The sequence below is a fragment of the Manis pentadactyla genome, chromosome 6 (assembly GCF_030020395.1).
Source record: "Manis pentadactyla isolate mManPen7 chromosome 6, mManPen7.hap1, whole genome shotgun sequence".
NCBI classification, from domain to species: domain Eukaryota; kingdom Metazoa; phylum Chordata; class Mammalia; order Pholidota; family Manidae; genus Manis; species Manis pentadactyla.
In genome coordinates this window covers 97852577-98140934 of record NC_080024.1, presented here as the reverse complement: position 1 = coordinate 98140934, position 288358 = coordinate 97852577, and the positions used below count along the sequence as shown (strand labels likewise).

General features: G+C 43.4%; 2 protein-coding genes across 3 annotated transcripts; one reads left to right on the top strand and one right to left on the bottom strand.

The window, feature by feature from the left end:
* Window positions 1–7081: 7081 nt before the first annotated feature.
* MEP1B (meprin A subunit beta) lies at window positions 7082–29396 on the top strand. The gene is made up of 15 exons (XM_036885589.2): window positions 7082–7272; window positions 8917–8935; window positions 9727–9771; window positions 9860–9903; window positions 11986–12064; window positions 14312–14429; window positions 15143–15321; window positions 16729–16947; window positions 17608–17760; window positions 19184–19399; window positions 21240–21683; window positions 23059–23238; window positions 24326–24452; window positions 25068–25272; window positions 27256–29396. The coding sequence occupies exons 1-15, from the start codon at window positions 7210–7212 to the stop codon at window positions 27268–27270; spliced, it is 2106 nt and encodes a 701-aa protein (XP_036741484.2). The 5' UTR covers window positions 7082–7209; the 3' UTR covers window positions 27271–29396.
* A 32897-nt stretch (window positions 29397–62293) lies between these two features.
* On the bottom strand, window positions 62294–248756 carry GAREM1 (GRB2 associated regulator of MAPK1 subtype 1). 2 transcript variants are annotated; one of them, XM_036885524.2, is made up of 6 exons: window positions 248307–248756; window positions 175771–175911; window positions 95034–95164; window positions 77145–78317; window positions 64781–64947; window positions 62294–63373 (listed from the first exon to the last, which is right to left on the bottom strand). In XM_036885524.2, the coding sequence occupies exons 1-6, from the start codon at window positions 248419–248421 to the stop codon at window positions 62479–62481; spliced, it is 2622 nt and encodes an 873-aa protein (XP_036741419.2). In that variant the 5' UTR covers window positions 248422–248756; the 3' UTR covers window positions 62294–62478. The 2 variants fall into 2 exon arrangements, with proteins under 2 accessions (XP_036741419.2, XP_036741428.2); XM_036885533.2 differs by having other exon boundaries at window positions 62294–63370.
* Between the last annotated feature and the right edge of the window lie 39602 nt (window positions 248757–288358).

Below are 288358 nucleotides of genomic sequence, written 5' to 3'. Positions count from 1 at the left end.
CATAGCCATCCTCTGGGCCCCTCTGTCCTCACAGCCATCCTCTGGGCCCCTGTGGGCCCCTCTGTCCGCACAGCCATCCCACACAGCCGTCCTCCGGGCCTCTCGGCACAGTCATTCGCACAGCCGTCCTCTGGGCCTCTGTCCTCAGCACTGCCACCACTCCAGCCTCTGCTCTGCTCTCCTGCAGCCTTGCAGCCCTGCCACCATATCATGCACAGAGCACTGGGCAGAGCTCTTTTTATAGAGTCAATAGCCATGTATTGCCCACAGATGTGCAGTGAGCTAGTCAACCAGGGCCAGGTGAGAATCCTGGCCACAGGAACTCTCATTTTATCCACATCTAAGAAGGCTATTAAAATACTTTTTCAATTACATGTCTATTTGAGGCTGAATTTTCTTCATATACATTAATTGTGGCAACCTACTGCAGCAGCCTGAATGCAGAAGCAGATCTGAGAATCAATTCTACTGTCTTCTGTTCAGCCAGACATGAAAAGATTTGCCAGAATATAAAACTATACCACTTTCCTCACTATTTTTGTTTTTTAAAATGTACTTACTTTTCATTGCAACATATTATTTCTGTTAATATATAATACATACAAAATTTTGATGAATTAGTACCTAAAAATTTTACCATTATCTAAATAATTCTTAATAATTCTTATTTAAAAATTTTCTGTTTTGATTTCTAATAAATATAATTGATAGATAACTCAAAATTGGGAGGCTTCCTTCATTATTTAGAATGAAAAGGAGTTTTCAAGACAGTTTGAGAACTCCCGTGGAGGCACATGTGGCAGGACAGGAGCCGAACTCAGCTGGCAGAAAAAAGCTTTTAGACACTTTTGAACACTGTTAAGCTCCATGGATCTAAGAATTATTCTGAATAAATGTTCCTTAGGTACAAAGGAAGTTTTATCCAAATGATTTTAGTGCTTCAAGTGAGTTAAAGAAACTTTCTGACCATCTACGTTTCCTTCTAAATGGCACAGAAAGTCTGCCTGTTTCTGCTGCAGTGAAGGAGTTCCGAAGGCTCGCCCCTGCACCTCTGGGGTCAGCGCCCACTCTGCACAGATGTGCTGCTCTCAGCCTTTGCATGACTGTTGCTAGGCCAAGTATGGAGTGCTTGGATAAATGTTACTTTGTACCAGGAATAAGTACTACTACCCCCTCCAGCTTTTTTTTCATTTTAAACTTGAAACTGTGAATTAGGTAAGAAAACTATTTTGCATAAGTGATTTATTTAAACAATCCACAGCCAATCACAGTGAAATGAGTTATGCATTCGATCTGTTCTTTCTCAGTAATTCTTGTGGTTAAAGTGGCCCAAGTACAATGTTACTTCGAGTTAAAAGCTGCAGCTGAGAAAACAGACCGCCGAAAGGAGAATGTCCTTGCCTCTTGCTTCTGTCCAGCAAATTCTCTCCCTCGAGGCAGCAAATGCTTAAACAATGCCCCCGCCCCTCGTGCCCTCCAGGAGCACAGCGAGGGAGGGGAGTTCCTCCCCCAGGCCCTGTCCAGTCTTGTGCTGTGCATGGCCCTTTTGTTCTCTGTCATTGCAATGTAGGTAGTGTTGTTCACACATTCTTTGGAAAGTTTGTGCCATTTTAGCCCATGTCTGTGTGGCTTTTCTCACCTGGCACACACTGTGCAATAAACAAAACAAAAGAAAAGCAAATGCATGGAAAACAAGCTAAATGATGCTCAGTATTAGGCGCATAGAAGGTACCACGTGCTAGATGTTAAGGCAGATTAATTGTGGAGACTGCATATAAGGGGCCTATAACTGTTAGCTGAGCTGACCCAAATCTCCACTGATATTCTCACCTTACACACTTTTTAAGAGAGGCACTTGTGTGATTGAGATGTGAGCTGAATTAGCTGCTTTTTTTCATGAAACAATGTATTTACTTAAAGAATGACTGACAAACTACTTGTTAGGTATTTGGCAGACATTTTCTTGAAAATGAATGCATTGAGCATATGCTGAATACATTTATATTGATGAATGTCTTTTTTTTCTCCAAAATAGCTGATTTTATTTTTGCACATTTCAGTAGCAGTCATGGTACCATTGTAATACACTGTAACTGAAAATTGACTTCGTGGTCTTTTAAAATCACCGAATCCCACTGTCTGGAAGTACTCCTTGTCACTGTGCATGTAAGTCTGATTTAGCCCACCCAAATCATGGAGCAGTGCCCAGGAAACCCATAATAGTGTATCAGACAAAGCCCAGTGGGAAATACAGTTTCCCCTGCTATCCAAAAGTAGAGCCTTCCTATAAAAACTTTCATAAGCTGACATGGCATAAAGTGAAGAAACGATTACCATTAATTTACATGGAAAATTTTCTAGCAGTCCCAGACCCAAAAAATAACCCCTCTTAGGCTTTTCTGATGCCTTAGGACACAGCTTGTGAACGGGTGCAGAAAATGAGCAGAGAGAAGGCGCAGGTGTCCCAAGACCGCTCAGAGCTCCGGGGCCGGACGCTGGGTGCAGTTCCCGGCGAAGGAGCTAGGTGGCGCCGTTCTTGCCGCCGGAGGCGAGCTGCTTCTGTTAAGGCTTCTGCAAACGGAACGCTGAATGCTTTTGGCCTTTTGCCTTTTTTTGTAAAAGTGAAAGTCCTCTTCGGATTTTTTTGTGGTAGTAATAACAAGCACCGATGTAGGTCCTTCCTGAAAGCAAAGTAGCTTAAGACAAGCCTTCAAAAAGAGGGGACACCTCCATTAATTTTTGCTGGACAAAGATATGCAGGACAAAATGTGACTTTATTGGCCTCTAGAATAATTTTATGTGCCCAGTGGCGATGAGATAGTGCATAAAAGCAATTCACAGACACCGATTTTCAACAGTTCATTCCCATTTCATTCAATGAATGTTTGTCAAGCACATATTAAGTGCCATGTACTGAGTTAGACAAATTTCAGTGAGGCTGGTTTCCAGTTAATTACCTGGGAGAGGCAGATTCACATACAAATAACTAGAATCTTGGGTAATGAGTGCCACACGGAAGTGCAAGCAGAGCAGAGAAGTGCTGATTCCCTTCCTCCAGGGTTTGCAGGCAGTACAGGGCAGTAAGTGGACGTGAGTTTAAGGGAGTTAAAACTCTTGAACAGCCCCATGAAGCAGACATACAAGGAATGAATTTAAGAGCAACCTCAGATGTCACTATTTCTACTCCAGAGTCAAGGGATGCCCACTCTAGACCTATTATAATTTGGGGTGGCTTCTTAACGGCACCAAGCTGGCTGAGCTACATTAGGGTTCCCAAATTTAACAGGCCACTAGGCAATCCTCCTGCAGTGGTGGGGGAAGCTTTATCTCACTGCACTGTAGCAATTTCTTTCCCACTGGTTTTTGGGCTTGCTCCCAGCATAAAAGCTCCCTAAATAAAGCCACTCCCGGCATATGAAGTAGGATTGTCCTCTGGAGGAATAGAATTGTTTCTAACTGCCTCAGCCAGTTGGCATCTCAAAATATGATTTACTCCTGGTCCTTTGATAGTTTCCTGGTATCAAAGATATGACTGTACTGTCACTCATGTTGTACAAGAACCATAATAGATGGCTTCGTTGTCTTCAGCCAGAAGGGGAGGGCTGACAGTCAAGGCGATTGTATTAAGTGGCAGTAACTTCAGGGGGAAAATCCCAGGGCAAAATACCTTTGAAACCAAAATCTGGCAAAGGGAGAAATAAAGTGGGAGAAACCCGTTAATTTCTTACAAGCAGTCTGCTTCTGCTCCCTGTGTGTCTAGCAACCCGGCTGCAGAAGAAGAGGCTTCACCCAATGTCTCCAGTCCAGATATGCCCTCGCTTCCCCTTGTAAATCACCTATTGATGTGGAGATGCACTGAGGCCAGGTGAGTGATTCTGGAAATAGTGCAGTCTTACCCACAGTGGCAACAATAGCCACCCCCAGTGTGGCCCCAGGAATGGGTGATGGTGAAGAGACTGTCAAGTGGGAGAAGCGATAAGGGAACTGTGATGGTTCATTTTCTGTGTCAGCGTGGCTGGGCTGCAGTGTCCAGATATTTGGTCAGATGCCAGTCTAAATGTCACTGTGAGGGTATTTTTAGATGATGTTAACATCTGTGGATATTAAAATCAGTAGACTCTGAGTAAAGCAGATTATCTTTCTTAATGTGGGTGGGCCTTGTCCAACCAGCTGAAGGCCCTGAAAGAAAGAGCAGGGTCTGCAGAAGTGGCGGGATTCTGCCCTCAGGAGCCTGTGTGCTCTTCTCTCAGCCCCCCTCCTGCTGGGCCTCCCTACAGATATTGGACTTGCCAGCCTCCACATTATGTGAGCCAATTCCTTAAAAATAAGTCTCTCCATCTCTACATGTACCCTATTGGTTCTGCTTCTCTGCAGAACCCTGACTAATACAGTAACTTACTACAACTTTGGAAAGTGGGCAAAGAGGCAGGCCAAGAGACAGTCATTCGGAGAAGCTTAGAAAATGTGTGAGAAGAATGTGGTCCAGCCTACTTAACCCCAGGGGAGGCGGGTGTCGTGTCCTCTCCTCTCCTTTAGCCGGCTGGGCTCCTATTAGGTGTGTGCTCTCCTTGCTGTCCAGGGACTCCTTCAGTCACCACACCCCCATTCTTTCCCTTTTTCCTAGATCCACTTAATTAAATTCAAATTCAAATATATGTACTGCCCCAATATGTTATAGATGTGTTTGTAGGATTTCATGAAGAGCTTATATTGTGACACTCATGAAATAACTTACAAAAGCTTTTTTTTGGTGGTGGGGGGTGATGGAGAATCAGGTGAAGGAACAGGTATTACAAGAAGAAAGTATGAAGGTTTTTGGACCTTTTGTTGTGTCTCTGCATTATTTCCTGCTAGAAAGCTTTTTACACTCATTGTCTGCCACCCTTGGATCTAGGATATACTCATATTCCACGGGGACCCTGTGAGTCATGCTTCTCAGAAAAGTGTGCTTCCCTGATGGTTCCAGGGGCTCTCAGAGCCTCCCTGAGTCCTGGGCTCCGGCTGCAGGTGTGTTAGACCAGCCAAGTGTGAAGAGTGAAATATGAAGATGTCCCTTAACTGTAGTCAAAACACGTATTGGAGCTGGGTTTCAGCCATCCCTCAGTGATGGTCCGAGGTTGTCCATGTGCTCTAATTAAGGTCCAAGGCAGACTCCATGAGTCCAGGAACTCTCGTTTCCCACCTCCCTGCTCTCCATTTCCAGACTTCCTGTGTGAGCTTCCTGTTCCAACACAGAATGTAGTCAAGTGTCTCAGTTACACATCTCAGCTCATAAAGCAGATGTGCATAATAAATACCTGAATTTTTCTGTAACTGTAGTTAGTTTGGGTCCCTGCCACATACATGGGAGAAACTGAACAGCAGCCCCTTCAGATTCCCATCTTTTACCCTCGGACTTGTGCCAAAGGTTAGTAGCCCAGGGCCCCGTCTAGCCCTGCAGTCAGCCATCCTCTCAGGTGTCCCCTGGAACAGCCGTCCTATCTGGGGCTTGTCTGGCCTCTCAAGCAGCTTGCTACAGAGGCAATTCACGTTCCTATTCCCATGGCCCTTGAGACCTGCCTGCTTTCTCTGGCCCCTGTGGCCCTTGGCCTCCCAGGAGTCAGTCTCTTACTCCTTTGACATGCTGTCATTTAGCAGGGCCCTGTCTGTCCTCATAGTCCCACTAGGGAACAGGCCCATTGGGGTTTGGGTCCCAAAAACCACCTGCGGATCCCAGGGAGCAAGTAAGGAACTGGCCAGACCTACTTTTAAACATGCTTTTCATTGTTAGAATATTTAATTACCAAAAAAAAATCCAGAAGATTAAAGAGTTGAGCCTAAAAAATTCTAAAATATCACAAGGAAACAGACCAGCATTTCTAATCTTGGAGTAGAAAGGCCTTGTTATGTAAGATTCAACATGCAAAAGCCATAAAGGAAACAATCAATAAACTTGAATACATGAATATTTAAAACATCTCTATCTAAAAAGATCCCATAAGCAAAGATTAAAAATAAGCAAAGGTCTGCAGAAAGTTTCCCACACATGTAACAAAGATTTCTGTCCAGACTATATAATTCAATAATAAGAAGCCAGCAATTCATTTGGGAAATGGATGAAAGGTAAGACCCACAAGGCACTTAACACCATGAGCAAACAGCCGACGGATATGGAAATATTCCTTTACCTTGCTAGTAGTCAGGGAAATGCAAATAACGGGATGACATTTTTTACCTATCAGGCTGGCAAAATATTCCAATGATTGGTTAATACCTGGTCAGACCTACCGTTTTTAACTTGCCCTTTTAACTCATGTCCTGTCCCCAGAGGGTGGGAATGACTGGCCTGTATTCATGAAGCAGCCTCATGTGACCTGTATTTATGCTATACGTCTTTTCATATCCTTTCTATTAGCACAGAATGGGGCAAAGACCAGTCTCGAGTGGGCAAGGAACTACTGAGGGGAAGAACTGGTATTTCAGAAACACTATCTGCGTCTCACTGCAGTTGGGGGAGGAACTGGGGGACCTGAATGAGGGAGTAGGTTGTCTCTCAAGGACAGTCATCTCAGGAAAAGAGGCGGGAAGTGAGGAAGCATGGAGAGCTGGCCTGGGGGTGCTGGTTCTCCAGAAAGCTGGCCACCATTCCTAGCCTCCTTCCCTTACTCCCACCTGGGTTTGCTCAGAGGGAACTGGCAGGAGTGCGATATGTTCCAAGTGTTCTGTTCCTTTCTGTCTGATCATCAGATATGCCAGATTTCTAGGCACACTGTGGACTCTGTAACTCAATACACTTTTATTAAATGAATGAATTAAAGCCATCCACACAGCTGGATATATTAAAGCAGCATAGGGCTGGATGAGCAGGAGGGGCTTCACCAATGTGTACTCTTTGAAAGACTAAAATTAAAAAAATAATTTGATGTTTTCTTTTGCTCAAGTGGCATTTAATAATCTAGGGACCAGTTAGAAAACTTACTCCATCAACAGGTGTCAGCCAGGCACTTGGTTATTGAATGTTGACCCAGGAAAAAAACAAACCGACCAACGTCTCTAGAGCTGTGCGGAGGATCCTGGACTTTAGCTCCTTGATTGGAGGGATTGCTAGGCAGCGAGCTGACCTACAAGATGGATCGTTTGGTTCAAAGGCTATAAGTTATGATGTTTGCCTTTTAAAAAGTAAACGCTTCTCGGAATTGCACGGGCTGCACCCCTGACGGAAGGGACGACATGCGTGCGTGGTGGCTGCCCTGGCTGCTGCTCTTAGCGGCGCTTCGTGTGGCTTCTGGCTTGGTAAGGAAATGATGCTTAGAAAAAAATTGGGGGCTGTTGATCCTGACTGCTAAGGAACAACCTTTTAAGGGATTCCAAGAGCTGATGAAATGAATGCTGCTTTTTGGACAGCGGAGTCAGCAGAGCCGAGGGAGGAGGCCCCGGAGAAATGTCGGGACATGGCTATGAAGTTATGCTTTTCTTTTGGTTTCATTGTGTGTGATGAGTTTTCTTTTGATAAGATAGAAGATGGGAAATTTGAAAGTCATTCCATATTTAGACCTGAATGAAAGGCGTATTGCTGTGACAGTGACGTGAGCCAGGAGCCAGGGCACAGCAAATGCTTGGAAAGTTTGTAAATTTCTCCTCTGCTTCTTCATCAGTTTACGATTTTTCTACAGTGACAGGGAGTTTGCACCACAAACCAACGCAAGGTTTGGAATACGGTTCAAATGGCTTTCGTTGTGATTTTGGAGTAACCATTACTGTGTTGAGCAGATATGTTACTGAGCTGCGTTAATCTGTTAACATCCTGAGCAGGAACTGCAGCACTGAGAACAAGAGATGAACTAGATACACCATACACAGTGAGAACACCATTTAAGTCAGATTAAAACCATAATTATGAACAAATAGTTGATGACCTTTTGCAGTAGGCATACTGGCATTTCTCTGTGTGTCCCAGTGTGGCTACAGTGTGGCACAAGCAGGGCGCTTATGAATATTAATATACGAAGGAGGGTGATCATCCAGTCAGCTCATCCTCACTGCTTGCCGTACATTTGAAAAGATTCTAGTGTTTAGATATTTAAGCCGCATTCAAATAAACTGGACCTTACATTGTGTGGCATTTAATTACAGTTTACAAAGTGCTTTCACATCACATCATACGACCTCTGCAATACCCACACTGAAGCAGGCTTGGCTGCCTTCACAGACAGTCTGACCATCATGGTGAACTGACTTATCCATTGGTAGAACCAGGAATATAAGCCAGACCCACTGTTTACCAGTCCATAAACTTTTTTAGTACACAACACTCTGAAACAGCTCAGGTTTACCTAATTTCTCCCACTGAGCATGTGGTCTGGGTTTCATTTGGTCACTTACAAAGAGCTTATTTTCAGAAGGTATTTTTTTTAATTGCAAAGTATACCCATTGATTTTTTTCTTCAACATTTGGTGTTGTCTTTGAAGGCAGTCTTGAGAGGAATATGAAAGTAAACCATGGTTAATGAGACCTCAGTATATTTCTTTTCAAAGAATTGTTACAGATTACAATAATATTCAACATTGGGAATAAATTATTAGGTTTTTCAAATATTGCTCCATGAATTCTTTAGAAAATCATGTTTAAAGTGAACATGTCTTTTAGGGCTGGAGTTTTAGGTTTGCCTTCTTTTCAATCTGTGAAATTAGTTTCTTATTTCTTGCACCTTCAAATTCACATAACAGGCAGTTTGATTTTTTTTCTTTTATATGACATGGGAAGACCCTTTGGTCAGAAGGTCATCTTAGATCCAGCTGTCTGGGATGTGTGCCAGAGAGTAATGCATGGCAGTGTGAGAAAAAAATCCACAACTGACTAGATACAAATTGGAGCCAAGAAGGCCATTTATGTCTTGGGCATCTTAATAATATCTTTCTTATGTGTTTGCTTCCCAGCCAACTCCAGAAAACTTCGGTGAGTCTACTTTGAGTTTTGCTCTAAGTTATAGTAAAAGAAAGTTACAGGGATGGCAGAACAGCAGGATGAGGGCTCAGGACACACTGACTGTCCAACATGATGCAGAAGTGCACTGACCTTTCATCAGATGTTGGCTTCTCTTGATTTACTGAGGAATGCTTTACTGTTCCTGCTCCAGGACTCCACACACTCAGCAGAAAAACAGATGATGGTACAGAAAAGTCCAAACACAGTGACTTGCACATGGATGTTCCATAAATGCTTGCTATTATTGTTTTTGCTATTTTGTGTCCAATCAGATGGACTAGATGTCTATCCTACTTAGTTGTTTACTTAGTGATTTGGCCATATTATCCACTCCTTTACAACTTAAAAGTGTAATTTAAATTAGTAATTTTGCTTGGGAGTTTCAAGGTATGCTATTAGCAAAGGATATACATATATGGGTAGACTGGACTGGTTTGACCATATTTAAACATTTGCTTTCTGCTTTATCGAATCACCTATTCTACTCTTCCAAATTAAGCTTAATATTATACAGAGTGGCCAATTTCTTATTTCTGAAGTAATTTGGCATTCAAGGGGCATAGACAGAGCAAGAGTATAGATGCAAAAGCCCCTTGGGCCCAAGCCTGGCTCAGGAGAGGTTCTCATCAATCAATATATATCAGAATCTCATAGTCACTTATCTGAGGCAAAAAAACTTTTTATTTTTATTTGGTAAATGAGAAAGATTTCCTTCTTTCATAAGAGCAATGTCTAATGTGCTTTTCTTTGCTACTTGAAAGATGTAGATGGTGGACTTGACCAGGACATATTTGACATCAATGAAGGTCTGTGAATTTTCCTTTTTTTACATTTTTCATTAAGTGAGGAGCTTGAGTCCAGTTTACTAACATGAATTTCTATCTTCCCTCTTAGATTTTGGACTGGATCTTTTCGAGGGAGACATCAGACTTGATGGGGTCAGTTGGAACCCTCCTGCTTGTCTCCGCAAAGCTCAAACAGAGTCTGAGGATGGTTGGAAGCTTGGGCTCTGTTAGACCCAGCTCCCTCAAGGGGCACAGGACCTCGGTGACACACTAGGGCCTCAGGAACTCACGTGCAGCACCTTCATCACCATCACGCAGATCTCAGTGTGTTAGAGCCACCACCACTCATCATGTATGCTTTGGTCTTGCTGATTTGATTGATTGCCATTATTGGAAAAACCTGATGTTTCCATGTGTAAATAGAAACTCACTGATTCAGTCTAGATGAAGCAAAGTTAAACTGAATTTTAAACATCTTCCACAAATGAGACTTTTTAGCATAAGACACAGATTTGTGACCTCCACCCTGACGGCTAAAACATAGTGCTGCCCGGGGCTGTGCAGACAGTCCTGCCTGTGCCCAGCCTACAGGCACACTCATGAACTTAGGTGCCTTAGTGGGGTTTAAGGGGGCTTGATGTTCACCGTCAAACACTACCGACATCCCTCCACCCCACCTTGTGCTCAGGACCAGAGCTGCATATCCGAGGCTCCAACCTGGGCCTGCTCTTCTCTCCTTGGTCTCACCTTGTGCCAGGGCTTTAAGTGTTGCTCTGTGCTGATGACTCCAAATGCATAACTCAAGTCCACCCCTCCTGCTGGGCTCCAGGTGGCCTATCCAGGTGCCAATTTGCCACTCGCCTTTAAATGTCGGTGGGACCCTGAAACAGAAGGTCCTGAACTGAGCAGATGTCCACACACACCATCCTCCCCAGTCTGCCCTCTCTGTAAAGGCATCACCCTTCCTCCCCAACTCCACCAAGTAAATGGAAGATCCGGGAGTGCCCTGTGCTGTCCCCTCTTGCTCATCCCACCATCCCACCCATCGGCAAGTTCTATCATTGCTATCTCTAACCCATATCCCAGAGAATCCACTTTTCTCCTAATTTGTCTCATTTTAAATATGGGTCTCTTATAATCTTTTCCACCCTGTCGCTGTCCCCACCCCATAGACAAGTGGCCCTTCTAACAGGCAAGGACCCCCTTTCACTTCTCGGCCTGAAACTCTTCAGCAGCTCCCCACTGCATTTAGGGCAGTGCCCGGGGGTGGGGGCCCGGGCGGCCCGCAGCTTTCCCGACCTGCAGAATTTAGCTTCCGCCTATCTCTCCTCTTCTTTTCTCTTTTCTCATCCCTTTCCTTTCCTGACTCAATAGGCTACTGACCTCAGAACAGGCTCAGAACACACCAAGCTTGTTCCCGCCTCCGGACCAGAGAAACCCCTGTCTTCCTCCGTCCAAGATCTTCCCCAGGAGCCTTCCACCCTGGCTTGCTCTTTTCATTCCCAGTTCACCTGAAAGGCCGTCCTTCAAGGGTCCTACCCAACCCCCTCCTGCCTCTCCCCTTGCCACCCTCCCTTTTTGTTCCTCTGCTTTTACATTTTCCTGTTGAAACCCATTTGTTTTCTCACATACTGGTTGTCCTCCACTAGACCCTGGTCGCTTTGTTACCGGTGGGCCTCTCTGCTCTTGAACAGTGTCCATTTTGTTGATGGGATGAGTACATTAAGGAATATTAGGTTTCTACTATAAAAATTTCAAATCCTTTAAATATTTTAGAAACTTTGGCTTAACTCACATGTAGCTTTTTCTGGTATTGTAAGACCAAGATTACTGATGATCACTTTCTTGTATATTTTTAATCTCTAGTATAGGAAATTGGCCTATAAATCTGTCAGTGTTTATATTTAGTTTCCCTACAATCATTGTTTACATGATTTTGCAAGATGCCTTCATCAACTTTATCAACAAAATGAATAATAGAAATTAGTGATTTCCTCCTGGGAACTTTGTTATAATATGATATTATTTTGACATACTATATTATAATATGATATGATAAAAGTATAGTATGATAGTGTGATAAAGATATAATATAAAAGTATACACACATGCATGTAATTTGTTTAGGCTGGCTGGGAGAGCTTTAAACTTAGTTTATTTCTAGATTAACCACTGATTGTTTCATGAGTTTTCCATGACTCATTTAATTAATGCATTCACATTTATTTTTGACAGGCACAAAATAGAAATTCCATTATTGGAGAGAAATACAGATGGCCTCATACCATTCCCTATGTTCTGGAAGACAGCTTGGGTCAGTGCACACCTCAGCCCTCCAGAACTGTGTTAGCAAGTTCTATCATTTCCATCTCTAACCTATGCCCCGGAGAATCCCCTTTTCTCCTAATTTGTCTCTATTTCAAATATTGTTCTCTTATAATCTTTCCCACCCTGTCACTGTCCCCACCCCCAACAGCAATGTGGTCTTTAATAGGCAAGTTCACCCTTTCATTTCCTGGCTTGAGACTCTTCAACAGCTTCCTATTGCTTTAGAATAATAACCAAATTGGCCCACAGTTTCCCAGACCTGCATAATTTAGCTCCTGACAGGTTATGATTGCCCTATGTCCAAGAGCAGGCTTCCTGTGGGTAAGTTATAATTCCTTGCCCAAGTGCCAGATCTGAGGTGTCGGGGGAAGGCAGAGATGGAGGTAAAAAAGGCAGGGAGAGAAGTGAAGGTCAAGGCTCTAGGAATCGGAAGGCGCTAACAAGGGGAATATAATCCCAAACAGCTGCTTGCTTAACTCCTGGGCTTGTCCAGGCGCTGCGCTGTCCCCCAGAGTGTGGGGATTTAGATAACCTGAGCCCAGGTGGGGCCTTTCTGCATTCGTGGTGCGAAGGTGATTGCGGCCCTCAGTAACAGAGGCACGTGGTGAAGGGAGCTCTGATCTCAGCAGAGGGTAGGCCTTTATAAAACTTCCACTTATGTTTCCTTATTCGGTTCTCTAAGCAGTTCAGTGCAGGCTGGAAACTATCCCCATTAAGTTTGGGTCGAAGGTGCTGCTTCTACCCTCTGCCCTAAAACAGTCCTGTGGGGGTAGGTATCATTACGCCTTCTTTTAGGAAGTGTTAGATTTGAAACAGTGATCCAAATGTGCTATTTACCATATGGGAAATTGGAAACAAATATTTGACAACAGGAAGTTACTTACATGTGTTACAGCCATATAATGTAGCCATTAAATGATAAAAACAGTACTTAATGATGAAGAAAGATTTTAATGATATATTTAGTGAAAAAAATAGTTTATAAATTATGTACATTGTGACTTTATTTTAAAAAAATATATGTAGGTTATGTATGTGTGTGTTCATAAGCAAAAAGCATGATAAGGATAGTTGAACATTTTTGGGTGGTAAGATTTCATAATTTCCTTCTTTCTGTTTATATGCATTTTCTAACTTATTTACAGTAAACATGTGTTATGTGTGTGGCATTGAGTTCTGAGTGTATCTCACAGATTCGTGGGTTTTAGTGCCTCCCTTGTCTGGGTCCTGTTCTCTACTCTAGACAGAGGCACTTTGAGTGGTTGCTGAATGTCTGTGCAGTGGTCCCGTAGCAGGGGAGAAGGAAACAGGCGCTTGATAAACTCTCATTTTTCTTGGAACTTCCCCTCTACTTTCTCTTCTTATCCTCACAATATTCCTGCAAAGCTTATGTCCCCCCTTAACTGATGATAATAATAAATCCCCAAATGTGAACCGAATTAGCAAAGGTTATACAGCAGCGTAAGTGTTTAGCATAGGGGAGAAGTTAGGTGTGTCTGGGTCCAAAGTCCAAGTGCTTCCCGCCGGCCATACAGCCCGCCACCCCCTGACAGTCAACAGCCTTCGCCAGCAGCCCGCTCGCCGGCGCTCCTGATACAGCCCCTCCCCCAGGTTGTCCTTGGCCTCTTTTTCCTGTGTCTCTTTGTCCCTCTCAGGACTCCACCTTTGATCTCCTTATCTACCCAACTCTTAGCACTGTTCTTAATTCCAAAGCAATGGTTCTTAACCCCATTCTGTGCCCTGAACTCACTTTCAAATCTTATGAGGGCTCTCCTGAGCAAAAGCACTTTGCAGAGATACGCACATAGATCTTCACACACCATTCAGCATATGCACAGACCCCCGATCTTGTGGTGCTCGGAAGACATCCCTGTGAGGCTGCACGTGCTCACAGCAGCTTCTCAGGTGAAGCCTGCTGCGGGGGTAGCTCGTTTTGTTGTCTGTGAGCCAATGAGCTTGTTCTCTGAGGGAAGGAAATACCGTTTGTGCTGTTCAGTAATACACCTCTCGTGGCTCCAGGGAAGTTTATATGGGGCGAAGGCAGGGATCTGAAGAGTAATCAAATATTTGCATATGCTATGTAATTGGTGCTAAATACTAAATTTCATAAAACGCTGAACATTCATGAAGGGACCACTCACGATAAACAATATAGTGCACGCCCTTTTTCCGTGGGGAACTGTTCAATGGTGATCACTTTAATAAGTACGTTTTTGCTTGTTTTTTCCCTCAGAAATGAATGCTAAGGGAATTATCCTTAACGCATTTGAGCGCTACCGCCTAAAAACATGCATCGACTTCAAGCCTTGGGCTGGAGAAGCTAACTACCTCTCAGTCTTCAAGGGCAGTGGGTGAGCTTCGCAGTGTCTGCTGAGGGCTCTATGGGGAACTTCTGCAGCCTGCACATCAGAGCAATTGCCTCAGGCCCTGACCTTGAGGGCTTGTGGGGGCTCCTTTGCTTTTGCTGGAGTTTGAAAGATGTGTACCCTATCTGCTGGTCTAGCCATAACATTAATATTTCCGCACGTGTGTCCAGGCCCTTGGGTTAGGGAAGGTGAGCTGTATGCCATCCGTCCTGCACCTCAGAGAACTGCAGCATTCCAGGTTTACATTCTTCTTATTTCCTTCAGTAAAACACGTGTGTATGTGTGAGTGTTTGCACATGTGTGTATTTGAGTTTATCTTAACCTAATGATTCTTTAAGTTAAGCAGGTGGCAGTGTTATCTGCCTGGAGCTCAGCAATTCTGAAAGGTTTCTGCCCCTACAAAACCTTATGAGCAGTCACTGGTGTACCGAGGACCATCTGAAAGGCTGAAATTTCCAGGAAAAATTAGGATTAGGCTGATGGAGATGACCTGCTCCTGTGTACTGGTGCCAGGGCACACTGTCCAAAGATCATCTGGTCTGGAAGTTTTTCATACACCACTGGGCTATGAGAGGGATGTTCAGTGGACAGATGCCAGGGCGGAGAGACCTGAGTGGGCTGGATGCTGGGGGTTTGTCCCTGACCTCTAGCTGTACCACTATAACACCCTCCTCCCCTTCTGCCAACCCTCCTGCAAGCTGCTGGTCTTCAGTGGGAAACAGGCGAGTCAGGAAGCAGGACCTTTCCATTGGGGCCGGCTGTGACAGGATAGCCACTGTTCAGCATGAGCTCCTCCACGCACTGGGCTTCTGGCACGAGCAGTCGCGCTCCGACAGAGATGACTACGTCAGGATAATTTGGGACAGAATTCAACCAGGTACTTTCTTTTGTTTTCTTCCACTTTTAAAATTAAAGAATGAATTTCTAAGCATTCATTCAGGCCCCTCCTGCCATCTGTGCCTCTGTTAATAATGGAAAAACTCTGGTGTCCTCCATTCAGCTCCAGCTGACACACGATGAGCACCTGAAGGTTTTTGGGGCAGCCGTGTTTGGGAGCCCCAGTGTGCCCAAGCTGGGAACGACCTTAGAAACGCAGGTTTCAAAGCACAATTTATGGAGCATATCCTACGATCTGCTCACAGGTGCCGTGTGGAAAGGCATCTGTGGTTCAATTTGTTTGGGAAATCCTTGGCTAAAAGACCTTAAACTTACAGTTATTTACACATCTATACTGTTCAAAGCCTTTGTTAGATCAACATGAATCGTACATCTCCAAGAGATGAGCATTTCCCAAAGTGACTTGATTGTGGTCTTTTTTTTTTTTTTTTGAGTATTTGGGTTTATTGCTCTGTGGACTCTGTGGCAGCACTGCCGTCGTGAACAGCCTGCACATTCTGTGGCTCTGGGTCCCAAGTCAGAAAGGTCTTAATGACCATGTGCAGCTAGAGCTCACGTCTTCTGCATTTTCTCCACAGTGACTCTTTGTTCCCCATCTGTCCTGCCTTTGCAGGGGGTGGAGGAGGGAATGGCCCTGCTATTATGGGGGTCCTGTGAGGCTGCTGGCCCCCCGACATCATGACCTTATCTGCACAGCTCAGTGGTGTTGAGGTGGTCTGGTGATCTCAGCTTGGGTAAAAGGTGTCTAGAGCAAGAACAGTGTGTAGCCTGACTCCACACCTCACTCTTTAGGGCTCCCGAATCCTTATTTTTGGTAGAAACTTTTGCCTAGATTTGGTAACACATCTCTAAGCTTCAGAGATCAAAGCCACCTCTCTGTCCATACATCATCTGATTCCCAGCTGAAATCAGTAGCCCATGAGTAGGATGCAAATCAGCCTGGTGTCTTCTCTAAATAAATCTATTTTAAATACCTCTGCACACATTCCAGTAACTATGAAATCCTTGGCTGGGTTGATTCTTCTAACGACTCCTGTCTGTGTTATCATTCCCGGGTGCCTTTCCACCACACCTTCCCAAGCCCCGCGTTCATCTGATGTGGCTGCCCCTGCCCCTCCCGCATCGCCTGCTGATGGCCCACCTTCAGAATCCTCCTTTCTGTTAGCAGTTCTTAGAACCTTATGCCAAATGCTAATGTCCAGTTTGGGGCTGCAGTGGATCCTTAGCTCTGCTGAGCTTGGCTGCTGGTATCACAATTCTAAGCTTGAATATTATATTCTGAGAGGAATACAGAGCACATGTTTGAAGTGCCCCAGATGAGTTGTAACAAAGCTTGCTTTGTGTTTATTACAGTCATCATCTCTAAGATTTTTTATTTATCCTTTAGACAAAGAGCACAATTTCAACACCTATGATGACCAAGTATCAGACTCCCTGAACGTCCCCTATGATTACACTTCGGTCATGCACTACAGTAAAACTGCGTTCCAGAATGGAACAGAGCCAACAATTGTAACAAAAATCTCCAACTTCATGGATGTTATCGGCCAGCGAATGGACTTCAGTGAATATGACCTCTTGAAGCTGAATCAACTGTATAACTGTTGTACGTGTCAGGGTCTTTGAAATGACTTCTGTTTCTCTCTGCTCTGGAGGGAAAAACTATGCTCTGTGCTGTTTGCTGAGCATTGCTGGGTTTTCTGAAAGTATAGTTTGGTGATTGTTTGATACAACAGTGTGACAGTTGAAGTTTTGTGTTGAGGGAAAAAGAGCAAAATAGCACCAGATCCCCATCTACAACTCAGAAGTAGGTTTTCCTTCTCACAAGTTCTGGTCTTCAGCTCTAATTGCAAATTGGATCCTCCAGGAACCTGCCCCACACAAGCTTTTCAAGCTGTTATTAATTCAAATGCAGAACAATTCGACATTCAACACTCTTCAGCCAAAACGAGGGGTATGGTCATTGTACAAGTGGGATCAAATGACCTGGGGCTGTAGTTTAATAACCTGGAGCGCCAGAGGAGTGTGGACTCAGCTTTCTATAAGCGGATAATTAAATAAGAACTTGGGGCGGGCAGCTTATTGCAGTCTATAGACTAGATCAGTGTCTGGGTTCCGCAGGTACAAAGAGGTCTTCAAGCTGCCAGCGAGGAGTCCTGGCACTTCTGTGTCATCACAGAAGTGATGTGAGCTCCGTGCTCACGGCCTTAGGGTGCCATACTGGCTGAGGATTGGTGACTGTGCGTCTGTCTGTTTGCTTTCGCAGCCTCGTCCTTGAGCTTTATGGACTCGTGCGATTTTGAACTGGAAAATGTGTGTGGTATGATTCAAAGTTCAAGCGACAGTGCTGACTGGCAGCGGGTTTCCTGGGCCCCTGGGGGCCCCGGGAGTGATCACTCCAACATGGGCCGGTGCACAGGTAACAGAGGGAGAGACCCCTAGATTTTATACTGGGGGCTTCCAGTCCTTTCCTCTGTTATGAAATGCTGGAATTTTATTTCTCATTTCTATCAGAATTATTAAAGTTACTCCATTAGGTTGCTACTGAAGAATCAGTTCTGTGTCCTCTAAGAATGTGGCTAATTTCTGCTTTCACCGTCTGTCTGCTTCTCTTCTTCCTCATGAAGCCTCCGCCCGTCTGCACCCACAGCAGGAGGGCACCAAGCTGTGGACTCTCGTCTCTGAGGGGTGGGCTTGCTTTTTCAAAGCTTGTAGGATTCAAGGCACCTTCTGGGAAACAGTGCCAGGTTGTGAATTCAGGCGTTTCAGATTTTCAGCTGGTTGTGAGTTCATGCTCCTGTTACCAATATCCTTAAAAGGAAGACAGAAAGTACTATATATTTAAGTGTGTTCAGATGAGTATCCATTTCCACTGTAATTTTGTTTTGAGTTAAACAGTCATTTATTTGGCTACAACCACTAAATTTTATGTATTTGCTCATTTTTGGCAACATACATGTGAAACTAGATTTCAGAACTCAGGACCATTGCATGCAATTAGCCACAGTCCTAAGTATTTAAATACAGTTCCTACTACAGATGTCAGTTTTCAAAGTCAGAGCAAAGTGCTGGCTCCCTGGTCTGCTTCCCCGTCGCCCTTCCCTCTCCTCCTCCCTCCTTCCCTCCCCACCTCCTCCCAGCCTATGTAGGGCTGATATCCACTGTCCAACTCTCCATTTTGAAAGAAAATGAATTTTATTTGAAATGTATTTGACAAATACCACCATTTAATGTAAGGTGTACAGCACGTGAATTTGATATATTTATATGTTACAGTAGCCTGGCCATTATAGTGATAATTAGCTCCATCATGTCACATATCACCATTTCTCCTTAGCAGTTGGAATAATTAAGATCTAGTCTCTTAGCAAGTTGGGTGAATAATACAGTACTGTTCTCTGTGTTCACTGCTCCACGCACTGGATCTCCAGGGCTTATTGAGAATTTGTGGCCAGTTTGTACTCTTAAATAACACCTGTCCTGTCCTCCCACCCCAAATAAGAAAAGGATGGCTGAGGCAAGGGTTATAGTCTGATTTAAATGAAAAGGTGCCTTTCTTTTTCTTAAATGCAGAGTTGGACAGTGGATATCAGCCCTACAGAGGCCGGGAGGAGGGGCGGAGGGAACGAGGGAGGAGGAGAGGGGAGGGCCGCTGGGAAGCAGGCCCAGGAGTGACATTTTGCTCCGACTTTGGAAACTGACATCTGTAGTAAGGACTGTGTTTAAATACCTGGGACTGTGCTCTGCATACAGGTACTAAGTGGTACGGTTGTGCCCAGAAGACACACATTCCTCAGTCTTGTGTCTGTTTTCTCTCGACTCTGTTTTTGTCTTCCTAACAGGCTCTGGTTTCTTCATGCATTTTGACAGCAGCTCTGTCAGTGTGGGGGCCATAGCCATCCTGGAAAGTAGAACACTGTACCCCAAAAGAGGATTTCAGTGCCTGCAACTTTTCTTATACAATAGTGGAAGTGAGAATGACCAGCTGAACATCTACATCCGGGAGTATTCTGCAGGCAGTGTGAATGGTACCTTAACCCTTGTGGAAGAAATAAAAGGTATAGTGTCCATGCTCGTACGTGAGGCGATCTTCACTCTCAGAGCACCAGCCCATGCCAGGGTAGGGGCTGTGGGCTCATTACTTGTCAGCTTAGGACTTGGTCCTCCTTGGTTTATGCTGGAGTGAGGAAGCTAACGTGATGGCCCTTTGTATGCTGGAATCTGCGACCTTAGGGCAGCCTCTGGCCCTGAGGAGGTCTGTTCTTGGCAAGTAAAGAAAATACAGCAAAAACTAGCTTAGGCGAAATGGGGAGAGTTGCTGCTCAAAGCAGTTAATGTGCAGTGGATGAGGGCAGATCTGGCCCCAGGCAGGCCTGACCCTGTCCCTGAACACAGGGGCCTTCGTGTCATCTTGGACGGGCTTTGTCCACGAAACTGGCCCCCTGGTGGGCCTACACCCTACTTCAGGCCACACCAGTGTGCTGCCAGCAGGGGAAGGGGCTCTTCCTGTACTTGCTCCTTTAAGGAAGAAAGCCCAGTGAAGGATTCAGAATGGTATGACGTGGGCTAAATGAGATTTCTGGGGGGCTCCTGAGTGGACAGGGCCACACTGCACTCGGGTGCCCACCCTTTGTTCCAGTCACATGTCAGACAGGTGGGGCGTGCTGACCAGAGGTGAAGGGGGTTCCCTGGGGAAGAGAGGGGCTGGGGGCTGGCAACTCTGTCACTGTGTGCTGCACGTGGGAGCCTCTCGGTTTGCATGGATTGAGTAAAAGTTCTTATAAAATTGATCCATGATGTGCCGTGCCCTTTCCCTGCCTCATTTTTAACAGAGAGAACCAATCTGAAACACAGATGGTGTTTTCCTTTGTGAACACCTACAGAAATGAGGTTCTTAACTTGGGTTATACGTGTGTGTGTGTATAAAAATCTTTATATATCCTGTATGTATAATAGATATGATCCTTTCCATTAGCAATCTGTGTTGTTTTACACAGACAATAGCACAATTTAAATTTAAGCTGATAGTACTGATAATAATCAAGTAGAAGTTCTCCTGAAAGGTCTTTATTCAATCTGGAGCCCCCATGGACAACAGCATTTTCTGTAATTTGGATATTTCTAACATTTTCAAGCACTTGTGTTTGACACCAAGACCCGACATATGTAAGTCATAAGTCACTAGTCTGGCAAGAATTCTCAAGCTGTTCTCTACCAGGGAGTACCTAACATTTAAAAAATGTACTGCTTCTTATTTGGGCATGTGACAGAAGAAAATAAAATGGATTGCCTGTGCTGCTAGCCAGGGGTAGGGGAGGGCAAAGGAGGGGAAGGCAGGATGAGGAGAGGGGAGGTGATACTGAATACCAGGTAAGTGTTTATAATCTTGAGTCACTGCTAAATGATCTAAGGTACAATGTAGATATGGGATTTTTAGGGTCTAGTTGATCCTGTTAGATTTGTTGATCTGAATTTTAGCATATGAGGGAAGTATTCCACTCAAAGTGTAAATATATTAAAGGGGGCTTTAGCTGAGTGTCACGTGGGTCTTGGGTACAAGTGCAGAAAATCGGGCTTGCTTGACGAGTTAACACAGAGCGGGGTGCCTGCTAAGGAGGGCGTGAGGTGCTAAGTGACATGCGGTCGCTTGCTCACCCATCTCTGGGGAAGGATGGCCCGTCTGACAAACAACTAGATAAGCGTTCAAATGTTCCAGAAGGCAGTCTGACCCCGCAGAATACTTTGAAATCACTGGGGCTGGGCTGGAGGAGTGGGGAAAAACCTCAGACTGGTGACACCAGTGGCTCTAGGACAGTTGTTTGTCCCTGAGGGTTAGAACTCTAGTGTGCACACGATTCATAGACCTCTGCCTTCTTTGAAACAATGTTTTCTTTGCAGATATACCCACTGGAAGCTGGCAGCTTTACCATGTGACCTTGGAAGTGACCAGCAAATTCCGAGTGGTCTTTGCAGGCGTCAGAGGCCCTGGAGCATCACGGGGTGGCCTGTCTATGGATGACATCAATCTTTCAGAAACACGATGCCCTCACCATGTCTGGCATATAAGGAATTTCACACAGTTCATTGGCAGCCCAAATGGAATTCTATATAGCCCTCCATTTTATTCTTCTAAAGGCTATGCCTTTCAGATTCACTTGACTCTGAGCCATTTGACTAATGCAGGCATATATTTGCACTTGATCTCTGGAGCAAATGATGATCAATTGCAGTGGCCATGTCCTTGGCAACAAGCCACGATGACACTCTTGGATCAAAACCCTGACATCCGGCAGCGTATGTCCAACCAGCGGAGTGTGACTACAGACCCACTTATGACCACTGGTTTGTGACTCATTTTCTCTATTGCTGATACACAGTCGTTGTCCTGGGAGGGATGCATGATCTGGGAATGAGGGACCGCATGGTGAGGTACTGGGATTTTGTGCCCCAGATCTTAGGAACAGAAGATATTTAGCAGATGTGGACAGAGACTCCCAGGCAGCAGGCTGTCAGGAATGTCAGCAGGGACTCCAACAAAGAGCCAGTTGCTGACTGTATTCCTGGGAATTGACTGTTCCTGCACCCCTGGTGCTGTACAAGGAGTGTTGTTTTAGGGTCTGACCCAAGGTTTGCTTCTCATTAGCTAGTGACCTTGAGCAAATAATCTCTTGGAGGCCCAGTATCCTCAGCAGTAGGACAGGCGCAGTCATAATAGCCCCACAGACTGGCTGTGAGAATTGGTACAGACGGAGCATGCAAGCATGGGACAGGGCCTGGTGCGGAGAGGCCCCCGGACGCAGAGGCCTCCTGACCCGTGCTGCCCGGGGCCGGTCCCTGGGGTCGCCAGAAACAACTGCTTTGCACAGGGAGAAGGACGGGGCGCTGGTCCTCTGGAGCACCGGCGGGGGTGGGGAGGGGTCGTGACTTCCTGTTGAAGAGCCCCAAGGCCTGGCCACATCTCTCCCCGCCCAGAAAGGAGCAGCAGGCAGACTCCAGCCATGATTACGCTTCTAACTTGAATAATCTTTTGTCCTCTAGGCACCTGATAAAGGGAGAAATGGAATGATGACAAAGTGAATATTTTGCCAAGTCTGAATTCTACATATTCAAAAATGGGTTTGAGTGACATAGGGAAAAATCTAATTTTTAGGGAAAAATAGATTCACAAGGACGGTAGGGACTTGAGGTTCAGAATTTCTTCGCTTCCTTCCAAAACGCTTCTCCCTGAATGGCCCTGGGAGCCGCGAGGGGTGGGCAGGCTCCCGCCTTGCCCCGGGAGCAGCCCTCTCACTGTCCCCCACTGCCAGACTCCCCTCTGCCAGGGGCACAGTTCCCTTAACGCGACAGATCGTTCTGTGCCGGTATCAGAAACGCTCCCGGCAGCTTACTGACTTAGTTAAAGGACTGCACTGGCTCAGAAGGCCACTGAGGGATGCTTCCGACGGGCAGGGGGCAGTCCACACAGGGTGGCGCCCCCGGGGAAGCCCTGGCACGCCCCACTCACGCTCCGCACGGGGGCCTCCCCGCCCGGCAATGGCATTTCTTTAGGACATAGCAGTGAACGCGCCGCGGTGACTTGCCAGGGAACACACCGCAGCTCAATAGCCTCAGTTCGTTATTTTCAGCTCCATCCTAATTGTGTTCCACATTATTCTTTCCAACCACGAAAAGTATCATGGTGCTAAACACAATCCATCAATGTAATTTGCTTTTTCAGATAATGGAACCTATTTCTGGGACAGGCCATCCAAAGTGGGGGCAGTGGCTTTTTTCCCTAACGGAACTCAGTTTAACAGAAGCATGGGTTACGGGACCAGCGCCTTTATAACCTATCAGAGGCTGAAGAGCAGAGACTTTATAAAAGGAAATGACGTTTATATCCTCCTGACAATGGAAGGTATGTGGGCGAACACAGCTCGGTGTGAGCTCTTTGTGTTGCTGTTACAGCCATTGATGATTTTCTGTGTTCTCCTGCCTTCCATTTTTAGTGTATTAAATGTGGGAGGAAATGGACAAGTGTGAGGGTTGCTTTTTTTTTTTTTTTGTATGAATCATTAACAATAATTTTAATTTAAATAGTGAGGGATAAAGAATTTAATGACCACTACACAGAGCAATGGTGGAGACCTGTAGGCCAGGAAACTTCTTTAGAAAGAAGTTAAAGTATAGCCATTATAACCAAGGGTTACACTCTGGGGTTCCAGAAACAAAAATGTCATGCAGGGCCATGAAATTAAACTGAAATGGGCTGTGTTTATCATCTCCTTCAAATGTGTATATGCACACACACACACACACACACACACACATATGTATATATATCTTATCTTACATGTATGTATTATATATCTTGGCAGTAATAACCATATGTTGTCTTTTAAAATTTCTTAGCTGTGCAGCTATTAAATACATTTCCCAGTAATACTGGTGGTTTCCTTGTTGTATGTGGTAGGATTTTTAACTCCTTGACTATTAAAGACCCACTTGCATTTCATTAAACCAGAATCTTGTTTGTGATGAAAGGTGGTGCAATTAAAACCCATGAAGACTTGATTTCAGTGTCAATTAGAATAAATCTAGATGATACTTCTTGGAAAAAATTATTCAGGAATAACTATTATCGAGGGAGAAAATATTTTATGTAGCACAGAAAAAGTCACATATTCCTCAGTTCAGTGTGACCTTGTTTGGATGAGAAGTGGCAGGAAATACAGCAAAGAACAGAGCCCTGGTCGGAAGGGGACCTGGTGTCTCATACCGAATATCCAACCACCTGCTCGCCAAGCAGGACACCTGTGGCCTTGGGCAAGTCCCTCTGCGGCCCAGCTTCTGGGCTTTGGTTTCCTGGCCTGTCCCTGGAGGGTGGGTAACAAGGGCTCAGCCCCTCTGAGCTCAGATAGGCCCAGGCAAGCCCCACGTTCGCATCAAATGCCTGTTCAAGCCCAAAGTTGTTTCCATCCGCATTCTCCCGCTGCCCTCCTCAGACATATCCCACCTGAACTCCACACAAATGCAGCCAATCCCAACCTCCGGCAACAGTGACCTTTGTTCAGACGTCAAATGTGAGAACGACGGGATCTGTGTGGTCAGGGACGGCAACGCCGAGTGCAGGTAAGGCGCCATTCGGACGAGGCTGCCCCGTTCTGTGCTTGGAAATCTTCCTACCAGCTAGGATTAAATACTGATTATTGCATGAGGGAAATAACCATTCATAGGATTTTAGTTTTTGCCCTGCATTTGGGATTTGGATGGCCTTAAGAACTATAAATTATTTATGAAAAATAGCACGTATAGTCTAGCTGCTAATGATTTACATGTCCTAAGAATGCACAAGAGAAACCTTCATAAGATTGCATATCAATAATACCTTAATAAAAAAAAAAGAATGCACAAGAGTCTGGGGTAGTTAAGTGCGACTGTGTGCATTTTCTAGGTGGAGATACTTAAGTTCTGAGAAGAGCTTGGCCAAGGGATGGGGGTGGGGGATGGGACACTGGAAACCAGATTCTCTCTGTCACCCAAGCAACCTTCCTTTCCTTGCTGAAGCTGCTGCTCTGAGCGTGACATCGGCCTCATTCCACTGCCCCTTTCCAGCCACCTTGCCCGTCCCCTCTAGTCCCTAGTTCTGAATGCCTGTGTCCCGGAATGTCGACCTCATGCCCTTAAAGGTGAAGGTTTTCAGGCTGAGACGCCAGCTCTAACTCCGAGTCACATTCTGACATGCAGGTGCCCCTCGTGGGACGACTGGTGGTACTCAGGGCAGAGGTGTGAGAAGAGAGGCTCCACCCGGGACACCATCATCATCGCCGTGTCCTCCACTGCGGCCGTGTTCGCCCTCATGCTGATAGTCACACTGGTCAGTGTCTACTGCACCAGGAACAAGTATCGTGCAAAAGGAAGTTCACATGGGGCGGATCTGACGCTGGAGAATGTAAGTGGAGTCTGGTATTTGGTTATTCAAAACCTACTGAGCAAATCAAGAGCAATTAAGACTTTAAAAAATATGTTTAAAAAGCATGTTCTCTTCCTTCCCTGTGCTGGGGACAAATGCTTTGAGATCGAGAGGCCCTATTCCCTTCCTGTAAGTCAGTGGCTCTTAAACTGTGGTCCATGGAGGCTTTTGAGGGGAGTTTCTTATTCTCCCAGAATTGTACCCAAAGTTGTGTGTGGCAGGGCATATTTCCTGGCATGAGGGTCTGGGGCCCTCCTGGAAGGCGCAGCTGGTTTTTGCCTGCAAGCTCCAGCCTTCCTGGTAGAGGGAAGGGTGACCTCATTTCTGTTCCACAGACCTTCTGGTGGGCAAGGTACAGGCTTGCAGGAAGGTGGTACTGGGACGTCTAGGCCTTTTCCATTAAAGAAGGTTCCAGCTAAATCTGCCCTCATGTGCAGGAAATACCTGTAAGGCAAGATTTTCAAGTAGAGGGTATAAAGCCTTGCCTCAGAGGGTTCCTAAAATGGCAACAGACTCTTGAAACGACCCCATCTCAGGCGGGGTTCCCCAGGAAGCAGACTCTGAGTTGGGTATTTGCATGCGGACGCTTACTGGGGCTGCTCCCGGGAACCCTGCGAGGGAGCGAGGAAAGCTGCACCGGGCAGGGCGAGGCTGGGCTGTGACTTGGTTGCCATCCACAGTCCCATATGTCAGTGACGCAGCCTGCACGGCAGGGCGCTCGGAGCCGGAAGGCCCCTTAGACGGGTCCTGAACTGAGGCAAAGCCATTGTACGTTTCACATCAACAGCCATTGGATTGGGGCTGTGCCGACTAGAGGGGGCAGAATCTCGGGCAGGGCTGTGCCAGGGCAGGAGGGCAAGTCCCACACGAACACCCTCGTCTGGACGGGCCTGCCCACACAGGGTGCTCGGCAGCTGCTGCTGCCCAGTGGGAGCGAGCGCAGGCTGAGGGGTCCTGTGTGGGTTCCTGTTCTCACTCCCGAGAGAGCCCCAAGAAAATGCAGAAGATCAGAACGTCACTCAGAAGTGAAACTTTAAAATTCTCCCATTTTTACTTCATTCAAAATAAGAGTTTCTGAAAATCACTGGTGAAATGAAAGAAAACACATGCCTGACCAGATCACCTCTGAAGCTGAGGAGACAGCGAGTAGTAAGGCAAGAGTGTTTTTCTTAGGAAAAATGATTATTCAGTACATACTGTATCTCAAGGCTATGTTTGTTAAGTGACAAATTGCTATCAAGACACTATATTTGCTTGGAGACCAGCCTGGAGGCACGGTCCCCTGGGGGACTGCCCAGCCCCTGGGAAGTGGACGAGGGAGGTGGCAGAGCTCTTGGGGAGGGGAGGACCAGTCCGCCCGCCGGTGGGACTGCCGCGGTTTTCCTCTGGAAACTGAAAATGTCGGCACAATTTTAGGGGCTGACTTAGCAAGGAAAAATTGGAAGGAATTAAACAAAGAGATAAAATGAAGAGAGAGAAAAGAAGGAAGTTAAGTCAATAAAGGGGAGAACTATCAGAGTATCCAGGAATTTTTAGGGCCATTAAGTGGGAACAGACAGGCAGTCAGACACACACACCGTAATACGACAACAGGACTGGTTTGCCTCTGGGTCATTTAAATACATTTCCCAAAGCAAGAAATTGACTTACATTTTTGGGGGGGTGCAGTTCTACTGTTAATTCAGTGATAACAGAACCTCCAGGTCTACACCAGGTCTTAAATCCGAATGTCCTTCTGTCTGAGGGGAAGTGTGCACCCGCCCTTGTGTTTCAGCATCTGAGTAATGGGGCAGGACAGATCTGCACATCTCTGGAGCAGAGCTTGGTCTGCCCAGCTGGGCAGGAGGCCAGGAGCTGCTGATGGCCCTTCATTTAAAAATGAGGCTGTTGCACTGTAATTCATTTAAATGACAGATCTTTAAATTTAGACATTAAGTCACCAATTGTTCTTTCCCCTTTTAGCGGCATGCATTTTGAAGATTAACTCAACAATACGCCAGCAAATGAAATTAAAAAGGATTCTTCATCATGGATTTCACCCAAAATAAGTGACAGCTACTTCATTCTTCTATAAATGGATCTACTGTAAATAGCTTCTCTATAAATACTACAAATCATTATTTTGCTAAATGGCTAACTGGTAAAATGTTTGTGCTTTGTTTTTGAAGAGGGGAAGCAATTCGGGCTTCTCTGGAAGTGTAACTCAGAAGCTACTGGAAGGGGTGTGACAGCCAGAGACAGATTTCGGCATTAACTATCCTTCTCTTTGGGAGCCAAGCATGGTAGTCTCACGGGCGATTCCCTAGACGCCCAACGGAAACACCCAGTGGGAATGATCTTCCAGCAGAGTCTCTGTCTTTCCAAGCTGTCCTATCTGAAGTACAGAGGGGCAGCAGGGAGCCCCCTTTCTCCCTGGGGACATGTGCTCCTCTAAAACTGGCCACACTCTTGTCATCTTGCATAAACCCTTTAGGTAGGGAGCTTGGTTTAGAATTTGAAGGTATGTCTGCATTCAGCAGGACAGCTTTGAATGGCTGGAACAGTGGTTCTCAAAGTTTTGGGTCTCAAAGCCTTTCATGCTTAACATTATTGAAGGTCCTAGGGCGCCTTTGCTTCTATGCACCCCGTTCATCAGTACTTATCTTTTCAGAAATTCAAACCAGGTCAATTTAAAACCATGTATTTCCTAGTCACTTAAAATAATAAGCCCAATACATGTTAACAAAAATAGTATTTTTCAGGAAAAATAACTATCACCCAAAACAAAAGAAAATTCAGCAAAAAGAAGAGTGCAGCTTTATAGTTTTTATAAATCTCTAATGATCAATAGGAAACAGCTGAGTTATGTACATGTGTGCATTCAGAGTGTTGTGATATATTATCTTTATTGAAGGATATGAAATAAAGCTAATTTGCACAGATATTAGTTGGAAAGTGAGATGTATTTGAATAATTTTTCAAGAAATTGTGGCTATTATTTTTGAATACCTTGTTGAAAGTTGATAAATGGCAATTTATTAAAGGTTAGCTGCAATTGGAATCTGAAACCACATGAGTGAACTTTTATACTCTGTTGTAACTCTGGGGGGAAATCCAGGGACAAAATACCTTTGAAATCGAAATCAGTCAAAGTGAGAAATAAAGTGGCAGAAACCCATTTATTGCTTACAGGCAGTCATCCCGTGTCTCTCCAGACCTGGCTGCTGAAGAAGAGAGAGCTCCACCCAGCCTCTCCATCCAGATAGGCCCTTGCTTGCCCATGTAATTACCTATTGATATGGAGATGGACTACCTCTCTTCACCCCTTGGAAACACCTACTGGTATGGAGATACACTAAGGCCAGGAGAGAGATTCTGGAAATACTGCAATTTTACACACATCTGTCCAGTAAAATCCACTGGTTATCTTGGATTTTGGTGGATATTTCTGCAGTGTATGATTCTGTGACACTGTGCACACATCTTTAGAAAATACTGGTTCACTGGCTTAGGCTGGGTTTACAGCTTTGGCACATTTTCTTACATAGTATCAAACATAACATTGGTTAATATGGTAATCGTTAAGGTGATAAGTTGTTAGGCAGAACCAAACCGAATCAAACCTCTGCCCTAGAGCAAAGAGGACAGAAGCTGTCCTGGTGGACATGTGACGCTGTGCTTTATCCCAAGAAATCTGCTCACCTCTTGGTTCCTCTGGCTTCCACCTCTGACAACCATGAATTTCCTGGGTAAGGAGAACAGTTAAGGTGTCTTCTGTCACGTTAATGAGGCGACTGGACAGCACTGAAAGACAGGGGCTGGTTGCCGGGGAACCAGAGGGCGAGAACTTTCAGTCCTACCCTCTGATTTCCAGGGACTAGGGGATGGAAGAATGAAGCAATCATCAATGGCCAATGATTTAATCAATTCGGCCTATGCAGGGCAGCCTCCATAAAACCCCAGAAGGCCAGGGTTTGGAGAGCTACGGGGGTGCACATGGGGAGGTACGGGGAGAGCGGCTCATCAGGGCCAGGTGCTCTGCACACATTACCCAAACCTTGCCCTGTGCTTCTCTTCCAACTGGCTCTTCTTGAGTTAGATCCTCGTATAATAAACTGATAATTTAAAGTAAAATGTTTCTCTGGGCTCTGAACCACTCCAGCAACCCGATGAAACCCAAGAAGGAAATCATGGGGAGCTCCAGTCTGGAGACCATGTGTCAGAAGCAAGGTGACAAGACAGACTTGGAATTGCCACCTGAAGTGGAGTCCGGTGGGGGAGATAGGGTGGCCTTCACCCTGTGGGATCTGGTGCTGTCTCCGGGGAGGTAGTGTCAGACTGAGTTGAGCTGTAGGACACCCACCACCCCACATCAGTCTGGGAGTGTAATCGTTAGTATGGGAATGTGAGGTAAGAGTCCGACTCGAAATTTCACAGCGACTACAAAGGAACCCCTCGGACTGAGCAGCTGTGTCACCGAGGAGCTTGCTTTACCTGCCTATCTGAGGACCAGTCCTGACACCTGAGGCCTTATCTCTGCCTTTAGCTGCTCTTGGCTGGAGGCTTGGGGCCTGGGCTCTGGGTCTGAATTCAGGGAGCCCTCTGTCCCTGAGGGATGGCCGAGTGGTTCCCCAGAGAAGGTGGGCTCTCCATGACCTGGGGATGATTTTTATTTTGTTTGTTATGCAATTATCAGAAAATGGTGACGGAAAAATTAAATCTCTTTGTTGCAACCATTAGAGCAAGAACACAAGTAAATCCAAAGAGAGCATATAAGATTTGAAAATACTAAGAAAGGGAAAATAAAAATCCCAGATAAGTAACTCCACAGATTATCTAAACTATATACTGAGGTAGTTATAGGAAAGATGTACAAATACAATTCCTTTAAAAAAAATGCTCCTTACAGTTGGACTTAGTAATTGGAAAACATGTAAAAAATGGCATCATTTAAAATATTAAAATGGAAAATATTGTGCCTTCTCCCTCCCTTTCCTGTTGTGACCCATGTGTGCCCTTCCTGAGCCCAGGGAGACCTGTTTGTGTTGCACACTTGCGTGTGGCTGGGAAGGGAGAGGCTCTGAAGACACTCTGATGAAAGGCTTTAGGTCAAAGGTGTCCTCCATCTGGGAAATGACTCAGGCGTCATAAACCTGCATGACGTGGTTTGACCCCAGAGCAGCTGGCATCATGAAACACTTCTTTATAGATGGAGCCAGGAGAGCACTCCACGCAGGGAGTGGTGCCACCGTCAGGGTGGCTCTGAGGGCGCTCTGACTGATAAGGCCGCCCTAAGGTAAGCGAGGTGCAAGGGCGCCCACCTATCTATTAGCTGGGCCAAAGGGTCCTTGCTCACAGGGGGGCTCTTGGCTCTGTAGTTTGGCTTTATTTCATGAATAGATCTTCAGTCTCCTCTGAACCAGTCTAATACCAATATTAAGGTAACTAAATAAAAAGGGTAATTTATACCAGTAAAGAACTATTATTTCTCTCCTTGGAAGCTCTAACAGTCCCAACAAACGTCTCTTTTCTGCCCTTAATCTCCCTCCTGTCTGTGTCTGCTCTTGGCTGCGGCCACCCCTGTGTTGGTGTTCTCTGGGCTATAGCATCGCGGGTCAGGGGTGGAGACCCTGCAGGAGGGACAGGGCAGGCAGGAGGGGCTGAGGAGCGACGCCCTGTGTGACACAGTGGGAATGTGTTCTGGGAGCATGCTGGGGGAGCCCACAACTGGGGACACTCAAAGCTATGTGGCTTGCAAACACACAAGCCCCCCAAAAGGGCTCCCCATTTAAAGAGAACCCATGTAAACAGGCCACTTTCTCCAGGTGTCACCACTGGGCTTTGATCTCCCAGCCAGTAAAGCTGGAGCTGGGGTTGGACCAGGATCTCCTGGCTCAAGAGCCCATATGCATTTAGCCACTGCTGCCTGGCAGCCTCTGGGGACCGAGAAGGACATCATCTGTCTCTGTGGCAGAAGAGTCACTGCTGGTCGGCGCCGACATCCCAGTGGAGTTCCAGGGGTGAGAAAGGTGAACTCCAGGAGCAGTTGAAACTTGACCTTTGGCTGTGCAACCCAGGGTTCCTTGGGTTATAATGCGCAAGTGACAGGGTTGCCTGAGCAAATGGGGACTTCACCTGCTTCACATTCTGACCTTGGGGAATCCTGGGAAGGCGAGGTGTGAGCTGGCCCAGGAGGGGCAGGAGTGAGAGACGGGGAGGCTTCGTCCCATCCATCCAGCTCCCTCTCTGGGGTGGGTCTCGGTGCTGACGCCTTGGTCTTCACAGCCCCGCACACAGCGCATGCGCTCCTTCCCGCAGCCGCCTGAAGCCCCGGGCCGAGGGGTTTACCGCCACGGTCAGGGCGTGTGGGGTTTCTGGGCTGGGGTAAGGCGCTCCGACTGGCCCTTTTTGGCTCACGTGCACACACTTCTGCGGCCAGGGGTGTGTGGTGACACGGCCCTGGACAGCCCTGTGCCCTTGGTGCCTGCTCTGTGCCTGCCACAAGCTCCTGACGCTGGAATGGCAGAAAGGAAAAGGACTGTAGTTCTTCAAAGGCAGTCATGCTGGAAGCCAGCTTTCATTCCTTGACCGGCTGGCTGTGGGACTGCACTCCTCTTTTCCAGTCGGAAAAGCACAGGCACTGGGAGCGAGCTGGGACAGTGGGTTCCTGCCACCTACTCCTCTGCTGGCCGCCATCAGCCCTGCCATCAGAACCGCTCTCCCCACCGCCCTACTCCAATCTCCATCCCCCACCCAGGGGCTGCCCTACCCCAGTCCCCATCCCCCCGACCCAGGGGCTGCCCTACCCCAGTCCCCATCCCCCCCCCCACAGGGGCCGCCCTATCCCAGTCCTCATTCCCCACCCAGGGGCCGCCCTATCTCCCATTCTGAATAGGCTGCTGCTCTATTCAGTATTTGAATTTCTAATACTTAATTGCGTGTTGTTCTTTCCATTTGCTCTTAAAAACTGCATATTAAGATTTGTAGAAAAAAATTTTTAATTACTTAATTTAACAGACATTATCTTATTAAAAAAAGAAAGCCTCAATTAACATTAAAAATTTCTGATGACAGTTGAGAAGTAAAAATGATTATAAGTAAAGGAAATAAGTATTTTTAATTTTGTAGGTTTTAAGTCTATTATTGGAAAATTCAAAGGAATCTATCAAAATTATCAGAAGGAATAAGTTCTAATTGTATATGTAAAATAAAATTTAAGATTATTTGTGCATGTGAATGAAATAATGCTAAAATATGAATGGCAATGAAATGATGATTTGGGTGTGGCACCCAGTGCCAGTCTGTGTACGGTGGGGAGGGCTCCCCGCACCAACAAGCATTTTCTGGACACCGGACGGGTTCCCAGACTTCAGCTCGACTCCCACACTGTGTGCCTGGAGACCGCAGCCGACCCCACAGGCTGAGGGTTCAGTCCTACAAGACCGCCCCTGGCCCCACTGCCTCCTTCAGGCCACGGTCACGGTCCCAGGTGGTCACCTGTGCTTCCGACTCACCCACTATAGGTGGCGCGTTCCAAGGACCCTTCCTCCTTGTGTTTGATTAATTTGCTAGAGTGGCCCGCAGAGCACAGAAACACCTTCCTTTCTAGATACTGGTTTATTGTAACAGATGACTGAGGAGCAGAGGATGGAAGAGGCACACGGGGCGGGGCACTGGGCGGCGCCCGAGGCCTCCGTGCCCCTCCAAGTGCGCCGCTCTCCTCACACCTCTGTGTATTCCCCGACCCAGGGGCTCTCCAGACCCTGTCCTTTGGGGGCTTTATGGAGACTTCATTACATTTGCACCACCAAATCTCAGGCCGTTGGTGAAGGAACTCAATTTCCATTCGCTCTCCCCTCCTCAGATGAAGGGGAGGAACCTTGAGTCCCAGCCCTCTAGTCACACAGTCGTTCCCCTGGGGACCAGGCCCCATCCTTAGGTGCTTTCCAGACAGCACCCCATTAACACAGGCTCTGCTGTGGTGGGAAGGGGCTGGCTGTGAATAAGGAGACACCCATTTCCCCTTGATGGCTTTGAAGTGATTCCAGGAACTGAGGACAAGAGACAAATTTGACAAAAGATGCTCCCGTTGCTTTTACTGACTCTGGAAATTTCCAGTTTTGGAGTTGTGGGCCAGGAACCATTATAAAAAACCAAAGATATATGAATATATTATGAATGACCAAACATATTTTCCTATAAATCATGATATCACAGATTCCTTTTTTTTTATTTGTGAAAATTTTGTATTACTGAGAATTAACTCAGGACACACAACATTTAAGAAAATCATCAAATTCTAACATGAAAAATAAAAGAGGACAACAATGGACAGCTATGTAATATTCCCAGCTGAGAATTTTAAATAAGAAAGACAATAATTCCTAACTGAATATAACTGAATATAATACATAAGTTTATCCATCATTGATGGAAGTTAGAACAGAAAATAGAACTTGATGACTTGGTAGTCACCTGGAGAACCAAAGAACTCAATATGAATTTATAATATGTATATATTTACATAAAATTGTTCTACATGTTTGAAATATTACTGAAAGTAATAAAAACCAAAACATTCTAGTACTGGGTAAAAGAAGATAAATTGCCTGGAGGATTCTATTCTATTGTTCATATATGGTAAAATTAATGTGTGACAGAACAGCAGCACTACGACACCCAGGGAAAGAGGCTACTGGGAGTTTGTATTCCACACAGCTTGCTTCCCGACCTCCTGGTCTCCAGGGCTGAGTTTCTCCATTCACGTGGCTTAGTGGACGGAGAGCCACGTCTCTCTCCCCACAGGCACGTCACTGTGCTCCTCTATCTTGTGTTTGGTGAGAAAGCAGTAGTATCTTGGGGGGCAGGCTTTAGTTAGGAGAGCTAGGCTGCATGCGTCAGCCCAGCTTCCACACAGGGACACACTGGGGTGTTGGGCACTAACTCAGCTCTATCAGAGCAAGTACTTTTTATTTGCTGTTTCTTGCAGCAAATTTCTTGGGAGCCTGAGCTAAGAGGGGAGTCTTGGATGGATGTGGCTGTTGGGGAGGATTTGAGAATTCCTGATTCTCTGACTATTACACAGTGAAAACTCACTACAAATTCTTCCCAAGATGTCGCTCAATAAAGATCATTGTGGAGACTGCATATTAGGATAGGGACAACTTAACTTAGACTTTTATTAATCCTATAAACTGCAATGAATTTGAAACTGTTCAGAGGTCTAAACAATAAAACATTTATGAAAACAGTAAGAAAACAGAATAGCATATGAAACATGTTTCCCTGTCCTAGACAGTAAAATTGAGGTCTCATTAAGAGTAATCTTAACATAATAAAGGCTGTACATGACAAGCCTGCAGCTAACATCATGCAAGCTTAAAAGCTGTTTGTCTAAAATCAGGAATAAGGCAAGGATGCCCACTTGCACCACTCCTACTCCGCAGTGTATGGGAAGCCCTAGCCCCGGCAGTCAGCAAGAGGAAGAAATGAAAGTCTTTCAAATCAGAAAGAAGTAAAACTGTCTCTGTTTGCAGATGATATGATCCTATTTATAGAAAGCCCTAAAGACTCCACCAAAAAGCTATTAGAATAAACAAATTCAGTAAAGTTTCAGGATACAAAATTAACAGACAGAAATCAGCTGAGTTTTTATACACTCACAGCAAAATATCTGAAAAAGAAACAAAGAAAACAATCCCACTTCTAAAACATCAAAAACAATAAAAAATTTAGGAATAAATTTAATGAAAGAGGTTAAATATTTATATATTGAACACTCTAAGACTTTAATCAAAGAAGTGGAAGAAGACACAAGTGAATGGAAAGACATGGATCATAAAAATTAATATTATTTTTAATTTTTTAACAGTTATTAAACTGTTTCTACTCCCCAATGCTACCCAAAGATTCAATGCAATCCCTATTAAAATTCCAGTTGCATTTTTTACAGAAATAGGAAAACAATCCTAAAGTTATATGGAAGCACAAAAGACTGCAAATAGCCAAAGCAATCATGAGAAAGAAGAACAAAGCTGGAAGCATCACACTTCTTGATTTCAAGCAATACTACAAACTATAGTAATCAAACAGTATGGTACTGTCATCAAAACACATAGGTCGTTGAAATTGAATAGAGAACCCAGAAATAAACCCTTGTACACACAGTCAACTAATATTGGACAGAGGAACCAAGGGTACTCAGTGGGAAAAGGATAGTCTCATCAATAAATGGTGTTGGAAAAACTGGGTGATCACATGTGAAACATTGAAGTTGGATCCCTAGCTCGCAAAAGTCAACCAGAAGATAAATGCTTAAACATAAAACCTGAAACTGAAAAAATCTCCAGTAGAAAATTTAGGGAAAACATTTTTCCCTATACTAAAAGCCTGATCAACAGAAGCAAAAGTCTATGAGTGGGACCACATCAAACTAAAAAGCTTCTATACAGCAAAGAAACCACCAACAGAATGAAAAGATGACCTGCAAAATGGGACAAAATATTTGTAAACCACTTACCTGATAAGGGGTTAATATCCAAAATATATAAGGAATTCATACAACTCAACAGCAGAAAAAAAAACAGATTAAAAAATATGCAGAAGACCTGAACAGACATTTTTCCAAAGAAGACATACAACAGCCAACAGGTACATGAAAAGATGCCCAGCATCACTAATCATCAGGGAAATGCAAATCAGAACCATAATGAAGGATGGTAATAATAACAGCCTTGGTCGAATAACTGTTATTACGAAGAGAAGAGATAACAAGTGCTGGTGAGGGTGTGTGTACAGAACGGGAACCCATGTGCACGATTGGTGGTAATGTAAATGGTGCAGTCACTCTGGAAAACATTATGGAGTTTTCTCAAAAAATTAAAAATAGAACTACCATGTGATCCAGCAATCCTACTTCTGGGTGTGTACCAAAGGAAATAAAATCAGGATCCCAAAGACTGCATTCCCATATTCCTGCAGCATTATTCACAATAGCCAAGGTATAGATATAATCCAAGTGTCCATCTGTGGGTGAAGGCATAAAGATGTGGTGCATATGCACAACCGACTATTACTCAGCCATGAGGAAGAAGGAAATCCTGCCGTGTGCGATAACGTGGCTAGGCCTCGAAGACATTATGCTAAATGAAGTACATCAGACAGAGACAAATACCATATGACCTCACTTATTTGTGGGATCTAAAAGAGCCAGGCTCATAGAAACAGAGAGCAGAGTGGTGCTTACCAGGTACTGGTGGGTAGGTAAATGGGGAGCAGCTGGTCAAAGGGTGCAGACTTCTAGTTATCGGATGAATAGCCACATGTAATGTACAACATGGTGACTACAGTTAACAGTACTGTATTAAATTTTTTAAGGTGGCTACGAGAGTAGATCATAAGTATTCTCACCATACACAAAATTATGTGAAGTAATGGAGGTGTTAATGAACTCTATTGTAGTAACACTTCATAATATATACATGTATCAGATCATCTGATACATTGTACATCTGATACGTTGTACACTTTAAACTTACACAATGTCTTATGCCAATTATCTCAGTAAAACTAGAAGAAAAATTAACTCAATAAAACTGGAAAAAAAGTAAGGAAAAAGATTATTAAATAGTATTTTTCTATCTTTTGCCTCCACTTGCTTCTGTGGGACCTACCACCACTTCCAAATCCCCCTCAGTAGTTTCGGAGGATTTCCGGGGCTTCTCACGTGAACACGGCCCCACCATCCCCCCTCCTGCTCCAACTCCCACCAGGGTGTCTTCTGCTCTTGTGGGGTGGAGGGTGCCCTCCACCCCCATGTGAAGTCCCAACCCCCAGGACCTCAGAATATGATCGTATTTGGAAATAGAGTCCTTGGGGATACAATTACATCGACAAGGATGAGGCCACACTGGCATGGGGACGGGTGGGGGTCCTTATCTGAACGCGCGCAGGGAGGTGAGGGCCGAGATCAGGGCGTGCTGTCTGCCACGGGGGGCCCAGACGCAGCGGACCACCCGGGTGACAGGTCTGGAGTGGATTCCCGCGCAGCCCTCAGCGGCCAGCCCTGCTGTCCCTGACCCGACTGTGGCCCCCGGGGCTGTGAGACCACCCACGCCTGCCGTGTAAGCCCCTGGCGGGATCCTGGCGGCTCCTGCTCCTGGCAAGCCCTCTCCAGAGCGCACGCGGCGTGAGGACAGAGCCAGCGTGTGCCTGGGGACCGTGCATCTCCAGGGCGCAGCCTGGAGTCCGGTCCTGTGCTTGGCCAGCCTCTCCGCAGGGCCGCCGGGCTCCTGCCCACCCAGCCAGTGCCCAGACGGCGGGGCAGGGGGCCGAGCTGCGGCTGTGCTGAGGGCGGCCTTCCACTGCAGCTGCCCCATGTTTCCTGCGCCATGCTGGGTGGCACGGCAGAGTCCCCGGTGTAGTGGAGGATCTTATACAAGTTTGGTTCTTTCCATGCTACCATTGCCTTAAACTGTTTCCCTAAGACATTGATGTGAGTGCATGAGCGTTTCCCGGAGGAAAAACACTCGACTCACTCCAAAGTCCACCTCGCTTCCAAGAAGGTGCTGTGTTTTGTAACCAGGGCTGGGCTGTCTGCTTATTCCTCCAGGGCTCGCCCAGTAGGTGCCCCTGTGGCCGTCCTGACGGTCTCTTAGTTACAGTCCCGCCCGCTAGACCTGCCTCCTGTTTGACCCGCAGCTGAGAGCTACCCGGGTGAAGCTGACAGGCAGCAGATGAATAGTTCTTTGGTGTCTCAACACACTAGAAATGGGCTGAGTTCATTGGCTGATTAATTTCATTGACCTGTATTTGGGTTTAGAGTCTTATAAAATGCCTATGTATTTAACTCGACATACGAAGTAACACAATGCTTGCTGAGATTCGTGGAAAACATTCAGTGTTTTTACACATGTAATTCCTGTCTGTATAATTTTACCAGCAGCCCCTCTCCCTTCTTTTTTGACAGCAAAGTGAAAAAGGACTTAGAAACCTTTCAGAAAGAAAATAGGACATCTGTAGAACCATGGATAGCGATCGCTACCTTTTTAGAAACTCTACCAAAAAATTCCATTTTTCTCTTGTTCAAATCTGACTATCTGCTCTGCGTTCCTTGAGCCTGCACCTTCTCCCGATTTATTAACACTTGCCGTTCAGTCAGCTGTCCTCTCAAATCAGCGGCAGCCACAGTCTAATTTAACAGCTGACGGACAGGTTTTTCCTCTGGCCTCCGCGCAGGCCAGTCTGAGCGACTTGCAGTCCTGTCCGTTCATTTGCCTTTTCAGCCTCCTGTGGATGTTATCTGCTGCAGTAGCAGCGGAGGGAGGTTCTGGTTCCTGAGCTCCATACAATGAATGCTCTGCTGATTTTTCCGTAGGGAAGGTGACCAGGAAGACCATAACCCAGGACAGACCGAGGGGCCGCTTTGAATGTTGAAAGCACAAAGTGAGGAGAGGCAGGGTCTTCTAGAATGTGGGATGTTTGCATGAAACTGTTCCAAAACACAGGGTTAGATGCTGGGTTTCCAGTGCCCAAGACTCCTGTTCATCCAGATGATGTCCCCTGCCTCCCCCTCATTCCACCCCCTCCACCCCACTTCAAACACTGGGGCTCAGCAAAAACTTGTGCAATTGAATCAAATAGATTAGCACAATAGAAGGCGTGGTTCTTCTTCAAATAATTATCTTTAGAAAGAAACTTTAAGTAGATAATACCTAATTTGGATCATTATTATTAGTTAGGCCTAAATAATTATCACGACATGTTTTTCACTTGTCCATCAAATATAATTATGCCATTTTCCCTCTTCTCAGAATGGCAGTCCTTTGTGATTGAAAATGTTAGCAAATGAGAGCAAAACACATCACCCAACATTTTAAATCCACATAAAATTTGAACTAAAAGACCATAAACTTACAGCAAGATGGCCACACTGCTCTATGGTACAGAGTGTACTTTTATTTTCTTATGTTTGATATTATTTATTGTTTAAACATTATATTATAATTTAATATTTGTGCAGACTTAGCTGAGGTTTCACAGCAATCCAAGGCCTTGCTTCTGACTGTGGCTCTTGACTGAGGCATCGGGGTGCGTTGAGAGGATGGAAGAGCAGGTGGAGTGAGCATTCTGTAAACTTTATTTCCCTGGATATCGATTCAGGGTTAAATTGGTGGGTGGAATGTGAAAATTAGAGAAAGGGAAAGTGGCCTGGCTGCAAGGTTGATCTAAGAAAATCCTGGGAATTTGCCATTCATTCTTTCAAAAATATTACTGAGCACTTTCTGTGTGCCAAACACTGGGGAGGCAGCAGGTAATAAAGAGAAGTCCTGGCTTCCTTTGTGCCATTTATTATCTTACAGATGATAAGTAAAACCATAAGGAAACAGTAGTTTTCTACAAATGTTAGGTGAAGGTTAACATGTAAAGGAGAGTGACTAGGCGGCTACTGTATTTTGGGACATCTGGTCAAGTGCCTGGAGGGGACAGTTGGTGGAAACCCAAGTGAGCCGCAGCACCGAGTGTGGTGGGCGCTCGGACTATCTTGGAAGCGGGTGTTCTTCAGGGAAGTTTTTTGATCAGGTCTTGAAATGAGCATTTGAGGGAAGTGTGGAAATTCAAAATCCTGCTCTTGGAAATGTCTCCGTTCTCCCCACCTGTGATGCCGTCCTTCCCCGAATCTCCTTTCTCGTGCTTCCTGTGGGCGCCCCCTCAGCACTGAGCTCCTACTCCCGCTGTAGAGCCTCGAGCTCTTCATGCACTAATTCCTTTATGGGTCTGTTCCCTTGTTTCCTCCTCAGGCCTCTCGAGGACCAGCTTTGTCTGTTTTTGGTTTGCCTGTGGCTGGCAGTTCCTGGCACGGGTTAAGTATTTAATAAATGCATATTCCTTGAATATATTTGTCTCATCTCCACAACTGGACAGAAAGGCAGACATTGTGTCACATGGACGTCTATGGCCTCCTGAGGGCTTGATGTTCAGTGAGACATTGTCAGCTGGGGGTAAAGATTTGCCAGGTGCAAGTTCTTAAATGGAGGCTCCCAAAGTCTTGGCTCAGGTACCACTTGGGTGAAGTGGAGATGGGGGATGGCTGAGGTCAGAGGTATATTTAGATAGCAGTCAGGTTTTTTGGTGTGTTTGATGGAAGTTTGAGTAGATCAAGGTTAGAACTTGGGGCTGGATAAAGGCGGAAGGAAGGAGCTAAGCAGGAAATTTGGGGAGGGAGCTGATTGATGAATTGGACACAGGACATTTGTTAAAAAGGTCAAATGATGTTCTCAAGGACAAAAAATGACTCCAATAAGAGGCATTTTTATACAAGAAAATGATGACACAGTCACTGTGTGAGTCTGGCTCTTAATTTTCTTGCTAATATTACATCACCAAGTAACACAGTGTGGTGAGGAGGGGACAATAAAAATAAGTTATCAATGCACTATTAACTCAGCGTGCTCTTACCTATTAATAAGACATTGATGTCTCCCCTTATGCGTGTCCCATCGAGAAGCACTTTCTCATTACCTCCAAGTGGCGTATATGAAATGGCTTTTTTAATATATTCAGGTCTGTGAATCTTGGTGCTAAAGGCTTGTTTAAATGGTCAAAGATATCCTATTTAACAAACAGGAAACACTTACATCGCACATTATCAACATTAGGATAGGATCTCATTATCCATTAGCTGGTATTTGTGCGATTTATAACTCACTATAGATTGAGTTTTGCAGAATTTCATGATCTTTGCCACATCATCAGTGGAAAACGTAGGTGCTGTTTCTCTGCTCATCAGTTTGGTGTCATTAGCTTGGATTATGGCCTTGTGTTTTCTAGCTGCAGAAATCTTTTAAGACATGCTGCTAATTAACTATTAAATAAATGCTTGGATGAAGTTATCTTCATAACAGATAAGCTACTTGGAAATTGCTTTCAATAAAATGGAATGAGTTAAATTTCTTTCTTTCTATTTTTGTTAACCTTTGCTCATTTTCTCTAAATCTCAGACAGAACACTATACCTTTTTTTGTTTTTTGTTTGGATGTGCTCTCTTAAAACTTTTCAAAGAGGCACTGGTGAAGAGATTGTCTCTGCAATGGACTGTGGGAAATAAAGATGCTTCAAGTGACCACAGGTGCTCTTTCTGCTTTGAGAAAAAGCTGGCGCGTTGCACCTGGTGGGCCACATAGGAGAAGGAAACCTAGTAGAAGCAAATGCTTCAAACTGTAAGAAGTAAATCACATTATAATTCGAGAGCATTATATATTCTTAAAGTTTTTGACTTAAAAAAAAAACATTTTAAATGAGAAAAGGAAAAGCTAAAAAGCTAGGAAAACCAGCTGCCCTGTATGTTTTTAAAGCTATGACAGGGTCATTTCACTGAACTGAAAACTAAATGTAGGCTTCAAATTTAAGTACAAAAATGATTTCTTAAATAGGTAAATGCAGGTTTCTCAGAACATTTGACATTTTTGGAAAACGTTTATTTTCTTCCTTAAAAAAAAAAAACTACTTAAAGAGTTTGCTTTCAAAAGCAGAATTGAAATGGTTGATTTGTTTACATTCATGAATTCAACAACATAATTGGTGAATGTGACCAGGGAGGGACAGGCTGAGAAGCAAGTGGGGCAATTCTGGGGGGCAAGGGTGGAGACAAATGGGAATTTACACTTCAGTAACAAGACAAGAAGCTTGGACCAAGACTAACCTTCTGGAGGAGAGTGGCCCCTGGGGACTGGAATGCACTCTGGTTCAAATGGAATTGAGGACAGGCAAAAGGCTGCTATAACCTCGGGCAGAAAAGAGAGGAATTTGCTGAACTGAAGCACACCAGCCAACGCATGTACCCCCCCACCCACTCACCCATCAAATAAATAGCTGGCAGGTATCATGGGGTGCCCACAACCGACATCTGGCCATGGTGGCTGAGGAGGACCCCCAGCAAAGACCGTCTAAGACCCGGCTGCTGGCTCTGAAATCTAAATGCCTCCTCCTTCCTTCCAGTGAAAAGGTCAATTCCCGTTGGCTCATTATCTTGCCATTTTACAGGACAAATAATGATGGAGAATTCTCCTTCCCTTTTCCTGCTATTATCATCAGCCTTGTTTTTTTGTTTTCCCTTTGAGCGTAACTTTCCTCCACCAAGGAAACGAAGCCTGGCTCTGGCTTCCTAATGGCAAGGAATTCCTTCAGCACTGTGCCCAAGACTAAGCTTTTCAGAGTCAGCAAAGTTAGATGTGGGGTATCCTAGACTGAAGGGTCCGCTGCCTCATAAACTACCGTTTGAGGAGGGCACCGCCCTCCGCCCAGGCACCCTTCCTGCATCCCATTCATGGGCGTTTGGGTGACAGGGGTCATTGATATAAACACAGTTTGGGCTGGAAGTGGTAGAACAGGCAGAAAATAAGTTAAAAATTGCATGTTTGCCTGGAGCTGGGCTAAAGAAATCAGTCTCTTTTTATTTTTGTTCTTAGTTAGACCTGTGAGTCAATTCTGTTCATACGGCCTCCTCATTCTTGTCAACATCCACATTTCAAAAGAAATGCCTGGTTAGGAAGACCTCCAGCCCAGCTCTGAGGACTGGAGCTTTGTCCCTGTGTTTAGGATCTCCCTTCTCTGTGGGGCCCTGAGATCGTGGTCTGTTGCTTGCGTGTGGGGGGCATTGGGGAGTATCCTCTGTGGTCACGCTGATGCCAGGGTTCTTGTTTGCGGAGTTGAAGAATGAGCTTGGCAAACACCCATGGGAGGAGAGCCAGGGAGAGGGTTTTATTGAGAGATACAGTGAGAGGACAGAGGTCCCGGCTCATGCCAGGAGGGGACAAGAGAGGCCGGGGTGGTGGATTGTCTAGGGGTTTTATAGGCAGTTGAGGATTTTTGAGAACGTGAAAAAAAGGCTTAGGTATGTGAACTTGTTAAGTGATCCCTGAATGTTTAGAATTACCTTAACACAAGGAACTTCCTGCTCTGATTTCTCCCTGAGATACTGTCTTAGTCTAAGAGCATATCACCCAGGCCCCAAGGTGAGCGGAGGTATTGCTAAAGAGTAAGTTAAAAATCTTACTTCTTAACTTCCTGAGTGTTAAAAATGCAATCTTATCTTTAAGGTGGAATCCTTCCTGCCTTTTACTATGTTGTTTATGGCAGGGCCTGCATGCTAAATTAGTTGCCCAGTGTGCAAATTACCTCATCAGATCTAAAGGAGGAAAGACAGCACAGAGGCCTGGGCCTTTTAGCATGCTAAAGTGAGTCTTACACATGATTATAAATGATTAGCATAAAATAAACATGTGCTACTCTTCTTTTTTTTTTTTTTTTTTTTTTTTATAGCAAATAAAATGTTTAATTTTATTCTATATTTTTATGTAATACATTTTATTTATTTATTTATTTATTTATTTATTTATTTATTTATTTTTAATAATTATTTTTTATTGAAGGGTAGTTGACATACAGTATTACATTACATGAGTTTCAAGTGTACAACACAGTGGTAGAACATTTATATACATAATTCTAGGTTCCAGCTATCACCCTACCAAGCTGTTACAATATCTTGACTATATTCTTTATGCTATACATTACATCCCGGTTACTAATTTATTTTACCATTGGAAGTCTGTCCCTTTTTTTTTTTTTTTTTTTTTTTTTGTGAGGGCATCTCTCATATTTATTGATCAAATGGTTGTTAACGACAATAAAATTCTGTATAAGGGAGTCAATGCTCAATGCACAATCATTATTCCACCCCAAGCCTAATTTTTGTCAGTCTCCAATCTTCTGAGGCATAACAAACAAGTTTTTACATGGAGAACAAATTCTTACATAATGAATAAGTTACATAGTGAACAGTACAAGGGCAGTCATCACAGAAACTTTCGGTTTTGCTCATGCATTATGAACTATAAACAGTCAGTTCAAATATGAATACTCATTTGGTTTTTATACTTCATTTATATGTGGATACCACATTTCTCTCTTTATTATTATGATTTTTAATAAAATGCTGAAGTGGTAGGTAGATACAAGATAAAGGTAGAAAACATAGTTTAGTGTTGTAAGAGAGCACATGTAGATGATCAGGTGTGTGCCTGTAGACTATGTGTTAATCCAAGCTAGACCAGAGCAATAAAACATCCACGTATGCAGAAGATTTCTCTCAGAACGGGGGGGTGAGGTTCTAAGCCTCACCTCTGTTGACCCCCAATTTCTCACCTGATGGCCCCCCTGCGACTGTGCCTGTCTTAGGTTGTTCCTCCCTTGAGGAATCTTACCCGTCTCTGGCTAACCAGTCATCTTCCGGGGCCATACAGGGAAATGTGAAGTTGGTAAGTGAGAGAGAAGCCTAATTGTTTGAAAAAGTTAGCTTTTTACTTCTTTGCATATTTATGCCCTGTGGCTTCTATGCCCAGCATTTGTCTTGAGGTATCTTTACCACTTGGAAGAATTATGATACTCGGTAAATTTGATATGAGGCACGAATTCTATTTAAGGGTTGTAATTAGGAAGGAAGAAGAAAACCTATAGAAGTAGCAGGTGGAAGAAAACATGGGAAGATTGATTATTTCTTTGATATATCTTCTTGTAGAGTAACTTCAGCATGTATAGGTTTTAAGCTACTACTTAAATTGCACACACACATTAACATAATAGGAGTATAGTTACATAACCAAAGCATATCTGTAATTACTAGCCATCTGCAGTGAAACCAAGAAAACCAGTTAGGCACCTTAGGCATTTGTGAAAACTTATCTATGATATGGTGGATATTGTCCAAATGAACTTGAACAGTCTGAGAGAAATCAGACAAATTAAAACAACCCATTCCTGGGGACTGTTCACATGCCATATGTTCTTTTAACAATAAATAGTTTGTAGTTGTAAGACTTTGGAGCGCTACAATTTGCACTTCTCCAAATTCTTGGTTGAGTTCCAACAGTATAGATCCAGTCCAATTTTGTTGTTTTACTGTATGCACAGGCCAGCTTAGATATCTCCTTCCTCATTCCCATGGCAAGTCCAGGAACTGGTGGGATGAGTGCATCTACAGCTGTAGTAGTGCGTGGATCTTTGTTGGGGTTTTTTGATGATCATCTTCTGGCATGAGTCTTCCAGAGAGTGCAGATGTTGGAAGTTCTTTTTCATATCGTATCTTAGTTCATTTTCGGGGTAGCCCAATTAGGCTTTGATCCTCTGTATAAACACAGACAGACCCTTTGCCTACACTTTTATATGCCCTTTATACCCTTGTGTAGAACTCGTTGGAGGTTACCACACAGGAACTGCCCTTTTTTTTTTTTTTTTTTTTTTGCTATCACTAATCTACACTTACATGACGAATATTATGTTTACTAGGCTCTCCCCTGTACCAGGTGTCCCCTATAAACCCCTTTACAGTCACTGTCCATCAGCATAGCAAAATGTTGTAGAATCACTACTTGCCTTCTCTGTGTTGTACAGCCCTCCCTTTTCTCCTACCCCCCCATGCATGTTAATCTTAATACCCCCCTACTTCTCCCCCCCTTATCCCTCCCTACCCACCCATCCTCCCCAGTCACTTTCCCTTTGGTACCTGTTAGTCCATTCTTGAGTTCTGTGATTCTGCTGCTGTTTTGTTCCTTCAGTTTTTCCTTTGTTCTTATATTCCACAGATAAGTGAAATCATTTGGTATTTCTCTTTCTCCGCTTGGCTTGTTTCACTGAGCATAATACCCTCCAGCTCCATCCATGTTGCTGCAAATGATTGGATTTGCCCTTTTCTTATAGCTGAGTAGTATTCCATTGTGTATATGTACCACATCTTCTTTATCCATTCATCTATTGATGGACATTTAGGTTGCTTCCAATTCTTGGCTATTGTAAATAGTGCTGCAATAAACATAGGGGTGCATTGGTCTTTCTCATACTTGATTGCTGCATTCTTAGGGTAAATTCCTAGGAGTGGAATTCCTGGGTCAAATGGTAAGTCTGTTTTGAGCATTTTGATGTACCTCCATACTGCTTTCCACAATGGTTGAACTAACTTACATTCCCACCAGCAGTGTAGGAGGGTTCCCCTTTCTCCACAGCCTCGCCAACATTTGTTGTTGTTTGTCTTTTGGATGGCAGCCATCCTTACTGGTGTGAGGTGATACCTCATTGTAGTTTTAATTTGCATTTCTCTGATAATTAGCGATGTGGAGCATCTTTTCATGTGTCTGTTGGCCATCTGTATTTCTTTTTTGGAGAACTGTCTGTTCAGTTCCTCTGCCCATTTTTTAATTGGGTTATTTGTTTTTTGTTTGTTGAGGCGTGAGAGCTCCTTATATATTCTGGACGTCAAGCCTTTATCGGATGTGTCATTTTCAAATATATTCTCCCATACTGTAGGGATCCTTCTTGTTCTATTGATGGTGTCTTTTGCTGTACAGAAGCTTTTCAGCTTAATATAGTCCCACTTACTCATTTTTGCTGTTGTTTTCCTTGCCCGGGGAGATATGTTCAAGAAGAGGTCACTCATGTTTATGTCTAAGAGGTTTTCGCCTATGTTTTCTTCCAAGAGTTTAATGGTTTCATGGCTTACATTCAGGTCTTTGATCCATTTTGAGTTTACTTTTGTGTATGGGGTTAGACAATGGTCCAGTTTCATTCTCCTACATGTAGCTGTCCAGTTTTGCCAGCACCACCTGTTGAAGAGACTGTCATTTCGCCATTGTATGTCCATGGCTCCTTTATCAAATATTAATTGACCATATATGTCTGGGTTAATGTCTGGATTCTCTAGTCTGTTCCATTGGTCTGTGGCTCTGCTCTTGTGCCAGTACCAAATTGTCTTGATTACTATGGCTTTATAGTAGAGCTTGAAGTTGGGGAGTGAGATCCCCCCTACTTTATTCTTCTTTCTCAGGATTGCTTTGGCTATTCGGGGTCTTTGGTGTTTCCATATGAATTTTTGAATTATTTGTTCCAGTTCATTGAAGAATGTTGCTGGTAGTTTCATAGGGATTGCATCAAATCTGTATATTGCTTTGGGCAGGATGGCCATTTTGACGATATTAATTCTTCCTAGCCAGGAGCATGGGATGAGTTTCCATCTGTTAGTGTCCCCTTTAATTTCTCTTAAGAGTGACTTGTAGTTTTCAGGATATAAGTCTTTCACTTCTTTGGTTAGGTTTATTCCTAGGTATTTTATTTTTTTTGATGCAATTGTGAATGGAGTTGTTTTCCTGATTTCTCTTTCTGTTGGTTCATTGTTAGTATATAGGAAAGCCACAGATTTCTGTGTGTTGATTTTGTATCCTGCAACTTTGCTGTATTCCGATATCAGTTCTAGTATTTTTGGGGTGGAGTCTTTAGGGTTTTTTATGTACAGTATCATGTCATCTGCAAATAGTGACAGTTTAACTTCTTCTTTACCAATCTGGATTCCTTGTATTTCTTTGTTTTGTCTGATTGCCGTGGCTAGGACCTCCAGTACTATGTTAAATAACAGTGGAGAGAGTGGGCATCCCTGTCTAGTTCCCGATCTTAGAGGAAATGCTTTCAGCTTCTCGCTGTTCAATATAATGTTGGCTGTGGGTTTATCATAGATGGCCTTTATTATGTTGAGGTACTTGCCCTCTATTCCCATTTTGCTGAGAGTTTTTAACATGAATGGATGTTGAACTTTGTCAAATGCTTTTTCAGCATCTATGGAGATGATCATGTGGTTTTTGTCTTTCTTTTTGTTGATGTGGTGGATGATGTTGATGGACTTTCGAATGTTGTACCATCCTTGCATCCCTGGAATGAATCCCACTTGGTCATGGTGTATGATCCTTTTGATGTATTTTTGAATTCGGTTTGCTAATATTTTGTTGAGTATTTTTGCATCTACGTTCATCAGGGATATTGGTCTGTAGTTTTCTTTTTTGGTGGGGTCTTTGCCTGGTTTGGGTATTAGGGTTATGTTAGCTTCATAGAATGAGTTTGGGAGTATCCCCTCCTCCTCTATTTTTTGGAAAACTTTAAGGAGAATGGGTATTATGTCTTCCCTGTATGTCTGATAAAATTCCGAGGTAAATCCATCTGGCCCGGGGGTTTTGTTCTTTGGTAGTTTTTTGATTACCTCTTCAATTTCGTTGCTGGTAATTGGTCTGTTTAGATTTTCTGTTTCTTCCTGGGTCAATCTTGGAAGGTTATATTTTTCTAGGAAGTTGTCCATTTCTCCTAGGTTTCCCAGCTTGTTAGCATATAGGTTTTCATAGTATTCTCCAATAATTCTTTGCATTTCCGTGGGGTCCGTCGTGATTTTTCCTTTCTCGTTTCTGATACTGTTGATTTGTGTTGATTCTCTTTTCTTCTTAATAAGTCTGGTTAGAGGCTTATCTATTTTGTTTATTTTCTCGAAGAACCAGCTCTTGGTTTCATTGATTTTTGCTATTGTTTTATTCTTCTCAATTTTATTTATTTCTTCTCTGATCTTTATTATGTCCCTCCTTCTGCTGACCTTAGGCCTCATCTGTTCTTCTTTTTCCAATTTCGATAATTGTGACATTAGACCATTCATTTGGGATTGCTCTTCCTTTTTTAAATATGCTTGGATTGCTATATACTTTCCTCTTAAGACTGCTTTTGCTGTGTCCCACAGAAGTTGGGGCTTAGTGTTGTTGTTGTCATTTGTTTCCATATATTGCTGGATCTCCATTTTGATTTGGTCATTGATCCATTGATTATTTAGGAGCGTGTTGTTAAGCCTCCATGTGTTTGTGAGCCTCTTTGCTTTCTTTGTACAGTTTATTTCTAGTTTTATGCCTTTGTGGTCTGAAAAGTTGGTTGGTAGGATTTCAATCTTTTGGAATTTTCTGAGGCTCTTTTTGTGGCCTAGTATGTGGTCTATTCTGGAGAATGTTCCATGTGCACTTGAGAAGAATGTATAACCCGCTGCTTTTGGATGTAGAGTTCTATAGATGTCTATTAGGTCCATCTGCTCTACTGTGTTGTTCAGTGCTTCCGTGTCCTTACTTATTTTCTGCCCAGTGGATCTATCCTTTGGGGTGAGTGGTGTGTTGAAGTCTCCTAGAATGAATGCATTGCAGTCTATATCCCCCTTTAGTTCTGTTAGTATTTGTTTCACATATGCTGGTGCTCCTGTGTTGGGTGCATATATATTTAGAATGGTTATATCCTCTTGTTTGACTGAGCCCTTTATCATTATGTAGTGTCCTTCTTTATCTCTTGTTACTTTCTTTGTTTTGAAGTCTATTTTGTCTGATATTAGTACTGCAACCCCTGCTTTCTTCTCACTGTTGTTTGCTTGAAATATGTTTTTCCATCCCTTGACTTTTAGTCTGTACCTGTCTTTGGGTTTGAGGTGAGTTTCTTGTAAGCAGCATATAGATGGGTCTTGCTTTTTTATCCATTCTGTTACTCTGTGTCTTTTGATTGGTGCATTCAACCCATTAACATTTAGGGTGACTATTGAAAGATATGTACTTATTGCCATTGCAGACTTTAAATTCGTGGTTACCAAAGGTTCAAGGTTAGCCTCTTTAGTATCTTACTGCCTAACTTAGCTCGCTTATTGAGCTGTTATATACACTGTCTGGAGATTCTTTTCTTCTCTCCCTTCTTGTTCCTCCTCCTCGATTCTTCATATGTTGGGTGTTTTGTGCTGTGCTCTTTCTAGGAGTGCTCCCATCTAGAGCAGTCCCTGTAAGATGTTCTGTAGAGGTGGTTTGTGGAAAGCAAATTCCCTCAGCTTTTGTTTGTCTGGGAATTGTTTAATCCCACCGTCATATTTGAATGATAGTCGTGCTGGATACAGTATCCTTGGTTCAAGGCCCTTCTGTTTCATTGTATTAAATATATCATGCCATTCTCTTCTGGCCTGTAGGGTTTCTGTTGAGAAATCTGACGTTAGCCTGATGGGTTTCCCTTTATAGGTGACCTTTTTCTCTCTAGCTGCCTTTAACACTCTTTCCTTGTCCTTGATCTTTGCCATTTTAATTATTATGTGTCTTGGTGTTGCCCTTCTTGGATCCTTTCTGTTGGGGGTTCTGTGTATTTCCGTGGTCTGTTTGATTACTTCCTCCCCCAGTGTGGGGAAGTTTTCAGCAATTATTTCTTCTAAGATACTTTCCATCTCTTTGCCTCTCTCTTCTTCTTCTGGGACCCCTATAATACGGATATTGCTCCTTTTAGATTGGTCACACAGTTCTCTTAATATTGTTTCATTCCTGGAGATCCTTTTGTCTCTCTCTATGTCAGCTTCTATGCGTTCCTGTTCTCTGATTTCAATTCCATCAATGGCCTCTTGCATTCTATCCATTCTGCTTATAAACCCTTCCAGAGTTTGTTTCATTTCTGCGATCTCCTTTCTGGCATCTGTGATCTCTTTCCGGACTTCATCCCATTTTTCTTGCGTATTTCTCTGCATCTCTGTCAGCATGTTTATGATTCTTATTTTGAATTCTTTGTCAGGAAGACTGGTTAGGTCTGTCTCCTTCTCTGGTGTTGTCTCTGTGATCTTTGTCTGCCTGTAGCTTTGCCTTTTCATGGTGATAGGAATAGTCTGCAGAACTGGGACGAGTGACGGCTGGAAGGACTTCCTTTCTTGTTGCTTTGTGGCCCTCCTCTCCTGGGAGAACAGCGGCCTCTAGTGGCTTGTGCTGCGCAGCTGCGCGCAGACAGGGTTCCTGCTTCCTGCCCGGCTGCTATGGAGTTAATCTCCGCTGTTGCTGTGGGCGTGGCCTGGCTCGGGCAGCTACTCCAAAATGGTGGAGTCGCGTTGGAGCAGGAGCTGCTGGGAGGCTATTTATCTCTGTAAGGGGCCTCCCTGCTCCTTGCAGCCCAGGGGTTAGGGTGCCCAGAGATCCCGGATTCCCTACCTCTGGATTAAGTGACCCGCCCTGCCCCTTTAAGACTTCCAAAAAGCACCCGCCAAAACAAAACAACGACCACAAAAAAAAACAAGAAAAAAAAATTTTTTTAATTAAAAAAAAAAAATTTTTTAATTAAAAAAAAAAGGTGGTCGTTCGTTTTTCTTTATTCTCCGGTGCCAGCCTCAGGCCTCTGCTCACCGGTCTTTCTGCCCTGTTTCCCTAATATTGGGGTCCCTGTCCCTTTAAGACTTCCAAAAAGCGCTCGCCAAAACAAAGCAGCAACAAAGCAAAAAAAAAAAATGGTCGCGCGCTTTTCTTATGTCCTCTGTCGCCCAGCCTCCAGTGCCTGCTCACTGTTCTTGCTGCCCTGTTTTCCCAGAATCGAGGGCCCTGCACTCTGGCCCGGATGGCTGGGGCTGGGTGCTCGGCAGCCCTGTGCTCCGTCTCCCTCCCGCTCTGCCTGCTCTTCTCCTGCCGGGAGCTGGGGGGAGGGGCGCTCGGCTCCCGCGGGGCCGGGGCTTGTATCTTACCCCCTTCGCGAGGCGCTGGGTTCTCTCAGGTGTGGATGTGGTCTGGATATTGTCCTGTGTCCTCTGGTCTTTATTCTAGGAAGGGTTGTCTTTGTTATATTTTCATAGATATATGTTGTTTTGGGAGGAGATTTCCGCTGCTCTACTCACGCCGCCATCTTCCGACCCCTCCCCTCGCTACTCTTCTTTATATGGGGTACACCAAGTGATCTCACTGAAGAATGACTCTAGAGCTGAATGTTCAACACAGAGTTTTGGTAGGGGGTTTCCTTGCATGTAATTACATTGCTCTGACTGCAAGTACCCTGCCTTGCTTTTTCCGGAGGCCCTCACCCTACTCTGACTACACCCATGATTCCTGTCTCAGTGTGACTGGTTCCTAGTCTGATGTAAGTTTAAGTCCAGAACCCCAAACAGACTTGACAGAAGGATTGACTCGAAGTAGAAAAATAGGTCTTGGGCTTCACCAGATTCTGCATGGGTGCCTGGGCCCTGGCTCTGGTTACCTAGTTTTTCTGTCATCTCTGGATGGGCCTCATCAGGTTCATCCACTCCTCAGTCCATCAGCTAACTGGGGCCCAGGTTCTGTGTTACATGTTGAACATACGTAAACTAATAAAACCCCATTCCCTTCCTTTGGGCAAAATTGCAATATTTCCAGAATGCTTTATGCACCTCCATATCAACAGGTATTTCCAAGGGGTGGAGAGGGGTATTCCATCTCCATATCAATGGGTAATTACCTGGGCAAGCAGGGCTTCTCTGGGTCAGAAAGGTTGGGTGGTGCTCTCTCTTCTGCTCCGGGATCACTGCTTGTAAGAAGTAAAGGGTTTCTCCCACTTTCTTTCTCCCTTTGACTGATTTCGGTTTCAAAGGTATTTTGTCCCCGGGATTATGCCCCTGGAGTTACACTTCCCCAAGGCACTCAAAGATTAGTGGCTTTAATTGCTTTACTGTGAAAAGGAAGTTTGTTTAAATTCCTCTCTGTGTTCATTTATGATAACAAAGTGAGGCTGATCCCTTTCCTTCATTATGTTTGGTAGAACTTGACATACCTACCTGCCCCCCCAAAAAGAAGTTGGGGGCAGTGTTAGTTAACAGAGGTGGGAGAACACCTCTACGTTTTAGCATTTTCATGTATGTTCATGTATGTCAGCAAGAAGGACAAATATACTTAAACTAGCTGCTTCTTCTGCAATAGGAAAGGGCTGAAAAAATGACTCATTGTATCTGATCTTTGTCCTCTAGCCTGAGATCAGCAATGGGGTTTGCATAACTCAGTGCAAAACGAACATGTGGAGCCCCTGGTTAAAAAATTAATTTCAAGGCTTATCACCAGAGGATTAACCCAAGTGTGCGGCAGTTTGAGCAGGAGGCCCTGTGTGACCGCACGGGTTGCTCACCAGGAAACTGGCTTTGTACGTGCTAATATGGGGTGTGGAGCCCACGTGTCTCCTACTAGGCCGACAGCTTGATCCTGAGTGAGTGACATGGCCAGGAACGACACTAGCTGGCTTTGGGGTCCCGGCTTACACCTGCACTCCCACAGCATGGACGAGGGTGTGTTGGAGAAACTCTGGCTTGATGTCATCGAACAAGTTTTTATTAAAGTTCTCAGCATCTTTAATATGCTAATATGCAGTGTGCATTTCCAGGAGGGACAAATAATAAGCACCATTTCTCAAACATTTTTGAGGGGTATGAGACAAGTGCGCCCCAGGTGCTGGTGAGTAGCGGGGATCAGCCTACGGCCACGGCTGAGATCCAGACGGTAGCTGCGCGGTGGTGCACCTGGGAGAAGATGAGGCATGCGTTCCCCTAAACAAGGGAACGCCTCTCAGGAGCCTGCCAGACGCCGAGGGTCGGGCGCTGACTGACACAGATTTCATTGATACTGAAAGTAATTTCACACTTGTCTTCAGCAGTCATGCACCTAATATTGAAAAGGCAAATTTTTGCTGCTTGGGGGTGATGGTGGGCACCTCCCCTGAATTCAGTTAATGGACACACGCAGCTGCACAGCAGAGCAGTTGCCCCCTTCCTGCATCTGCCCGCAAGGCCAGTCCAGTCTCACCAGCATTGTTTGCCTGAGACCTTTGGCTATAAGAACACGGTTATAAAAATCAGGGTAGAGGATGCTTTAAAGGCATCATAATGAACCTAGTGGAGATAGAATGAGGGCATGAAAGGAATTCAGGGAAATGTGAAATTTGGGCTCAATTTCTGGGCTCAGAAATTCCAGAGAAAGAGGTGTGAGAAGCCAAGAATGGGGGAAGACAGAATAGCTGGAGTCCTTTCTTTCAGTGACTGTAGGGCCTGCAGTGTTGGGGAGGACAGCAGCTGAGCGAGGTCAGGAGGTGAGTGAGTCTCACAGTGGGACAAGCCACAGCCTGGAGCATGGGGTCTGGAATTGCTGAGGGCAGGTTGGGTATCAGACCCTCATTTCTACCAACCCCTGCTGACGTCTTTGTAATCCTCCTACACCAGAATCTTGCCTTGACACCAGGTGACAGTAAGCAGGGGACAAAGCCTATGGACAGAAGATGAATTCTCTCAAAGTGGCAGTGTGGGCACCTGGGAAGGCACGCAAATGAACAACCTTTCTCTCAAAGAAGCTGGTAAGGGCTAAATGATAGCGTTTCCTCCCTTGGGCATTAATTCTGGGAATATATCCTATAGTTACCTGGAGAAGGAGAGCATGTACTTCTCTTTCTCGTCCTATAGCTCAGACTGTCCTGTTCATTAGTTACCATGAAAGATAAGTTATCTCAACCTTCCACATATCAAACCAGCAATGATTAACTATCCAGTACTTTAATACACTAGTGTGACAGTGGTATCTCTATAGGCTGCCTTTTTACTGCCAGCACAAATAACTTCCACATCTTTCTATCACCCAGGATGACTAACATGGAGAAACTGTATTTCTCCATCGTGTACCCAGATAACTGAATACTTGGTGAAAATTCAAATGCTATTTTCATCATAGGAAAACTAGAAAGAAAATGAACAGACTCTAGGCCTGAGAAAGAATCTGATAGAAAACGACCCTCCTGACAATTTATCTCCACGGAGGACTAAGTGAACATCTAAAACAACTGTGACCTAACTCACATCCCATGAAATCAGGTGGACAATCTGAGTTGCAAAATGAAGCAGAGAAGGAAAAACTGAGAACTGTTCAATGTAGGAAGACTTGTATTTTCTCTACTGGCAGGAACAGACCATCCCAGTGTGTGAGGCTCTTGAAAAGTTTGTCGGGGACTCAGATTCTGAGACCCAGTGGGTTCATGAGTGAGCCTGGCTGAAGGTCAGGAGTTGGTCAGGTCACTGCTCAGGACTGCATTTGCTTCAGTGGCAAGTCGGTAATTTACAGTGCTGGGCTTTTTCAACATCACGTGGGGGCAAAAAGGAGGCAGATACAGAGCTGGCATAATTCTACAGTCACACGCGAGAAACCAAAGTGAGGACCTTCGTGTGGAGGCCAGGGCACCAGGCAGCCAGGGAAGCCGCGTGAGGACGTGAGGAGTGGCCTGCCTGCCCCTCACGGTCCCCTCTCAGAACAACCTCGTTTTTCCATGATCCTTACTCACTGATCGCTGAAATGTGATGACAAGCAAATAGGGTCATAGGAAAGCTTTAATGGACAATTATACTGTTTCAATGTGGCAACCTAAACTAAAACTGAAATTATTGGTAGTTTACTGGATTTGTTAAATCAATCACCTCCTTAAACTGAATTGAGACACTTCCTTTCCTTTGTCCACTGTGTTACTGAGAGGAGTAAAACGCACAGAGAGGGAAGCAAAAGCATTTTTACGAGAAAATTGAAGTTTCACGTTTTCTTTGTTGGAATTTGTATTTTCTTTGTTCTTCCTTCTAGTATCAGTTAGGTACGTTCACTGTTTGACTGTTAAGATGAAGAAGAATGGAAGGAGATACTTTCCCAATCCTAACTTGAACATCAGTTTTAGTGTAATGATCCTTGATGGATTCTGTTTCTGCTTGAGGGTTTGTTGCTCAAAACTAACCAGTGGGGGACTTTTTTTACCCAAAAATTTGCACTATTCACTTTTAAAACACCGAAGACTTAGAACCAAGAAGAAAGCAGGCATCCGGCCGGTCAGTTTTGCGCGTGGAGAACCCCTCTGTGCTTCCCCAGTGGACATTCGGCTTGAAAAACTAGGAAGTCCCACTTTCAAATTCCTTCTTTTCTGAGCCACTTCTTTCTGTTTATTCATTTTTGTAGCTTCAGGATCCGCATGCCCTTGGCTAACTAAGCAAAATGGAGACGTGACTTGTGAGCAGAGAGCGCCGCCCAGTAGGGCTGGGCTGGGAATCGCCCCCCGCAGCTACCCTGGCCCCTCGGGGTTCATCCGGGAGCCGACCGGAGCCATACCTGGGCAGCATTAGCCGGCCGGCCGGCCAAGCGCGGCACCCCGTGGCCGTGTTCGGTACTACAGCTGCATTTCCACAGGCGCCCTGGTGGGACTTTTCTAGGGGCCCCTGGACAGTGGAATGGAAGGGTGTGCTGTGTGAATTTCTTTTCTGACTTGTTTTCGTCTTCTACCTGTCTTACTCAGCATCTCCACTGAGTCATCCTTTCAATAAAAAATACAGAAGGCAGGCCCAGAGGCTCCACTTTGTAAACAGGAGAAGTTTCTCTTGATCTCCAGCAAGTACTGACTGGGCTGCATCAGCTCAAGATCACCCATTTTTTAGTGTTAGAAGAAAGAGAAGCATTATGCTAAAAAACCATTACATTTCAATTAAAAAGTTAAAAGTCAAAGAAATTTGGGAGAAGATATAGTAATAGAATTAATACAAAGTAGGGGACCAGGAGACCTTTTTTCTTGGTCCGGTTCCATCACAAACTGAATGTGGTCTGGGGAAGTCCTTTCCCCTCCACAGGTTTCGTTCTAATAAAGAGGTTGCCCAGATCATTTCCAAGGTTCCTTCTGGCCCTAAACTTCTGTGACCTGCCCGCAGATGGTGTTTCCTATGCCCTGCACGTCTCCTGACCAGTTGTGCTTCTCAGCACAGAGCAACTGTCTTATCTTCACCCATCACTGCCTCTGCTTCTGAGACCACTCACGGCGTAGGTCATCCAGCCACATCCACGATTCAACTGCCTGTGTCTTTAGAGCTGATATTTGAGTCAATCTATGGGAACGCCCTGATCTTTTTTAGTTCACTTTGTATGCCTTGAAAAATTGAAGGCATTGGCTTAATTAAACTGTTAGATGAAAAATTTATTCATTGGCAAATGATGCAAACTCAGTCTGGGATATGTAAACAAGTTCTTATCTTGCTCTCTTTTAGTCTACTCAGAAACCTTACGCTCAGTACAAGCTGCATTTGTGTCATTCTTTTGACTTTACTTCATTGTTATCAAGTGGCTGCAGAGTCTTGGCCTCGATGGCACAGAGACTGGCCACCAGCAGGAATGCGGTGATGTCACTCCACAGAACCGCGAGTCGCATCTACTTTTGAAGATGTAACAGTGAAGACGTAAGCCCTGATACCAAACAGCTTACAGCTCACGAGGGAACAGAACTATGCTCAGGAAGCTCTGTCAGCACGGAGGGATGATCCTTGGTAAACCCTGAAGGATGTGAAGAGTGAGCTCGCTAAGTGAGGAGGAGCTGAGGTTGGAGGTGGGGCTCAAGGGAAAGTTCATTTCAGTGAAATGGGAATGTACCCAGCACTTACTCATCCTTGTCAATGATTTATCTGTTACTAATCTCAGATATGTAGGATTCAGAGGATATTTGATTCTAACCCAACTTATTTATATACTCAAGTTTACTTTGCCATATTCTGCTGGAGGAATCGTATGTCCTGGTATGTATCTGATGTAAGTACTCTTGAGACCTGGGGGTCAGTCCTTGGATGTTTTAGCCATTCCACGTCAACCCTATAGGTTCTTCCAGTGTACAGTCCTGCAAGTGGCCACCTGTGGGTTCAGTCACAAGTTTGTTCCCTGTGAAACAGGATGGAAGGGCTGAAGGCTTAAGTATTCCTTAGAATGTTTAAGAAGGAATGACCAATTTGAGGATGTCCTGTTTAGTAAAAGATAGGGAGACTTGGTGGTGATTAGGAAGCTGGGGAGGTCCTGGCTAGGCTGAGGATGTTGGATCTCATCGTCCTCCCAGCGAGTCGACCCTCCCTTGAAGCCGCTCAGTAAAATGCTCCTCAGTTATATCCTGCTATTTTGAGTACAATAAACACTCTCTCAACCAACTTCCACTTGCCATTTGCCAGCTTCTCTGTGAAACTTGCTGGAAGGTACCACATGCTGAATGCTTGTGACCTTCTTTAGTGTCCACCGCCATCTTACTCAGTTTATGCTGGTTCTAATTGCGTAAACAAACTGTATATAAGCCAAAGAGACATGAATCTGAATTATCTATCTTTCTTTTCCCCATACAAACATGTGCATTTTTTGTAAAGATCGCCAGTCATCTATGCCCGTCTGTCATCCCCACTGCTGGCAGGGACTGGATGCCGTCAGGCCACCTGGCCCCCAGCGTCCTCCACATACGGGAGCCGGTCTTCAGTCTCTCCCACGGAGCAGGCTTTCACGCTAAGAATCCCTTCGGACAAGTTCCCTCTCCTTAGTGAGGGAGGGGAGGGGTTCTAGGGAACTGCGCATAGGTCCGTCTCCCCGAGGAACAAGAGCACAAGAGCACCGTCTAAAATTTCTTTATTTATGGACATTTCAGAACCATTTGTATCAACAATAAATTTTTCTTAGACATAATATACCATGTTCATCTTGAGGTACACACTGAGCCCATGAGATAATGCTCTGTTAGTGACAGTTAACACCCCCAGTTTTCCAAGCAAACAAACTGTAAAGACGGTCACAAAATTCTTCGAAAAAAACACCGTTTCCACTTCAGTCAATGAAAACTCCCCTGCTTTTTAATTTGAGTTCAATTTTTAGGTTTAGCTTAAACAATTTCTTAAATGGAACTTCATATGAAAATGGGAGATGGGATTTATAGCTAAGAAATTATCTGAGCCCTACTACATGAGATTGTAAACAAAGGAAATTCATAATCTGATAAACTCATTACAAAATTCATAGCCTAAAAATTAGAGCAGCAAAATTACAGAAGATATTTTATATAGTTTTAACTGAAATCATGGCACCCCTCTTGTTTCTGGCTTTCACAATGGGACAGATTTTAAAACACTGAGTTTTGGAGACTTGACAATGTGATTTGACAAGAAGTTGCCGTAAGAGATTCCACAGTATGTCAGCCGCACAGTATGAAGGTCCTACTTCTTGTCTGCACTGTGGGCATTTCACCTTCTTGCCCTAGCAGCCTGTGCCTTCATGTTATTAGAAAAGTAGTGGAAATTAATAGAAGTTTCTTAAAAGTCTCATATCCAACAGCAGATTTAGCTTTTCTGGGGACTGAAGTTGAAGTTTTCTTGGAACAATTTATGAGATTTTTTTTTGAGAATTGTTTGTTTTGTTTGTTATTCAAACTCTTAGTCTTGGACCCTTCAGGCGTGATGAGCAGTGACTCGTTATACAAAATTTGGGAAATGAAAGGCCCTCTATCCATCCACACCACCCCCCAGGCTTCTTGGGCAGTTGGCTCGATGACGTGCAGGTGGTTCTGGGATGTGAGCAGAGGGTATTTATGCACGTGTCTGAAAATGGGTGGAATGGACTCATAAAATTTCCCTTAAAATAGTAGCTTTATTTTTACATGAGACCAGAATAAACACTGCAGTTCAGTGGAGTGGGCAGCTTGCTGCACCTTCAGAAGCCTGGACGGTGTATGTGGGTTGATTTCACGCTTCATCAAGTTGAGCAGCTCAACTTCAAGGAGATTGTGCAGGACAAGATTCTGAGAAGGAGCTGACCTGTGTGTGAGTTCTCCCTCCCTTCACGGCCAGATCTGCATTTTACACATTTGCAGCTTCACCTGGCTTACTGCTGATTTTCCTTCCTGATGGGGCCATGCTGATTTCAGACATGAAACGAAGACCCCAAAGTGGGCCCTGTCTAGACACCCCCCCGAACACCCTGGAGCCTGCCAGATAAGCTCTGTCTTGACGCAATTTGCTAGAAAAGGTTCTGCTCGTGGGGGTCTCTGTGCACTGCCTCCCCACAGCCTCGCGGCTCAGAGATGGAGGCCCCGTCCCACCTGGCCGCGCTCTGCGCTCGTCAGTTCTCGGGCTGTGCATGCCCTGCCCAGTCAGGGCACCAAGGTCTTCCACAGGCTGGCGTTCAGCTCAGCAGGGACAATCACACTTGTCTGTGGCTTGAGAGATGCCAGAAGATGTCTATTATAATTTAAAAAATTCCAAATCAGTAAAAGGGAACACTAGCCAGTGGGAGTCAGAGATGCTGCCTGCCTCTACCATATTCCAAGCTTTAAAGGTCTTGTGGTGTTTATTTACACCCCTTTGATAGATGCTGACATTCCTCCCATCTGAGGATTCTTTAAAGATGGGCACCTCACGCTCCAGCCATCCAACTGCCCAGAGGGTTTCGTGTCTCTCTTGCTTGCCCCCACAGTCTCAGCAAGTGTGACTGTAAGTGTCACGAGCTCCCAGGGTGCTGGAGCCCTGTGTTTTCCTCAGCGTCATCCAGTCATGCCAGCAGGGTGCCTGGCACACAAAAGGGGCTCAGGGAATCCGAGATCATGATTCAAGGGCCATAGTCTCTGCCTCAAGATATCTCCACAAAACCAGCAATATAAACTTGACAAAAATATGTCATGACAGAAACTATTTTGTGTGAAGTTCTTGTAAAATAAGAAATAAAAACAAATAAAAGGAGTTGGTTGTTCATGTGGGGCAACCTTCATGGTGGATGCAAATGCAGCCCGCCCGCCCCCCTGAGTCTGAGCTGTGTCCCGGGGCTGCTGAGAAGCCCTTATCAGAGAGAGCTCGCACTTCAACCGTGTCCTGTTTCTACTTTGAAGTTCCGAGGGTTGACGTTTCTCTGGGGATGGCTGCCTGCACACCATGCTTGCCAAACACGAAAGAAATGGGGCTTTCGGGTCACATGAGTGTTGTGTGGACACTTCTACAGGGATCTGCCGGTTACTTCTGAACAGGTGCTTCTGTTTGGCACATTTTATGGGGTATTCTTTTCACAGGGTACCTTTCACCAAATATAGTATTTACATTTTGGGAGATACGTTAGGGGGAAAAACGCTGCTTTTTTAAAAAGGAGATTTAAGATGGAAAACAAGAAAAACTATCAGTTTACCTAAATTCTGAGCCGTGAGATGCCTTAAAAATATATTTGACGCCAAGAAAGCAGTCATATTGCCCAGGTCCACACAACCAGATGGGTAGGCCTTGTCCTTATGTTTGGTTTCAGTGATCAGCAAGAAGGGGTAAAAAGATAGAAGGCGGCCGTTCCAGATGCACTGATGCCTGGGTGGCGGGCCTCAGCCCCAGGCCGGCTGTACGTCCAGAATCAGACGGGGGAGGCAGCGCCTGGATGAGGGCTGGCTTGGAAAACAAACTTATTCTAAGATTCATATTCCTTCAAAAGGACAAGGACATTATATTTTGGAATAATCACATTTGGCAAATACTGTCAGAATGATGTCCTGGAATTCTTGACATAAAAGCATGGAAATAATGTATTTTTCTTTTAGAAGGGAGGAAAGAAGAGTTTACACTTACTGATACTTTAAAAAATGACTCAACAGATGTAACGTGTAATAACAGAAGATCTACATCTGTTTTCTGATCTCTCCTAAAGCACAGGCCTGCTGAGAAACCCCTAACACATTCTGGGGAACATGCTCCAGGCCTCTCCCTACCAGATGCCTGGGAGGTGAGACCTCAGACTGAAGGATCAGCATCCAACAGAAACTGTCATTTCCCCAGACACTGGCGGAGACCACATGCAAATCCCTGTCCCACCACGAGTGTAAAATCAAATTTAATTCTTCCAAACAGACTCTGTGCTGCTTCCCCCCAAGCGGTCAGTGGTGGAGCCTGAGGACTGAGCTCCAAGGGGTTGTGGAGACGCTTCGGGGTCATTCTGTCCTCTGCTCCTACCAGTCAGCTTGGTTAGCGGCCCCAGGCCTCCATGGATACTTGAAAGTCAACAGATGGAATCTAAAACATCAGACTCACAATGATGCTTAAAGTATATGCTTGTATTGTGCATACATATATATGCATATATGTATTGTTTTTTTCTCTGCTCGCTCAGTGAATTAGCAGCAGTTATAGATAACAGTTGTAGATAATTGTTGTGGTCATGATTTGTATTATTTCTAAGGATGTCATATATCTTCTATTATATGACTTTAAGAAAATGCCTTTCAATGAAAAGATCCCCACCAAGCATATAACATTAAAGTGTCATTTCATATCACTGACAGTTTCAGGCACAAGATCAAAACAGTTAGCATCGAGCAATCCAAATGACAGAGCACAGAAGAGATTTAATTGTCAAAAGTCGATTCCCCCAAGGAGGGAACTATTGTTCAAGGGTGTTTTTTTTATTTTTATTTTTTAAGATTCTTATGTCTTCCAGTTTTGGCTATTTTGTAATAAATATCACACCTTCCTGCATAAACCTACATGGGAAAGAATTATTTTTCTGAACATGCCTTTTGTCTCTTAGCAGCTCTGAGTGTTGAGTGACGTACAAGGCACACTTCTAAGTGTTCTGTACAGCATTTTTATTGATGTACAAAATAGCCTGTTCACCATTCAAAATAATCTGCATAGTAAGAGTTTCTCTTATCCCTATTTACAGAGAAGGTTTTTAGTGCAAAAAACATGGAATTGTGTCCCAGCCCACCCCTTCTAGCACACACATTTATCAGTTCTGTTTAATACTAGTATGGCTATATTTTGGGTCTCCAGCCATTAATGAATTGCATTATTTTCTTCACCTGCAGTTTGCTCAATTTGAAATCCTCTGAGAGGATTTCTTCTGTGAGCTGAACAAGCAAATTCCCATCAATCTTTTCGGTAACAAAGAACGAAATGACATCCTCAGACAAGCCGATAAACCGCAGCGACTTGGATACTTCCTCAACAGACAGTCCCGACAGGTCAGTAGGCGGCTGCCATGGGGAGCCATCACCGCAGGACCTGGGGGCCAGCTGCAGGTGCAGCGGAGACGAGAAGGGGTATGGGATGGGGAAGATGTCTTGCATGCCCTTTTTCACGAAGTGCTGGTCCTCGGACAGGTCCGATGACCCTGACTTCGCGTCTTCCTCAGCACCATCGATTCTCAGTGGCAGAGGAGACGTGTTGGAGGCGGCTCTCTCTTCCACCGGCTTGGGGGCCCTGGGGGGCAAGGCGGGGCATGAAATACTCTGCTTTGCTGTGCCGGCCGCCAGAGTTTTCTCGTCTGTGCTCTCCAGAGAGTAGCTGGCTGATTTGGGACAACCAGAGACGCTGCTACTGAGCTCCGCAGTGACAGATCTGGGGGGACTGGCCAAGAGCTCACAGCCATCGAAATCCGAAGGTGCTGGGCAGTTTCTCTTTGGTGTGCCTGGCGTCTTTTGTCTAGGGTAACTGTAACTCCTGCTTGGGTCCAGCAAGAAGTCACTCCTGGTCTGGCTCTCCGACGCTCCCGAATAGTGGTTAGGCCACGAGAGCCTGGAGGAGAGAGCTTCAGCAGGCCTTCCCAGCGGGGCCCTCAGGCCCAGGGGGTCCGCTTCCACGCGGGTACAGGGGTAGCAGGAAACGGGAGCACTTTCAGAAGGACTTGTGTCACTTTGAGTGATGCTGCTTAAAAGCAAACACAGAAAGTGAGATTAGTGAAAAAACGTAAAACACAACTATCAAGCCTACCCTGATCCCATGGATGTCCCTTCCAAGTAGAAAAATGTAGCACAAAAATATTATTTCTTATCATGAATTAGATAAAGTATCTGCTAACCTCACTGGGTTTAAACAAAGAATCTATAAATTACTAAAATATATTGGTAATTATGGCCATAAACACGATGACTTGAAATGCTACAGGGGCAGGGGAGATGGCAAAAACATAATTAAAAAAATCTAACAAGAAAATCATTGTTGGTGGGTACCTGGATCTTTACGATGAGAAAAATTAAGCCATGTGCTGGCTTATGGCTGACAGGGGCTGTGGCGAATGTGTGATGTCTGCGGGGCAAAGGTGACGGGGAGAGGAGCCCATCAGCTCTTCACACTCCACACTGCTGTGGTGACATGGCTACACCTCCACCACCTGGGACTCGACTTCCAGACAGAGGCCTGAGTGGGACGGAATGCTTATGCCTTGGTTTCTGTACAGCCGAGTATTATTGGCATAGGATTAAATGTCCAGAGAACAAAAACAGCTGCAAAGGAAAGCTACTTTGAACTGCAAAGATCGCCCCGGGAGCAGGCATTCAGCTCCGGACTGTGTCTTAGGAATGACAGTGAAGCCAGAGTCAGGGAGCAGGCTGACCAGGGGCTAGGCGGCAGGGCCAGGGGATGTAGCTATGGAGTGGGCGGGGGGAGGGTAGGGGGGCGGGGGTGGCTTCTTTTGGAGGAGAGAAGACTTCCTCTTAGCTGACTTTAAAGTTTCACAGGCTGACAAAGAGAAGTGGGAAAGTGGGGTGGGTCTTATTTTTGTTTTTCTAGACATAGAAACAATTGAAAGTTACATGGAGATGGATTTTCAACTGCATGTGATGAAAGACTCAAAAGGAATCACTGGCACCTGTCCACAACAGGATGAGCTGCCCTGCAAACAGGTGAGGGCTCAGCTCTGCAAGGTGACCACCTCTGGCGACGGTCAAGAGGGATTCCAGCCAGGCGGAGGGTCAGAGCACAGAGCCAGCAGGCGCTCCCAAGTCTGAGTCCCAGGTGGGGGTGCATGTGTTTAGGTCAACGAGGCAGAACTAGATGCTGGCTTGTGGGAACAGACGCAGGCCGGAGTCGGCTTCCAGAGAATCCCGTTGGCCTTTGTCACTGAATTTCTCACCGACTCCGTGCCCCGTGTCCTCCCGGAGCACTGGCTCGGCCCCTGCATCCTAGTTCAAAACCCACAGCCCACCCTGCTGGTCCAGTAAAAAGTTAGACATGCCCTCTCCCACCGCCGCCCGGTGACGGCGGCCCTGAAGGGGACCTCTGGGGCCCTGGCCCGGCTGCGGGCGGGCTGAAGGGCGCCCAGGCGGGAGGACTTACATGTCGTGCAGCCCCGAAGAGTAGTAGGACAAGGTGGGGCTAGGGGAGCGCGTCTGCTGCCGCGCCGGCCGGGCCGTGCGAGGGGGGACGGAGGGGCTGGCGGCCGCGGGCTTCGCGCTCCGGGGCGGGACGGGCGGCGCGTTCAGGAGTCGGCACTCTTCCCGCACCTGGCGCAGGAGAGAAGGCGGTCAGCGCCGGCGGGTCCGCGGGGGCTGCGCCCTGCAGGGCCCCAGCGGGGGGCGGCGGCTGAGCGTGGCGCGGGCTCCGGGGCCACGCGCCTCGCCCGGGCTCTGGTCCGCGGGCGGACTCCGCTCGGGAGGCCCAGGCGGGGCCCCCGGGCGCCCGCAGACCGTCCCGGGCGGTCAGGCTGCGGGCGGAGGCGGTGGCCAGCGGCTCTGCCCGGGAAGGGCTCCGTCCGCACCGGCGCGCAGCCCACGGCCGCCCGAGTCCACCTGAGCGGCACGCAGAGGCTGCCAGTTCCGGGCTCGGGCAGAAGCGCCCTCCCCGACCTCAGGCCGCGTTCCCACCAACTTCTCCACCTCTGCTCCACTCCTTTCGTCCCAGCAGCTCGAGTAATAAAAACAATGAAACAGCTCGCTGCCACTTGCTCGGGCACGAGTGTGGTTCAGACCAGAGCGGGCTTCACGTCCCTCATCTGCTCGGACCCCGGGTCTCTAACCGGCTTCCCAGACCCCATGCACTGGCCAGTGAAAAGCGGATGCTTAGAAAAGGCACGTGGCCATCGGTGGCCAGGCAAACCCCAATTCTAAGCGCACGAAAGCTAATTAGAAAACTGTCATCCGTTGCATTTCTTCCTGGGACAGGGAACCCACTGGATACGGTTTTTGATCTGGAAAAGCTCTTTAGGCTAAACAAAAATATCCAGAGCAGCACATTTTCTTCTTCAACAACTGCAGGCATTCCTCCTTTTGAACTTTTAAAAAAGGTGATGGTGGATGGCTGCAGAAAAAACCTCTGGGAGGAAACGAGGATAGGGAGGAGGGCGCTAGCTCGCGCAGGGGGACTCTTGCTCCACCTCGGGGTCTTCTTTTCTTAAGAAGCTGCAAACCAACCAGGATATTGAAAAGCTCCAGACAGGTCACCCCGGCCCTGGCTTCTGGGAGTAATGCTGGTCACGAAAGAAGTGACTAAGTCAACGTGTCCCCTTCGGCCTTGCTAGTGTCTGCTGAGCAGTCAGCTCGGCTCTCCTGCGTCCCGGGGAATGTCTGTAGCGTCCGACGGCGGCCGCGGGGTTATTGGGGGTGTGCCTGGTTCTGTTTATGCTTCCGGGGAGAGCACTAGGGAAAACGAGAGAGGATGCCGAGTCTCGGTGGAGTTTTTAATTTCTAAAATAAACAGATACTTCTTAATATTGGATTAGAGAGGAGCACGGGGAAAACGGAGTTAATGCTGAATCTGATTTGGAAATTTCTAAATTTTGGGATTAGTCATTAAATATGTTTCATTAGGGACCGCTTATCCAGATGGTAGTTATGATAAGCTGAGATCTCAATAACATGCATTTTAATTTAAAATAATTAGCTGACCTTGGTCTTGGAACACAGAAAAGCAGCCACTCATAGGTGAGTCTGAGCTGTGGAAGCCCCCCCTTCCTGCTCTCGCCACCCACCCCAGGCACTCACGGTCACTTAGAGCTGGTTGTGCCTCCTCCTAGCACGGGGCCGTCCCGGGGGGCCTTCCAGGAGGCTCCCAGCCTGCGGGTGGACGGAGGAGAGGGCCACCTGTGGGACACAGGGCCTGGTGCGGGGGCCGTGCTGACCTGGGAGCGCTGTCCGCTGAGCGGCACACACTGTGGGACACAGATGTTGCGCTGGCCACACGACTCCGTGAAGGAGTTACAGAACAGGTGCGTGCGTGCAAGTGCGCGCCATTCTCACTCTGGGCAGACAGGGTGTGGTGGGCGAGGAAGTACTGAATAGGACAGAGAAAGATTTTCTCCCCTTGTGAAGCCGTCTGGAATCACACGAGCTCCATGGGAAGGACTAGACTTCTCTGAAACCCATTTGGAAAAAAGGTACTTACAAAGAAAACAAGAAACAACTTGAAAGAGACCCCTGCACGACAAGAATTCAGCTGTAGTTTTTGTCGAGGCACAGAGCAAGTGGCTCGCAGCACCCCGGGCAGGTGCTGAGGGTGCCCGGGGTAGGATGGGGGCACACCTGCGACGCTGCAGACACCTCCTCGTGTCATTTCCAATGTGCTGACACGCGGCGGCTCAAATGAAGTCGGGTTCCACCACATTTTATGGGAAAGGTGAGCTTCGGTGGGCTACGTGCATTCTGGGACTCCGAGGTTACAGACAGTGAGGGTTGTGGGCCGTCTGCCATCCTGTCTCCTACGCCAATGTAACAGTAAACTTGGCTTCTTGATTTGACTCAAGATAGGACATTTATATCCCAGAGAAATGTGGCTGTGTTTGACATGAATTTTATCTGACAATAAAAGGCAGTTTACAAGACTAGATGGCCAGTCACTGATTCCCAGTTTCCCATCATATTTGATTTCACTTTGAAGAGCTCCACTTTCAGCACATTCCTTCTGAGAGTCCCAGCATGTGGCTTTCACCCTGCTGCCCCCAGCTCTAGCGGCCCTCTCCCTTTACTGGATGAAGTCCAGCCTCTCCTACCTCCCACTGAGGCTTCTGCAGTCTTTCTAGCTATTTCTTCTGGCCAGAAATGATTCCAGTCTGTTCCGTCCATCCAGTCACCTCCCTCACTATTACTCTCCATGCACACAGTCCCCCCAAAGCGGCAGCTTCGGCACCACCTAAATGTGCCTGGTTCTTTCCTGCACTCCCTGCACAAACCCCAGGCCCGCAGGGCCAGCCCCACACATTACATGCTCGCTCTGGGGCCATTGCAAGTAGCCGCAGGTGCCTGTCACTCACTGCCGCCTCTGCTGACACCCTGTATTTACTGACTTCCCATGTGAATTCAATTTGCCTGAATGTGAAAATGGTTGGGACTGACACCACTGTCACTACTACCCGCGGATGGAGGACCTCAGGGGTCTGTCACCCGGGGCACCTGTATGTCCGACAGAGTGCTAGGCACAGGGTAACAGCTGTTACAAAAAGGCACTTTATTTTTAAACCTAGACCTTAAGAATGCCTAAATATCTATGTGTTACCCACCCATCCCCCGGTACTGACATGTCATTTGGACTGGAGATGGAGGTTCATTTTTGTGCTGTTTCAGTGGCAGTCTCAGGATGGAAAGGTGTCAGCCTACCTGGGACACACCTGGGATGTATGACCACCATCACCCCACCACCACCATGGCCAAGTGAGACTGATGCTGCCATTCTCTACTGTGAAATGTGGCATTCCCTGCCTGCACCCCAGAAAACTGCGATTCTAAATGAAGCTTTCCTTCCCAGTGCTGACTTCCCGTGCAATTCGCTCACCTTACTCCTCCCAAAGCAGCCCCTCCCCTTGTCTAGAATGCTCAGTGATTCAGCTCTTAACACAGGTAAGACACCAACTACCCAGGGGCAGAGCTCTCCTGTATTCATGCAGCAGACTGCTAGCCCAGGGCCAAACATGAGCTCATTTACTGAAAGGTCAAAATGCTGAATTCTGCTCTTTCTAGTCCCTTCTCTCTAGATTCTGCGGCATATTCAAGGGACTGCCATCTAACACACTGACATTGTTTAATAGTGGGGGTCTGAGGGAAGCTGTAAAATGTGCCTGTCCTGGGGGCTATCAGTGGGGACCACAGGCACCAGCCACTTCCATTGTCCCTAAAAGTCTGAAGATGACCATCACTTTCCCTTTCCTACATCCTACCCTGCTTCCATTTTGCTAGTGATTTGTTCAGATACAGTCTGAGTGAGTGCCTAATGTGCTCAGTGAGCTAGAAATTAGTTGGGAGGAAGAAAGACAAAAATAATTGAGATACAGATCAGCTGTGTCATACTGGGAGGAGAAACAAGGGTGAGCAGGGCACCACAGATGTATTCCAGGTGGCGGGAGAACAAATTCCTAGGAAACCCCCCTGGGAAAGCCTTGAGGAAGAAGGGATTACAAGTGTACAAAAGGTAGAGAGGCACGGAAAAGCCACCAGATGGTGCTTTGGTCCGAGGGCTTGGATGACAAGACAAACACTGGTGCCACTTATCAGACTAACTTGGGAGGAGGAGCAGGTCTGGGAGGCCTGAGGAGTTCAGGGTGGGAAATGCTGAGCTCCAGCCCCACGTTCTACTGCCGGGATCTGACGTCACAGCGGCACTGAGATCTCAGATGAGAAGTGGAGGGCTGAACCCTGGGGGGGTGGGCAGGAGAGGAGAGAAAGGAGAAATGCAAGTGACTCCATTTCACCATGCCGAGCAGAACCACGGCCAAATGGGGTCAGAGCAGCAGAAGAGAGAGGGCTGCAGAACAGCAGGGTAAAGACGGGAGGATGCCAGGAAGTCAGGAAAGGTCTGGAAGATTCATAAGAGCCAGCAGGTCACATAGCAAATGAAGCGCAAGTCAAAAATAAAAAATAAAAAGAAAAGCTTGGAGCAGAAGCCAGATGCCAGTGAGGCAAAGCCGGAACTGGAGGTGCAGGTGGGTCAGCGAGGAGAGGCCACTCGAATTTTCAAGAATGCTCGCTGGAAAGGAAAGGGATGCAATTATTAGAAAGGGATAGTGGATTGAAGGAGGCATGGCTTTTTCCCGTAAGCTTGGAAGAAACTGGAAAACTGTGTTGGGCATGTCCATGCACACAGGTCCCCTGAGGTTGCTGAGTGCACATGGACACCTCTCCACTCGTGTAAGGCCTGGAGGGGAAAACACACACCTCCTGCAGCTCTCTGCCATGCCACACCACCCTGTTTGTGTAAAGCTGGACAAGTAATTAAGGATGGCTCACTATCTAAGAGCTAATGCAAAGATGGAACATACCCAACAGGGTGGGTGACTCTGGAAAGCTCTGTGTTTCTAAGTGAAGGGGGTCAGCAAAGTCAAAACCCACCTCTAATTTTGGTCAAAATCGAATGCATCACAGAATGGGATGCTACTTCAGAAGACTGCCCAGAAAGCTTAGTGGGATTCCTGCCTGCCTAGAAGAAGCATTAACTCCTTCCCTCTCTCCTCTCCCTACAGCTCTAACTCTGCTTAGCTGGCAGGAACTGAACACAGAGAAAAGGAACAACCATTTGTGAAAAACAGAAAACAAGATCTTCTCCCTAAATAATAGCCACATGTGAAAAGTAATGCGTGAGAATTTGTTACATATACAAAGCCCATTATTGCATATGGTGTGAAACAGGACTACATGGAAATGTGCAGAGGACAAAATTCAAACAGTATATACAAACTGGAGCATTTTATACATCACCTATGAACTAATTTCTCCAGTGACATTATCTTTTTCTGACACTTTCTGGGGATTAAAAGAACATAAGAAGCAAAAGACACACCCAGTGAGTTTATGAAATAGTAGCCTAAGTGGGAATGAGGGCTTTTGGTATGATAATACTTTTTATAAAGTCTTCACTCCTTGGAACCCTACTTGGCCTCTATGGAAGACACGTGGCTCCCACAGCCCTTCACCTCCTGGGGCAGAGAGATGCCATGACATGCTCTTGACGCAACTATTTTTTGGGAAGAAAATCAATTTCATAGCAGTGGTTATCTGACTTTCAAATACAAGGCAATGAATTTGCAGACACCTGCTGATGAGGCCACACATGTCCTCATCTACAGTTTAAAATCTACCATCCCATGCATGTGCGACGATCTCCTGTCTTAGAGTCGTACCACTTAGAATCACAGGCAGTCACTAAAGACATTCGGTGCATTAGGCGGGAAGAGGATCATTTTGTTTCTATGATGACAATGATTCAAAAATATATATGCTATAGGTGAGCATTGATTTAAAATTAAAATTGGACTCACCTTTGAGTTTTCTCCTCTAAAGAGCTGACTTCAGGGTGGTGGTGGCAATCCAAAGAAAGGCATTTTGTGAGCATGCTTCCATGACCTTTGTGATTTGGCCCTTGCGGCGTGCCCTCTGCCCTGTACTTTACATTTCTTCCCACACTCCCGCTTCCAGATAACAAAATCATTACAGCCTTAAGAAATCTTATTTATAAAGAGGCTTTTATACGAAGAGTTCATAACCCTGTCACATACCCATCAGGGATATTTCCAGCAGAAATTAAAGTTTTATAATGACAAAACAGCCATAATTGAACCTCTACTTGATTAATGACTCAAGGTCAGATGTCATTTACAGTCAAAATCCTGATTCTCAGATGCATATGTTTTTTCTCCCAGTTTTATGCCCTGGAAAGACCTAGACAGACCTGGGTCTGAAATGGCCTCCAATCTCCAAGCCTTGGGTGCGGGAGGCCAGACGCAGGGCGCGGCAGGCCACTCACTGGAAGGTGAGAGGGGTGAGCAGCTCTGAAAAGAATACTTGTTTAAATTTCAGGGCACTCCCAGGGATTCAGAAGGAAAAGGACATGCCACTGGGGCAGAGAATAAAGACCTTTTCTGAGCAAGGAGTATCACATGTGGGAGACATACTTAAGAAGTATATGATCTTCCTTATAATGTGATTTTGTGGAAATTGTGCCTCAGAGTGATTTTACATGTACTATCCCACAGACTACCATGATTGCTTTATTAATATTCTAATCATGGATACTTTCAATGGACACAGGAGGAAAGAAATATTCTTGGCCTGGAAAGTTTCATTTGAAAACAACCCACATGAAACACAGTAATAATTCAGCTTCTATTTTAGTTAGCAGATGGGAATGTAGGTGTGGCTGCTTACAGAGTACTCCTCAAAAGTTGTAATTAAAATTAATGTTGAATGCCTTAGGGGGCCTCATTAACTACTAGAATCCTGAGTGACCCTTTTTGTATAGCAGTCATTTCAGAAAGCAAATAATCACTTCCAGAGAATCGTTTCAGGACCTAAACTTGAATATTAATGCATCAGGCTTAATGAAGAAAAATCTGTGTCTGATGCATTCTCTGCCATTAACATTTAATATGGGGAAAAACCCAAAGACAACATAAAACAAAAATTCAGAGTAGACTCGATTCTCATAACCACTTCCCACAGTTCATGAGCAAATGCACTTTTATAGCTTTTTCTTAACCTGGGTAGTCTCGTGAAGCCTCTCATCTGTAGGGTGGACACATCCAGGGCTGTAACATCTGGCAGCACTGTGACCTGCCTAGCCATGCCTGAGGGACAGAATTAGTCAAGGCAACATCTCCATTTTACTATTTCTGTACACGTTTGCCTGGGAATTTTAGTTCCCTGACACATGTTCGCATCCTTAGCGCCACATGTGGTTTCTACAGATTCTCTATAGTTCTTTGACCCCCTGCTCCCCAATAAAGGACTGCGTATTACTGGGGTCCACAGGATGTCAGGCATCTCCATTGCTCTTTGGTTTATGATGACTATGAATTTGGCTCCATAGCTAGGTAATGAGAACATAACACCTGGCTTGTCAGGTAGATATTTCAAAAGCAGCTGAAAAGAATATTTTGTATCTGTCAACCCAACAGGTTTTTGTTAATATTTTAGAGACCCAGCAAAATGAATGGCCACATGCATGTTTGGAACATGGGGACAGCTGGCCCCACCTGGATGCCAGGGCTCTGCTGGCCTGGCTGTGGAAGGCGATGTACCTGCCGCTGCCCCTGAACCAGAATCCCCCATATTAAGGTGCAGCTACTATTTATTGACTACTTATCAAATGCCAGGGAAAAGCGCCAAGTAGTTTGTACAATACAATAAAGCGATGAAGAAGTTGTTATCCCCAAGGAACTAACGCAGGGAGGTTAAATATGTTGCCCAAGGTACGAAGCTACAAGTGGTAGAGTGAGGATTCCCATCCACGTGTGCATCTTAGACACGATGCTCCATGCCTCTGACTACCTGGACCACAGTGTCTTGGAGGATCACTTCTCTCCCTGAGGGCGGTTAAATGTTGCTGAGAGGGGAGAAGACTTCCAGATGCCAGTACTCCCCTCCATTTCCTCATCAGCTGTCCAGCCCGTCTGAGGCACAGTCAGACAGTCCAACTCCATTCTGTCCAGTTCAATCAACTTTTTCAAGCACCTACTGGACCAGGTCCAGTTGATCTGGCATTAAGTTCGACTTTGAGCCTTACTTTTCTCAAACTCCAACAAAACAGCAAGATCCTTTTAGGAACTTTATTTATGATGGACTTTTGGCCTTACAACAACGAATATATGTATCAATCCTTTATAACTTTATAAAGATTGTATAATTTAATCCCTACACTCAATTTCTCCTAGACTGTGAGGCATTCTTGTCTATCACAAAGTTTAACAAATAAATCTTCATCAATATTGCAGTAAAGCTTGGTTTAAGCCAGTGGTTCATAACTGAGAGCCCCTTTTATGACTTTCCTTTCTTTAACCTCAAGAATTGCTATAACCAAACAAGGGTGAATGCACTTTTTCTGTTACTGAAGAAGTGGAGGGTTAATAACCTGGATTTTTGGGGTCCCCAGATTGGATAATGTGGCACTGTGACCCTGTAGTTTTGATAATGATTTGTAATTCACTGCATAAACCAAAGCAGTCTTGGAGTCAAACATTCTATTTACAGAATTTCACGCAATAGAAAGCCTTCCCATCATTGCTTTCCAAAATGGCACCTTCCAAAAAGGAAAAAAACAAGCTCTTGAAGACTCACCTGTAGAGTGTATCTGGATAAATATTTTAGCGGTATTAGACAAAACCCAGAAAATTAAGATTATGGATAGAGGCCCACAATGTAGGAAATAGAGGATGTACTTAGAATAAAAGTAGGAATCAATAGGGATAATCTGTGCAGGAGGGGCTGTCAGATCATTCTGATTCAAGGGCTCTGCGCGATTTTACGCAGTAGAGCTGTCAGCATGCCCGGGCCCGCGCGCGCCCTCAGCCTGCGCTCATCTGCAGTGGTTCTCAGGAATACAGGCGGCTGCATCCCTTCCGTGCCCGGAGCCAGGAACTGTGCTTCTCCTTGGGACAGTCCCTTTAGGAAGGGAACAGCCTCTAATAGTCCAGAGAGCTAAGTGGCATAATTGTGTTTAAAAAAACAACAACTGTATTAAACAATCTTTAAAAAGATCCATGAGGACTAGAACATCATTTTAAATAGCCACAGCAAGTGCAGGCATGTCGAGGGGGCGGAAGCGATGACTCCTGCCCCGGACTTTCTGGTTTTCTGCTCTAGGACACGGACAGGAAGTGCTGGCCGCTGCCCCGAGGCGCCCGCGCCGCACCGTGTGGGAGACACAGAAGGCTTCTGCGCTGACGGAGAAAGGGCTCTTCTCACTTCTACAGAAACAAACACGGTCAAAACTTGCTGGAAGGAAAGCAAAATATGCATTGGAACTTAAGATGTGGAGGCAGCAAGTGGAGATTAGAAGAACTGAAAGAAAATGAACAGGCTGCCATACTCTGCAGCAGATAGGCCGCACCTCCAGGTCTTCACGGAACTGCGTCGTGGACTGCGGCCAAACGGGGCCCATCGGCGATCACCTGTGTTACTTCCCTTCCTATGAAAGACACGCGGTCTTGGACTCCGGCCCGCTGCCCCAGCACCTTCTTGCCTGAAGACCCGGTGGGAGTCACCACCTGCCCAGATGCCATCTCAGTTGAAAGTGGCCTCACTTGGAAGCTTATCACTGCCTTTAATTACTGGCCGGATGGCTGCTGGACACGGGGCGCGGCTCTCTCTCAAGACTCCCTCCACTGTAACACCCGAGGAAGGTTTATTCGGTTCCAGGGGGCACTTGAACTGAGGCCCCATTAAAGTTCCCTTTGGAAAATTACAGGCTGAAGCCACATCTAATAATTATGGTGTTCTTTGGACCCCACATACATCCTAAAAATGGAAAATTCATTTCATGGTCACAGAACCAGTTAAAAAATATGGCTTCATTTGAAATGCCTAATTTTTTTGGTATTTTAAGTAAGTTAAATGATTTCAGGTGTTTATAAAATACCTTTACAATTACAGCATTCTATAAACACTGGACATGCTGTGCTAAGATTCTCTTATGTCATGAGAAATTATAGCTTAGATTGGAGGCCAAAATATTTTTCTCTGTGAGATTTTCTTTTAGTTTCAAATTTAACTCAAACATTTTTCTTTTAGTACCAAGGTCATGACAGGGCTTTTCATGTTTGTGTTCTTGCTCATCTTTCATGAACTGCAGAAAAAACAAGGGGCACTGGTTTCCTGCCTCTAGACTTCATTCCATAAATGACAGCATGACCATCATGGGCGAGTCAATCAGCTGACAAACCAGTCCTTACTGTGCACCAGGCAGGGCCACAGGTCTACAGGGGCAGCTTGTGTTACAGTCCTACTGAAGTTCAGCGCTTCAAGCTGTGAGTAACTCCAAACACCTAGCTGAATTGAGACATACCTAAAATTGCCTGGAGTATGTGCCAGGAAGAGTATACCCTTACCTTGTACTTGTGTTTTCTGGGAATATCTTGTGACATGAATTAAAGGACCAAGGACTCCGACTCCACCAGACTACTGGGCATGCGGTACGGGGCCTCTGGGCTTTGCCTGAAGGTCCCTGGGAGATCCTGCAAGGAGTTGGGGGAAGCCCATGGGGCAGTCTCTGGGGAGCTTTCATGTCTGGAGCCCCAGGTGGGTCTTTTCTGAGGGAACAGCAGCAGTGACGGCTCCACGCAGACAGCCGGCGTTCAGGGCTGCCATGAGCCCGCTGCTGCCTCTCAGCTGCCACTGCCCTCAGACACCTGTGCGATTTAGTGCCCTCTTCTGCTGGCCCAGCAGAACCTCTGTTCCTCACCTGCCCTGGCCTCCACACCGTTGCTCACACTGCTCTGTCCGGAATGTGCTTCTCACCTCTCTGCTCTTCTAAGTCAAGCACGTTCTCTCGGTTCATTTAAAATGTCATAATCTGCATGCAGACTTTGTATTCATCACCCGGCTAGCAGTTTCCTTCTCCTCTGAATTCCCACATGTTCTCCATGTGTATCTCCATTGCTTACCACATTTTACCACTTCTATTCATCTGGCACTTTCTCTATAAAACCAAAAGGTACTGGAGTCCAGAGTCCAGGTCTTACTGATGCTCATATTTCTGGCATCTCACCCAGTGATTCCACGGTTTTGGAACAGGGTTCTGCATAGTCCCAAGGTCCTGGGGGCGCGGGGGGTTGGGGGAGCTCCTAAGGCCGTGTGGTGGGGGCAGAGAGTGGACAGCGGTACACAGAGACCTCTTCTCTCCAATCTGTGCTTTAGTCAGATGGGTTTTGATTTTAATTCTTCTACTTATTGTGACTCATGAAAGTTTTTTTAAAGGATTCTGCTAGACAGAAAAAACCCACTGCAACAGATCCTGGCAAATAAATGAACAGAATTACCCCCATTACCGCTAGTGCATTCTCCCCTCAGATACAATGAAGCCCAGTGACGTAAGACGAGTAGCAGAGGTTCCAAGCCTGTCAATCCAATAACATAGTCAAAACCAAGGGCCCTTTCTACTGTCCGGTACTGGCTCTTGTACGAAGTTTGACAGACGCCCCTGAAGCTCTGAATCAGTGATGTTTAAGGAGCTAAACAGAACCACCCCAGCACCTGTTCTGCTCTGGCAGGTGTGTGTGTGTGTGTACGCGCGCACACCCACCATGCCCTCATCTCAGTGCTAAACAGAACCACCCCAGCACCTGTTCTGCTCTGGCAGGTGTGTGTGTGTGTGTGTGTGTGTGTGTGTGTGTGTGTGTGTGTGTGTGTGTACGCGCGCACACCCACCATGCCCTCATCTCAGTGTAACTCCTGGGTGGTAGGAAAGTTTGCAGACGATGCAATGTGTCTCATCTCCACCTCTCCTTCAGTCTTCCCCGCACTCTGCTGCTCAGGCTAAGAATCCTGGCACTTTCCTTCATTTCTCTCTCCTTTACCACCCACATCTAGTTTGTCAGTAAATACTGTCAGCACTGCCTCCAAAACACCATCTGAAGCAGTTCATGCCTCCCTGCCATGCACTGCCACCCAGGGCTGTGGCCCAGGGCATCCTCCTCTCCTACCTGCTGCTGTAACGGCCTCTTCTCTAGCCCCTGGCTCCTGGTCTTCCCCCCTTATCATCCCTTTCTCTAGAGAGCAGCCAGAGTCACGTTTAAACTTCTACAGAACGCTCTCAGTTTCTCATCAAACGTAAAGTAAAACTCTTAATTCCTAACTGGTAAAAACAAGGTAGCAAGCATTTTGTATTTCACTCCCAATGAAGCAAATTCTCTCATTCTGATAATCTTCTGTTGGGGAGGAAAGAAAATAAACCAGGGGATGACAGAGCAGAGAGAGGACGCGCACCACCCAGACCAGAAATGACTTACGGCTTCCGACTTGGGAGGCACTGGAGGCGGAGGCAGGGCGGCCTCGGAGGGCTTGCCCGCAGCTGCCAGGGTCCCGGGCACAGGAAGAGGGGAGGTCGCACGTTTGGACCGGGAGGAGCCTCTGAACGGATCGCATCTGCTCTTCTCGCTCAGGGAGCGAGTGAGAAGCTGGTGGCCGGGCTTGCCTTCTTCCAGCCACAGCTCCTCGTAAGGAAGCTCGGGCTTGCCCGGGGTGCCCGCCATCTCCTCGCTCGCCACGGGGAAGAGGTAGTCGCTCCCAGAGCCGGACGGTTCCGGGCAGGGCAGGACCTCGTGGGCACAGAGGGCCCACTCGCCGCCCAGGTCCCGGCAGCCGTGTAGGCTCACCTCGCTGTTGCCGTGGAGGTTGCTGCCGTACACGCAGACTGAGAGGCGGTGGAAGGACTGCGTGAGCTCCTCGCGCGCATGGCTCAGTGCGCTGGGCAGGTGGCTGTGCGCGGCGCGCCGGCCCCTCCGCGGGCTGCGGCAGTCCTCGCTCCAATCCGCCTTCACGTCGCGCACGGCGCGCGAGTACTCGTCGATGTCGAACTGCTCCTGGCAGACGCCCAGCCAGTGGTGCACCAGCAGCTCGGGCCAACCCTCGCCCCTCCCCAGGTGCTCGGGGAGGCTGAGCCTGGGCACCGTGAGGTGCAGCGGGAAGTGCACGGGCAGCACCTTGTTGCTGCGCAGCACGCAGCACACCACCACCGTCTTGGTTTGGATGTTCACGAACTTGTAGCGGTGGCCCTCGCGGATGAAGTGCAGGTCGTAGGGGTTCCGCGGCGGTGGGCTGGGCACCGTCACGTTCACCGGGAGCCTGGTTTTCTCCACGATGCTGCGGATAGTGTGCTCCCCCTCTTGCATCTGCAGCTCCAGCGGGCTCCGGGTGCTGAACCTGCCCTTGCACTGGAATGGGAGGCTGATGCTTTCATTGGTCCTGTGGTTCATGCAAATGAGGCATGGCATTTTGCCTTTTCCCAGCTTGCTGATGGAATTGAGCTTCCCAATCTTTTTGAAGATCGTGTTGAGGCGTGACTTCTCCTTGAAAGTCTTTGCATAAAGGATTTCTGCCTGCCCCATGAGGGTGAGCTCGTCCCCAGTGCACAGGGCGATGTTGTAAACCTCCGTGTCTTCGTTGCATTCCCCGGATGCAACCTGCGAGGGGACAAATCACGTTTCATTGGTTCCTTTAGTCACACAAATACATGACTAGCTATTAAGACACACAAGCACACACACAAGGGAAAATGCTGTCTGGTTTTAATACTAAATTTAGCCACTCCATTTCTATTTATGCGGTTAAAAACAAGATGCTATTAGTTTAGGCTTTTTAAAAAACGTGTTGTTCTGAAGAAAAAAGTAATCTGTTCATAAGTAAAATTTCGGGAAATACAGAGAAAAAATACAGAAAGAAAATAATAGCCACAGCCTAATTCAGATATAGCCACGGTTAGTGATCTGATAAATATCCTTCCCACTTCTCTTCCTATGTGGAGTAGCCTATCAGGAGGATAATTATTTTGGGACATATTTTGGGACAATTATCATATCTTTTTCAGTTATTAAAAAATGTTACTGTGGAAGATTCCATATTTTTAAATATTAAAATTTTACTAAATTTTCTAAAATTGGAATTGGGACAGATTTAAAACTGTTTTATTTCCCCCATTCTTTTATTTTACTAGGCAAACTATTTCACTGGAAGAAATATATTAGAAAAATATGTAAATGAACAAATTCCATGCAATCTTACTACTAAAGATAATCTGTTAACAATTTTATATAAAGAAAACAATGAGATGTATCCATCTACCTCAGACACACACACACACAATTTTGTTGTGAATTTCCCACTATAATTTATTCATTTTCCCTCGTACAAGTAAATACCAGCAATTGTAATAATGACCTAACATTATATATAGATATGCTTTAATTTATTTGACCGATTCCTTATTGTTAAATGAACAGGTTTTCCCAATGTTCAGCATTAATGAATAAATAGTACTACAATGAGCTTTCCCCCACCCCTGATTATTTCCTTGGCCTAAAGACCAGAGGTAGAATTGCCTAGACAGAGGTATGTGTATATTTAAAAGATCTAAATTTATCACCCTTGTGCTTACTCAGTGTTGTCTGTATATTTTTTCCTTTGTGTGAAATTCTCTGTCCCCTGTACCCATGTTGAGTAAGTTTAATGTTCATCAGTATCAAAGGTAAAGCATGCATTCTGCATTTGTTTTTTCATATTCTGATTAGTAGAATAATGAATATTTTTTGGCATTTATCTGGTTACTTAGATCTCTTGCTTTATGGATTGTCTATTTGTGTCCGTCAACCACCTTTCTATTGGGATAGTAATCTTACTGGTCACTTTTTGTGTACTGTGAATATCACTTACATTTTTCAAACTGTGGCTTGAATTTCAGTTTCATAGTTTAAGTACTAATTCTTTTTCCAATATAGCAAATATTCTCAAATTTTTCCTTTGTGATTTCATTCTTTGGTGGCAGGCTTCTACTAGTTGAGATGATACAGATTGGTCTTCCTGAATCAGGGGTGATTTTACCTCCACCTTGGGCCTCTGGGGACATGTGACAATGTTTGGAGACATTTTTGATTGTCCCTGTTGGGAGGACTGTACTTACATCTGGGGAGAGGCCAGGCGTGTTGCTGAATGTGCTATATGCACAAGGACAGCCCCCAGAACACAGAATCATCCAGTCCAAATTTCAAGAGTGCTGAGGTTGAGAAATGCTGATATATAATTCATCAATATTTTCTTCTAGTATTTTGATGGTTTCATTTATTAATATTTAACTTATTTGACTAAAATATTTGGCAGATTATTAAAGGTTGGGATCCAACCTTAGTTTTTAAACAGTTAACAGAGTGTCCAACTTCTTAAATAACCATCTTTCATCACTGATTTGATGTGCTACTTTTATAATATAGCAAATTTATTAAATACTCATTGCATACATATATTTGTATCTATTTGGGAGACATTTTATCCTAATGACCTTTCTGCTTACCTACACTGTTTTAATTTCTATATTTTATCTTACATTTTCAGATCTGATATTAAAAGCCCTCCATCACTTGTGGTTACTCTTACTCAAAAAATATTTGGATGGTAAGGAACAGAAGGAGTGATGTCAAAGGTAAAGTAACAGACTGAGAGAAAATATGTGCAATACACACCACAGGGAAAGACCTGACATCCCTGATATGTAAGCAGCTTTTAAAAAATGGTCAAAAATCCTCCAGAAATAAGCAGAAGTCATGAAAACCCAATTTTCTAAAAAGAAGCACATGGCCTTCAAATCTATGAAAAGATCTTTAACTTGTTTTATAGTAAGAGAAATGTAAATTAAAATTACACTGAGATACCACTTTTTACTTAAACAGTGATAAAAAATGCAAAAGCTTGGCATTGTACCCTGTTGGTGAGGCTGTGGGGAAACAGGCACTCCTGTTTATAGCTGCTGGAAATGCAGCATGATACAAGCCTGGTGGTGGGGCATTTGGCATTACCCAACCACTATGCATGTGTTTATCCCTCCATCCAGCAATCCTACGCCGAGAAATTTTCCCTGAAGTCGTTCCTCTGAAGGTACGAAAATACAACATGTACGGGCTTACCTGTTGTAGCATTATCTGTATTTGCAGAAATTGGAACCAACCTAAATGCCCAAACATGAGCTGAGCTAAGTGAATGATGGTGCACATCACAGTGGTGTGCAAAAAGGAGAATGAGGAGTTCCACGACCTGAGGGGAAATGATGCCTACAATATATTAAGTAAAAAACGAAAAGCAAAGTGCATAAAAGTTTACACAGTATTCTACCTTTTTAAGAAAGGAGGAAAAATTAATATACATATTATATATATAAAAAGGAACACAAGTAAACCAGAAAACAATGAAACTGGTACTTAACTGGAGGTAGGGGAGAGAGGTATCTGGTGGGAGGGAGCGACAGCGCTGGTGTGTACCTGGCTGTGGTGTTCTGACCACTTAGGAGGCATGCCAATGTTCTACAGATTCAAAAACTAAAATCAGGTCAACAGGAACTTAAAAAATCCCTGAAAGCTGGATGCAAACAGTAACAGAAGAATCCAATGTACTTCGAATGAGTAAACTAATCACACTAGGGACAGAGTCACGAAATCATCCTAGTAACTTTACAGCCCTGTCCAACCCATGGTGTCAGTAAGGAAAAAAAGAGCAAGAATTTTTGTATTTTTTCAGTAGACTTGTTTTGCATAGGGATATGGGCCCGGTGACTCTGAAACAGCTTTATGTGAACTGCAGGACTGAACACCTGGGAAAATGTGCTGATCTTTCTGGAGCCAGAGTTTTCACTGTAGAAGAGGGGACAGAAATATGAATTGGGAATTGGGAAAGGCAAGAAAGAACTCTAAGGGGCTGGAATGGAATTGGAGTTATCTACATAAGCTCACAATTTTAGAAAACTACACACATGCATGCACACACACATGTCTTAACTTTGCTCTTTCCAAGGAACTAGAAGCAAAGACTCCCACTATCACTATCATGGCCCAAATCATTCCCCACTAAGAGGGATCAGGGATCCTGGAGAGATGACTGAATCTACAGCTAGGACAGGAAAGGTACGAAGTGAGTTTGGAACATTTTGTTGTGCCAGAAAATAGAGAAGTAAGTGCTCAGGATGATGGGAATGTCGAAAAGGACACAGCAGCCACCTTGAACTGGCCTCTACTGGCCATATCTGGGACCATTTGAGCATCACAATAAAGCCCATAATGAGTTAAAATCTATTAAAACAAGGAATTAAAATCTGTTGAATAAAATAGGAATATCTAAGTCCATACTGTTAACAAAAAGATGAATGAATGAAAAAAATGAATGGGGGAAATGCTGACAAATGTAGAAGACTGGTGGGCTTGGAAAATTATAAATTGGCAACTATTAAAGATTGGTATGTATGAAAATCATCAATGGATGCTAAATTTATAGGACAAGTTTGATTAAAAGTATGCATGGTTTTAAAGTGTTTTTTCTCAGAATGCTTCTTAAGTGAAAGGGGAGGAAAAAGTAACTAGAGTGGAGAGAGTGGACACACCTTGACCAGGGCTCCAATTCATTTTCACCAAAGAGAGGTGTGCCCGCATCAAGACCTCTGGATGCGATGCCCTGAGGGGTTCAGGACCTGCTTATGTGACCACCCACCTGGAGGTGTGTTACTAGAATCTATAGAGTCTAGTCATTAGGAAATACCAGAACAACCCCAATGGAGAACTGTTCTGTTAAATACCTGGTGTGTATTGAAAAAACCTCCCAAAAGACAAGGAAGGGATAAAGAAATGTTTCAGACTAATGTGAAATAAAAAGAAATGAAAAGTAAAAGCATTTTACTGAATGGATTCTGAACTAGAGGAAAAGAGAAACACTATAAAGCACACACACTATTGCAACAGTTGACAAATTTGGAAAATAGACTGCAAGTAAGGGTATTACATCACAGTTAACTTTCCTGCAGGCAATTTGTTTACATAAGAAAATATCCTTATTCTTAGGAAATACACACTGATATGTTAAGGAGTAAAGGGAAAGATTTCATGCAATTCACTGTCAGGTGACTCAGAAAAATATAAATTCATTATTTTATGTACATTTATGGATATGGATGTGTGGGCGTGGGTGGAGAATAATACAATAAATGTGGCAGAATGTTAAAAGCTGGTGAATCTGGCTAAAGTGTTTGTGGAGATCTCATATCATTCTGCAACAATTCTTTAAATTGAAATTATTTGAAAACAAAAAGTATAAAAAAAGCATGATAATAGGAAAATTTTAGATATTTCTGCCTACTTATTTTTCCAGACAAATTTTACAATTATTCTGTCCATGGTCTGCATTGGTAATCTTACTGGAAGTGTAAAAACTGGTGTTCTGGCAAGAAGTGACATCATTATAATAGCATTTCCAAATAGGCACTTAATTCTCATCATTTATTCTCCTTATTAGTATTTAAGCTTGCCTTCATTATCAGTTCCTGAACACTGCTATTCATCCATAGTTTTTCTACATGTTTTTCTGCTGTTCTGTGTGTCCAGTAATCTTATTCTAAGAGCTTTTCCCAGTTGATTCTCTTGGGATTCCTAGTTGATTGTATCAAATCCAATCAATGACAATTTTATCATCATCTTTTTCATTTTCAACCTTTCTACTCCACAGCAGAGTGGTGGTGGTGAGAGGGTTGTCCAGATTTTAATGTGAATATCATCAGTGTTTTAATAACAACTATGAGAAATTTGTTGGTCTGAGATGGATATTCTTTATCATATTAGTAATGTGTCTTTCCAATCCTAGTTTACTTAAAGGTTTTACAAAGAAATAAAGTCATCAAATCCTATTTCTATACCCAATAAGATGGTCATATATTTTTAATTTTGAAGTACTAATTTTTATATTATAATAGATTCCCAAATACTAAAATAATCCTACAGATCTGAAATAACCTCTACGTGATCATGATGTACTTAAAACTATATTGTGCGGTTCTCTTTGACAGTATGTGTCATAAGGTTTATGTATCTTAGTTACATGTGAGATTCATCTACAGTTATGTTATCTTTATCAGGTTTGGTCTCAGGCTCACGTTAAGCCCGAGACTGATTTTTTTCCCTTTATGTTAATAAAAAAGTGGATAAAGTGACTGACCATGCTGACATGCATACTGGGCAGGAATCATTAGCACATGTTTAGAAAACTAGGCAGTAACAATCTTTGTAAATAATTTCTCACCCACTATTTTAGGTCACCTCTATTTAATTTTAACCTTTGGAACAAGTAATCTGTCAATCAACATTAGTGCTATAAGAAAACAAACAACTCTTTTGTCCCTATGGAGGAGTAAATCTCACTATAGGAGGCATTATTAGTATTTAAATGGCAGCAAAATATTGCTTTCATGGTGGTTTGGGCTCCTAAGGTTTAAAGTCCATTTTAGGTGACTCAGGTAAGTGTTACTATTTTTTTAACAAGACCTCAATTTAATTGTGTTTACCTTCAGATTCAGCATTCACCTAGGTTTTTATATTGGAGTAAGTTTAGGAATTTAAATAAATAAAATAGCAGATAAATAAATTTAAACTTTTATTTGGATTAAATTCAGATTTGCAGAAAAGCTACAAAGGTAATAGAAAGTTTCCATACCTCGTTCGCCTACCTTCTCCTGTTAACATTTTATGTAACCATGGCACCTTACCCAAACTAAGAAATTAACACCGATGCAGTGCGATTAACTACAGGTTTTATTTAGATTTTGCTATTTATTTCCAAGTATGTCCTTTTTCCTGTTCCAGGGTCAAGCGAGGGTGCCACACTGCAGCCAGTCTGATCTACGAGCTCCTTGGTCCTTCTGTGTTTTTTATGACCTTGACTGTATTTTGAAGATGCAGATTAGCATTTCTTTTTAAAGCTAAATCAATCATTTATAAGTGACAGTACCTGGTGCCTATGATGACTGACTTTTTTCCCTACAGGACCTATAACTTCAAGATTTCAGTTATTTTATTCTCTTAACTGATTATCAAGGGTTCTTATAAACATTTGTTTGCTATTAAATCTAACTTTTGCTCTATCCCTGACTTTTATTTTCAGCTATCATCTAATTAAGTTTACACCAGAGGCCAGAAAACTACTGCCTACAGTGCAAACCCAGGCTGCCGTCTGACTTTGCAAAGGAAGGTTTAAAGGACACTGCACTGCTCATTCACTCACAAAGGTTACGGCTGTTACCCTCTACAGGGGCTGCAAGAGCGGCTGCGGATCTGCAAACCCTCAGGCAATCACCCTTTGTCCCTTTACAGGAAATGTTTGCCAAACCCTGGTATAGATGGATGGAAAGATAATGGCCTTTGGATTAACTGGTACAATATTATTAACTGTACGAAACGAGTAACTAAATTACAAGCTGAGTTTGAATGCTACCTTTACTCTTAGGTGAACTGAGACCACGTGTTTCACTTTGCTGAGCCTCAGTTTCCTCACTTCTAAAATGAGGACACCACCACCTGCTTCGCAGGCTTAATCGATGTGTGCAAAAAACTTCCCACAATGGCAAGCTCTCAATAAACGGAAGCCATGATTACTACTTTTTTGGCAATAGGAAGTTTGATCCTTGTAATCCTGTTCCTCACTGCCTTTCCCATTGCCCTATTTTCACACTGGTGTTTTCCTTCCACTGCTGCACTCAAGCCCAAACCACCACTGGTAAGCATTATCCTTCCTTTATTAAGACTTGCTCAAGTTTTTATTGAATGTATTATCCCAGAATAAAACTGCATGTCTGAATGGGCCTGAAATATCGCTACAGTTATATCCCAAAGGAAGTGAGCATAATAGAAATGATTCGAAATACGCCATTTTAGGGGAGACTCGCCTCCGCAATGCTGAGACGAATCAGCACACTTCCTTTCCTGGAGCTCTGCACTCCACTCGGCCTTCATCGCCTGGATGAGAGCGGAGACAGGGGTGTCGGAGAGGGTTCTCACGGGATTCGAGAACACGCTCTCTCGGACTCTCCCAGTCGGCGTCCAGCGCACCCACAGCGCCTCTCGAACGGGAAGGCATGCAAGAACGTGTCTGCTTCCAGCTCCTTAAATCAGTACTCGCCATGATTTTTCCTAGTGTATAATACACTTTAATAAACATGCACCTTCCAGAAGGAAGAAGTCACAGGTCCAGCGAGCTCCGCACACCACGGGGAAGAGGACGCCCATGCGGCCTGGGAGACGCGGCCCTGACGGTACGTGCCCAGAGACAGATCAAGATCATCCTTACTAAACGTCAACCTCTGGGCACATCCAACAGTTTTGTCTACATGTGTGTACCTTTCGAAGGAAGTCACTCCTACTCCTGCGCATAAAAGTGCGTAACCCATGCGTGTGCGCTGTGTACTCCCCGCCCCACCCGAGGCGGTGGCCCATGCCGGCGGCGGGCTCTGCAGGAGCCCCGGGGACGAGGGTGCCGACCGGCCTGTGGTCGCTGTGCGGACGGAGGGAGCATCTCATAAACGAATGCTCTTCCTTCGGCAGTTGAGCCAGTCTCCTCTGGTTTCTACAGATGTGATTTATTTGCATCATTTCTTTCCTTAAAAAAATTTTTTTTAATAGCAAAAGAAACAATGTGTTCTAAGTGCTTTGGTATGTGAGCCTGGTTAACATTTCTAGTTTCAATGTTTCCTGAGAGGAAGTAATTCAAAGTGTGTGTTATCTAAACAACTCTAATGGGTCTAATCCAGGAAACTATCAGGGTTTTACTGTTCCGTAGTGCCATTCAGAATTAATACCCCATGGTCAAGCCACATTTTGAAACACTGATGTAAAATTTTACACACACACACACTCTCTCTTTCTCTCTCTCTCCCCCCACATCTGATGGCTCTGACAGCACTCAATCTGTTCTCAAAGACCAGTTGTTCCAAAGATCAAACATGTAACAGAGGTTAAAATTTCAACTCTTCAAAAAAAAAAAAAAAATCAGGACTGATCTGACTGATATGTAGATTAAATAGCAAAATTTGATTCCTGCTAGATCATTTCCCTTATAACTCCCATTTCTGTAATTCGTCTGAGAATATGGCAAAAATGAGAAAGAAGGGCATGAAGACTGAAGACAGATGCCAATCCTGAGGGTCTTTTTTAAGCAGGAAATGGGGTGAGAAAGACAAGCACAACGGCTGTGATTTAATTTGTGATGGCGAAGCACAGGGCTTGCCAACTGGTAGTTTTCCAGAGGAGGTCTCAAAACCTCAGATGACGAAAAAAGCACTTGGCTGTCTTCAGACACTGAAATAATTAACCTCATGACTGTTTCCAATTTATCACTCTGAATGAATCTTGAAAATAAATAACAGCTCACTCATTGTAAGGAGAATATGCAATTTTTAAAAACTGGAAAGTAAAGACAAAAATTGGCTACCTCTAAATTCATTCACTCTTCATTTTTAGCATTTATTCTTACATCTGACAAAATTCAGGTGGCACAGCCATCAGTGGCCTCTGGTCTCTCTGGAAAGTGTCAAGAACAAGGCAGTGAGCTAAAGGCCCTGAGCAGCCAAAAAAATACTGTGACATTGTTGATGCCAGGACTTACATAGAAAAGCCTTTTAAGGATGGTAATGCGGCACAGTTACTCCTAAGAAAAACTCCGTCAGATCTGAGGCAGCAGAATAGAAGTGGAAATGAAAGCTGGAAATAGGCAGATTTCTAACAAACACAAGAGGCAACAAGCAAATTCAAATGACACCAATAAACACCAAAATCTCAGGGTGGTGAGGCCTCTCCATATAAACTCCAGGAGCATATGCATCTCAGGAGAGGGGCTACATCTAAATTTTGTTCAAGTGCTTCTGTTTAAGATGGCAGAAAAGTACAATACATTTTAAGAAACTGAAATGAAATTACAGTCATTTCTGACAGAACTTTGATACAATTCACAAAGCTGGCTACCCAGGATTACCTTTGCCCTATAGGCTCTGGAGAGGAGGCAGAAAATGCCAGAGCGAATGACCCTTATCTGTTTCGAAAAGTTGAAGGAGAAAAACCACCTCTGGTTATAATCTTACAACACGAGGAGGAGATTCTTTTTCTGAATTGTCAAGACAGATACTAGGAAAGGAATTTTAAACCAGGAATCATGGTTATAATTGAACTTCACAACAAAAATGAAACAATACGCAACCCCATGCAACCCTCTGCCTCCGCCCCCTGTTGCATCGCCACAATTTGCATGACTTTGCAGGAGGACCAGAGGATGGTCAAAGTGTGCGGAATAAAGTTTTGAAAGCTTTATTTGCCTTTTAAAAAACAAACATGACTGGAAAGATGGCAGAGAGCAAGGTAACTATGACTGGCGTCCAGCACAAGGAGTGCAAAACTCTCAATTAATGTATTTTCAAAGTCTTGTTTGTAGTTCTGTTAAAATGAGTAAAGAAAGTTAGATGGCTTGTCTGTTAACTTCCTTCTGTATGGCAGTAAGACCCAGTCTAACTAGCTGGCAGAAGGGGAAGGTTTTTACTTCTTTACTGTTTTCAGATAGCTACTTAAGAGAGTAATGTAATTGTATGTTAAGTTAGGGTATGACATGATGTACTTGGCTTGCCTCAAATCTATGAATTGGGGGAAAGAAACCTGCCAATTCCCAGTAAGTTGGAAGCCTTGGAAAAATCCAAAGGTCAGCATCAAGGTGTGCGAATCGTATCCAATTTTAGAACGGCTTGCTTCTCTGTTCAGCGATGCATTTAGCCACTTCAGTGTTAACTTGATGCCACCTAAAGGAACAATCCCAGAGACTAACTCTATTGGTTAATACTGTACAGATTCCGGGTTAATACTTTACAGCAGTATTTTTGAACAGGTTCATTCTGACACAAGCTATCTAATTAGAAACTGTACTGATGCTGATAGAAAACACCAAATTAACTTGGGCCACTTAATTTGTAAAATATGGGCACCATACTCTGATATGAAACAAGATCTAAAAATCCACATGTAGAACATTCAGAAAAGCTGCCTAATCCTGTGTGTCAGACCATAACTGTTTCAGAAATACAACAAAAAAACACCCAGAAGAATTTGGCTAGGTAAGAATTATTGAACACATTTTGGATTTTTAAAGAAAATGAATTAACTGTGCAAGCTACTGTGCCCCTGGGAATGACTGTTCTGATCAGAATCATGAACCTTGTGTCCAATCCTCAAACGGAGCAGAGGGAGCAGAGAGACGACTGGATTCAATCAGGAGAACTGGCTTTGCTGCTGAGTAATTTTGTGGCTTCATGTGAATCTATGAGGTCAGCTAACATCTGTTTATTAGTTTTCCTATTTGTTCAAAGAAGGATAGGATTGGGCGATGTGTAAGAGTCTTTCCAGACCCAAAATTTGATTGAAAAATTCAAAGTCTGTAAACTTCTTAGTTCCGCTGGATTATTGAGAATACTGTTCATTTTACTCTTGGTCCTGTTCCTTAGTATTGAGAAACTAAGCTATCACTGAAGTTCTCTGAATTGTACATGAGCCTTTTCCTATTTATAAAAAGCCAAACCTGGAATCTTTCTCCCCACACCAGAGCAGCTTTGCGTCTGGACACAGACACCCCTGGCAAGGCAGGTGCCAAACCGTGTAGCTGGGAGCCAGTAGGCAGGTGGCAGGACTGTCAGCTCAGCACCCCAGAGCACATGGGAGTTGTGTTTAGGTGGTCTGTGCAGGCAGGACAAGACTCCGCTCCAGGTCAGACTGAAACCTCACAGTCTCTGAGCGGCACCCTCTCCCCAGCTGAGACAGTGCAAACTTATTATTTTGCCCCTGGGGGAATGTATGCTGGGACAGCTGAGAGCGTGGACCTCAGTAGCCAGAATGAGAATAGTGATGGTCAGCGTCCAGATTAGGGAATTGAGGCTCCTCCGACTGGCCCGCAGTCCCCTGCATGCAGAAGCTTCTGGGCAACAGCAGTGAGTCTGGTGCCCCTCGCCCACTTACAGACAAGTTACCCAGGGCCAAATGAAGACCATCCCTTCTTCCTTCTCTCTCCACACATGTCATGGTGTAGGCAGACTTTCAGGAAGGCTTAGTCAGTCATTGTTTGGCTGGCAGACAATAAATGTGTGGGAAGATTTCTCATCATTCCTGGGCTTAGTTTGAAAGGCAGGAAGACATCTGAAATAATTCTCTTGGCACTAGCACAGCAAGTTCCCAAAAAGGACCAGCCATGTGGGGGGCACTTTGAAGCAACAACTGCTGGTTACAGTGTGCTGAGTTCTGAAGCCAGGGTCTAAAGTGCTAAATAAAGAGGAAGTGAAATAATATGTGTGGAAATGTTTTTTAAATGGGAACCTTAATTTAGTATGATTTTCTGTTCTGAATCAGGGGTTGGCAAAGGTTTTCTCACCGGGCCAGATACTAATACCCCCAGTCTCTGTGGGCTGTTTGGTCTTTGCCACTGTGTTGTGGAAGCAGACACAGTGGCCCTATGTGGAAGGGGGTGGCTGAGTTCCAATCAGATTTTATTTGCAAAACAGGTGCCTTCTGCCACGGTGGTAGTCTGCTGATGTACTAGATGCTGGTGAAGCACACAGCACATTACTTCATTTAATTCTCATGACAAATCTGTGAGTAATATCACCCCAATTCTGCAGGTAGACACCTGGGCTCAAGGCCCTTACGACCTGCCCATGGCCACAGTCAGCACCTGGAGCTGGGGTCTGAACTTTGCTCTGAATCCAGAATCTGAACTACATACATTCCACTGTCCACTGCTCTTCAGATTACAGGAGCTTGTTTACAGAGGGACACATGCCTCACAATCGTTGGTTCAGCTGTTTGTCTCATTAGAAGGTAGAGGAATGGGCCTTTGGTTGGGATGGCCGGCTCAGAAATAGGACGTCTTCTGACTTTAGACATAAACATGACAGTAGAGATGGTTGAGGAAAAAACTGAGGCCTAATTACAAAGAAATGCCTGTGACAGTTAAACACAAACATGCAGGAAAGGAGGTAAACAAGGACAACATTCTCACCGTGGGAACCTAAACCTGGACGGATAAAGGAAAGGCTGTGAAAGAGGCAGGTGACTGCTGTTCTAGACAAGCCGAATGCCGCCAGCTTTGGAGGGGCTGGAGGAAGTGGACACAGGCCCGTGAGAGGTTACCTGCCCACATGCTCCTTCATTTCCTTGACCTTCTCACCTCCCATGTATGTTCCTACCACCTCAGCACCCACTCAAGGGGACACACTTTGACTAAAAAAATCAGCTACTCCTGTGGCTTCCTGTATTACTGCCTAAAGCTCCATTTCAAGCATTCCACACTCTCCTCTCTGGCACCTCACTTCCTGGAACATACCCGGGTCAGAAGTCCCTGAAGCCCACCAGCGTCTCCGGTTTCCTTGGGGGGAGCCTCCTGCACTCACATGCAGTCCATGGTGCGTGCTCTCTCTCTCTCAAGGGCACAGGGTCATGTTCGCTGATCTGCCACACTCACCTAGTAGAACCCCAAGTCTGACTGAACCCAGCTCTCTGCTTATTCATACCTGCACCCAGGCAGCTGAAGGTCAGTGCTGAGTAATCTCACTGGAAATTTACGTTGACAAAACGCTGAGACCCTGCATCGTGCTACCCTGGCTAACTTACTGTCTGGGTCTCTGAGCTGATTATTATTTCCCTCCACTCGAGGCCACCCAGGGTCCCACTTTGCCGGGTTTAGGGCCTAGTTCTCAGCCCCATCTGACCCGATCGCCAGGAAGCACCCGAGTCTCCCACTCCTCCTTGGAGCACCCCCCTGTCGGCTGCTGGGATACCCATGTGCCTATGCCTTCCTACCTCACTGCCCTCCCTTCAATCTCTTCCAGACCCCAGAGCTGGGGTGTTCCAGGGCTCAGCCTCAGTCTCCTCTTCTTTTCATCTCATTTCCAGGTTAGAGTTTCTCAGCACGACTGACATTCTGGGCCAAGATCATTCTTTGATGTGGGGGCTGGCCAGGGCACTGCAGGGTTTTTCACAGCACCCCCGTTCTCTACCAGGGGGCCAGTAGCATTCTTCTCTCCCTAAACTCAGCAATCAGTATGGTATATCCTGACATTGTCAAATGTCCCCTGGAAGAAAATCTGCCCTGGTTGAGAACAACTGCCATAGATGAGCTCAGGTAGCCCTGTAGCTTCAAATGCCACCTAGGAGCTGAGGAGCCTCAAATATGTGCCCCAAACTCCAGACATGTCTCCTCCACCTCCTCATTTGGAGGAAGTATTTATATATGTCTTTACTGTCTGCCTCCACAATAGACTATAACCTCCAGGGTTTTCATATTCACTACTTACTCACAGTGTCTACAAAAGTGGAGGGCATACAGTAGTTGCTCAAAATATATTTGCTTGTTAAAGAACTAAACACTTGGTGCTCCTCTCCCTGAGGTCGCCCACACTTTCTAAGTGTGTGACCTTTTAATCTTAAACTCTTTCTCTCCAACCTTTCAGGGCACTCCTCTCTCTCTAAGGTCACCAGCACTTTCTCTCTAAGTAACTTTAAATAAAACTTTTATTCTGCTTCAAAAAATAAATAAATAAAGAAAGAACTAAACACTTAACATAGATTAATCCATTCTATGCAGTTAAATCAGTAATGGGGCAATTAGGCAGATAATTTTAAACACATCAAGGTATCTTTTAAAAACATTTTCCTTATTTAGTTTCAAGATAAAAGGAATGCCTTATTTTTAAATAAGTGTGTAAGCAGTACTAATCCTACCCATTAAATTTTGGTTAAAAATTTGCAATAGTCTTGGAAATTACAACACTGGAGTTCCTATTCTTTCAATTCTCTTGCTCTACTCCATATTCTTTTCATGCTTAATTTCAACTTGTAGCTGCAAACATATATAAATATACATTCACATCTATTTCTTTATTTCATATAATAATTGTGCCTTTTGATTATCATGATGCCAGTTAGCTACCAGTTTTTAACATTTCTTCAGCTGTTTATCCTCTTGGTCTAATTTATGCTGTATTTGAAAGAGAGTAGAGGGTAAAATTCTCCAAGAAGGTCTGAATTCTGCTATGCTTAAAAAAACTGCTATATTTAATAACATTTACAATAGCTATATTTATGAAAGAGTTGTATAGTTTTTCACTTTTTGCTCCTTCTCCAGGCAAAGTGATACCCACGCGAAGCTTGTCCTCACCCTGGCTTAGCTCTGCACGGAGTGCTGCATAGAGGCACACGTACCCTGTGATCAGTTCTCACGGAAGACCGTGACTTCCAACATTGTTTTTATTTTATTTTATTTTGTTCCAGGTGGTATCTAGATATTTTTTCCACGAATCTTCTCGGTTTATTTACTTACATGGGCATTTAATCGCTAAGCACACAGACCTTTGTGTATGTATGTCTTTGGGCAAATTTCCTTAGGTTCCTTTATCAAATTTTTCTTCTTTGAATATAATTGAATGATGCCTTAATGATTAGTGCCTGCTGTGTGTGATGGTTTCCTAAAACCCAGAAGTAACGAACCAGAGGTATTAAACACGTATGTGTAACACAGGAACCCAACCCAAATCCAATTAGTTCTATGGATGTTATAAATTTGCATTTTATACACTTATCTGTGCCTTTGAAACTTTTTTTTTTTGCCTTAAAAAAATTGTGGTGAAATATACGTAACATAAAATTTACCATCTTAACCACTTTTAAGCATAAATGACATTTTAAAGTTTAAATGACATCTTTCTTACACATTTTCAACAGTACAGTTGATCACGGTATTCTGTAAAATAAAGTATCAAAATGTATGGGTTTCAGTATTATTTTTTCAATCATTGCTGATTTCATACAAATTCACAAAAAAGAAGCTGCTAGAGGCATCTTTTACATGAACAACATAGCACAATAGGCTGAGTTGGGGTATATATTTGGGGCTTATGTTAAATACTTGACAAAAATCTTAAAAATCATAATTTTTTTCTGTTTCACATCTCATCATTTATCAACCAATTAAATGTTTCCAAAAAGAGTTTTAAAAGTATTAACTTTTCTTTCAACAATTTTTTTCGCTTAGGTAATTCTAAATATTAGTTTCAAGGAGAGATTTAAATCATATCAAGACACAAATGGACAGGATTTGATCAATAAATTTAAAATGATCAAGTAAAGTAAGTTTAAAAATGAACATATTCTCACAAATTTCAATATAAATGAAGATAAGGTGTCTTGACTCACAGACTGGGCTGCTAAAGAACTTAAGTTATAAATATTTTAAAATATAAGCATGATTTGGTTAGCAAAGAATTTTCAAAACACAAAAATCTTACCCATTTCTGCAATAAAACTTTAAAAAAGTAGACTACAGCAGCCATGTTTTAGAACTGGAAGAAAGAACTACTCAGTTAATCAAATAGGCAGACCCACTTCACCCTAAGGAGGCTGCCTCGGGCACCTTGCCCCCCAGCAGTGTGGGGGCTACTCAGCCGCAAGGACACTGCTGCATCCTGGCTGAGACACCTGCAGCCTGTCTTTCCCATAGAGTGGATTTCCAAGAAACAGTCATCTGGCTCCCTACACCCTGAAATGTTCAGAGAATGGGGCTTAGCTGGACTTCCAGCAGAAATGAGGTTAAGCAGAAACTCCTTTCAGTGTGAACACTTTCTAAAGTGTTTTAGTCTAATTGTGGTGGTGGCTGAAAACGTGGTGGTTTGCAGGCAATCAGGTCGGGCCTCACTGATGGCATGGTTGCCCTGAAGAGTCTGTCTTTACAGCAGATCTAGTCAAAGGAACTTGCTCTGCACGGAGGAGGAACAGAGTGTCCCTTTAAGAACAAAAGCAAAACAAAACAAAATGAAAACCCTCAAACTGCAGCACAGTGAACACTGTTGAGCTTCTCCCTGATAAACAAGGATCAGCAAGAACCTCTGGGCCACATTCTAGGCGCCAATTCTCCGTGTGTCCCGTTTGGTCTAGCAAGGGCAGGACGGGCAGACGCTGGCGGCAAGCAGAACCCTGTTCTCCCTTCACCAGGTGCTGGGTCCCAGGGTCATCAGATGCACGTGCCGGCTCCCCCGGATGCAGCACCCACCTCACTGAGGATCTGGCCAAACTGTCACACAGTGGGGAGTAAAGTCCAAAGTAAACAACAATCCCTTGATCTGCCTTAGCAGTTACCCCAGCACAGTAATCTGCTGAGGGTCAGGGCTGCTGCAGCGCATGCAGGGTGGCCACTGACATCAGCAGGAGGCTGGAACGCCCCTGAGACGCACAGATGCCCCTCCCGTGTACAGAGACCCGAGAGTGAGCCCCGTTCCAATGAGGATAAACATTTGGCTCTTCCAGACCTACCTTCACGTTGAATGTTATTTCCTCCATGACGTACACACGCTCAGGAAATGCTTTGGCCACCTCCTCCACACTGTTGAAATATTGCACTGGCTCCTTTATATCTCGGTCTTGTTCCAGCAGCTTGAATTGCCCTAAAGTGCATGGTAAACAGAAGAGACATGAGATGCTTGTGCTGGACAGCTGTCACTGTGGCTCTTCCCCTTCCCTACTCCCACTTGGCTTCGTCCAAAGCTTCTGATCCTTACCGGGGGAAAAAAGCTACCCTGCAGAAGGGTTTCTTCAACTAGCATATGTATTTTAAAAGCTTAAAAACTAAGACCTATGTTTTCCTTTTTTTGTTTCCATTCAGAGTTTATTACCAGAGGACCAAAATCAGACTAAATGGATGCTTATTTGTAACCTGATCTCAAAGTGAAAATTGGCTGTCTTATAAATGATTGCTCATTTTGTTTTTAACAGTAAGTCGACTACCTTCTCACTTAGTTGTAACAATGCCTGCACATATTATATTTCAAAACGAAGGCTCAGTGGTCTGGGGGAACTAATTTTTTAAACTTAGCATTTAAAAGTTTTGCAAGTAGGATAAAACAACAGAGCGGACCCTTGGCTTTCGCGGGATCGATGCCCTGGCTTCCAGGGCATGTGCGCAGTGCTCAGGGCCTGGGAGCTGCCAGGACGTGCGACGCTGCCGAGCTTGGGACCGGTGTGGAGCGGGGCATGGGGGCAGGCGAGCAGGCCTCCGCCTGGAGCAGGGTCCTGGGAGCCCTTGGCACCTGGTGCCGCACACAGCTTCCTTCCTCGTTTTCACTGCCACGCGTGAGATTCGTAGGAGTGGAATATGCTATCGTGCTTCCCCCAAATGGGATTTCTGAAGAACCTGGAACATCATCCCCCAAATGCCAGGGATCTGTCATGCTCGTTATATATTTTCAATGTTTGTGAAACTACTGGTACATGCTGGAGGAGTTGGTTTTAGTAGAGTAAAAGACCCCACGTAATCAAGTTAAACACATATGATTTCTTAGTAGTCACTTCTGAAGCTCTTTACAGTATAACACTTGAGAAACCTGAAGGAAAATTACAAGCTGTTGTGAGGCAGATCTCTTCAGCATGTCTGTGGGCATTGGTTAGAAATAAGGAAACTTCCATTTATATTCCCAACCCATGTTTTTAAGCATCTCTTAGGTGGAGGCATTATCCCAGATGCTGGAGATAAATCATAGATAGACCAGATATAATTCTCTGTCCTCTAGAGTCCTGCATGGTAGGGGGAGATGGATGGTGAATGTGAAAACGAGCAGAGTATACACTATGTCAGCTGCGAAGAGGCACTACCGAGCTACTGCACATGGGGCACGGAGAGCCCAGGGGGCGGGAGAAGGCAGGGCTCAGGCGGTGGCTTCTCACCGAGCTGGGGGTTGACTTCTTAGAATTCAAGAAGCAACAGCCGGCACAAAGACCCACAGGTGGGTGGTGGGTGCCTGCCCGGCGTGCTGCCAGTGTGGCTGGAGTGGGCAACAAAAGGACAAGAAGGAGCTGAAGGTCAGAGAAACACTGTGTGGTCAAACTGGAGCTCTTCGTCTGAATGGGTGGCGAGCCAGCAGGGAGTGAGTGTGGAAGATGCCATGGAAGGACTGCTCTGGTCGCCCTGCTGAGAACAGGCTATAAACGTGCAGAGGCAGAGACACCAGCTAGGAGCTCCAGCCATAAGCCAGGCATGAGAAGGCAGGGGTGCAGAGAGGTGAGAATGGGACAGGAACCTGGCCACGCGGCAGAAGGGAGAGCTGTCCTTAATTATCACGGGCAGGTTGGAGGGGCTGTGGCAGGACTGGGAGCTCAGGACGGCCAGCTCAGTCTGAGATATCCATCAGACACGTGGGCGAGGGCCTCCCAAAGGCTCGCAGGTGGATGTACAGGTGGGACCTCAGAGAGAGGTCTGGCTGGAAATAATAAATCCGGGAGCCACCAGCCCACAGATGATATTTAAAGCCGTGACACTTTAATGATGATGCCTATGGGCTTATATTAAATGTAGACAGAGAAGTCTACGGCTTGGGCCTTGAGAGACAGAGAAGGACTTACCAGGGGCTAAGAGGAAGATCCAGAAGGGGCACATTCCAGGAGCCTGCGGACTTGGCTTCAAGGGGAGGGAGCGATAGTGATGTCACGTGCTGCTCATGGGGCTGCGAACACTGGCCAGGCAGCTTGTATTTAGCGGGGCCTTTGGGACAAGCAGTGGGATAGCTGGGCTAAAGCATGACTGAACAGCGGGCAGACTGGGGATGGCAGGAATGGACACATGATGACATTTTGGGGACCTCTGCCATGCAGGGCAGGAGAGAATGTCGTGGCAGCTGAGGGTGGGGAAGGGGTGGGGGGAAGGGGTGGGCCCCAGGGTGTGCTGCGTCTTCCTTATCAGGATGGATGCTGACGGGGATGACCAGCAGAGAGGCACAAGCTGTGGGCAGGAGGATTACTGGGGCATCCCCGTGGGCAAGAGGCAAAGCAGAGGGGCTGCCTGCCACGGGCGCTCACCTGAGGTCACTCAGTGGGCTGCTGGAGCCCCTTTCACTGCTTCACCACTTCCAGCAAAAGCCAGAAGGAAGGCGTCAGCTGAGAATAAGGATGAGGGAGGAGGTGCTGGAGAATGAAGGGAAGAGAAGATTGTAGAAAGTCCCGAGAGAGCAATGACAAGAAATGACTGCCAGGCAGCGGTGTTCCCACTTGGGGCTCATGGTCATGAGTTAAAGCTGACACCAAACAGTACAGTTGTGTGTTTCTCTCCAGCCAATATCGGACGTACAGGGCCTGGTACAAAGAGGGCAGAGATACAAAGACTCAGCTGGGGCTGTGAACCTGCCAGGTGAGTATGAGACGTTATGCTCATACTCATATATATAAAGAGGGGCAAGGAGTCAGGATGCATGCCGGGGGGCACATCCCATCCTCCCAGGGACCGTGAGCTGGACCCAATAGCCGCAGCGTGAGGGAAATATTCAGGAGATTTTGCTGGTGATGGACCCCACTGGGGGGTGCTTTCAGGAGGTAAGGGGCAGGCAGGGACAAAGCAGAGGATGTGCCAGATGTGATGTGACAGCTCTAGAAGTTTGTAGGGGTATGCTTAATACATTCCAAAATACAGCCAAAATACGTTAGATTACACCCTTTTCACAAAAAACAAGAGAATTTTAAAAAAATTAAAAAGATTATGTCAATTTCAATATTACTTTTTTAAACAAATTCTGCCATCATAACTAAACTTTTCATTTGTCTCTCTTCTGCCTAGTCCGTGTACACATTCTTAATAATTCTGGTGTATCCAGTTTCATACTGCTTTTTTATTTTCCTACATTTCCTCACACAACCACACTTAACAATGGTGGCACAACACTTCGTAATGGATTTAACTATTTTTCTATTCTTATAAAATTAATTTGAGTGAAGCAGATGCCTAACTTAAGGGCAAACTCTTCCACTTACAAGTTTCATGACACTGACAAAGTACTAATCCATCTGAGCCTTGTTTTGTCACCTGTAAAGTGGGGGCACTTCAGAGGACTGCTGTGAGGATTAGCTGATGCATTTAAAGTCCTCAGCACAAGCAATCATTTACAACTCTCAGCTCCCTTTCCATTTCTCAAGATGCACAGGGATTTTTTTCTCTAACTGGCTCACTTTTGCAGGGGAGTTTTCCAGAGTAGGGTTATCAAATCAAAGGGTACCACACAATTCCTTCTGTTTAACATGCATGGCTGTATTGCTTCCCAAAATACCTGTACCAACTTAGATTTCTACTGGTAGCCTATGTGCTTCCTAGTTGGATCACAATCTTGCTAGCACTGGGTACTTTTTAAATTAGACAATTCAATGGGTATCAAAAAGCATCTCTTGCTTATTTTAAGATGAAGATCAGTGGTTAAGTATTTGAATTTTTCCTGTGCAAATAACTGTATAAATACATAATTAATATACTTGATATAGTTGGAGTTTCTTCTAACCTCTGGAGACATATAGATCTAAGAATCTATTGGACATTTATACTTTTAAGTTCCATTACCACCAAATTCAACATGTCTCAACTTGGGGAAGCATGATACCTTGCATACAACAGGTACTTAATAAATCTCTACTGAATAAAAGAAATTTACTTTAGTCCTGGGATTGGCAAACAGCAAAGCATGCATTAGTAACTGCAAGTTTTAAAAATGATAAGTAAAAGGTGAGCTATATATATTACTATACATAAGGCTTATTTGTTTCTGAGTATTAGATGACTATTTTCATTGATCAGAGAAAGAAAGCAATGGCATATTATTAGTCTACTTAAAAGTTATTATTTGAATACTGTACAGAATCTCAAGCAATAATTTTCAGGAACCAACCCAGTCAAAGAGTAGATTAATTAGATAAGCAGCTCAAATTATCTTCTATGATAAAACAGACAATCTTTCAGCATTGGGATGTAATACACAAAGGGACAAAAGTAGACATCAGGGAGAGCTCCAATTTATAAGTCCATCTGCTTGGAATATGCAGAACCACCAGCTATTTGCCAACATTTACAGTGATTTGTAATTGGAAATTACAAACGTATATTCTATAATATATCTACTATATACTATAAAAACATATATATAATATATATAAATGTGATTTATATTTTCTAATTTGTTACAAGACTAAGAAAAGAAATTATAGATTTGGAACCTGAACACAATTCAAGATCTTGTTAAAACAGGTATAGTTTATGAAAACCTACCAATGACATCATCTTTCCACAAGAGTGAAAAATTTATTTTGAACTTGTTAGCAATATTTTAGAAAAATTTTCCTAAGACAGGGGGATCTTCATGTATCCCAAACATGTATTAAGTAGTTTGCAGATGGTATCTGAGCTGAGCGATTGCCTGGAAGCCACATGCCTATTCCATTCCATCCCTTCAGAAAAGCATCTGTTGTGCCCTAACCCTGTGGACCAAACGGGACTTCACACCAATGAACAAGAGTGCTGCCCAACAGAAATATGGTGCAAGCCAGCATGAGATTATATATTTTGTAGCAGCCACATTAAAAAGTAAAAGGAGGGGAAATTAATTTCAATATATATTTATATTTAAACCAACACATCTAAATTCAGTTAGGAACCATTGATTAAGATATTTTACATTCTTTCTTTGCATGAAGTCTTTAATCCTGTGTATGTGCCACACCTCAGCTCACACTAGCGACACCCACATGTGGCTGGTGGCTGCTGTGTCAGCTCGGGCAGGTCTAGAATATCCCTGCATTTCCTTCAAACTGTGATTATAGATACTGTAAATTCCTTAGTGAGAGATCAGGTTTCAGACCCCTCTTAGGGAAAAAATGTATCTCCTGACAAAATAAGATGTTTCCTCTCATGAAATAGAGCTTTAGCATTCGTACACTTTCTTTTCTTGTCCTACTGTCATGACTGCTGATAACAGACCTTGGGTTTCTTGGTAGAAGCACCTCTATCCTGTTAACACCCCTTTTCTTTCTCCCAGTTTGAGAGCTTGTCCTTGAAGCATTTCCTAGTTATCTCTCTGTTGTGTCTGTGATCTTACACTATTTGCACCTCAGATATATGTTGGCTTATAGACCAAATGAATAATCCTATTTGGGGCGGCTGGGGAGTCAATACTAAGCTGCATAAATCCTGAATTGCTCATCTCACCAGTGTTTGTTATCTACACTGGACAGGAAGACTTCAGACTCACATCCACACAGGAGCACTTAGATGAAACTATTCCGAGAGCGATTAACATTCACAGATGAAGGAATGACAATAAATATAAAGTAACAGCTAAATATGACCAAATGTCTTAACATTTGAACAGACTGTACATCAGAAAACTAGATTCCTTCCATTCATTCATTCAACTAGTCACTGACTATCTAATGTCAGTTAACTTCTCTTTGCTCTTTCCTATATAGATTTTTCAGATTGTCCTCAAATATTTTAGTTTATATGTTTCTCTGTGTACACATATTATTTTAAACATTTTCCAGTCAGATGTTTAGTTACCTACAGCCAAATAATTATTTTACATTTCTTACATCCCACAAATGTCTTTAAGGTCTAAATACATCAGATATCTTAATGTAAGATATCTAAATACTGGGTCACAGAATACATACTACTTTCTGTTGGGGGTCAGCAAACTTGTTCTGTAAACACTGTAGGTTTCATGGGCCAAATGGTCCCTGTTGATGTTACTTAATTCTGGTGATGTATCTCCAAAGCGGCCAGAGACTATACGGAAACAAATCAGAGCAGCAATCAAACGGTATTTACAGCAATAGGCCGCAGGTCACATGGGGCCTCAGGCCACGGTCCACTGACCTCTGTCTTGCTGGAAGGAGTGGAAAGTACATGTCAGAATAGTGGCAAGAAGACAGGACTTGAGAAGTGACAATGACCAGTCTTAATTCCAACTCTTGAATAGTTCCACCCGGGTCTCTTGTAAGGGACCTGAAATCATGGCCCAGCTGGCCCAGGCCTGTCTGAGAACAGCAGTGTTTCCTCTTAACAGGAGTCTAGAACCACGAAGCGCAAGCTGTGGACGTGGACTGTATCAGGAGAATGCAAATGGCCAGCGAACATGAATGCTAACTTCTCTCCCTGTATTTCACAAGACCCATTTTCTACGAGCTTTTTACTTAGCTTCTGTTGTTTTATGAAAGAATATGACTCTCAGAGGAGCCAACCTTGGATGCTCTGGGGAGTGCTGAGCTTGTAGGTTCCTATATTCTGTTTGACGCGGCAGCCTACAGGTGGGACCTCAGAGAGTCACATGTTGGGGACAGTCTAAAGAGTTCTGAGGCAGTTTCCCTGACAGAATGTGACATCAATATACAAGACACACATTCCCACAACCTCCAGAGAGGAACTAATTTTTTAACAGACCGTTTCATGACTAACAGAGTCTTTGTGCTGCCAAATAAAAATGTTTGGAGATCGTCGGAACATCTGTCCTGAGATGTCACTGTCAGACAGACTGTTCTCGGAGGGCGAGGAAACCGCGTCATTTTTCAGCAGCTCTGATGAGTTCATGACGGGGCTCCACTGTGCGAGCTGCTCTATCTGCAGGGCCTGAAACTCCCAGGAACGGATTCCACACCGCACGCAACATCTCATCAATTAGAGTTCATGGAGATTTGGCTAATATTTAAAAAGCAGAGATTGGTATATTGCCCCACTTTCATGAAACATTTATAAAGCTATATTACGTACTTACTGTGTTGAAAAGACGTAACTGTCGCCTCGAAAACACCACGTGTACGTGAGTGTCCTGTGAGGTAAGAGGCCCGATGCCCACCTGCGCCCTGACGCCTGGAGCGCACAGGCCCGAGGGGGCCGCAGGGCGCTCCTTCCCTTGGAGGGAAAAGGTCACTGTCAGCCGCGGGAAGTGGGAACAGCGTGCTGACGGCGAGAGCGGCCGTGCTGGGACACGGCGGGGCGGCGGGGCCGGACTCAGGGCTGCCCGTTCGCCACCGGCCAGAAAGCGCAGGCCCGCGGTCCGCGGAGGAAGGTCGGGCTCCTGCGACCCTGCCCGCCCTGCCCGGTCCCGCCGCGAACGCCCGCAGCAGGCCACCCGCAGCTGCGGGGCCGCTGGTCCCCGGCCCATCACACCGCCGTGGGCTTGGTGTGTGTGACTGAAAATAAACATAGACTGCCGAGGCCTCTAGAATCCGGGAGCGCCGAACCCAGACGACAACATCCTGCCCGCGTCTCCCTCATTGCTGGGAGAAGAAAATTGTTGCATAAACCAAAAACAAAAGATAATGTAGAAAAGAGTGACAGTAACAAAAGTGGTGCCACACCAAGTGAGCTGAGAACGGCCGCAGTGGCAGAGGGGCCGAGGACAAGGGGCCCGCAATGCTGCGGGCACCACGACATGTCTGTCCCCGGCGGGGCACCCCCAGCATCACACCGCGGCCTGACGCAGGTGCTCCTCAAACTGAGTGAGCGTGTGCATTCTTGTCACACTTCTGTGCTCTTCTCTCTTTCAGAGATAGGCCACCAACATCAGGTGTGCAAATGAAAGGCAATTGAAGTGGTTCAGTAACTAGACTTAAAACCACCAGGCCATTTCCAAGTGTGAGGACATGAACAATTCTCAACAAACCAGGGAATTTAACTAATTCAACCACTGTGGAAAGCAATATGGAGGTTCATCAAAAAACTAAAAATAGAAATACCATTTGACCTGGGAATCCCACTCCTTGGAATTTACCCAAAGAATACAAGTTCTCAGATTCAAAAAAACATATGCACCCCTATGTTTATAGCAGCACTTTTTACAATAGCCAAGATATGGAAGCAACCGAAGTGTCCATCAGTAGATGAATAGATAAAGAAGATGTGGTACATATACACAATGGAATACTATTCGGCCATAAGAAAGAAACAAATCCTACCATTTGCAACAACATGGATGGAGCTAGAGGGTATTATGCTCACTGAAATAAGCCAGGCAGAGAAAGACAAGTACCAAATGACTTCACTCATATGTGAGTATAACAGTGAAGCAAAACTGAAGGAACAAAATGGCAGCAGATTCACAGACTCCAAGAAGGGTCTAGTGGTCATCAAAGGGGAGGGGTGGGGAGGGAGGGAGGGGAGGGAGGTAGAAGGGGATTGAGGGGCATTATGTTTTAGTACACATGGTGTGTGGGTCATGGGGAGAACAGTGTCGCCCAGAGAAGGCACATAGTGGTTCTGTGGCATCTTGCTGCACTGATGGACAGTGACTGCATTGGGGTATGGGTGGGGACTTGATAATATGGGTAAATGTAGTAACCACATTGTTTTTTCATGTGAAACCTTCATAAGAGTGTATATCAATCATACCTTAATAAAAACTTAAAAAAAAAAAACCAAACCAGTGCCATTTTTCAGGAAGCAAAACAAGCCAGGGCAGCAGCTTGCACTTAACCCGGGATTCCATGCAAATGCCCCTATACTTTATCTTGCGTGCGCACGTGGCTGCAGGTCCCACAGGTCCGCGAGACCCACAGGACCGGGGTGTGAAAGTGGCCCAGCTGAGCAAACACCTGTGCTTTCCCAGTCCGCGCTGTGCCGACCAGCACATGGCCTTCAACAGCTTTATGTAAATGTCCGCTTCCACTAACAGTGTGTGAAAACTCACATATACCTTCAACGCTGCTGGTGTCAATGAGCCAGTTTCCCTTTTCTTGAGTAATGTGATGAGTTTTAAAGGTGACTTAACAGACGTGATTGCCAAAATATTCAGAAGTGCCAGAGGGTGGAGGGCAGGTGAGTGTCCACACCCACCTTATCCTCAGAGTCTCTGTTATCCTCTCATCCCTCCACGCGGCCCTGGTACCTGGCGCGGTCTGTCTGTACTCACAATGCTCTCCTTTCAGAACGAAGGGTGACACTCTGCGCAGCTACTGTATCACTCCACAAAACAGTCTCACCCTTTTTTAGAGCTGCACAGTATTCCTCCCTAATTTAGCCAGTCCCCTATGGAAGGGCACTCACATTTACTCCTGTCTTTTGCAGCCAGTGATGCTGGAGTTAACACCCCGCACCAAAGGCTCTGAGTGGTAAATGCAAGTACATTGGTGGGAAAATGCTTGAATGTGGAATTGTTGGGCCAAAGGGCAAGAGCATTTTTATTCTTGATAGATATTACCAAACTGCCCTTCACAGAGATTGTGCATGCCCACAGAGAGTACATTCCCACCACAATGTTTCCTTGTAGCTTACCTGACACTTTACTGCCAAACTTTCATTATTGTTGCCAGTGTGACAGAAGAAAAATAGCATCTCATTGGGATTTTTAAAAATAAAGGTGGATATGATTATTTTTATGATAATTAAGTAATTTATATTTCACATTCTATGAATTTTCTGTTCTTATTACCAGTTTTGGAAATTTCTGTTAGTCTTAAGTATAATAAAAAAAATACAGAAGCAAACTTGAAATACAACACAGTGCCCACTATTCTGATTCCTACACTGCTTCTCATTAGGTCCTAGAATCATGATTTTTTTGAGAGGAGGAGAGGAAGTGGAATTGGGAGAAAAGTAAAGAACAAACCTCACCACAAAGGTACAAAACACATCACCACAGACAACAGGAATTAAAGCCAAAGAACAGAAAGAAATCATCAATCAAAAAATGATGAATTTCACCATAAGTCATCTGTGAGTATTTCTATTTATTTCTCCATGTGAGATTATACAAAACAAAGTGGTCAGACCATTACTGTCGATCTGAAACTCCTTCCTTGAGCTCAGCTAGATCTGGATTCGAAACTGACTCATTCTTAAGAGGACCTGTTCTCACCAGCCAAGCTATTTCACACCATACAAATGGTTTCCCTATTTTTTGAAAGTGGGAGAATTGCATTTTCCATTGCATCTAATCAGTCAGTTGCTTCTTTAAACTGATTTTCTGGGGCACGGTTATCATGACCAGGATGGAACCTGAGAAGGACCTGGATGTGAACATGGTCAGTGACAAGTCATAGCAGATATTTCAGGGCCATCTTCATGTGTCTTCCATACTCATTTTCCTGAGTCTTGCCCTTTCTTCCTTGAAACCTCTGCCCTTGGCGCTCATGGCTGCTACCCTGGCTTCCATCTCATTGCTTGGTACCAGGAGACTGCTTTGGATTGTGAGCCCACCTCCATGCCCACTTCCGTCATCCCTTTACCCAACTTAGAACACGACCTGAATGGCTTCCATCTCACTCAGGAACCTCCGTGTCCAATACACATGTGTAGATCAAGTGAATATATAAGTGAACATACAATAGCTCTTCGCTGCCAGCGGCGATCCAGGCCCCGGTGCCTTGGCTTCCCAGTCCCCCCGGCCGGGCTCTGCGCCCCTCGCAGACAGCCTTCCCAACCACCTGTGCCAGCGGCGTGCCTCCGCCTCGGCTCACACTCTCTTCTTGGTCTGTGAAACTGGACTCCTCCAGTGCACTCCGAGTTCCGTGCACAAGGTCCTCCTCTCCTGCGCAATTTCTTCTCCCACTCTCTCAGCTGCACTGGGGGACCTGCTCTCTCACCTTGGCTTCAAGAACTGCTGTAAGCTGACACCCTTCCCTCCAACCAGATCTCTACCAAATTCCACACTGGTCTGCCCGATACTCCAGTGGCTCCCGCAAAGATCTCAGACTTGGCATACGCAAAACTGAAGTCATCTTTTTACTTCTTAAACCCAGCAGCCTCCTGAGTCAGAACCCTGGGGGGTCATCTTTGACTCCTCCCTTTCCCTAACCCCCTACAGCCAACTGGCATCAACTCAACTGCATTACCTGTCCTGTTTCAATCAGTTCCTTTCTATCTCATTGCTGTATGTTTCCAACCACCTCATCTCTCACTGTGGCGAATTTTCCAAGTTGATTGCTTTGCCTCTTGACTTCTTCCATTCTAGGAAACTATTTTCTACACTACTGCTTAAAATTAAAATTGAATCATTCTTTAAGTGAGGATAATTTACAGAGGATTTGCTTACAGTGGGATATTGGTAATGGTGTGGGTGGGCTGCGAGGGAGGCATGGCGCCCACCTGGATGGCACCCGCAGAGCCTCCAGCACAGGCCTGCAGGGGTAAGGGGGAGGCCGGATGCCAAAGGAGAGAGTAACGGAAATAAGGTTGCCCAAGAGGAGGAGACACAGCTGCTCCCTGCTGACCCTTCAAGGGAGGAAGCTAGAAAATAAAGACCTTGACTTCACTCTCTTCCTGCCCATGTCCTGCTGGGGCTGAACTTAGTTGGAGTGCAAAGGGCATGAGAGTCTGCTGACCTAGCCCTACAGGCAGCCCCAGGACGGGCAGTAGGAGGCAGTGGCACAGACTGGGCTGTGTGCCCCTCTATCCTCTGACTGGAAGATTTGGGTGGCTCTCCTGCCTGTGAAGCCTGACTCCCTGCTGGATACACAGGGCCTCCAAGATCTGGCTCCCACCCTCCTCTCATCATGCCAAAACCCACCCGGATCCACGGTGAGCTCTGTCTCTTCTCATCACAAACTCGCTATCGGAGTATTTCTCCTCTAGTCCCAGGTCTGGCCAGTTTGTTTATATAAAACCAATTCATTCATCACCTCCTCTATAAAAAAAATCTTACCTCAGGTACAGAATCGACTACACTCTTGTGACTGCATTATCTATCTATAGATTTTTTATTCAAACATGTATTTTTTTACTGTCCTTGTTTTCATGTCTTTATTTGTACACTAAATAATGAATCCTCTAAAGAAGCAGGGGATGTACCAATCACCTTTTTATTCCCAGTACCAAATACTGAGCAAAACACACAGTAGGTACTTAAAAAAGGCCGGGTGAACTGGGACTGAATCAAAGCATTAGCTCAAATCCAACACCGTCCATGCAGCTTTCCCTGGACACCGCAGTGCATGCTGATTCGTCTGTCCTTATCACCAGAGTGTAAGGTTTCATTGTTCCCACCGTACTTCCCCCGATGGTGGTGTTTCTCAGTTGGCCACAGCACCCTGACGAGGAGCCCACACAGACACCTGACAAAGGCTTGCTCTGCACGCAGGTGTTCCGGGCGGCAGTCATGTCTGAGTCCCTAAATCAAGGGCCTAGGTGACCAGAGATGTCTTGTGAGTTGCTAAAGTTAACAAAAAGGTGTCGCTCCTGGCTCCATCACCTAATGACTTCCAGAGGCAGGGAATCTGGATTTTTACGTAAATATGTCCAGTTTTTAGCAGTTCTCAGTTGGCTCAGATAGAAAAGCCTTATCTAAGTAACCCAGAGACTCCTCTGCACCGCGAGAATGGGCGCTGGCGCGGGCCACGCTCCAACTCAACAGGGAGCACCTCCGGGCAGTGAGGCTGGCAGTGCGTCGCCCTTCCCGTTCACCGCGGGCCTGGGCACGGCCGTTCCCATGGCCCCAGGAGTGAGCTCACTTAAGACCTTCCGGTCAGCAGCCTTCTGCCAGGACGTACTCTGGGCTCTGCTGCCTGCGGCCAGCCAAGTACATTCAATCTAAAAACGGTAATGCAGGATGGCGGGTCCTGCCTCCCTCTGAATGCCGGAGGATATTAAAGGCCAGCATTGACTTCCATACCAAATGATCAGCCTCTTAAGGCAGAGATTCGACAGGATGTGGGAAGGCAAAACAGAGAAGAAGGGAGTCAGAGTCTGTGCACCAGCATCAACTGAGAGGGCTCCTGAGTCAGTCCGCCTTCACGGGAAAGGTGTTTACAGCAAACCAGTGCCCTTGGACACGCCATCGGGTGGGCAGACACTTTAGAGACCTCACCCCTAAGGAGAGAGGGGCCGGCAGAGATCGGGAAACATGCCTCGGCTACAGCGAGTCCACAGCAAATGTGTCCTCACGCCAAGCTCACCCCCATTAGCTGCCTCCCAAGGGGCCAGAACTTCCCTCCTCAGGAGGCAGCCGGCAGGGTGAGGGGCTGGCTATGCCTGAGTGTCACTGAAAAAGCAACTGAAAGTTAGTAGGAAGAGGATCATTTCCTATTTGTGTGCGATGAATTCTTCAACAGAGTTTGGAGGGCTATTCAGATTGTTTCATTTAATCTCCCAAATGACCCCCTTAAATGACACAACTTCTTTTAAGTGCAACAGGGTGACTTAACCATGGGAGGTAGACAGTGTCACTGATACTTCACTGCCTTCTGTGGAATCAGAACCCAGCTACTCTTTTTAATCTCTGACATTGTAACTAGTCACCAGGATGAAGCAGCTGCTTTTGTTAAGGATCAAAAGCAAACATGAAAAAAACCCCAAAATTAAAAAAAAAGTTCTAATAGGTAAAAAGCAATTTTATTTGAGGTAGGATCCTTTTCAAGAAGTGTAAAAATATCTGTTTATACAAAAATATTAAGAATTTATATTAAAAATAAAAACTTGTAGAATTTAAAAGCATACAGTACAAAAGTGAAGGGGAAGCAAAGGTGAACAGAAAATGGGAAGCAGGGAAGAGCCAGCGAGGAGGAAGGGGACACAGTGACAGATCTCAGAAGTGGGACACAGAAATGGACATGAGATAAAGACACCATACACAACATAGACCCAATCTCAACCGAGACAAAGAAAGGAGGCCACACCAACAACACAGGCGGACAAAATATGAACACACACAACACAGACAGACTTCAGAGCTAGGCTGTCAGTTTACAACTACAGGCAAAAATGTGGGCATCCTGAATAGACTCGAACTTGAGGTCTACGCCTTTTCAGGACTGTGATTCTTATGATGTATGCTTCTCTCCCATGCCTGTGGAAGTATTTATACAGGAAAAGGAGAGCCAGACTCCATGTCCAAAGTGTGGGAGGCTCAGGAAAACACAAGGATTTTACACCCCACCCTGAGTTCTCTACTGAAACGTGAGCCCACTCTTGGCTCTTACTTGCCCCCTTGGCCGCGCAGCCCAGCCAACTCCCACATGCCGGGGGCCCCGGGGTCCGCGCCACAAGCAGCTGCTGAAACTGTGGTTTCCATTAGGGAAAAAAAAGCCTTGATTACAAGGGATTTAGTTTTTAATCTTTGGGCCAAAACTGAAGTGATTAAAACACCATGTCAAGAAACACGAATGGCTTCTAAAAAGTACGGTGTTAGCACACTCAGCAATATCAAAAGGGGTGAGGAGCACAGTCCCAATTCTAACACCCACCTTGGCTTAGTGCATGGACTGGGATATGGGAAAGACATCAAAGATACACAATAAAAACATATTGCATAGTCCTAACTTTCATTTCTGCAAAGGTTAGGGATACATTTCCACCAAATTCTTTAGCTGCAATAAGCACAGCAATCAAGCCATAAAATGACATGGAGGAAACTTGCCTGCATATTACTAAGTGAAAGAAGCCTGTCTGAAAAGACTACATACTGTACGATTCCAACTACATAAAACCCTGGAAAAGGCAAAACTATGGACACAGCAGGAAGATCAGTGGTTTCCAGGGATTAGTGGAGAGGAAGGGATGAGTAGGCAGAGCACAGAAGACTTTTAGGGCAGTGCAAATACTCTGTATATTATAATGGTGGACATGTGTACTTACACATTTTGCAAACACACAGAACATACAACACCAAGAGTGAGCCCTAAGGTGGACTGTGGACTTTAGGTGATAGTGACGTGTCGGGGTGAGTTCACTGATGGTAACTCACGTGGGTGGGGATGCTAATAATGGGGGAGGCTGTGCATGTGTGGGGGCAGGGCTAAATGGGAAATCTCTACACTTGCCACTCAATTTTGCTGTGGAACTAAAACTACTCTAAAAAAATAAAGTATTAAAAAAAGAAGCAACTTCTTAGAGGCTTGCATTTGATGCAAGGGCAGTGCTATGAGACAATAATACCCCCATAGCCAGCATGCTCTGTTCTCATGGCTCAGGGCAAGGACTCCCGATGCCACATGGACTCGCTGGTTACTGTTTAGCCTCCACATCTTCACAAGCAGTTAAATGCATGAGCGCCTGGAGTTGAAGTCCCAGCTTTCCCTCCTACTGTGCCACGCAGGCTCCGTAAGAACCTTCATCCTGGCCTCCGTCTGTCTCCTAGGTGCACACTCCAGGGGCACTAAGGCCAAGAGCAGTTATCAGAGAGACTGAGCATATATAAAGGGTTTAATGCAGTGAGTGGCACACGGCAAGGGCCCCATGAGCACCAGGGAGTCTGGGGTGACAGTTGTACACGTGCCGTGAGCAAAAGGGAGCGAAGGGTGCCATTCCTGCAACTTTCATGCTGGTTAGGGGAAAAGGGTTGGCTCCTTCTGTTAATCCTGGAAAGTCACCTCCAGAAGACAAGTCCATAAGAAGTATCGTAAACCTGACATCATTAAGGAGGCGGTGCAGCAGCAGTCAGGTGTAAGATAAATTCTAACCGAAATAAGCAGGCGATGAGAGGCAACAAAGGGCCAGGCAGTTTATTTGAGTGCAATCCCAGGTGATGTTCCCCAGTCTGGCTAGTCACAGGCCGGGGAAGTCACGCTCAGCAGGGCAGGCAGCGAGTTTTTAAAGAAGGTAGGGGGAGGCAGAGTTTAGATTTACAGTGGTGCAAGGATTGGCTAGCCTAAGGCACATTTTTCAGGTTGGGAGGGGGCAGCAGCTGGGGACTTTGGCACGTCATCAGTGTCCTACATGCTCACCCCTCCCTCTGGTGCCTCCAACCTTACATTCCAGCCTTTTGGTTATAATGGGTGCCGACTCGATCTGGCTACTTCCGGCTGAGGAGGGGCAGTGCGGGTAGGGTTGAGGCTGGTGGGAGGCCAGAGGAAGCTTGGAGGGAAGGGGCGAGTACTGATGTACCCACATAGTCTTGTTCACTTCTACTGTCCAACCTCTTTATTGGTGGCTGGAGGTTTTAGCAGATATGTTGTCTTCGTCTCTCAGGACAGATATATCTAGCATGATCACTCAGGCTTTGCCCCGTCTGGTACTGTAGTCTGGACGATGAGAGACAGAGTGAGGCTTGTTCATAGCAGGCAGCCTGGATGAAAGAATGGAAAGATGAGCATTGGGCGGGACAAGGGAGTATCTTTCTTAGGAGTGAGAAGTAAGGTAGGTAGAAGAGGTGTTCGGGGGAACTTGAGATAAGAGAGTATAAGGGTTAGGGACGACTGGGTGAAGAGGGACTATAGCTTTGTTGATTATCTGCAGGTCTTGAACAAGCTGGTAGGCCCCTGATGGCTTCATGACTGGAAGGATTGGAGTGTTACAGGGAGGATTAGTTGGTACCAGAAGCCTTTGGGAAAGAAGATGGTTAATGATAGGTAGGATGCCCTTGCGATGGGCTTGGGAAATAGGAAATTGGAGTCTAGAAGGAGAGGAGGATGGGTCTTTGAGGCGGATGAGGACTGGAGCATGATGGCTCGACACTACAGGAGTAGAGGTGTCTCAGACTATCGGGTTAATGCTGGTCGATGGTACAGGAGGGTCTGTGGAGGGCTCAGGGCTACAACTTATATTGGCTAAGATGATGAGTGAGCTCAGTTGGGGATGACTAAGAGGCAGGGAGAGAGAGGCAATAAGCTTGGAGAGGAGATCTCTCCTTAACAAAGGGAAGGGACAGGACGGGATGACGAGAAATGAGTGGGTAAGAGGATTGCTCTCAAACGTGCAGGCTACCGGACCTGTCTCTAGAGGCTTAGAGGGGGTTCCCGTGACACCCATGACCGAGACCTGGGAAGGATGTAAACGCCCGTGAAAGGAAGGTAAAACAGAGTAGGCAGCCTCCGTGTCCACCAAAAAGGAGATGGACTTACCCGCTACCCACAGTGTGGCCCTGGGCTCGGCAAGGGTGATAGGGGTGTTCAACTTTAGGCATCTTCAGTCTTCGAGTAGGCCCAGCAGGTCCAGAGGGGAATCCTTCAGGGGGGCCTGCCTCCCACAAGACTCTGTCGTGGGGGAATGACTTTCCCCAACTGGGCACTCTACTTTCCAATGACCTCTCTTACTGCACACTGGGCAGGGTTTAGTTGGCTTGTTGGTTGGGTTGGGGCATCTCTTTGCCCAGTGGCCTCCTTGGCCACACCAGAAGCAGGGTCCCGGAGGCTCACAAGCTCCAGACCAGTCTTTGGTGTGATGAGACCCGTCCTGCCGGCCGAAGGGGAGCCGCGAAGGCTCAGGTTAGGGACACTGTCCTCCTCTCATGTTCTTCATCACGGGTATTAAAGACTAAAGGCCATGGTTACCAGGTCATGGAGTGGAGTCTGGTGTCCCTCTTCTGCCTTTTTAACTTACGTCTTATGTAACTAATACTTGTTCTGGTGAAATCTAGTTCTTTACTAGTTTAGGAGTAATAAAACAGTGACTATAAAAGATGAAAGACTTACAAATGACAATGATTAAAGACCTGATGAGAGTTTACTGTAAGACAGTTGACATAAGGAAATTCGGATATTTCTCTAACACAAAACATTCAGTAACAAAGTTTAGCATTATTCCCTTTGACAGTGCTTTCTAGGTAATTTTATATCAGATAAATAAGCTAAATTGGCCAAATACTTTCTCTAATAAAAAAAAAAGCCAAATTGGCCAAATACTTTCTCAAATGAGGAAAAATTCCTCTGACATGTTCCAGGGGCCCTCTGGAAAATATGAGTTAACTAGAGGTAAAAGCACCTTTTTGAATTTGATTTTGGGAAGCTGTTAAAGTTTTTTTAAGGCATTTGTCTAAATAGAATCATAAGTAACTATGAAACAATACTTATCTATTTAACTAGAATGACAATAAAAGATTTTAAAGGCAAATACAGGTTACACAGTTATTAGCAAAACTTAGCTTTTAGTTTTTTCATATTAAGATCTTATTATCTTAAATATTCAGACAACTCATTGAGACTATAAGCATGAGAAACTGTTTTGATAAAACAATTACAGAACTCTTTGCAATCTTTCAACATTGAGAGCAGATTAACAGTTAAGAAAACTTTGTCTTTTTAACTGAAAACAAAATTTTAATTTTTCTGTGTACTTGATACTGAGACTCATTTGCTTTAATTTATGTAGCATGACCATATTAAATTCTTCTACAAGCTTTCTACAACTTTCTTTTTATATTCAGTGTTCTCCCTCTTTAAATAGTTGTACTTTAGAACAATTACCTTCTTTTACCCTCAACGAATTTCCAATCTTTATACTTTCTCTTATTAAAACACATCTTTTTAGCAAGTAGAGATGTTTTCTTCTTTAAATAGCTTTAATTAGACCTCAAAACCATTAGGAATTTTAATTTTCAGTGAACACTGAGAAGTGGGCTATAGTAAACCATTGCACAAGCATTCTTTAGATCAACAAATTCATGAACACACTTTATAATTCCTGACACCATGTGCTTTACAGCATAATCTCTAAGCACAAAATATGTCTACTTAACTTAGCAAAACTTTAAGATTCTAGGTCACCACAAAAATTTTCAGACTGCAGGCAGGCACACACACTGCAATACACAATCACTAAGATGTTCACTTGCTACGCCCGGCTCACCCACTCCCAACAACCACACCAGACCACTTACAAAATGGCGGGTGTGGGGAGGGGTGTAGGGTTGGGAGAGAAAGGAGGCAGGTCTGTGCTGGGAAGAGTCTTGTCTGTGGCTTCCGGAACCGGAGGGCAGGAGGAGCGTGTTCCAGTGGGGGAAGAGGGCGGTGAAGGCAGAAGGAGAGGGGGAGGGGGTGGTGAGGCCACCAGAAGAGGAGTGGAGCAGGAAGATGGCATGGTTGAGAATGTAGGACTTTAAGATGGCAGCAACATGGGGGAGGACAAAGAACTTAAAGATGGTGGCGGAGAGGGGTGGGGGTAGTGAGCTGAGAGAGGCGGGAGACCAAGGTCCTCTGGAGGATCTGAAAAGGAGGAAGGACTGGGCAGAGTAGTAGGCTGACAATCCTTAACTGGAGATCGGGCCAGGAGAACCTGAGTCATTGAACACTTAACATAAAGGTCTGGGCGGGAGCGCAAAGTCCAAAAAGCCTGCACATACGGGATTTCACCCCACTCTCAGCTCCGGAGGCATTAATTAGTTAAGTCAGTGAGGAGGCCAAAATCGAAAGTTTCCTCAGGGGGCCAGCGAGACTGGTTGTCCAAGGGATACTGAGGCCAGGCCTGAGAGCAAAGAAAGACCAGCTTCCATTTGCGAACTTCCCGGGACAAACATAGAGTAGCCAGATTAGAAATGAGACACCGCAGCGGGGTCTGAGCCTCTGCTTTCGAGGGCCGGTTCCCCATGTCTGCACCACTCCTCAACTAATCCCTCTGAGAGGAGCGCCCAGCGTCCCAAGTGCACCAAGTCAGGGGAGACGGCCTGGGAGCCTGGGTGAGGGATGTCTCCCCCACCGCAGGGCCAGGGGTGGGTATCCCGGATGCCTGCAGCGAATGGGCCGGATGCCCCAACCTGGACGTAGCTACAATTTTGGGTGGACCAGGTGAAAACTGGTTAGGAAGGGAAACAGACTGGGGGAAACTGAGGGACTCACCGGAAAATAGTCCACACAGGGGAGAGCAGGCTGAGGTCCTGGGTTGGGGAAGGAGGGGGTGGGGCTGCCGGTGGCCGGTCGGGGCCCCGCGCTCATGCCCCTTCCTGGGTTTTTTCAGCACCAAATGTAAGATAAATTCTAACCGAAATAAGCAGGCGATGAGAGGCAACAAAGGGCCAGGCAGTTTATTTGAGCACAATCCTGGGCGATGTTCCCCGGTCTGGCTAGTCACAGGCCGGGGAAGTCACGCTCAGCAGGGCAGGCAGTGAGTTTTTAAAGAAGGTAGGCGGAGGCAGAGCTTAGATTCACAGCGGCGTGAGGATTGGCTAGCCCAAGGCACATTTTTCAGGTTGGGAGGGGGCAGCAGCCGGGGACTTTGGCACGTTATCAGTGTCTGACGTGCTCACCCCTCCCTCCGGTGCCTCCAACCTTACATCAGGTGGGTGGGGAGGAGAGAGGAAGTGACATGCAGAAGACGGGGACTTGGGGAGGCACGCTGCCACCTGGCTGGGGACCCCGGTCTCCGGGAAGACAGAGAATGGGAGATAACAAATGGCACCTTTTCTGTGACAAGCTACCTCCTGAGACCTCTGCTCAATGAAAAGCAGTAACAGTAAAAATGTCTCACGCTTAAAATACCATTATTCTAATACCTTTGTAGCCATGGTGACAGCATGAGAGTCTTACATTCCTGAGGAACCAGTCAAAACTGCCGAAGTAAACGGAAACCCAGTTAAGCGACAAGGCCTTAAGTGACGCGGAGCGCTTCATGCCTGTTAACTTCCTCTTTCACTTAAAAACAGGAGAAGTGGGAGCCGCGCTGCTGCCAGGGGGCAGGCGGGCAGCTCTGCACGCGGTCGAAATCCAGCCGGGCTGTGGGCGGCCGGCACCCTTGCCCACACTCCAAGGCCCGCCAGGGGCTTCTCCTCCTCCCCTCACGAGCGAGCTACTCTTCCTCCTTGATTTCTTTAGTCTTTGCTGACAAAACACGCCGCTCCTGCTCCCTTCGTCCAGAACTTCGGTTTCATGCAAACGCCTGCCCTGGTATTCACCAGGACCTGGAGTCCTGGGCACCCTCCGGCCCTTCAACTCTTGTCCCTATTCCCTGTTGAACAGGCTGCGGGGCGCGGGCAGGACCGTGCTCAGGAAACACCCCGGGCACCAGGGGCGAAGGCCTGATGGGACGGGCGGGCTGGAGCGAGGAAGCACTCGGAGAGGGGCGGCTGTCACGCCACAGAGGCATTTCAAATGAAAACACTTCTGTCTCTAGTCTAAGATCAGGCTTTTCATAAACCTAAATCTCTGGGGAAAATGGAAAAAGAGCAATAGGGACTGAGTCAGCTGCTTTGATTTCTGAAATTGTACTCAGGGGAGTGACTTTTTTATTTTCTGGTTTTAGCATTTTATTTCTTTAAAAATAAAAACCAAAGAACATCTAAAGTGACAGGGATATGAGAAGGCTACACTGAGAATTTGTGACATTTAAAAACCTATACTGATACTGAATGGAGATAATGACTAATAGCCTATCAATTAAATAAGACACGTGCTCCTCATAAGAATAGTAGTTCGTGTCCACTTGGATGCCTGGTGCTGATCCAGAGGCTTATCAAGGTCTTCATCAGCATCTGGTCCATAGAAACAGAGATGGAAATGCAATACTCTTGGCAAACACAAAACAAGGGCAAAACACAGCAAAATTCAGCACACCAAGGTGGGGATGGCTCAAGATGAGAAAAATGGCTATCATTAAAACAATTAGCACTTCTGTTCCTGAAACTGGACACCAGCTAACATGTGCGATGAGGAAGAATGACTAGCAAGTTGATGGGTTTTGTTTATGATTTTGCTGTAAAACATATAGTGTGACTGGATTAAATGTCTCTGAGGCTGCATGCTTGGTAAGAAATGTACAACATGTCAGTTAAATATGTTTGTGTAACTGTTTACATATGCTCAGTGAGCAAGATATTGCTGAGGCTTAGTTTGCGTTAACAGGGGCAGTGTGAGTTGTGAACAAGAGCCCAGCTCAGGAGCAGGCTGACCTGGCTTTTGGCCTCAGCACTGCCCAGCAGGAGATGTGTGACGTTGGGAAAGGACATCTCTCTGGTTTCAGTTTCCTCACCTATAAAACAGGGTGATGATACATATTCCATGCAACTGTTGCAAGGATTAAATTAAATGGAAAAAATCCTTAAACTATACAACAAAGAGCAGTTTGCACTCAATTAATATTTATCATCAGGATTCGATAACAGAATTAAAAATAAGGGCCAAATTATTATTCCTTTCTATTTTAACCATTAGTCAAAATAATGTAACAATTCAAAGAATATTTATTTACTTACTACTTTGTTCAAGGCACCGTGCAAAGTGCTAAAGACATTTCAGGTACTCAGAGATTACTGGGCAGAAAAATACTGAGAAATCTCTGTTTCTTTGTCTTTAATTTACATATGTTTAAATTTCTCCAATGCCTATCCGATTTTTAAGACAGGAATGCTTAGGGTAGCATTTTATTTTGCATGCTCTGTAAATAATTCATAAGTCCAAAACAATTGGAAAGTGGATAAACCAAACCTGAAGAGACAGAATGAATGGGCCTGAATTTATGCCAGCTGATAAGGCCAGCTCCCTGTAGGGAGAGGAGACCATGTCAGCAAGGAAGGGTTGCTTTGGGCAGTGACGCAGCATTTCCACCTGACACTTTCCAAGGCGGGGCCAGGGTGCGTTGACATTGTTTTCAGTAATGTTACTCCTGCTGCTCATTAAGTGGCAGCTTATAGTTCTAGCCTTCCGAGTCCTTTCAGCTTACACAAACACGTTTGTGGAATGAATGAGGTTAGAGAGGGTCAGGGAAGTGCAGAAAGTCTTTCAGCTCTATGACAAAGACTGGGGAAGACTGTTTAGTCTCTGGTGTTGTTAGAACTGGCTCATTTAAACTGAGTAGCATCCCTTCCTGATGCCACCTGGTGGCAGGTGAGGACTGTAGAAGCAGAACCCAGGTAAGACAATGATGACTTTAAAACCAAGAATTTCTATTCAGTGAGGGTTATTATGGGAAAAGTTGACAGACAGGTAATAGAACAGAGGATGCTTACAAAGGCTTAAACTGGAAAGAGACTGATAACTGAGCTACTCAACAAAATTCTGCAAATCGTCAAAAAAAGACACTCCCGCCAGTACAATGGCCCAAGAATATGAACAGGAATTTAGTAAGGAGGCTATCCTAAAGACTAGTAAGATTGTGATGAGGAGCTAAATAGTGAAATAAATGTAAACTAAGGGCTATTACCTCCCTCCAACTGCACAGCAAATTGTAATTTCCTGAAGTGGGGAAGGAGCCCATAGGGCTGTGTGTGGATGGAGGCTGGACAGCCATCCTGGAGAGTGACCTGGCACTGTGCAGCCAAATTAACTCTACACACTTCTAAGGCCCAGCAATCCCACTTCTGTGCATGCATCCCAAAGAGACGTTCACATGGGACTGTAGGGGCATGCATGAGGAGCAAGATTTCTGCAGCCACCCCTAGGAGACACACAGACACCAAAGATAATGGCTTTTAAACATAGTGGATCTTTCAAACCCTGTCCTGAATGAAAAAAAAGAAAAAGAAATATGAGATTTAAAACACAATACAGTTTATGTAAATTTAAAATATCTGCACACAAAGCATGGTGCTTTTGTAAAAACATCCAAGGGAAAAATCCAAAGGAAAGGTGCAATATGCACACATTTAAATGGTTGGGGGTAGGGGTAGGATGTGCTATCAGGCTGAAACAGAATAAAATCAAATCTTCCCCACACATTTATTTCTAGAGAAAAAACCTTGCCACTAGTATTCCTAACACTCATTTAGTATATTGGGAAGGAAAGAGAAAAGGAAAGAATGAAAGAGGGAAAAAGAAGGAAAGAAGGGAAAATCTTGATCAGGCCACGCATTGGCTCTGAGCAAATTAAACTATTCTTTCTTGAAACAACAGCTGCCTTCCAGCATGCTCTTCAAAAATCCTCTATGGGCCCCCGCAGAGGTATACTCTGACATAACTACACCCTAGCCTTTGAAGTGAATGGGAAATACCTCTCATTCTGATCAAGTGCTCTAAGCTTATAAAAATTCTGTTCTTCTGCTTTATCAATTCCAGTAAATTGATGTCCAACAGAAAACTCTAGGTTCTCCACCAACTTCAATTATATCCCCATTCATTTTGGGGGTAGAAAAATCTACATGAGCTCAGATGAGTTCTTCTCTACATTTAAAAAACCCACAAAGAATGGTTTTGGAATTACAACCCTTTCTGTTATATGGTACCTGTACCTGTAAGAACTTCTCAAGTGGTTTCAGAGGCTGTGAAGATTTTAACTGTGCTCCACATACACCACAGATTCCTAACCAGACTGAGATTACCAGTTATATGGAAGTAAGAGAAAGCTGATTAGCATAGCTACCAGAGGTGTATTCAAAGAGACATTAATCTGTTACACATACCACTGTGCAAGAATGCATGTGGGCACAATAGTGGATGTACAGTCTTACTGTGGAAGCAAAATATTAATACATGAAATAAGAAAACACAGCAATACACCGTTAAATGCAAAAGGAGGTGATACACCAGGGGTCTCACACTAGTGTGTGTCGGGATCACCTGGAAGTCCCATTAAAACACATTGCTGGCCGCACCCCCATCGGACCCGGCCGCACAGGGCGGGAACCCGGCCCCCGAGTCTCTAACAAGTGTCCAGGCGAGGCTGCTCTGCTGAGCCCACTCTGAGCTCCTGGCAGGACTGGCACACACTTTTCTGGGAATCCCAACCATGGGGCACAGCTGGGGCCCAGGGGACATTGGGACACTAAGGACACCCTGAAGGTGGGCTGGGCTTCAGATGATGAGAGAATGTGGAGGTGGAAGAGTGAGGGGAGCAAACGCAGGTGGTGAGAATACCTGAGCACAGGTAGAGTGGTGGGTGGGGAGGAGCGGCCACGCAGCCTGATGGGCTGGACAGGCGGGCCCAGTGTGAGAAGACTGTGGACTCCTTCCACCTGTGCAGCCTGCATTTACTATCTACTCAAGGCCGGGAGACAGGTCAGCTAAGAGCCCCCACCAGCGAGGGCTTCAGCCTGCCTGGACCTTCCGCAGCACCTACCACGATGCCAATCAAGTAACTATGAACGGAGTTGTGCAAAGTGCATCTCTGCCGGCCACATGTCAGAGCTGGGGCTGTGTTTCTCGCACGGTGCCCAGCGTGGCTCTGCAGAACGAGCCCACGAGCGAGCTCGGTGTGCCGACCACAGACCCACACTGCTTGGGGCACAGCCAATCGGGCTCCGCTCCAGCGCTCCTCGTGGCCCAGGACCAGGGCCAGCACCGAGCCGTGTGCCCACCCCCGCCAATCCGCGGGCACAGCCAAAGGTGGATAGTGCAGGCGCAGCACACCAGGATCAAGTCTTAATGGTCCGAGGAGGGGCAGGTACTCCGGGAAAAGGGAGGGTACGCAGTCCCCAGCCACAGAATCCCAAGGGAGCCGCCCCCCCCACCCCGCGGCAGCCTAGATTGATGACCCGTTACCGGGACTCTGCAGCCCCCCCAGCAGTCTTGTGAGGTGCGGAGAGGGCAAAGGGCCGCCTGCTGCCCTCTGGGAGGCAGGGCTTCTCCTGCTGGCCTCCTGATGGGTGCTGTGAGGACTCACGGGAAGGAGCCCGTTACCGGGTCGCGGGGCCTGGCATTCCGAGCGCAGCGCGGGGGAGCCTCTGCCTCTGGGCCCTCCGTGCTCGCCCTTCGGGGTGAGCCCCAGGGCTGCAGGGCTCTTCGTGGAGAGCGCGAAGGGGCTGGGGCTGTGAGTGGCCACCACGGGCGTCCGGGGCAGGGACTGACATGACAGCGACGACATGGACTGACCAGAGGAAGATCTAGCTTGGGGGTGGTGGTGGGGAAGCTTTTTCTTCAGAGATGAGCTGAGAGGATAACGGAACAGTGGAAGTGTGTTCAGTGGGCAGCTGACTCTGGGGCGGCCTAAGTCATGAGTGGAGAGTCAGACCTGAGGAGGTGCCAGGGCTGCTGGGAGGGTGGAGGGCGGAGGCACGCGGATGGGGGGGCGAGGTCAGCGCCATCGGGCTGAACCAAAGAGCAGAGGCGGCCTCGGGCAGATGGAGGGAAGCCGAGAGGGGGACCGTCGGGGAGAGCTTCAGACACAGTCCCGGGGGATGCCTGGCGCGTCAGAGCCAAGGGGAGAAATGGGGGGAGTGCCGACCGGGAAGACGGGGGATGCCGGGGAGACCGGGGCCCCCACAGACGTAGCGATGATCCATTCTCGAGATATGGAAGTTCTTGAAGAACTTACATTATTTTGGGGGTAGGTATACAAACCCCACTGAAGTGGGGACCTAGGCTGCCTTCTTTTATTCTGAAGAGCCCCCAGCACTGCAGGCCCAAGTGATTCCCCGCGAAGAGGCGGCTGCACGGTGACAGTCTCGTGCTCTGCACCGCTAGCTGCTCCGAATACTCTTCCTGGCTGACACTCCATCCGAGGTTGATTGTTTTTTTTTTGAAATTACCCCTAGGTGTTAACAATTGGTGTGAATGACGGGGAGGGTTGAGAAGCAGCTGTGACTGGCTGGAAGGAAGGACTCAGATCTCTGTACCGGCTCACCCGCGGTCTGTAGAGAGGAGCAAAGACCCCTCTCTCGCCTCCCCTCGGCGTGACAGCGTCATGAGCACACAGGCCGGCCCTGCGGGGCGTGAGCGGATGGTTCGGGGCAGGACTCACCAGGACGCTGGGGGCCATGTTGTACGCCCAGTGGTTAAGAACATTGTGAAATTACAGTTGGAAAGCAGCAGGTGTTTGGAGAGGAGAAAGAGCAAAAACCCACACAAACTGTAACTGAGCCAAATGCTTCAATTTTAACCACTTTCCCATCAGAAAAATCTGTAAGAGAAGAGAGAGCTTTACAGAAGGCTTAGTCGACCAGACCCCAAGGGGTGCGGATTTCTGAGGCGGTTCTAATGAGTGATGAGAAAGCCCAGACGTATATTTAGACCAACTGGGAACAGCGTGGAGACAGATGACACCCTGAGATGTCAGAATTGTTGTTTTTGTGGAAATAAAATCTGCTGTCAGGTTTTTATTTACCCAAACTGGTTACCTTAAAGGAAAAATAAATAGAAATGCAAATACTCTAGAACAGCCTCATAATAGGGGGGAGGATGGAAAAGTGAGAGCAAGGGCGCTCTTGGTATTTTTCCAGTCCAATTAACATATGCAGAGGAAAGGTCTGGCTTTCTGTGACAGAAGAGAGCTTGGGGTCCATCTGAGAAGAGGGGGACAAGGGGGCAGGAGGCAGGAGTCTGGCAGTGAAAGATGGCGCTGCTTCAGAGGGCACAGGCTGCCCAGTCTGGCGTAACCTATTACTCAGGTTTTTGCTGGTGTTTGGTCACTTATTAACATACCTTTGACAAAAACTAAGGAAATACCGATTGTGTCTTCTAAAACGTTTTGTCTCTTGAGCTAAATAAAAGGCTGTGACTTCTCCTTCCTTTCTCAGCGAAAATCCTGTAATTCTTTCTGTTTATCTCCTCTCAGTAGATGCGCGGAACAGGTTTGGGTAGCAGATGTGTGGGAGCCATCAGGAAAGCCGACAGACGTACTGGGACACCTGCTACAGAGGGTGGCTTGGTATCACTCTATCGCTGTGGGCTGATGCCCACTCAGACTGTGGAGCATTTAGCGAGCTCTTTTGCCCACTCCTTCCTTCCACCTCAAATATAGCCACCTCCCCCACTACCGATTTTCAAATTGGCACAATGATTAATGACCCAGGCAAGAACTTAATTTCCTGCCCAGTAGTACAAGGCTGATTTCCGATAAAAGAACTCACTCAGGACGACTACTTCCTCTCCACAGCCTGTAATCTTTTATTCAATTGTGGGCATTGTTCCCTTAATGTGAAAGCAGAATCAATTTTTGAACTTCCATTTGGTGAATATTCCAAAGAATCACAGAATGCTAAGGTTGGAAGGGTCCTTAAAGGCCATGTAATTCGACCTCTTCTTTTCTTGTAATTCAGGCAGGCCTCAGGATGCAGGCTTTGACCCCATCTTCTGTGTGCACATGGTCAGGCTGCGAGGGAAGAGGGAATCACTATCGTTAACACACACAGCTTGGGCCCTCACTGGTCCCATTATGGTGTTACCTTTAATGAAACAGTCTATTTTGAACTGTGATCACCATGGGAGAATATTTCTGCAATTATGTGCTCAGGCAAAACACAATCAAAACAAGTATCAGTGAAGTCCTTCAGATGCAGCCACACAATTACCACATTCAATTACCCCAGGACTCCTTAAATACCCATGGCGGATGTAATGCCTTGTCCCAGTTTGAACCACATGTATTCATTTCTTGTCTTTATTTCTCAGGAGTGCTTGATAGATAACTCCACTGTTTACTGTGAAATTAATTCTGAAAAGTAGAGGTTCCTTAACAAGATGCTAATGACAGCATAATACAATACTTCTTTAGATGCATGATTTCTCATAAACAATTCCACCTACAATTCAGGAAATGCTTTCTGGGTTGATGCCTAAATAATCTGAAATTCACAAGTGAGTCTATCACATGGGAAAGAATGGGTTGGGCTGACCCTGGCTGAGGGAAGGCCGAGTGGCCACAGCAAGGGGCTGTTGTAAGCAGTGGACATTACGCTGCAGAAAGAGTAACGAACATGGAGTTAAAAGACTGCAGGGTACATCCAGTTTCACTCACCAGCTCTGTGCCCTCCCCTCGTTTTTTATTTTGAGGATCCGTTTCCTTGTCTGTTAAACAAGCAATAATTGAAGCCCGCTGGATTAAAGGTCCCATTCAATAGTGTGTATGATCACAGAGCCCAGCAATCATGTTGCTCTATAAACATTGTCAAATCTAAATATCCTCATGTCTTCAGATTACACCTTCTTCTCGGTTCAAACTTCTTGATTGCCATAACAAATGCAAACACAGGGGTCTATATCATTTCATTGTTAAAAGTTAGCATGCAGCGACCACAGGCTCCAGCAAGTCAAATGTGTCTTGGTGACCTGTTCCCCACTCAGTGCTTTGATGAGCTAAAAATCACATATGGGTCATAAACGGCCACAGAACTTCATGACATCAGCCTGAACATTGCAATGAGGTGAAGCTTCAAGACTAGGAAAAGCAACAGAGTGAGACCAGATGAGCCCCACTCAGCAGCAGCAAGACCTCGGACAGGTGACTTGACTTCCCTGGGACTCACCTTCCCCACTGGTCCGGTGAGAACCCCGCCAGAGACCTCACAGGTCGTTAGGAGGATGACACAGTATTAACAGATGTGTATAACACAGCCAGGTACAGTCAGTTCCCTGACTCAGAGTAGGTGACTAAGAATGGCAGTTGCTAAAAATATGTGGTCCAGGGGTCTTTAGATAAATACTATGCCTCTTTCCCACTTATTTTATAAAACAGTAATGACACCAGCTGTTCCACCTGCTGGTTTGAGATCTGTGAAGGTGAGATAATGAGATGACTTTCCATATTCAAGGCAAAAACACATTACATTCTGGTATTGTCTTTGGGAAATCAGTCCTTGGAAAACAAGTTTTATTTTTAATGGTTTGATTTTTAGCTCTAAGAAGTTTCCAAAGGTGCCAGAATTGGGACTAACTAAGGCATATGTGATTGTGTTGTGCAAGACCAAGTGGAGCTTGGGCTATGAACTTAGACTTCATCCACACCAACTGAGGCTGATGATGTACGCAGGGAAACTTTTTGAAAAATTACAATATTTACATAAGCATGGCCAACGTTTTGCACTACAATTCAGTATCTGGTCTATGAGCTTGAAAGAGGTGCTCAGAAATATTCTGTAGCCCTGTGTGCTAGTTCTCAGCTTCCCAGCTAAGGTGAGATTACTGCCTGAGGCATCTTGATTCCCATCTACATTAGCCAAAGGAGAGAAGGACAACTTCCTACTCGTGACCTTTGAGATCTAGATGATCTAAGGCAGAAAGTCATGCTTTTGAAACTAAAGTCTTTACCACACTTAATATGATAATGAGTAGGGACAAGAACCTTCAAAATGGCCAAAAGCTAGAGAGCTAGAAGATATTTCCGAGGGCTATAGAATGTCTTAGCAGGATGTTATTTCCTACTGAAAACTCAGTTTGTGCTCCAAGCTTTCCCAGCCTAAAATTAGTGTCTGGTCTGCTCAGTCGTCACCCAGAGAACTCTGCCAGTCTGCAAACTGGATGGTACTTCCACCCAGCTGGCTCTCTGAGACAGTGTTTTGAACCTCCTTGGTTGAAAGCAAAACACATTAGCTAACTAACCAAACAAATCGGAAGGAGGCATAACACAGGAGTCAGACCAGGCAGACCCGGTGACAGGGGACGCTCGTTGGTGCTATTCGGCAGCAGGGAGGGTGCCCAGCAAGTGGAGGAGGTGGTTTCTTTAAAGTTCCCATCCTTAGTCGTCCATCAGTACAGTCACCAAAGATGCAGAACTAGAAAGGAATGGATTGCAAACCCAAATACCTCTAGCCTCAAATGCCCACAATCCTGGAGATCAAGTAAGGCATATAATCTGGTACATTTTAAAATTCCTTCTCTCCTGAATTCAGGTAGGAGTTGTGTAGATATTCATTTTTGAGTTCATTTACATTCCTTCTCTCTCTCCCTCTTCCTCCTCCTTTAGAAATAAGGTGTTTTGGGGTAGAGAGATAGGAGATGGGAAAGGCTTCATTGAAAATGACAAGACCCAGGCTCAACCCAGCCATGGATTTGGCGTGGAGCCTCATGCTGTGAGTCTCAGCCTCCTCTAAAATGGAAATGAACCATGAGATTCTGGTTCAAAGTACATGCACTTTGCTTTTGAAAGGCAATGCAATCTGCCACACAGGATGAGGAGACCGTGACGCTGAGCTCCTGTAAAGCAGCAGAGCTCAGTGAGTGGACAGCAGAGGCCCTGGTGCTTTAAGGCTCTCAGGATGTGGGGTGTTTTGGGCACTTCACATCTAAGCTCTAGATGATCAGACTAACATCTGAACCTTACACAGAAGCTGTCTCTTACAGACTTGCAGCATTCCATAGCTTTCCTGGAGCAGGCCAGCAGCAGAGGCGAGGGCAGCCTACTGGGTGTGACAATTAGTTTTGTGTCAGCTTAGCTTGGCCACGGTTCCCAGATATTTGGTCAAACACTATTCTGGGTCTTTCTGTGAAGGTATTTTTTGGGATGGGATTAACATTTAAATCAGTAGGCTGTGAGTAAAGCAGACTGCCCTCCACGTGAGGGTGGGCCTCATTCACCCGGTTGAAGGCCTTACGAAAGAGACGGAGGCTCCCGAGGAAGAGGGGATCCTGCCAACAGACCGCCTTTGGGCTCGGACTGCCGCTCTGCCCTGCACCTCCAGCCTGCTGGCTTCCCCCGCGGCTTCTGGACTTGCCAAGCTCCACAAATGCTTGAGTTAATTCCTTAAAATCAACAACCAGTCAACAAACCTCTTTCTCCCTCCCTATGTCTATGTGTGTATATTGTATTTCATACTGTCATTTGCTTCCACCCCAGTTGCTGAATTTGAGTCCGGTGGCCTACGATGAAGGGCTGAAGAAACACGGCTTCCACAGCGCCCGCATACATGTTCCGTGAAGGCGCTGTCCAGTGATGCGGGGAGATCTTGGACGGCAGAAGGGACACTTCTGCACAGAGCAGCTTCTCTGAAGGCCTCCGAGAGAAACTTCTGGAACAAAGTGCTCAAGCAGCTATTTTCTGGGGCAGATAGACTTTTAAAATATCTGTTGTCAAGCTAGTATTTCCTAAACTACACGACTCGGTAGCTGAGGCCAAACAGGCAAAGCACTGGCCTCCTGGGCTCAACATGTTCTTCCCAGAGGACTTTAGCCTTGGTCTGGGCCACCCCAGCCATGCCTTCAGTGCCCACGTGTCCCAGTCAATCTCCTGAGCCCTGTCTGCCTTGAGTGTCCACTGGACAATTCCTTGAGGATGCCTCACAGGCACTTGACATGTACAAAACTCATTTCATAGTATTTCTCTCTAAATCTGGTCATTACCCTGTGTCTTGACTTCTCAAATAGACATTTCAATACACAAAATAATACAAGCCTGGAATCCGGAAGTCAACTCCATCATCACCGCAAGGCTGTGCACTGCTCTGTCTCACAGCATCACTACTTGTTCCGTCTGAATGTTTCCCAAAGCCGCTTCTTCTGCTCCATGTCTGCAGCCTAGGTTCTGGCCCTGGGCAGTTCTCCTCTCCGGCTCTGAGCTCCACCCGTCCGTTCACCACACTGGTGACACTCAAAACGCAACCTAATGCTATAGTCATGGCCTTGGCTAAAATCCTGCACTGCCTCCTCAAAGATGTCTGGACACAATTCAAAATCCTTGGCAGAAACGACAACATCCTCTAAAATATGGCTGCTCTCCTCTCCAGGGTCACTCCTGCCAGGTCCTCCCAAGCCTGGGGTCTCTCCTCCACCCCGAGTGTGCTCACGTCTATGGAACACCCTCTCCTTCTCAGTCTGGCCACTGCTGGGCTAGGCCCTGGTGACCAAACGGTGAGTGACGTAGGACAGTCCTGGCCTCTTAGAGGTTCTAGTTAAGTGGTGGGGCAGACAGGGTGTTGGCCATTAAACAGTGGCTCAAAGAAGTATGCAATCACAACTGGGATAAAGGTTATGAGGTCAGGGGCTCTGACCTTTCTAAGGGGCCCAGAAAAGGGGTGCAGAGGGAGAGGAAGAAAAGTAGCCGAGATGGAGTTACCAATGGCAGGGACCTGTCACAGAGTCTTGCAGGCAGAATTCCCTCCAGATATTCTTGGACCTCTTTGTTCCCCTTCCCTTTAAAACTTTCTCTTAACTTTTCAAATGTGTTGTAAAGGCAAAACATATTCATTGTAACTACTCAGTAACAGAGAGGAAAATAAATAACAGCAGCACATTCATAGCACTCACTGGGGCCAGGAACTTTCCAAATGCTTCCATGTTCATACTATCATTTGTGTTGAGGTACAAAGAGGTTAAGGTTAAATAACACGTCCAAGGTCACATAGTTACCAAGGGGAGTGCAGGACACGGACCCCTGGTAATCTAGATCCAAGTAGTCTAGACCTGGAGTATGGCTTTTAGCAGGGGCCACCTTTGGCCCACCTCCAATCCCCCTGGTCTAAAGTGCTTTACATATGTTTGTATAGGTCTTTCTGTGTTCAAATACACAAAATCAACCAGACAAAAGAAAGGTGACATAGTTTGTAATTCTTTTCTTACAAAAAGGAAATGTTTACATTTATCTAAACAGCAATGGGGAAGTCAGTGAATTTGTTTTTTAACATAGCAGTGAGGCGATCAGACTTGCATTTTAAAAAGATTCTCCTACTCTGGCTCCCAAATTGGAGAACAGGGTTGGGTGGGATAAGGCAGAGAGGTGGAGGCATGAAGAGACCTGTCAGGTGCCTCCAGTCACCCTCTGGGCATACTGTGGCATCCTACAGGGTTCCCTTATTCACATCTGCCAATGGGCATTCAGGTGGCTTCCACGTTTTGCCTCTTGTGAACAGTACTGCAGTGAGCACTGGAGGGCTGGTATTTCTTCAAGATCCCAACTTCAATCTTTGGATAAACACCCAGAAGTGGGACTGCTGGGTCATATGGTAGTTCTATTTCTGATGTATTGAGGACTCTTTATACCATTTTCTACTGGGCCACACATTCTGCATCCCACGAACAGGGTAAAAGGGTTCCAGCTGCTCCATGTCCGTGCCACCACTTGTCTACTGTTTTTACATAACAGCCGTCCTAACATTAGGGCGTCAGGGGATTGCTCAGTGTGGCTTTGATTTGCATTTCTCTGATGGTGAGTGACATTATCTTTTCATATACCTGTTGGACATTTGGAGAAAAGCCTATTCAAATCTTTAGCCCGTTTTTAAATCAGGTTTCTTGCCATTGAGTTGTAAGAGTTCCTTATATATTTTGGAAATCAACCCTTAATCTGAAACATGGCTTGCAAATATTTTTTCCCACTTTGTAAGGTGCCTTTTCATTCTGTTGATAGTGTCTGCTGTGCAGGAGCTTTTCAGTCTGCTGTTGTCTCACTCACTTATTTGTGCCTTTGTTGTTTCTCTGTACTTTTGGTGTCCATATCCATGAAATCATTGCTAAGACCAATTTTCAAAAGCTTTTTCTAGGGGTTTTACAGTTTCAGGTCTTATGTTAAAGTCTTTAATTCAATTTGAGTTGAGTTTTGTGCATGGTGTAAGGTAAGGGTCTGATTTCATTTTTTTGCATGTGGATATCTAGTTTTCCCAGCAAGGTCTGTTGCAGATGCTCTCCTTTACCCTTTGGGTATTCTTGGCACCCTTGCCAAACATCAATTAATTTTATGTGCATGGGTTTATTTCTGGGCTCTCTGTTTGGTTCAGTTGGCCTGTATGTTTGTCTTTACTTCAGGACCATACTATTTAATTACTGTAGCTTTGTAATACATTTTGAAATCAGGCCGTGAGATCCAGCTTTGCTCTTCCTTCTAAAGACTGATTTGGCTCCATGGTCTTTTGTGGCCTCACATGAATTTTAGAATTTCTCATTAGAGTATTTTTAAACCAAGCTAGTTAACAGAGAGCCAAACCAAACCCGCACTTCATCTAATCAATCTCCTCTGTTCCACACTGCTATATATTTTAGTATGACTCGTTCCTGTTTGTCTAACATGCTGTGTATTGTAGTATGGCTTGTTACCGTCTGTCTAACATGGGTGTGCGCTGTCTTCCTAGGGAGGAGAGGCTGCCGTCTTCAGGGTTATCTAGCTGTGTTGAGAGTGAGGATGCACAGCTAATTGTCAGCAAACCATGCAGCCCAGCAGCTGCTGAGAGGGGCAGTCCAGGGCACACACTGGCACCCCCACTCTCAGCCCTTCTCCCAAAGCCTGAGCACAGAGGGCTGCTGCCTGGTCCCCTTCCATCCCAGCACTGGGGCGTGGGGTTTCTCCAGTCCCCTCCTGGGCATGCTGGCAGTCTTTGGATGGCTTCCTGCTCGTTCTGCCAAGGCTCAGGTCTCCAGGAGCCTTGTGCATCCCGCTCTGGTCTTCTCACATCCCGCCCTGCAGGAGGTTCTTGGAGATGCCCAGCTTGGCAGCTGTTATTAATAACACCTCTGCATTGTATTCACACAACTATGCTGTCTTGCCCATCCCACCTCCAGACCCAGTCTTCCAGATTGTTTCTTTTGGATTCGATCTCTTTTTGGGCCCAGTTCCAGATCGTTTCTTTTGGATTTGATCTCTTTTTGGGCCCAGCTATCCAACTGGACTTAGATCAAATAGGCTACATTTTTGTTGAAAACTGGTCCTGAACTGCTGGGGTGTTCTTGAAAATTATAAAAAATTTTATCTAATTGAGCTAAATGGGGAAAAATACTTACTATGTTGAGTAAATAGTAATTTACTATATCTAGAAATGCCTAATTACTTGAATTATTTTTTAGAAATTAAACTACATGGATAAAAATTAAGGTTGAAAGGATTTCTGACATAAAATCCATTTTCAAAATAAAACACTACCAAATGATAAAACATGCATATATACTTAAACATAAATTTGTAATAATGAAGTGGTAGGTCAGAGAGCTGGTCAACAGTCTACAATAAAAGTCTAGCAAGCCAAACAAGCAAAATATATGAGCAAATCTAACATGTGCACAAAGTATAGTTAACTCTCAATTACCCAGAGAAAGACTAATTATGTAGTTATGGCATTTGTAAAAAGGTTAAAAATGACTACAAATTAATGAAATGTCTATGTGCTGAGGCCACTGTTAGGAATCCAGTATTATTACCATAGCATGGGAAGTCTTCTCCAACAATCATATTTCAACTAATTAAATTCTTGAAATCTAAACCGATGCTAAAATTTGGCAAAAACTTTTCACTGGTAAGTTAAAATATTCAATGATAAGCCAGTAGACAAAAAAATTATGACATGAAAAAAGATAAAAGACAAATTAATTCCATTTTAATCTATACTGAGTTCTTCAAGTAGACTACCAAATAGGAAAACCATTAAGAAGCCATCTCACTACAAACTTGATAAGGCAATGCTAATTTGATTAAATACAGGAAATGGCAGTTTCTGGTTAAATCTGCTCAAACAAAAAATGCTTATTTGACCCTTAGGATGAAAAGTAACTAACGCATTTCTGTCTGGGATTCACACTGCCAAGCTGATGAAAATGACACTGGGGGCACCTGGCCTGGGTCAGAATCAGGCGGCGAGGGCACTGCTGGCCCAGGCATCCAGAGGTGGGACCTGGCCTGCCAAGGCCGAGCGCATGTGGTGCACAGATTAGTCCTCTCCATGGCCTCAACATGGGCTGTGCTCTCTACTGAGATCATAGTCTACTTTACACTTAGGCTATAGTTAGATTATATTAAGTCTGCTTTATACGGTATCCTGGACTGGTTTTTATTGTAATTCTGACTTGGGTTAAAGTCTGGGAGTCCCCACATAAGTTGCCCTGTTTATCAAAAGCTGACAATATCAACATCAATATATTAATTAATTATAAACATGATTGAAAAAGATGCAGAGTCAAGCAAGTACAGAATTTAAATGTAACAATGAAATACAAACATTTAGGTGTATCTTCACACAAAATAAAATGATTGACTTAACTGGCTTAGACTTATCAGTACAAACTCTTAATATACCTGGACCATCTTTTTATGAGCATTCCTTTAAGTATTCTGCAAATGCTTCACCAATATAAAGCAAATCCTCTTATAAAGTGTTAGGTATTACTAGAGGAAAAGTGTGTCTAAGCCCTGGTTGATGGCTCTTTTGTTCTGGACCATAAATTAAAATAACATTCCAATACAGCCATAGGATTCGGGCTTTTCTCTGGTGGCAGGAGAGCCCACGGTTTGTTATTCTGCTTATTTTTTAGTGTATTAATATTATGGGAACCAGAAAAATGACTGACTCATTACTCCTGATTGTGTTTCATATATTGAAAGTGAAGGGACATGGAAATCACTGGATTTTTGAGAACTTAATAGCATTTAATTCAAGAATTTATTTAATAAGGTTCCTCCAAACACAAACTTAACATCAGAAGATGTTTACAAAGCAGAGTTGACTGCGAGGGAGGGAATGCCTTGCAGACAGCAGCAGATCTGAAAAGACCCTCCCACAGGGAAGGAGGCTGACACCAGGGTTAAAGGGGATGGGGGAGACATGGGGTCAGCACCATCTCATTTTAACTGGATCTCAGTCTTGGCTTGGTTCTTGCTACATGCCTGTTTGGAAACAGAATTTGGAGAAGCCTTAATACAAACTTGCCCCAAGAGACCTGGTCTGAGAGGCCTGTAATTTATGGAAATATGCATACATTGCATCCCCAGCTGCTAGCAGTCTGCATACAAGAATAAGAAAACAAGTGATTTAAGACAGTTAAGAATAAAAGAAAGAGTTGAGAGAATAAAGATTGAAGTTTAGAACAAGAACATTAAAAACCAACATAGCTGCAAGTTTGGCCTATGGGAAGCACTGCTCTGCAGCCAAGGGAATTGCCTCCTGTCCTTGTTGAGTAGGGTCCCTGGACTACCCCAGTTGCTTAGGAACCATAGGAACAAAAGGGAGCTCATTTTGGAAATAAGGAGAAAAGAGAAATTTTAAAAGGAACCAAACGCAGAAAAACAATCTTTTCAAAGGCAAACTGAGGGAACTAATTAATGTATTAATTAGATAATAGAGAATGAATTTGGGTCAATTTGGGAAGACTTATGAAGAAAAGGAATTTTTCTTCTTTGAGAAGTGCCATAGGATGTGCAAGACAAACAACTTTAACTTCAAATCACAGAAAGACCAAATCCATGTCAATTATAAAAATATTTAGTATTTTGTGCAATGTATAGAAGGGGAAAAAAGTACAACAGGGTTTCTGAGACAGTTCCCCCTGTGGAGAAACAGTAGTCATGTCTGACAAACACACGTGTGGCTCAGCAGGTGCCTTGGCCAGGTGCCTTCTGCAGGGGCCTCTTTGCGCCAGGTAACTCTCTCATTTGTTTGAAGGCCTCTGTGGTATTCCACTATATACCTACACATTGAGCAATTTACTAATTTTGACCTGTGGCTGCCATGAGTTAATTTCAGGCAAGGGAAGACCTGGGAGTCTGACATGGCTGTACTTCAGGTCCCTTTCTGGCCCTCCAGATTTACTCTCATAATTCCTAAAACATGATAAGGCATTCTAAGGCAGGAAGGACACATGGAGGCCTCCTTGCTAATTTGCAAACTGTTTTTGGAAATTGCACTTATTTCTTACAATAGAAATAAAAGTCTCTGTGTTCAAACCAGAGTTTATTTTGCCTGGTTTAAACATGTTCTGAAACTTTTGCAAAAAGCCACAAGGGAATGCTCTAGAGATTACCAAAAGGATGCATATGCCCCTCAAAGGGACGGAGGGCCAGGGTTGTACCTGTGATAAACAATACTTGGTTTTTGCTGTATGTCTGTCTCAAGAAGTTTCATTATTTGAATGAATCAAAATTTGATGATTAAAAGAACACTATTTATACCTCACAATATCTTAAAAGAAATGAAAAGTAGGCAAGATTCAACATCAGGCTAGGAAGTCAACCAGAGCTTAATTTAAACGTTAATATTAAAGAAAATTCCCCTTTTCCACTTTGTAAATATGTAATTTACCAACTCAAATGACAGGATATAAAACAAATCAAATATATTTACAATATCAGTAATTATTAACTGGCATTTTATTTTTTAGTTTAATTAGGTCATTAATTTACATTAACTTGAAGAAATCCATGTAAACATCATCTGTGTAGTATTTACAAAGAATTCTGTGTGAGGACAAATATATTGCACAGAATTTATCATACTTAGCTCAATTTTCCTAATGTGTAGTTAAACTGTCCAGAATCATTCAGTTATCTAGTATGTAAGCCTTACCTGTGAAAGTTTAGTCAGACTGTATGCTCTTTGAAGAACATTTCAGACTAAAACTATACATTGCTTTGGATTACAATGGATAACTAGATCAAATGTAGCAGATATAAAATAGAGTAGGTTTTATTTCAAAACTTCGTTCTCTGAAAGTCCATAAAATTGAACTTAACACGTTTTGAATGTTGGAAGGCTCAAACTCTTTATGGTCCTTAAAACTTCCTCATGAATGAGAAGTCCACTAAGTTTACTAGGACAGGTATATACAAAGTGAAACTACCCCTTTCAACTACAGCCATTTCTCTACATAATCTTCAAACATTGTCAGGTTTTTCTAATGTTTATGGCTTAAAGGCTAGAATCATTTATTAAATAATTTGAAATAATTATCTACAGCACAGTGATTTCTAATTAGCTAGTCAGGAACTAAGACATCTGAGAATTCTGTAGGCTTGAGTTAACATCTCCTACATATAAGTACTTCTTCCCAAAATAAGGTGGATGTCATTGTTATTTGTAAAAATTTAAAAATGAAACAGTATAAATAAGTATATCATAAATATAGATATAAAATAAAATGAAAATTTGCTGAATGAAGGGATACTAGATTAATAAAATATCAATTCATTAGACTAGCAAAGATTCCTGGTGTTGCCACCTGATAAACTTTTGGTCACACTGCATTTCCTTCACCAACAGATGCTCAATGTGTCATGTGACCTGTAGACTGTCATGCTGCTGAAAGCGGGTCCTTGACTTTGAAAAGGTAGCATGAGGACTGGAGAACAAGGCGTGCTTTTTTAATCCGACCCTAAAACTTCAATGAGCTCCGAAAGGACATTTGCTCGAGGCCAGGGAATGTGGACACAGCATGAGAAATGTGAGCATTCTTGGTAAACTGACATCATCATTACAACTCTGGCGGGGTTCCAAGTATCTGAGGCTGAACGGACAGAGTCTGCTGCTTATGAAGTGAGGGAGAAACTTGGGAGTTCTGATTTACACCTTGGCAACAAGCAGAAATAGTTAAAAGAGAGGGAATACTTTTTATGTACAATAACTGGCAAATTTCAGTGAAGAAATGGGAAGAAGAGAAAAGAAAGCTATTTGAAAAGTTAAAAACAGCCCACCCCCCGCTTTCAGAATGAGTCATTTAGAGTCTCTCTTCTCTCTAAATATATATACACATGGAGACATAAAAAAGTCTATTTACAAAAGTAATATAACCACTTTACAGTTTTGAAAGTAAGAAATAAAACAACCCTTAACAGCTCACTCTTGACAGAACTATAATAATATACTGATTAGGATTTTTGGCTAAACTAGTGTATTCTTGCACCAAACTTCTTTAAAAATAAATCCAGAGTCCTTTAAGATAATAAATATGGACCCAAAGACATTTAAATTAGGTATAAGGAAGGATAAATATTATACTCGGACCTGTGGGTGTCAGTATTTCCGACTCTATGTTTGGTTTCAAGCTGCAGCAGACCCCTTTTCTCTAGGAAATCAGAAATCAGCTTTTAGATGGCTTTAAAATAGGTTTACGTGTTAAATCACCCCTTGAGGGGGTGGATCACTTCTTAAAGTTCTTATTTGGATGTTTGTCCTTCATGATTTAGTGAACTACAAATTGAAGAGTTTTCATTTCTACTTTATGGAATAAAAAGACAATGTGAATTATAAAAACATCAAAGTCCCTACTGCAGAAATAAACCACTGGACGGCCTTCTGGTTTCAAAATATGCAAGAAACCCAACTGGTCAAGGCTTTATGTTTCTGTTCCATGTTAAGTTTTATGGTATAGCAGGAATGTAAAGCATGATGTTTCAATAAAATGGCAATTCAATATGTAAGTTCCTATTTTTGATGAAAGTACTATGTCTTAAATAGTATGCCTGTTTTTAACTAGAAAGAGAGCAAACATTAGCAAATATGTGAGAAAGCTGACATAAACATTTATCTAGGGACCCCATCTCAAATTATTTTCTTAGTCTTTTGATCAAACTTTTGGTACGTCTGTCTTCTCAAAGTTTAACTTTTAGTGGTGCACTGTTGTAATGCCTTACATCATTTTTAGAAGTGTAAAGTTATCAGTGATGCTATCTTAATGCAACGAGGAAGTGATTTTCATTCACTCGTGTTGGTGTAGACGGAAGCACTGTGCACCACGTGAGATGCATCCGAGTGACTAGTCACATGTCCTTTTTGGTCACAATTATATATTCACTTACTTGGTGCTCCAGTCATTTCTAAAGATTATCTTTAGATTTACTACTCCCTAATCTGATTCAAATTTACTAGTAGGGAAGACTTCTGTAGAACCATTGATGCAGGCAGGGGAACACCAATTACAGTTCTTGGCCCTAATTTAACACAGACATAAATCATACATTAATAGAGGTTCAGACATGTTCCATGAGAAGCTTCACAGTGTGGATTCAAGGGCCTGCAGCACACAAGTTCCACACAGTTCCACCAAGTTCATGAATGCACACTTCATTTAGCTGAATTTAAGCCAAAGGAGTGTGGACATGATTGGGTCAAGGATGACCGTAAACATTCACTGTCCTGGAAACCTGGTTAATAGATATTCTAAGTAATATCCTGGAAAATAAAAATGCAAGCATTTCTAAAGCAGTATCTTCTCTTTTTGTCAGTCCTCTTACTCTAAAAGATGACTAACACAAAAACACCCAAGTTTTGCTCAACATGACTCAATACCCCAGCTTAAGTCTGACCAGCTACCCTGCATTAAAATTCTCAGCACATTCTTTGAAAAGATGGATTAAAATATTAGTTTCCATGCCATAAAGAAATGCCTATGAATAGGAACCTTTCCTTCAGCGTAGGTGCACAGCTGTTGATACGCAGATTCATGAAATCGTCTGTATCTGAAATACATGCTCTGTGCCATTGCACTATGTTCAAAATGCTCAAGTTTAAATGGAAAAATTATAGAATTAAAATTCTCAGTGCTAAAACAAAACCTACAACCCCCTTTTCACTCTCAACTCCTACCCCAAACAAAGCCCTTTTGACGAGCTGCAGGAACCACCCTTATCAGAACACAGGCTGGCACCAATTTATGAAAGTATGGTATTCCAAAAGTTCATTTAGTGGTCAGTTCTTCAAAACTTAAACATTTTCCCAGGGAAACAAGGCTACAGTTGGGGATTAAGTTGCCAGATCAGCACACAAAACCTGATTTAAAACATAACATTACTAAGACAGGACCAAGAGTTCTATAGGATGCTGGGTACAAACATTCCGGGCTGACCCCACATAGGGCGGCTGGACCGTCCTCCTGTGCCACCATGCTGCCTGGGAGTGAGGATCCCGTACCCACTGCAAGCCCAGGTCCTCTCTGACAGTCACTGTTGGGGGATTCTGGGCTGTCTGCTCCCCAAGACAGGGCCGGAGAGTGGCCTCCATGAGGGCCACAGTTTTAGGAGATGAGGAGCAGAACCAGGAGTTTTGGGATAAGAAGTTGAATGGGAACATGCGGGAAGGTGGAGAGGGGTGAGGAGGGGAGACTTAGTGGCAAGTGGAAGGGAAGGAGGAAGGGATGGGCCTGGGGGTTCAGGGAGGGCTGATGGGGGCCAAAGGTTTCCTCTTGGGATCTACCTTTTTTTCCCCAGGATCGGATTTTAAAAACCAGACCTGTGAACATCTGTGACTGTGAGATGTGGGAAAGCGAGAATCTCCACGGAAGAAGGGTTTGGAAGGACGCGGTTGGAGGAGAGAGAATTCCAGGATGGTCGGGGTCTGCAGGAGGGGAAACTCCCTAGCTGTGGCCACAGGCAGAGGAGTTCCCAGCCAGCTCCCTGCTGGGGCTGCTAGTATGTAGGTGGCATAAATGGAGAACATGAAGGGAATTAGAATCTAAATAACAAAATGGAGGAGTTCGATGGAATGTTTTATCAGTAAGAGATCAAATCACCCTAAATCTTTCAATTGTAAATTTCCATATGCCCATGAGATGATGTTGCTTTTGAAGAGTACTAGGCAGTTTGAAGAGTCAGATGTTAATATGGAAATAAGGGTCATAATGATTTTTCTATTTAGAATGAGAATGAATATGTACATGTTTTCACTGACTTTTATTCCATTCATTTTAAATTAACATTTTAAAATGTCCCCATATAGGGGAATGTACAAAAAAGTTCTAATCAGATGCTAATGAATCCAGAAGCATCTATTTGTTTTAGCAAATGCCTTTTGAGGGCCTCTTTTGTGCACCAGGTCTTTTCTCAGTGTAGGGGATATAGCAGGCTTGGGTCAGACAAATCCTAAATGCTACTTTTATTTCTTAGCAACAATATGGCCACATGAAGGAGGTATCTCGACTTCTGGCTGGCCTTTGAGCATCACGGTTTGTTACATAATAGCTATTTCATTACCGTATGGCCAACTTTCTGACCTTGGCCTAACTACAGGGGTTAAAAGGGTTTGTAATGCTTTGATAAGTTCTCAAGGAACTGCCACAATTTATTGAATTTCTGGCTTTGATTACATCAAAGTCTTTGACTTCTGAGTTACATTAGGCAGAAAGAACATTAGAAATGGTATAAAGTTTACAATAAATTGAGGGCAAGAAGACAAAGAGGAATCACTGAAGCAGAAAAACAACTGTTCAACCAGTTTGGTTTCACTGAAATCGCACCACCTCTGGCAAGTGGGCTGTAAGGTGCCTTCTGATTGTGGGCAGTCCTTGTGGTTCTGAGTGCGCGACAGCACTGGCCGGGGGGCTGGGCCTGTCTGGCTGGTCATTAGAGGGCTGGGCAGCATCACCCAGGGGGCCAGGAGCAACAGTGGGGTCTGTGCATGAAGACGGCGGGGGGAGTAAGGCAAGCAGAAAACCCTCAGACATCAAGAAAATTAAGTTTTGTCCTTAGAAAGATTATAAAGTCTTTTGTTAATAAATTGATTAGTTAGAGAGGAATCATTACAAATAAAAAATGTCCTAGGTGGTCTATGTTAAGAAGCTGATGAGTATTAGTGAAGCCAAAGGGACCACGGATAAAATAGTCAAATGCGAATCACCTTGGTGGTCTGACCGGCAAACGCCATGAGCACTGTACGGCTGCGGGACAGTGGATGGAATACCAGGGACCAGAGGCGGTGGTTCCGCTCTGCGTGTTTACATCTGCTTCCTCTCCACTGAAATGCCTATTAGTGGTGAAAATATTGTTTAACAATATAAGCAAAACAAAACTGGCAAAGGATGATGTGAAAGAGTTTCACTGATTTGTGTGCACTTCTAAATAGTAATAGCTTAGCCTGAAAGTATGCAAAAAGCATTAGAATGTATAGATTTGCCAAGTTCATGACAACCATATTACATAATACAGTCCCTAAAAGAGTGCCTGGGACCCAGCACATTAGACCAGAAAATATTTGTTGCATGACTGAATGAACGTCAAAACAGAGGAGAGATGGCTATGGCTGTAAGAACTGGAGTTTGCACTGGGAGAGTCCACAATTAACTCTAACTGCCAGGAGCACTACCTCCACATGAAAATGTGTTTTTTTCCTGCCTACAGTGCAAATTTAAAACTTGAAGAACATGTAGCCAAGAGAGAAACCAGCTTTTATTCTCTCAAACCTCCACAAAATCAGGATTGACATTCTGATCATTGCAGAAGGGGCTACAAGGGACCTCACAGACGGCAAAGTCCAACTCCCTCAAGTCACTGCTTAGCTTGACTAGGAGAGGTAAATGACTTGCTGGAGGTCACACAGCAGAGGGACGTACAGAATTCTATCCGGTGACTTCCCTTCAGTGTTTGACTCTCTATTGTGCTTCAATAAATGTTTTGTGAGAAACCAGAAGTCACAGACAAGATAAGGGAGCGACAGAAGAAGCTACTGTCTTTGCCTGATGATAAATTTACCACAGAGACCATTGTATAAATGGACACTGATCCAGAAAACCCCATAGAACACAAACTGCCTTTACAGGCCATTCAAGGAATGAGAACTTGAAGTCAGAGATGGAAGGAAAAAAATTTAAGAGAAGAGAGTCTGAGGATCATTTTCCATTCTGATGATGGTATTCTACGTTATTTTCCAAAAGTATCTAACAGTTGTACAGTTTTACAAATCTGTACTTAATTTCTTTTTTAAAAAACTCTCAAAAAACAAAAAGGCTATGATGGACAAAATAATGCAACCTAGAATTTTATCTTTGGATAAATTTTTAAAAATTCTTACTTTGCATCTTTGGAATACGTAAATTTTAGATATGGCCATTTTATTTATCTGGATTTCTATTTATGGTAACTATTCATAGATTTTCCTTTAAGAAATAAAGAACAGAGGAAAAGTGGTCAAAATTACTAGCCTTACACTTGTGTTTCAGAGCTGTCCACTCAATGTTTTGGTCAGTAACAATAGTTAGGGGGAAAAATTCAACAAATATACAAACATATTAGAAACTTATTTCATTTTATCTTTTAAAATAACAACTAAAAATTACTGGTTTCATGCTGGTATTTATAAATACGGGAGAACTGAAGACTTTCTTCCTAGTATTTTGATACCCTCAAGTTTGACTTAAATTCACAGAAAGCACAGAAAGGTGTGATAACAGGTTAAAAAAAATTCTGTGAAAGAAATGGAGGATTTCTAAGCAAACAGAAGCTATCAAAAGGTTACAAGTCTATGGAACTAAATATGATGTTGGTATACAATTGTTGAAAAAAGAACGCTCAGTATGGTGAGTAGGAAAATTCCATACACGCTTTTTAGAGAAGGCTTATTTTAGAAAAGTAATATACCTATAAGTGCTCCTTGCTGCTGTGAGCAACGTTCTCACAACCACGTCCAATTGCCTCCAAGCCAACCTTGCCATTCTAGAGAGGCTCTTTTTCTTTCAGGATTTCTAAGGAAATGGCTTTCATCTTAGGCAACTAAACATCTGGCTTCTGGGTTTAAGGGTCAAAATGGGAAAAGAATGAATCACCACGAAGCAGGTCAGGTTAGCAATTTTTTCCTATTTCAAAACAAGTTGCAGTCTCCAAAAACTTTTCCTTGAGAAAATGAGTAATTCAAAATGCACTGATAATTATATATCAGGGATTTTAAATATGTCTAATGACTGTTCATACTACTCTCATGTTTGCTTTCTGAACTCTCACATACAAGTTATTTAACTTACAATTCCACAAAGTAAAAACGCCCAGGAAGAAAGAGAGTGAAATCATTCAAGTTCTACTAGGCTTTCTGAGTTTTCCCATCACAAAGACAACTAAATAAATGTCACTTTTGGGGCTCTTCTCTTTGATTCTTGGAACAAACTCCTCTATTTGTCTCTTTCCTATTTAATGACAACATAGTTTAATTATTTATTAGCTGCTCCTTCTTAGTGCCCACTTACCCTTTCCTCAAATTCATAAAAATTACAAATTAACTCCTACTACACACACCACCACCATATACTGAGGACTCACTAGATGTCAGACGCTGTTCTCATGTCTCCCATTCCCATTTCAGTGTGTGTCACCACACCGGTATCACAAGTAAGAAACAGACTCACAGAATCTAGTCATTTGTCCCAGGCCACACAGCTAGCAAACAGCAAAATGAGGATTTGGACCCATATTTATATGAATGACTAAGCTACAAGTCTCCAGTAAGATGTGAAAATTGCCTCCTACGATAATCATAATTATGGCAATATTTGAAGATCCAAGCTCCTAGTTTTGCTGATTACATCTTTCCCCATGTGGCAATGGCTTCCATTCTATACATTATTCTAAAATGAAAACTTTAATGGGGTTTTTGGTCCTGGCTGTGGGCCCTCCTGCCGGAGCAGCTCAACCCTGTGCCACTGGACGCCTGGCTGAGGGCTTGGGGCGCGGCCCTCCCTGACTCCCTTCGTACAGAGCCCAGTGTAGCTTCAAGCCCTTCACACACGCTATTCCCGGTGCTGGTAATACTCCTTCTAACTCAGCGTTCATAATTCAGCTTACAAGGCATTTCCTCAAGATTTTCCCTGAACTCAACCTAAATTAGCTTTTCCTTTTCGGCTCTCAAGATCTCTTGAACTTTTCACTTATAGCCTTTGTCTCGATGTGCAGTGATGAGCGTCTCCCTCTCCCCCAGCCCCCCACCAGCCTGTGAGCTCCCCGGTGGGGACTGACTTTATCTCGTCCATCCCGGCCGCCCCCGTGGCTGGCCCAGCGTCGGGCACGCGACCGGGACGGACATCGGAGGGCGCCTCTACGGGCTGCGGAAAGTGAGGGCCCGGGTGGCTCAGGGGCTGCCCGCACCCAGGCGCCCAGGCGCTGCAGCCACCCTAGGGGGACCTGCACCCTTCCCAAACTGTTTGACCCGCAGAGTGCAGTGGGGGGAAGGGAGGGAGAGAGAGAGAAAATTTCACCTAAGGCATGAGTCACAAATATTTCTTTAAACTAAATACAAATACCTCTAGGACACTGCAATATTAAATAATTTTAATGAATAAGATACGCCTATAAATCACTTCTTTTGAGAAGTACAGCATAACACGTGTCCAAACCAGCTGTGCCTTCCGAACGCATCACTCCGGGGGCCGGCAATGGGTGCTGCGCTGGGTCTGCACACTGCTTCAGAGCTCCCCCTCGGCTTCAGGCTTAAAACAGAAATCCTGCCATTAGGGCGGCAGGTCCAGTTAGATGCTAATATATTTCTTGTTCTTATTCTTTTTGAAGTACAGAAAGTCTCTTAGATAACAGACCTCTGATTTTCCTGTTGGATCCTGCCCTGCAGCCGTAAGAAAGCACATCACAGTCCCCTCAGGTATGGGGTAGGCGAGCTTGTCATCCCTCCCCCGCACCGTCAACACTACCGCCACCTTCACTACCCCCCCAGCAGCATGCGCCGGGCGGAGGACCCCCCCACAGGCTCATGCTCACAGCGGGGGATCCCCCTTACAGGCTCACGCTGCAGCGGAAGGCCATCTTTGGGGATCACCTACAGGTAGTCCTGTAATCTCAGACCAGGTCCTTACCTCCTGCACCTACCCCGACCACACACCTGCCTTACTTCCTCATCACATTTGGTTGGCACAAACCTAAGGACTTTGCTTCTTTTTAGCGTTAGAGCCAGTCAAGCATAGCAGAGAAGGTAAACCTGTTGCAAAAACCAATCAGAAACAGCATGTCCCCAAATTAAAATATTTTTGGATATGTGTTTCCCCTCAATTAAATTAATAAAGAATCAATTACAGCATTATTCCTTAACAACTGGATCTCACTTTCACAGTGTGACTGACCACAGATTCATCTGGGCGTGCAGGCCAACTCTCCTCAAGCTTTGAATTTAGATAGAAAATTATTTTCAAACAAAAGTGCTTGTAAATTTGACACACACATCACTCCCTCCACAAATAGGAAATGGAATTAAGACACTCTATTAAATACTTTACATCAGTATTTTATGATTTCCCAATATCCTGTTTAAGCCAATTAATTAAAAAAAAATTGTCACCTGTTTTAATTTCCCAGTAGAGTTTATAAAATGTACTGTTTACTTCATATAAAGTCAACATCAAGAGGTCAAGTCAGCAGGCAGAAGCTGGAATGGAATCTCTCCTCGAAGCCACCTGTTCAGTTGCCTTTTACAGACACGCAGGCCAGGTTAGTGAGTGAGATGTTGAGTACAGTGCATATCTTTACATCAGGGTGTAACTCCATTTTAAGTGGAATCTGTATGTATTGCTTAACAATGACTATTTTCAAACAATGATACAAGAATAAAAGTTGATAAACCCCTTCTGCCATCTTCAGCAGTTACTAGAAGCACGCTTGTTGGCTTGGAAGAAGGGTGGGTGGGAAGGCAGAAGGCAGAGGCACAATAATCAGACGTGTGAGCCCTCAATGACCGGATGCAGCAGCTATGACCTCTGGCGCCTCCGGCTCTAGAGGCTCTAATTCTGAGCACTCCCATTCCAGGATACAGTCTCTTAGGCACTCATCTTTGTATTTGTTTCGTGATTCACACTTCCTTTCCACTCGGGTACATTTACCCTTGGGGTGCCCAAATGATCTCCCTGGAACGTGTCATCTTCTAGTTAGGACCTTTTCATGTCCTTTGTAAACACTTTAAAAAAATTTTAGTGGGTTAATGATCTAACTCCTACTGTGTTCCTAAATTAAATGTACTTTAAATCACAAATAATACTTGAAATGGTAACATTCTTTTAGTTGTTATATATATGTAGCTTATCAAGAATGGTCAAAGAGAGTGTGTGATTTTTTTCTGTTTTATACATCAGTCGTAGACGAACAGAAAAGAGAGAAATTACTGAGAAGCATGAATCACTAAACTATAAAACAACGGAAAGACAAATGTATATAGTTTAACCAGATGATGTCCAAGTTAGTGTTTACTGGGATAAAATTCCTAACATGGTGCAAGACATCAAAGGGATACCCTAACCATCTGTTTATACTGCAGTCTGCCCTTCCAGTTTCAATTTCAAAAGAGCAAATTTCAAGATATTTTAGGTATCAGAACAAGAGTGTATACTAATGAGGAAAGAAGAGATGCTTATCAGCAGAGATTGCATTTTTAAAGCAATAATATCCCACTAAATACAGTTACCCAATTGGGTACCTCTCTATAAAGCTGTAACTTTGTGTGAAACATTTCAGAGGGACCAGCTGAGATCGTTCTTCTAAGGGTCCCTATGGCAAATATATCAAGTATATAATCATTTAATTTGAACACCTTTGTATCTGAATTTCTTTATCAAATTTGCTTAAACTGGGGGTAAACTGGAATTGTAGACTGTAAGTATTCAGCCTTCTCTCATAGAGCATAGGGAGGGTTTGGTTATGAGTCCAAGTTGACAGGCCAGCCTTAACAAAAACAGATATTCTTGAAAAGCTGGATATACCAGTTTGTTATGGAAGTATACCTGTGTTTTTAAGGGAAAAACTATTTTCCTATCCTAAGGCAACAAAACAAAACAAGCCTCAAGAACACTGTAAACATTTAAAACACTATTTTAACTGCCTGGTCATTAACTTTATTCCAGGGCTCCATTCCTTTGCAGATAAATGTTACTTTTTGAACATTACCTTGCACCATTCCTTATAAAATGAATATGGTATCATAACTGCATAGTTAACCGCCCTGGTTTGGATTTATTGGGGATCATACATACATGTTATTTATAGTAGGCAAACCTGAACTACATAAAATTTCCCTGATGTGGTAAGATTTTGAGCTCTTGGTGGGCGATCCTTTTTTGATCCAGGACTGCAAGCCTAGGCCTCAGTCTTTATTCTGAACAATTCGGCGTCAAGAAAGGATTTGAAATTTTCAAATGCAAACGTTGGAAAAGGCGTAATGAGTTAGCTCAATCCCTCACCCACCTCTAGGGATGCTGGAACTTTCTGAACTTTGAAAAGAGACGACATCTTACAGTTTGTGGGGGTTTGGTGATCAACATGCAGAAGGAGGGTCCTTCCGAAGAGGCTCAGGTGCCCTTCCGGGAACTTCCTGAAATACTAAAGGAGAAGCCCTTACTGATCTGACCTCACGATATCCTCTGGCCAAGGGTATCTTTCTGGTCCCACGAAGAGACAATCTTGGTGCCTCACTCCCGTGAGTATTCGCCCCTGCCCTCCCCATCTCCACCCAAAGCACACCAACACAGAAACAGCAAGTGTGGTAGAAAAGCAAAAGCCAAAGCAGGAACTAGAATTTATTGATTTTTTTAAAGTGGTGTGCTAGTATTAACAAAACACGTTATATCTTGTGAATACATTAATGTCAGTAAAATGCATTTATAAAACTGTCTACACAGGACTAATGCACAGGAATTTACTTTATAAATATAAAGCAAATGTTAATAGCAGTAGAAAAACATGGGAAAAGTACAGCATGAGATGAAGATAATCTTTTAAGTTTGAGAATATACCATGTGCCAGGTGCACATAAGAGCTCAAGAAAATATCAAATCCTTTACATGTATTATTTGTCCAAGACTTCCTGATATAGTTATTTTTGAAATTAACTGAGGAGGAAACCACTTTAGAGTGCTAACGTAATGAAATGACAGAGTAAGGAGTGGCAAGCACAAACTCAAACCTACAAACCACATCATTTGTAGGAATTTCTAAAAACCAGGCAAAGGGTATAAGATGGAATTGTTCCCACTTGCAGTCTTCAGCTAGAATGTTGGCTCAGAGAAATAATTTAAAATATAACCAGACCTTTATATTCACAGAATTAATCTTATTTTTATTGGGAAACAATAAACATCATTCCAATTGTCCTTAACTTTGATGTTCTCTACTTTTCTGGCAATGATAGATGTTTTAGTTCATTGAACAGGAAAAAAAAAGCCAGCCAGGCACATGACCGTGAGATGCTGGCGCCCCACCCGCAGTGACAGGACTGTCTTGATTTCGGATATTCTGTTCACTATAAAAACATATCATGGACGTTTCCTGGAAATCAAATTCTGAAGGGTCCAAAGACCTCACAGGAAGTGGTTAAAAAGTCTTTTATAAGGTGATGGTTTCAATTTTTGGTCCAAAAAATACAGACAGTATAGGTAAATGTTACCTAGATAATGTCCTCTATGTATTTTGACAGGGAAATGGAAGTGGAATGAGGGGGCAGAGTGGCCACGACTCTGAGGTTAGGGACAGTGTGCTTCCCTACCTGTCCCCAGTCCCCACCACACCCCATCTCTGTCCATCTTAGTTCCTTTGCTTATCTACCACCTCTGTCCCCTCATCAGAGGGCCCTCCTCTGAGCACAACCCTAACTCCCTCAGGTTCTTGCTGGAAGGGAAATGACACCATGGAAATAATGTAAAAGAACTGTGACTTTTTTCAGGATGAGTTAAAGCTCGGATGTAGTGCATCTGATAAGTTAAAGTTAAGTGAGGAATTCCACTGTTAGGTAGGGGATGATTTTTGGAGGTGGTAGATTTCCAGAACCTCTTCAAATAATTTTCCTTAGATGTTGCTTAAGGTCCTTAGTAAATCCTGTGTGGTTCTCTAGATCTGACTGCAATTCAGCTCCATCTCCCTTCTCCCTTCAAATTGTTGGTTCTAGGGTTTCAAATGCGCAGTTTTATTCCACTGACCGCTGCTCTCTCCTCCTGCAGCAGCTTCGCTCCCTCCTGCTCCTTCCTGCCTTCTGCTCACGATGGCCTGTGCTTCAGCGACTGCTACAGTGCCTGGTGCAGCAGAGGTCTCAACCCGAGCTTGCTGCATGAGTGAATTCATAAACACAGCACGGCAAGGGCTGCTGCAGGAGAGGGCAAGAGAAGAAATATCTTCAAGCTATACTACATTTATGTACATTTATAGGAGGAGAACTGCATATAAAAGAGAAACATTTACATTTTTGCTCACTGAGGTCCATCCATTCAAAGACCTAAAGGGTTGTGTACCAGAAGGCTGTGATGATACAGTTTTTAATCATCTTTCTCACCCACTTTTACAAGCCTAACCACTACATCCTAATGAGATAAATTTGCTTAAAGCTATTAACTGAAACTAAGCACCAGAGTCAACCGGCAGTTAAGCAACAAAGAAGAGTGATTTAAATTACATTTTTGCTTCCGGCTAGCTGGGAGGTCTGCACACCAAAACGGGGTTGGCTGCTCTGAGTTGTTGAGAAAGTCCTACAAATATTATTTCTGGAAAAACCAGTGGGTAGAATTTAAGTCCTCAGTGACACAGCTTTCATTTGTCAACAGGTGACACGTAAGGTGGAGAAACCAAGCACATTAGGGTCACAGTGAACAACTTGTATACCAAAAAAGCCACTGAACCATAATAGCGCTTTTCATTTAATTTTTTCTCAGTGGAGAAGAGTTATCTATGCTCGACTATGTGGACAAGGGCAAGTTGGGAATTTACTTAAACAAGATCTGATTGCCCCTAAGCTTTTTCCTCTTCCTATCGCCACCCAGCAATGCTAACATTCTAAACTTGGATTTCAGATTCTTAAATTAATACATGTCTAATGTTGGCAAAATTGGACAGCTACATGCAAGGGGAAGAAACTGGATTATTGTCTAACCCCATACACAAAAGTAAACTCAAAATGGATCAAAGACCTGAATGTAAGTCATGAAACCATAAAACTCTTAGAAGACAACATAGGCAAAAATTTCTTGAATATAAACATGAGCAACTTTTTCCTGAACGCATCTCCTTGGGCAAGGGAAACAAAATCATAAATGAACAAATGAGACTACATCATGCTAAAAAGCTTCTGTACAGCAAAGGACACCATCAGCAGAACAAAAAGGCATCCTACAGAATGGGAGAATATATTCAGAAATGACATACCCGACAAGGGGTTAACATCCAAAATATATAAAGAACTCACATGCCTCAACACCCAAAAAGCAAATAACCCCATTAAAAAATGGGCAGAGGATATGCACAGACAATTCTCCAAAGAAGAAATTCAGATGGCCAACAGGCACATGAAAAGATGCTCCACATCGCTAATTATCAGGGAAATGCAAATTAAAACCAGAATGAAATATCACCTCACACCAGTTAGGATGGCCAACATAGAAAAGACTAGGTACAACAAATGCTGGCTAGGATGTGGAAAAAGGGGAACCCTCCTACACTGCTGGTGGGAATGTAAGCTAGTTTAACCATTGTGGAAAGCAGTATGGAGGTTCCTCAAAAAACTAAAAATAGAAATACCACTGGACCCAGGAACTCCACTCTTGGGAATTTACCCAAAGAAAACAAGTTCTCAGATTCAAAAAGACATATGCACCCCTATGTTTATAGCAGCACTATTTACAATAGCCAAGATATGGAAGCAACCTGTGTCCATCAGTAGATGAATGGATAAAGAAGAGGTGGTACATAGACACAGTGGAATACTATTCAGCCATAAGAAAGAAACAAATCCTACCATTTGCAACATGGATGGAGCTACAGGGTATTAGGCTCAGTGAAATAAGTCAGGCAGAGACAAACAAGCGCCAAATGATTTCCCTCATTTGTGAAGTATAACAACGAAGCAAAACTGAAGGAACAAAATAGCAGCACACTAGTGGTTACCAAAGGGGAGGGCTGGGGGAGGGCGGATTGAGAGGAAGGAGATTGTGGGGTATCATGTCTGGTGCATATGGTGTGTGTGAGGTCACGGGGAAGACAGTGTAGCTCAGAGAAGACAAAGAGGGACTCTGTGGCATCTTACTACACTGATGGACAGTGACTACAATGGGGTATGGGGGGGACTTGATAATAAGGGTGAATGTAATAACCACATTGTTATTCTTATGAAACCTTCATAAGAGTGTATATCAATGATACCTTAATAAAAAAAATAAAACAAAATAAAATAATGGGGAAAAATTGATTCATGTCTAACAAAACCAACAATAACAACAAAAAGCCCACACAAAATAAAAACAGTGAACACTTCACTTCCTTATATTGTACCCAGACTATAACTCTCTCATTTTCTGCAAGCTCATGAATGTGTAGTCTCTATATAAATGAAACTAATTACTGTTTTCAAACATATTTTTTAAAAATACCATTAACCAATAGAAAAATGCTTACATTTTACATCAGATACTGATTTCTGACTGGTAGAAGACATTGTTTGGTAGATATGTACATACATGCAATATACCAGCTATTATGGGTGAGGGCATGTATTTTCTTACTATAAATTCAGAGGCAATAAACTGGTTGTTCAAGACTAAGACGATACTTTGGGTCTAAGACTCAGTCTAAGCCTTTTTCTTCTCCGAAGATGCTTGGTTTTATAATATCTAGGGATAACCCAAATTCCACTGATTTACAGAAAATACACTCCCTTGAGAAATCAGATGAAGAGAAATACTTCATCTAGTTTCAGGATTGCCTTCTTGACACAACAAACACAAGGACTGTCTATAAGTTCATCAATGCTTAAGTTGAAATTTATTTCACTTCGTTTTATCTTACCCACCCTCTCTTCCAAGCCGGACCCTCTCCTAAGGGTCAGGGAAACAAGGATGACGGGCAGGGTCCAGTCCCAGTTCTGACCAGGGTGGGACACACACGTGAGACGCGGTCGCCATGCACGTGCATATTCACAGGGGGGCCGACTCGCTGCCTGGGTGCTGCCCGGGTGGGGGGTGCTTAATCTGATGTTTCGGGGTGTGGGGGCACTGCAGGCAGACAAGGCAGAGCCACAAACACCATGACATGTTTGGGGTGTTCACTCCTAAATATCTCCTACTCCAAGCAAATCCACCTACTTACATCTTTTTTTAAAGACTATTATTTTAAGCAAAATTGAGAAGAAAGTACAGAGTTTTCCCATTAACCCCTGACTGCACACAAGTATGGCCTCCCCCATTATCAACAGCCCACCAGAGTGGTCCACTCGTTGCCACTAACGACTCCAGACGCCACATCGTTATCACCCGAGGGGCATACTCAGCATTAGGAGTCACTCTCGGTTGTCCATTCCGTGGGTTTAGTCACATGCACAGCGACACGGTCCAACATTATAACATTATTCAGAATAATTTCACTGCCTTCCATCCTCCTTGTATTGCCAGGGCTTGGCCCTCCACAGGCGAAAAAGTGCTTAATAAATACCTGCTGCCAGTGAAGACCGAAGATCAACACAGAATTATTATTATTTCAGAACTTGACTGAACTTCCACAAACTGTAGATCTTCGTAGCTGTCGGCAGTCACGTGATTTCCACGGACTATGGAGGCCATACTGCTGCATATTGGAATTGCAAGAGAGGTGTCTGTACACTTCCTCTGTTGGTCTGAGTCACTGTTCCCACTGCAGGAACTCTGCCTATTACATATTAAGGTCACAGTCTCCGCAGACCCTGGTGCTAAGTACCAAGGGATTTAACTACTCACTTTAATGAATGGAAGAAGATCCGTAAAGGCCCTCGGCCATCCAGCCCTGGTTACTCTTCTAGCCCCTTCCTGGCCACACCTCCTCATTCCTTCCCACGCCCCTCTCCTGTCCCCCTCCCACTCTGCCCCTCCCACATGCACGAACAGTATGAATGTGGCTTTTCAAAAGTAGGCTCTGCATTTTGATCAGGAATCTGAGACACCTAGATCCCTGGCAATAATAAATAACAATGAAATTAGACAAAAGGCACAGCCAAGCACTTTCATTTATAGCTAACCATGAAAAATCTGTTTTGTCAATTCAACCTAAAATGTGGTAGCTGTCCTTTTAGAAGGTGGACAAATGAGTCTGCATTTGATCTGAATGGCACATGGACACCTACACCATTGTCCCTGTGCAGGCAGGTCCCAACAGCTGTGGCATCTGCCTGTTACTTTCATCGCCCTCCCCTCCCCACGAATAAGCTCTAGGGATGACTGTATATTGGTAGAGCTGTGTGTCACTGGGCATCCTGAGAATGAGTACGTGAAAAGCAAAACTCATTGCGAGTGTGTATTCACATTTCAGGGCCCATATGCTTCTTTAAAAGATGCAGAGGGACTTTTACATCATGAATTTGGACAGTGACCCCAATTCCTGAACAGGCTTCCCAGATGATGGCCATTCGTGGAGAGGAGCGTGGGACTAAGGCAGGTCACAGCATGTGGAGTGACTGACACCAAATGCTGCAGAAACACACAGGCAGGACAGAGACCACCGGTGCCTTGATCTGTCACACTGACTTTCTCTTGTTGCCCTGGGGATCTGTGAAAGGACTTAAAGCAAAGGTGTAAGATGGGTATGTGAAAAATACCGCGTGTTTTAAATACCAAGGACCTTTCTGGCTAGTAAAAATGTGGGTAGCAAATTTTAGGGAACAAGACTGGAGGCAGTTCAAAGACCACTGACATGAAAAATGACCAGGGTTTGAATTAGGGCAGCAGAAATATGCTTTTTTAAAAAAAGAACACATCTGATCTATGGGGAAGATGGAATCAGTGGACTTTTAATCACAGGATGTAGGGAAGAAGTCGTGGAGAGGCTACCAGATTTCTGGCCTGGGTGGTAGAGGAGGAAGAACAGGTTTTAGGGTGGGTGGTGACTTTGGCATGAGCCCTACTGAGTTAGTTGAGTGGGACATGCCCAATGACATCATCTCAGGGAGACAGAGAGGTGGGCAAAGCATGGCACTCTGGGCGACACTGGGTACCCAAGGGGTGGGTGACAGTGAGCAACAGCCCAAAGAGGAACCGTGAGCAGGTGGAGAGGTCCTTGTGGCCTGGAGGTCAGAATTTCAAGGAGAAAACCAAGTAACAGACTTGAATGTGGCAGAAGGTCTGGCAAGGAAAGGCCTGGAAGGTGTCCATGCTGTAGAAAGCAGACAACACAAGGCCTTTGGTGAAAATAGTTTCAGGAAAGTTATGAGAACAAAAGTCAGACCACAGTGAGTTACGAGGCAAATGAGAGTAAGGAGTGAAGAGATTTGTTTGAGGAGATGTTAGATGTCAAAACGGAGCTAAAGGCAGGGTTTGGGCTGGCCTGCGTTTTGAACGAGTTGAGGCCTCACCACCCAGAGACAGCCGACGTGATGCTCTGGCGGCCATTCTTTCCCACACTCACATGCACATAAACACGTACATAAACACACAATGCAGACACAAAGGACATTCACTGTCAACAAGATTATCCTTATGTACTAGTAAAAGCAAATTATACCTTTATACCTAACCACCGTTTAAGTTTTCAGAATCACAAACATATGCATAAAAATATAGTCTCTCTAAATCAAAACTCAAGACTTCTAAGTGACACATACTACCTTTGGACAAAGCAAATCTGTTTCTTTTGAGAAACATAATAAAGAACAGTCAGCCTAGGAAACAGACACACCCAATCCTACTGATTTTTAGAAGGCAGAGAGCCATTACCACTTGGAACGTTTCCAGGGGTTTAAAGATACGACGTAAGAGTAGAACCGTAGGAGCCTGCCTCTGAGGGCAAATACCCTCCTAGCAGGTGGGTACTGCTAATACACACCCAAAGGGCGATGTCCTGTGAGTCAGCGGTGAGGGACAAGTTCCACCCTGCGAAGCTCCCATGCCTGCCTTCGGTCTCACCGTCAGGAAAAGGAATAATGCAAGAAGCTCTCTGCGGTGGTGTTGCAATATCAACAAAGCTGGGAATACTGGTCAAACTGGCCTCATCAGCTGAATGGTCACTGGACTTGGCTTGGGTTTGCTCTACTAGGAAATGGGTCAAGAGTTCAGAATTGTAACAGAAAAGGTGGCCCCCCCAAGGACTTTCTGAGGGGGGAGAGGGACACGGGCCGCCTGTGAGCCGAGTGTCAGGAGAGGGACACAGCCTGCAAGTTGCTCCCTGTGGATTGTCCCCTCCACTCCCAATGCACTGATCATGTGCTCATTTCCCTTCCCTAGAAGCTATCCCAGCAGTTAGCAGGAGGGACGCGCTTGATGAAGCTTTGCTGTATTAATCACTCTCACTAGTCTGTACACAGTAGAAAGACTGAAGAGCATTAATGTTGTATCTTTACACACAGTAGATAAGTATGTGAATTTTTGTTTTTAATTCAAGAATGGAAAACAAAATTGTCAAACAGCCATGCTGGAGAACACACAAAATTGCTCTATCAACTTGGAAGATAATCCTGCTTCTTGTTTATAATGACAACACTCAATTCTTTCTGGACATGTTTTAGTAAAAGGAAGTATTTACTTAGGTAAAAACCAGGGTGTGGGTAGAGGGGATTTCTCCCACCACCATGGGGGATGCAGGCGCCAGGGCAGCGGGACACAAAAGGCGAGCCTGAGTGGAAGGGGCGCGTGTGGCTTCCGCCCTCCTGGCGGAGCCCTCCAGGGAGCACGGGACACACAGGCCGCAAGTCCCCCCGTCTTCACCCACAGAGGCGAGTGGAAAATGGTGTAGGATACAGAGAGGACTTTCTTTGAGTAACAACCTACTTGATATCATCTGGTTTGATCAAATTATAAAAAGAAAAGGAAAACAACCCTGTATTTTTTCTTCCTTCACATTTTCCTAAAAAGACTGACAAGAAACAGCGAAAATGTAAATTTTTTGGGTCCTCTGGGCACCTTTACAAGCAGAGTGACCTAAAAATAAGGTGCCTGGAAGAGGACGTGGAACGGGACGCTGCCCCCCTGCTGCCCACTAGCACTTCCATTAGCTCTCTGGCTGTGCCCTCCTGACTGATTCTCGACCTTCAGAGATCCACGAACCTGGCAATTTTCCATCACCTGCATTAAAGGGACCAGGTTTACTGTCAGTGGTGTCCACTTATGGGAAGTGTTAATTAGTGTTCAAGGCTCTAAAGCCAGATAAAAATTTCTGGCAAACTGAACACACTGGTATCTGTCCTCAGTAACTATGCAGACAGTGTTTGTTACTGAAGGAGAAGGTACTGGCAGGCCTCCTGCTTAAAACTCATGTGTGACTTCAGCTCTTTCATGAGCAACAGTGAGAAGACTCAGCTGAGTTCTCAGAAGTGAAACGCTGCAGCTCCCACTGAAGAATACAATCCCGTGTTCTAGGCAGTATTTCCTATCAAGGGGGTCTTCAAAGGCAGGAGGAACATTCACGTAGATGTTAGAAGGTGGCACTCTGCTGAAGGGAAAGTGAGGTCACGTGGCCATCAGGGTCTCTTCTGGGCAGCAAGCCAATGTGCACTGTGTGTTCATTACAAACCACCCCACTTCTTGCTCTGCACAGTGGGGCGCTTCCTTTAATTTGCAAGTTGGTTTTCTAGCTACAAATTTATGTATTCTGGGGCCAGCGACTTAACTCTCCACCCTCCTTGCCAGTGACATTCTCCTTGTCGGCATGTTCATATGATGTTCTACCTCTAGCTTAAACCAAGCGATGACAATAATCAATTTTTGATCTATGCTAGACCCTTTCTTGCATTCTAACAAAACAATATAGGTCCAACTAAAGTTGAGTCTGCATTAGCTTTAGGCAATATCTCTGGAGACACACACACATATTAATTATATATTCAGGTGATAAAGGAAGGTAGAAAAGTAGAGGATGAAAGGCAAAAGAAAAATGCCTTAATGATTCTATAAATAAAACTTTTCTGTATAACATGTGCCCTTGAAAACAACTCTAAGTGGTCAATAAGATGTACAGTAGCCTAATACTTGCTCAGGGACTCAGCTGTTCAACCATGTGAGCATCTACTATGTACCTGGCACAGTGCAAGGTGCTGCGGGGAATGCAGATTGATGAGATGTGATTTTCAAAAGCTTATGATAAAATAGCAGAACACGTAAAAGGCATTTTTTTTAGTAAAAGGAAGTGTTATTTACTTAGGTTTTGGTGCCAGACGTGGTGTAAGAAAATAGTAATTTATCCTCCATTTGCCCCATGGTCCCAAGCACATAAGCTGGTGAGAATTACACCTGGGACTTGCTGGGCTTACCCCGCCTTATCTCTAAACATCCTGACCCTTCCCCAAGGCAACAGGCCGAGTGGATCCGCCACAATAAAAGGCACCACGCTGCTGCTCTCTCTCTCTCTGTCTCTGTCTCTCTCTCTCCACCTCCCCTCTGGGGGCAGCCACTCTCTCTTTTAGATAATAAAATCTCTTGCATGAGCCTGTGTCTCCTGAGTTGTTATGGGTAAGGAGGGTCGCAGCGAGATACCCTTTCATTGGTGCCGTGACTCGGATGAGGCTCTCCCATTGACTTTGCTCTTCCTCCGGGAACCCGAGCTGCTCTGGGAACCCTCACTGCCCAATCCTCCTCCACGGGCTCACCGTCCACTTCTCCGGTCGCTCGTCTTCTCGCCCAACACCGGCCTTCGATTTGGTGAGTCTCCTCTTCATGGTTGACTTCAATGTCCCTTTGGAACCTGGGAAGTGACTGTTGAGTGTCCAGCACCCCCAAGGGCTCCTCTTGGACAGGGGCACCCCCAACCACAACTTTCAGAGTCACAGTTGATCCCCATAGTTGACTCTTCTCTGCCTCCCCATGGTGAGAATCCTCATCCACTGAGGCCCGGTCTCCCTTTATCTACGTTTCTACTTGACTCGAAAACTCCTGGTACTAGGTACCGAGCCTCCCCGGCGTTTTCGCCGCGACCCCACAGTTAGAGGTGGTGACGACCCCCTAACTGTGCCTGGTCTTCTCTGCGACCTTCTCAATTGCTCAGGGACGCCTCAGCGACTTCTGAACGGTCCCGTTCTCACCATGGGATCCGGCCCCTCCATTCCCGCAGATTCACTGTTAGGGTGCTTACTCTATAATCTAAAGCCCCTCCACCTCACTCCAGACCTCAAACCTGTTCACTACTGTAATGAGATCTGGCCACAATATCCCTTGGACAATTAGTCTAAATGGCTCCCCAATGGCTCTTCAGATCCTAAAATTCTCTGCAACTTATACAACTTCTGTGAGCATATGGGCAAATTGAAAAGAGATCCCATCTATCCAGGCTTTCTCCTACCTCCGAACCAAGCTCTCTCTCTGTCTCCCCTGCAATCCTAAACACCTACTACTTGCCTTAAAGTCCACACCCCTAAGCTTTTTTCACGTTCCCAAATATCCTCAACTGCCTATAAAACTCCTAGACAATGCACCACCACGGGCTCTCTTGTCCCCTCCTGGCTCATGCCAGGAGCTCTGTCTGTCCTCTCACTGTATCATTGTGTCTCAATCTGTATGTGTCTAAGGGTGTAAATGAAAGGTGTTTTTCTACCTACGGATGGTATTAATAAAAACTGATTTAAAGACAAGCGCTTGTGAAAATTGGGCATTCTAAAACTTCCAGAAAATTCTAATAGAAGATATTAAGCATTAATGGTAATTTAAGTTGAACTGAATAGACATGTCCTTATGGTTATCAGCTGCCTAAGTTTACCTAAAGTCATTTAAGTTGATGGTATCTGTTAAATCTTTCAAAGAAAAATGTTTAAAGTGTGTAGCTTTGTCTAATGTGAGTAACTACTTAAGCAAGTGCCTTAAAACTTTTAACAGCTTCCCAAAATCAAATTCAAAAAAGTGCTTTTACGTCTAGTTCACTCTGATATTTTCCAGAGGGCCCCTAGAACATGTCAGAGGAATTTTTTCTCATTGAGGAAAATATTTGGCTAATTTGGCTTATTTACCTGCTTAATTACCTGGAAGACACTATCACAGAGAATGATGCTAAACTGTTACTGAATGTTTTGTGTTACAAAAATATCCGAATTTCCTTATGACAACTGTCTTATAGTAAGCTCTCATCAGACCTTTAACCATTGTCATTTGTAAGTCTTTTGTCATCTATACTCACTGTTTTATTACTCCGAAACTAGTAAAAAACTAGAGTTCAGCAGAACAGGTATTAGTTACATAAGATTAAGTAAACTAAGGAAGATAATTTTGTGGCTTTTGTTTCAAATGTTGATAAAGTGTTTTAAGCTTTTTCTCTTAAGCTGACAACAGTTTAGTAAATGACTGCCTTTATAAGCAGAATTGAAATTTTTTCACTCTACCTGATCCCTCCAGAATTTAAAAACTCTCAGTGACTATTTTTATATTTCATGGCAGTATGTTTATTTGCACAAGTTCAATAAGAATCTGCTTTCCTTCTAAGAGGACCGATTAAAAACACTGGTTATATTACCAAGGCTTTTACTGGAACGTCATACCTGAGAGACACGTGTGTAAACTCAGATATGAACAGACCGCTTTAAGGAACTAAGATTGACTTTATAAAGCCAACAAAGCCCCTTAGAAGAACTAGCCTGGTACCTTGCTTACAGAGTTCCCAGCAGCCTAACCAGGTGAGTAAGGAAGGTCACTTCCTGGCAGGTGCAGGAACCTCAGGAAGAGAGGAATTCACCTAAATCTACAGGTACTGCAGGCACAACCTGATGGCAAGTCTGGCTTGGCTTTCTGGCCTCAAGAAGCCCTTAAAAGTTCAATCTGAAATTTCTTACAAAAAGTTCCAGCAAAGCATATTTAAAAGAGCCTATGTAATCAATTGCTCTTCTTGCTGCACTTATGCAAATAATCAAGCCAAGTGTTACTTATTTTCTTAACTTAGTTACTTCTAATAAAAATGAGGGTGATTTTAGAGAAAAGTATTGTTTCAATAAGGCAATCTTATCTATTCTAAATCCTAATATTAGTCATTGAGATGTAAACTCGATCCAGAATTCTAGTTTCCCTATGATACCTGGCTATGATTCCCAATTAGACTCTTCATATTTCTAGTTCTCATATTCAGCCATGCATTCTTATCTCGTCAAGTTCTTCCAGAATGGAAAATCCAACTCCAGATGTTGCTACTTAACCCAATAACAATTTGTTCTATCTTGCTAAAAGCCACAAAACTGCAAATAGTAATAGAAATAAAACCCGGAATAGAAGTGCCAACCTTCTGAGGCCCTCCCAACTGACCAATGATGGAGAACTAGCTGCACGCTTTACTGCGCCCCCTCTCAGCATGAAGCAGCCAGAGCGGTCGTCGGCCCCTTTCCCTAGCAGCAGCTAGAGTCTCCATCTGTAGAGGGGGAATGAGACAGGGACCATAGGCTTAAAATACGGCGAGAGCCTCTGGAAAAAGCAAGGCAGGATATTTGCAGTCAGAGCAATGTAACTACATGCTAGGAACCCCACCCCCCCTACTAAAACTGTTGAACATTCTTCAGTGAGATCAGTTAATGTTCCCCAGATAAAGAAGAGTAACACATGTTTTATTATGCTAATCATTTGTAATCGTGTATAAGATTCACTTTAGCATACTAAAAGGCCCAGGCCTATGTGCTGTCTTTCCTCCTTCAGATCTGAGGAGGTAATTTTGCAAACTGAGCAACTTAGCATGCAGACCCAGCTGCAGATGGCATAGTAAAAGGCAGGATTCTTAAGCAAATAGACAATACCTCGGCCCACCTAGGGAGCTGAGCAGGCAGCCTTTTGATATGCTCCCAGACCAAGAAGCCGGTATCCCAGAGAAAAATCAAGGCAGGAAATTCCTTATGTTAAGTTAATTTTTAATATTCAGAGACCACTTAATAAGTCCTTTCCCAAGGCTTTAGGGATAGTCCCCACCTTTTTGGACAGGCTCTAGCACAAGACCTCAAATCCCTTACTCTCTCGAGCTCCATCCTCCTTCAATATGTAGATAATCTCCTCCCGTGCAGTCCCTCCCTGCAAACCTGTCAACAGGATACTCTTCTCCTTTTAAACTTTGTCTCAGAACACAGCTATCGGGTTTCACCCTCCAAAGTTCAGCTGTCTGCTGCTCAGGTCACATACCTGGGAGTTCAGCTCTCCCCGCGCTACAAGGCCATTACCACAGACAGGAAAAAACTTCTCCAAACCATGCCCATTCCAAACACCAAGCAACACCATCCCTAACTCCCAAATGGCAAAGCCATACACAGAAATCCTTTCCAGGCCAACTGCAGTTAAACTCCAGGGTCTTCCCCATTAGATACACAACTCCCACCTTAAGCCCTTTGTCTCAGCTTATTCCCCTCCCACCAAATCTCCCACCTACTCCTCCACCCTGACGAAACCTCTTACTCTCCGCATTGATGCTGCTCATCTCTGCTTCCACTCATCACTGAAGAAGTTTCTGCCAGCACAGAGTCCTAAGGCCTCCCTTACAACAGCTATGCGTTTGGATTGTTAACCCTGGTCTCAACACTTACTCTCTCACCAGACCTATCTTCCCAATGCCAGCCCTTTCTTCTCTTTCAGACTGTCCAAAAGATTGCACCATCAAGGATTTCCTTTGCCCTACAGGTTGCTTTGCTGCCTACACATATGTCCCCCAAAATACTATTAATTCAGCCACCCTATGTAAACATAGCAATCAGCCCAAATGCAAAAAATTTCTAACCAAACCTTTAACCAGCTTATATGACAGGATTACCAACCCCTCTCCAAAGACGATGACTCTTATTGAACCTGGAACATGCCATCACCACTGCAGACCAAGGGCTCATCTGAGGACTGTCCCCCATCAATACAAAAATGAACTTCATCGCCCCTAATCAGCAGGAAGCAGTTACTGAAGACTGACCTTCACCCCTTCCCAAATCCTCTACCACTTATAAAACAGAAAAGGGAGGAATGTAAGAAAATAGTAATTTGTCCTCCATTTGCCCCATGGTCCCAAGCACATAAACCGGTGAGAATTACACCTGGGACTTGCCTGGGCTTGCCCCGCCTTATTTCTAAACATCCCGACCCTCCCCCAAGGCAACAGGCTGAACGGATCCGCCACAATAAAAGGCACCACGCGGCTGCTCTCTCTCTGTCTCCCTCTCTGCTGCTGTCTCTCTGCTCTCTGCTCTCTCTCTCCCCACCCCCCCTCTGGGGGCAGCCACTCTCTCTTTTAGATAATAAAATCTCTTGCGTGGGCCCGTGTTTCCTGAGTCGTTCTGGGTAAGAAGGGTCGCGGCGAGATACCCTTTTACGTGGTTCCAGTGAAGTGCTACTAGACTTCCAAAAAGAAGGGCTTCCAACAACAGGATTTAAGACTAGAGCGTTCAGACAGGCTTGGAGACCAGGTTTCATTTATATTAAGCACAAAGATATCCACTTGTTTTTTTTTTAAACGGAAGTATTGTTGATATACAATCATATATTGGTTTTCAAGTATACAACACAGTGGTTCCCCATTATTAAATCCTCACCCCCACTGGTGCAGTTACTATCTGTCAGCATAGGGAGATGTCACAGAGCCATTAGCTATATTCTCCATGCTGCATTTCCATCCCCGGACACCCACGTGTTCTTAAAGAAGGTGCTAAGTATACGAAGGGTGAGGAAAATTTAGAGCTGCTAATAGTAATGCTTGCTAAAGGGTAGTTCACTACAGTTTACAAAGCTTCTATATCCAACATACTTAATATTCATAAATATTACCACTATTTTTTAAATTTGAGAATAAATTTTAGGATAAAGGTACTTTTTGAGGTTGCACAGCTGGTAATGTAAAACTGCCAAGGCAAGAAATCAATGAGTTCAGACTCCAACTCTAAAGGCCAATCCACCCCAAACAGCCACCCAGAGGCTGCACACCTGAACCTACAGCTCTAAGCACGGGCGGGGCTGCAAATCTCCAGCCATGTGGGTTTTTCACAGGTTCATCTGAGTTTGGGGCCCCCCTCAAGAAACCCTTATTCTTACTCACTTAGGCCAACTAATTAGAATCATTTCAGTAACCCACTCTGTCCAGAAGCTGCGGCCTGGCGCAGCCTTTGCCTTGCGTGAGGTCTTCTGCAGGTACAGTGCTCTCATGCTAGACATCCTGCCTGAAGTCACTGGATAAAGCCCATGGTTAGCCCAGGGATTTGGAACTGATTTCAAATGAATAGCTTAAAAAAAGACAGTGGTACATACCTGGCTCTTCAATACAATTTACATCCACTTTGTTTGGAAAGTGATCAGATACACTGTGACAAGCCTCAGTCCTGGTTTCATGTGGCCATCCCGGAGCAAGGACCACCACAATCGCCACTGTTGGCTACACATGGATGGGCATGCACCTCTATTTTTAATGGGGGTCTGCATGTACTTACTTGAATGTGAAAAAAATCTGGGCAATGATCTTAAGAAAACCACCATCATAACTTGCCGTGTGCAGACAGACGGCTGAATTAAAGGTACAGTACAAACTGCCACAGATTCTTCGACAAAATCTGCAAATAAGACCCTCCAAATAAAGATGGGGAATATTTAAATATTAAGACAAATCTATACATAACAGTTACTTGTTTCCCATGCCAACAAAGAATCACTTGTCTTGCTAATGGGCGTGTTGTCCTCTCAAGCCTTACTTGTCTCCACTCAGACCAAACAAAGGTCCCTTCGTGGGAACAAGAATGTGTCCTGGAGGTTGTTCTGTGCTATGCTATTTCGTAAAAATTACACTTTCCACCTGATTATTTCTAGGATATTGGAAACATTACTGACTTCACAACCTAATCTTACATTTGACCACTAAATTCTTTTTTAATTTAAGTATCATTGATAGACAAACTTATACTGGTTTCAAATACACAACACAGTGGTTCAGTTACCCATATAATTAAATCCTCACCCCCCTCTAACGCGGTTACTATCTGTCAACACAGGAGGATGTTACAGAATCATTGGCTATGTTCTCTGTGCGGCACTATCATTCTTATGACCAACTTATATTATGACTGAGAATTTTTGTGCCGCTTTATCCCCCTCCCCCTTCATCCCCCCTGTCCTTCCCCCACAGTAACCATCAGTCCTTCTCAGTGTCTCTGAGTCTACTGCTGTTTTGTTCATTTTGTTTTGTTTTGTTTTTGCATTTCTCCTATAAGTGAAATCATATGGTATTTGTCTTTCTCTGCCTAGCTTATTTCACTGAGTATAATACTCTCTAGGTCCATCCATGTTGTTGAAAATGGCAGGATTTCTTTCTTTTTTATGACTAATACTCAATTGTGTATATGTACCACATCTTCTTTATCCATTCATCTATTGATGGACACTTAGGTTGCTTCCATATCTTGGCTATTGTAAATAATGCAACAATAAACATAGGGGTACACATATCTTCTCAAATCAAGGATTTTATTTTCTTCAGGTATATTCCTAGAAGTGGAGTTACTAGGCTGTATGGTATTTCTAGTTTTAGTTTCTTGAGGAACCTCCACATTGCTTTCCAGTGGCTGCACCAACTGACATTCGCACCAACAGTGTAGGCGGGCTCCCTTTCTCCACATCCTTGCCAACGCTTGTTATTTCTTGTCTTTTGGATAGTGGCCATTCTGACTGGTGTGAGGGGATATCTCACTGTAGTTTTGATTTGCATTTCCCTGATGATAGTGATGTGGAGCATCTTTTCATGTACCTGTCGGCCATCCGTATCTCTTCTTTGGAAAAATGTCTGTTCAGGTCCTCCACCCAGTTTTAAATCCACTTGTTCATTTTTTATTTTGATTAAATTGCTGTGGGGATGTGTCCAGGAAAAAAATTGCTCATACTTATGTTCAAGAGACTTTTGCCTATGTTTTCTTCTAAGAGTTTTGTGGTATCATGTCTTACAGTTAGGTCTTTAATCTACTTCGAGTTTACTTTTGTGTATGGAATTAGACAGCAATCCAGTTTTATTCTCTTACGTGTAGCTGTCCAGGTTTCCCAACACTGTTCATTGACAAGGCTGTCATTTCCCCACTGCATATTCACAGCTATTTTATCGTATATCAATTGACCATGTACACACTGACCACTAAATTCTGATATTAATTACAATCTTTGGTTCAGCTGATAGACTTGGATTTTCCTCTTCCTTTCCAATGTTTTTCAATGTTATTTCCTTTTTGTCTAATTATCAGCTACCAAGCAGGAGTGACAGCAGCAGAGGGGGTTTGCTTGGTCCCCGAACGAGACGCTCTTCTATATGTGTCAGCCATGAACTCGTTTCAGGCCCATGATGGGCCTTTGAGATGGGTGTTCCTGTCATCTCGTGAATGCTGGAACTGCGGTACAGAGAGGTCAGGCAGCACACATACAGGGTCACATAAACGCTGGGTGGCTGAGCCACGTCCGCCTGTCACCCCGGTAGCTTGTCGTTAGGCTGGTCAAGCTCGGTGATGGGGGTCCGGGGGCAGCTGGACACCAGCAGCACTAGAGGACACCATCCCTCTACACAGCAGCGTGCTCGACAGCTGCCACGTGGAGACACACGGGAACCAAGTGCTCATGAGGACCGTTTCTAACAGTTCCCACAAAGGACAAAGCGCATCATCTGACCTTCCCGCTTCTCCTGGCTCTCCTTTTATCAGAACAAGACTACTCACTCGCTACATAACGTGTGTGCGTAGTCAGGAAGCAGGGCTGAGGCGAAGTGCGTTACACATGCCAGGAATTCTGTGGCTCTGTTTAACTGCCGTCACTCCTGAAGTGTCCACAGTTGTCCGCCCTGATAATCCAGACACAGGTTATGCCCAGATTAAAGGGCTGCTCTTTCCCCGGTCTGTTTGCACCTTTGAACCTGAGCAAGGGCCATTCTGCACGGTGCACAACTGCAGGGGAAGGAACAAAAGCCCTCGACTCTGTGAGCCTTTCCTGCTGGGCATACAGAAGTGAGGAGACCACACAGTGAGGAGCACCACCTGCAGCCGCTGGTGGACAGGGGGGAAGGTAAAGGGAAGCGGAAAGCCGGAGGGAACAGTCACAGCCTTACCCGAAGCGCCTCCTCATTCCTGGGGTTTGGCCTTCCCAATTTCTTGCTGGCTGTGGAGAGATCCAGAGCAACCCAGGAACAACAGAAACTCTGCCTTGCTGCTTCCGCCTCACCGATGCGATCTGCTAGTCATGAGGGGCCACCCCCACTTGCTGCCAAGGGCTCATCTCGAAAACCAGATACACGTCATGGGAGTGAGCTCACTGCTGACGGGACACAGACCAAGCCCAGGAGGTTCCTAAGAACGCTGTGATCTGGCTGTGGAGGCGTGAGGCAGGGTCACAGGTTGAACCTCGACTTCACCACCTACTGTCTGTAGGTCCTGGGCTGAGATCCCAAAGGTCTCCTCATCTAGAAAGGGACAGTTTCTATGATGAAAGGAGGTCACGGCTCTGCGTGGCGCACCAGCACAGCCACCCCACAGCAGGTGCTCACTGCTGTGGGCCTTGAGTGCTACCACCCCCTCCTCTCCAGCGGGCCTCCCCCCTCTGTACGACTGCCCAGCATCCAGTAGGTATCCCATCATTCACCCAACATTGGAGTGTCTCCCAAGACCTGCAGTAGCCCTGCCTCAACAGCTCACTCCTTCCTAGACCTGGACCCTCTATGTAGATGCCTGAACTTAAAAATAATGCTGTCATTAAAATGTTAGGAAAAGAGAAGATACAGAAATAAAAAGGGAAAGGACATATGCTTCTGTTTGGTGGGAAAAGGCCTCCACATCTTGACCCCCCACAGATACAACATGTAAAATTCTTAATTTCAACATCATTTTGAGAACTATATGTCATGTTGATGCATATTGCAATCTGAAGCAGGGAGACCAGGCTTTACAATGTTGTTTTAATTAAAAAAAAAATCCTATTTAGAGATGCACCCTTCTCAACATGAAGGAGGAAAGCCAGGGCAACTGACCGGGGGTCTGCAGGGACTGTCCCACTGAGGCCCCCAAAATTCTCTGCCATGACACATGGCTGCCAGCATCTCATGCACGTGCGCAGGAAGTAATGTCTATTCACAAACTGTTTGATGTGTTTTTTTCAGCCTGGGTAACAGCTTGTTCTGTTTTAGAAGTTAACTCTGATACTGGCTTTCTGGGCAATGTCTGTCAGGAAGCCTCTCTCCAAAAAGTGGGCATTTTTAATAATGCAGCACAAAATAAAATGAATTGCTACTATAAAGATAATGGTAAGAGTAATAATAAGTATCTGGCCTTCTCCATCTTGGTGCCATGGACACTTCGGGCTGGGTGGCTCTGTGGTATGTCCTGTGCACTGCAGAATGTTTAGGGGTGTTCTTGGTTTCTACCCACCAGATTACAGAAGCTCCATTTCCCTTGTCTTGGCAACCAAAGTGCCTCCACGAAGCCCAAGTCCAGGGCATGGGGAGATGGGCACAGATTTTCAACTGGTTGATCGACTTGCTAGTTGAGAACCACTGGTCCGTGTTAAAGAAAGAAAACAATAATTTGCTTTCTTAAATAAGGAAGTAACAGAGTGACCAAAAGTTGTGATGTTTTGATCTTAACAAGTCAACCTATAATATACATATTTTCATTCACAGAGAAATTTATCATAGTATTGAAAATATATTACCAAACTATTTCATTTAACTTATCAAACCTTCCCAGATTTTGACACAGAGAACAAAGCATTCCTACTCAATGTAGGAAGCAATGCCAGACAAGCAAACCCATTAAATCCTCACGGTATCAATCTTTCAGAGCCTGAGATTTCCGTACATCTTTTTTTTTGGTCTCTCGTCTTGTCCCTTACTCCACACTCCCTCATCTGCGGCGTCATCTCTGCAGGACCCAGCGGGCCCGGACACCACGAGGCGGAGCACTCTTGCCGTTCCGGAGGCCCAGGACCCCTGACAGGGGACACGTCTATCAAAGGCTCTGATGGTCCCCCAAGATCACAAAATCTTTCCTATTGCTCTATTTTCAGGAAGAACATGAAAGACTACTTTCTTGATGAAATTCATTTTTAGGGGAAAGAATGTTTTAGCAATAGAAAAAATGATAGAGATGAATTAAAACCATTAGGAAAACATGTGCATGAGAAAATGCCTATAAAAAAGCCTGTTTCCTTAAAAATTGGGCAAAAAGAAAAATCTCAGACTCATCTTTCTCTCCCTTTCCCCGTTCCCTGCATCACGGTATCAATCTCTGCCTCAGCAGCATTTTCCCAGGGGCTCAGGCCTCCTCCCAGGTGCTTAGGCCTCCCCCCAGGGGCTCAGGTCTCCCCCCAGGCGCTCAGGCCTCCCCCCAGGCACTCAGGCCTCCCCCCAGGGGCTCAGGTCTTCATTATCTTTTAATTCTATTTCAACAACCTCTTATCTGGTTTCTCTTACTTTCTCATCTTCATTCAGGGGCAGTAGGGAGGTGATGGGGGTGGAGGGTTACAGCCTCACGTAATCTTTTTAGAACACAGATCATGTGAGGGACCCCCCACCTGCCCAACCAAAGGCACAGAGATTACAGTTCCCATTATTCATCCCAGAATTCAAATTCCTTCATCATTTTTTCCAAGATAGGTTTCTAACCTTATTTTCTAAATACCCCTTCCTCCTCTATCCCAAAATTATCTTCACTATTGCCCACAAAATTATCTTCACTATTGCCCACAATCCAAATGTTCAGACTGTACTCTGACTGGAAAGGGCCTTTCTCCCACGTTCACCAGAAGGCCCTTGGCTTTGATTTCTCAATCCTATTGATCGCTCAGTCCAATAGCTGCACGGCATTGTCTGCGCCTCTAGTAGAACCATCATTTAGCCATCTTCTCTTACAATCCACGTGGGGACTCAGAGCTGTAACTGTGGCTCCACAGGAATAAGAGACCAGACTTGTTCTCTAGGCAGTTTTCAGGCATCTTTGAAGTTAGGCCTTTAAAGATGAATCAATTTCCATTAGGTCAAAAATATTTAGTAAGCCCTGCAGTGTTTTGTTCAAGCCTGTGCTGTGAGAGATGCACTTGCCTCCAAGGAGCCTTTGGTAGAGAAAGGAGTAAGAATAAGATGTAAACACTCGGGCAAAACTGCTACAGGGATTCCAAAGCGGAAGGAAGAGGAGGATCTTATTTCTGTGCCTACTGTGGGAAGCGAGGGAAAGCTTCTTGAGGCGGGCAGTGTTTGAGGCGGGATGTCACAGCCAGGAGGTGACTGATGTGTGGGCCCTCCGAGCAGGAGAATGGACAACAGCAGGGAGGCAGGGTTGGGGGGGCTTGCGGCACTGCCAGCGAGTGTCCCCAGACAGCAGTACTCTAAGCCGCTGGGCACCCGCCCCAAAGAGCCCTTGTTGGACAAGAGTCTGCACCCACATGGGGCACATCTGAAAAGCCTTGGCGGGGGGGCTGAGACACAGAGTCGTGGTTAGGGAAAACCACCACCTGACTGTAGCAGAGGACTGACCGGCCGACACAGGAGGCCCCGGGGTCTTCGCAGCAGGTGAGACCCGGTGAGAGTAGCTGGCAGGGGGCAGGTACCGAGGACGAGGATTCCCAACCCAGGAGATGATGTGAGCTGTGAGGGGCTATGGAAAAACGTTCTGCCACCGAGTACTGAACTCATGGTATGCAAAGGCATGAGGGAGAAATGGAGTGTTTCAAATGAGAACATGCCCATGGTGTTCATTTACCTACAGGGACTGGGACCGTGGAGAGAGCAAAGGGACCGTGGAGAGAGCAAAGGCCCTGTGTTCACGCTGCTTGTGTCATGCTCCTCGGCCTGTCTCACTCCTAGGGACAGACCCCACGGTGTCCTGTGAACAAGTCCCAACCAGTGGGAGGCCTGGTGGTGTGCACTTTACTAGAAGCACAAAGGAAGGGTCTGAGTCATCTCTCCTCTTGCCTTGAATGGCAGCTAAGTTTGCCTGGTACGTGTGGCCATCGTTTCCCTGTATGAGGACACCTGACAGTAACCTGCAAGGGCAAGCGCATTCACAGGGGGTTTCCCAGAGGCCAGCGACTCCCCAGAGAACTGGAGCGAAGGGACTTCAGGAGGTTCTGCCAGCATGGTGATTGGGTTTGGACACATTAAGTCCATTTTCTGAGAAGAAAAAGAACGCAAAGCAATTCCCAAAAGCTAAAGGGAACCTTTTAAAAGGTCACACTACTTCTTAGAGGTACAAATCCAACATGGAAATCAAATTATGAAGTGAGACAAGCCCGTCTCTGCCCATGTTATAAACACCCCATAAACAGTGTGGCTGATTTCAGGCAGCTTGTCCAAACTCCCATCTGATGTTAACCACATTACCTCGTAGGTCATGTTATACTTGAACCAGAGTTATCCCTTTCATGTACCAACTTGCCGTTCAGTATCGACATATGAGTAGGAAGGAAACAGAAACGGTAGCCTGGGAGTTTCACACCCCAAATGTCATCCCTCCTCAGTGCCAGATTTTTTGGTGTTATGTTTTTGATCCTAGATTTTTTGTTTGTAGATGCAGTATGGGATTTGTGAGGATTCTGGGAGTAAATGGGCTGAAAGGTGAAAACAGCAATCTAGGGATTCTCAAGTTTGTACTTATTTCACTAGCGTTTATAGATCAAGAAAAGCCACCCAGCACAACACCAGATAACCTTCCACTGGTCTTGCTCAGACTCACCCTTTGCATACCTCCTATAATGCTCTTATTTGAAGAAGAAACTCAAAAACAACTCACTTTTCTTCCCAAATCTTACACACACACACCCGTCCCCTTAAATCACTACCCCCGGCTGGGAGGTTCCTGCACTTCGCCCAGAGCCACCTCTTCCTGGCTCACCTTTCACCCAGTTGGGTTGTCCCTGCACACACCTCACACCAGAACAAACAGCCCAGGGAGAGGTGAACTTTCACCCCTATGGAAACTACCTAAGACTGTAAATAGGATTCAAGGACTGAGGCCTAGTGCTCTTGGCGAGAATGTCACTTGAGTTTCATATTACAATTAACTTTGCTGCTGGTTGCTAAGTTTGAGTCCATTTTTCCTTCTTTTATTACAGAAATTTTTAAACATATAGAAAATCGGGGTAATGCACATGTATGTACCCTTCACCTAGATTTAACAACTTTAACAGCTTATCTTATATTCACCTATTTTTGTTTGTTTTTGATGTATTTTATAAATTATAATCATATTTCCCCCAAATAATTCAGTATGTCTCTAAAAAAAAATATTTTCCTTTATAACACTAGTATCATACCTAACAAAATCAAAATAATTCCCTAACGTCCTCTCATCATAAATGCCATTCATACTCTGATTTCCTTGGATTACTGTTTTAAGTGAGAAGTGAGACGAGAAGGCTGCACCAGAGGCTGGTGACAGTCCTGGGGTCGTCTGCTGTCAGAGGTAGACCCTCACATGACTTCTCTGTCCTTGTTAAAATAGTAGGGTGAACGCCTGGGTGTGAAAGACACCAGTCAGCCTGACCACAAGCACTAGGTCACCCCAGCTGTGAAAATTACTCCTTATGCAGAGAAGTGGAGAGAGAGGGAGGAACGAATGCCTCCCGAGGAAACACATGGCCGTGACAACTTCCCAGGCACCAGGCTATTATAGTACTTAAATAGTTCCCCTCTTTCTCTCCTGAATCACTCCCCCTAGCCTAGAAAGAGTCTTCAGACTCCATTAGTCTTAAAAAAATGAATACTAGACGCCTTTCAGCCCATGTCCTCTCTTGGCTTCTCCCTAATACATCCTGACGAGAATAGCTGATCCCGTGAGCTGTCTCACCTTCCACTCATTTTTGCCCCCACTTTGTAATCTAATTTCCTCCCTTCTATTCACCAAGACTGCCTTTTCGCAGATTTCCATGACCACACGTAAAGCCCTTCCCCAGCCCCTGGCCTCTGGCAGCGGCTCCCGTGCTTGTGTACACGGCTGCTGCACCGACCCCCGCGCAGTGGGAAATCTGCGCATGAATTCCCATTCCCCCAAACCACTGCTGTTGCCCAGAAGCCTACCTGATAACATATAAAGTCGAGTAACACATATTGGGTACATTCTGTGTATTAGATGCTCTATTCTTACAGTAAAATAAGTTTGAGAAAATGTTTTTTAACTTGTCACAAATCTCCAAAAAATTTTCCAATGTATTTATGGAAAAAGATCCATGCACATGTGGACCCACACAGTTCAGAGACCTGTCTTGTTCAAGGGTCAACTGCATTTACTTAATTTTCCCCTAGAGTAAGAATCCTGGTGGGGAGCTGTGTGTGAAAGGAGAGAAAAGTGGAGCTTTACCCAGTTTACTGGCTGGTTATAATGCTTCTCTCTTCTCTAGAAAGGGTCTTTCGGCACCACCCAGGCTGTAGTGGTCAGGGAGGCAGGCTCTGGAGCCACACACCCTGGGTTCAAATCACACTCCTAGCTCTAATATTACAAGGTACCTAATTTCTGTGAACCTCAGTTTGTACTTGTGAAAAATGCAGATGACAAAACCTCCTGAGCTTATTGTGAAAGCTGCGTGAAGGAATAAAAGCAACATGCTGAGTTAATGAAGTGACTGGAAGACAAGCATTATGTACATCTTAGTTCCTGCTAACTATGCCCTGTGGATTCAGTTATGAAAAGCGGGTATTTCTTAGGTATCTGATATTTACTACTGGAGAACTGGCTGGGGCAATGTTCCTCAGACCCTATGAGGTCCTACACCTTTCTAAAAGTTTGGCTACTTCCCATTTTATCATGTAAGCTTCATCTCACATAAAAGAGAAAGTACATAAAGTGTTGTTCAACATTAGCAGTGACTTTTATAAATGGATGGTTCATGCAAATTAAACTTCCAACCCAGGAGAATAAAATTAGCTTGTTTCAACATTTCCTTTTGTTCAGTAATTACAATTTCAGGTTATGTTCGATACCACATTACTATAATTTTGCCCAAGAGACAGACACTGCTCACCTCCATTTCAGAAGCAGGCACTGCCAATATAAATCAGGGGCTGGCTGAACAAGGGCCTTGCGGGCTTCGTGAGCAGTTCTAACCAACCTGTGTCCCATCCAGGGTCACTTATTTCTGCGCATGGTGTAGCTAGGAGGGAAGTGCTGAGATCATTTTAGCTTGTTACAGATTCACCGGATTTGGAGAATTTAAAAATAGAAACCAAATGTGGCTGCAGTTTATCTCGGATGCTTCTTTTCAGGCAGCTATCTGTTCACCCATGGTGACAGCGAGCACCCCACCGAATGATTTGAATTTTCATAAACCCAGCCAGAATTCCACTGCTTCTCAAACTGGTGGACCATGGACATTCAGACCTATTTGTTTGCTCAAAGCTTTGTCTCTTTGGAGCACTTTTTCAGATGGTTTTCATGAGACAGGTGATAATGAGGAGGTAACACTTACTCAGTACTCATGTACCAGGCACGGTGTTCAGTCATTTACACAAATTAGATCATGAAGAATCTTGATGGCATTTTCTGAGGTAAGGCTCCATTTTTTGGACTGGGAACTCAGAGCTTAGGAGGGCAAATTAAATTTGAGAGGCAATGGCATATCCAGGTTTTTGTGGAACGTGAGGTTTATATGATCTTTAATGGAAAAACATGTCAAATTGTGAGGATCAAATTAGGATTAAGGCCCTAGAAGGGGTCAGCATAAATAAGGGACCCTGAGATATGACCTTTAGAGGTAACCAGCTTTTGTCTGCTTTAGTAACCACTCCGAGCTGCAGAGACAAGGGAATTTGATGAACAGAAATGTGAATGTAAAGTGAAAATTATTCATCTTCGGAAATTCTTTGCTGTGATTAAACTGCATAAGGCTTTTAAAATTAAAAAATATATATATATTTGTTTGTTGTTTAATGTGTCCAGATATATGTGTGTGGGGGAGTGCAGTGTGAGCGACCAGGTGCACACGGAACGCCAGACAGTGATGAGGGTTGTCTGAGTACGCAGGATGCAGACAAATTCTGAGTCCTGCGTAGTATGTTCCCTAGGAAATCCTCGACCTCCTGGGGGCACTAAGAAGTTAGAAAGCTCAGATAAAATTATCTGGGATGCCTTGGGAATAAAAGTTGTCTGAAAGCAGCAATCACTTTTCTAAAAAATGCCAATTTTTCTCGAGCGGCTTCTCTGCTGTTAACAGAGTGTATGACGCTGACTGAACACATTCCCTCGTGGAATCACTTGTTCGTTATACAAAGAAAACTCCTTTTATCCAAAATGAAAAACTTATTTTGCCAGAATGAGGGAGGTGTTTACTGTTTTCCCAAAGCCCATCTAATAACTTTAGGCAGAATAAGGCAATTCTTATTACCACCACATCAGAGTGCAGTGCTGATAAGAACATTAAGTCATGTTTGCCTTTTCTTAGTTCTATGAAATCATTTCTTTTCACATGAGGAGTCTCATAAAAATCTCTGATAAAGAATATGGAAAATGCAGTCTGAATTGTGATGTCCAAAAATGCCAAGTTTTACTACCTTCCAGGTGGTGCACGAGCACAGCTGCCTAGGGCTGCCCCGCCTGTGCACCGCACAACCCTGGGGGCACCACTTACAGAGCCCAGAAGGTTAGGGATGTCACCTGAGACAGGACAGTAGGGGGGGGCACTACTGGAAACATGGTAAATGATGTTAAAAATTGGTAAAACTCAGTAAATGGTAGAAGGGAGTATATTATACTATTGCAACCTCAAAATAAGAAGTCAAAATAAAAACAGTAGTCAAACAATTCAGAGGAGTTTGTGTCTAGCCTGCTTTAATGAGCAGAGAAGTAATTCCACTTGTATTTAGTTGCAAAATACTGGGTGAAGCCTTTAGGAATGTTTTGTCATTATCACAATCATTACCACAAGCATCTGTGGAGGCGTTCACTAAGGGGTGAGCACCCAGAAGGGTGGTTCACCTCTGTGGCCTCCTTGATCTTCAGCACCTGTCAAGGAAAGGGCCCCCACTGTGCAGGGGTGGTGGTGTGAAGGACCAGAGGGCTCAGTGAGTCGCCCGAAGTGATACAGAGAGTACGCGGCAGAACCAGGAAGACAGCTGGGCTGATTATAAAGCTGGAGAGTTTTATTACCATGTCAAACTTATTTAATTATTAATTGCTTATAAATTTTCCTCAAAGACTGGGAGATGATTCTCAGCCTAGATGAAATTCTGACAAATGAGTAAAATATGTATGGATCAAGATTTCTTCTAACTAAAACTAGAGCATAAACAAGCCAGAGAGACTTAAATGATATTTTTAGTTTCCACAATTTACTTTATGCTTCTTTTCTTCCAAGGGTTAAACTTGGTACTAAATATGTTCTTTCAAATAAAATGCACCCCAGTATTTCCTTTCAAATGATATCTTATGAAATGTCTCCTGCCCATTTGGCCCTTGCTCAGGACGGAGTCTGTGTTGTCCCCACATCAGATGGTGAAGCCTGAATCCCCGACGCGGGGGTAGCTGGAGGCGGCGCCCTTGGGAGGTACCTGGGTCCCGAGGCTGGAGCCTCCACGAGTGGGATCAGTGCCCTTATCAGAAGGGACAGGAGACAGACGGCACTCTCTCAACACCGCATGAGGACACGGCAGGAGAAAACGGCCTTCCGCGATCCAGAAACCAGGTTCTCATCAGAGACAAGCAGCCTCCAGAACCGTGAGAAAGACATGTCTGCTGCCTGCAATCCACCCCCTCCGTGGAACCTGGGGAGCAGCTGAACTAAGTCTCTATTCGAGTTTTCTTTCCTGTAGGATGTTCTCTCTCCTTCCAATGTGAAGTGGTGTGATCTCACCCATGTTTCCTTTTTGTCTTGGCAACAGTATTTCTTTTAAAGAAGTATCTTTTCTGACATGATACCTGGTTTCCCAATTACATGCACTGTTCTCTTCCCTGCAGATGAAGGAACATACCATATCTTTCTTCCCAGTAGAAGCTGAATGGCTATTAATTTAAAAATATATTCAAAACAATAAAACATCTACAAATACTTGCAGGTGTCTGAGAAATCTTACCATTTGACACTGTGAATGCCCATTCCAGAAAGCAGGTCCCAACCCTGGCTGCACATTCAACACCAAAATTTAAAATCCTAATGCCCAGTTCACACTCAAGAGTAATTAAAGCAGAAGCTTTGGAGATGGGGCCTGGATGGGTCATTTTTAAAGCTGATTCAATGCACAGCCAAGTTTGAGAGCCCAAGATTGAGCATCTACAGCCAGGAAGAACCTACCTTTTGTGTACAGATCCAAAGGATTCACAAATGATTTTCTAGAATTGGTCTCGCTTGTTAAGGAGTGTATAGTAAGGCATCATGTAGAGAAAGGTAACTGGACGAAGATTGAGGGCACGTGCCAAATGAATGTGGTATATATAAACAGACCCTGGGGACAGCTGGGGATGCCTGCACCCTCCTGATGCAGAGCCAGTCTCTGGTCAGAGCAGGGCCGAGGAAGGCCACCTGGCTAGGGAATGGCATTAATGGAAAAGGATTCATGGCAGAGGAAGCGACTGATGTAGCCAGAGTGCAAGGTTCACTCTTCAGAGCAGGAAAGGTGAATCTGGGGAAGCAGACCAGAACCACAATTCTAAGTTCCTCCTTCTTCCATGAAGGCTACTCCTAGGGCTAGGAAATATAAGTCTAAAGGACAACGTTTCAGGCCAGAGGAATCCTTTCTTTCTTATAATTTTGTTTAATAAGAAGGAGTTTTCAGAAGCTGGGTGATCCCTGTCATATTGGCATTTGAAGACTCCTGGGAATAAAAAGGGTGCCAAACGATTCATTCATTCAATAAATATTGACCATTTACCATTTGCTGCCATTTTAGGCAACTAGAATACTGAAAAGTCCCTTTTCTAGACAGACAACCCTCTGGGCACTGCAGACCTTTCACTCAAAACATAACAGCAGAGGGTGAGGGCTACATAATTTGTAATTGATTAGAGGTTCAGGGCTACATAATTTACAGATAATTGACTAGAGTGCCCTGCTACAGACTTTTGAAAAATTGACCAAAAGTAGAGAAAAAAAAATCATGATTCTTTATATAACAAACTATAGGCACCAGGAGAAAGTATAAGATAACTTAAATTTGTTTTTTTAAAGTGTATTTATAAGCTACCACTACTGAAAATTAATTCAAGCCACTGGATGTATCTGAAACTCCTAGGGCAGTACTGCATACAGAATGAGCTTAATAAAAATCAGTAAAATGGCACCGAGTGGCAGGAACTGAATGGAGTACCAAGTGGAGGAAGAAGGCAGCCTTCACCTTGATCTGACTGCAGCAGTGAGGCCACCTCAACTGCCTGTCTCTAAAAGCCCGTTGCGAAGAAGTCCGGGTATCTGAACTGCCAACTGGACACTTTTGAAACCAGACAACAATGCTCTTTTGTGAAATGGCATCTTGTGAAAAATGACATCAAAGTCATTCTCAAAAGCAACATTTCAAGGCACCCAGGATTCCTTGGACCCTGGGGCTCAAAGGTCGGCTGGTCATTCAAGAAGACTACAGAGGCGTTCTTTGTATTTGTAAAATTATCATTTTATAAATATCTAATAGGAATTCACATTTAGCTACATGCATAATTAGAAATATGTGTGACAAAATGAATCACTGACAGGTGAAACAATTACACAAGGTAAGTCATTATATGCTCTAGTTTTAGGCAATTCTGCTTTCTAGTTGTGGAGAAAAAAGTTAGCACATTCAAGTCCCCATCTTCTGCATTTTCTTGCCCCACGAAGGAAGTTTTACCTGCATAATGTACCGGAATCTCGATCTTTGGCCCAATGACGTAGTGCCCCTCCTCCAGGCTATGGGCAGTGATGGTGGTCCACTGGCGGCAGGAGTGAATCAGAAGGTAGTCGTTTTCCCGCAGCCCTTCTATGCATTCCCCTAGAGACAGAATTTTACAGAAGAAACTTAGAATTAGCAGCTGCTACTCCACATTCTGCATAAAATTTGACTAGTTAAAACTTGACTGATGCAGAAGTTGGTAGTTCATGCCAAGGTAAGCTCATTTTTGAATTAGCAATAAAAAGGCATCCATACCAAGCTGACAGTTCTACACAGGATTCCACAGAAATGTTCCCTGCTTATTAGCAAAGAGATTTCCAAAACCTCATTGTATCTAGATGATTACATTTCAATCATAATAAAACAGGTATTTATTAAATGCCGACAATACATTGGGCATTACTTAGATGCTCTGCAAATAAGTTGTGTTCCTTCTTTACTGGTAAGAAAAACCAAGGTTCAGAATAGTAAGTAACATGTCTAAGCTCACAGATTTAATAAGCAGAAAAGTTGGGATTCAGGCCTTGATCAGACTGACTCCAAAGTTTATGCTATTAAACAATACAATTTAAGTACCAAAAATAAATCATAAAGTTTTCTCTGTGTTGAAACAGTACTTGAAATTAAATGTTTATCTCTCCTTTAAAATTTTGTTTTGCTAGTTCTCTCTGGCCTCGTAACCAAACCTCCCAATTAATTAAAAACAATGAGGCTGTAAAGCACACAAACGAAATTATTTTTCATTTTAATATTTTAAGTGCCTTTTTAGCACTTGAACAAATGACAAACTATTTCAAAAGAGAAATCCATTCCCTGAAACTTAAAAGTTGGTTTTTTTAGATGCTAATATGACCCATTTCAGTAAGCCTGGTTTAGTAATTTTAAATGCTCAAAGAAAACACCTGAAAAGGCTAATTTCTTTATACAGAAAATAATTAGCCTTCCTTTTTTTGATGTTTAAGCAAAAAAGATATTAGTGATTTAACCATGTGTTTTGAAATGGCATTTATAGATCCCTCAAAAATTCTTAGAAGTGTTAGTGCTTTTTCAATAAAAATATGTAGAGGAGGCTGTAATGAGCAACTTGGTTATCACAACCACAAACAATGATGAGATTTGTTTCCAAACCAGTGAGGACACGATCTTTAAACCAGTCTTAATGGTAGAATATTTTACATCTTTGTTGCAGGAAGTGCAGAGTTAAAAGTTTTCTGGTGGTGGTGGGGGAGAAAGAAACAGACTTGGAAGTAGGGGTACCTGGCAGGACGGGGAGGGTCCAAGTAACGTGGGGGGGGGCGGGAAGGGCCGGGAGGCTTCAAACCACACTCCCCTGCCCTTCACGCTTTGGGGGGACCAGGCTCACGAAGACACCTGCCGGTGGAGGCCACTGGGACTCACGAGCCCTTCACATCCCTCCAGCACGTCAGGGCAGGAAGGAAGATCTGGAACTGCCCTCCAAAGAAGAAATCCAAGGCCCCCTGGGGGCTCCGCCCAGGAGGCAGCAGTGTGGAAGGGCCGCACCCACAGGCAGCAGGCGCGAGTCCCGATCGTGGCCCTCAGGGGCAGCTGACCAGGTTTCGCCAGGGCTGCTCCCACCACTGCCGGGGCCTAGGCGGGAACCTTCTCCACCTCACCCTGGGGATGGGCAACGATACTGCCCACCTCACAGGGCTGTTGCGGAGACGGAGCAACAGCCATGGGAAGCGTGCAGCCAGACTGGCATGCTGGTGAGGGGCGATCAGGGAACGCTATTAATCTTAACTGCTGCAAGCTTTTTCTCTCTAAAATTTAATTCTTATAGAAACTGTAATTTAGGTCGTATTATCCTCCTCAGGTGAGGAAATGACCTTCAAAGCTGTCAAGAAACTCGCCTAAGGCTGCCATGGGCTCCAGAGGCAGAGCCTGAGTCTGGGGACCCTACAGCCCCCCGCCCCTCCACCACCACGCTGTCCTTGGCCTTGACAAGAGCCAACAATAATCCAAGAAATGGGGGAAACTGACCTGCGGCTTCAAATCTCACTCATGCCCCCCACCAGCACGACAGGCAGGGTTCCCAGGGCTTGGGGCACATCAGAGAACGAAGCAAAGACCCTAGCCTGGATTACCAGCCAGCAGGACAGACCCGGAGCCTGTGAACACACATGGGTGACTGGGAGTGAAAGGGCTTTGGGAGAAAGAAAGATCAAGGGCAAGAGGGTCAGCAGCAAGGGAAGGAGAGCAGTTCACAAATTCGTCATCCTGATTATCCAACCTGCACTTACTTAGCCTTAAAAAGGGAGCTTAAGGAATAACTGGCATACACAGAGTTGCACATATTTAATGGGCACGATTTGTTGGCCTACCACCATGACTGGGTGGTATCTTTTATGCACAGAGCAGTGGGGAACCTGCATCCAAGTCAGCCTTCTGCTGGTAAGAAGTGCTCAAGTGTAATTTTATGTAAGGCAGGATGCGATGAGTGCTAAGGAAGAGTAAGAAATCTGGAGCGGAGATGGGACTTAAGTAGAGAAGGTCAAGAGTAAGTTAAGAGGAACATGCGGCATTCGGGCGGTCCTTCCTGGGGGGATGGGTTGGGCTGATGGGAGGGGCAGGCCGTGTGGAGCCAGGGGAGGGTCTGGGCGAGGGCACAGCTGAGCTACGCTTCAGGGGAGTCAAGGCCCGTGGCCCTGGCAGGGACAGACAGGAAGGCAGAGCCCCGGGCCATGGGGCAGGGGCAGGGGACTCAGGGAACACTCACTGCCACTCCAGGGGAAGAGGAAAATGTCGTTTTCTGCAGCTAAATTGTTATATCATAAAAACTGTTTTAATTTCACTCCACAGTGGGCTCTAAAGAGGCGGCCAAGAAACAACTGCAGTCAAGTTAATCAAAATGAAAAGGTAATGTTAAATACCACCGCTAGCCGATGTGGTAGACACTCTATCAAGAGGGTTCAGAACGGTTTTTGAAGCCAGAAAGTAGTTAAGAAAGCAATGCCTTATTTTGAGACTGTCTTTTTTTTACTTTTTAAACAACTGAACCATGCACCTGCTTTAGGAAAGTAAGTTTCGCAAAAATTATCTAGAGCTAAAACAATATAATCCCTTAAAATGTCCTCAGGTAGGCCATCAATAAGGACATGACATTAAATGAATTCATAAAGTAAACAATTTTTTGTCATAGAATTATCTTGTTGCTTAACTACTACGAGCAACGTACTAAAACATTATTTAGCTCAAAGATGTACTATCAGGAAGTCTAAAAGAATCACATGGTAATTTCCAAAATATGTTAATGCCATCCTGAAATTTCCCCACTTCAGTTTTAACACTAGGAGAATGAGAATCCATATTCAGTCTGCTAAAAATAATTAATTTCAAAATATAAGATAAATACAACCTGGACAAGCTCTGTTCCTTGGCTGCTAGGCCAAGATTAACCTTCTGACTCACCTTTCTCACCTCTCCTTGTTACCTTTTCTTCTTTTCCCCTTGACACGCAAGCTGTAACTGAAGGCCTTAAGGTTCCATCGTTAGCCCTGTTCACCTTTTCTCCCACCTTTACAATCTTACACACCTCTCAAGGATTCAGTTGGTTACTGACAATACCAGTTACTAACTTCTTTTCTGAGCTTCTAGTCAGGACTTTACCTTCCACACGTCTACCTGATGCCTGCCCCCCGGCCCCTGCCATGCATTCAGGTATGGTTCGTATGTCCAAGAAACACCTCCTGAAACCCAGCTGTGTTTGGGGACCTGGCAGCACAGTGGGGACCCAGGTTACCTGCCCTCGCAGAGCTACCTCTTGGGGCTGGGTTGGCAATCTTCTGCTCTTCACTCTTTCAACGTATTTAAATACTGCTGCAGCAAACCTCCTGAGAACCTAGCACTGGTCACCTCATTCTCCTGCTCACGTCAGGGTCCCACTCCTACCTAAGGCAGCCTTTATGCTTGGCCCAGTGTTCACGGCCCCCACGACCTAGTTCCCCAGGTACTGACTGACCTTACATCCCCCACACCGTAACGGAGGGCAGAGAACCCGCTATCTGCTCATGTACACAGGGAATCGCACATGGCTGGACCCCCTCCTCTCTTTCTTTGTCTAACCCTTGACCTCCCAGCCCCTATTCACTCACTATGCAACTTACTCACTTTTGAAAGCCCAGGTCAAGGCCACCTTTGTGAACATCTCCTGACATAATCTTAATTTTTACGTTTAAACACTGATTATGTAGCTTTGCTTATATTCTCTACAGAATTCATAAATTTAGAGCTGTAAGCACAAGGACCTTGGAACTAATGTTCTTGTGTATTTAAATGACATTATGATAAAATCAATGTAATACTGTGGGAATTACAAGCATTGTTTCCCTTTTAAAATTGGCCCCTACACTCCCCAAGCATGAGAACGATGGTCAAGAAGCAGGGACATCCAGGGCGGCTGCAGCGGCGGCAATGCCCGCAGGCCACTTGGCCTTCCGCAGCTGCGGCCACGCAGCCAAGTGGCCCGGAATTCCCGCCTGGTCGTTTCCTGTGCTTTTCAAATGTTCTAATTTCATAACGTCCATATTTATTTAGAATACTTTCTTCCAGACATCAAATCTTATGTTTCTTTTTATGCTGCTTGTAACCATACTCAGCTTTGTCTGAGTAACTGAATTTGTTACAGCTGAAATGATGACTTAGTATACAGTTGTAGTGACTTTTTATGTGAATTACTCAGAATGTGTCTGACTCACTTCAAGTAGTTCCATTGTGTCTGTCACAGAATCCAAATCTCTTATTAAATGCCTTTTTATTTTTAAACATGAAGATGGAGTGTGAGTGTACTTGAATGACTCTCTCTGTTTTGTTATTAAGCCTGCTAATTTACTACTGATGAGTTTTCTATTAAGATTGGGCTGAATCCAGAGAACAGAGATACCCAGGCTGTTTGCTTTCTGCCATGCCATGTCACCCAGGACAAATGTGATTTTCCACAGTCCCCTAAGTGGTGCTGTGATTTCGGCCATTGGTAAATTAGAGCTTTTTTTCACATGTGTGTCTCTGGCTCCCAGTGTTACACTGCACACCGGCGTGCTGGCTGTCAACAATCTGGGCGGGTCTCTGTGGAGGGCCTGGCTGCTAATCCTTCCCACGCCCGGGCGTCGGCTTCTGCACTTCGCGGAGCACCTGCTCAATCTCGTACTGCTGATGGAGCGCTCAGAACGCTTTCATCCTGCCTGGCTAGCTCGGATTCTCAGCACATGGGGAGAACCCTTCTGTGTGGACACAGCTTTGCTGACCGACTAATAAGGCCTCAACGAAGTAATGTGATTTGTTCACACATGTACAATGAGAATCAGATTTACTGAATTGGGTATAATTTTTATCTGTTATGGATATAAACTGTTAACATGGCACAGCCAGTAGTACCAACAATGGGTAAATTAATAGGTTTTCTGGCATCTGTGTCACTACTATGGATCTAATCTAACAACTGTACCGTCTTATTTTACCAATGTTAAAAGGAAAGCTGGTCTGTGGTGACACTGCTTGTATTTCCTCACTGTTAATAAGTAGTGTTGTTTAATTTTAATTATGTGTTTACTTGACCCTTCAATCCTTTTCAGGTAGGTAGGAAACCTACTGAATCAGTTAAGTACTCAAACCACTGCATTTCTCTTACACTGAAAACATTTTTTTCTCCAGTTTTATTGAGAAACAGTTGACACACATCCCTGTGTAAGTTGAGGTGTACAGTGTGTGATGGTTTGATTTACAGGTATTGTGAAATGATCAACACAATAGGTTTAGTTGTCCATCATCTCATGCAGATACAATGAAAAGAGAAATACTTGTCTCGGTGTGATGAGAACTCTGAAGGTCCGCCGTCTTAGCAACTTCCCTGCTATCACAGTGGGTGCCCTGTACCATCACACAGTGGGTGCCCTGTACTATCACATAGTGGGTACCCTGCTGGGCAGCACATCCCGAGTACTTATTTTACAACTGGAAGTTTATACCCTTTGACTACCTTCCCTGATTCCCCCTCTCCCATCCCATTTTTGAAAAATACTTTCAGGGATTGGGGTTGATAACCAGAGCGGTCCCCTCTTCCTCTGACTCCCCCTGCAGTTAGTGGTGCCATGCTACTGAGTTTAGCCAAAGGCATGTGAGCTGAAATGGCATTTCCCACTTTCTGCCTTGGCCTCCCCCATGAAAACTCTCCACCAGCCATCCTCCGGCTCTCTCCTTGGCCAAGGGCTGAATATTGATTCCCAGGAAGAGATGGAGACAGTGCCATGGTCAGCAGTCTGCGTTCCTTAATCAACACAGTGGAGCACCCCGCCTGCCATCCTGAGCACATGTTAGGCTGTGATGGGACATACCATGTGGTGACGTGCTATGGCTTTCCTGCTTGCTTTTGCAGTCAGACTACCTTAACTCCAGGGCCTATACGCAGCCTGCTGCTGTATTAGAGGCTCTTCTTTCGACATAATCTTCATAAATACAAACTGACCTTGAATTTGCAAATGTAGCTTAGACTTTTCCTCATTTATTTATTTAATCCCACAAACTGAGGGATATAATGAAATGCTATTTAATTAGCATCCTCAAACATTTCAATGCATGAGGTCCTAGTGGTTTTATTGTTTCCTAAACAAAAAAAGAAATACTTACTGGGAGAACAGACAGGGCACTATGAGAATATATCTTTGTCCCAAAGGAATACACCCAAAGTAAGTACAGAAAGGCTATCTGGCGGGGTGCAGGTGCAGAGATGGGTGATGTCACAGAAAACCGCTCTAAGACAGTGGAGGAGTAATCAGAATCATGAAATTAAGATGTTGTCTGCAATGAAAACAGCAATAAGGTGTTCCAAAAAGGAATAGAAAGGGAGGAAAATCCCAAAAGATATAGCTAATTAGCAACTAACTAATTAGGGAAGAAAATTACAGAACAGGGAGGATGTGGTTGTAGGAAATCACTAAAGCACAGGTAATAATTTTGAGATCAGTGGAAACTGAAAAAAACAAAAATGTCCCCAGTGGGAACAAAAGCTCTAGGAATAAGAGGAGAAAATGCTTTCAGCCTAATGGTTGAGGTACCTGCTCCAAGTGCTGGTCACTGGACCAGCAGGCCTCCCACCATCCCCGCCACCCACTGTATCCAGCAGCCCGTTTCTAGTGGTGGCGTTAGGGGAACACTTCGACCCCCTTCTAATCACTTCTGAGAGTGACAGTGTGTCTGCTGCCTCAGCCCAACCCGACCTTCAAGGGCCCATCAACCCTCAGTGTGATGGGGGGACCTGCAGCCCCACGGAAGACGGCGGCTCTGACTCTGGGCTGTAGCCACTGTAAGCATCTGGGGACTTATCAGGTAAGGTCCCACGCCAGGCCCCTGACATCAGAACCCCTGGGAATGGGGCCCAGGAACCAACGTTTCGGAATGGGGTTCTGAAACCTGTGCCAGCATCCTACCGTGCAGCCCGCATTCAGAGCACAGCCACCGGTCCTGGAGGACATCACCCAGGACTCACTTCTTGCATCCTCTGTGAGAAGGCAGTGAGATAATACCTATCAGGCACTTAGAAAGAATGAGCCACATTTTAAGCTCTCCAAAAGTCTGTTACTATTATTGCCCTCAAGCTCCTCTGGCTACAGGATTCTCTCAGGCTATTAAACTTGCATAGCATTTACTGCCTGCTTTTTTTCATTGTGTATCAATTATAAATGATCCTGGATTATTTAATATTTGATGCATATTCATTACACTTCCCCAATAGATGGTGCCATTCTTGGGTGCCAGGGATCTTCTTGTCCTATCACTGGTCCAGGGTCAGTACCCCAGCCAGTGTCAGTGAGCCACTGCCGGTGATAACTGGACATGGTCACTTTCACTATTTAGGGCCCACAAATTGATACACTTAACAGCCAGATGAAATTAAAGGTTATTTTCCTCTTTTTGTCCTCTATTTTACAATAAAAAATAGTATTTTCTCAGACCTCTCTTTTGTAAGCCTTTTTTTTTAAAAAAGAAAACACAGGTATTGTTTCAGGCTAACAGAAGATTTTCATCAGGAATGACTGTTGGCTTAACCACTGTACTTGTAGCAGTTTCTTAGTTACGCCTCGCCTTTAACTGGAAAGTGGCAGAGACCGCTTGATTTCCACCAGTACGTCACTCTTGGTCCTGAGGAACCGTCCCCTTGTATCAGCTGGGCACACCGGGGGGCCTAGAATACAGAGTACTGTTCCCAGCCCCCACAGCAATTAAGTAAAACAATGTAATTAAGTTACAGCCAACAGGAGGCAGTGGAAGTAGTATGTGCCACTTCCAAGATGGATATTTAAAAAATATCTTTAACATACCGGGAAATTTACTGATTCAAGCTTACCGTTCAGTGGTTGTCAGCATGCTCAGAGGCATGCAGACATCACTACAATCTGACCAGAGAACATTTCTATCTCCCCAAAAGGAGGCTCATCTTCACTGACTGCCACTGCCTACTCCCCTACCCCAGGCTTAGGCAACCACTGCTCTATTTTGTGTGTCTATAAATTGGCCTATTTTGGACATTTCATGTAAATAAAATTATAAAATATGACCTTTTATGATTAGCTTCTTTCCTTAGCATAATCTGTTCAAGGTTATCATCCATGTTGTAGCATGTATCAGTACCTAATTCCTTTTTATGGCTGAATACTACTCAATTGTATGGATATACCATGTTTTGTTTATCCATTCATTCATCAGATGATGGGTCTTTGGGCTGTTTACAGTTTTGGCACTTACTGAATACTGCTGATAGGAACACATGCACAAGTTTTTGTGTAAACATGTATTTTCATTTCTCTTGGATACATAACTGGGGTGGAACTGCTGGGTCAGATGGTAACTCTATATTTACCTTTTTGAGAACTCCCAGACTGTTTTCCAAATTGGCTGCACCATTTTATATTCCCACCAGCAATGAATGAGGGCTCTAATTTCTCCACATCCTCTCTAACACTTGTTATTATCCATTTTTTAAATTACAGCCATCTTACTGGATGTGAAGTGCCTCTCATTGTGGTTTTGATTTGCATTTATATAATTATTAGTGATGTTGACCTCTTTTCATGTGCTCATTGGTCATTCCTGTATCTTTTCCAAATCCTTTGCTAATTTTCAATTTGGTTATTTGTCTTTATTGTTGAGTTTTAAGAGTTTTTTGCATTTTCTGGATACAAGTTCCTCATCAGATACATGATCTGCAAGTATTTTCTCATATTACCTGGACTGTCCTTTCACTTTCTTTATAGTATCCTTTGAACCAAAAAATTCAAAAATTTTGATGAAGTCAAATTTATTTCCTCTTGTTTGTTGGTATCATGTGTGAAAAGCTGTTGTCTAACCCAAGGCCTTGAAGACTTATGCCTATTTTTATAGTTTTTAGCTCTTACAGTTAGGTTTGTGACCCATTTTGAGCTAATTTTTATGCATATGGCAATTAGGGGTCCAACTTAAGTTTTTTGCATGTGGGTATCTAGTTGTCTAAACACTAGTTGAAAAGGCTATTCTTTCTATATTGAATTGTTTTGCCTCCCTGTTGTAAATCAACTGACCCGTAAATACAAGGGCTTATTGCTGGTCATTTAATACTATTCCACTGCTCTATTTATCTATGCTTACACCAGTACCACACGGTCTTAATCACTATAGCTTTGTAATAAACTTTTATATTGGGAAATGTGAGTCTTCCAACTTTGTTCTGCAGGGTTGTTGTGGTTTTTCTGGGTGTCTTACATTTCCATATGAATTTTAGGATCATCTTGTCAATTTTTGCCCCCAAACCAGCAACCTGAGATATTTACAGTGATTGTGTTCAATCTGTAAATCAATTTGGGGAAGATCAGCATCTTAACAATATTAACTTTTCTGATCAATGAACATGGGATGTCCTCCCATTTATTTAGATCTTTATTTCAACAGTTGTTGCCCATGTACAACTCTTCATGGGCAAGTCTTGCACTTCTGTTAAATTTGTTCCTATTTTATTCTTTTTGATGGTATTACAAATAGAATTGTTTTTTAATTTCATTTTTGGAGTGTTCATTGCTAGTGTAGAGATGCACAATTAATTTTGTATATTGACCTTATATCTTGAAATCTTGCTGAACTTATTAGCTCTACTAGGTTTTTTTTTTGTGGATTCCTTAGGGTTTTCTCTATACAAATTCATGTCATCTGCTCTAGAAATAGTTCTACGTTTACCTTTCCAATCTATCGTATTTCTTTTACTTTATTAAAACTTTTTTATCCATACCATCTTATTTTTCTTTTCCTTGCCTAATACCTCTGATTAGCAGCTCCAATACAACACTGAACATAAGTGGTGACCAAGCTGTACCTTTAGAGAGGATATGCCCTCTCCTCTTTATTCTTCCTCATAGATGGAATGTGGATGTGATTATTGGAATTGGAACTGGAATGGTAGTGACCATCTTGGACCTTGAAGGGAACCAAGGACTTGAATTGAGTCCACGACATAGCAACAATAACACAGAAACCTGGGTACCTGTCACCTTGGGCAACATACCAGCCTGGACTTTTTGTCTTTGGATCTCTGTGACTTGCAGCCAAAGTTTGGCTTATACAAGCTTAAACTGATACAGGAGTATTAGAATAAAGTAAGAACTATGGTACCTTCACTATTCAGTTGAAATGTATAAACTAGTTTCAAAATACTAGAGAATTTTTGTTTTTGCTTTTTTTCTTAAAACCAACTGTATTAAAGGTGCCTATCTAAGAAATTATTGTCTAAGCCTGGCTCCTGGTTGTAAAATCTGAACAATCCCTGGTATCTAATGCTTTTTACTTCAAAATAATTCCACAGGGTTTACAGGAAACAGCATTCATCAATATTATGCTTCTGATAACTTTTTCAAGCTTCCTAAGTAGTTTGTTAGAGGAGAGGCTGTATTATTTTTATTAACTCAAGCTTACTCCACAAGGAAGAGACTATTACTCAAAAAAATCAGTAAAAATATTTTGTCACACACTTAATAGAACTCTTGTATCTAATTACAGATAGGAGTTATATGCTAACTCACATTTGGGTTGTTAAAGTAACACATATTATGAGCTTTGGTTCTAATCTATTTATGAAACCAAGTCAGGGGCATGACTGTAAATGGGATGATATCAAGTATTTGTAATCTGGAGAGAAAAACAATGTGTTTTTATATTAATGGCAAAAAAATTATGAAGAATATAGATGAAACGACTTTCCTACAATTTAGCATCAACAAGAGAACTTAATGTCCGTGTGACATGCGTCAGTGATGCCACAGGGCAAGTACCAGAGAGAGGAAAGGTCACTCTGCAGCCCCCAGGTTAGGTATGCCTCTGACCAGCAGTAGGAATGAAGAGCCAGTAACTACTCTTAAGTCTTCCCTTTGTGTCTCACTTGGGCCATGAACCTGCAGCACAGAAACTCTAACGAAACCCATGTTTAGGAGCTACCCGTTTTCTGAAAATGTATTAGGATGTGTAAGAAGCCAGATGAATTCTTTGAAGCCCATACTACGCAGCCTAATTGGGAAGGCTTTTCCCATTGTAGCCCCCAGGACATTTTTATTTTTGGAAAATGTTTTGATGAGTTAAGCCAGATATGTGCTGTTATGGCATGTTACCTCATCTAAAAGTGACTTCTAGCTCCTTTACTGACTCAAAATACCAAAAGTTTAGAGACAGAAAATAAAGGCTAAGGAAGTATTTAAATGCTTATAGCACCTATCTTTACTTTGAGTGTATTCACATGAAACAACTCTTGTCCCCAACTAGATCATCAGCTCTTTAGGTCCAGCATGGTTTCTCCTCCTCTGTTTACACCGCACAAGACTGCAGGGCATAGAACAGGTACATAATAAATGCTTTCTGAATGAAAAATCATGGGTAGAAACTGTGAGCATTCAAATCAAATGCATCCAAGTATAAACTAAGCACTCAGGTCTTAGTTAACATTTAAGCCCCTCAAGAAAAGCAACGTATTTGGAAAGGCTATATTTTTCAAGTATCTTCTATTGATCTTTTCCTACCTAAACAAACACCCACAAATCTATATTGCCTAAGATTCCTTCTGTAGAAGATTATTCTATTCAAGGGCCCAAAGACTGTAATCTTGGGTTCTAAGCAAGTGAAAGAGTTGTTGTACTTTTCCATTTCTGGTTTACTGTGAAATCCCAACAAGAAAAGAAGGAACTAGAGATAAATTTGTATAAAGCATTAGGTGGTAATGAAGTAAAGAACTTCACGGTGAAATGTTAGCGAAAGGAATGATGAAATGAGAGAGACGTTCTAAAAAAGAGAGAGATAAGGGATATATTATTACTCCTTTTCAAATGAACCCATGGACAAAAGACTTTTTCTTAACAGATTTACCAGGAATAATAGATTCCTGCTGCATGAAACAGAAGTATGTCTTCTTAAGTCAAATCTGAAATTTCATGCTCTGAAATACTGAGCTGAATGAACCTAATAGTTAAAAGATAAGAAGTCAATGCAAAGTGATTTTTAGAAAAACAGGTGAGCACAACTATAGTATCATTATTCTACAAACATTCAAAATACATTAAATCTTCTAGCACAGTGCCCAGTACATACTATGGAACCTCATTTTTGGCAGGTGAGGGAAGAGACTCAGATTTACCTGGGAAAATTTGATGGGAAAATTACTCCCTAGCAATTCATTAAAAGACAGTATACAGGCATTACTTTCCCAGTCAGTCTGATGCATCTGACGTGTCCTCCAGGGCTGGACAGTGAGGTGAGACGAGGCATCTGGTTGGTGTGCATTTATCACACTGTGAGGTGTTCACACTGAAAAAGGCACTCAGACCAGGAGCGACTGTGGGAACCAGAGACACAGGCAGGCACTATGTCAGGCTCCCACACACACCCAGCTACCTGAGCGAGGCCGCGGCCACCTCACCAGACACGTTGTAGGACAGCCCATCCCTGCCCAAGCTCTCTGCTCCCACTAATTTAAATAAATATACGATGACTCCTTATGTTAGGTGGGAAGCAGTCTGGGATCCCAGAAACAGCCTAGGGGTTTGGAGCTGGATTTAGGATTGAAATACCGTTCTGATGTTTATTAACTGTATGATTGCAAGCAAATTACTTAATGTAATTGGGCTGCTATAATTTCACATCTAAAATGATAGTAATAGTATTTTAAGGAAGTTGGAATGATTGAGAATAAATATAAAGGACTCAGGATAGTATGTAGATAAAGGCTCATTAAAAAGAGGACTCCAGTTTTATTTTCTTTCTCAATCAATTCTCTTTCCTGTATTAGCTTGCCTCAGGGATACAATTGCCTCTATGTCCAATGAGAAAATGCTCTACTAATGTGAGATGATTTGCACTTGATGTTTCACTTCGACTAATTAAGGGGTGATATTCACCGGGTGGAAATGTCACATTAATCCAACAATTTTATTCCACGAGTATAAATTGAGCCACAGGACAACTTAAGGGATTTTCATTGTCATTTTTAGCTTCAAATTTGATTTAGGTTCCCTTGAATTTCACTATATGACAAATACAACAAACATAAAACCCTGTAAAATCAAAATTTTAAAAATTATTTACTGCTATAGAAGTTACATCAGAAGATAGTCTTATGGAAAATACCTGAATTACGTATTTGGCAGTGTTTAGAATTTTCTCACATTAAGCAGATTTCTAAACTCCTGCAGAGCTTTAAAACAAAACCAAACAAGATTTAAAAAAAAAGAAACAAAGACTCACACATATGCCAATGCTGAAAACCTAATGATGCCTCCAGTATCCACACACAAAACCAGAGAACTGTAATATTCTCTGTATACATAAAAGTGGGATTATTAGGGAAATGCAGATGCCAAATAACACCTGAAGTTTTTATTTTTCCAGGTTAGTTGCGCTGAAGGCAGAAGCTAGACAATGCTTTGCCTCTGTGACTTCAAAAGACATAAAATGGTTCAACATGAAAGAACACTATATTAAAACACTGGAAATAAACAAAAACTTTAAGAAAAAATCCGATCAACAAATTTTAGACAGGTCTATAAAGGTATATAGGAGTGCTAAAAGAAATGCAAAGTGTCTTTGATAAGTGGGTGCAACTTCTTAAAACTGAATTGGAAAACAAAATAAAATATTCATCAATTCTTCCCCAAAACTAAAAAAATAAAAACGAAAACCCAGGAGTTTACAAGTACTGATGGGAAGACATCATCAATTACATTGGTCCTGTGGTTATGCACATCTCCTAAGTAACTTGCTTACAGGTAAATTATTAGTACAATTTTTTAAGCCAAAATGTAATAAGGAGAAAACCACTTTGACATTTAATCCTCTGTATGGGGGGGCCACTTCCTAAATGCATAACCTGAGACACAGAATATTTACCTGGTTTGAGGGGAGGCAAGATGTGGTTGCGACAGTTCTCAATTGTATTATGTACATGTATACTTTTTAAATTAAAAAAAAACTATGTTAATGGGCCAAAATATGTTGGCAGTTAGAGATAAAAGGTCTATATTTCCAAAGTTTAAATTATGCATTTTAAAGGTTTTCACAGACACTGGCAAATAAGGGATAGCACAGTCTTACTCAATAAATGTGGGGCTCCCCTGCCAGATGTGTCAGTGAATCACTGTGAGAATGCTACCAAATAGCTCAGTGTTCTAAGCTTGCCTAGACAGGCGGGCAGAAAGTTGGAATCCATTTAAGCATATACATATATATAAGATACTTTTCAGACAAGGGCAAACCTAATTAAAGAAGTTTACCTGAATAATATGGATACATTAAAAATGAATATGGGAATTCTTCTACACCATCCCATTCTCCCTTCCAGACCGAAGAAATAAATCATTTTACAAATTATCCAGTGGACCAGTGTCCAGAAAGGTACTCCACTAACTTCATAAAAAGAAAGAAAATATTTTCTTCTATTTCAATATTTATATTCTAGATGCAAGAGAAATACTAGATAGAGGATCCAAATAAAACCAAAAAGACTAAAATGGAATAAACACACACACATAATGCATTCTTTTCCCCCAAGTGAGACAAGTCAAAATGAGACACTTCTTGGCATACTTACAGTCTCACCACTGGTGGGACTCCAGGGTCCAGGTCCAGCCAACTGCTCCTTGTTGCTGTGTACTATAAACACCCGCCAGCCTGTCCCACACACCCTTCTGCTCTGCGTCCCAGTCCCGCCTCTGCTGTGGGACCACCACACGCTGCTGCTTGGATGGTTTTCTAAGGTGAGATGGGAGTCACAGCCCCAGGGCGATGGGTAACGTGAGACACACCCACAGCATAACCTTGCCAAGAATTGAGTCAGAAAGAGAATGAGAACAGCAACTTACCCTCTCAAGTCACTCTAACCATGATGATACCTGAATAAGTTAAATAGGGAGGCTAAGGCCTCCCTACTACCCCCAGAGGCTGGCCCCTATACCAAGCACCACAGTAGACAGCTAGTAAGACTGGGCTTGGGGTTTTAAAAAAGAGAAGGGGAAAGAAGTAAGAGTCTCCCTAATTTAATGGAGTGTTATTTATGCAACACATGGGAAACACACAACTGTAAGCTTGAGAGATGCTAAGGCTGCAGCTCTGAACACCAATAACCAGCATTAGCCGAGAGAAATGGAGCAAGGCACAGTATGTTAGCTTCCTATTGCTGCATAGCAAGTTTCCACAAACTTAGCAGCCTAACAGTAGGTCAGAAATCTGGCATGGCATGGCTGTGTTCTCTGCGTGGGCTGAAATCAAGCTGTTTGCGGTGTGGGTTCTCATCTGGAGCTTGAAGTCCTTTTCTAAACTCATTCCTGTGGGCAGAATTCATCTGCAGCTGGGAAACTGAAGTCTTTCTCTTGCTGCTGTTAACCAGAGATGGCTCCCCACTTGCAATGGTGCTATCACATCCTTGCCCAATGGCTCCCCATCTCAGCAATGGAGAACTTGTCTCATGCTGAATCCCTCTCACACTGAATATATCTGACCTCGCTTCTGTTACAGGCAAGGAAGAACTGTCCATCTTAAAAGGCTTGTCCAATTAGGTTGGGCTCACAGAGGATAATGTCCCTATCTCAAAGTCAGGTGATTAGGGACCTTAATTACACCTGCATAATCCCCTTTGCCATGTGATATAATCTGGCACAATGCAGGTATGGAGATCACGGTGCCATCTCAGAATCCTGTCTGCAAGAGGATGGGAGCCAGTTAATCCAGTACAGAGTGGACAGAACTTAAAACCACAGGGTTTGGCAAACTTTGTATTTATATGGTAACTTCCAAAGAGACTTTACAGGTAAAAGCTATAAAATCAATTTATACCTTGAGATACTAGGATATGAAAATAGTTGTTACCTTGCCCAAAAAAGAGTGGAAGGGCCAAAGAGGAATGCAACTGTGTTTTATTTTTAACATCTCAAGTAGGCCAAAAGAACACAGCAGGAGTGGGGGGTCCGCTAGAATTATTGTTGTCATTACTGTACTCAATACCTCTGGCTTTATCCCCTTCCTGACATTCCCTCTGCTCTTGGCCTACCAGAGGCTCCCAGCAGGGCTTGGGGGGACACTGGAGGGCACCTCTGTCTAAATGCTGGCACTCCTACAACCTGGCTTCTCCTTTGCTGCAAGGAGACCCTTCCAAAAGCAAACTGCTCCTGATATTGCCTTGCTTGGAAGAAGCCCTGATTCCGTGGGGTGCAGCATGGAGCCCTTCCTGACTGGGAATGCCTGCAGGCGAGGAGCACGGAAGGGCCTGCGCGTGCAGAACAGCACGACCCCATGTTCCTGCAAGGCTCCTCCTCCACAGCTGTTCGCACTGGAAATGTCAGTCTGACTCTGCCTCCTGTCGTCTTTGCGAGATCTGTTTCGCCTTTATGTTTGTAAAAAGCTTCCTTAATGCCTAAGATGGTCTTAAGTCCACACAAGGTTTCCCAAGCAGGATGCCGGTCACTTTCCCATCATGTCACCTTCCAACATGTGACACAAACAGAATGGCCAGAGGTCCTTGGAAGCACCTCCTCAAGGCCTCTGCTCCTATGCACATACTTCCTGCAGTCGAGGATGGTCTGATACCCTTCTGCAACCAGTGAAGCCCCATTCTTGGTGATGTCTCTGCTGGTGTAGCCCTTCTGTTTTCCATCACACAGATGGAACTGTTTCCTTCTCTTAGATGTAGGTGCTCTGTACACATCTTTACCACAGTCCTTTAAATTGCAGTGACATTTTATATTTGAGTGTCTGCCTTCCGTGTGAGGCTGGGAGCTCAAGGTCTAGGCAGGCCAAGTACTTAACCCTGACATTCAATTTACATTTGCAGAGTAAACTCCTGTGTAATTGGCATTCTTCTGCATTTCCATCCTTCAAATTCAGGATATGAGTCTTACCAAGTGACAGCATTTCTTTCAGAATATAATCTGGTAAAAGACAAGTTTTCTCAGAGTCACCACAAAGGGACTTGGCTGCTGCCCTGACCCAAGCTTATCAATTCCTGGCACAGACTATTAGGGGAAACACTGCAAACATGCAGGCTAGGAACGAGGCAGATAATTTGTTTAAAGCCACAATAATGAATGGAAGATTAATAATTAAATTTGGAATTACAGAATTTTAGAACTAGAGTGAAACTTGGAGAATTTCTTACAGACCAATTGCCTTGACTTTATAATTGAGGAAACGTACAGGGCAACAGAAGACTAAGTGGAATCTAACTTCCTGCTTCTTCCCCCATCATGCCAGACGAACAGGAAAACCCGATCTGCCTCCTCTACCAATGAGACGCTCGGATTTCATGCGACATATGCAGTTCATCTAACTGTGCATCTCAGTGTAGTTTTGGAGCAAACCCCCCCTCCCCACAGGCAAATGCTATGGAACAACAGACAGACAGACTGGATTTGAAGTCTGAGGGCAGAATCTGAGTCCCACCCCAACACTGTGTCTGATCCTACTTAAGTCGCAGCAGCCTTGGAAGCAGTTTTCATACTGAAATGTGAATAACAGTACCTCTATCGTAAGTTTTTGTGAAAATTAAATAGAACATTGACGAGTGTGCATCTGTGACTCATAAATTCACAACAGCCAGATATTAGTAAAATTTAGTTTATGCTATTTTTTACCATTGAAAACTGGTCATTAGTTAATTGTTCTGTTTATCCTTACATCCTTCTTTTTTTTTTAACCTGGCACTTGAGCTGTTCATTAGAATTAATTACATTAGCTCCTGAATAAGGAGAAGAAAGGAAAGGTAGGGATTGTTTCAATATGCAAAAGTTCAGGCTCAGGCTTTATTGCCAGTGAAACATAAACATCTCTTTAAAATAAGGTCATGAGTATATTATCAGCCCACACCTGTATCACTGACTGCTACCTACTCAGGTATTCAGGCGGACTTAAGTCTCCCCCAAGCTCTGTGTCCGGGAAGCCCAGGATCTTTGAGCTGCAATGGGGTGTTGGGCATCAGTTAAATACTATCTTTTCTTTAAGGCATATTTAAGTGAGAAGCCTAACTAGAAAATAAATCACAAAGTATACTATTTGATACTTCAGCATACAAGGTAATTATTTTTAGGTTGTACCTGACTACAGATTATGGGTGTTTATTAATAAATAGACTGTGTCCATCCTGTGAAAGTACTTACATGTGTTAAAATCCATGATAAATTGAACTTGAGATAACCTCTTAGCTTGTGACACTGAAATATTGAAGTATAAAATTGAAGTATTATAAACATTTTTGACAGTTATTTTCCCCTTTGGACATTAAATCTCACTGACCTTTATTATACTGGTGTATAGATAGATACATTAACATGAACACAGTATAATTTCCACTTGGGATCCCATTTTTAGGAAGGAAACCAGTTTTACTTATTACTATAAACTAAAATAAAATACTAGGATAAGGTCAAAGTTGGGAAAAAGGAAATAATTGTGCATGTGCCCCAAGTCACAAATCAGTATTGCATGAATTCACTTCCAGGGCTTGGCACGTTCCAAACCACCAAGGCGACGAAGTGGATTCTCAAACAGCATCAACTGTATAAAGACAGGTATGTATTTGGAACCAGATAACACCATTTATCTCAGCATACATATTCTTATGCAGCGCATTTTTTTTTTTTAAAAAAGCTCTAAGCATGGCTTTATACTGCTATCAACTCACATATAAATAGAACTTGTAAACATCAGATGTTTCACCCATTTTCCTTTGTGCAACATCCTAATAACATTCTCTTAATTCAGCATGTTGTCAAATAGTACTTATTCAGCACTATTCTTGGTAAATGAAACAGAACAGTCCCTTGTTCTGTGTTATAATTTGGCACAGACAACGTCCACACAGGCCAGCCTTCTGAAGCGCGTATCAGAACTGTTCTAAAGAAAGATCACAACAGTACGGCCCAAGAAAAAGGCACTTAAAATTCTGTACTAGTCCCAGTTGGGTGTTTGTGACTGAGTAAAGTGTCAATCGAATAATCACTGGGCTCCACCCCCCATCTATTTTTAACCCATAGGTTGGCGTACATTAATTAGTTACCACTCACTTACATATTCCACTATAAATGTGCTAATGATTTTCTATATATTTTGCTTTTAAACTCTATTAGTTCTGCCGTTCCTCTTTCTTTTTTCAAACAAAAGAACCTTATCCATATTTAGTGATAGGAAACAGTGGCTTAACTAATTTACTGAAGTATCTTTGTGGCACAAAATTTTATTTGGAGACTTTTTCCATTAACAACTGAAATTTTCCCAAGGAAAATATTCTGTTTTTAAATGTAATTTACTAGTATTTGAGGTAAACAGCAATGCAAAGTATATTGATAAACACAGTGGGGAGAAGTCTGCCTAATGACTCAGTTTCCTAATTGCTCTGGCCTAAGTCTCTTTTTGTGGCTGCAAGAATTCCTTTGGTGCTTGGTACTACCTTAGAATTTGGGGCAGGGGAGGAAGGGAGTTGCAGAGGCACAAGAGAGAAGCTAACAGGCATGAAAGAACCAAGAAATGCGAGAGAGACAAAATAAAGTGCTACTTGTGAGCTGAGACTTTAAGTCAACTGCTGCACACTGAGGGCATGCAGCTGACCTCGCAAGACCCCGGCCACACAGTCAAGGGCCCAGGGCCGTCTAGGCCGGTCAGGAACGTGGAACAGCAAGTCTGACTACAGAGTTCATGTCTTGCTCTCTTTTGCAGTACTTTGTTATCTAACCTAAGTCCTCCCTTTCTTCAGTTCTCAGTGAGAAAGGAAGCAACTGCTCGGCATCCTTCAACCCCTCACATGTTTGAAGACAGTTATTAAGTGGCCTCTTGAACTTCTCTTCAAACAAGATCACAACTCCTTCACCCTTCTCTCATGGGCCTTATTTTTTTAACAATCCTTTGGTTCCTTCTATTGCTCTTCTCTGGGTCCTTCCCAGTTTTCTTTAATTCTAGAGTCCAAAAGGGAAAATATAATGTTCTATTAATGGCCGGGTCAACAGTAGACAAAGCAAGGTTATTTACTGTTCTTAAAACTTACATTCTTCTTTTGATAGTAAAATGTGAACCCAGGATGTGAACCACACGACAACAATTTCCACTTTAACTTACACAGTTGACCTGCGAACGACACAAGCTTAGAGGCACTGATCCCCATGCAGTAGGAAATAGGCATGTAACCTTTGATCCCCCAAACTTAGTCACCAATAGCCGACTTTGATGGGATGCCTTACTGATAGCATCAACAGTCAATTAACACACATTTTGTATGTTGTATGTATCATATGCTGGACTTTTACAGTAAAGTAAGCTGAAGAAAAGAGAATGCTTTTCACATTGTTGCAAGGCTCCAAAAAATTTCCCAATATATTTATTGAAAAAAGTTGGCATATAAGTGGACCTGGGCAGTTGAGACCCGTGTTGTTCAAGTATCCACTATCCTTCACTTTATTAGACATGGTGTGAGCTATCAGTCTCCATCTTCTACTTTATGTATGTGAATTTCGGTCTTCAATGCATTACTTTATGCTATAGAAATTCCTTAATTCTTAGAGCTTTCACAGTGCAGTCACTTCACGTATTGTGACCAGAATGGCTCATGAGCTAGCTCGTTCCTAAGCTTATACAACCCTCATTGCCCCAACTTTCCCAGGATAGCTTCTGGGAGCTCCAAGTTTTGGAGAAATATACAACTGTCCTGCAAAGCAACAAAATAAATATTAAATTTACTAGGATGGAAGCTTTTCATTGGTGGAGTTACATTTTGCAAGAAACATATCACTTACTAAAAATTAACAGTAACTCCCATGTAGGGAGCAGGATTATTTTCCAGGAACTATATTAAATGTTGTTTTGATAGGCTAATAGCGCTAACAAGCTCTTTTCCAGAAATTTCTAGATGAAAAAATCTACAGCTTAAAGAGGTGCAATAACTGTTCAAGGTCATTCAGTTACTAAATAACAGGGCTGGAGAAAGCATTAGGAGAGCCTGCCTTCTGCAGGTGGGTGTAGAAATCAAGAGCTCAATTCTCAAATAGTGACAATGGTGACATGTAAGGTAGCTATGGTCTGGGTGTAACACCACTACCATCAGAGGCATGAACAGAAAAGCTGATAGAAGCAATAATGCTTACTACCTACAATCACACATGAGAATTTCTGCTCCACAGGACTGTATTATTATATTTTGTCAGGTCACAAAAATTAAACTCTGGCATATGGAGATAAGTGATACTCTGCATTTAAATTAAGCATCTAACTTTGGAGAAAAACTGGCATTAAACTCACTTAGACAACTAAAATGACTCATAAATATTTCCGATTTTCCTTCAAACCATAAAAAATGTGACCTTTCAAAAATGCCACATCATTTACTGATACATTAAAGCTTGATTTTCTCAATTTGAAAGTTAAATTTCTTATGTCTCAAAAAAGTCTTTCCAGCACACCTCAGCATGAAGAAAGAGAAGGAAAGGGGTCCAGTATAATTTAACTAAAATTGCATGAAAGAATGACTATATGTGGAGGAAATGTGTCTTACAGAGAGTTCTAAAAATGGTGATTGATTACGTAAGAGGAAAGGGAAGTCATTCCTTTAAAAAATATATAATACCATTAAAAATGCAGTGATCTTTGAAATATAGAGCAGCCACCTTGAGGAAAATTGTAAGAACAATATGACAGCTTATGAATGGAAATGGTTGAAAAACTTACTATATTTCCAAGTTTGATAAATTTTGTAACCGTCCTAATGGCCACACACCATTAATGGCTTTAATTACGATAAGCTGCCAAATTTAACATATACTGTAATAGATCACTTTTGGGGGGGTCTGTCAAGTTTAACCCTTTACCATTAAATGTCACTCTTCTGCAGAGAAGGAGCCCCACAGGGAGCGTTTGGACTAGAGAGAGGGTTGATGGGCCCCATCCTCCGGGGGGATCCATGACCCAAGATGAGCCAATTAGACCGTTGCTCACCATTTCAGTTCCTTGTTTAGGTCTTTTCTTGCATTCTTGCTCTTGGATTTCATTAAGACACCTGTGCCTTTTCTGATTAAGTAGCTTGAAGTGTTTTTTCATTTGCAAAACCCTAGCAAAAGGTTACATTTTCAAAAGCATTTCTAGAGCTAATTTTATGTTTCTTTGTGTACTGATCCTTCTCCTGAAGAAAAAAAAAACTCTTAAAATGAAGCCTGCAGTGATCACTTCCTTTTATTAATGGGGGGAGAGGGAAAGGGACAAGGCCAATTTTGGAGATCTCTAATCTATTGTCCATATGAATGTTTACTGTTTCCACTGGAAGAATAAAGGGAAATGCCCCAGTTCAAATTTATAATCACTATTAGGTCTTTTTTGGTATATCAATAACAATCAAGCTAATTAAAGCTAATGTCATTCTACACTAGCTACTACATATTTATTCCTTTTAGACCTTCCCGTGATATTCTAAATCATTGTAGTGACCTTCGCATCAGTGATCTACCACTTAGGATTATTTCTATCATGAGAATCAAATATAAATAGTTCATAAAACAACCTTAGCATTGTGGATAATAATGTTCACCTTCTAGGACCACTTTACCAGCACTCAATTATAACCATGACTAAACCTTTCCTAACTAAACAAATCCTTTCTTCAAAGGTAGCCACAGTCCCTTCAGAAGGTAAGGCTGCACGCTGTTCTGAATTTGGGTGCTGCCATGATATTTTTGAACCTCACAGCATGGTACTATCTAATTCTAAAAGTGAATTCAAGCTGTAAAGATACGAGTTGAGAGAAACCAGAGTGTGCTTCAGTTCACCAACTGTGTTTCCGGCCTGGGTTCTTGATAACATTTTAATCTACATTGATAAAGAACACTTGACTTCTATAATGAGAAGCACTGATCAGACCTTCAATTCTAAACGAACAGCCTTTCCAGCTCACCCCTTCCTGGTGCAGTGGAAGAATGACATTCTTTAATCTTTATTGCTGTTGGCCTACAGCATGCATGTAAAAAAGCAAGAACCAGATAAACACTTGGGCATTTTCTGTGCTACAGAGATTGGATAACATATTCAAAACAGACCAGAAGCATGGACAGTCCAGTAACATGAAGCTGAGAGACATCATACAGTAACTGTCTGCAAACACCATGTCATAGTATTCTATCTTGTTTGAACTCTGACACACAATGGATGTCATATGAATCTTTTGAAAGCCTGTCCTCTGCTGTTAGCAGTCACATTATAGGTCAGATGCCACACAGAATCACTAAAGATGTCCTAGGTTCTGTTTACAACCAGCACAGCACTGCAGGACAATGGGCCATGACTGATGAGGGGGATCTAGAGTCAGAAGCCTGATGACTGGGGGGAACAAATGGTGCTGAAGCATAGCACTGCTTGCTTTCGGACTCCAAGAACGGCCAGAGAGCCATGTTCAGAGCACACTTGTGTTTCAGGGTATCTTAAAGATGTGAAATCCAACCTTTAAAGTCTCTGCAAATGAATCTGACTCCATTACAAATGAACGGTGTGTATGAATACCGAAGGGGATGCAAGCAACTGATCTTAGCAGCTTTGGAGACGGTGTTTTTAACTCAACACTGTAATATTAAAGAATGTAAAACCTGTACCCGATACTGCACTCTAATTGCTAGATTTGCTTCTCATAGGGGTGCGGGTTCAGAAACTCCTCTTTCTCTCTCTGCACACACTAGGCTTGAACAAACAAGCAAATACATTGAAAGCAAGGTGGCCTTAGCCTGGCCGGGATGCAGAACCACAGCCTTTCTAGAGTCTTACAAGATAGCAGAATCTAGTGTAAGAAATGCTACTCTGTCTCTCCACTGAATGCAGTTACAGATTCTGGAGAAAATGCTTGAACAGGATCCTGAGGACTTTGAAAAGAGTGTGCTGTGGGCAGGTTGGAGGAGAGGGTAAGAAGGTGGTGGGCAAAACACCGGCGTCTTCAAGCAGTCCAGTGGCCATGGTGGAAGTGGCAGGTGCTTCTGGGTCCCTATACTCTGAGGAGCGCAGCCCTCGTGGGCCAGAGCAGCAGCAGTCCCGAGAGGGTGGGCAAATGACTGCCGCTTTCTGTCTCTCTGTCCTCATGCAATGCAGCCCTGAACACAGTTGCAACTGCGGGAAGTCCAGGGCAGAAAGGAAAAAACTGAGCATTGACTTCTGGGTAGAGGAATGGGAAGGGGCTAGAAAATGTCAGTGGGATCACAGAGAGAGCAGTTCCACAAACTCACTCAACTCCTGGACTCACCTCTAAGCTGCACGTGGATCTGACCTCCAACAACCTACCAAATGCCTTGAGAACTGAATGACTGCATAGACCACTGCCTAGACCCAGACTGGCTGCAGGGCAGGGCACAAGGGGGTCACACCCAATTAACACTGCAGAAGCTGTGAAAGCCGAACTGATATCAGAACCACTGCCTGACAAACGCAGGCTGGAGCTTGTAACCTGCACCTAACTTGCTGAATGCTTGCCAACACAAGCAGAACAAAAATCAGTTTTCTGCTTAAAATGTAAACAGGACTCTGAGTTTCGTATCAGAACATTCAACATGTCCATATTAAAAACCCAAATTAGGTGGCATACAACCAATGAGGAAAATCTCAACTTGCCAGGGAAAAGACAGGCACCAGCCTAAATATTGGAATTAGGAGACAAAGGCTGTAAACCATAAACTATGGTTTATGAAGTAACAGTGAACACTCATGAAATAAATAGATAACAAGTCTCGGCCAAAGAAGAGAAAATGTAAGAGAAAGAGCAAGTAGAAACTTTAGAGCTAAAAAATACAATAAGTGAAATAAAATATTAACTGATGGATTCTGTGGCAGAATGGAGATGATAGAGGAAAAAGTCAGCAAATTTGTAGATAAACCAATGGAAATTATCCAACCAAAAGAAAAAAATATTTGAAAAAAATGAACAGGTCCTAGGATCCTGCAGGATAAAACCTAAAGGTCTAATAGTCATATCATCAGAGTCCCACAAGAACAGGAGAAAGAACATGGTGATAAAAAACTGTTTGGAGAAATAATGGCTGAAAACTTTTGAAATCTGGTAGATACAGACTTACAGTTTCAAAAGTCTCAGCAAATACCACACAGAGTAAACTGAAAGGAATTCATTCCCTGTTAAACACACTCAAAGTGCTGAACTGACAAGGAGCAGACTAATATCTAGGGAAACAATGATTGAAATGACTGCTGACTTTTCATCAGAAGTCAGAGGCCAGGAAGGAGTCAAACAATATCTTTCAAGTCCGGAAAGAAAAAAACTGTCATCCAGTGAATTCTATAGCTGACAACACAGGGGTTGGGGGCACTGATGCCTCATGTAGTTGAAAATCTGTGTATAACTTCTGGCTCTCCAAAACTTAACTACTAAAAAATAACCTACTATTAAGGATCGCCACCATCCAAAAGACAAACAACAACAAATGTTGGCGAGGTTGTGGAGAAAGGGGAACCCTCCTACACTGCTGGTGGGAATGTAAATTAGTTCAACCATTGTGGAAAGCAGTATGGAGGTTCCTCAAAAAGCTCAAAATAGAAATACCATTTGACCCAGGAATTCCACTTCTAGGAATTTACCCTAAGAATGCAGCAGCCCAGTTTGAAAAAGACAGATGCACCCCTATGTTTATCACAGCACTATTTACAATAGCCAAGAAATGGAAGCAACCTAAGTGTCCATCAGTAGAGGAATGGATAAAGAAGATGTGGTACATATACACAATGGAATATTATTCAACCATAAGAAGAAAACAAATCCTGCCATTTGCAACAACATGGATGGAGCTAGAGGGTATTATGCTCAGTGAAATAAGCCAGGTGGAGAAAGACAATTACCAAATGATTTCACTCATATGTGGAGTACAAGAACAAAGGAAAACTGAAGGAACAAAACAGTGGCAGAATCACAGAACCCAAGAATGGACTAACAGTTACCAAAGGGAAAGGGACTGGGGAGGATGGGTGGGAAGGGAGGGATAAGGATGGGGAAAAGAAAGGGGGCATTACGATTAGCATGTATAATGTGGGGGGGGTACGGGGAGGGATGTGCAACACAGAGAAGACAAGCAGTGATTCTACAGCATCTTACTAAGCTGAATGGACAGTGACTGTAATGGGGTTTATAGGGGGGACTTGGTGAAGGGGGGAGCCTAGTAAACATGATGTTCTTCATGTAATTGTAAATTAATGATAACAACAACAAAAAAATAGCCTACTATTGACTGGAAGCTTTACCAGCAATAAAAACAGTTGACTAACACATGTTTTGTATGTTGTATGTATCATATACTGTATTCTTACAATAAAGTAAGCTAGAGAAAAAATTACTTTTTTGAATTGTTGTAAATCTCCAAAAAATTTTCCAATATATTTATTGCAAAAAAAACACCACATATAAGTGGACCCATGCAGTTCAAACCTATGTTGTTCAAGGATCAAGAGTACATTCAATGAAAATACTTTTGATAAGTGAAGGTGAAATAAAGAGACTCTAAGATGGATAAAAACTAAGAGAAAATCTACTGTTAGCAAATTTACTCTAGAAGATGCTAAAGGAAGTTCTTCAGACAGCAGGGAAATGATACCACAAGGAAACCTGGGACACTGAGAATGAAGAAAAGCAACAGAAACATCAAGTACCTGGGTAAACATAATATGCTATCGTTCTCCTTTTAATTTCAATAAAATATGTACGATGGTTAAAACCAAAAATTCTAACAATGTCTTTTGGGATTTTCAATGTATGTGGGATGCTAATGAAGCAGTGATTAGAAACATAACATTAAATGCTTGTATTACAAAAGCAGAAAAGTCTCAAATCAACAATCCAAACTTCAACCTAAAGAAACTAGAAAAAGCAAGGTAAGATAAACCCAAAGCAATCAGAAGAAAGGAAGTAAGAGCAGAAATTTAAAAATGTTAAGAGGAAGGAAATGAGAGCAGAAATCAATGAAATTAACAACAGGAAAAAGAGGGAAAAAATCAATCAAACCTAAAACTAATTATTTGAAAAGATCAATAAAATCGATAAATTCCTAGCCAGACTGACAAAGAATAAAAAAGACAAAAATTATCAATATAAGAAAAGATGGGCTATCAATACAGATCCAGCAGGTATAAAGAGGAAAACAGAGCAACACTCAAGTACAACTCTACACCTGTCAATTCAACAATTAAGATGAAATGCACTAATTTCTCGAAGACCACGAACTACCAAAACTCACTGAAGAAATAAAAATAGATAACCTGATTAGCTTTCTATTAACAAAATTGAATTATAGTTAGAAAATCTTCCCAAAAGATATTCCAAAACCCAGATAGTTTCCATGGCAAATTCTACCAAACATTTAAAGAAGAAATAATACCAATTCTACAATCCCTTCCAGAAAATAGAAGAGAAGGGAACACATTCTAACTCATTCTACAGGGCCAGAACCACCACAACATCAGGACCAGACTGACCAACATCCCTCGTCAGCCTAGAGCTAAAGATACTCAAAAAAAGATTAACATTAATAGAAATACACCACTTCCAACTGGAATTTATACTGGGAATTTATGGCTAGATTAATATTTGAAGTCAACTAATATAATTCACCACATTAACAGACTTTAAAAAACACAACCCATGCATGATCATTTCAATTAATATAGAAAAAGCACTTCACAAAATTCAACACCCATTCATAATAAAAAGTTTCAGCAAACTAGGAGAAGAGAATCTTTCTAACTTCATAAATAATGGCTTCCCCCCAAAAAAGTAAAGCAAAAAAATCCAGAGCTAACATCATATGTTATGGTAAAAAGAATGAATGTTTTCCCCTAAAATTGAAAATAAGGCAAGGATATCCATTTCTACCACTTTTATTCAATATGGTACTGGAATGTTATAGCCATTGCAGTAAGGGAAGAAAAAGAAATTAAAAAGCATAGACTGGAAAGGAAGAAATGAAATTGTTCCTGTTTGCAGGGAACATGAATATCCACATAGAAAATCCGAAAGAATCTACAAAAGTTCTTACAACTAATAAGAAAGGTTGAAGAATGCCAAGTTAGCTCACAAAAGTCAATCACATTTCTGTGTTGCAGCAATGAACAATTAGAAACAGAAATTTTCAAATACCACTTATTATAGCTCCAAAAAAAAGAAATACTTAAGTAAAAACCTAGCAAGTCATGTAAAGGATCTGTATGCTTATAACTTTAAAATCTTTGAAGGAAGTCAAAAGATGATTTACATAAATGGAGACATAGCTGTTTCATTAATTGGAAGACTCATTATAGTTAAGAATATCAATGCTCCCCAAAATGATTTATAGATTTAATGCAATTACAATCAAAACCCAAGCAGAAGTTTTTTGGGTAAATATGAACAAGCTGATTCTAGCATTTATAGGGAAAGGCAAATGAATTAGAAGAGCCAAAACAATTTTGAATAAGACAAATGAATCAGAAGACTCACACTATTTGATTTTAAGACTTACTATAATCAAAACTGTCTGGTGTTGGTGAATGCATAGACACAAAGATCAAAGGAAAAAAACAAGAGAATCCAAAAACTGATCCACACAGATATGGTCAATTGGTTCTTGATAAAGAAGCCAGCTTCTCACTGTTAGAAAAAGAAGTTACAAATAAAGGAGGAATGTTAAAATGTTCCATGTGCTAAATATGAATCAGACGTTATTCAGTATGAATATGAATTCCTCCCCTATCTATGCAGATAGATAGATAGATAAGAAATATATAGATATATGTGTACATTTGCATTTATTAGTTTACATACATAAATTTCCTAACTCTGCTGAGAGGCCTAGAAGCAACGGCACTCCAGTAGCTATAAGCATACCTTCACTGGAAAGAATGAGGGACTCTGGGAGAAGTGGCTGATTCCAAGGCTGAGGTGGGGAAAACATGAAACGAGTCTGGAACACCTTGTGGAGTCAGAAAGTAAGAAAGTGCTTTAAAAAGATGGAGGCACATTGAAGGACACAGAAGCATGATAACCCCCCGTGGCCAATGGAACAACCAGAGTAATACAGTTGATAGTGGATTATAACCCAAGGACAAAACAAATACTTGTGGTCCATGCTGATACAAGTTAATGATGCTAATATGAGAGAAGACAAACCTTCCTTACATAAGATTTTCAATTCATAAATATAGCAGTGATGAGGGAAAGAGAAAATTACCATTAAAACATCACTGTAACATTGCTGCAGGCAATATCCATGTATCTAACACAAGTGGGCAAAAGTTTGCGGAGGAACAGAACATATGCATAATCCCAAAGTGTCTCTTCGCAAATATTCATTAACAACAAAGGGAACAATAGTAACTCCACAATGAAGAAACCTGGCAGAGACCACCTTACTCGAGTGATCAAGGCTGGCATGGCCTGTAGTGAGCTGTGTCGGCCACCACCCACCCTGGACATGACCCAGCGAGGACAGGAGGTCACCTCTGTGGGGCCTTCCCGGTAACACACAGCCGCAATTTAATCATAAAACATGAGGCAAGCCCAAACTGAGAAGTTTTCTATCAAATAAACGACCAGTACTCTAGAAAAGTGTCAAGGTCATGAAAGACAAGGAGAGACAGAGAAACTGTCACAAATTAGGGCGGCCTGGGGAGACGGAACGAGTACATGTGGGATCCTGGATTCAGTTTTGGAAAAAGAAAAGGGACAATAGTGAAAAAACTGGTGAAATCCAAATGAAGCCTATAGTTTAATTCATAGTATGGAACCAATGTTAATTTTGTAGTTTTGGTAACTGTACTATGGTTATTAGGGGAAAATGTATTATTGTATATGGGAACTCACTGTACTGATTTTATAACTTTTGTAAGTCTAAAATTATTTCAAAATACAAAGTTAAAAAAGCAACAGTATAACATTTTAACATTTATTATTAACTTGGCTGGCTGAGTACCGTATCATTTTTTGTCTTTAGAAACATTACACATGATAGGTTTACAGCATACCCCATAAATTCTGTTTAACCAACAGTGGTTTTTTTTTTAATATAACAGGAGAAATCAATGTAGTAATAATGGTAGTAAGTAAACAAAAATGACATGGAAAAAATTTTGGTTATTAAAAATGTTGTCACATAAGGGAAAGCAGTGCATTTAAGGAGGAGATAGGTGTTACAGCCGTGCGATTCTATGAAATCGTTGAAGAACTGCTATGCCTCATGTCGCAGTGGCACCTGGAAGGGGGTGCAATGCAGAGGTGAGGGGAACTCATGTGTGAGTTTTACAGTGTGCCAGGCACAGTATTAAGTGCTTTTCATGCATGATCTTAGCAAATCTTTCTTCCTACCTTGGGAGGGAGCTATTACTGGCCCCATCTCACAAGTAAAGAAAAGTCATCATCACTAAGGTCTCACAGCTCCTTAAGTGGTAAGACTGAGTTTCAGGATCAGGTCTGACAAATTTCAGTGTCTCTTTTTCTGTATTTACTGCACCTAATGAAAACAGAGTAATTCTCCTTAGGTGAAGGGCACAACCTCAGAGGCTGAGAGGAGGCCCGAGAGGCAGGGCCTGAGTGTAACCTGAGAATGAAGATGACAGATGCGGCAGAGGAGGAACCGCCACGTGGCGGGAGGCAGGGATGCAAGAGGGGCAGCAAGGGACCAGCCTGTGGAGGGGCTGCTCTCTAGGGACCCTCTGAAGGTCATGTATCTTAAGAAGCACAAAACAGAATGTGCATGTGTGTATGGATGCGTGTGTGTGTGTGTGTGTTTGACTTTCAATGTTTCAAGTCTGGTGATCCCCAAGTAAGAAAAATACGTATTACAGTAAGAAGAGGACTTGTATTTGTTTATATCTTTCTAACCTTAAAGAAACACTTCAAATTAACAGTTGGGACATAAATTCTGAGAAAAGGTTTACAAAACTAAAACACGCCAGTTTTTGCAGCCAAATAACAATGTCCTCTCTGATCCAACTAACTAACCCAGTGAAGCAGCTAAAGCTGTCATTTCTGTACCTTCAAACAGCTTCACTATTAGGACTGTTTAATTCCATCACTCTGTTCATTCCAGCACCTGCCCATGGATTTTATTTTTAAATTAAAGCAAAACAGGGGGGTAGCGGTTTAAGAAAAATACAGTATTCTGATTAGATATTTTCAGATTTAAAATTGACGAACTCTTGAGTGTGAGAGGTCTGCTTATTCTGAACATGTAACTGTGAGGTCAGAGTGGCAGCGATTCTGAAGACAGAGGAAGAGTTTCAGGTCCTGGCACCCTCCCTACCTGTGGACCCTTGAGCAAACACATCTTCTGAGCCAACAGATGTGAAAACCTGCTTTAACTGTTATCACAGAATTAACCCGAGAAATGCCACATCCACTCCCAGCCCTGCATCTGCATGCATGAGCATTTAACAGGTGTGCTGAGAGGAAGTAACCATATCACAGGTTCTTTGCTTCACACGCGGCCTTTCCACCATCATAATGATATGTAATCATCAAGGTGACAAGAGTGGCAGCTGGGCAACAAGAAGGTTTAACCAGAGGGGGAGCCAAGATGGTGGCGTGAGTGGAGCAGCGGAAATCTTCTCCCAAAACCACATATATCTATGAAAATATAACAAAGACAACTCTTCCTAGAATAAAGACCAGAAGACACAGGACAATATCCAGACCACATCCACACCTGCGAGAACCCAGCGCCTCGCGAAGGGGGTAAGATACAAGCACCGGCCCGGAGGGAGCCAAGCGCCCCTCCCCCCAGCTCCCGGCGGGAGAAGAATAGGCAGAGCGGGAGGGAGACGGAGACCAGGACTGCTGAACACCCAGCCCCAGCCATCCGGGCCAGAGTGCAGACACAGTGCATGCACGGGGCGGCCCTGGATACTAGGGAAACAGGACAGCAAGAACAGTGAGCGGGCACCAGAGGCCTGGCACCTGAGGACACCAGAAAAGCGTGCGACCATTTTTTTGTGTTTTTTTTTTAATTAATTTAAATTAAATTAAATTAAATTAAATTTTATTTTTTTGCTGTTTTGTTCTGGCGAGCGCTTTTTGGAAGTCTTAAAGGGATAGGGACCCCAATACTAGGGAAACAGGGCAGCAAGACCGGTGAGCAGATGCCTAAGGATGGCACCGGAGAATAAAGAAAAACGAGCGGCCACCTTTTTTTTAATTAAAAATTTTTTTTTTTGTGGTGGTTTTTTTTTTTTTTTTGGCGGGTGCTTTTTGGAAATCTTAAAGGGGCAGGGCGGGACACTTAATCCAGAGGTAGGGAATCCGGGAATATCTGGGCAGCCTAACCCCTGGGCTGCAGAGAGCAGGGAGGCACCTTACGGAGATAAATAGCCTCCCAGCCGCTCCTGCTCCAACGCGACTCCACCATTTCGGAGTAGCTGCCCGAACCAGGACACGCCCACAGCAACAGCGGAGATAAACTCCATAGCAGCCGGGCAGGAAGCAGAAGCCCTGTCTGCACACAGCCACCCAGCACAAGTCACTAGAGGTCGCTGTTCTCCAAGGAGAGGAGGGCCACAAACCAACAAGAAGGGAAGTTCTTCCAGCCGTCACTCATACCAGCTCTGCAACCTATTCCTATCGCCATGAAAAGGCAAAACTACAGGCAGACAAAGATCACAGAGACAACACCAGAGAAGGAGACAGACCTAACCAGTCTTCCTGACAAAGAATTCAAAATGAGAATCATAAACATGCTGACAGAGATGCAGAGAAATACTCAAGAGAAATGGGATGAAGTCTGGAGGGAGATCACAGATGCCAGAAAGGAGATTACAGAAATGAAACAAACTCTGGAAGGGTTTATAAGCAGAATGGATAGGATGCAAGAGGCCATTGATGGAATTGAAACCAGAGAACAGGAATGCATAGAAGCTGACATAGAGAGAGATAAAAGGATCTCCAGGAATGAAACAATATTAAGAGAACTGTGTGACCAATCCAAAAGGAACAATATCCATATTATAGGGGTACCAGAAGAAGAAGAGAGAGGAAAAGGGATGGAAAGTATCTTGGAAGAAATAATTGCTGAAAACTTTCCCAAACTGGGGGAGGAAATAATCGAACAGACGACGGAAATACACAGAACCTCCAACAGAAAGGATCAAAAGAGGACAACACCAAGACACATAATAATTAAAATGGCAAAGATCAAGGACAAGGAAAGAGTTTTAAAGGCAGCTGGAGAGAAAAAGGTCACCTATAAAGGAAAACCCATCAGGCTTACATCAGACTTCTCGACAGAAACCCTACAGGCCAGAAGAGAATGGCATGATATATTTAATACAATGAAACAGAAGGGCCTTGAACCAAGGATACTGTATCCAGCACAACTATAATTCAAATATGATGGTGGGATTAAACAATTCCCAGACAAACAAAAGCTGAGGGAATTTGCTTCCCACAAACCACCTCTATAGAACATCTTACAGGGACTGCTCTAGATGGGAGCACTTCTAGAAAGAGCACAGCACAAAACACCCAACATATGAAGAATGGAGGAGGAGGAATAAGAAGAGAGAGAAGAAAAGAATCTCCAGACAGTGTATATAACAGCTCAATAAGCGACCTAAGTTAGGCAGTAAGATACTAAAGAGGCTAACTTGAACCTTTGGTAAACACGAATTTAAAGCCTGCAATGGCAATAAGTACATATCTTTCAATAGTCACCCTAAATGTTAATGGGCTGGATGCACCAATCAAAAGACACAGAGTAATAGAATGGATAAAAAAGCAAGACCCATCTATATGCTGCTTACAAGAAACTCACCTCAAACCCAAAGACATGTACAGACTAAAAGTCAAGGGATGGGAAAACATATTTCAAGTAAACAACAGTGAGAAGAAAGCAGGGATTGCAGTACTAATATCAGACAAAATAGACTTCAAAACAAAGAAAGTAACAAGAGATAAAGAAGGACACTACATAATGATAAAGGGCTCAGTCCAACAAGAGGATATAACCATTCTAAATATATATGCACCCAACACAGGAGCACCAGCATATGTGAAACAAATACTAACAGAACTAAAGGGGGAAATAGACTGCAATGCATTCATTCTAGGAGACTTCAACACACCACTCACCCCAAAGGATAGATCCACTGGGCAGAAAATAAGTAAGGACACGGAAGCACTGAACAACACAGTAGAGCAGATGGACCTAATAGACATCTATAGAACTCTACATCCAAAAGCAACAGGATATACATTCTTCTCAAGTGCACATGGAACATTCACCAGAATAGACCACATACTAGGCCACAAAAAGAGCCTCAGAAAATTCCAAAAGATTGAAATCCTACCAACCAACTTTTCAGACCACAAAGGCATAAAACTAGAAATAAACTGTACAAAGAAAGCAAAGAGGCTCACAAACACATGGAGGCTTAACAACACGCTCCTAAATAATCAACGGATCAATGACCAAATCAAAATGGAGATCCAGCAATATATGGAAACAAATGACAACAACAACACTAAGCCCCAACTTCTGTGGGACACAGCAAAAGCAGTCTTAAGAGGAAAGTATATAGCAATCCAAGCATATTTAAAAAAGGAAGAACAATCCCAAATGAATGGTCTAATGTCAGAATTATCGAAATTGGAAAAAGAAGAACAAATGAGGCCTAAGGTCAGCAGAAGGAGGGACATAATAAAGATCAGAGAAGAAATAAATAAAATTGAGAAGAATAAAACAATAGCAAAAATCAATGAAACCAAGAGCTGGTTCTTCGAGAAAATAAACAAAATAGATAAGCCTCTAGCCAGACTTATTAAGAGGAAAAGAGAGTGAACACAAATCAACAGTATCAGAAATGAGAAAGGAAAAATCACGACGGACCCCACAGAAATACAAAGAATTATTAGAGAATACTATGAAAACCTATATGCTAAAAAGCTGGGAAACCTAGGAGAAATGGACAACTTCCTAGAAAAATACAACCTTCCAAGACTGACCCAGAAAGAAACAGAAAATCTAAACACACCAATTACCAGCAACGAAATTGAAGTGGTATTAAAAAAACTGCCAAAGAACAAAACCCCCGGGCCAGATGGATTTACCTCGGAATTTTATCAGACATACAGGGAAGACATAATACCCATTCTCCTTAAAGTTTTCCAAAAAATAGAGGAGGAAGGGATACTCCCAAACTCATTCTATGAAGCTAACATCACCCTAATACCAAAACCAGGCAAAGACCCCACCAAAAAAGAAAACTACAGACTAATATCCCTGATGAACGTAGATGCAAAAATACTCAACAAAATATTAGCAAACCGAATTCAAAAATACATCAAAAGGATCATACACCATGTCCAAGTGGGATTCATCCCAGGGATGCAAGGATGGTACAACATTCGAAAGTCCATCAACATCATCCACCACATCAACAAAAGAAAGACAAAAACCACACGATCATCTCCATAGATGCTGAAAAAGCATTTGACAAAGTTCAACATCCATTCATGATAAAAACTCTCAGCGAAATGGTAACAGAGGGCAAGTACCTCAACATAATAAAGGCCATCTATGATAAACCCACAGCCAACATTATATTGAACAGCGAGAAGCTGAAAGCATTTCCTCTGAGATCGGGAACTAGACAGGGATGCCCACTCTCTCCACGGTTATTTAACATAGTACTGGAGGTCCTAGCCACGGCAATCAGACAGAACAAAGAAATACAAGGAATCCAGATTGGTAAAGAAGAAGTTAAACTGTCACTATTTGCAGATGACATGATACCGTACACAAAAAACCCTAAAGACACCACCCCAAAACTACTAGAACTGATATCGGAATACAGCAAAGTTGCAGGATACAAAATCAATACACAGACATCTGTGGCTTTCCTATACACTAACAATGAACCAACAGAAAGAGAAATCAGGAAAACAACTCCATTCATAACTGCATCAAAAAAAATAAAATACCTAGGAATAAACCTAACCAAAGAAGTGAAAGACTTATACTCTGAAAACTACAAGTCAGTCTTAAGAGAAATTAAAGGGGACACTAATAGATGGAAACGCATCCCATGCTCATGGCTAGGAAGAATTAATATCGTCAAAATGGCCATCCTGCCCAAAGCAATATACAGATTTGATGCAATCCCTATGAAACTACCAGCAACATTCTTCAATGAACTGGAACAAATAATTCAAAAATTCATAAGGAAACACCAAAGACCCCGAATAGTCAAAGCAATCCTGAGAAAGAAGAATAAAGTAGGGGGGATCTCACTCCCCAACTTCAAGCTCTACTATAAAGCCATAGTAATCCAGACAATTTGGTATTGGCACAAGAACAGAGCCACAGACCAATGGAACAGACTAGAGAATCCAGACATTAACTCAGACATATATGGTCAATTAGTATTTGACAAAGGAGCCATGGACATACAATGGCGAAATGACAGTCTCTTCAACAGATGGTGCTGGCAAAACTGGACAGCTACATGTAGGAGAATGAAACTGGACCATTGTCTAACCCCATATACAAAAGTAAACTGAAAATGGATCAAAGACCTGAATGTAAGTCATGAAACCATTAAACTCTTGGAAGAAAACATAGGCAAAAACCTCTTAGACATAAACATGAGTGACCTCTTCTTGAACATATCTCCCCGGGCAAGGAAAACAACAGCAAAAATGAACAAGTGGGACTATATTAAGCTGAAAAGCTTCTGTACAGCAAAAGGCACCATCAATAGAACAAAAAGGAACCCTACAGTATGGGAGAATTTATTTGAAAATGACACATCCGATAAAGGCTTGACGTCCAGAACATATAAAGAGCTCACATGTCTCAACAAACAAAAAACAAATAACCCAATTAAAAAATGGGCAGAGGAACTGAACAGTTCTCCAAAAAAGAAATACAGATGGCCAACAGACACATGAAAAGATGCTCCACATTGCTGATTATCAGAGAAATGCAAATTAAAACTACAATGAGGTATCACCTCACACCAGTAAGGATGGCTGCCATCCAAAAGACAAACAACAACAAATGTTGGCCAGGTTGTGGAGAAAGGGGAACCCTCCTACACTGCTGGTGGGAATGTAAGTTAGGTCAACCATTGTGGAAAGCAGTATGGAGATACATCAAAGTGCTCAAAACAGACTTACCATTTGACCCAGGAATTCCACTCCTAGGAATTTACCCTAAGAATGCAGCAATCAAGTATGAGAAAGATCAGTGCACCCCTATGTTTATCGCAGCACTATTTACAATAGCCAAGAATTGGAAGCAACCTAAATGTCCATCGATAGATGAATGGATAAAGAAGATGTGGTACATATACACAATGGAATACTACTCAGCCATAAGAAAAGGGCAAATCCTACCATTTGCAGCAACATGGATGGAGGTGGAGGGTATTATGCTCAGTGACACAAGCCAAGCAGAGAAAGAGAAATACCAAATGATTTCACTCATCTGTGGAATATAAGAACAAAGGAAAAACTGAAGGAACAAAACAGCAGCAGAATCACAGAACTCAAGAATGGACTAACAGGTACCAAAGGGAAAGGGACTGGGGAGGATGGGTGGGTAGGGAGGGATAAGGGGGTGGAGAAGTAGGGGGGTATTAAGATTAGCATGCATGAGGGGTTGGGAGAAAGGGGAGGGTTGTACAACACAGAGAAGGCAAGTAGTGATTCTACATTTTGCTATGCTGATGGACAGTGACTGTAAAGGGGTTTATAGGGGGGACCTGGTATAGGGGAGAGCCTAGTAAACATAATATTCGTCATGTAAGTGTAGATTAGTGATACCAAAAAAAAAGAAAAGAAAAAATAGGCAGTTCCTGTGTGGTAACCTCCAATGAGTTCTACGCAAGGGTATAAAGGGCATATAAAAGTCTAGGCAAAGGGTCTGTTTGTGTTTATACAGAGGATCAAAGCCTAATTGGGCTACCCCGAAAATGAACTAAGATACGATATGAAAAAGAACTTCCAACATCAGCACTCTCTGGAAGACTCATGCCAGAAGATGATCATCAAAAAACCCCAACAAAGATCCACGCACTGCTACAGGTGTAGATGCACTCATCCCACCAGTTCCCGGACTTGCCATGGGAATGAAGAAGGAGATATCTAAGCTGGCCTGTGCATACAGTAAAACAACAAATTTGACTGGATCTATACTGTTGGAACTCAACCAAGAATTAGGAGAAGTGCAAATTGTAGCGCTCCAAAATCTTACAACTACAGACTATTTACTGTTAAAAAAACATATGGGATGTGAACAGTCCCCAGGAAGGGGTTGTTTTAATTTGTCTGATTTCGCTCAGACTGTTCAAGTGCAGTTGGACAATATCCACCATATCATAGATAAGTTTTCACAAATGCCTAAGGTGCCTAACTGGTTTTCTTGGTTTCACTGGAGATGGCTGGTAATTACAGGTATGCTTTGGTTATGTAACTATACTCCTATTATGTTAATGTGTGTGTGCAATTTAAGTAGTGGTTTAAAACCTATACATGCTGAAGTTACTCTACAAGAAGATATGTCAAAGAAATAATCAATCTTCCCATGTTTTCTTCCACCTGCTACTTCTATGGCTTTTCTTCTTCCTTCCTAATTACAACCCTTAAATAGAATTCGTGCCTCATATCAAATTTACCAAGTATCATAATTCTTCCAAGTGGTAAAGATACCTCAAGACAAATGCTGGGCATAGAAGCTACAGGGCATAAATATGCAAAGAAATAAAAAGCTAACCATTTCAAACAATAAGGCTTCTCTCTCACTTACCAACTTTACATCTCCCTGTATGGCCCCGAAAGATGACTGGTTAGCCAGAGACGGGTAAGAGTCCTCAAGGGAGGAACAACCTAAGACAGGCACAGTCGCAGGGGGGTCATCAGGTGAGAAATTGGGGATCAACAGAGGTGAGGCTTATAACCTCACCCCCCCTGTTCTGAGAGAAATCTTCTGCATACGTGGATGTTTTATTGCCCTTGTCTAGCTTGGGTTAACACATAGTCTACAGGCACACACCTGATCATCTACATTTGCTCTCTTACAACACTAAACTATGTTTTCTACCTTTATCTTGTATCTGCCTACAACTTCAGCATTTTATTAAAAATAATAATAATAAAGGGAGAAATGTGGTATCCACATATAAATCAAGTATAAAAATCAAATGAGCATTCATATTTGAACTGACTGTTTATAGTTCATAATGCATGAGCAAAACCGAAAGTTTCTTTGATGACTGCCCTTGTACTGTTCACCATGTAACTTATTCACTATGTAAGAATTTGTTCTCCCTGTAAGAACTTGTTTGTTATGCTTCAGAAGATAGGAGACTGATGAAAATTAGGCTTGGGGTGGAGTAATGATTGTGCATTGAGCATTGACTCCCCTATACAGAATTTCATTGTTGTTAACAACCATTTGATCAATAAATATGAGAGATGCCCTCACAAAAAAAAAAAAAAAAGTGCACGGTTCCAATTGTAAAATAAATAAGCAACCGGGATGTAATGTATAGCATAAGGAATATAGTCAAAATATTGTAACAACTTGGTATGGTGATAGCTGGTACCTAGAATTATCATGTATATAAATGTTGAATCACTGTGGTGTACACCTGAAACTAATGTAATACTGTGTGTCAACTACCCTTCAATAAAAAAAAAAGAAGGTTTAACCAAGCAAAGCGGTGCGTTATGGTTTAGGCAGCACCAGACAGAGCCCGGGGACTGGGCTTCCGCTGTCTTTGCACAGGTACTCGGCCAGTGGCCTCCAGACAGCAGGGCAGCTTCTGCCTTCTTCGGGGAAGAGGGCTCCCCGGCATCAAGCCTGAGGACCAGCGGAATGAGAAAGGCCACACAGGGCTCAAGTGCCTGACTTCTGTCCCATATGGGAAGGAAATCTGCCAGTCTGCAAGCGCTGGACAGGCCGCCCTTGGCCCTTTGGTGTGCAAAACTCCACAACCAGACATGCTGGGGGAAACTGACTTTCTAGAGAGGTTAGAGTTCAAGAAGAGTGTGGGCATCAGTGATGCTGAACCCAAGGATGCCGAGTACACCTTGAAAAAGGCTGCAAGCTCAATGTCCCTGAAAAGCCAACGCCATCCCACTTCCATGGGGACAGGTTTACCAACAGACAGCAAACAGGGGCTTTCAAACACAAGAAAATGGGGGAAAGAATGATACTTTAGTTGGTCTACTTCCATCTTAAGAATCCAATACAAATAATTCAAACACGTTTTAAAAAATGTTTCAGCTTGAAGTGATTTGGGTGTGTGCTTTTATTCAGTTCCTGTGCCCTTCACATTCTCTGAGGCAAACTGAACTTAATGCAGCATTTGTTACCTTCACATTTCCCCTAATAACAACTAGACTGGTCTCTCTTAAATGGCAAAGAAATGTCCAACAGATCAAAATAACCAAATCCAGCACTCTTAAAACTTAGAATAAAAATAATTTATTGAACAAACTACTGCTCCCACCAAAAATATGAGGAGCTAAACATAAACAGCCTCCCCTCATTTCTCTGTATTTTTCTTTCTTACTTGGACAGAAATGAACTTCAGCTGCCATTTCTATGGTCAGCAAAAAGTAAGGGAAGGGTGAAGGTCTATAATATACAACAAAAGAAAAGACAAAAAGAAACACGCTTTGGTGGAGAAAGTTGTTCGCTCTGGTCTAACCCTAAGCTCACATGCCAGTCAGCGGTCTGGGGATGGCCACCAGCCAGTGAATCTACAGGTTCAGTCCAAGAACGTCTTTCCGCACGGCCTTGCTAAGCCCTGGCGCTTTCCTCTCCTTGGCCCGCACCCAGCTCCAGGGATGGGAGCTGGAGCCCCTGCCCCCTGCCCAGAGGCAGCCGGACCCCCTGCCAGACTGACTCTCCCCCTGGGAGCTGTGGCCCGCGACCTGCGGCTGAGGAAGGGGGTCACGAACAAGGACAGCTCTCCACTTTCTCCTGACCCCAGGACAAGAGTGTGAGGAGCAAAGTGTGTCAAATCCTTATTCGGAAACACAAAAACCAGTTGCTGGCTGACCTGATCTCTAAATTTATAATGGGACTTACCTTTTACTTATCTTTGAGCAACTACCTAACTGCTGAACCTCAGCTTCCTTATCTGTAAAAGGGACACTAACAATATTACCTTCCTCGATTGCTCTCAAGTCATGCGTGGCTGCCAGTGAGGATTTTAAAGTAATTATCACTGAAATAATTGTTAGGCTTCTCAGTGTATTTACTCTGGAAGTGCGGTGTCTCCCAGGCAGGAGCTACAGGGTTGGAGGCTTGAAAGAGAAGCATCTCTGCTTTGACTTCTGCCCCGCCCCCAACTGTCCCCTAATCTCATTCTCACCCTGCCTTAGACAAGGTAGAATGTCTAACTGCAACCAATTTTTGTGGACTTTATCAAGCTGGCACTATCATTTGCAGGACTAAGGGCTTAAGCCACAGAATTGCAGAGAAACCTCACATCACTATCAGGAGTGTCAGTAACCCTACTGCAGAGACAACAAAACAGGGTCTGAAGGCCTGCCAGACACCCGGAGGCAGGTCTACAGGATTCCAAAACCCACTTTTTTTTTTTTTTTGAGAGGGCATCTCTCATATTTATTGATCAAATGGTTGTTAACAACAATAAAATTCTGTATAGGGGACTCAATGCACAGTCATTAATCAACCCCAAGCCTATATATATATCTCAACAGTCTCCAATCTTCTGAAGCATAACAAACAAGTTCTTACATGGTGAACAAGGTCTTACATAGTGAATAAGTCCTTACATGGTGAACAGTGCAAGGGCAGTCATCACAGAAACTTTTGGTTTTGATCACGCATCATGAACTATAAATAATCAAGTCAGATATGATTGTTTGATTTTTATACATGATTTATATGTGAATCCCACATTTCTCCCTTATTATTATTATTATTATTATTATTTTTAAATAAAATGCTGAAGTGGTAGGTAGATGCAAGATAAAGGTAGAAAACATAATTTAGTGCTGTAAGAGGTCTAAAGCCCACTTTTTTCACCCCAATTACAACTCCGCTATTTCACAAGAGACATTACAGAGAAGTGAAGGCTGAGTTCTTCTGGTGCAAGAACATGGAGGAGGAAGGTAGAACTACGCAGAGTAAGAGTGGTGGCTCTGCCCTAGGCTGACATCATATAAGCATGGGATCCCAGATCAAGGACCTGAAGCAGGAAAAGTGTAAATGGAGATACTCCGTGGGTGCTAAGGACATGCTTCGGGAGGTCCCTCCAGTCCTGTGAAACCTTTCCAGCTAAAGAGGGCTTGGTAGGTCTGCTATCTTGTGGCTTGGGCCTTATCCTGGGTCATTTCTGGACCAAAACTCATTGAGGAAGCAGTCAAAGTGCTCTGGATGCAAAGTCACAGAATGACCCAGCTGTCTTTAATAAAAAACAATACAAAAAACTTCAAAGGTGGGGTGACTTTTGATAAGAATACTTGAGGTCAATGGCTGAGATGGCTGAGTGAGGGCAATACTGGGTGGGGAACCACAGCCTCCATTGATTCCAACTGCTCCCCTATAGCCTCCACCAGTCACCAACCTGTTCACACGCACACACACACACACACACACACACACACACATGCAGACCTTATTCACACTCATGGGAAGGGCTATGCAACTAAGCTGTCATCCTGCCTCCCACTCCCTACCCCACCCCACCCATGGGATTCCCATTGTGAGGTTCCTCCAGTAAGGAGGGAGGTCCTCACGGCCAGCACGAGCCCTCCCATGTCTGCACATAGGCCCCATTCTCATTTCTGTTGGCAGGCCGCTGTTTACATCTTGTTCCCTGCTTCCCAATGGTGTTCACTAGCATGTTTAACACAAGTAGTACTTACCCGCTATCAGGCAATGTTTTAAAGGTGCTACAAAAACGAACTCATTACATCAAAAAAATTAAAGGTAGAAAAATTCACCTTTTTTTTAAAGGTGAAGAAAATGGGGCACAGAGAAGCTAAGTAACTTGCTTAAGATCACACAGTTTCTGCCTAGCTATACTGGGCTTAGGCACCTCTCTGCATCATGACATTCTAGTTTCAGACTCCAGGACTGTTGATATATCCTGGTTCAGATTCTCAAGAGTGAACTAACCAGTCAGGCAGGTTAACGCTGTAAATAGTACATTGCCTGTATTCCAGTTATCAAGAATTCTTATCACTAAGACCCAGCACAGCACACTCAGGAGGCAATGACAAGCCCGCTGTGGGCCACGGGCTGAGAAATCGGGGCTTCTCGTCTCATTTCCTCCTCTGATCTTAGACACTGTTATGACTTTATTATGAATCTCCAAAATTGGCCTGCATCTTACAATCACTACTGGCCACGTTGTGGTGGTGACATACCCTCATACTCATTCGAATTTGTAGTTTGGAAGAAAATCCTGGACACAGTGGGAGAGCATTCTCAAGAAATGCTGTCTCAACAACACTTTTCATCGCACAGAGGGCTCTACTGTGCGGGAAGACAAGGACACATGCGACAAGGTGGAAAATAATGCAGCAGACTTCCACTGAGAATGGAGAGAAGGTTTAGAAGTACGTAATGTATTTCACATATATTACCTTGTTTATATGGCCCAAGAGTGAAAATCTGTTTCTAAGTAATTCTCAAAGAGTTTATTTGGCAAGTATAAAATAAAAATTTAACTGATAAAAAGCACCATTAGAGTTTATTCGGCATCTGTTTTCTTTCTTAGCAATATATAAAATAATGATGCCTCTTACAATGGATGTTTTTGTATAATCTAATAAAATACAGAACTATAATCATAATTAGCAGAAGCTGTCCCAGAGACTTAAGGGATGCCAGGAGTCCAGCTCCTCTATCTTCCTTGGAAGGGAACAAGACCCCCTGAGGAAGCCAAGAAGTGCAAAAGCCAGTTCTCAGGTAATATGCACTTAAATATATGGAAAGCAATTATCTCCTGTATTAATTTCCTTCCCCACATGAAAGAAGCTGGGCTCTGGTCACCCAGCCCATGCACACCCTCACTCACTCACATTCTCCTCTGTAGGGTGACAGCCGTGCTTCACTGGTGCTGCTGTGAGGTCCCAAGAGTCCGTCTGAAGAATGGACACCACGAGGGACAGAGTAAACATGCAATGAACACTTGCCATTCCTAGTGTCACTTCAGGAAAAGACAGCTCCTCAAAAGAAAAATGGGAGAAGCAGATGGGCAAAGCTGCTACCTTTTGTACTCAGGCCCGTGACAAACTTCTTCCGGGGTCATGCTCTCCATGTCATGATGGCTCACCCAGACACGGGCAGTTTTTAAACAGGCAGAAGCCTTCACTTACAGAAACAAAAGGGTCCCCGGCACAGTTTTATTTGTTTCTGTAATCAGATCTGAATCTGAAAGGGTTCCTTCTTCATACCCAGGCACACGGCAGATCTCTCCCCCCACAGCCCATCCTCTCAACCCCACACAGAAAGAAAAGCGTCCTTAAGGTCATCTGGGGAGACCACATACCGATATTTTTGCTTGCATTTCAAAGCACAGCAAACTTCCTGTCCCTGGTACAGCCCACCAAGTTCCCTGGAAAGGGCACTGCACCAGCACTCAAGCAAGCACAGCCAGCCCCGGAATGCAGCCGTGTAAGCTGAAAGCTTCTCCTTCCCACTTCTAAGGCGGGTGTGAATTGTCATTTCTTTTTGCAGAAGAAATCCCTCTAAGGTGGCCAGAAACAGCCCTGCCAGGACTAAACTGCATTACTGAACTGCAACATGACGGTCACCTGCATGTCGTAAGCTTTTGCCCGCTACTGTAAAACGTCATTTAAAAATGAAAGTCAGTATTGAAAATGTGTTTTTCTATTTAATACTGCTAAGCAGACCACTTTATGGTTTAGGGCATGCCCAATACCCTTAGTAGCCCAACTAAGTATTTATCAGAAAATTGTCAATGTTTCTATTCATTACTATAAACTGTGAAACTGAGCCATAATAAAATAATTTCTAACAACCTGAAAAGCTAAGTATACCAAAATAATAACTAAAGATCAGAAAGCAATTTAAGTGAATTCAGTGAAAAAATTCCATTTCAGCTTTTTACTCAATACGTGGTATTTCAAGGCAGCCAAAGTTCTTTGAAATATAAAGTACATGTTAAGAGATACTGACACACTTACATTTAAAACTCCTATTCACATAAAAAGTGGTTTTGCTGAATGCTGAATGAAAGCATAGTAAAGAACTAAAAAACATCCTGTTTTAATGAAAAATAAAAACAGACACTTTTATAAGAGAACTTTGTAGCACATTATCTGAGGAGCAGAACAGACTGTGGAGTTTCCCAGACTCAATTTTGGTATGGATGTCAGTGGTCAGCACTTCAGCCCATGCGATGTGGCAGCCTCCAGGTCACCTGCATGTCATAAGCTTTTGCCCTCTACTTGCAGCAGCGTTGTTTATTGTGCAGATAAGAGGCTGATGGGAAGAGAGATGCTTTCACTGAAAGATCCCAAACAAATGTTCTCAGAAAATGAAGATATTGTTCTAGAACAGAGACCAACTGTTCAGGTTAACAGAGCAAGAGTCTGCAGTACCACACTGACTTGTATTCGCTACTGTAAAAGACAACGTGTGTATTCTTCAGCTCACAATAGCATTAGGTTTAAAAAATGAAATTAATCACTGTCTGTCAGTAAGTAGATTCCCCCAATTGACCAAACATAAGACACAAAAGAGTGAAAAATGGAGTTTTTAAAAAACTTTTCATGTAATTTCATGTGGATTGAAACACCAAAAATACTTTAAAGATAAAACATTTAAAACACACAGATAAGCCATCATTTAAAAGTAATCTATACAAAAGCCAACTCAAAATGGACCAAAGACCCAAATGTAAGAGCTAAAACTATGAAATTCATAGAAGACCAAACAGGAAGAAATGTTTGTGACTTTGGATTAAGCAACGGTTTCTTTTTATTATTATTATTATTAAGGTTTCACATGAAAAACATTGTGGTTACTACATTCACCCATATTATCAAGCTCCCCCCACGTGGACCTCACTGCAGTCACTGTTCAGCAAGTAGCCATAGAGTCACTACTTGTCTTCTCTGTGCTACACTGTCTTCCCCGTGACCCCCACACACCACGTGTGCCAATCATAATACCCCTCAATCCCCTTAGCCCTCCCTCCCCACCCGCCTTCCTCCACCCCCTCCCCTTTGGTAACCACTAGACCCTTCTTGGAGTCTGTGAGTCTGCTGCTGTTTCATCCCTTCAGTTATATGTGACATCAAAAGTACAAGTGACAAAAAAGAAAACCCAGATAAACTGGAAATTGTTAAAACTTAAAAGTTTGTGCCTCAAAGAATACCATCAAGAAAGTGAAAACACTACAGAATGGGAGAAAATATTTGCAAAACATATCAGATAAAGGGCATGCATCCAGAACACACAAAGGACCTGTACAATTCAATAAAAAGACAACCTAATTAAAAAATGGCAAAAATATGAATATTTCTCCAAAGATCTATATGTAAAATAGTTTATCAGAAATGCTTAACAGTAGTCTCCTCCTCAAACAGAGGTATATATTCCCCCAGAACACCATTCACATTGTTCTTTGGGAAAAAGGGAAAATGAATGGCATAAATAAGAAGTCTTATCAAATTATGGCATATGGTAATGTTTAGAATTCATGAATTAATAATTTCTTGCCTTTGAACTTAAACTAGAAATATTCCAATGAAAGATGACCAAATCAAGCTGAATGGCTGAAGCTAAAAACTCCTACATTACATCACCAAAGTTCTATGTATAAATACAGTTTAGTTTGTTTTGGAGTCTTCTAATATATAATCATCTTACTATAGCATAACAAATCATTTCCACTACCCCAAAATGTTTAGAATCCCCATGGTAAACCACAAACATTTAATTATCATACATAATCTCAAAATCAAATCACACAGTATTAAACTAGACTCATTTTTCTAGCAGAATATATGTTAAGATTACAGTAGCATGTCAGAAATTACTCTCACAATTATCATTTCAGTAACAAAATGGTGTTATCCCAGGAAGTGTAATGTTGGGGTAAAATGCATGCTGCTCTTCAAAAAAATTGCACTAAATTTTAAATGACGCTCTACCTCAAGGGCACTACAGCTTTCAAAATTCAAATAACAGATGGGGACACTGAAATAATGGTACACAGAGCTGTGTAGTATTAATCTCTAAAGATATCAATAAGGCAGTAATTATTCCTTTCAAAATACAGTGTTGATTCCCAAAACACAGCAAATGGTTACCAAAATATTCTCTCCATTTTTCAGCAACTTCCCCATAGTGTGTAAGTATGTATAACATACAGACAATAAACTTGTTCATCACTATTGTAGAATCTTGAAGACTATCTACCATAACAAAAATGTTATTCTTGTAAGCCAGAAGGGTCATGCTGCTCAGGGTCATGCTATTCCACGTGATCATCACACGCCACAAGACTAGAAGGGAGGCACTATGGCCACTTCACCTGTAAATGGGGTGTCCAAACCAGGATGCTTCAGAGATGGAAAATGGGTGCTATTCATAATGACACTGGGACAGGAGGCACAGTCCTGGGAAAACCAGGACCCTCCATCTAAGGAAACAAATTCAGAAGAGTTCCTCAGTTTCCCAAATTCGTAAGTCGAGGGATTTGGGGATGAAACCCATTATCTTACTGGGGTCCAAAAATATAACAATTTCCAAACAACCAGAAGAAAAACAAAGCCAGGTGGAAGCCAGCCAGTGCAGCGCCGGCGCCTCTCTACTCGGTGTGTCGCTGTGACTATGGGCTCGTCCAGAGGCCTTGAATGAGCAGTGCTGCTCCGGCCACCACTCTCGAATCCCCTCACAGCCTCTGCAATCACTAGATAAGTGCATGTGGGAGTTAAAGTTTCCAGACACTGTGAAGATCAAACTCAGCTAAGTACAGGATGAAAACAGAGACACCCAGCAAGGGTGAGTCACCAGGCACGATCTGCCAGTGGCTGGGCAGCCGGATCTCACTGAGGGGCCTGGGCACCACCCAGCAGGCTCAACGGCCACGAGCCCTCAGCGCCCAGGATGGCACCACACACACACACAGGGCACTCCACGCTGCGCCTTCTCTGTTGTACACCGTTTGCACTGTCCTGTCCTGTCACCAGTGCGCACACGGCAGTCACACCAGCTCACACGCTGGGCCGCACCGCCACCTACGTTACAACCAGTAGGAAGCTGTGAGTGGGTTTCTTGCAATTCGTGTATGTTACTACACAAATTATTCCCCCATGTTTGAAGTCAAAGAACCTATGAATATGTATTTACAAATTTACGACTTTTTCTAGTTGGAATTTCTATCTGTAGCTCTAGTAAGAGATCAGTTAACTTAGCTATATCAAAACATTCAACCAAATTCTCTACTTCCAATTTTCAGTTTTACATATTTGAAAGATCATTAAACAAAATCACTCATCAAATACATTTCTAAGTCATAGTCCTACTGGTGTTATGAGACATGCTCCTCTCTATATCATAAAAAATGTTCTTGGCTTTATAGAAAAGTAAACTTTTTAAAAGGGGAATTATAGACACATTAATGCAATTTTTTCTTTTCTTCTATCAATGTGGTGGTGAAGTCAACAAAATTATGTTTACAAGAAAGCAATAGATGATTAATAATTACTTCTTAGGATCAGTACAGATTTAGTATTTTCTTACATCTTCCAAATTTCCTGGAATCGTAGAAAATACAACGCTAGTATTAATAAAGTACTAGAATTTACATTTCTTGAGGGCAGGGGCCTTGCACTTGTTTGGAGTTCTCATCTGTGTACACATCACAAGCATGACCCCAAACTGCTCTTTCTGTTTCTTAGGCAGTTTTGAGTGACATTAATGAGGGGAGGTACCATGGAGAGCCTAGAGACCACATAATTTAGAAGTCATGTTATTGAAATTCATGATGTGTGACTGCTGAGGTGGACTGCTTTCCCGATTCTCTGCGATGTAGGGTCACACTAAGGAATTCAGCTTGTATGCTCTAAGTATGTTCTGAGGCAGCAGGCCAGATCTGGACCGTGGGTCACAATTTGCCAATCCCTGCCTAGCAATCCATTGCCATTTGGTGGGCAGCTCACTGGACAGCCTGGCCAAGGATGGAAATCAGCCATTTCACAAACACAGGGCACAAGAATAACAAATTGCGACACTGTATTTCTAACTGGGTTTACTTTGAGAGCTCTCTCGCCCCACTCTCGGATACCCACCATCTAGTAAACCATGAGCACATGGGAGACTAGTCTGTGTCCACATTAGTTTGCCAGAATCTATAAACATCTCTTTCATTTATGTACAAAAACAATGAAACTGGGTATGAACAGATGGCTTGGGACAAGGGAGGGCAAACTCGTTCTGCCAAGTGCCTGTGAGTAAAAATCTTAGCTTCACAGGCTGTGTAATGTTTGTGTCTTAGCTTAACTCTGCTGCTGATGTGCAGAAGCAGCCACAATGTCTGACAACATGGGTGTTGCTATATTGTAATAAAAATTCATTTACTTAAAGAGGCAGCAGGCCAGATCTGGACCATGGGTCACAATTTGCCAATCCCTGTCTGGCAATCCATTGCCATTTGGTGGGAAGCTCAAAGAGAAACCAGATTTGTGTAAATAGCACCTACTTCCATTTTCGAGAAGCCTCAGTATACTACTTCCCACTCTAGGGCACTGTCACCTCCCCCAATCCCACGCTGATAAAATCCCAACCTGCTGAAAGCTATCTCCTAAACTGAAGATTTGAAGATAAAATAACCATGATGGGTGTGCCTCTCCATTCCTAAACCTGAGTGGCTGCACTCTGCGGCAGGGCGTCTTGCCGCCAGCAAGGTGGAGCCACCTTCCCTGCAGTGAGAACCAGCACAGGTCTGAGTCCTTTGGCGGCAGTGAGGGAAAGGGGAGGCAATGAACACTTGGCAATTAAGTAAAAAGCTCTGTGCATATGTCTGTTTGCAGCTCTCATCAGATTGCCACAAAGGTAAGCAAGAACCACTTTGAACTCATTGCAATCAGTACACAGTATAAAAAGTAGGGAGATGTCCTGGGGGAGGAGAGGACCACCTGCTGGTATCCAGCTGAAGTGTGACCACACGCCCTGATCGTGTCTCTCCTGTCCTTTCCTGTTCCTTTGGATGGCCCCAGCAGACCCTGGCTCCCACGGCATTCGCTACCGTACTTCCTAGTCATAAAATATCCTAGATCCTCAGTTAAGGGACAGGACCTGACTGTAAGTGGGGCTTGTAACTGGTGGACATCAGAAGCACAGCCTCTCTGGAAGAAGGTGAGAGTTTTGCCAAGTCTCACCCCAATATAAGTGATAGATATTACTATACTATGGGTCTACATCCAGAAATTCACACATATGTATGTATGTACCACTGAAAACAATTAGGGAACAAGCATTTTACATGCCAAGAAGGAAAAATGAAGACAGTTCTTATTTTGCTTTAATTGTCACATGCCACCTCCAGTCTGTCCTGTTGGGAGGATGAGTAGGAAGATAGACATTTAAAACAGAAAACCTACCTTGGTTGGTAAGTCCATGACCAGGTTAGTTCCCATCCTCTATGAGCAGTTCTGTAGGGCCCCTGTGGTTCTCTTGACTTCACGTAGCACAATCAAGCCTATCCTTGGTACCCTGCCCATTAGTGGCTCCATTTGTAATAAAAACAGCTGACAAGAGAGTCCCCCACTCTGCATGTACAGTGTGAAGGGGAGAAAGCTCCCTGTGGGCCTGATAACGGGCACGGCGGGTACAGGAGCTGCTACAGGCAGGGTGCTACAACTGGCTGGCTGCTGCTTTCTCCACCTTCCAGCTGTGTGACCTCGAGCAAATTACTCCCTTTCTCTCAGCCTCTGTTCCTTGCAGGCAGCCTTATGTCAATGAGCTACTATGAGAATTAAACAAGCAAACATATACAAAGTGCTGTACAATAAATAGCCAGCACCATACTCAGTCCCCAATGAATGTTAGTCACAATTATCATCTAAGAGTAAACATCAATGGCTTTGCTTGTTTGGGGAATATGGAACTGTTATTTTATTTTTATTGAAGTATAGTTGACATACATATTACATTGGCTTCAAGTATCCAACACAGTAGTTCAACAGTTACACACAGTTTGAAATCCTCACCCCAACTAGTGTGGTTACTATCTACTGACTTTATTCCCTGTGCTGCACTTCCATCCCTGTGACCATTTTATTTCCTGATGGAGATTTTGTGCCCTGTTCTCCCCCTCATACTCTCCACCCATCCACCCCAACCTCTCTCCCATGGTAACCACCAGTCACTTCTCAGCATCTATGTGTCTACTATTGTTTTGTTCATTTGTTTTGTTTTAGATTCCACAAATAAGTGAAATCATATGGTATTTGTCTTTCTCTGCCTGACTTATTTCACTTAGCATAATGCCCTCTAAGTCCATCCATGTTGTTGCAAATGGCAGGATTTCTTTACTATGGTTGAATTAATATTCCATTGGGTACAAGTACCAAATTTTCATTATCCGTTCATCTACTGATGGACACTTTGGTTGCTTCCATATCTTGGCTATTGTAAATAATGGGGCAATAAACATAGGGGTGCATATGTCCTTTTGAATCAGGGATTTTGTTTTCTTCAGGTCAATTCCTAGAAGTGGAGTTACTAGGTTGTGTATTTCTAGTTTTAGTTTTTTGAGGAACCTCCATCCTGCTTTCCACAGTGCCTGCACCAATTTGCATTCCCACCAACAGTGTAGGAACCAACAGTGTTATTTCTTGTGTTTTGGATAGTGGCCGTTCTTACCAGTGCGAGGTGATATCTCATTGTGGTTTTAATCTGCATTTCCCTGATGATTAGTGATGTGGAGCATCTTTTCATGTACCTGTTTTGTTTTTTCTGTATTTTTTCTTTGGAAAAATGTCTCTCCAGGTTCTCCATCCATTTTTTATTTGGGTTACTATTATTATTACTTTGGTGTTGAGTCATATGAATTCTTTATGTATTTTGGAAGTTAACTCCTTAATGGATTTTGAATATATTCTCCCATCCTGCAGGTTACCTTTTTGTTCTGTTGAAAGTGTCCTTTGCTGTACAGAACAGAAGCTTTTTAGTTTTATGTGGTTCTTCTTGTCCATTTTTTATTTTGTTTCCCTTGTCCAGGGAGATGTGTCCAGAAAAAAATTACTCATGCTTATTCTCAAGAGATTTTTGCCTATGTTTTCTTCTAAGAATTGCATGTCTTACATTTAGGTCTTCAATTCATTTTGAGTTTACTTTTGTGTATGAAATTAGTAGTCCAGTTTCACTCTCTTACATGCAGCTGTCCAGTTTTCCTAACACCAGTTATTGAAGAGACTGTCTTTTCCCTACCATATATTCATGGCTCCTTTATCATATATTAATTGACCATATATGCTGGGTTTATATATGAGCTGTCTATTCTGTTCCATTGATGTACGGGTCTGTTCTTGTGCTAGTACCATATTGTTTTGATTACTGTAGCTTTGTAGTAGAGATTGAAGCCAGGTTGTGTAATACCCCCAGCTTTGTTCTTCTTTCTCAGACTTGCTTTGCCTATTTGGGGTCTTCTGTGGCTCCATATGAATTTTAGGATTATTTGCCCTAGTTCATTGAAAAATGTCATTGGTATTTTGATAGGGATTGCACTGAATCTGTAAATTGCTTTGGGCAGGATGGCCATTTTGACAATATTAATTCTTCCTATCCATGAGCACAGGATAAATTTCCATTTATTTGTGTCTCCTTTCTCTCATCAGTGTCTTATAGTTTTCAGAGTACACATCTTTTATTTCCTTGGTTAGGTTTTTTCCTAGATATTTTATTCTTTTTGATGCAATTATAAATGCAGTTGTTTCCTTGATTTCTCTTTCTGCTAGTTCATTGTTAGTATATAAGAATGTATCAGATTTCTGTGTATTAATTTTGTATCCTGCAACTTTGCTGAATCCAGTCATTAGTTATAATAGATTTTTGGTGGAGTCTTTAGGGTTTTCTATATAGTATACTTCATGTAAACTGAAAAAGGTGACAAGTAAAACTGTCCAATTCCTTACCAATGTAGAAGCCTTTTATCTATTTACCTTGTCTGATTGCCATGGCTAGGACTTCCAGTACTATGTTAAATAAAAGTGGTGTGAGTGGAACATCCTTGTCTTGAACCTGATCTTGGAGGAAAAGCTTTCAGCCTTTTGCCATTGAATATGATGTTAGCTATGGGTTTGTTAATAAAGACCTTCATTATGTTGAGGTATGTTCCCTTTATATCCATTTTGTTGAGTTTTATCATGAATAGATGTGGAATTTTATGAAATGCCTTTTCTGCATTTATTGAGATGATGACATGGCTTTTATCCCACCTTTTGTTAAAGCAGTTTATCATACTAACGGATTCATGAATATTGTACTATCCTTGTACCCTTGTTATAAATTCCACTTGGTTGTGATGGATGATCCTTGTGATGTATTTTTGAATTTGGTTTGCTAATATTTTGCTGAGGATATTTGCATCTATGTTCATCAGGGATATTGGTCTAAAATTTTCTTTTTTTGTAGTGTCTTTGGTTTTGTGTTAGGGTGACACTGGCCTCATAGAATGAGTTTGGAAGTATTCCCTCCTCTTCTATTTTGGGGGATACTTTAAGAAGGATGGGTGTTAGCTCTTCTTTAAATATTTGGTAGAATTCAGCTGTGAAGCCATTTGATGCTGTAATTTTGTTTGTTGGTTTTTTTGATTACCAACTTAATTTCATTATTGGTAATTGGTCTGTTCAGGTTTTCTGTTTCTTCCTGGGCCAGTCTTGGAAGGTTTTACTTTTCTGGGAATTTTTCCATTTCTTCTAGGTTGTTCAATTTATTGGCATATAATTCTTCATAGAATTCTCTAACAATTTTTTGTATTTCTGTGGTGTCAGTTGTAACGTCTTTTTCATTTCTGATTTTGTGTTTTTCTTGATAAATCTGGCTAGGGGTTTGTCTATTTTGTTTGCTTTCTCAAAGAACCAGCTTTTGGTTTCATTGATTTTTTTTCTATTATTTTATTCTTCCCTATTTTATTTATTTCTGCTCTGATCTTTATTATGTCTCTCCAACTAACTTTGGGCTCCATTTTTTCTTCTTTTCCTAGTTTCTTTAATTGTGAATTTGGACTGTTTATTTGGGACTGTTCTTGTTTTTTGACGCAGGCCGGTATTGTTATGTACTTCCCTCTTAGAACTGCTTTTGTGGCATTTCATGTATTTTGAACTGTTGTATTTTTGTTTTCATTTGTCTCTATGTATTGTCTGATTTCCTCTTTGATTTGTTCATTGATCCTTTGATTATTTAGAAGCATGTTGTTTAGCCTCCATATGTTTGTGGGGGGTTTTTTTGTTTGTTTTCTTCATGAAATTGATTTTTAGTTTCATACCATTGTGATCTGAAAAGAAGCTTCATACAATTTCTATCTTTTTTCATTTATTGAGGCTCCTTTTGTGTCTTAATATATGATCTATTCTGAAGAACATTCCATGTGCACTTGAGAAAAATGTGTACCCTGCTTTTGGATGGAGTGTGTTGTACCTTTCTGTTAATCCAACTGGTCTAATATGTCATTCAATGCCTCTGTTTTCTTACTTATTTTCTGTCTGGATGATCCGTCCATTGATATAAGTGGGGTGTTAAAATCCCTTAATATGAATGTGTTGCTGTCTTTTTCCCCCTTTAGGTCTCTTAGTTTTTATTTCATATATTTAGGGGCTCCTATGTTGGGTGCATCGATATTTATAATGGTTATATTCTCTTGTTGGACCAATCCCTTTTATTTGCATGAAATATCTTTTTCCATCCTTTCACTTTCAGTCTCTATAGGTTGTTAGGTCTGAAATGAGTCTCTTGTTGGCAGCATATAGGTGGGTCTTGTTTCTTTATCCATTCTGCCATCCTATGTCTTCTGATTGATGCATTTAGTCCAGTTACATTTAAGATAATTACTGATAGGTTTGTACTTACTGCCATTATAGCAAGGTCAAGCCCATATCTTTCTGTCTGAGGCACAACTAATTATAAAATTTTATAAGGTATTCTAATTTTCTGAGTACTCAGTACTCTTAGTGTCAATCAACTTATAACTGATCATCAATTCAAACTACAGTGGCATCCTTTGCAATATTTCTCTCCTGCTGGGTTAGAAAATTGGCTGAAATCCTACTGCAAAAATCTAAAGACATCTTTTAAATTAACTAAATGTAAGTCAGTGATTTTGTAGTCTGAAAAAGCTAAATTCTGTTTCAGTGATTAATTCAACCCTTTTGCCAATAGTTACTTAAAATTACTTAAAAGTTATAACAAGCTGATAAAAAATATGGCTTATGGGGTTGCAATCTTTATAACTGCAATCTTATTAACCTTGATCTTTTACCATCATTAGCTCAGGTTCTAGTTCTTCCTGATCAATGATACTCCCACCTGTGGCTTGTTTTATGACCACCATGCTTCCAATGCCATTGCTCCAGCCCTTACCTCTCTCAAAATGCAAGTCTAGATTTCCAATTTCTTCTGAACTAAACTTACCATATGTAAATACCTCAAGCTCAACATGCACAGATTAGCATGCTGCCTACCCACACCTTCTGCTGCACAGTCACTGGAGCCATGTTCCAGGCCTATGGGAAGACCGCATGGCTCTACCCTCTTGGAAGTCAGGTGTGGCCGCGGGATTTGCCACTAACAGTGAAATGTGGGAGACGTAAGGTGCATCACTTCTGGGCAGAAGCCTTAGGAGCCAGCTGTGATCTGACACATTCTGTCCTGTCTCCACAAGTGCTGAAGAGTGAACATGCCTATGGGCCTGGACGTGTGGTGAGGATGATGACAGACAGCAGGGCTCCCAGCCAACTCGTGATAAGCATGGCACAGGGAGAAATAAACTTCTTCTCACCCACTGACATTCTGGAGTTGTCACCACAGCCTCGCCAGCCTCCCCTGCCTGTGGCAGTCACCCGTGCCAGCCTCTCCGCCTGTGTCTCACCTCTGGTAAGGATGCTGTCCCCCCAGCCAGGCACCTCAGATCTCCTGAATGCATCCTTCCTCCTCATGGCCCATATCCAACCATTAGTGCTGGAAATCTCACCATCAAAACATTCCCAGTTCCCTCCCTTCTTTATATTCCCACTTAACCAGTTTTAGCTACAGGCCATCTTTCTCCTTGATAATAACCTGACTGCTTCCAAATATTGTCATTCTGTAATTCCAAATTTTTCCCACTCAAAATGACCTTCCAAAATGATACCAGAATAAGCCCTCTAGAAACTAAGTCTGATTTTGCCTTTCCCATATATGCAGCATTTCAACATTTCCCCATTATTCATATTAACACATGTTTGAGGAGCACTTTTATAAATAGGCACAGTGCTAGGTACCCCAGGAACAAAACTGAGTCATTTGTCCACATGCAGATCTTCAAACTGTGATGTGGTGATATAGCTGGTTGTAGAATGTGTTGTTAGTATTTAGTAAAATACTAAAAGTTTGTGAGCTAATTTATTCTTAAATTAAAAGCCAGAATGGATTCAAGTTTCTCTATGAAAACCTGACTCATACTCAAATTCCAACAGGTTTTCTTGAGAAAGGGAATGAGTTGATCAGTATCTGGACAAGGAAATGTACAAGGCCCAAGACTCTACACTGGGTCTCTTTGGAGACTGCTACTGATATTACCAGCTTACTTGTTACTAAAACATCACGGTAGTTCATTACTTACCAATTTTTATATTAGAGTCCATTAAAACCTGGGACCCAAGTGGAATCTGTAGCAGCCATATGTGCTGTTTTACACCATCTGTTATCTATGTCCTGAAAGGGCTAAATGGCTAAGAGCCACCAGGTTAGTCACAGGATAAAGGTCAAACTTCAATATGTCACAGCTACTCAAATGTGCGTCCAACTTACATTTGGGACCTTTTCTCCTACCACCTGCTCAAATGCCTCTGTTCAGGACATTTCCATTGTCAGCAGTAGCCTTCTCCTTCTTCTACACCCCCCAAACTCTACTCACTCTTCAAAGACAAGCTCAGTAATCAATGTTTTCTGTGAAACCTGCCTCAAGAGCTCTTGGCAACACTAGCTGGTCTTTGGATGAAGCAGCATTTCCATGCTTTTTATGTGGTAACAGTTACCTAAGAACCTCCCACCCAGTGGCCTCCACCTGGAGGGTCAGGACTGCACTGGTTCACCTGTGTTCCCAGCACTTGACACTGTGCTTGTAAGACAGCAGGCATGGGATCCACGGTCAGGAAATGATGCTGAGAACCACACCTCATAATCTCACTTACCCAGCAGCCTACTGATGGACGCTAGGGCAAATGCTATTATTCTGGAAATCCAGAGGAGGTGATGTATTCATAACTTCTAATTTTTAAAAATTGTCATTTTATTTAGCTATGGGGACTAGCAGAATTGGGTGACTGTGTGTTTACATATGTATGCGCTTCTGGATACAGGGTGTATATGTATGTACAGTAGTTTCCTACAGTTGCCGCAACAAATTTCTACAGAACAGCTTAAACAACAGCAATTTGTTCTCTTGCTGTTGGAAGTCAGAGTCCAAAACAGGGCTGTTGGCAGAGCTACAGTCCCTTGGAAGGCCCTAGGGGAGATGCTGCCCTCTGCCTCCTCGAGCTCCTTGAGGGCTCAGATAGCCCCTGGTCTGCGGGCTATGCGCCCCAAGCTCTAGCCCCTCTTCTGTCTCACATCTCCTTCTGCCTTTTTCCTCTTGGAAGGACACCAGCCACTGGATTTAAAGCCCATTCAATTAATCCAAGATGATCTCATCTCAAGACTGTTAATTTAATTACATTGGTAAAGATCCCTTCTTCAAATAAGGTAACAAAGAGATTCCAGCAATTTGGACATGAACGTATCTTTCTAGGAACTGCCATTCACCCCACTACACTGTGCGTGTGTGTGTGTGTGCTGTATATTCTGCCACGAAAGAGTCCTTAAAGAAGGTTCTATTGAACACCTACCTACTGCCAAGGCAACATAGTTTGGAAACTTCCAGGTGCTGAGAACACAGTGAAGAACGTGAAAGATGCAATCCTGCCCTCATGGAGGTCAGAGTCCACTGGATAGAGAAAACAAGTTACTCTTTACAGTTGGAAAATGTGTGAAAGAAAAAATGCACCACAGTTGTATGTAACAGGGAACTGCATCTGTAAAACGTTAAGTGTGACCCTGATATTTTCTCAATTAATGATGGACAGCGCAGAGAATATTCATTCATTTTTCAGTTCAGATTATTTCCCAGTTCTATACTGGAACACCCACTGAAAGTCCTTGTTTCACACATATGCTTTGCTCCCCAAATTATCTGGCTCACAGGCAGCCCATGGGACTACCACAGCCCACGTGACTGAGGATGCCACGACCTGTTTTGCAATCATTATTTCATGACCATCAAGGAATAAACACAGCTGCTTAAGCTGACAGGCCATTAAGTATAACATACACCCCAACTTCAGAAGTATTAAAATGTGTGCCATTTAGAATCAGTAAAATATGTTCATTTCTACTTTGAAATATAACACATCAGGGCAAATTAAACAGCTTTTGAATAAATAGTATAGCTGAATATTAATGCTCAACCAGCAAAATTTTAATGGTGAGTTGGCTTTACCCAGCCTCAGAATATTTTTCACATTCTTTCTGTGAGGTTAGTATATGTAAATATAATTCAGTAAGTCCTAAAATAAGATAATACTCACAGATTGGGTCTTTTCTAGTCCTGAGATAACTTGAGAAATCAGAGATTGGAAAAGAATTTTAAACTCTTGAGCTGAAGGAGTGGCTGCTGGAATTATCACTCCTTTCCTGGCCCAGAACTTGCTAAAAGGTCAGAAGGTGCAGAGCAGAGAGGGTGCACCTGTGCGCATACTGGCATGGGGTTTGCACATACTTCACAGATAAGCTGGAGTGTTCTGAGAGCCCTCTGGCAGTCATTCAGACAAGATTTATGATTCATTTGTTGGGCAAATGGTGGCCCTGCTAGACCCTGTGAAATGCATAACAGAAAGAGAAGACAGGATGCCTGCTCTTAGATAGCTTAGGAAAACATAACTATAAAGAGAAGTGATAAAATGCTCACACATACCCACCTCCAACCTAAGAAAACTCCTCCTGGTATGCGGGTTGCAGATTTTGTTGTAGTTTTGCACGAAGGCCACATAGTAGAAAAACTCTCAGACAGAGAATACTGTATGTTACGAGTTCTCTTCTCACACTTATTCCTCCTTTATTTATGCAGACAGTCTGGGTTTTTGACACCAAGATCTAAGGCCCTAAAAAGATCTTATTTTGGTCCTTGCACATGAAAGAGGATTCAGGAAGGCAATGCCAATCAAAGGTTTCCGGGAAGGTAAGAGAAATTTACTGTAGGTCTTTAAAAATGAACTTATGTGCATCATTATGGGATTTTTTAAGCAATCGACACACACACTAGGAACAGTGTGTGAAAGTGTGACCCTCATCCAGAAAAGAGTGGAGGAAATACACTTTGTATTAATTAAGTAGTCTAAAGTTGAGAGCAACTTGTAAGTGCCTCTTAGGTTCTGCAAGGCATCTAAGGCATATACTCTCTTACACACACACACATGCACACACTTGAACAGCTGCCCAGTAAAGTATCATTTTAAAACAAATTCTTCCCTGGAGAAAACATATTGCCAAAGCATCTGGACTCCGCTTTCAGACGCATTTAACAAGTTACCATCATTTCCTGGACTCACCAAGGTAACCACTGGCTTTAAAATGATTAAAACTGTCTTTAGAAAAACAAATCTCAGGCCTCCCACAACCACTGGAAAAGTCAAGATTAGGGATGGCTTTAGACACAACTTCTCTTCTTTGGGGAATAAAGTGTTGTTTTCAGATTTCATTAACTATATGTGTTCTTAGAACACAGCTCGAGGCATTCCCTGAAAGACAGGTGCAGCTGTTTTTTCTGTTAAAGAGAAAAATATATTTGACAAACATTTCAAATCAGTAGTTAAGCATACTTTTGAATAAATGGGCTGGCACAACAGTCTGGGAGAAAATGAAAATCTTACATCATATGCAGAAATTAATTCCAGATGGATTAAAGACTTAAATAAAAAAATTTTTAATCTTCCTACAAAATCCAAGAGACTACAGGTAAATGTCAGGGAGATCTTTATTAGCCAAGAGTGAAAATGCAGGAAAAAGAGAATTGTCTGTTCATGTAAAAATTAAAAGTCTGAAATGGATAAATACAATATAAGCAAAGTCAACAGGTAAGATAAATGTAAATAAGTAAAAATATCTCTATAACATACATATAGCATCTAGAGATTAGCAAGAATAAGCCAACAGTAGATGTGTGATTTCAAAATGTATGATTTCAATTTGCAGAATAGTAGTCTAAGTGAGAAGCAGACATAAAAAGAGCACCAGACCACTGACGGCAAGGCAAACGCAATTGACACAGTGGTGACATCTCATTTTATACCCATCAGGCTCGCAGATTTTAAAAAAATACTTCATAATATCTAATGCTGATATGGGTTTGGAGAAATGGTATCCTCACCTATCAACAACGGAAATGAGAATTGGGAGGGACTTTCTGGATAGCATTGTGGCAACACCTGTTAAATTCACTCCACTTGAATGAATTGGGCTTTGATATGGGAAGAGCAGACCCACTTGTACCTGTATTTTTTGTAAAAAAACCTCAATTTTGGTCTTCACGTGGAGATGAAGGGAATCAGGCCGGCAGTGTGACCAACAGTGTTTCGGGGGAGGAGTGGCGGCTCTGGGAGAAGCCGCGAGTGGCAGCTCTGGTGGAAGCCGTGGACTTCCCCAGAGGCGATGCCGACGACACTGTGTAAGCAGAGGTCTAGTGACCCATTCATGAGGCCGATGACCAGAAGCGAATGAGCACCGATCAAGGGAAGAATAAGTGTTTCTGCACCAGAAGTATTATGTAGCTGTTTAAGAAAGATGAGTTATAACAGATGACTCCAAAAGATTCCCATGTGTGATAAACTAAGAGGCCAAAAAGTATAACATGCAAATATGTATAATATAATCCCATTTTTATAAAGCAATGACAAAATTCTGGTTCAGTGTATGTCTTTGTACATATATCTGACATTGATGTAGAATTCTATGGGCATGGAGAAAATATGAAGGATACTCACTGGATTATTATAGCGGACTGTGTGGGCAGGCAGGGTTGGGTTGGAGGAGCGGGGGCTGACGCCAAGGGGAACCGTGAAAGGAAAAACAGCTGAAATTCACATTGTTCAGGTGGAACTGTAAGAGAGAACTTCTTTAGCACTGAAAGATCGTCTTAAAGTCATCTTGTACTTCACTTTTAGCAACTGTAGCCTCAACCCTCTAATTATACAACTATTCACAGAGCCTTCAGGTGCCAAGCAGGCAGAGGGATGTGTATTTTACTCCCCATCCATCACTGCCTGTGCACAGAATTAAACGGAGCTTTTCTTCTCTTATATCTGGTTCTCTCAGTCTTCACCTTTACACTGAAGCAGACACTGGCACAGACACTCAACAGAAGAAATGAAATGACATGCAAACCAGCTTGTTTATTCCCTGTCTGGAAGTTATCTGTGAATCTCTGCATTTCTTCTCTCACATCAGCACTCTGGTTAAGAGCTTCAAAAGGCTTCAAGTTGCTGAAGTCCATCTCATACAAGACAGAGGAGAGCAGCTGGCATGGAAAACTTTAACTGCCCAAAATATAGCCCTTCGGCCTCTGTTATGGGATTACACGTAAAAAGAATGAAGTATTTTGTAAACTCGTCAATTTACTCTTAGTCTATAAAACCAAATAGTGACACACCTTGCTTATCAGCTTAGTTTCGTGCAATGACAGAAATTGATCAACATTGAAGTATCTGTGGGGACTTCTCCATAACTTGAATTCAAATATAATGATAGTTTTGATTACACAACAGTTTTGCTGACACTTTCATGAGACTATTTCATTCAATGGAGGGGGATTCTTTCTTTCAGAGAACTGGTCACATAGCAACAGTGAACGTAACACAGCCAATACCCAGGCTGATAAAGAAAACTAAAGTAAACACAATTGGTTGGTTTCAGAAACAGGTAATACCTATCTATGAATATCAACTGAAGAAAAACAGAAGGGAAGCTTAAAAAGTGATTAAACACACACAAAATCTGGAGATTATTTATATACGTCCTGCAGAAAATCAAGAAAAAAGGATTTTGATTTTATTATGGGAGCTTTAAGAAAACAACTCTACCAAAAATTAAACAAAAGGCTCAGAAAATTCACTAAAAAATATAAGATTACTGATGCTATTCTACTAGTAATCAAATATAAGTTAGAAAAAGTGCCAATTCTTAAATTATCTAATTTTAAAAAGACAAACAGCTAAGATATTCAAGGACGCAGAAAGTGACAGGCTTACTCATTCACTGCTAATGCAAACTTTTCTGGATACAACTGAGCATTACATATCAACAATCTAAAAATAATAAATTTTGAATAATAATCCCATTTCCAAGAACCCAAAATAATGAAATGATGTAAAACTACCAAATTTAGGTACAAAAGATATCCTCAAAAATATGACACTCAAAACAACAAAATCTCTAACAACTGGAAAATGATAAAGTATAATAATAGTTTATTGATAATAATAGAATCCCAGTCATGACAATTTTATTTTCACAGAATATTAATAATGAAAGAAAACACTCAAGACCTACTGTCAAATTCAAAAAGCAGTTATATACATAGTTTGGCTTCACTTTGAGATACAGTCTCCATTTACACACCATGTCTGAATAATAGGAAAATGTTAACAATGGTTATATAATGAGTTACATAACCTCTGGAATTAAAGCTGATATCCATTTTTGTCATTTTTTGGTCTATCTTTTCCAAATTCTTTATAATAATGATCTGGAGGAAAATAGTAACTATCCCTTTTTTTTTTTTTTTTAAACATAACCACTAAGCTGCTCTAGCAAAAGGAATAGAGCAGGAAAAAAATTTGGGACAACTACCCTTACTGTGTGTATCAGATCAGAATGAAAATATGAAAAGTGTGCAAGTCAAAAATGAATGTGAAGTGTGCCTTATAACAGTAATTTCTTACAAGTACATAGTTTTTAATGGTTTTCTTATGAAGTAAGAGAAGGTCTTAAAAAAGGTGTCTTAAATGGAGCTGCTTTACGGTTTTGGCCGATGCCTGAGGATCACAGAAAAGGCAACTGGGGCCAGACATTCACTCTCAGCTGAGGAAGGGCCTGGATAGGAGATGCGGGGGCATTAGGGCCCACTGCACGGCTATTTTAGTGGTTAAGTTTTGAGCAGGAGAAAAAAGTGAAGGAAAGGTATCAGAGCAAAAATCTGAGTGGCAGAGACCAACAGATGGTTCTCAGTATCAAATGCCCCCGTTCCCTGCACTGAGAACTCCTGGGCACTGTGGCCAGTTAAAGGACTTCAGCCCCTTGCTTTCTTGTCCATATGGCAGAGCATTAAGTGCTGACCAACGGGACAGAAATGAAGTGCTGTGTTAGGACTGGTGGTAAGACATACCTTTGTGCCATTCCTGTTCTCTGGCATGCAGACAGGATGGCTAGAGCCCCAGCAGCCATTAAGGACCATGAAGTGAAAACTCCCGGCTAAGGATAACAAAGCAGAAAGACATGGGGAACCCAAGTGTTTCACCCTGTGGATGTGTCATATCCGTCATGGACCATCTATGTATCTTCAGACTTCTTTCATATGAAACAGAAAGAAATCTCTTTGTATAAGCCACTATTTTTTTTTGTCCTGTTTTGCACAACTGAAATTAACCTTCAGTGATGCACCACCTCATGATGAGTTTGTGAAAATGTCTTCTGATCCTATCTACTCTCTGTGGCTCCCTTTTAACTGATCAAAAGATGGGGCCAAAATAAACAAGAAAAAAATAACATCAGAATAACTGTATAAAGCTTTATGGTACTTATTTATTTTTAAGTAGGTAATCTGAACCTTCTAGACTTCTCTCTCTTTAGACATAACTAAGTAAATTGTTTTTAACTTGGGTCTAGTGCTTGGTTGACTTTGTGGGTCAGTGACCCAAGGTAAATATGGATATTGCTTTATTTTAAATGTTAACCTGAAACACAAAATTGTTAATACTAAACTCACTGATTGATCTCAGAGCACAAGCTCCTAAGACCAGGACTGACAATGGAATAGATACTAGTTCTTTGATTCCAGCCATCCCTTGCTTACCCATTGCTTCTAGAGAGAGGCCATTCAACGTGAGTATCAATCAGAGAATACAGCATCTGTACAGATGAAGGTCCTGGAATTACTCAATTGAGCTTCCTCAGGCGTTTCATTAACCATTTTTTGAAAGGATGACAGATTCTGTTATAACCAGTGTTATAACAAATGTTCTTAATTACTCACAAGGTAACAGATATATTTAAAAACAGAAAAGCAAGCATTTACCCTTTTCTAGTTACTTTTAGATATTTGAATCTAATTCCCTGCTAAGGAGGAAAATACGGTTAATGTGAACTAATTTGCTAATCAAGAGCAAATTTTCATTTTTAACATCTTAGAGTCTAGTATTGAGAAAGCTGTTAAAAAATCCTGAACAAGGAAATATTTTCTCCACTGAGTGGAGAAAACAACAGAACACAATTTATTTTAAATTTTCACATGGATACTTAGTTAAGTGGGTCACATTCCCTTCTAACCTGTAACCAGGCCTAATCATAATAACATACTGTAGATGTTAAGTATTAACCTGAATAACAAGTATCTTCATAACTATAAAACTTCATATTGCATTTTAAATTCAACAACTTGTTATTTATTAAACAATGGTTAAGCTATAAAAGTCCAAGTGGTACTTAAATACTTGAAACTAGGTTTAAGAATTAGCAGGATCAATTAAATGGTTAAAATTAAAATGATTTGTTGTATACTTTTGAAGTAATTCGTTCACAGAACTGGAAAAAGGCTCAGGAACACTGTTTTTTCCCGTGGTTACCACTGTGTAATACCCCTGCTGTAGCCTAAGAGGAAACTTATTGTCTGGGATTAAGACACTGTGGCTTTGAGTCAATCTTGGGGCTATTCTAGGAAGATGACAACGGTACCAAATTAGCAGTTGTAGTTTTGTGACACTATTCAGACCAAGTGGCCTGCTTTGGTTAGAAGTAAAATTCCTAGTGCCTGAGGAGATAAGACCATGTTAAGTGGTTGGCTGACTATCCGATCAGGCCTTCTCTTTATTGTAGTAAGAGCCGTGTAGTTTGGAAGATTTATGGCATTCTAGCCCATATAAGATTAAAAATTCAATGACATAACTACATGTAATATGTAAAGGAGGCATCTTAATTTCAGAATGAAAGAACTCGCAAGGGAGCAAAAAAATCTAAAAATAAACTGCAATTTCTAAAAATAATTCATTGAAAATATTGATAACTAATGACCCTAAGAATCATTACTTTATCAGGATGATCCACTGGTCTCTATTTTTCTGACTGCTAATTTTAGGACCTACCATCTTAGTTTCAATTTATGCATTTAGGAATGTAATGTCTATTTCAATTGAAACAAAAGTGAAATTCTATTTCAGACTTGTAGAGGTCACAGACAGCTTTAGTAATATCAATATTTTGGATCTTAAAATTTTTAATATTGAGATGTGCTCATTCTTTCATTTATTGAATACCTCCTACCTGCCAGGCATTGTGCTAGGAGGTGGGAAATAGCAAAAATAATTTCAGATACTTTTCACCTGACGTTCAAGTAAACATTCTTGTGAAACTGGGAGTAAGGTGGCGGCTGAGATGTGGGGGAGCATCTTTATGTGAAAGTGTTTTTTACAGGAGAATTAATCCCATGAGATTTAAAATATTTTAGCAGGTATTTTATATTTTGTCAAGTATGACAAAATAATATATAACCCAGCAACAAAAGTTATTTTTCAAGTTGCATATAATAGCTGGTGTTCTTAAGATTGATAGTCCTGTTTAAGATGAGAGGGAGTTTATGAGTCTTCTAGAACTACAGCTCAGTAAGTGAAAAGGCAGATACCTCAGGATCACAAACAGAAATAAATGAGTTTACAAGCCAGTCTCCTAGCACCTGCTCTTGCAATAAGGCAGCCAGATGAGCGAAAGAGACTGAAATGCTCTCTGAGATATGATGCAGTCGATCACAATGGTCAAACTAGTTTTCCTTTTACAGATGAACCTAGCGTCTTAAAATTTTTACTGGCTATGTAAAACAGCCATCTTACTTGAAAAGCAAGAGCATCGAAGGAGCTATGTCCAAACCTTGTCTTGTAGGTCTAAAGTTTATCACCACCCAGTGTCTTCTACAAGATCTTCTCCTATTCTTTTTCCATAATTTTTAGGCATAGCCAATAAGAATAGGTGATATCTAGAGGAAAACAAAAGCATATGGTATATAAAAGAATATTCAAGAGAACTTTCTTATCACCCACTTTGTTTGTAACATTATACCAGGGACTTCTTTCCTAGTTACAGTTATATAACTACAGGTGATCAGAACATCACCATCAACCCAGTAAAAGTAGCAATGAGCACATGCTAAAATAATTCAAGTGTCTTGGTAGAGTTTGGTCAGGCTCACGTGCGATTCTGAATTAACTCAAAATTTTCTTTCCCAACTTCCTGCTCTGATCTATTTCAAGCTCAATCTTGGGTGAATTAGTTCCTAACACTTTCTGTCTGATAAAAACTTTATGCCACCTTTTTAAAACCTGTGTATTACCTAGAACACTTGAAGGAAATAAACTAAGGTTCACCCATTGAGTTTGAGAACATTTCCCTCAGTTTCTTTATCTGTACAAGGATAATGAAATCTGTTTATTACTCAGTGAACTTCTGTTGTTAATGCTATACTCCAGAGCTTCCCCCTCCGCTGGCCTGCTCCTCCATGATACCCAGCTTAAAGGTGTGTATTGTTTCCCAATACACATGTATTTCACAGATCTCACTGCAGTTAAGTATCATAGTCAGTAGATACACAGAAGGACAGAGGTTTTTGTCTTGATTTGTCCCATGCTGTCGTCTCAGTACCTGTCATAGGCTTGACACACAGTAGAGGCTTATAACATATTCACTGACTGAATCAACAAACTAATGGGTAACCATGAGATACACGGGCAGGTACAGTGTACCTTCTTTTTCTGTATGAGAAAACTACAATCAAAGGGTTTAAGAGACCTGAAAAGATCCCATGGCTATGAAATGACACTATCTGTAACTGTAGGTTTCCTGGCTCCAAATCCAGCTTTAAGGTACTGTCTCTCCCACCTGGGGCTTTATGTACCCTCTCATACGGAATGCCAGGGTAAACGAGGCCAGAGATATGGATAGCTTTCCTGGAACAAGATTTATACTAAGTGACTTCAGAAAAAACATTTTCTTGAAATATTTTTTGAAATACATGTGTAAGTACATATATGTATATACATATAACAAGCCATGGAGTAGATTTTGAGAACTTAATTTCAAAGATAAAACACAGATCTAGAAACACCTTTGACACTGGCAAAGAGCCATGTGGACCCTCACTGCCATCTGCGTGTCTGGCCTCTGCTCCTCTGCCCTCCAAGTGCAGAAATGCAGAAGCTGAAGGAGCTCCTCAGCGCACAGCAAGGGCCACGTTCCACAGTGCCGACACTCAGGAGGGTTAGAACCAGCTCCAGTTGCTCTGCACTAGGGCGGACTGCCTCTGACCTTCCTCCGCAGTGGCCTCTAAGCCCTCCCGTCCATGTCGCTCTCTCCCTGGCACTCCATGCAACCCGGGCCTTCCTCCTTTCAGCCAGCAGAGCCACAGCAGAGCCATCTTTCTCTGCTCTACACCAGCATTCTTCCAACTGGGTGCAAGTTTGAAGTAAGACCAACACTTCCCAAGGGGCTCATAGCTGTAAGGGAGTCAATTCCCAGATCTCCAACTTTCAAATATTCTCTTGTGTAAAAATGGATCTGCCCGGGGGCATGATCCACAGAGTGACATCCGCCCATGACCAGTGGAAGCTGTCCTCTCTCCCTCACTTCCCAAGGGGTCCTCCTCCAGTTTTACAAAAGGCCATGCATGTGCATTACCTCCACCAGATCTTTCTAGGCTACACCTCCCCAGGGCAACTAACAAAGGGACAAATAAAGATGCTGGTGCCTGTGGAGAAATGAGTCTCCAGTGTTTGGATAAGGACTCCTTTTCCAAGTCAGGTAATTTCTGGAAATAGTTAAATGTGAAGAGACTGATGGGCAAAAGAAATACACAATACTGGATTTTAATTTACATACTTTTTTGTTACAGAAACTATGACAGAGTGACCAATAAGACACTTTCAAGCTAAAAACATATTACACTGGGATAGAATGCTGTAGGGGAAAGGAAATGTAAACATGAATTTAAGGAGAAAAGGGAAAGGTGTAAATTTTTATGCCCTTTGAAAAATTAGTGGTACTGGGAACCAAATACACATCTACTAGAGTTTTTTAAATGATGTAGTAACAATTTAAAAGGTCAATATTTACAACATGCTGCAAAATGACATCCTTGGCAACAACTTAAATTTAGGATGAAAAGTTTTTGCAATTAGATTAAAAGTGTGCTTAGGGTACAGTTTTCAGAATCTTTTAAGAGCCATAGGAGCAAAAAAGTTGGACGAACATTGTTATAGACCAAACCTTTGAAGCCTTTCCAAGATGAAATACTAAGGACACCCAGAATGAGTCATTTCTTACCAACTTGGTTTTGAGTGAGATGGGCTGGGGAGGGACTAGAGATAAACCTTTTCTCTGCCTCTTCTTGTTCATAAACACATTTGTTGGGCCTGTCGGCTTTAAAGCCGACAGTTTCTAAGACTGATGACGAGGTTACATATCTGACCTTAACTGATGGGGTTAGACCTTGGCGGATGAGATGTATGTCTAAGGAGACTTGCTCCTTTTTTTGAGTTTTCTAGACTCATGAGGCAATAAAGCGTCCTAATTTTGCATTTATCTTATCATACGATGACAAATGTCACCACTGATGTGATATTGAATACGTCCATCTGACTGGCATTTCATGATGGATGTGCACAATGCAAAAAACTGGGGAGTTCTTACTGTGTGTTAATATTTTAAGTATGGCAGATGTATTAAGGAGCAATCTCAATAGACACTTCATACTTCACATCCTTAGACCCATGTTTCCCCTTCTTTCCGATTGTGTTCCCTTCACTGTTGCCCCTGACCTCTTTCTAGCCACTCCTTTGGGAAGCAGAAGGTCATCTAAATATGATGGACAAGGATGAGGCCAGCACTTAATTCTGCATTTGCACTGTTTTAAAACATTGACTTTAAAGCTCTCAGAGATGGTGGGGCTATTTAGAGCAGACTTTAGAACTACCTACTCTAAACCTACTTCCATTTAGTATGAGGAGGTAGTACAGTTTGAGATAAAAGGCCTGTCTTTAGAGTTAGAAAATTAGCCAGAAATCCCATTCCACCATTTACTAGGTATGTCGCTCAATTTCTCTGAGTCTCAGGTTCCCAACGTCCTTAAAATGGGTGCTGAGGATTTGAGACAATATGAAACTGGCCACTAGTTTTCTCTTGCATAATGTCAACAAGTGGCATGTTTCCAGTTTATTTCTAACAAGTGATTTGGCAAATTACCACCTTTTATATCTACATACAGGGTGTGTGTGTGTGTAAAACATACCTGTAGTATTAAAACTGGCAAGCAGACTACACAAAACTTGAGATTTCACGTGTAGCATTCATAAATTTGGAGGCACGTCCTCCAAATTTACATGCTCTAAGCATTACTGTGAAGCATGTTTAAAAATAAGCATGGACTCTACGATAGACTCTTCTGAAGGCTATCCAAATTTAACTGGTAAGCTAACACTTTCCCCTCATCAAGTTAGGAAAGTTTCTTTCTTTTTTTTTTAAAAATATTTTGTATTGTAGGGCTGTGGGGAGAGTGGTACTCCTACAATTCTCATGTTAGTGTAAATGAGTATCAACTTTAGTCTCTAAAGCGATTTGACAGTGTGTGTCAAGGACTTAAAGGACTCATGTACTTATTCGCAGGACAGGAGTACATCCTAACCCAAGCAAACAGATGTATGTCTAAGAGGGCTCCTTATATCACAACTTAAAATAGTAAGGGACAAAGCAGCTTGATGTCCACCACAGGGGACCAGGTTATATGGCACAGACATCAGTGGCTATGTCATGCAGCTATTCAAGACAAAAACTCTAGCTAAACAAGACAGGATTGTTAAATGGAGGAAACAAGGTAGAAAGCAGTATTTGGCACTGATTCCAAATGTGTGTGCCGCTGCAACTCTCAAGCAGTACCAAGGGAAAGTTTACAACAAGGAATTGGAATTACACATAGTAACCAAAATCCATTTCACAGCTTGAAAGGACACAGTGTTAAGACTTGCTACCCACGTCCTAATTTTCAAAAGAAGTGTGGGTGTGGGATGAGTACACTGCTGATTCAGAGCCTTTTTATGAATGGTGGGATAAGAAAGTGGGTAATAAAGTGAAAATTTATGTCTGCAACTGATACTCAGCCTCTTCAAACTAGTAGTAGTTTAATGAAGCTTTTGGGTGCTTTTTACACCACATGCACCAAGGACCCCACCCAGCTAAGAAGTTCTGGGGTAGGGTGGGGGGAGCACTGATGACAGGAGATGGGAAAAGGTGGACTCACACCCTTCCAATGAACACTGTTTTGGAAGACAATGAAACAGTGTGATCATATGCACACACACACTTTGACAAGCTCTTCAGACACATATTTAAAACACAAAACACTTTCCCAGCCCGACTCCACACACCACCTGTGTCTCCCTGGATTCATCAGCACATCGGTACTAGTTTTAAAACGCCTGGTTCATTTCGAATGGCCACCACTACCACCAACCAGACAAGGCTAGCAGCCTTCAGGACCTTCCCAGCATGCACGCTTCCAATCGGTACTTCAAATGGCTAACCTAACCCCACCGGTGAGAAACAGGATGAAAACGCCTTTGGGCATTTATTTACACAGCTCAAGTTACACACTTCTGTACTCGGAAAAAGGGGGAGAAACCCAAAGTCCTGTGACTTGAAGGGACATCTTCCTGCTCAGAGCTCCCTGGCCTGGCCCCGGGACCACTGCGCTGGTTGCCCGCCGGCCCGCCTGGCCCAGGTGCGAACAGCGGCCACACAGCGCAGCCAGCTTGTTTTGCCTACAGTCTGAAATCGCACGAAGTCCAAAGCAACTCAAGTTATTGTGAAAACATAAGAGAAGACAAAACACACATGAATTGCCACTGTGCAAGTCACAACCCAAACGGAAAGGTGAATAACTCGCTCGACAGATGCCACCCTGCAGAGCAAACGGCTGGGGGTGTGGCTGGTTTCTGCGGGTCAGTTTCAGGAAACAAGCATTTCTCAGTTCTGAGCTCCGGCTGCAAGTCAATATAGGTTTTGGTGACTGAGATTCTTCACACTGGAAATGCGCTAAGCTAATAATTAACCTTAAGCATACCATCACTCCCGCTAAAAACATTTTCTATACACGGCCCTGAATTCTTTCCAGCGCGGCTAAACGAACCAGACGGGCTGCAGAAGGCTGGGGGACGCGACCCCTCCCGCGGGTCGCCCGGGAGCTCTCCCCCTGCAATCGGCGGCTGCCTGGGGGGTGGGGAGGGTGGCACCGGGATAAAGGTGCCCCGCGCACAGCTGTTTTGCGAGAAAGTTGCCCGGGAGAACTCTTCAGGGTCCGCCCGGTCTCTACCTGCAGAGGCGCCGGGCCGCCGGCCAGGCGCCGCCGGCCGCCGCAGGGCCGGGCCGTCCCGGCCCCGGCTGCGCTCTGCGTCCCCGCGCACTCACCGCTGTCCAGTCGCGCGATCTGCGGCAGCCGGTAGGTGCTGACCAGGAGGTCGAGCGGGACGGCCGCCGCGCTCCACTTCACGTCCTTGAGGCTGCAGCCCGGCGCCGGTTCCATCCTCCGCGCCTCGCCGGCCGCGCCGGGGCGGCCGCCGCTGCTCGCGCTCGGGGGCGCGGGGCCGAGGCGGCCGGGGAGCGCGCGCCCGGTTCAGCGGCGGCCGCGGGGCATGGCCGGGCGCCCCGCCGGCCTCAGGCCCCCGGAGGACTCGCGGCGGCCCCGCAGCTGCGGGCTGCGGCCGGGCTGGCTGCGGCAGCTCCCGCTGCGCCGCCTCCTCGGGCCCTGGGGCTGCGGCTGCGGCAGCCGCCCGCGCGCCTCCGCCTCCTCTCACCCCGCCTTCCCTCCGCCGCGAGCGCGCGAGGAGGAGCCGCGGGCGCGAGGAACGCCATCGCGGCGCTCCCGGCCCTGGCCAGCGGGTTCGAGCCACGCCTGCGCAGCTCTGGAACCACCGCCCCGCCCCGCCCAGGCCCCGCCCCTCCCGGCCCCGGCCCCGCCCGGGCCCCGCCCTCCGAGGCCGCGCGCGCTTGGAGGGGCGGCAGCGCTTCGGCCCCGGCGTGGGAGGCTCGGCGGGCCCCGCAAGCTTTAGCTCTCGCTCCCCCGTCCGGCCGCGCGGGCGCCCTACAGCCGCTCCCAGCGCCGCAGCGGAGTCTTTCCCGCCTGTGCCGGCCCCGCCCCTCCCGCGCCCCACCCAACCCTGGGAGGGGCTGAGCCCCAGCGGGCGCTCACCTCCCGGACGGAGGGCTGGGACCTGGGGGGGTGGGGAAGGGTGGACGGGCGGTGAGCTGGAACCTGGGGGAGCGAGGGACGGGCTAGGACCCTTGGGGGTTGGGCTGGGGGCTGGGAGGGCGGTGCGCGGGCTGGGACCAGGAGGGGGCGGGGGCACGGGCAGGCTGGGGCTCGGGGAGGGGGCGTGGCCGCGGGCAGTGAGCCGGGACCCGGGGCAGCGGGGGGAGGGCAGGCTGGGGCCCAGTGGGGGGTGGTAGTGGGCTAGGACTCTTGGGGGTGGGGGCGTGGGCAGCAGGCTGGGATCTGGTGGGGGCGCGGCGGGCGGCGGGCTGGGTCCCGGGAGGTGGGGGGCGCTGGCAGCGGTGGGAAAGGCGCGCAGCTCTGCTCTGCGCGTCCCCGGCCCGCGCTCTGCCGCCCCTGTAGGCCTGGGCCGCCGGGCGGAGTGCTAAAGGCCGGAGTGCCGGACGGTGGCGGGGGCTCCGGGTTCGCCGGCAAGGGAGGTGGGCGTGCGGTCAGGACCCGTGCCCAAAGGCCAAGCTGGACTCCAGCCGCAGAGAGAGCCACGCCAGTTACTAGGAGCCCGGGGCCTCGTGCTCGTCTCCTTCTTTTTCGCAGTCAGTTCCCTGCAGTCTTGGAGACCGAGATAATTCGCACCGTGTAGACATGTGTGCCAGGAAGACAGGTCGTTGGTCAGCTCACCGCGTGCAGGTGGCCGCGCCCGACTCAGCCCCATGGCTGCTGTCCGTGGCACATGGTCTCCCCGGGACTGAGCCTGGCCTCCCCTGGGCCTGAGCCGGTGTTTGACAGTAGCTCTGAGGCTGCAGGGTGCGACTTGCTCACCTGTGCGCTGCGGAGCTAAGAGGTCGCAGGGTGCGCGCAGTTTGTGTCCCGTGCGCCACGAGGCCCATCAAGCACCTGGGACTTGAAAACCACCTGTGGACCTCCACGGAGTACTTAGGGCCTGTGTCAGTGAGCAAACACTCCTTAGCAACTGAAAAAAAATACGCGGAGATTCTTCTACACCGGCTTTCCTTGTCCTCTCACTTTGGAGCATTGGTGTTAATTTACACAAAATTATTTGGCTGAAAGTTCTCACCTTTGCATCATTCACATTAATTTTTTGAAGAAGCCATGGGAAATATTTGTATTTTGCTCTGCATCACAGGTCTATAATATATTAAGATTTGCTAACATTAAAAAGAATTTTTAAAAACCTTAAGAAGCTAAGTGCTGCTAATTTTTTTTTCTATCTAAATAATCATTTCTGGAAATAAAGCTCAGACTCCAAAAACAATATAGGAACATTTACGAATGGTCAGGGTCAGGGGTTTCTCAACCAAACTGTAAGTAGATCAGAAAACCTTAAATAGTGGATTGATATTTAAAAAATAACTTTCTGCTACTATGGTATCCCCTTTAAAAGCTTCAGAGAGTAGTAGTAGTTCCCTGTAATGAAAGAATTGGTGACTTAGGAGCTAAAGAAAAACTTAAAAACATTAATGCAATTAACTTTTTTTCCTGTCAATGGCTTATATTAGTTTTGCTCTTTTTGCTGACCTTGCAGAAAAGGTGTAACTTTAATCTTGAGTATTTAAAGGAAAGACATTTTAATGAGCTACAAATTGTAAGTCTCCTGTCATGGAATTCTTACAGAAAGATTACTTTTGAGCCAGAGTTTCAGTTAAACTGTAAGAAACATCAGAAGTGTAATTTTTCAGTCTGGCTGAACTGCACTTTCCAAACATGGTATGAAGAGGTGCGTTTCTTATGATTACTGGAATAATGCAACCATGTATATACAAGCATAACAATTGGGTGCAGGGCCAAAACTTACAGGATTTTGTCCTTTATTAAATAGTGAGCATCCAAGGAAAGTTTTCTGTAAAGCAAAACTCCAGGTATCAGTTCTCGTGTTCCTACCGGGTGACTTTTTAGGTTGATTCGTGGGAGGCAGCATATTATAGTTAAAAGTATTAGCCCCAAAGGCAGGATTGGATGGCTTGGATTTGACTTGTTCTTCTGCTCCTTTTTAGGATCTTGGGAAACTTGCTATTTCCTCCTCTGAAAAATGAGGGTAATTGTTATAGACTGAATGTTTGTGTCCCTCCCAAAATACTTGTGTTGAAACCAAATCCCCAAAGTGATGGTATTTGGAGTGGGGCCTTGGGAGGTGATTAGCTCAATGAACCAAGAAGTAGCTCTCCCTAGATACAAAATCTGCTGGCCGCTTATTCTTGGAATTCGCAGCCACCAAAAGTGTGAGAAATTTTGTTGTTTATATGCCACCTAATCTATGTTATTCTGTTACAGCCTGAATAGACTGAGACAATAATAACAGTGCTCACCTCATGGGGTTGATATGAGAATTCAATGAGTTACTATATGTTGAGCATTTAGAATAGCCCCTGATACACAGGAAGTGCTGTGGAAGCATTTGCTATTATTATTAAAACAAGTATTGGCTTTGAAGGGATGAAATTTAGAGAAGAGATGAAGAGACAAATGGAGCCGTGGTTCTGGGAAAATAGTTATATGGGGCCAGGAGTAGGGGAGCATTCGTCAAAAGGGAAACCCAATGCTTGCTCCCAGCTGCGAGACCTCATTCCTCAAATCAGGGGTTTGGAGACTTAAGTACTCCATGGGGGGCCAGCCCTGCTACCCGCAGACACAGGCAGTGCCCGTGACCGTTCAGGGCTGACCTAATGATGGCGACAAGCCCAAGGGTGAATCAGGCATACGATGTTAGAGGACTCATACAGGGGACACCTCACAGCTTCCTAAAAATATTAACTACTGTTTACACATACATAGCTTGTTAATTCTCTACATTATCAGTTTTGCAAGATAAAAATATCATATGTTGGGTTTCCTCATATCAAAGTGTGCTGATAATATACAATATCAAAGTGCACAGCCCCAGGGGTTTTCTAGGTCTTTGAGCTCTTTTCCCTTTCAATTAATTTTTACACTGTTGCCCAAGTTGACTTAAAAGTCACTCCCTGACTGAAACCTTGTGCTGTAGCTGTATCCTCATTGTCTGTGGGATGGAGCACAAAGCTTTCTACATGGACGGCATAAAGGGTTCTTCCCCTAGGCGGCTGACTGGGCCTCCCAGCCTCATTTAGGTTGACTGTCTTCTGACACCCTGGACTCTAGTAGCAGTACTTCTCGTTGTTCCCCAAGTGTGCCATGCTAATGCACGCCCTTGAAGAGGTCATTCTCTCAGCATGTAATGGCTTCTCTGTCTCTTCCTATGAAAATCCTAGTCCAGCTCCAACTACAGCAGTTTCCCCTTCTCCACAGTTTTGCCTTTCCGGGTTTTAGTTACCTGCAGGTCATATGGGAGCAGATGATTCTCCCGACTATTCGTCAGAAGGTTCAAGAGCAGCCTAACGATATTACAATGTCTATGTCAGTCACCTGGCTGCACCTCATCACATAACTGTTTTATCTCCCATCGTCACAAGAAGGGTGAGATAGCACAGTGAGGTATTTTCAGAGAGAGAGATCACATTCACGCAACTTTATTACAGTATGTTATAATTGTTCTACTTTGCTATCAGTTATTGTTTTAATCTCTTACTTGTCTAAGTTATAATTTAAACTTTACCATAGGTATGTACATTGAAAAAAAAAAACATAGCGTATATAGGGTTTCACTATCCGCGGTTTCAGACGTCCAGTGGGGGTCTTGGAACGTATCCTTGCAGATAACGGGGGGCTACTAGCATGTCGTGAAATGTGTCTCCTCCTTCACAATGCTGACCACTTCTTTTCCTCTGTTCCTACTGTACCTGGCAACACCTCCTTTTAACTGGGCTCATGGCCCTATGACTACCTGTTTTCCTGCTAGACCGCAACTAACTGTGTCCACCGAAAGTATGCCTTACTCACCTTGGCTTCTCTGGTTCCTGTGGCTGTGCCTGGCACATGGAAAGTGTCCAATTAATGTTTGGTGAATTGAGTAATCAAAGCTTGAGTCATCCTCTCACTGTATCATTTTGCAGGCCACTGCATCTCTGGATTATAAGGAACTAATATTCATCAAGTCTGGACATTTTCAAGATTTTTAAGGTTTTGATCCCATACAAAATGTTTACCCTTGGACTGTCTCCTCTTTCTTTTCATTCATCTGAAAATTTGAATTTCATTGAAATCAAGACCTGTACCTTCATCAAGGACCTGGAGATGTATGTCGAGGCTACCAGTCGCTAAGCTGGGATGAGAGGTTTGTAAGCTTGTTGGCGATGCCCGACCAGGACTTCAGCTTCACAGGGGCTTGCTCCATTATTTCTGTGTCCCCAGCACCTGGCATATAGGAGGCACTATTCTCTTGGTTGATAGAGTGGTGCCTGTTTTTATTATTTTATTAGTGTCAAAAACTAATATTATTAAATATTTATTAGTGCCGAAAATCTTGGCAGGACGTATGCAAATTTGTTATTGGCATTCTGGTCATTTGAAGCCCCAAAGACGTTTTAGTGTCAGAGGCATTTATAGATAGCTTCCATTTTTAAGCTTCTCCCTAGAAAGATAATGAGATTTTAGCTTCCTGCTGACAAATCTGCTAAAGAAAGGCCATTGTATGGGTTTCTGTCTCTCTTTCGTAGTAAGCAGTGAAAAGAGAGAGACAAGAAGACTGTGGTCATGTGGGGCACCTCTTCTGGACACCTGACAACACTGGTCCCAGCCGGGTGCATCCTTCCTCCCTGACAGCTCTCATTATTCAGGTTCCTGGCCGGTGAAGGCTTGAACATGTTGCCCTAACTCACTTAGAAGTGCTTCAAGTTATACTTCCCTAGTAAATTTTCCATTCACTCCCAAACCTAATCCTTAAGGAGTTTGTGCCTTTCCCCTACTCAGAAACAAATTTAAAATTCCCTATGTGTTTAAAAATGTCCACTTTATAAAATCTTTAAAATATAGAAAAATCCAATGAAGAAAAATGGTTCCTATAATCCTATCACCCTGAGGTAACTAGCAGTCTTCATATTTCGTGTATATTCTACTTACAGTGTGTATGTATGTGTATGTGTCTATTTAATTTGGATCAACCTATAATTTAGTAAACTTTCTCACTTAACAATATATTGTGAGCATATTTCCATATCAATATGTGTTCTAAAATGTGGTTGTTAAATGACTTTATAGTATTCCATCATATTAACACACCATAATTTACCCAACTCTTTATGATTTGGAAATTCCATTGTTTTTATTTTTCCTATCATTAATAATGCCCTCATGACTATTCTTGTAGGTAAGTCTTTGGTCATATCCATGATTTTTTCACTTAATACAAATTCCCATATGGGGAATTGCTGTATTAGAAAGTATGAATATTACTTTCAAGGTTTTTGATGTATAATGCCAATTTGCTTTCCAGAAATGTATGAATTTTCACTTTCTACAGCTTGGAAACTAAAGATTTTGTATTATCTTTTATTTTTACATAATTAGGCAAAAGCCTTTAAAAATATTTGAACAAGTATTAAGAAGTAACAAAAATTGAGTGTAGTCAGCAATTAATCCATGTGGGTCTATGAATGGACATGAATATTTAATGATAGATGTATGAACCTGGATGAAACAGTCTTCCTAAATTTAGTAAGAAATCTGTAAGTAGAAGAATAAGAAAAAAATGTTGAGATATTTGGGGGGGCTAAATTTAACAAGAAAATTACCAGACAATATACTGGAGTAGAGTAAGAGATGACTGAATGTCAAGAGAAGAAACAATAAGGGGACATTTATGTGCATAACTATTCATTAAAATTTTAAGTGTACTTTGATTAAAATACTGTATAAAGTTTTTCTTCTGTTCTGGTTCTTGCATTTGCAGTTCCTCCACAAAATGATCCTGAGCTTGTATTTTTTCCATTTCTTGACTTCTTCACATTTTTTCTTCCTCACCATTACATTTATAGAGAGATAAACATATTTAGCATAAGTTGATCCACCTTCAAAATCACACTGAATTTAAAAAGGTGCTAGGGACTTAAAGGGCTGGAAGACCACTGAGTTCCACTTTTCTCTATTTGAATTAATGTAGTGGAAGATGATAGGGTTAGAGTGATTATGCAAACTATCTATAGGTCTCGTCAGAGGTTCTGATTCTCTACTTGTGAAAAACATCTTTACGAAGCTCCCATCCAAATTCTATTTTGAAATAAATTTATCTTGCATTGATTTTGCATTTCAGGTGATTAAAATATCTTTATTGTTTTCACTACTTCATATGTAGCAACAACATTAAGTCCTACCTACTATTTTCCAAATATTTTATCATAATATATCATCTAGTCTCTGTAGTTTCTTTTCCCTTTCCTACCACACACTTGAGAGTCACCTGAGGTTGGTACCATCAGTCTTTCCAAGGACCCAAATCATTTGTCTTGAAGTGATATAAATGGCAATGGATCTGCCAAAAAGAAAAGGGAGGAGGAAAAGAAGAAGGAAATCAAAGATACACAATATTCACAATATTAAAATAAACTTTGCTCTTTATATACTCAAGTGTTATAAGTCCTTTATATTCACCATTTGAAGAGGCTAAATATACCAGTTTGAAAATACTATGTTACAACTCATCTATTACATGTGTAACTTGCCAGGATATTCACAGGAGAAAAAGAAAATATTTAATAATTATAGGAACAGCAACCGAATCTATCTTATTGTTGACATGTTTATCACAGTGCCTCATGCTCTTTCACAAGAGCACTGTACTGCATGCAGTCTGTCCATTTTCCCATTCATTAAAGTTTTAAATGTGCTTTGATTAAATTTCTATATAAATGTTCATAGTTCATCTCGCACTCTTCATTCATCCATCTATCTATATGTCCACTCATCCAATAAATATTCATTGAGTACTTATGTGCCAGACACCATTCAAGCAAGTAGGGATGGAAAAATGAGTTCTTGCTCTTAGTGTCTTAACTCCAGTGGGAGAGCCAGAAACATAGGAAATAAGTATAATTACAGTTGAGTGTGTTAAGGGTTAGAGATATATAGTGGTATTTTGAGACTACAAAGGGAACCTCTTACTCTGCAAGGAATTGGATGACAACCTCATAGACTTCCTTGGGGAGATGACCAGCTAGAGAAGCATACAGCAGAAACAAGCCAAGACAGAACATGGGAGAGAACCAGGAAGTGAACACTAAGGGAAGGGAACAGTGTGAGAAATGACACTGGAAGGGCCAGGAAGCAGCATATTTTATGGAGGAATTATATTCAGTCCTGTTTAGCTATATCTCAAAGTCTGAGGCAAGGCTAGCTGAGCTGGGCTGGAGAGTTAGATGGAATTCAGATCATGGGCAGATGTGTTTGTCCTAGGAAGAAACTTGAACTTTATCTTAAAGGACCTGTAATAAATGACCAATGGTGTTGGTACTGGGGGCTACTGGAGAGTCTCAAGCAGGCAGTTTGTTGGTCAGGTTTGAATTCTGAAAGGAATGTTTTGGAGAGAGTGTACAAGAAAGATTTGAAAAGGTTAATACTGACAAGACAGGATAGACAGGAGGTATTGGAAGAAGCTGGTGGTAGGTGACAAGGGTTGAACCAGGTGGTATATTCCCAGAGATGGAAATAGGGGACAGATAATATGTATTTAGTAAGGAGGTAAAATCCTCAGAACTTGTTTATTAATTAGCTTCATGGGATGAAGCAGCTGTCCACAAATGGTGATGAGTTCCCTGAACATGGAGCACATCTCATGCAGAGTCCAGTTTGGGAAGGCATACGGTTAGTGCACCACGTTATGGAAATACAATCAACAGCAGTCTGGATGCCAAGGATATGTTGAAACTGGCTTTCTCATATCCTGTTGATAGAGTTGCAAAATGGTATCATCTTTGTTTATGCATTTGGCTATTTTCAATTAGGCTTTAAATACCTACCCAGCAATTCGGTTTTGGAGAAACTGCCCTAAATAAATTAACTACAGAAAAGAAGTTTTATGCACAAAACTATTAAATACAGAAATATATTTGGAATAGTATTAAATTTGAAGATTTTTATTGAACTTAAAAAAGGAATTCTACCATGAAATGATGACTGTATGTATCGACCATGGAAAAACATTGCTAAGCTTTCCTCCTTGGAGATCTTTAAGAAGGATAAATCATCACCACTCTTAGACAATTTAAATATTGGTGTCACATGTCTTTCCCGAGGTCTTTCCATTTCATTTAGTATAGGCTATGATCTATATCTTACTATAATAGAAGGTAATAAAGTTTTCAATTATTCCTTATATTTATTTAGGGGCTGCTCTTTCAGTATAATGACACTCAGCTAGAAGGAAGGAATTGAACTCTCTGAGGGATACATATTCAATACTAAATCATTTTATTCTCTAATAGTGGAGAGGCACTGGCCTGGCCTGATTGTTTCAGAGTCTGGAGAATTGCTTTTTAAATTTTATGTTAATATAGAATCACCCAATATTATCTGTATTTACTCAAATACATTGAGGAAGTCAAATGAGATTGTACCAACTTATGTCCTATCATTCTGCCCCAAAGGAGTGTCACAAGTTCAGATCAAATCTAGAAGATGAGAATTCTTATAGAAGGTTTATTTCATGTAAAAATACAAAAGTTTGATGAAATCTACTTAGTGCCTCCGGAATCTTGTTATATGAAGTGTGGCTGTTGACATGGCACTGATTTTATGTGATGTCCAATCAAATCCCACATTTGGAGGGAAATGATAATGAAACACTTGACCTTTTTGTGTTAGTCCTAATTCCACCCAGAAAGAATTAGTACAGTTCTTTTCATTAGTAAACCTTGTTGCTGCAGAGATATACATCGATGTATTTAATTTGCTTTTGTTTGAAGTCTGCATGGGTCTCACTGACACATCTGTGAGATCTGGTGTTTGATTTTTCAGGGACCCCCCCACCCCACACTCTGTGAGCAGTTTACACCATCTCTAGGGCACAAAGAAACACGGAAGAGTGGAGTTGGCCAATATGGATTTTTCTGCTTTCTTTACACTTACATGGTCCACGTATATGAAGTGGAAATTGACCAAGGAAACAGGCTTGCTATCATCAGGGTGAAGGCACCTCAGGCTCCCCAGGGAGTAAAGATGAGAATGTCCCATTACTCTCTGACTAATGTGATGAAGAAGGTAAAAGAGGGAAGGAAAAGGGGAAGGCAAAGCATCTGATAAAATCTAATGTGTGCTAATAAGTTTTATTTTCTTTTCCTGGAATGGAAATGGGTACATGAATGCCTTTATTGGTTTCTGAGATCCCTTGCCAAATTTATTTCAATCATCTGTAACATACACAATGGGAATGCTTCAAACACATATATAAGATAATGTAAGCCAGTAAATATTCCATTTTAATTACTCAGAACAAATATTTCACATTTTCTCTTTGGTCCAACACCATGGGGTGTATTCCACACCAGTGATAGTACTGAGAACAACTGGGTTAGCCTTTAATGGTGAGACCTTGTGAGGACTTCCCTGGAGGAGTGTGAGAGGTGTCTTTGGAACAGCCTACCTTCTACATTTCTTGTTTAATGTGGAATTTCAGAAATACAGTTTATTAGGGTTGGACAAAGTGATGTGTCAAATAGCCACCATTTCCATTCTGTTCAGTCTAAGTATCTGGGTAACATTCCTGCCCATCAATCTGCTTGTGCCTCTGGGTCTCCATTGGTGCCTGGAAGAGACACTGCCTTAGAGTGGCTGTTGAAAGCAAGCTTTCTAGAGTAGCTTAAGGATAGATCTCTCTCTCTCTCTCTCTCTCTCTCTCTCTTTTGGTTTGGCTTTGCTGTTTGTTTTTTTTTTTGTTTTCTTTTATGTTTTAACATAGATTCAAGAAAGGAATGAAAGAATCTGCAGTTAACAAAGTTATTCCATTGAATGTATTAATATAGCTATTAGGGACCTTGCTCTCTAAAGACAGTGTGAATTAGCTTTAATTCTCCACATGAACAATTTATGACCATTTTAAGATGTATGAGAGTTTTATTTGAGCTACTTGTGAGGAATTGTTTAGTAGTAGATTTTGTCAGATTTTAGATGACTGGCTTCTAGTTGGACTGCAGACAAATCCTCATTTGTCTCAGAAGAAAAACCTGTTTTCCCTGGACTCTGGGGTAAGAGCCTCTTCTACCTTACCACTTACCTGAAGGCTGTTGGTTGTGGTTAGGCTAGGGAACTGCAGGCTGTGGTCAGGTGTGCATCAGAGCAGACTGGGGAGCAGAATCAATGGCAGGGACCCTGGGGGAATGTGCTTATCTTATGCCTTGTGTAGGGTGGTTTAAGAGGAAAACAGGAGTTTATCCATCAGCTGGTGTGCTGGTAGTTAAGTGTAAGATATCTGGGACTGTCATTTACTCACCAGAATCTGAAATCTCTTTCCTTCTAAATTGGCTTTGGGGTATTCACGGCCACCTTTCTGTGACCCATAGAGCCGGATGTTCCTAAGCCTTCGTGAAAAGGCAGTGTAGTAACTCGAGTAAAGAGGCAAATATACCAGGAAGTTGCTGAAAAGCCTGAAGAAGATTTGAGGTTTTTCAGACACACAGTGAGATACATTAATATTTGTGTAACTTCACAGAAACATTGTGTAACTTACCAGAAAGCTGGTAAACCTGGGACCTTTGTGTTACATCTGTGGGGTAGGAGAGGGAATTTAAAAGGAACAAAAGATTAAATAAATGAGCTGAGTTCTTATCTTTTAAATTTTATTATGAAATGTTTCAAATACATAGAAAAGTATGGAGAATAATACAATGACAATCTGTGTACCCACAACTCACCTTAAACAAATAACATTTTGCTTTATTTATATCAGATGCATTTAAAGATAAATAGATTACAGATCACACAAAATGTCAGTTCTCCCCACCCACCCTGCCCTTTCGGGTCCCTATTCTTAATCCCATTTTCCTTGTTCCCTCTTCCCCTTGGGGTAAAACTTTACCTTGACTTTGTATTTTGTTATTCCCATGAATATTTCCATATTTTTACTATATGTGCATGTTGTTAATGTTCATCTAAACGACACATTTATAACATATTTTGCAACTTGCCTTTTCTGATTCATCATGTTTTTAAGATTTACCCACCTGATTATGAATCTCTAATCTTTCTCTTATATTTCATTGCATGAAGAGTCCAGAATTCTCCTTTGATAAACATGTTAGGTGGTTTCAAAGTCTGTGGTGACGATTCTATTTCTGCCTCCTTATGTTTATTATATAGTCCCTCTAGAGCTTTGTCCTCTCTAATTGCCAACACAGGTCAGTTGTCTTTTTCTCTTTTGCTCCTGGTGAATCTTGCTAGAGAATCATGAATTTGTTAGTTGCTGTTTCGAGAGACCAGGTTTTTGATTTGTCTGATTGACTTTTTCTTAATATTCTATTTTATTAATTTCTGATATTGGCTTCATCTTTCATTCTATTCAGGTTTACTTTTTTTTTTTCTAATCTCTTGAGTTGATTTCTTGTTTATTTTCAATCCTTTTTTCTAAAAATTATAAGCTCTAAATTCCCCTCTAAGATTTACTTTGGTGTCATCCCCCACGTTTTGATATATAGTGTTTAGTTACCATTTAGTCCTAAATAGTTTGTAAATTCTACTGTGGGTCTCTCTTTAACTGATGAATTGACAAGAATGTGTGTTTTCAAAACTGGAGTTCTTTCAATTACTGATTTCTAACTTTGTTGCTTTGTAGTGAGAAAATGTGTTCAGTAGAAAATTCTTCAAAATTTACTGGGCTTTTGTGACTCATTTGTGATCAGTTTATGTAAATGTTTGACGTATACTTGAAAATGTATATGCACGGTATCATGCTTATCCATTGGCATAAGATTATTACATTTCTTTGAAGTATTTTCTATCCTATTTGCTTCTGTTTGTTTGATATGTCTGTTTCTGATTAAGATTTGTTGATGTTGCCTGTTATGCTTGTGAGTTAATCAATTTCTACTTGCGACCACATTTTTTTGTTGGTTTGTTTTATTGTTAGGCTCATGAAAGTTTATGATTATCACATCTTTTCATTAGTTTGTTTCTTTTACTATTATGTTGGCCATCTTCATCGTTATTTGCCTCACTTTCTATTTTCTTTGGTATTTATATCCTTCACCAGTTATCTTTTGGGTGGTGTTTGGCTAATATAGCTTTTCCATCATTTTTCTTTATAAAATGTCTTTCATTATGTCTTAGGGGTGTCTCTTAAAAACAATGTAAAGCTGGATTTTCAAAAACTACAATCTGATCTGGGAAACAGGAGAGCTGTCTTATCCGTGGAGGTTTGCTAGGTTTACTTCAGCCATTTTGATTTATTTCTTGCCTTGATCTCCTTTGTCTCTTTGGTATAATATTTCTTGGTGAGAAATACAGATGCCTCCATCCAATAGTTCCAGGGAAACAGAGACTTAAGTTTACACAGTACTATGTCAAGCTGCCCAAAGCAGGCGATTCATCCAACACTTAGTTTGGTTTTCTTGTGTGCCTGTGGAAATTAGGATAGAAATTATTCTGCAGCTACACTAAAAGAACAGTTTAATACATTCTACTTGGTTTATATTATTTTTCCCTTAAGTTTTCATAGAAAATAAATCTTGGGGAAGAATTTTGCCATAATTTATGCAGTACATGATTTCATAACTTCACTAAATTGCAAACTCTTTAAAGGCAGACATATCATCTGTGTATTTATTTACCTAGTACAAGTGAGGTTCAAAGTCTGACCTGAACTGAGTCTTAATTTTATAGAGGGTGGAAGGAAAAAAAGAATCAACAATGGAAATTTACAAGGTAATTATTTCTTTGTGACATAAGTTATTGTGAAAGAATGTCCATGTTGCTAGAATTTCTCCTGCACTTTGTACTGATCTGAGCTATGGCTTCAATGACCATTCTTACAAATGTGCGCACATATATTATTAATACTTGCAAAGAATAAGTAGTGGGGATTTTCAGAATAAGAATGTGAAGTGTCCCCGGTATCAATCACTGCTCAGTAAGCTACTTGAAAGAAATACCAGGTCTTCTAGTTTTGCAACCCCAGTGCGTTGTAACAGCACCTAGCACATAGTAGGCTTTCCATAAATGTTTGAATGAAGAGATGGATGGATGGCAGCAGATCAATACTACATAACCTTACCTGCACTGGAAACTCTGTAAATTCATATCATTTCTCTCCTGATCTCTAATTGCAGGTTGAAATTCTATCATCTCTGCAGAAGGTGTCTTCCTTTCTGTGTGTCCCCGCTTTGCCACTGGGTTGAGATGCTCTGTTTTATATCACACCGCAGACTCGCGCATCTGTCCCAGTCTCGTTCATGGGAGACTGTTTTCTAATCACTTTCAAAACTTTGTGTTTCAGTTAGCACATGATCTATCACAGCAGGCTCAGCAAATCTTTCTTGAATCAGATTTTAAGAGAGTATAAATTAAGTGCCAATACTTGTTGAACATCTACTCTGTGTTAGACCCTGTGCAAGGAAGTGTAAAGTTTTCCCTTTGGCTCTCACAATAATCCTCTGAAGAATGTATTATTAATCTCTTTCAATGGATGAGAAAACAGGGCAGGAGGGCAAGCTTCCTGGGCCAGGCCCCGGTAAGCTGACCCGCGCTCTCCTCCCACCGAACCATGGTGCCTGCTTCCTCCCAGAAACCAGGTGAGCTTCTCATGAAGTCCTCACCTGCTTTCCTCCCCCTGCCAGCTGCCTCTGAGAGCGCATCCTGTTGAAAATAGAGTGTCACTTCTTTGTCACCTCAGTCTCTTTGGGATAATACCATTTGCTCAGGATGTACACCATTGTTTTTATCTGAGACATACTCACCTCTAGAAATGAGTTTTCCGCCTGGGGTCCACATGCCTAGAAAGCAGGGAATATTTCCTGTTACTCCTGGTCAGTTGTCCAGGGCATTCCCTGGACTCTGTCCTCTAGATGCTGAAGGAAAGCTCGAGACTGATAGTGGACATTAATGAACACCATGAGATGAGAAAGAATTCTTCACATTTTTTGGCTGCCCTTGAGGCTTTGTTCTAATTCCTGACTAGCTGAGTGATCAGGGCATGTGACTTAATTTCCCCAGGCTGCAGATTCCTCAGCTGCAGAGCAAAGGCAAAGATACCTGCCTTAGGGGCAAACAACAGAACGCCATCCTGTAATGGCAGCCATGACTGTGATTATTATCCCCAGAAAACTGTGCTGCCCAAAAGCAGTGAGGGAGTTAGATTGGTCTATTGGAGGTAAAAGTCTCTAGTTAATACCTGTTTATTTAATACCGCCCACTGGCTTCAGGACTACCCCCAAGGCAGCACAGAGACAGATGGGCAGGTAAGTTCCCTAGGCAGGGGTTAACGTCCCAGATGTAGATTAAAGAGAACACAAACGTCACTGCCTCCTGTCCCTGGGCAGCAGTTTATAGGGGCATTAGAGTAAGATGTGGCATAGATTGTATAAAGATATTATACATTAGATATACATGCTATTCCACCCTGCCTAGATTTTCAGCAGCATCATTGCAAGCATGGCCTGTCGGTCTCTGTTATCAGCGTTCTCGCCGTAAATGAGCCCCATAGTTCTGTGGTCATCTATTAGAGGTTTTCTGTATCCTTCCTCCTGCCCTTCATATCCTTTTAGGCTCTTATGAGGAAGGTGTTGATCATGACTAAGAGCAGCTAAGTGCTTGCTTTCTTGCTGCTAAGCAGTTTCTCTGGAATTCAGGAGACAATAATGTAGCCCTTTTACAGACAGACCACACTGAGAGAGTGGGTGAGAGAGCATGATATAAAGTGAAGGAAATAGGCCTTTTAAGAAGACAAATGAAGACAAATATTTTCAATGTAACCTTTAAGTCACATGGCTGGGAATGTTTTCCTTTACAGATTTCCTTTATAAATTACTTCTGAGTCTTTAGTCCTGTAGGAAAAAGTACTGAAAGAAATGGAACGAGCTAGTTGCATAAATGACTGAACTAGAAATATGTAAGTTACACATACCAGATATCAGCTTGTGAGATGATAGAAAAATTCCTCTAAATGCTGGGATAAAAATAAGAGTGAATTCTGAACTTGCCTCTTTACTATTCATTGAAGAAGAAAGATCCCTTCAGTAGAGAGGAAACCTGTCTTTTGGGGGCTTAGGGTCAAACCGGGTGCTCAGCATATTCCTTCGTGCCTCTTCTCTTGGTGACTCTGCATGCTGATGTCACTCAGTCACTGTTGAAATTTGGAGTAAATTCTAAAGTGATGCATTAGCGATCTCCCTAGATCAGTCTCCTGCTTCTCCCCCGCCACTTAGTAAAATGGCCTTGTTCATTCTACAGTAACTTAACTGTGGGTGTAAAATTACGCAGTTAGGTATGCAGAGGATATATCATACCAGTGTTGATAGTTTCAAAGTAAAGATTATATAGGTCTTTGTTTTTCAATAATATTTACTGGGAAAGAAAAATTACAGTACATTCTCAACTGATGAATTTGTTTTACTCTCAAACAATACCTTAAAATTGCTTGTGTAGAACTTGCATTTTCCCATAGAAACAAGACATGGTTAAGGCCCTTGGCCCACAGTATACCTAATGGATGCAACCTGCCTACCCAGGGCTCACCACACCTCGGGTACAAATTATGGCACATTTGGCCTGACAACCCCACTGTGACATCCTCACACAGGGTATTCACTTTCTAAAGAAACTTCCTTGAAAATTATTTCTGCAAGTGCTCAAGGCATCTTTGAAACATACCCACGAGATGCTGGTATTTCTATTATGATGATGCATGCTGTGGGAAAATCAAGTAAGTATGCTAGCTTATTTCAATTACCTGGAGCGTTGGTACAGGGGAAAGAAATTCAGAAGTGAGATTTAAAAAAGGTTAAATAAAAACCCTGTAGTCCTGATTTTGATGAACTTAGAAAGTACGTATTTTTCTGACTCTGCCCTCTGGGAAGGCTGAGGAGCAGTGACAACGGTGATAACAATGGGCATCCTGAGGGCTCAGACTGTGGCCTCTGATGCCATTTCCTGCGAGAAGGAACTGCATCTCCTTGAAGAAATGAGTGATTACAGGTCTAGGGCAGAAATTTACAATATGAGCCTGTAACATCTTGTCATGCCAGAAAACACGGAAATCATCTGAGATGAGCAGACAAGTGCTGGGAAGACCCAGGAGTCAGTCTGGTTTCCACTGGCCAGCTTGGGCATCAGTATCTGAATTAGCTTGAAATACATCAACAGATTCATGAGCAAACTCATTGGTCACCATTAGAAGATAACAGATAGTTTTAATATTTCTTAAAATTGGTAAATAAAGAGAAAAAATTATGTGTTCTCCTATCTATTTGTTTACACAAACTTAATCATAGAGTAAACTAATAGCCAATGAAGTAAAGTATATCTTAGTAAAAATATTCCAGTTGGCCAATGAACAGGGACCTCTCAAAGCTGCCCTTGGTGTGAGCCTTTCTGGGTCCCAGGAGCCGCTCCCATCTCTCTTCCCTTTGGGCCCAGAGCTTTTCTGGGTGTACTTCTACCATTGCTCGTGGTTTCCCTCCTTCTTACCCATGCCTTTGTGAATAGTTCCTTTATCAAACTCTCCTAGAATCATCCAAATTTGGGGGTGCCATCTGTGTCCTGCTTGAACTTTGACTGAGAGTGCAGTTCGTCCTGTAATTGACCCAGGAAACCAGACTCTCAAAGTAGGACCTAGGGATTGGTTTCTCATATATTTGAAGAGTGTAGGAATGAACATTTTTCCAGAGAGAAGTGGAATAGGGGGAATCCACAGCATGAGGGGCCTTGATGATTTTCAAAATTACAGGAGGTAGCAGAAGATGCAGAGCGGTGGAAGACAAGGGCTGCAGGGCAGCAAATGGAGGCAGCACATTGTTGCCATGACAACAATAGTGATTATAAAAATTGAGGAACCATTTGGCTTCTTCTGGCCCGGGAGAGCATATAGAGAGATAGAGAAGTTAAAAGCTTTGATGAGTCAATGGCGCACACGTATGGAGAACCGTAAATCCGCTGGCATCTTAGGGCAGCCTCTTCCTCACAGTCGCATGGTAGATATTGCTGAGCATGAAGCCTAGGGGACAGTTGTGACAAGGCACTGCTAGGTCAGAAAGGGAATAGGGACATATTAGCATCACAAGGGGGTCTGAAAACTGATCCCGGAGATTTCCCTGAAACTCATAGATTGATTCGAATTCTCAGCATTCTCTCATTGCTTTTAAGCCCCTAATGAAAGTTAGATTCCAACGTAACATGAGCAGAGGGTAGAATGCCTGCCAGGGTGGGAAGAGTGAAAGAGTCACAGGAACTTTCTTATCAGCAGAAGCTTGGCAAACATACAGAAATGCTAGGCCAAGGGAGATGGATTCATGTACCCAGGATTTTGGACTTAGCATGTCTTGAGCACCTAGAAATGGCATAGTTGTTATCTAGGTTGGTGAGTGAAAGTCTGGACTCAACCATTCCCAGCAGACAATGATGAAGTTTGTGTTCACATAGCGGGAACCACAGTGTGTCGTTACACGGCTCCCGGGTTGAGCGCCCCAGGACGCACACTCTGAGAAGGAGTTTGGTGTCCAGAATGTTTGTTCGGGCCCAACGCCTGTTGGGAAGGCTAAGATTCATGCTTGCCAAATGGTGAGAGTGGGACTGAAATGCCAGGCCTCTGTAATATCGGTGAAGTTCAGAAGGGCCCAGTGATCTGACAGATCACAACAGCTATTCTTGAGTGAGAGAGAAGCTGTTTACCTTTTATCACTCTTGCCGTGTGGGCTTTGGGGTTTCGAGGCAACATACACCACAGTGAGGCATGCTGTCCCAGTGCATTCACTGGTAACTCTCTATGCTGAAGGGCTTAGTGGAACCTGAAATGGGAAAGAACGTGACAGTCAGGCTTCAGTTCAGACAGTCCTACCACAAGGACCCTGTGCCCAGACAAGGCCAGTGGTCTGTCTATCTGTCTATGGCAGACAGAGATGCTATACAGCATCTGGCAAGTCCCAGTAGCAGAATCACACAGCCTAGAGTTTGGGAATAAGGCTATGTCCTATTCTGCCAACAACTGTTTATTAGAAAAGATCATGACTGGCTACTGGTCTTTCAACAGATTGAATTCTTGACCACAGGGTAACCAGATTGCCAAACTCATGCTTTCTGACCCACTGAACCATAAAATTGGATGTGCACACTGCATTCCATTATAAAATGGAAGTGGTACATATCAGGGGTCAGCAAATTTCATCTATGAACGGCCAGAGAGTAAGTATTTTAGGCTTCGTGGGCCACATGGTTTTGGCTGAAGTGCTCAGCTCTGCTGCAGCCTCAGAGTGGTGGGAAGTAATATGCAAATGCATGACTCTGGCTGCATTCCAATAAAACTTTATTTATTGACACTAGAATTTGATTTTCCTGTCATTTTGTGTGTCATGATATGCTATTTTGTTTTTTTTCCCAATCATTTAAAAATGTACAACCATTCTTAGCTCACAAAGAATGCAAGCTGCGAACAGGTGGTGGAATGGTTTGCATGTGAAATTAGTCCCAGGGAGGTCTGGAAGGCACAACACACTGCCCCTGTGTGCATGCTCCTACTGCCTTGCCTGTCTTGCTGCAATCTTCTCTGTGATATGTTAGCAGAAGAGGAAATGGTATGGGCCCAGGCTGTGGACAGATGTGCGCAGCGTACTGCAAGAGGAGGACACGGATGGCTGTCCAGCTGCAGCCCAACACCAGTGAGCCCGACTCTCAGCAGTGCACGTGGTTGCCCACTTTGCATGGGAGGAGAAGTGGCCTGGGAAGTAGTTCTCTATTCACTCAGGACAAGTTCATAATAGACTTTTACACTCAGGAGTTTGGAAGAACCATACTGGCATATGGATCAGAATGTGAAAGTAGGGGGAGGTATGGGGAAGGACTTCCTGGAATGGATGCAGGGTGAAGATGCTTGTATCCTACATAAATGCCCATCAGAGGCCATTCTCAGTGGAAGAGGCTTTCAATAAGCAGATTGACACGATGACCCATTCTGTCAGTGTTGCTGTGTCCCTCTCTGACACCCAGTGTGTGCTTACTAGGCGGTAGTGACAGGGACAGTGGCTCTGGGCAGACTCACAGACTCTGGCCCTCATCGAAGTCGGTCTGACCAGTACCATTTACAGAGCTGTGCAGAGCTTGTCAGACTGTGGTTACTGCACTTGCCCAATAATGGTTAAACATGGATAAGCAAGAGGTGCCACCGTGGACCACTTGAGCCACAAACATATTCTTTTTTTTTTTTTTTAGATCTTTTTTTTTTTATTGAAGGGTAGTTGACACACAGTATTACATTAGTTTCAGGTGTACAACACAGTGATTCAACATTTATATACATGATAATTCTAGGTACCAGCTATCACCATACCAAGTTGTTACAATATTTTGACTATATTCCTTATGCTATACATTACATCCCGGTTACTTATTTATTTTACAATTGGAAGCGTGTACTTTTTTTTTTTTGTGAGGACATCTCTCATATTAATGATCAAATGGTTGTTAACAACAATAAAATTCTGTATAGGGGAGTCAATGTTCAATGCACAATCATTAATCCACCCCAAGCCTAATTTTCATCAGTCTCCAATCTTCTGAAGCATAACGAACAAGTTCTTACATGGAGAACAAATTCTTACATAGTGAATAAGTTCTTACATGGTGAACATTACAAGGGCAGTCATCACAGAAACTTTTGGTTTTGCTCATGCATTATGAACTATAAACAGTCAGTTCAAATATGAATACTCATTTGATTTTTATACTTGATTTATATGTGGATACCACATTTCTCTCTTTATTATTATTATTTTTAATAAAATGCTGAAGTGGTAGGTAGATACAAGATAAAGGTAGAAAACATAGTTTAGTGTTGTAAGAGAGCAAATGTAGATGATCAGGTGTGTGCCTGTAGACTATGTGTTAATCCAAGCTAGACAAGGGCAATAAAACATCCACGTATGCAGAAGATTTCTCTCAGAACAGGGGGGGTGAGGTTCTAAGCCTCACTTCTGTTGATCCCCAATTTCTCACCTGATGGCCCCCCTGCGACTGTGCCTGTCTTAGGTTGTTCCTCCCTTGAGCACAAACATATTCTTTTATGCCAAGAAATACACAGTAGGAACCCTATGTCCTTATAATGATAAGAGTCAATTATCTCTCCCAGGATATTAATTCATTTTGTGCCAACTGGTCTCCTGACACAAAGATCCCAAAGGGACCAGTGATCACTTCGGACTTACTGAGCCTCTTAATGTGTGCCCTGGTGAGAGCACACCCCCTCTGCGGACCAGACCTCTAGACACACAGAGTCTGTGTTAGTGTGTTCAGGATGCAGTAGTAAAACACTGCGGGCTGAGCGGCTTATCAACTGCAGGATTTATTTCCCCCAGTTCTGGGCGGGAAGCCCGAAGCTGAGTGGGGGTCCCTTTGCAGGCTGTGGGCTCTGGACTGTCACGTGGTGAAGATGGGCAGAGGAGCTCTTTGGAGTCCCTTTCATTAGGGCATCCTTCTCATTCATGAGGACTCCCTCAGGACCCTGTCACCTCCCAAAGTGCCCCACCATACAGGGCATAAGGATACAAACATGAATTTGGGGGGACACGCACATCAAGTTGTCAGCAGAGCCCACCCTGCATTGGCCAGGGGCATGCATCCTCCAAGCGAGTCCCTGGGAGCAGTGCTGGGCAGGGCCACCCCTGTCTGTGTACAATGCAGTGGAAGTGCTTCCAGGTACAGTGTGTACCTGAGCCCTGAGGAGAGCATCATCTCATCCAGAAGAAGGCCACCTCTAAGCTGGGGCCTTGCTGTACCTTTAAGAGGCCCCACTAATGTTCTGTTGGGCTGGCGGGCCCTGGACAATGATGTGTGTGATAAAAGCAGGGAGTTATGGTCATATGCTTACTGACCTGCCTCTTTTGCCAAAAAGTGTTCCTTGATATAAAGCGACATAAAACAGGACAGGGCAGGAGAAGATGATGTCCCAGCTCAAGCAGAGGGTGAATTTGCCCTTCCTTGGCCTTTTTGTTCTTTTTTGCCCTCAATGGATTGTTTGATACCAACCAGTGCTGGGGAGAGTCATCTGCTGTACTCAGCTCCCCAGTTTAAATGCTAATCTCTGTAGAAACAGCCTCACAGACACACCCAGAAACAGTGTTTTACTAGCAATTTGGGCATCCTTCAGTCCAGTCAAGTCGACACATAAAATTAACCATGATAGGAGAACCAAGATGGCGGCATGAGTAGAGCAGCAGAAATCTCCTCCCAAAACCATATATATTTTTGAAAATACAACAAATACAACTATCCCTAAAAGAGAGACCAGAAGACACAGGACAGCAGCCAAACTACATCCACACCTGTGAGAACCCAGCACCTCGCGAAGGGGGTAAGATACAAGCCACTGCCTGGCGGGACCCAAGCGCCCCTCACCCCAGCTTCCAGCAGGAGGAAAGGAGTCAGAGCGGGGAGAGAGAGGGAGCCCAGGACTGCTAAACACCCAGCCCTAGCCATCCGCACCAGAGCGCAAACACAGTGCATGCATGGGGTGCTGGATACTAGGGAAACAGGACAGTAAGACCTGTGAGCAGGTCCCCGCAGCCGGTGTACCCGGGACAAAGAAAAGTGAGTGCTTTTTGAAAGTCTTAAAGGGACAGGGACCCCACAGTCAGACAGAAGTGCCCTGGGACACTTAGCCCAGCAACTGCAAATCCCGGGGAACTCTGGGCGCCCGAACCCCAGCAGTGCAGCTTGGAGGCCCCTCACCATGATAAACAGCCTCCTGCCTGTTCCCCCTCCAATGCGGCTCTGCCATAATGGAGCAGCAGCCTGAGGCAGGCCACGCCCACAGCAACTGCAGAGCTAAGTAAACTCCATAGCGGCCGGGCAAGATCAGAAGCCCCGTCTGCACGCAGCTGCCCAGCACAAGCCGCTAGAGGTCGCTGTTCTCCCAGGAGAGGAAAGCCATAAACTGGCAAGAAGGGACTTTCTCTTACCCAACACATGCGCCAGCTCCCCACAAATATATCTATCACCATGAAAAGGCAGAAGAAATTGATACAGACCAAGATCACAGAGGCGAACCCTGAGGAGCTAGACCTAACCAGTCTTCCTGAAAAAGAATTAAAAATAAAGCTCATAACCATGCTGATGGAGCTGCAGAGAAATATGCAAGAGCTAAGGGATGAAGTCCGGAGGGAGATTACAGATGTCTGGAGGGAGATTACAGAAATGAAACAATCTCTGGAAGGATTTATAAACAGAATGGATAAGATGCAAGAGGTCATTGATGGAATAGAAACCAGAGAACAGGAACGCATAGAAGCTGATGCAGAGAGAGATAAAAGGATCTCCAGGAAAGAAACAATATTAAGAGAACTGTGTGACCAATCCAAACAGAACAATATCCGCATTATAGGGGTACCAGAAGAAGAAGAAGAGAGAAAAAGGAATAGAAAGAGTATTTGAAGAAATAATTGCTGAAAACTTCCCCAAACTGGGGGAGGAAATAATGACCAGACCATGGAAGTGTACAGAACTCCCAACAGAAAGGACCCAAGGAGGACAACACCAAGACACATAATAATTAAAATGGCAAAGATCAAGGACAAGGACAGAGTTTTAAAGGCAGCTAGAGAGAGGAAAAAGGTCACCTACAAAGGAAAACCCATCAGGCTATCATCAGACTTCTCAACAGAAACCTTACAGGCCAGAAGAGAATGGCATGATATATTTAATGCAATGAAAGAGAAGGGCCTTGAACCAAGAATACTGTATCCAGCATGACTATCATTTAAATATGGAGGGATTAAACAATTCCCAGACAAGCAAAAGTTGAGGGAATTTGCCTCCCACAGACCACCTCTACAGGGTATTTTAGAGGGACTGCTCTAGATGGGAGCACGTCTAAGACTAAATAGATGTCACCAGAGAAAATAAAATCACAGCAAACAAAGCAGACCAACCAAATACTAACTAAAGACAATAAATAAAATCAACTACCCACAAAAGCAGTTAAGGGAAGCAGAAAAGAGCACAGAATAAAACAACCAACATATAAAGAACAAAGGAGGAGGAATAAGAAGGGAGAAAAATAAAGAATGACCAGACAGTGTTTAAAATAGCTCAATAAGTGAGTTAAGTTAGACAGTAAGATACTAAAGAAGCTAACCTTGAACCTTTGGCAGCCATTAATCTAAAGCCTGCAATGGCAATAAGTACATATCTTTCAATAATCACCCTAAATGTAAATGGACTGAATGCACCAATCAAAAGACACAGAATAATAGAATGGATAAAAAAGCAAGACCCATCTCTATGCTGCTACAAGAGACTCACCTCAAACCCAAAGACTATAGGAACAAAGAAAGACTGAAGGAACAAAACAGCAGCAGAATCATAGAACCTAAGAATGGACTAACAGTTACCAAAGGGAAAGGGACTGGGGAGAAAGGGAGGGAAGGGAGGGATAGGGTGGGGGGTGGGGTAAAAGAAAGGGGACATTATGATTAGCATGTATAATGTTGGGGGGTGCATGGGGAGGGCTGCGCAACACAGAGAAGACAAGTAGTGAATCTACAGCATCTTACTACGCTGATGGACAGTGACTGTAATGGGGTTTGTGGGGGGGACTAAGTGAAGGGGGGACCCTAGTAAACATAATATTCTTCATGTAATTGTAGATTAATGACAACAAAATAAATAAATTAATTAATTCAAAAAAATTAACCATGACAGCAGGCCATCCAGAGTACTTAAAGCTTCTTCCCTCCAGGACTGATTGACATGATGAGAATGTAGCGGGCCAGTGTGACGCTCTCTGGAGTGTTCAGACTGTCGAGGTCCAGTTGTAGTTTTCCGAGATAAAAGACAGGAGAGCCATAGGGCAGACTGAGAATATCTTCTGTTGTCCATCCCGGGTGAATCTGAACTCTTCCTTTCTGGATACAAAAGGAATGCATTCCCTAGTACATTCAATCCCAGGAGCTGAGACTGGAGTTTCCTGTTGGTTAAGTTTATGGTAGCTCACTGTTACCTGCCACCATCTATCCGCTTTTTCCAAGAGCCAAACTGGTAAAATAAATGAGACTCCAACAGCTGGACTAAACTCCTCCATTCTTCCCTGAGTGTGTCATTATTTTTAGGTCATTGTCTTGGCAGAGGCTGGGGATAAATTGGAAGCAGAGACTATCCTGATCCTTTTAGCTTCCTCCAGCCCCTGGACTGGTGGGAACGAGGCTGTACTGTTAGAGTGAAAGCTGCCTGCTGTCAAGGTGGTCGATTAAGACAGCGACCCAACCTGAAAACAACATCAGGCCTTTGTTTACTTACTGTGACAGATAAGCGGGAGGCTCACAGAGAGGGCACAGCTTCCCAGTGTTCCCTTTCTTCAGGGAATGGCGCTGGGCGGGTTGGGCCTGGGGCCGGTGTCCCCACCCAACGAGGGGCCTGGAGCGGAGGCCCCCGGGGCCGTGAGGAAGCGTGGTGGGGCTCAGCGGGCTGTGTGCTGGGCGAGAGTGGGGGGAGGCCTCCAGGGCCCTGGAGAGGGAGCACTCCACCGAGGCGCCTGACATTGGCCCAGCCGAGACCTGCCCCAGGAAGGAGGCTTCCAGAAGGCTCTAGGCTAGGAGTCTGGGTATGCGGAGAGCATGGCCGGCACACTGGGGCCGGAGCCCTTGCCTGAAACTCCCTCCAGGGACTGCAGCCCCCTACTGAGTGCAGGCCTGGTGTGGGGAGAACGCTCCTCCCCCGCAGGCTGCCAGGCAAAGGCTTTGTAGCGCCGCCAGTCAGGCCTGAAAGGTCACGCAAAGGATTTTGGCCCTGTACTGCCTGGGCAACTGATTACTGGGGAAAAAGAGGTTACTGTCACACCGTGGAACAGTAGGACCAGGTCTGGAACCGACGATGTACTTCTTCTGGCTTCGTATTCCTTTGCCAACAGCCTTATCAACAGAAAACTGAGACAACAAGGACAGAGCCCCAAAGGCTCATATCCTACAGAAATGAAGGTTTGGGTCCCCCTACCTGGTTAAGAAGCCCATCTGAATGAGGTGTTGGGGAACGTGGAAGGGTGGTAGTAGGAAAGGACTGTTCCTATTACCAGCTCATACCTCTCACACACACACTCACATTCATGCACACACTCACGCACACACATGCTTGTGCAGTCATACATACTCTCACCCACAATGCTCCTGCACACTCACACTCATGCACACACATGCTTGTGCATACACTCACACTCACACACTCTCACAGTATCTCCTACACACACTCACATGCAGACACTCACAGTCACACTCTCATACACTCATGCACACATAGGCTCGTGCACACAGTCACACTCACAATCTCATATTCGTGCACACTTGTGCTCTCTCAGCCACACACTCACACTCATGTACACACACAATCTCCTACACACACTTGCATGCACTCAGTCACACTTGCATACACTCATGCGCTCACACTCACATTCTCACGTTCACACACACACACTAGTTGCGTTATGCATATGCTATGCAATCGTTCCCCCATTCTGCTCTGCTGCCTCACCTGGAAAACCCAGGTGGAGGCTGACATAAGCTCGACAGCAGTTGACAGATCGGACTGCACCCTGCTGTGATTCAGGAGCTAACGGGATCCACGGGTACTGTGGCTTGAGGACATACATTTTTCAAAAAGACGAAGGAGAAGAAGGGATGCAGGGGGGCCAAAAAGGCATATTGTGCTGGTTTCTTCCATTTGTTCCTCCAGACCCACTCTCCACACCTTTCCATGCTAGTCATTGCTCCTGGACGCATCTCTGTCTGGACTCCATCAAGAATCCCTTTTGCCTTCTGGTCTCTGGGCTTGTCCAGGGAAATCAGGCAGGAGATCAGGCAGGAGATCGGGCAGGTGGGGGTGCGGCGAAGGTGTGACTCGCTCTTCTTCCCTGCCGCTTTGCCTGGGCTGGCTGTGACCTTGACTTAACACGCTGCTGTTCTGAGGGCATGCTGCTCTCCAGGGGGTCTTTCCCACAACACTCCCCTGAGGGTTCCCAGTGACCGCTGTCCCTCTACAGCCTTCAGGCCTTGGGGTGGTGACAGCCATGCTACAACCTGCCCCTGGGCCCTGAGCTGCTCATTATGCTTCCCTGTACCCCGCCTGAGCTGGGTAAATAGTCCTCTTGCTAAACCTGCCTTGAGTTACTCTAATTAGTGTGCGTCTTCTGTTTCATGCTGCAGCTCAACTTATAAAATGCCCCCATCCCGTTTAAAAATGTATTCTGAGCTTAGTGTTCTCAAGTCTAAAGACTTGGGAGTATTCATTAACAGTAAATACTGCAAGTCGGTCATTTATGACTACCGTGTACCATTTACCAAGATGCTTCCTGGCTCATCCCCTTTAGTCAAGCCGCCATATTTTTCCAGGTGGTATTTCTGAAAGGAGAATGGCAGTACGAGGTCCCTCGTGGCCTCCTGTCCCCTAGAGAACGATGTTCACATTGCTGGGCATGCCACGTAAGGCCCTCTCTCCAGCCCACTCTGACCCGTGCTCCCCCTCGCACTCCACCTTCCAGCCATGCTGAGCTCTTTGCGCGTCCGAGAGACTTGACAAAGCTGCCTCCTCTCTCTCTGTAAATTACTTCTCCTTTTTTGAGACTCAGCTCAAGGGTCATCTCCTCTTTGCAAACTTCCTTCCAGCCCTGTTCTTGTTCTCACAGTATTAAATTTTATTTAAAATTTTTAATTGAAATAAAAAGAAATTTAACAGACCATTTGAAAACTGTTTATTTGACTCCTCTAAATGGACTTAATTGTCATTAAGGGATGGAAATATCCCTTTTGTCTAACTTACAGTAAGTATTTTATGGCTGTTGGTTTAAATATTTCAGTATTTAAAAACTGAGCTTTCGGTCTTCAATGTCTATGGTCTACTTTTTGCTTTGGCTTCACAGCAGCTGGTCTGTTTTGAAATCTTCCTCCCTTTGAAGTAAAATCTCCCCTCTGCCCTCTGATGCAGTTGTTCCCTCTGAGGTTTAATTCTTTGTTCCTTTCCCGATAGAAAATCTCCCTTATGAGAGGGAGCAAATCTTCCTCTGAATTTCCAAATTGCCATTACCCACTACAGACCTCTGCTCACTTAATTATTTCTCTAATTCTAGACAAACCCTCAAGAAATCTTTGAGTAAATAAATTAACAGGTTGGCATTTTAAGCCACACATTTATTTTAATATGCAAAAATTAATTAAAACTTAATTTCAACCAATTGCAGAACCTATATAAAGTAAATGAATAGAATTTTGGGTACTGCTGCATATTTCCTGTGAATTAAGGTAGTCTGATGCTTTTAAGACCTTAAAGCTGAATAAGAAATTATAAATGACTTAGACCAAAATAAAGTCAGTAGTCTGTTTACTTTGGTAATCTCTTAAGTTAAAACATATATCATGCAAACATCCACAAACTGGCTTACTTTTTGCTTCAGGTTTTAGTAGCAAATGAAGTTAAGGGTTAAATGCTGCTCTGTGGCCCCAGACTGTGACCCAACCCTAAATAGAAATTTCAAAAATATCTGCAGCAAAATATAAGATGTGTGTTTGGATGCGAATAAAATCAGTGACATTAGAGAACTTTTACCTATTTCTTTTTTACACAAACAACACAAACAGGGTGAACAATAGCAGTGGATACAGTGTATAAGCTCTTTTGAAAAATTATTTTTCAACTTTCTGCATGAACAAGCTTCTGAGTACCTCCTGGACATTTCCAGGGACAGGATTACGAAGAGCAAAAGAAATGGTTCATGATGTGTGATTGGAGTTTGTAGCTTCACCATAAGATTAATTTGGCTGTTAGGCTGCATACCCAGTGGCAGGGCCAATCTAACTGAGAAATGCATGTACCCCTGCTTTCCTAAGGTCTCAGGCTACTCCCTTTCACGAAAGCCCTGTCTTATCAGTAATAGCTTCTTCTGTGAAAGTGAAAATCCTCTTCGGATCCCCTTTGGTTAGTGAAGACAGGTGCTGCTGGTGGTTCTCCGGGGATGTGAAATGGCCTGCCTGGATCTCCCAGAGAGTGGTGTCTGTTCTTCGCTTTGCGCCATGTCAGCTTACAGGTTCATCAGGATGCCTGCTTTCTGATAGTGGGGGAAACCTGGATGTCTGTACTAGCAGTTCTTCTCTTCTGTCCTGTGATTAGGAAAAAGTGAAGGAGACAGATTATTGGGAATTACTTGCTGGAATTCAGGGGGGAATATGTCCATTTAACTCAGCACAGCCTTTCAACACAATTTCTGCAGTGAGAGAACACTACACTTTATCTACCATTCTATTCTGAGCAATATTTAATTGCTTTCTGAACCGCTTGCAACTTCAGTCAGTATTAATCTGTCAGGCCTGAAAGTACATTACCCTAAAACAAGTAGGAATGGGTGGGTCCTCCATAACACATGATTTGTACTAGGAGCTAGGTCTTCCAAGAGTCTTAAACAGGGAAATAGATGCAGAACCTATATTCTCAACATGATCTGCTTTCAACACACACGCCGAAGTGCACACCTAGTCAGCAATCGATTCCTTTTGTCGCTAGGGGCACAGGCTGCTGCCTGTGGAGAATATGATCCAAATGCTGTGGGTGATGTGCTGGGCCCACCATGATCTGACTTGGGCTTCCTCTCCTCCTTGCACCCCACACCCCCATTCTACAAATGTGACTGCTCTCTCCACACCTCTGTGTCTTCTTTTTGTTGGGCCTCCCCACTGAGCACAGCTGCTCACATTTCTAGGCTCCTGTCGAGCGTTAGCAGCTGGATATTCTCCATCTGCTCCCATAGTCTCACTCCTCACCTGTTCCTACCCAGTTCTGTGTCCTGTGGCAGATGCTGGGGTCTCCTTCATCACGGTGCTCCCTGGAGCTCCAGCTTGTAATTGAGGTTGACGAATGGAGGCACCATGAGAAGACTGGAGGGCAGGAGGAGAGGAGAGGCTGGGCACTTACTCCTCCCACCTCTGCACGCTTCCGTCCCAGCTGGGCTGCGGTCTGGCTGTGCTCCTGCAGCCCCGGCTTGCTCGGCTACAGCTCTTACTTGACATTAGAAATAGGTCTTTCCATCCCCCAAGCCTCCTGGCATTAACTACTTCCCACTCATGTTCATCCAGGGAGGCTTCGTCATCCTTGGTCCCCTTAGCCCTGCCTAAACCTCTGTAAATAGTCCTACCAGTGAACCCTTGTCATTTCCTTTTGACAAGCAGTGTGTGCCATCTCTCTCTTGCTGGGACACTAATACAGTCAGCCTCTTTATGGCCCCGCCTCCTGGGACAGAGCAGAAGTTTCGAGCTCTCCCTGAATCCATGCAACACCTACATATACAACCCGGCACACATAAAAGTTTATTTCTTTCTGGACTCTCAGTGTCTTAGGGTGGAGCACAGTGCCTGACACATATTTGGTCCTCCTTAAATATTTTTTGAATAAATTGATGAATATCATGAGTGGTTGGTATTGGTCTTTCAAAATTCCAAAGCCTGCTGTCGTTTTAACCATTAGCTGTAATGCCTGAATAGTGATTGATGGCTTTCTAGAGAAATCCACAGCGGTTAGCCCAAGCATTAGAAACATTTTGAGTGATTTCCTGATATTTTCTGAGATGTCCCAATCCCCATTTCAACCCTTGCTCAGGGTCAAACATCTGAGTGTTTACTTGTCTTGCCAGTGGGTTTCAGCCCTGGACAAGTTCACTATGGATTCAGTGAGACTGAAAAAATGACAGTGGAACATTCTTGGGGTAAAAGAGTTTATACCCCGCTTTATTCTCTCACTGGCAGGTCAAGTGCTAGAATCCCGTCCACTCAGAGCGAGTCTGCATGCAGCAAGCGGGTTCTGCCCCTGGGCCTCTCTGCCCATTCAGCCACTTCAGTCTCTGTCCTCAGCGCTGCTACCACTCCAGCCTCTGCTCTGCTCTCCTGCAGCCGTGCGGCCATGAGCTCTGGGCGGAGCTCTTTATACAGAGTGAACAACAACGTATTGCCTGCATGTGTGCAGTGAGCAAGCTGACCAGGGCCAGGTGAGGTCCTGGCTGTGTGAACCTTCACTTTCTGCACATAACCCCATGAACGTGATTGTTCAGACAACTCTGAAATGTTAATTTTGTGGTATATGTGAATTTTGAAAGATTCAACAGAAGAAGTTCCATACAATTATATATTTGGTTTCTGATTTGTCAAACCAATTATTTAATTTTCATTAAGAAAAGCATAATTACTTGGCCGTGGTGGGTGGGTTGACGTAGGATCCATCAAGGACTGGAGAGGGTCAGAGAACAGTCCCAACACAGCTGGAACATATTTCAATCATGGAATCACGGGAGAAAACCACTCTTCTTAGAGCCACACAGGGTCTACCAAGTCATTAGTGGACTTAAAAAGGTTATTCCTTGACCATCAGATAGCTGACACACAGTTCATAGGGCTCAGATTATACATTAATCTCTTTTTCTTACTATTTAAATAAAAAATTCTTAGCCTCTTCCCTGAGGACCAGCTCCACACAGGGTTTATGTTCTGCTGTGTTTGCACGCCTTACTAAGTGAATCACACTAATGTTTAAAATGGCAAGAACAGAAAAGTGTCTTGGAAACCTTATTAGGGAATCATTTCTAGTGCAGATTTTAAAGAAGTAAGAAAGAAAAGTTAGATGCTTCCTAACTTTGAGGACTTTTTTCGAGTGTCCTGGTTATAACAAAGAAGGCCTTTATTTAGGATTCAGTGGAATTATCATGACATCATTCTAAATGCATCCATTTGTTCTTCAAAATGTGAGGCAACTGGACATTTCTATTTATTTATTTGATACATATTTATCGATCATCTCTCCAGGCTCTCTGTACCTATTGCTTGGGAATTATTATCAGTGAACAACTACAAGGTCCCCATCCTTGTGGATCTTGGGAATTTTTCATGAAAATATGTTCTGTACCTACGGACAACTGAAGGGAGGAATTTTCAGAATCACAGCCTGTCCCAAATTTTATTTTTTATTTGCAAGGAATGTAGAAGAGCACAGAAGAAATCCATACAGAAGAGCTGACCCAAAACACATCCGAGCTGTCAGTCATGCTCGACATATACTATCTGATCTTCACAAAAGCCCCGTGGCATAGCTTCCATGCTCCTGTTATGCACAAGGAAACTGAGGCAGGAGAGGGTTCACCAACATCATGTAATTTTGCCTGGAGCAGAGCTGGGGCTTAAACGCGGGTCCTGTATCCCCGCTGTCTGTGTTCAAACCCTCCATGGGATTCTGTCTGCTGGAAACTGACCTTCAGCCAAAGGCTCACAGGAGTTTTGACATGAATACTTTATAAACACGTTAGGTGAAATATCTTGTCCATTTCAGGATCCCCCCAAGGAAAGTAAACTCATGCTTCTAAGACAGCCTGAGTAGAAATATCTTAGTGTACAGCTTACTCTCTCAGGTTCTGCTTCTATTTTGAAAACTCTATAGAAAAATATAATTTCTCCTTCACATGGCAACCCCCTTCAGCTACTGGAAGACAGCCGGCATTGCCCTCCCCTTGCCCCTACCCCAACCAACAGTTTGAATGATTTCCTCTTTTTTTTTTAACATTACACAACTTCTTATTCCACAATTGTCTAGAAGTAAAAATTTAAAAAAATTGAATGATGAAAACTTCAGGTCATCCCTTTCAAAGTCATTTCCAGCACTGCATTAAAAAAGAAAAAGCAATCCACAGCCACAACAATAAATGAGGTATGCAATTTAATTCTGGATATTACAGGGAGGCTTAATGAAGCAGAGAAGTGGATTTCCAGAGAAGAAGAGATTAAAGTCTGGAAAAGAAGTGTACTTGTCTGGGGAGTAAAAAGCAAACAACTTAAAAAGGTCGAGGAACCTAGGAATGAAGCTCCTAAAGGTAACATCTGGAGTCCTAAAGTAACTTAAGGTGAGAAAATTTAGCTGATAATAGAATTATTGAAATAACACTTTGCCGTAAGAAATTATTTGCACTGAAAAAATAATTTTCATACTGAAGAGCCAAAGACTAATTATTAGGGAAGTTGTAGCAGAGCTAGATCAGGTTTGCATGTCAGACCCAATAGAGAGCTGTTACTTCTCAGAAAATGATAGGCTTGCAAACACATTACAAAGTTAAAAATAACTGTATGACAATTTTGGTTTTGTTTCATGTAAAATTTTAATTTAAGTGGAATGACATTTGTCTTTTGCAGCACATAACAGGACTAATGAAATGTTAAAACTTTCTGCTTCAAATTTACTTTAATAAAAGTTTGAAAGTTACTTGGAAAAACCTGAAATTATGGGTGAAAATGGAGCATATTTGTGTGTCTAGATATTTTTCAAATATTAAAAAAAGCTCAGAGGCACAAGAAATCCCAAGATGAGATGATCTAATAGCCATCGTGTTCTTCCAAACCTAGTCCTTTTTTTTTTCATTAACACAATCATTAACTGTGTTCTCTGTGCTGTACTACCGTCCCCATGAGCAACCTATTTTGTGAAAGTGAATTATTGTGCTCCTTAATGCCCTTCCTGCTCCTTGGTAACCACTAGTCCCTTCTTGGTGTCTATGAGTTCACTGCTGTTTCCAAACCTGATCTTAAAAAGTATGTTGTGGCCAAAATGTTAAAACAATTAAAATGTAATAAATAATGACTATCCTGGATCACTTATTCGCTAGTCTAGAGATGAATGGGGGAACAAATATAATCTCTTTGGGTCCAGTTTGCTTTGCTACAATGTGTGTTTCTGAAATGAGAATTAGCAAAATAGCTCAGAAGGGGATTAGTGAATAGGGAAATGGTGTCAGCAAAATGCTGAGGTCTCCCTGGTGTACAGATTTTCCCAGCACATTAATGCTTTGTACCCCATTAATAGCAGCTAAGCCTAAAGTCACGGGGCTGAAGCACAGGGAGCCCCATTCTACAGTCACACACCAAGCCTCCCTCTGGCTCGGTTGGCCACGTGCTCTGTCTTGGAAGTGCTTATGGAGGGTGACTGTGTCTGACTTTGGGCAGGTTGCCATGTCTCCACACTTTATATCAACCTCAGTCCTTCTTATATCCACAGCTATTAAGCTACTATCAGTTTTTCTTAAGGTAATGTTCTATATATTCTGTAGTATTATTTGTTTTATTAAAAATTTAGCACATCTATTAAACTGTGTAATATTTTTAGAAGATTGTTATTGATCCTGTTCATTCTCTAACTACCAGATTTGAATTTTCTGCTCCTAATCCTGTTTTTCCCATATGCCTTGTTATGTTTTGTGCAATTTTAGAGGGTGTGAGGTTTTCAGGAAACGCCTGCTCCTTCTTAAATTGTGATGTGTCTGTGAATCTAACCATATTTAGATGATGTGTTTGCTACCTATACAGTCATTCTTACTGAGAAGTGTCAGGTACCCAGTAATGAATTACCAACTGTTAGATACTAAATCTCCAAAATGACAAATTCGGTCATAAAAATAGTTCCAGAGCAAATATAAGTCAAATTATCAGACTGAAAACATACCATTACTTCAATATGATTAAGTAACTACTTCAGGTTTGTGTAACTCCATCACCTCAATCAGAAGGAGCATGTTCATTTGTCTCAAATTAATCATGCCTTTGTGCAAGCAGGAAAATTTTTTTTAAGAAACACAAGCAGTAAATGATGGCATTGTTTTCAGAAGGACACATGAATTTATACTTCTTGGCTAACTTTTACTTTTTAATGGAAAAATCTAAATTTTTTCAAGGAAGAATAGTAGGAATTTAATAAAAATGTGTATTTAGTAGCAAATTTAGGTAATTTAAGACATTCTGAGTTCTTAGAAAGGAGCATAAAGTTAAACTGTGGGCTTTATGATACCATGAAAAATGCATTAATACACTATAATTAATAATTTTTTCACAATGAACTACCTCATCTGCAAATTTAGGATAATGATAACAGTTACCTAAAGCATTCTTGGGAGGATTAAATGAGATGATACCATGCATGCAAAGCACTTAACACAGTGGCTGGTCTATAGTAAGTCTTTATTAAATGCTGTAATTATTCTAATTGACAATGAAATAGCCCACTGTTTAAAATAGGGGCATGTTAACTGGTTCAGACATTTCATGTTTGAGCCATATACTATACCTATTTGTTACTACAGGTGTCAGTGAATTTTCTCATGGAAAATGATGACTATATTGTGAAAGGCAAAATCAACAATTTGCTGAGCACCCTCTCCAGGTAAGGTGATGGGCTAAGAGTTAAGGTGGATGCAAAGCAGTGTCAGACATTAATTAGCCCTATATTGAATGAGTGCAATCTAATCTGACAAAGAAGACATAGGAAAGTAAGTTTCCTTTTCCTGCAAAGTATAGTTACTTAGTGATATTTTATTTAAGGCACAGAATATTTTATCCTTTCCCCACATAAATATTAACCCTCTTTAGGAATGGGCTCTTTATCTTGTTTAGTTTAAATGTGTGTTATTGTTCGTAAATAATTTACATTCTGCAGAAGCTCTAGCATTTGGATGATTTAGGAAGTCTCAGGGAGGAGATGAAGTCAAGTCTAGAAGATGTGCTCTGTCATTGTAACATGTGAAATGCTAGGGCCAAAAGGCACAGGAGGCCTCTAGAAAACAGTATTTTCTAGGAGCTCTGATGGTCTTTCACTTGCCTTATTGAAAAATTCTATGAGTGAGTTTTACTAATTTTAATCTCTTCTGACTCCAATCCATTTTACACACAGCCGGTTAGAATAGGTAGTTTTCTCTTTCGAGCAGAGGTCTGGAAGATAGAACCTCTCTTTCCTTCTCAAGATTCCTTCAGACTGTCATTTTAATAAAGAAAGACGCAGTAAAACACACAGCAGTTTAACTCTTATTTTGCATTGGGCATGCTTTCTAAAAAATATAAAAACAAAAGTCATGGTTCTTATCATAAACAGACTTTTTAATGTTTGAATCCCTAAATGAAGCCTGAAGTCCCTTTGTGTCCTTTGATTCCACCTGGAAAGGAAGGTGTTCGTCCTGGGACACTCCTGTGTTTCTAGACTGACTATAAAGTAGGCTCCAGTCCTCTTATCATCCAGAATAGCCTAATTTATAAATAACGAAATGGCATAACAATTCTGATTAAGAGCATGTGGACAAGCCTATTCTAGATACTGAGGTCGTATTCATATTGACCAAAGATACAGAGCGATAAGACATTTGTGGTCTTGACCTGTTTGAAGGCTATAATTTAACAAAGGACTCTAATTTCCATGATTTAAAAGGATATTTTTTCTTTATAATATGGAGAAGAAGATATTTGTCTGTGGGTTTTAAAATGCTACATTTCCACTCCTGTATCTCGGCCTGAGTGGACAGACAAGCCCGGTGCCCCCCCCTTGGCCTCCGTGGTCAGGGGCACTCCCTCTTCATTGTGACTTCCTTCCATTCCTCTGCAACCATGTACGGCCCATCTCCTTCCTCTTGTTGCACTTCTTGCTTTTAATGAGGTCAGTGCATGCTGGTGTACAGCTGATTGTAGGGGAATAGTTCAAGTTTAATTTTAACTGCAATAAAATAGTCATGTGCTAAATATTTGCAAAGGTCAAAATTTTTACATGAAAAAGGCACTTCTATGGAGAATGAAAGGATATATTGAGGAAGTTTTCATATCCCCAGCACTTGGTAGGTACTTGATAAATGTGTCAAGGGATTGAAACAGTGAACATAAATTGAAGCTCTTACAATAATGTTATCAATTAATTCAGCTACTAGGAACAGTGTAAGGGATAAAAAGTTAGTAGAAAAATCAGGACTCAAATACTTCAGAGTCCAGAACAGGAGACCTACTTCTTCTAAAGTTGGTATTTTCAGTACAATATCATGGTAAGAATGATAGTGGCATAGATAAATACTCTGAGGACAAAACCTTGGGGTTACCCAGCCCAGATTCAGGGGGCCAGAGATGACTTCAAGAACGAATTAATCCACCTGAGTAACAAAGGGATTCATGTAGGTTGGTGAGAAGGGAGGGTGGCATGCAGAGACAGGACTCAGCAGCAGAAGCTTCGGGCGGGGTGGGGGGGTGCGGGGGGTGCACTGGGAAGGGAAACCTGGGATTCGAAAGGTCTGCGAGATTCCCTGAGGGACTGAAAGCCCATTTCCTCGGCCCAGGACGGAAATGTGTGGGTAACAGCAAGAAAGGAGAGACAGAACTTACTCTCCGGCCAGCCTTCCCCTGCCTTGAGAGGCCCCTCAGCACCTGCAGCTGCTGTGGGCCTGGCCGGGAAGCCCACGGGGGTCCTGCAGGAGGGAGCACCGTGCAAAGGAAGTGTCAGCCTACGCTTGGAGCCCTGGGGGCAGGGACCTCTCTCCACACTTAGCAGCCAGGCTGCCAGAGGAGCGGTCCCCGAGGAGGCCTCCTTCCCGCGGGGAGACGCCCTCCCCGGGCTGCCTTGCGCTTGGGCTGTCTCCTCCGCCGCCAGCCTGGTGCGTCTCGGGCTTCTCACAGAGTGCGGAGCGCCTGGGCAGAAACATCCCCCAGATGCAGGAACGCGGGTGGGGTCCAGGGGCACGGGGTGCAATGGTCGGTTTGATCTTCAATCAAGACCTAAATATAGATGGACAAACGGATTCTCCCAGGACATAGAGAGGCAGGGGTATGTGGGACCCAGCTAGTAGTAACATACGTGTGACAGGGCCTTATTCCCTGACCCCCTCCACCCCATCCCTGCAGTCTTTCCAGACATCACTGAAACACCAAAGCAAATTTCCCTCTTTTCCCGCAGGAGGCACATCCAGGCCTTCATCCATTAGGGGCTCCGCAAGGGGGCAGAAGAGCTCGCACAGTTTGCGCGGTGACAAGGTCTCGGGGACGGCCATCTGATCATGGGACAGAAGTGGAGGGAAAGTAAAGCAAGAGACGACAGGAAGTCAGGGTGCCAAATGGGTGTCCATGCGTAGGAGGTGGGTGGAGACAAAATCTACACTCCTGTCTCCAGAGTCCTCGATGGATTTGTTAGAATAATCTGGGGAGGGTGCTGAGAAACGTCAGAGGCTGGTGGGACTGGACCTGTGAACTTCAAGAGGCTTTTCTTGCTGCTTGGATGCGTGAGAATATTTGGAAGTAGCTAGTATACATTTGCTTGCTTACTGACCGTGTGTAATGAGAATCCAGTGTGTCGATACCTTCGTTTGGTAGGGCTGCTGTCGCAAACTATCACAAACTGAGTGTCTTAAACAAAGAAACGTATCATGTCACAGTTTTGGAGATTTGAAGTTCAAGGTCAAGGTGTCGGTAGGATGGGCTCCTTCTGAGAGCTGTGAGGGGGAATCTGTACCCTGCCTCTTTTTTAGCTTCTAGGGGTTTGCTGGCAATCTTTGGTGTCCTCTGGCTTAAAGAATACCTTGTAATAAGTGCTCTGATAGGCTTTATTTCCTCATCAATACTTTCATCCTTTAAAAACTAGTTGTATCTGTAGTGTGAAACTTACAAACAGAAGTCACAGCTCATTAGAGCAGGGGCTATGGAGGCATTTCTACAAGGCTGTTCAAATTCTGTACAACTAAATTTTCCTGTGTTATTTTAAAACTGGAGAGTCTGCTAAAAGAGAATATTCGTTGTGCCTGAATGTAGTTACTTTGTTGAGCAAAGATAAATCATATTTAGATGTGATCATAGCTCTCATGAATGAGTACACACCCAGGGATTCTCAGCCTCGGCACTACTAATACTTGGACTGGATTATTTTTCTTTTTAAATGTAGGGTTTTCCTGTGCATTCATAGGATATCTTAGCAGCATCTCTGGCTTCTATCCATCAGAGCATCTCACATCCCCATTTGTGATGCCTGGACCCTGTTGTTGCAATTGAGAAGCACTAATGTATATTTGTATATCATGGTCCAACATGTCTGATCCCAGGGCAGGTGGACAACACTGATGTGGCTTCCTGGTCTGTTCTGCCTGGTCTGTTGGTTAGCCTGGCTGCTAAATTCTCAAGTCAGTTAAATTGAAGCAAGTACAACTACTTTAGTTTGTCAGTTTTTTGGACACATGGATGTTGGCAGTTAACATCGGTACTCTAGGAGTTCAAGAGATTATACAAATACCTAGCAACGTGGGCTAGTTGCTTTAACCAAGTGCTCTAAATATCTGTGACAGACCAACATTTCAGTACAGGAAAAGGAAGCAATGAAGAAAATCGAGAAGGGAAGAGAAGAATTAGACCATAATGGTTCCAGTGCTTTTCATCTTAACTTTAGGGACAAACGTTGGAGCTTGAAGGAGGTGAATGGTTGGGAAAGAGGTGCTCGGTCCTCCAGCATTTTCCCTCTCTCTGCACCACTGCCATGGTCTGACAGCTTAGTCTAAAGTTCTTCAAGGGTTGCTCCCGTGCTCCTCAGGCCTCAGGTCATCCTGCTTCTTCCTGTGCATTACTAATGTCAGGGACCCGAATCAGGCTGGGGACCCTCCCCAGCCCCACCTGTGCATTCCTGTCAAGATGCTCGGCATCTCGAGCTTTCCGAATTGAGATCCAGCTTGACTATCAGAACTTGACCAATTTGCTGACAACAGCCCCGGCACAAATAGTTTCAACAGCAGTTATTTTACTGAGCTGAACTTTCCTAACGTATCAGATCATTACTCTTAAGTACAAATATGTAGTCTTAGTGAAGTAACGGGGCATAGCCTGTATTGGATTTTGATAGTTCTGGCATTTGGTTCAGCAGTAGCTTGACCCTGAGTTAATTAGTCTGACAATTCCTGCTGGCTGTTTAATCAAAATACTGCAACTTTCAACTTCATCAGTAATTTAGTTCATTTGTCTTTATTATGATTCCGTGATTATTTCTGGTTGGAAGACTAGTATTTTTGATAATTATAGTATTAGTGATGAATGGCAATAATAATGTCTATGTAAAGAATATGTGTTAGTATAGCTACAATAACATAATGGGCTCTAATAATAAATTTCTTTGAAGGAAAGAAGATAGCTACTGTTTCTCTAGCATTCAAATTATTTTCCCTATGTTTTGATAATTTAAATTACCATCAGTGATAAGGAAACACCCAATCTGGGAGGAGAAAACATGGTTTCTTCCCCAAAATAATTTTAATATTTTTGAAAAGTATACAGTAGCTTTATAAGGAGCATAGGAATTTTTTGAAAAGATACTTCTCCAATCTACTTCCTTAACACATCAGTCCCTTATATTTTACATGTTTTTCCCC

Excerpts from the sequence above, each read along its gene's own strand:
- MEP1B (XM_036885589.2), top strand. The coding sequence starts at position 7,210 with ATGCGTGCGTGGTGGCTGCCCTGGCTGCTGCTCTTAGCGGCGCTTCGT. Across the intron at positions 9,772-9,859 it reads CATATTTGACATCAATGAAG|ATTTTGGACTGGATCTTTTC; the intron begins GTCTGTGAATTT and ends CTTCCCTCTTAG. Across the intron at positions 19,400-21,239 it reads CCTTGTGGAAGAAATAAAAG|ATATACCCACTGGAAGCTGG; the intron begins GTATAGTGTCCA and ends TTTTCTTTGCAG.
- GAREM1 (XM_036885524.2), bottom strand. The coding sequence starts at position 248,421 with ATGGAACCGGCGCCGGGCTGCAGCCTCAAGGACGTGAAGTGGAGCGCG. Across the intron at positions 95,165-175,770 it reads GATTCCGGTACATTATGCAG|GGCAATTCAAGCTGCTGGAA; the intron begins GTAAAACTTCCT and ends CATGCACTTTAG. Across the intron at positions 64,948-77,144 it reads TGCCTCCCAAGTCGGAAGCC|GTGCGGGAAGAGTGCCGACT; the intron begins GTAAGTCATTTC and ends CTCCTGCGCCAG.